Genomic DNA, 288358 nt, shown 5'->3' with positions numbered 1-288358 from the left:
GTGTTGATCATGACCCAAGTTCAAGTAGGCTGCTGATGTACCACCGAGAAGGAAGGAAATGCTCGCTGGTCATCTCTGGAGCCCCGTTTAAGCCCAAGGCTGTGCTCCAAAGCAGAGACCACCGCCAGCATCCTGGACGCAGACCTCACCCACATGACTCCACTGCCTCTTCCTCCCTGCACCCTCACGGCAACCAGGACACAAAGCAAGCTTCTCGTGAAATGCTGTTGGTGGAACCACAGACAACTGCTGTCACCAGCCTCGTCACGCAGAGGAGGAAACCAAGGCTCCTTTTTTGAGAGATTCAAAAACTGAAGCTTAAAAGGATTTAAAAAAAAAAAAAAAAACCACTCTAGTTCATGCGGCTGATGAGAGGTAAGGCCGGTAAAAACAATGGTCTCTCCATAACCAAAGCCCCCACTACCCAAGATAACCATGTGAGTGGTGGGGACTGGAAGGGGTGAGCCTGGAGGCAGAGGATCCCTGGGGGCTTCTAGGTGTTCACAGTAACAAGACCAAGAGTAAACAAGGTGGAGGCTGGGGGAGGAAAGGTGGGCAAAGAGCTGGAGGGTGAAAGGGGGTCTGGGAAGCTGAGAGCCCAGGGCATTGACAGGAGCAGAACTGAGGACCCAACAGACACGGAGAGGAGACAGGAGGGGGCATGGGGAGGGCTGGGCCACACTGCTCACCAGAGCTGGCCTCTGATGGATCGGCTGGGAGTCCTGGCCCCCTTATGCTGAGACTCCCACGGAGTCCCAGGGGGAAAAGGGAGGCGGAAACCCCAGCTGCGGTTAACAAGCTCTGCTCCTGATTGATTGCTGACCCTCATGAGGGCTAATTAGCTTTGCATAAACTATCGCTGTGGGTAATGACCATCTGGATAAACACCCAAGGGGCGCTGAGGGGGCCTAGAGGGTCACGGGAGGAACTCAGAACATCCTCAGACTCAAGGACAGGGACTTCTGAGTCAGGCAAACGGGCCCCTGTCCTGGCTGTAGCCAGTCACCAGCTCTGGGACTCTGCGCTTAACCTGGCTGAGCTCAGCATCCACATGTGTAAATCAGGGCTGATAACAGTGGCAACCTGAAAGAGTCCACAGGACGCAGTGAGTGTTTATAGACAGTGCTCACATCCTGACATCACCAGAAGGGTGTAGAATGAGTCTGCACCTCCCTCCCAGGCTCCCCACTGCCCCTCGCCCCTCCTCCCCACACAGCCCAGCTGTCACACTCACCCCGCACCCGCTGGGCATCATTTCTGGGACCTGCAGGCAGCTCTCAATGAGTTGCTCTCATACAACCCTGTGAAGTACGATTTTATTCTTAATATGAGTCTTATTTGATAAATGAGAAAACAGATTCAGAGCAGTGATATCAAACCACACAGCTGGTGAGGGACAGCGTGGGACTGAAACCTAGCCGGTGGGACTCCAACACCCTGTGATCTTTGCTTTCCCAGCTCGCACGCAGCCCAGGCCAAATCTCCCTGCAGGGCTGTCTGGGTCCAGGCAGACCCACCTGGCTGTCTGGAGCAGGAGGCTGACCGGGGCTGGACAACAAACTCCTCCCACCTCCATCTGTTCTGGACCAACCCCTACCCTTCCCCTAGTAAATACACAGCTTCAGGGTCTCCCCAGGTGCAGACAGCACTGCATGGAGACACAAGCCCTTTAAACAGGCGATTTACAGGCTTCCCTGGTGGCTCAGATGGTAAAACGTCTGCCTGCAATGCAGGAGACCCGGGTTCGATCCCTTGGTTAGGAAGATCCCCTGGAGAAGGAAATGGCTAACCCACTCCAGTACTCTTCCAAAAGTCCATGGACTGAAAAGCCTGGCAGGCTACAGTCCATGGGGTTGCAAAGAGTCGGACACGACTGAGCAGCTTCACTTTCACTTTACGGGCCTGACACACAGATTTCTACAAGCAGCCCCAAGATCAGTGCTAATGCTTCCCTGACTGAGATTATGCCCTTGAACAGCTCCTTCCCCTTGGAGAGACCTGGGCTCTGTCCTGTCAATTACCCAGATATGGAGTCAGCTCACATCAGGGCCTGGGGAAGGCAGGATGGGACAGCGGGCTGTGCCAGGCTGGTGTGGACTCCATGTGTCTCCTTTAAGATTCAACGCTCCAGTTCTTCCCCTTTCCCTCTCTGCACCTCAGCTTCCTCATCTGAAAGGTGGAAATAATAACAGCACTGGCTCGTATGGTTGTCCTGTGGGCCAAGTTAACATATGCAAAGAGCGTAAGACAAGGCCCCCCAACAGGTGCGTTAAACAATCAGCATGTGATAGTAGCTTAAACACACTCGTCCCTCCCCACCGCAACCCCAGCCATGCCACATCCCACCACCAGGACTCACACACCTTCTCCTGGAACCCTGCCCTCACTCTGCATGGGCACTGACTCAGAGGCCTCAGGGTGAGACCCCAGGGATGCTTGAATTTCTCAGGGGCCTCTGGAAACCAGAGCAGCTTTGGGGGCCCAAAGGGAAGTTCAGAGAAGCTAAGTTACTCAACAGCTACTGAAGGTGAGGACCCCAGGATGCATTTACTGTTAGGTGACTGAATCCTTCTCCCAGGGGCCCCCAGATCTCAGCCAGAGCCCACCACTGGGATTGCTGGCTATGGAAGGGGACGCACTCTTCTGCTCCAAGTAGACCCCCAGCCTATCAGCCCGACCACTGTACCCGTCAGTAGAGGACTGTGCGTTCATCCTTTCATTCAGCGATTCTTAAAGGAGGATAAGAGATGAAAGTGAACGAAGCACTCTTTGTCCTGAAGAACTTTATAACCTGTTTCTTACACTATTGCTCCTGGGGTCCTGACCTTCACTAGCTGCTCTGATGAAGGTCAGCGTGGAGGAATTAGGTTGGACCTCAGGAAGAACTTTGGGAGGAGGGACAGTTCATTGCAACGGTTATAGGTGCAGACTCTGAGAAGGACAGACCTGGGACTGTACCACAGCTCCAAGGCCAGCAGCTGTGTGTCCTCAGGCAAGTCACTAAACCTCCCCGAGCACCACATCCCTCACCTGAAGAGTGGAGAGAACAGTATCTGCCCTGTCTGGGGGAGAGCCTGGCTCAAGGTGAGTGCTCACTTCAGAGCAGCCTTTATTCTCAAGCAGACAGTCAGTCGGGCTTTGGGGAAAGAACCAGGCACACCCTGACTCCACTGCTTATGGCCTCATTTGACCTCTCTAGAGCCTCGGTTTCCTCATCAGTGAAATGAGGAAAACACAGCTTGACCCTCGGGAGGGGACTGGGGGAGGAGGTGGGGAGGAGGAGGCAAATTGGAACCTGGAGCACCAAACCCAGGTCCACCCTCCTCGACGGGAACTATCAGCTCCCCCTCCCCCTCCATCTCCACCTTGGTGTTGGAGTCCCTTGTAGGGAGGAATGGGGGGGAAGTGCAAAGATGAAGTCTCAGTCACACCCCAGTCCAGGGGTTGATGCCTCTGTTCCCTGCCAAATGTTGACTAGTCTTTGGGGCCCCTTCCAGTGACAGGGAGCTCACCCCCTTCCCCCACCCCCGAGAGGGCAGCAGAAACCCCAGGGCACCAGAGGGGACAAGGCAAGCAGCCCTGAGCTTCCGCCATCTCCAGGCACCAGCCCTGCAGGGCACAGCTGACACAGGGCTGAGAGGAGGAGTTTTCCTCGGTAACTCCAGCTGCGACAGGAGAGACGGAATCCCTGTGTTAGAGAGATGGTCATAAAAAAAAAAAAATGAAAAAAAAATAATGAAGTGAAAGGAAATCTAAAATCTCCTGGGAAATGACAGGACCCATTTGTCAACTTCTCTTTGAAACATCTGGGAAAATAGTACCTTAACCACAGTGTCTCTTCAACTATCGATTGAGGGGTTGATGGAGCCATTAGTCCAAGGCCTGCAAGGCAGAGGCTCAGCCCCTAGCTGTGATGTGGGGGGGCGGGGGCAGGGGCAGCGGCACCACGTGCAGGGAGCACTCTTCTCTAGGAGCTCCTCCAGCTCTGCCCAAGATCACTGAGTGGTCCTGGGGAATCCCACTCCCTCTCTGGGGTTCCTCTCCTCCTTGTTCCTAAAGGATGAGACCAAGGGATCGTGATACTTTGTCCAGATCTGAACTGCTGTTCCGGATCTGAAATGGACAAGGGGGAGGGAAGGGGCAAACAAGAGATGGGATGCGAAGCTGTGGATGGGAAAGACCAGAGGTGCTGCCTCGGTGCCCACCACCTTCCCCCAACCCTGGCTCCTGGGTCCTGACTGCCCTGGAGGCTCGCCCTCCACCAGGAACCATGAGGCTGTCCTCTGTCCCCCATCTCCCTCCCCGCAGCCCACATCAAGCCCAGCTCCAGTTTCACCTCCCCAAACCACTGCCTCTCCAGCTCCATGGCCTCTTTCCACTCCATCATCTCCCATCTGCACCTTTCCTCAGCCTCCTTCTCACCACGTACCCACGTTTCGCTCCTGCCCAGAGGCTGCAAAAAATGATTCACCACAGAGATCTGCTCAGGCCTCTCAAACTCTGGCAGTTCCCCGTTGCTCTCAGGAGGAGGACACAACTGCTCCCCACAGGGGGGCCCAGCCCAGCCCCCCACCTCTAGCCTCACCTGCATCCTCCTTTCCCATCACACCTTCATCCAGCCTCAGGCACCACCACTCAAGCCTTGAATTCACCACCCCTCCTCAGCCACCACAGGGCCTTTGCATATGCTAGTCCCATGGCCTGGAACACACCTCTTCCAAGTCTCCCCAGAGTTTCCCCTCCTGTCCTCAGGGAAGCGCTCCTCAAACTTCCTGCCAAAGCCAAATGCCAACACAGGCTCCTGAGCCCTGGGAGCCTCATCCTGGGCACACTGGTCACAGGGCAGTTTCCAGGTCAAATTTGGGAAGTGTCTGTGCCTCCACTGGTCCGTGAGCTCAGGCCCCGGTGGTATCATTGCTTTGTTCACTGCTGTAGCCCCCAGAAAAGGGCCCGGCATGTTGTAAGTACTCAGTAAATACTGGTGGGAGGAAGGGAGGCAGGGAGAAGAATTGGTGGCGTTTGCTGTGTTCAGAGAAGGTGCCTGGAAAGCAAAGCAGCAAACAGCACCACAGGATGAAAGAAGGGGTCACCTGGGACCCTGAGCCACAGCCAGGAGCTCGGGGGGGATGCCGTCTTCAATTAGGAGCCCTCACAGCTCCCTGGGGGACTGAGGATGAGTGTCGCTTTGAGAAACACTTTCCTCCTGAGCTGAGCCCACTGTTCATGGACACACCCAGGGCTTCCTGATGATCCCTCCACTCACTGGGGACTCACTTTTGGCCGAAAGTCATGGTCACAAACATCCAGCCTCAGCTCAAGAGCAACAAAGAAGGACCTGCATTTTGCTGGTGTGTGTGCAGGCAAGAGGGTGTCACTTAGGGATCCCTGTGTAAGTAACAGGTGCATCCACAGAGGACCCTTCAGTCCTGCCCATGGATACACTCCATGCTGAGCAGCAACCCCTGTGCCCCGCCACCCCCTGGGCTGGTGTCCCTCCCAGACTCATGTTGACCTGGCAGCTCCCTCTCCTCTTCTCTGAAAACATCACCTATAGCTCATGAAGAATGAGGCTGTAATGTCAGAGTCATCTGTGTATCTTCAACAAGCAGGGACGGCAGGGCTCCTTGGATCCCAGAGATTCTGGAAAGGAGAGGAAAATACTAAGATGAAAAATCAGAGGGAGCACAGAGGAAATAGGACGTGCAAGGGAGATTAATCCACTCCTCAGACATGAAAGAAATATGTTCAATTATATTTTATTGCATTTCATTGGAATGTACACGTCATACTTAGCTGCCTGCAAGCCTCAGATTACCCAGCGAGAAAGCGAAATGAAAGACAAGCGAATAAAAACACGAACAAAGAAGCTCCTGAAATTGGAATCATTAAGAGAGAAAAAGAAAAACCAGACTTGAGACAAAGCAGTCTCTTGGCACCAAGGCACTCTCAGTACTGACATCAGGTCCCCAAGGCCACAAAGCCCAGTGCCAGCTGCCCACCAATCCTGCAGTTCTGACCACTGGCATCCGGGAAAGGCCCAGGCCAGATCAGGAGGTTCCACTGTCCTAAAGCTACTCCTCACGTGCACTGTGACCTAGGGCAGATCACCGACCCTCTCTGAGCCTCCATCTCCAAGGGTGAAATGAGAGGCCTGAACTAGAGACCTTCAGAAGCAATGGGAGGAGAGACGAGAGATTAATGAAAGAAAGTCATACTGGTACTGTCCCAGGGCTCAGAGGACCCCACCGACCTTCCCTGGGGGCTCTGATCCCCTGTTACAGGCTACACTGTGTCCCCCCACCTTTCATATATTGAAACCCTACCTAATCCCCAGTTTGGCTATACATGGAGATGGGCCTTTAAAGAGGTAACTAAGGTTAAATGGGGTCATAAGTGTGGGGACCCAATCCCATATGACAGGCGTCCTTATAAAAAGAAGAGACGCCAGGGTTTGTGCACACAGAGAAAAGGCCACGTGAGGACCCAGAGAGAAGACAGTCATCCGCCACCCAGGGAGAGAGGCCTCAGGGGATATGATCCCGCCAGCTCCTTCATCTTGGACTTCCAACCTCCGGAACTGCGAGAAAATAGAGTTGGTTGCCTAGGCCACACAGGATGGTATTCTCTTATGGCAGCCCTAGCCAACTAATACTCCTCAATAGGACCCTCACAGTAGTTCTGAACCAAGGGTAGCAATAATCAGGATGACACTCTGAGGGCAGGTGGACAGCGGTGGGTGTTAGCACTTTCTCCTGACCCTCATGCTCTCTCTGTCTTTACCAACAACCCACCACGTGTGCTGTCTGTGCCTCGCCCATCAAAACTGCACACAGGAAAGGCCCTGAAATCTCCTCTCCCTGCAGAGTGATTGGTTGAGGAGGAGGAGGAAGGAGCAGGTGCCTGGTCCCCCAGGCTTGGCAGCATCTTCCAGGTTCTAACAAAAGGGCACTAAGAACCTCAGGCAGCAAAGAAGGAAAACTTTGGTGAAGGGGACCCTCCAGATACCTGGTCACAATCAAGAGCAGAAAATCATGGAAAATGCAAGGAACTCACGAGGGACCGTGAGTGGAAATTCCAGCAGCTGCTGCTGGACTGTGTGTGTGTGAGAGAGAGATAGAAAGAGAAAGAGAGAGATAAAGACAGAGGCAGAGGGAGGGAATGGTACATCAGAAATAACACAGAATGGGAGGTGACTCAGGCACCCTGAGGTATCCCTGGTACCAATGATCAAGCCTCTTCGGCTGCCCAGAGCAGGAGTGAGGCTCCCAGATGGCCTCTGGAGACACAGTAAAGAACCAGACGCAGCCCTGGACCAGACGGGCCGACAGCCTGGCTGAGGCCCCACCATGTCAGGACAAAGTACCACTGTTCTAAGCTAAGTCGCTTCAGTCGTGTCCGACTCTGTGCGACCCCACAGATGGCAGCCCACCAGGCTCCCCGGTCCCTGGGATTCTCCAGGCAAGAACACTGGAGTGGGTTGCCATTCACTTCTCCAATGCATGAAAGTGAAAAGTGAAAGTGAAGTCGCTCAGTCGTGTCTGACTCTTAGCGACCCCATAGACTGCAGCCTACCAGGCTCCTCCATCCATGGGATTTTCCAGGCAAGAATACTGGAGTGGGGTGCCATTCTAGGCCCTAGGAATACAAGGGTACAGCCACGAACAAAACGCAAAGATCTCTGCCTTCATGGCAAACTGGCCAACGTTTATCGAGCACTTAGTGCATTCCAAGCACTAGGCTAAGCCCTTTGCACGACTGATCTACAAATTAGGTATCATCACTCTCTTCACTTTACAGATGAGGAAACTGAGGTTCAGCGAGGTTAAGTCTGTTGTCCCACGTCCCACCCAGTGAGTAAGTACTGGCGTCAGGATTCAGATCCTGACTGGTCTGATCCAGCTTATTTTCTGAACACAACACTATTAGTACTCTTAGAAACCTCATTATTATTTCATTATCACTATTAAGAGAGACACCCCCATTAGCCTGGAATCAGGATGCTCATGATGATAATTGCTGCTCGTTACTGAGCTGGATCAACCACATGCCCCTTGCTCCACTCAACATTTTACATCAGCATTTGAGAGCCTAGGAGGTGGGAGTTTCCTCATTCCTGTCGCACAGATGAGGAAACTCAGACTCAGAGACACTAAGGTGTGTGAATATTCTAGTAACTAATGAGGGGTTGAGCAGGGATTTGCATCTAAGAGTAGCTCCAAAGCGCTTAATTGAGGTCAAGAGAGGTTAAGTAACTGAAGTAATTGAACTCTCCCTATTGACATTTGCACAGACAGATATCTCACAGTGGTCAATTAGATAATGTTCTGATGTCAGCATGTACAATCCCTGCTTCTTGCTGCCAAGTGTCATGCCCTTTGACACCCCTGTATCAGTAGCTCCCTGGGACGTGGTGGTTAGCACATGCTGATACAGTCTCAAAGATGAAGGGAGGGCATCTGTTGCAAACACCACTGAGTTTGAAATAGCTGGAAGTGTGGAAGCTTTAGTTTTTGTAAGCCATGTCAAAACATTCTTAGGGTTGGGGTGGGTGAGCAGAATGAGGAAAAGGGGCTTGATCACAAGTACACCAGTCCAGGAAGCCTCTGTGTGCCCGGGAGTCTGAGACTCGACTCCCCTATTAGAGACCCCAGGGCAGCCAGGAAGCACCAGTGGAAGGACTCAACCACAGTCCAGCCCCCCACAGCAGGACTGTGGAAGCCCCTGACATCCTATCAGGTGGCTAGCTGCAGAAGGAACAAGTGGGAACCTTGGCAGCATCAGATAAACCAAGCAAACCTCAATGACTCTGATAACCTAATTGCCACTGGGACCACAGCCCACAACTGTACATCAAGAACCCATGTGCCAAACCCAAACAGGGCGATTGTCTGCAAAATAAAAGATTTTAAAAGAGTCTAGACTACCTAGACTCCTCTAACAGAGTAAACAGAATGTTCAGGGTACAATAGAAAATTATCCATTATAACAAGAACCAAGAAAATTACAAACTTAAATGAGCAAAGACATCAACTGACGCCAAATACCAAGATGAATTAGATGCTGGAACTATTTGACAGGAATTTTAAAGCAGCCAACTTAAAATGTTTCAAAAGTCAATTACAAATTCTCTTGAAACAAATGAAAAATTAGAAGATCTCAGCAAAGAAATAGAAGTAAAATAAGCAAGAAAGAAATGTGATTATAGAAAAAAATCTACAGAAAATCTAAATGATATAATTACCCAGAAAGATCTAACTAACCTATACATTTATGCAGAACATAACACCCAACAACAGAATACACAGTCTTGAAATACCCAAGAAACATTCATCAAGACAAACCAATATGTCTTAAAAATCGAAATAATGCAGCTATCTGACTAATTTGAAATCAAATTAGAAATGCGTTCCAATTTGGAATTATATTAGAACTTAATAGCAGAAACACAACAGGAAAATCTCTGAACATGTGGAAATTAGATAGCATACCTCTAAATAATCCGTGGACCAAAGAGGAAGTCTCAAAGGTAATTTTTAAAAATAATGAGTATTACTCAGGCATTAAAAAGAATACATTTGAATCAGTTCTAATGAGATGGATGAAACTGGAGCTGATTATACAGAGTGAAGTAAGCCAGAAAGAAAAACACCAATACAGTATACTAACACATATATATGAAATTTAGAAAGATGGTAATGATAACCCTGTATGCGAGACAGCAAAAGAGACACAGATGTATAGAACGGATTTTGGATTCTGAGGGAGAGGGAGAGGGTGGGACGATTTGGGAGAATGGCACTGAAACATGTATACTATCATATAAGAAACGAATTGCCAGTCTATGTTCAATACAGGATACAGGATGCTTGGGGCTGGTGCACAGGGATGATCCAGAGAGATGATATGGGGTGGGAGGTGGGAGAGGGGTTCAGGATTGGGAACTCATGTACACCCATGGCCGATTCATGTCAATGTATGGCAAAACCAATACAGTATTGTAAAATTAAGTAAAAATAAAAATTAGAAAAAATTTAAAAAGTACAAAAGATAAAAATTGAAAAAATAAAAATAATGAAAACAAAAACACAACATATCAAAATACTTAGACACATACCTTAGCAAATCAAGTCCAAAAATGCATACAAAGAATTATATGCCATGACAAAGTGGAGTTTATCATAAGTTTTAGAGGCTAGTACAACATTCAGAAATCTATCAATGTAATATATAATGTTAACAGGCTAAAAAAGAAAAATCATACAGTCATATCAGTCAACACAGAAAAGGCATTCAGCATAATTCAGATACTCATTCATGACAAAAGGGGAAAAAAAGAGAACTCAAAAAAACAGAAATATATGTGAACTTCCTGAACTTGATCAAGAGCAGCTACAAGCATCCCACAGCTAACATCCTATTTAATGGTGAAAGACTGAATGCTTTGCTTGCATTAGGGGTAAGATTGGGAACAAAACTGGGTGTCCACTCTCATCATTCATATTACTATTACTGGATATATGGCCACTGCAATAAGACAAGAAAAATAAATATAGGACCCACAGATGTGAAATAAATAAAATACAGTTCAATTCATTCACTCAGTCATGTTTGACTCTTTGCGACCCCATGGACTGCAGCACGCCAGGCTTCCCTGTCCTTCACCATCTCCTGGAGGTTGCTCGAACCCATATTCATTGAGCTGGTGATGCCATCCACCAACTTGTTCTCTGTTGTCCCCTTCAACCTTTTCCAGAATCAGGGTCTTTCCAAATGAGTCAGTTCTTCGCATCAGGTGGCCAAAGTATTGGAGCTTTAGCTTCAGCATCAGTCCTTCCAATGAATGTTCAGGGTTGATTTTCTTTACGATTGACTGGTTTGATCTCCTTGCAGTCCAAAGGACTCCCAAGAGTCTTCTCCAGAACCACAGTTCAAAAGCATCAATTCTTTGGCTCTCAGCTTTCTTTATAGTCCAACCCTCATATCCACATGTGACTACTGGAAAAACCATGGCTTTGACTATACAGACCTTTACTGTCTTTATTTGGATATGGTATGTCTCTTCATAGAAAATCACAAGGAATCTAAAATAAACAAAAACAAAACTTTCCTAGAACTAAGTTCAGCAAGTTCACAGGATAAAAAATCAACAGACAAAAGTTAACTATGTTTCTACCTACTAACAATGAACGCGTGGAAACTGAAATTTAAAACCTGACATTTCCAATCTCCAAAGGAAATGAAATATTTACCTATACACTTAACAAAACATATATGAGGTCTGCATGCTGAAAAATTACTGCAAAGAGCTGGGAAGTTACCATTCCCGTCCTCACAATTAAAAAAAAAAAGATGAACAAACTGAAAATCAATGGTCATCTTCTTAGATTCAACAGAGAATTGAAGTCACAGACAAACTGGTATCCCAAAACCTGGAAAGACAAGCAGCTACCTGGAATTACAGATTATCAAGGACAGAAACCCTTACCTGGAGCTAGCAACTAACTGTAGGGGCATTTTATGCATGATGTGTTGCTGATGCCTCACTGTAGACTAGCTTGGAAATTAAAAACTACAAGAAGGCAAGTCTTAAGGAGTACCCCCACACTCTTGTGAGTTTGACTTCTGGGAGCCCCATAAGGTTCTCAATGTGAAGAGAGAAGAAAAATCCTCTCTTGCTTCCAGCAGCGGGGAGGGGAAATAACCATTTTTAAAATGCCCAGAGCATATTTTTAAAAGACTCTGTTCTCCTTCAGGAGGCTGCTTCAAGAGAACCTATGTTACCAAAGCTTAACTACCTGGGGGAAAGGAGATATATAGCTCACAGGGACTGAAAGACAGACCTAATCCTAGGATTAGAGAAGGCTTCCCCTCCCCTACACACCACCACTTCAATAGGGTTCCTGAATAATAATGTCGTTAAAAGGATAGCAAGCCTCAGACCCTCTTTAAGGAGCCTGTAGGAAAGCCCAAGACAAGAATGGAGGCAGAGCCGAAGACACTGAAGGGAGCTTTATCCTCCGATACTGGGACTGCAGCAAGCGGAAACACAGACTAACTCCCAGCCAGCTACACAGAAAACCTCCCACTAAACGCTGGTTTACCTGAGTCCCTCCGACCCGATACATCATGTGTGGCCATCAGCAGCAAACTTCACTAACAGGCAAATACACAGCCGGAAGAGCTAAAGCAAGCATCCCCAGGAGGAGGGTACACAGGCATTCCCAGCCAGGTATTGATGCTGTCTTTACAGCAAAGTAAGTCCAAATTCTCTCACCCTCATGTGACAACACGTGATACAGGATTCTCATTAGAAAAGCCAACAAGAAGTGTTTCAATATGGAAGGAAATCAATGGACGCTCCTGAAAAGAATTACCAGCAGAATAATGAAGGAGAGCAAGTCAGCAGAACTGAGAACATATAGAGGAGAAAAACCACAAATCGCTCCCTGGTTACAGGGTCAGAGACACCTAAGTGATACAACAGTGACCCTGAATTATGAGAACACACACAACCTCTTAACAGAGACAGAAACCAGCGAACGGGATAGCGAATGCTCCTCAAGGAGCATCTGCGAGCGTGTGAGCATCTTCCAACCACATAAGTGATGCTAAAGTCCCCTCCTTTGTCCTCTTGGCTGAGTGCTGGGGCTGGACCCTCGCCAGGCCCCACTCTCGCTGCGCTCTCTGAGCTCAGTCCCCCCAATGCCTTCTCTGGACCAGAGGCAGGTCAGCCCTGACCAACTCTCCACCCTCAATGTGTAGTCAGGCCACCTCTGACAGTAGCCTGAACAGCAGTGAGTTCTGAATCATGCGCTAATATTTAGTAAAAAAGTCAGTAGTGGCTCTTTCCCACAGGTAAGAACTTGGACTCTGGAGTCAGAAAGACCTGGGTTCACATCCCCCTTCACTGTATGCCCTTGACCAAGCTGTTACCCTCTCATCCTCAATTTCCTCACCTATGAGGTGAGAGTTATAATTTCGGCCTCTCAGCAGATTTAATGAACGGCATAATGTAAAGTATTGTCATGATATCTGACACCTAGATAGTGCCCAAGACATGTTGGTTATGGTTATAATCCCATTTAACAGTCTATGGAGCACAGCGCAATCTGATAGAGTCAAGTTCTCAATCCCATAGAAGGTGACCTCATCTGGCATTTCCACAGCTTTACAGTTGGCAGAACCCATTTACACCTTTGTCTATGAGGAACCTGTGATCCCCAGGGAGCAGGCAAGAGTGTGAGTCTGGGGCCAGAATCCCTGGGTTCAAATCCTGCCTCCACCACTTCCTAGTTGACCCTGAGCAAGTTATTTCCCATTTGAGCCTCAATTTCCTCACCTGTAAACTGGGGCTAACAAAATTATCTCCTTTATAGGACTGTTATAAGGTCTGTACATGTAAGGTGTGTAGCACAGGGTTCGGCCTGTAAAAGTCCCCCTGTCATGTCTGAGATCTGTACCATTCTCCCCACTTTATAGAGGCACACACCGAGGTTCAGAGAGACTAAGGCATATGTGCAGAATCACACAGAATGGCTGTTGGAGTCAGCTCTTTAACTCAAAGTTGTCATGCCCAGGCCTGCGTGCCACCCACCACAGGTCACTGTGCCACCCACTTTACACCTCAGCTCAGCTCACAGCCATCCTCAGAGATGTCTCTGTATCTCCCATTTCACAGGTGAGGGAACTGAGGCCGAGTATGCACATGGTACTGGTCCAGGGTCCCACAGCCAGAAAGGGAGGAATCATCCAGAATTCAAACCCAGGGCTCCCCATTTCCAAACCCACAGCAAAGGCAGTTTCCCCCTCCCTTCCTTGTTCTGAAGCTGCGAGGTAATTGTTGGGCTCCAGCTGGAGAAGGGCATGGCAACCCACTCCAGTATTCTTGCCTGGAGAATTCCATGGACAGAGGAGCCTGGTGGGCTACAGTCTATGGGGTCACAAAGAGTCGGATATGGTTGTGCCACAAACACAGCTGAGAGAAGGTGAGGGCAGGGACAGAGGGCCAGCTGGCGCCTACAGGGAGAACAGGCAGCCAGCCCCCAGGGCTCCAGAGATCCTCGAATTCCATTCTCTGCCTCCTGGACACTCCGCAGACTTCTCAGAGCCAGAGTCTCCTCCGAGAGCCGGAAGGCGAGGAGAGGACCCGCTTTCTCTCCATCCTCTCAGCTCAGCATCTGCAGAGCTGCGCATGCGCTTCAGAAGGAGGAGGGACATCCTCGAGGGCCCGCGATGAACCCCACAGAGATGGATTTTCCTGAACTCATTATATTTCCCTCCCAGGGTCCCAGGTCACGTCAATAACTTCCTGCCGACTGCCTGGCGCAGATCGGCCGCGAGGCCACAAGCCTGTTTTAGGAGCTATAAATCCATCCCCCCTCCCCGTGGATATCAATCGGAAACCACATCGCTAAATCCACCAAAATCCAGCAGTTCATGAATCAAAGGCCTTGTCCGGCTCGTGCTGGGCTGGCCGAGGCACCATCTCCCCAGATTAGGGTCCCGGGAGCCTCCAGACCCGCTGGGGCCAGACTCAGAGAAAACCCCCAAACCAGATGCTGCTGGAGTGGTGCTCTCACCAACTGGACCTAGGGAAACTCCCAGCGACTTGGCTGGGAGAGAAGCCGCCTGGTTCCAGAGCTCCAACCTCAGGCCGATCTCTCCCTCAACCAGCACCTGCTCCAGAGGACACTGGTTCTGAAGTGGCCCAGGAATGCGCCTCAAAGCCCCATGGCTTTACAAACCAGAGGGCCTAAGGTAGCATCTCCTCCAGGTGGGCAGACAGGAAGCGGAGCCCACTTCCAGTCCCTCTCGTTGAGACTCTAGAGAGCTGCGTGATGCTGCAGGCAGGGGCTGCTGCAGAGGGGGACCCCTCCTGTGCACGGAGCACCTGCACGCCCTGTCTGAGGTCACACAGAGAGTCAGGGGTAGAGCTGGACAGAACCCAAGTCCACTGGGCTCCCAGGCTAATGCAGTAACACTCAGGCAGGTGTCTACAGATTCCCAGAAGAAGCTGGAGTGTGCAGAGGACTGGAAGGGTGCCAGCCTGAGAGCCCCAAGGTCCCAAGACACTCTTCATCCACCCCCAAGCTGTGGGGACTGGAGGGGGAGCATGTCTCGAAGCTTCTGCTTCTCACGATGGAAGCTGGTGCCAGTAAATTACTCCCTGTAATGGAGATGTTTGCTTGGGGAATTAGGGAGGCAGTAAACAGAAGCCGGAGTAATTAAGCATGGACTGCGTATGTGCCCAGCCTTTCAATGCTGCCCACCCCCTGCCGTGGCTTCCCCTGCAGAGAGGTGATGCCACCGGGTGGCGCTTGTCTGCTGAGATGAGCAATGGCAGACAGGGAAATCTAGGCTCTGAGAGGGAGAGACAGTTGCCCAAGGACACACAGCAGGCTCATGACAAAGGTGGGCTGGATTCCACCTCTCCTGGGAGGGGGGTGGTCAGGTCAGGGCTGTTCCCAGTACACGTGACTAAGTACAGGGTCAAGGATCAAGGGGTTATCTGGGACTGGGATGGGGGGGAAATCTGGCAGGTGAGGAAGGAGGGAACTGGGCTCAGAGAGGGTAAGTAAGTGGCCCAAGGATTCACAGCAGGTGAAGAAGAGGAAGGAGGAGCTGGACCCAGTTCTGCTGTCTCTCTCATTGTGCTCTGTTGCTTTCTTCTCTTCAGCTCCTGGTTGAGGACTCTGAAGCCCAAGAAGCACCTGATAGGAGTGGGAAAGACTCTCATTGGAGGAGCAATCCAGAGACCAGATCTCAAACTGTGGAGCGGGGCCAATTGCCAACTTGTGTTCTCTTGTTATTAAGCACCGATTGTGTTTGGGGGATTGGACATGCTTATCTCAGTCCTCACAGCAACCTGCAAGAAGGTACGGACTTCTCCCTTTATGATGAGGAAACTGAGGCTCAGAGGAAGGGAAATGACTTGCCCAAGGTCACACAATGGTGTCGAGTATGTATCCACATATTGCTTCTCAGCAACAAATCTCTCATTTCCTGCATGTGATGCTGGAATACCTCTCCCTTGCCAGCTGGTACCATAGTAATCTTTGTCACAGAGATTGGCACAGTGCTTAATTGGCGCTGGGGGAACACAGGAGGAAAAGGGAGGCTTTTCTTCCCGGCTCTAATGTGCCCTCTTCTAATTTCTCCCGAGGGTGCAAAGGCCAGGACTGCACCCTAAGGAATACCCAGCAATAAGCAGCTGCCAGCAAGGTCCTGGGCATGACATTTCCCTCTGAACAGTTTCACCAGCACCCCAACAAGTTCCACTGACATGCCACCCCAGCAAACTCCTCCACCGTCCAGCGGGCTACTGCATGTTCTCTCTGGTTAGGTCTGGACTCTAGTGGGACAACAGAGTAGAGGGGAGGCTCTTTCAGATCTGTTCCTTCCTTGCTTGGAATCCTAGCTCTAGTGACTGCCCTTTACATCTGCTACTCCTGCATTTTTTAGAGCGCTTTTTACCCCCTGGCAGGCAATCCTTGGGCTTCCCGGGTGAAGCTAGTGGTAAAGAACCTGCCTGTCAATGCAGGAGATGCAGGTTCGATCCCCGAATCAGGAAGATCCCCTGGAGGAAACCATGGCAACCCACTCCAGTATTCTTGCCTGGGGAATAACATGGACAGAGGAGCTTGGTGGGCTGTAGTCCACAGGGTCGCAAAGAATCAGACACAACTGAAGGAACTTAGCACATACCCACAGGTTACATTAAACTTTCCCTGTCCTATTCCAGGGCGGTCCCTGTCTCCTGCTTAGGTTCTGACTGATGAAGAATTACTGCTAGGTGTGATCCCAGGTGATAGACCCACAAAGAGGAGAACCTTGGAATGAGTTTGGTGGTACCCTTGGGTTTGAACACAGTGCTGAGCTCCTTCCTAATAGGAAAGCGTTGCTGGGAATCCGTGGGTAATGGATTGATTGCCAGCATCATGACTAATCAAGCCATCACCTGTGGTTGATGTGATGGAGTACCATCAGAAGCAAGCGCCACAGGAGCCCAGGAGGCAGCAACACTTGACTGTCACAGGAATGATGAAGGCTATAGCAATGCCGGTGGGTCCTCCTGAGGAAGCTGGGATATTTGGGATCTCAGTCCTTTTAAATTTCAGTTATGACAGCTCTAAACAAGTCTCTTCTTTCTTGTAGCCACAGTGCCCCAAAATCCAATATGAAATGAGGCAGGATGCTGAATTCTAGTCTCCACTGAATTTATGGACTTGCCAAATTTCTCATGAAAAATGTCCTTGAGGAGTTACTTCTCTTGGGAAAGAATGAGATCTGGAAACTTGGAATTAAAGCATCTGGTTGGACCTAAATGAAACCAAAATCTTGACTCCCAAGTCCCTGTGAGCATCCCTTGGCAGTGAAAGTAGCTTCCCCTCCAGTGCCTGAAGACACTAGCTGTCATTTGCTTAAATATCCCCTTGATAGACTTAGCTGGGGCAGATGCTTTAAATGAGAAGCTCACGCACCTCAAGAGCTGTAACAATCATCCCGTGTTGCCATTAGACCCATCATCACGATCAAATCTCAGCATGTCCCAGAGAGACAGTACAGACTCTGACCCAGGAGTAAAGAGCTTCAAAAACAAAAGCAAGCCTTTGCTAACGTATGTTCAAGCAGACTGGAGAATATGTCAGAGGAGACGGTTCTGAAGGTGGTATTCTAAGGAGGAAACCTAACACAAAATTTGGTTCAATTCATTGATATGGGTGCATTTTCCAGAGATGCTGGACTTACTTTGTTAGCTCATGCAAGTGGAGGTGGTCCTAACAGCTTACCTGTTTGGTTGATTGGAAGTGGTGTTTGATGGTGGTCTACACTTGTGATGCCAGAGGTTCTCAGGCTCACAGAGGTTAAATGTGGAAGAATGACAGATTATGGTGTGGAAGAGGGAATCCAAAACCATCCCAAGATAAGACTATTGGGCATGGTTTATTGCGTACAACCTGCACACCCACTCCCAACTATGCTGAGTGAGAACACCCAGAAGAAACTAAGGCACTGAGAAACCAACTGCTGATGGGAGTGCGGATCCCTCCCTGCATCTTTGAAAAGCTCTGTGACTGCTCTCCCTTGTAAAATAGACATAACCTTGGGTGAAAGACGTGATTCAGATGGGCTCAGGAACTTCAGTGGCGATGATGGTATAGGAGAGGAACAGAGGCCCAAATCAAGGTGGGAGCCTCTACTGAGAAGGACCACAGGAGGTTGCCTTGCCTTGTCCTGCAGGCATGCTTGGCGGTGGCTAAGTGATCGTGCTTTCTTTAAAAAAGAAACAGATGAACAGTCTACTGGAGTAGTTCCTGCTCTGAGAAAAAAACAAAACCCCCAGAAAATCAAAATCCTAGGTCTGATAGCCATAGACCTAACTTTATTCAACACAGTGGAAGGTCATGCGCTCTTGCTCAGTTTCAAGACCTAAATCAGCTACAGATACAGGTGTACAGATGCTCAGCACCTTTACAGAAGAGCTCTGTACCCTCAGTGCAAACGCATACCATTAATCTTCCTCCAAGCCTTCTCCAAAGGGACCTGCAGCCATTTATAACAGTGGATGTGCACTGGGAAAGGAATTTATCTGGGGGACTAGACACTGAATCTGAATTGACATAAATTCATGGGGACTCAAAATGCCACTGCGGTCTACCAAAGCAGGAGCTTATCCCGGGTCAGGGAACAGATGGAGCTCATGCCCTGCTCAAGGTGAGTACAGCCGGTCCATCAACCCACCTTTGTGGTGCCCTCTGCCCTGATCTCACCTTTGTAAAGAATCCATTTATTAAACTCTCCTCAAAGCAGTTTGAGCCAAAACCAGTTGGAACACTTCACACATTGTTGGAAGTGGGACAAAGAGACACAGGAGCCACTGAAAAAGCTCCTAACGACCAAAGTTGGGACAATTTGAACAACAAAGTAGTCAGAATAGAACTCAAAGTATCCAATAAATATCCAGGAGTCCAGGCTGATATAAATAAATGATTGAATAATGAATGGGGGAGAAGAGTCAAATCTCTCATGAAGAATTGAATTTATGTAGACATTCTGCCCTCCTGGAGGGGTAGTATACTCCCTACTCAAGTGTGGGCTGCACATAAGAGTTCTTTGCAGAGTACAATGTGGAAATGTGGGTGGAGGAAAAGTAACTTCACAGTGAAGCCTGGCGAATATCACCTTAGCCAGGTAATCAAGGTCAACATCAGCAGTGATAAATCATGTTGATACCTATCTTGGTAAGGCGTAATGAAAATGAGATTTTTACCTCTGTGGTCGTACTTCCAAAACTTCGCAGCTTCGATCCAATCAAAAGGAAAGCATCAAGCAAATTCCAGTAAAGGGGCATCCAAAAATAAATTTGACCAGTACTCCTCAAAACTGTCAAGGTCATCAAAGCCAAGGAAATTCTAAGAAATTGCCACAGCCAAGCCTTAGGCAGTCCTGATGATTAAACATACCATGGCATCCTGGATGGGATTCTGGACCAGAAAAAGGACATTAGGTAAAAACTAAGGAAATCCAAATCAAGGAAACTTTAGTTGATAACACTCTCCAAATGTTGGTTTATTAATTACAACAAATATCTGAAAATGATATAAGGTGTTAATAGTTTGGGAAAATGGATGTAAGACATTTAATGACATTTACTAACGTCTCAGTTTTCTAGCAAATCTAAAACTAGTCTGAACAGTATGTTCTATTTTAAAAGAAAAAAATATCTAAAGCTAAAGAAACAATGAATATTCTCAATACGCCACAAAGAACTATTTTAGACATTTCTGTTTCACTGCTTCCAGTATTCTTTCTTTTTAGCTCATAATTAAGTATCCTGGTGTGTTCTTGGTTATGGTTTTGTTTTTAACTTAGCATTACAGTTTTAAGCAAGCCCCATGTGGTTAAAAGTATAACCTCATAACGGATCTCACACTATTTTTGCTCATGGTGTAACATTCTGCCAAATAGACCATCTTGAGTTTAATAACTGAACTCCTCATAGTGGGTTGATTGGGTTGTTCTCAATTGTATGTTATTATAAGCAACCCTAGAGACTGAAGCTTCTAGAAAGAGATAGATGGGAGTCTCCAGGTCTCATTTTTTCTCAAAGATACACAATGAATATGTTACCAGTTTACTGAATGGGCAGAATCTAATGGGGCACAAACAGAAATAGCATCATTTCTCCCAGGCCTGACTTCAAACGAGCTCCATCTGAGCCCCCAACTCACCCCAAATGGGCATCATAGTTACTTTAACCTTGAACTCACCTTCAGTTGTAACTGCATCTTGTGGAATTAAGGTCTGCCCCCTTGTCAGCATTTAAAGGTCCAGCTAAGTGCCCCCTTCCCCAGCTCAGGACTCACCAGGGCTCAGAGATCCCAGCTGGGAAGGGATGGGGGAGGTGAAGGTACAAAATCTGCTCATGCCCTCCCTTTCCCCTCCAGGATCCTGGCAGAGGAAGGGAAGTCTTTAAGGAAAGAGGGAGCCATTTTCCACTTGGCTGGTGCTATCTGTGGTCCTCCCTGAGCTGTGCGGTCCTAGGCATGGCAGGCTTGCATAAACCAGCTTTCTCCTGTGAAACAAATGAATGCATTCATTGGAACTATACTATTCCCTGAAAAAGGACGTGCTCTGTGGACGATCTTTTGTACACCACCCTAACCCGAAGGTCCTCCTTGTTCAGTACATCCCACTGCTGGCATCCCCTTTCCACCAAGAAGGGCTCCTAATGTGATTGTTAGAGGTTCAGTGACTTCCATGTGTGTCTTAGTCTACTTGGGGCTGCTATAACAAAAGTATCATAGACTGAGTGGCTCAAACAATGGAAGCTTACTGATTATTGTTCAAAAGGCTTGGAAGTCCCAGCTCACGGTGCCGGCAGATTTGGTGTCTGGTGAGAGTCCTCTTCCAGATTCACAGGCAGCCATCTTCTCACTGTGAGCTCACATGGCAGAAGGAACAAGGACTCTCTCTGGGTCTCCTTTAAAGGATCCTGATCCCACTCAAGAGGCTCCACCTTTAATACCATCACACTGGGGAGTAGATATCAACACACGCATTTTGAGAGGAAGGGGGACACAGCAATCAAGCCATAGCAACACGGTCCTCAGAAAATCCCCCTCCCCTCTGCTCACTACCTGGGAACACAGCTGCCCTTCTCTGCCCATCATCCATTCCTGCCCTGATAGACACCACGGCCAAGGCAACCTTAGACCTGAATTCTCCAGGCACACAGACAAAGGCAACAGTATCTCCCTTGGCTCATCACTTGAGGATACTGAGGCTCAGAGAGGTTAAATCCCACATATAACAGAGAGGATCAGTAGAGCCAAAAGGTTGCTCTCTGAAAAAAAATTAAAAACAGAGAAGACTCTGTCAGAATTGAACAAAAATAGAGAGTGAGAGCATGAATGAACCATATAAGCAACAGAAAAGGGAAGTCACCGAAGAATTACAGAGATAATGGAAATGTGTATGGATAACTTTATGATAAATTTGAAATTTTAGATTCATAGAATATATTCCTAGAAAAATGTAACTACCAAAACTGATCCAAAGAGAATTATTTTAATTCTTTATAACTTTGTAACCATTAAGTTAAATCGATTGAAATATTCGCACAAAGCACTTTATCCACATGGTTTCATGAGTCCTCCTACACATTTAAGACAGAAATCATTTCAGTCTTGTGCTAATACTTTCTTTTATGAGACTAACAAAACCTTGAATCCAAAGTCAGACCCAAAACAGGAAATTATTGAGAACATTTTGTACTCAAAATTTCGAGTGAGTACACTCACTCAAAAATGTATATACAAAAAGTCTTTTAAGAAATTAGCAAGAAAATTCCAGCAATGAATAAGTCAGTTAATATACTATGACCAAGTGTGTTTTCTTGTAGGAATGTGGTATTAGTTTAGTATTAGTTGATGACTTAATGTAATTCATCACATTAGGCAATTTTTTTAAAGCATGTGATCATTTAAACAGATGCAGAAAGAGCATTTGAAAAAGTTGGCATTCATTCATGATAAAACTCTTAACAAACTAGGAATGAAAGGAATAAAAGCTTCTGCCAGAAAAGCCTACAGCAAACATCGTATTTTGTGGTGAAATGTTGAAAGTTTTCCCTTTAAAATTAAGATCAAGAACAAGACCAAGGATGGCTGCCAACATCATTAATATTCAACATGGGAGGTCTTTGCTAGAGCACTTAAAAACGAAAAGAAATGAAAAGTATACAGACTGGAAAGGAAGAGCAAAAACTCCCACGTTTGCATACGCTGTGTTTGCCTCTTTGCAAAGTCCAAAAAAGAGCCCATGGTTGATATGAGAGTTTAACATGTTTGCTAGATTCAAAATCAGTATACAGAGATAAAGGTGCCGTTTCCAATTGAATTTTTTTTTTACAAAGTTTCTGAGGTCAATAAGAAACCTAGCAAAAGTTGTAAAGTTCTTTATGTAGAAAATTAATATTTGGAGCTGCCTGATATGAGCTTGGCATCTTGTAGCATTTCATTAAATGTGTGTTTCTGTTTCCCCCATGCCCTATACCTGAGATGCTTGCATCTGCATCTTGAAGAAACGCTATCAGATTTGGCAGAACAATTTGTGCGATGTTGAGTCTTACTGACCCAGTGTTCCATTAAAGATTAATATTTGCATAACGCATTTGTCAAACACACTCATTATCTTTTGCCGAAGAGAAGTGGGTAATAATGATTACATTTGCACCGGAGGAAAGTGACCAGCAGGATCTAAGCTGTTTGGCATCAGATGTAGGTCCCAGGTTTGTTTTTATTTCCTTGGTCATGGCGTTTCACCTGCCTTGCACCTGTGGACCTGTTTCATTCATTGAGTAACTGCAGGGGTTCTTACTGGGCCCTAGGCCAGGTGCAAGAAGCACAGTGATGTGTCCAGTGGACAGGAAGCTTGTCTTTCTGGAGCTCCAGCTACCAGAGGGTCCAGATCATCACACCACTGGATGGTACTGTGCTACAAATGATGCTGAGCGTGGAGGAGGGGAGTAAGGTGGCCTCCTGGAGGAAGGAGTGCTTAATTCCAAACCTGAAAGAGGAGTCATCCACAGATCAAGAATGGGAGCGAGGTATTAAAGAGCGAAAAAGACATCCTGGCTGAGTCAGAAGCCATCTCTTGCAGAGCCCCACACACAGGGCCAAAGAGTATGATGAACCCTCACTCTAAAAACAAGGGACAGCCACTGAGGGGTAAAAATGGTGCAACAAAGCTGGACCTGTGCTTAAGAAGATAGAGGGGGCAGACTGGAAGGGGGCACAGAGGAGGAGACCCTGAGGTCAGGAAGTCGGGTCAGGTCAGAGGAGACCTTTGTATGAACCGAGGGGACCCACCCTCTGCCCATCCGGAGATCTCATGACTTCATGAACCCACTCCCAGCATCCATCCAGTCTCTAATCTGCAACAACAGACCCCAGTCCAGCAGCTGAGGCTTTTATATGGGGCTGATTGGCCTCAGGGCCAGAGACAAGGCTCAGGAGCTTCAGGACTGAAGAAAGAATGGCCAAAGTCAAGGGCCCAGGCCACTGGCCTCTCCCCTATATTGTGCTTTATCTCTGTTTGTCTCCACCTCTTTCTGCAAAGTGGCCTCCATTTCTCCCACTGCACCCACGGCATTCTCCATAAGCCAGAAAGGTAGCCCCAAGCTGTTACTAACCCCACGATCCCAAAGGCATTGGAGACCTTCCCCCAAGCGCTCTAGGAGAAAAGCCCAGGGAGGAAGCCAACAGCACGTGGGGGACATTCTGTCTGATGGCTACACTACCTCGCACATAAAAGCAAACCCATATCACAGGTACCGGCAATGCCCCTAGGAGCTGTCCGAGAACAGCGGACTGTCAGGTCAAAGGTAGACCCCTCCCATCATTTCACACTGCCTGTAACAAACAGACCCAGCACACACAACCCAGATCTTCCTCAGCCTCCTGTGGTCTCAGAAAAGACCTGGTCGGACAAACCCTCAACCCAGTAATTCCACATCCAGGTTTCCGTGTTAGAGACAAAATCCCACGTGAGCACCATGAGGCTTACACCAGGATGTTAACTGCAGTGAAGGACGTTATGCAGAGGACAAAATGGAAACAAGCTAAATATCCTTTACATGGAAATAAGGAATAGTGAAAGAAAAGGAGAAAGCGAGGAAGAGGGAGGGAGAGAAGGGAAGAAAGCAAAGAGAAAGAACTAAGCTTAATTAAAATTAAAAATTTTTTAAAGATTTAAAATTAATAAAGAAATGGCTTAATTAAAACCAGGGAGGTCCCTCTCTATGTACAGAAAGATGTCTATGATACTGGCAAATGATTAAAAAGTTAGATGCAAAAATATATATGATACCTTTTATGTGTTTATAATTAAGTAGGCATTAGTATGTGGTGTGCGGAGAAGGCAATGGCAACCCACTCCAGCGTTCTTGCCTGGAGAATCCCAGGGACAGGGGAGCCTGGTGGGCTGCTGTCTACGGGGTCGTGCAGAGTCGGACACGACTGAAGTGACTTAGCAGCAGCAGCAGTATGCGGTGTGAAGTTCTATAAATGCAAAGATAAAAGGCTGTGAAGGTTCTATACCACACCCATGGCAGTGGATAATATGGAGTGTGGTGGACTTTGGCGAGGAGCAGAGCACAAAAGTGCTTTGTCTCTATATGGCCTGCTTGAATACATAACAATAAGAGGGACTGCATTAAAGCCCTTGGATGATTAGAAATAATTTTAAATGGATGAGAGAAAATAAAATGGCAGGTAGTGTTGCTTGCAAAGGAAAAAGGAAAAAAGTCACCTAAATATAAAAACACATCCAGAGAAAGCTATAAAAAATGACAGTGCCTGTTATAGCAGAACACCAGGCAGCCAGTGAAAGAGAGAACTGACATGCGGAGATACCTGCTAATAAAAAACAAATTATAGATTAGTGTGTACCAAGTATTATTACATTGTGAAAGAAATACAATTTAGAATATGCGCAGAAAAATGTACGTTGCAGCGGAACGAGCAGGGCTTTGAAACCCACAGACCTGGGTTTCAGTCTCACCGATAGTCATCAGTGGAGTATTCTGGGATTCACCCCACTGCTCTGAGCCTCAGTTTACCCAGCCTGAAAATGATAATAACAACAGTGTCTTCCTCATGGGGATGATGTGAGGATTAACTGAACTACTGTAGCCAGAAGTCTTATCGTGGAGAACACATGACGATGGTGAAGATGATGGTGATGGCTTTCCATCGTTTCATCCAGGAAGTAGTTTCAGACTAAAGAAAGGGAACAGGGAAGTTTCTCTCTTTGTATGCTCTCACAATTTTTAAATGTTTAACAGTGAGATGGTGTTACTCTCGTCTATGGGCTGAATTTTGTGTCCCCTCCAAATTCTTACACTGAAGCCCTGAGTTCCCCACCGTGGTTGTATTCGTAGATGGGGTCTTTGGGAGATAATTAGGGTTAGATACAGTTAGATGAGATCATGAAGGTGGGGCCCTCATGATGAAGTCAGTGCCCTTATAAGAAGACACACCAGGATGCTCTCTCTCTCTGTCTCTCTCTCTCTCTGTCTGTCTCTCTCATTCTCTCCCCATATGAGGACACGGTGAGTAGGAGGCCATTTACCAGCCAGGAGGAGATACCTCACCAGAATTCAACCACTGCTGGCACCCTGAGCTTGGACTTCCAGCCTTCTAAACTGAAAGGCAATGCCAAAGAATGCTCAAACTACTGCACAATTGCACTCATCTCACACACTAGTAAAGTCATGCTCAAAATTCTTCAAGCCAGGCTTCAGCAATACGTGAACCGTGAACTTCCAGATGTTCAATCTAGTTTTAGAAAAGGCAGAGGAACCAGAGATCAAATTGCCAACATCTGCTGGATCATCGAAAAAGCAAGAGAATTCCAGAAAAACATCTATTTTTGCTTTATTGACTATGCCAAAGCCTTTGATTGTGTGGATCACAATAAACTGTGGAAAATTCTTGGAAGAGTTGGGAATACCAGACCACCTGACCTGCCTCTTGAGAAATCTGTATGCAGGTCAGGAAGTAACAGTTAGAACTGGACATGGAACAACAGACTGGTTCCAAATAGGAAAAGGAGTGCATCAAGGCTGTATATTGTCACCCTCCTTATTTAACTTCTATGCAGAGTACATCATGAGAAACACTGGGCTGGAAGAAGAACAAGCTGAAATCAAGATTGCTGGGAGAAATAACAATAACCTCAGATATGCAGATGACACCACCCTTATGGCAGAAAGTGAAGAGGAACTAAAAAGCCTCTTGATGAAAGTGAAAGAGGAGAGGGAAAAAGTTGGCTTAAAGCTCAACATTCAGAAAACGAAGATCATGGCATCTGGTTCCATCACTTCATGGCAAATAGATGGGGAAAGAGTGGAAACAGTGTCAGACTTTATTTTCTGGGGCTCCAAAATCACTGCAGATGGTGATTGCAGCCATGAAATTAAAAGACGTGTACTCCTTGGAAGGAAAGTTATGACCAACCTAGATAGCATATTGAAAAGCAGAGACATTTCTTTGCCAACAATGTCCGTCTAGTCAAGGCTATGGGTTTTCCTGTGGTCATGTATGGATGTGAGAGTTAGACTGTGAAGAAAGCTGAGCGCCGAAGAATTGATGCGTTTAAACTATGGTGTTGGAGAAGACTCTTGAGAGTCCCTTGGACTGCAAGGAGATCCAACCAGTCCATCCTACAGGAGATCAGTCCTGGCTGTTCTTTGGAAAGAATGATGCTAAAGCTGAAACTCCAGTACTTTGGCCACCTCATGTGAAGATTTGATTCATTTGAAAAGAGTCTGATGCTGGGAGGGATTGGGGGCAGGAGGAGAAGGGGACCACCAAGGATGAGATGGCTGGATGGCATCACGGACTCGATGGACGTGACTCTGAGTGAACTCTGGGAGTTGGTGATGGACAGGGAGGCCTGGCGTGCTGCGATTCATGGGGCCTCAAAAAGTCAGACACGACTGAGCAACTGAACTGAACTGAACTGAAACTGAATAGATGAATTTCTGGTGTTTAAGTCATCCAGTCTATGCTATTTGTTATGGCAGCCCCAGCTGACCGAAACACTCTCAAAATTTTAACATACATATGCTAATAAAGACTAAAGGGGGAAAACAACCTTGGCCCAAGGGCCGACTGCAATGTGTGTGTTCTTCTGGGCTCTGTGCCCTGGCTCTACCCTCATAAGAGGCTGCTGGATTGCCTTGTGGGTGAGTACACCTAACCACGTCCCCTCTCATCTTGAGAAAATTACATCCACACCGTCATTATGGAGGAGGACCAGGAGATGAGCCAGGCCCTCAGAGCACAGCGAGACAGACAAAAATGATCCCTCCCCACGGGGACTTGGGAGCCAGAGGACTGGCAGAGGTGGATGACAAGTGTTCTCCTGTCATCTGCCTGTGCCCCGTGATTTAATACGGCTTGGACATTTCTCCAGGTGAGTGGCGGCCAGGGCTCAATCCTCGTGAAATCAGGCAGATAAAAGCCGTAGCAAAGGGCACCGAGACCTTGGCTCCCTGTCATTCTGCTGCCAACTCTGCCAGAGCCCGGCTGGCACATTAAGTCGCTGAATCAATCCTTTGCACACACCCAGGTGGGGGCTGGTGGAGCCTTAAAGTGGCGTCTTGACTGTAATGTCAAACCCAGAGCTGCAGCCCTTCCTCCACCCCACGCCTCATCCCTGCAGCCACCAACTCCTTTATGTTTTCAACCCTGCCCTCTTGTTTTTAACTGTTTATGCATCTGTGTTGCTGATTCACCATGGGCTCCTGGAGAAAGCACCCAGCGCAAGGCCTGCATGCAGGAGGGCAGGTGGCATGCAGCTCTGAAAGGGACCTGGAGTCTCACGGCAAAGAAGAAGTCAAATGAGAAAACAGGTGTAAAAGGCATAGCACAGAGCCCAGCACATACCAAGCGTGTAATGAAGCTTCGTTTCTATTACTAAGGATGATGATACTTATAACAACTACTTTAAAACATAAAACCAGGGGTTGCTACTTCCTCTCTCTTGAGATCTGTTCCTGGTTAGCATTCCTTCCTTCATTCCATTCACATGAATTGAGCACCTTCCACTGCCCAGCAGGGCTGCCCCAGGACTACAGGGGTGAAGGGGACTGGCGGGGTCCTGCCCTCCTGCGACTGACAGTCCCATGGGGGAAGAATAATGCCCATCAAGAAACCAGACAAATGAATTAAACCATCACAGACTGGGACAAGGAAAGGAAGGAAAAAATAGAATGTTGTGAAAGAGAATGATGCTGTTTCTGCCGGGATCACTCTCCTTAGTGTGAGAAAGAAACCACACGACCCACCCTACCAGAGTGGCAGGACACTGAGCTCCCTGGTGACCCTTGAGCTGTCCCCTGCATGTCCCCTATGGCCCAGGCCCTGCTTGGCACACCCTCCCCCCCATGCAGCCCACAGGCTCCTGGTTGCTGCACAGCACCGGCTTGCTGCCCCCCGCTCCTGCCCACCATGCCTTCTGTGGCTGACCGTCCCGGGGCCTCTGTCCAGCTTCCATCACCTCCCTGTCTCCCACAGTGCCCCCCCCCCGCCTCAGCTCTGGGAAGGGGAGAGCCCCTCAGGGATAGGACATCTTGCCTTCCAGCCTTAGTCAACTGGACCAGAGCTGGGCACATGGCACAGGCTAGACCAACTCGGCTTGGATTTGGACTCAAAGATCCTGGCCGGTCTCCATGGGAGGAGACAGGGCCCCTTGGCTGGAGCCTGGAGCTACCCTGTGGGCTGCAGAGGGAGGGGCTGGAGCAGGGATGAGGGAGGAGAAGGGGCCTGGTGTTTTCCTCCCCACAACCCAGCTGCCCCCTCCCCTGGGATCTGCCCCCTCCCTATCCCTATTCATCCATGTGCTGAGTTCCTGGTTCATCACTGAAGCCAGAGAGCCTTGATTCCCCTCTCCCTCCCCTGATGCCCGAGTCAATGGCTTCCCTCCCACAGCCCCTCGGAGCCCCTCTGGGCTCTGTGGCTTCTCTGTCACTTCCCAAGGGCCAGGCTCCTGGTGTTTGCCGAAGAAGTGAGTGAGGGAGTAAAAGGGTGCCCAAACCTCAAAGCACCCTCCCTGCGGAGGAGCGGGAGCCCAAGGGTGCACGGGCCTGGGTGTGCTTCTGACTCTGCTGCTTCCTGGCCCTGTGGTCTCAGCCTGACACTTGTCCTCACTGGCCATCCACCTCTTGCAGTAGGGAGGGTAGCAGGGTGAGGCAACCCGATGATGGAGGGAGCTTGCTAGCGCATGGCAGCACCCAGTCAATGTCATAAGGAATGACAGTGTAGCCTCAGCATCCCTCTCCCTATAGGAATACGATGCTTACCCCTAGAGTCCTCCCAGGAGGTGAAGGACCTCAGGATCTGCAGGGACGCTAGAGGCAAACAGCAGGTTCGGTAGCAGATGAGCATGGGGTGGCGGAGGGGAGGAAGAGGAAAAGAGATGAGCATGGGGTAGGGGAGAGGAGGAAATGGAGAGGGGATGAGCATGGGGTGGGGGAGGGGAGGAAGAGGAGAAGAGATGAGCCTGGGGTGGGGAAGGGGGAGAAAGTAGAGAAAGAAGATAATGATTTTAGATTCAGAGAGGACAACTTAGCCCTTTAATTCAGTGTGTGTTTCCAAAGGGATAGTTTTCTTTTTCAAATTATTATTATTATTAAGCCCTAAGTGTCTACGTCTTCTTTTCCGGGGTTTAGAGTTTAGCCCCACATCCTCTTCTTTCCCCCCACTCCCGACTGGGGGGCCTGACTCTCCTGGGCAGCTTTCTAGAGGTCCAGCTGGGGTGGGGCTGATCAAGGCAAGCCCGATAGCCAGACCAGGTCCGCTGGGTCTGACACCCTGGGACTGAGCACTCAGAGGGAGTGGGAACACGACCAGGCAGCTTGCAGTTTGGATACTTGGGGAAATCACACTGCGTCTTTGGGCCTTGGTGTCTTTGTGTGTGGAATGGGGAAGGTCAGTGCTAAGCGGTGTGGGGGGAAGGGGAAGTGTTGTGATAATGTGGGAGGAAGCACGGCCCCCTGCGAAACTCCTGATCTCCACAGTCACTAGGGAAACGGGCCTCTATGCCTCCTGCACATGGCTTTTCCCTGCGAAGACAGAGCAACTCGAAGGATCCAGCAAATGATATAAAACCGACCCAAACTAACTTAAAATGGGAATTTAATGGCTGTAATAGCTGAAGACTTCACAGGGAGTTCCAGTTCTGATCTGGTTTCATCAGGGGGTCCCTACAGTCTCCCAGTCTCTCATTCCCCGACTTCTGGCTGGCCGAGTCATCAGCAGTCAGGTTCCCAGGTGTGGAAGTCTGTCCCTTGGAGCTCAGCTCCAGCTCACACAGTTGGGTCACAGACCCCCTCAGAGCCAATCACTGCGGACAAAGCAAAGGGGATGTCCGGCTCAGGGTGGGCCCAGGTCATCCCATCCTGATCTTGAAGACTGACATTGAGAGAAAGGGGGTCCCTGGAAAAGGAAATCAAGAGCGCTTTTTAGCAAAAGAGACGGAATGGAAGCCTATTCGTTCACACAGCTGGATTTGAATGTTGGCAGGAGATAGGCAATCAACTGACCAGGGCTGGGTCCACGAACGCACTCCGAGGTGTGGCCACTCCCATCCCTGTCCCCCTAACACTCCGCTATCTCATCCCCCCCATGAGATGTGGCATTTCCAAAGGGCAGGCCTAGAACCTCAACTCCTTCTGTGTCGTTGCTAGCAGGGGCTGGCCCAGAAAGTGCATCACGCAGCCAGGAGGGGCCAGCCTTCTCTGCTTCTGGGTGGAGTCCATCCAGGCTCTGGTGACCAGACATCAGGCAGCCCAGGGAGCATGAGGACCCAGGCAGCTTGGCCCAGACACTGGTGACACTAACCCCGCAGAGGCACGGCCCACAGGGCAGGCTACAGGCACCCCCAGAAGCTTCCTGGGTAGAGATCAGTAATGGCAGGAGAGGTACAGGGCAGCCTCCACTGGTGACTTCAGCTCTTGGTGGGTTGGTTTTTGAGCTCACATAAGACACAGAGGATGGGATGGTTGGATGGCATCACCGACTCAATGGACACGAGTTTGGGTAAACTCCGGGAGTTGGTGATGGACAGGGAGGCCTGGAGTGCTGCAGTTCATGGGGTCGCAAAGAGTCGGACACAACTGAGTGACTGAACTGAACTTAACTGAAGACAACCCAGGAACCCTTTAACAGAGTGAGGGGCTGATGAAGGACCACAGTTCATTCAAGCACAGGAGAGACTCAGAGCTGGAGATATCCAAGTTTACCGGTTAGATGCCCTCTATTTCTACCCACAGCTGGTGAAAGCCAGGGAATTCAGAGACTGTGGCCACCCAACCTGGGGTGGCCAGTCTCCCCAGCATCCTCATACCTTCCCCATCAGGTGGCCTGACACAGAATTAGGGTCTCCAGTGGCCTATGTTGATTGAACGGCCCCAGATCCTCCAACCCATATCCACAACCTCACCTTCAGCCTTGGAGCTCTCTGCAGTGGGCATGACAGTGTCTGGATGACCCCTTCCCCTGCCCCCCCCCCCACACACACATATTCCACCTACTAGATTTGTACCCAGGGCAGGGGACAGATTCCCAGGACAGGACTAGATTCCTACCCAGTGGCAGTTTATCTTATTTTCTTTGAACAAATCAGCTTTCTGCCACAGCCCAGCAGCATGGAGTTTCAGTGTCCAGACACAGAGATAAAAAAAACTAACATCCAATTCTGCAGCTTTTATTGGTCTCACCCACGCTCACCTGCTGTGCCTCCTGGGGCTCCCCTGAGGCCTAGCCGTGCTCTCATAGCCCTGCCCTGCGAACACCCCATGGTGGCCCCGCCTCTTGTTGTCTTTCCTTCCCTGCAACCCCTTTCTCCATCCTCTCCCTCCTCCTCTCAGCACAGGGACGTGAGATCTCAGAAGTGTTGCCTTCCTCTAATCAGAACCTAATTCTTTATCACAGAGCTCAGAAATGGAGTTTTCCAAGAAGACAAGGAAGACGCTGGTGGTGATTAATGCTTCCCTGCTCTCTGGAAAATAGGACTTAGTCTAGGATATAGGTTTTTTTAAGGAGCTTTACCATAGGTGTTGCTGAGAGGTCAGCCCATGGTTTAGCAGATAGGCCACCAAGCAAGGAAGAATTTACAGAAAAGAAGGGTTCACAAGCGAAGAGACCAGGAAGACGGTGAGCCCTGGCAGAGTTAAGGAGATCCCAAGATAGGGACAGAAGCCAGCCTGGTCCTTACCACCAGGACACCTGGAGGTTGGGAGAGGGGATCTTCCTGGCTTTGCACCTCTCCTGGAGGCCTGTCCTGCTCCTGCCCACATTCCCTAAGCCTCCTTTGACTAGATATCTCTTCCATCCTAGAGGTGATGAGTGGATCCTAGCCGCTGGGGTAGGAGGGCACTTTGGGGGGTACATGCTCATGTGGATGGAGGAGCAGTTGAGGGTAACTCAGAGTTCGCCCTCATGACTTCACTGCAGCCCCAGTAGGGTGGTAGGAAATGCCAAGTACAGGAACTCAGGCTTTGACCCAAGGCAGAACTAATCACTCCTTCAACTGAGCCCCAGAGCAGCTGGTAGAGAAAATGTCCTGAACCCATAAGACGTGCCAGGCTCTGTCCTCACTCAGCACCTCTGTCATCTCATTAATTCTCTCACTCCCATGAGGCTGCTGCTGCTGCTGCTAAGTCGCTTCAGTCATGTCTGACTTTGTGCGACCCCATAGACGGCAGCCCACCAGGCTTTACCATCCCTGGGATTCTGCAGGCAAGAACACTGAAGTGGGTTGCCACTTCCTTCTCCAATGCATGAAAGTGAAAAGTGAAAGTGAAGTTGCTCAGTCATGTCTGACTCTTAGCGACCCCATGGACTGTAGCCCACCAGGCTCCTCCATCCATGGGATTTTCCAGGCAAGAGTACTGGAGTGGGTTGCCATTGCCTCTCCACTCCTGTGAGGCAGAATCATTATTATCTCTACTGTACCAATAAGGAAACTGAGCTCATATAGGTGTGCAGTTTGCCTGAGGCCACACAGCCAAGAAGCAACGGCATAGCCCTCTTCATGTTTCGTAGACATCTGTGTGGTTGGTAGCTAGTGACATGGACCCCAAAGACCTCCACCTCCTATATCCACACCCTGTGTAATCCTCTCCCTTGAGTTAGGCAGGACCTAGAGACTTGCTTCTAATGAGTAGGATGCGGCGAAAGCAATGGGGTTAAGTTACGGAGGACTCAAACCACTGTCTGGCTGGAACTCTCTCTACATCGTCTCCTTGGCTCCTGGGCTTTGATGCGGTAGATTGTCACATTGCAGAGGCCCACAAGGCAGGATTGGGAGGCAGTCTCTGGGCAACAGCCAGCTGGGAAATGAGGCCCTTGAAGCCTTCAATCAGTCCCCAAGAAATCGAATCCTGCCTACAATCACGTGGACTTGGAACCAGATTCCTACCCGGTCGAGCCTCCAGTTGAGACCACAGTCCTGGATAACACTTTTTTGAAGTATAATTGACCTGAAATACTGTTAGTTCCTGGGGCACAATATAGTGATTCCATATTTCTACACATTACAAAATGATCACCACCTGAACGACACTTTGATGGCAGCCTGCATGAGATCATGGTCCTGGGGACCCAGTTAAGCCAGGACTGGATTCTTGACCCACAGAGACTGTGAAGGTCATCAGGGTGGTGGCTTTAAGAATCTGCTTTGGGGTAACATGTTGCAAAGCAAGAGGAAGTGAATATGACCCGTTTCCTAGTCTGGCTCGTCAGCTAGACCTCTAGGTACTCAGGACAGGCATTATTGCTGAGTCATCTGTACTGCAAAGAGCTAAAACAGTGTCTGGAAATATCAATAAACCTGTCGGGTTAAAGGAATGTGCCAGTCGATCCACACGTGCGTACCTTCGATGGAGCCGTTTCCCCTGCCGGGGCGCCCTAACCCCTCCTCTGCTGAGTGCCTTCGTATCCCCACCCTGCCTCTTCCTGGAACCCTTTCTTAGCATGTGAGCGCCTCTGCTCACTGCTGGCCTCCATGGAGCCCCCACCACCCCTGCCCTTCATACATACATGAGATGTGCATCCCTAGAGGGCCTCCCCACTAATTGCCTGGCCCTGTGCATCACAAGAAAAATTCTCAACCAACTCAAAATTTGGCCTTCCTTACTTGGCCCCATTCGGGTCTGTGACAAGTCTCACTGCTGACATCTGGGTCCCAGGTCCCCTGATGCATACGTCCCTGTGTTCCTCCCACAAGGGGTTAAGGAAAGAACTAGGACCCCGGAGTTAACCAGGCCTGGACTTCCATCCCCTCCTGCCACTGCTGAGCCAAGTGACCTGGGACAAGTCAAGTCAGCCTTCAGAACCCAGACGGCCCTGCAGAAAAGTGGGGGCAGCAGTGCCCACAGGCGGCAGTGTGAGGGCTGATGGCATCAGCATGTGCCCGGCCCCTGCATGCAGCAGGCGCTCAGTAAACGTCAGCCCCCACCCCCTCCCCTGCAACCTGCAAGTTGCATCCAATTCAGAGATCAATCTTTTATCCAGCAGCATCCAAACCCCTCAGCCCCACCCCTCCCTCCAAGGCCCCAGCCCACAGCAGTCCTACCGCTCTGAACATAATTTGCGTGGTGTTTGTGGGGTGGTTGGTCCATCGTTACACAGAATAAATCTTTCAGGATGTTTAAATTCCAATCTGTAAAAAAAAAAAAAAAAAAAAATTCTTCCCACACCCAAAGAAGAATGGCTGTACTTGGTAAAGGTCACGCATAAAACACACGGTATAGGACAGGAAGAGGAAGGCCAGGACGCGATAAAGGAGCAAGCGTCATTCATTAAGGAAGTCGCAGCTCTCCTTCCAAGGAGCACACTCTCTTCCAGGCTGCAAACCCAGAGAGAAGGCACTTTTCTCCTGAAGCCTCAGAAATGGGTAATGTGGGGACTCCAAGCTGGGTCGCCACTGCAGCAACACCGTGAGCTCTGGTTGTGAAGCACCTGCTTCCTGGGGCTCCAAGTCCACAGAGCCCCATGGTGCAGTGGGGACCCCTCGGCCCAGAGAGGAAGAGACTCACCCAGGATGGATGGCGCAGGGCAGAGAGGTGGGGCTGGGATTGGAACCCAGGTCTGCTGGTCTCGGGTCCCTGCTCCTCTCCAGGGTCCCTGTCCCCTGAGAACATGGGAGGATTGCCCTGGGAAAGGTGAGCAGAGAAGTCAGCCCAGTCCAGGTGGACACCCGCCAGGCTTTGGGCTGAATCTTGATACCAGAACCTTAAGTAGAGGATTTAAAAAAAAAAAAAAAACTCAGGCAACAACAACAACAAAAAAAAACATTGATTAATTAGTGCAACCAACTCTGTCTAGCTACAGGACATGCTCAGAGTGCAGTGGCTGAGAATGGATTCTGAAAAGATTCACCTTTTTGCCTCCAGGGGCAGCAGAGCCCACCTGGTCTGTTCAGTTGAGTCAGTCACTCAGTTGTGTCCAACTCTTTGAGACCCCATCGACTGCAGCATGCCAGACCTCCTGGGTCCATCACCAACTCCCAGAGTTTACTCAAACTCATGCCCATTGAGTCGGTGATGCCATCCAACCATTTCATCCTCTGTCGTCCCCTTCTCCTCCTGCCTTCAATCTTCCCCAGCATCAAGGTCTTTTCAAATGAGTCAGTTCTTCGCATCAGGTGGCCAATGTATTGGAGCTTCAGCTTCAACATCAGTCCTTCCAATAAACACCCAGGACTGATCTCCTTTGGGATGGACTGGTTGGATCTCCTTGCTGTCCAAGGGACTCTCAAGAGTCTGAGACCTGGTCTAAGACCAGTCCAAAAACCCACCCCCTCCACTTCCCTCTCTCCTGCTCAGAAGGAGGAATGAAGGGGCTGCGAATCCGGGTCTACCTCTATCCTCGATATCTCCAAGCCTTTACCGCCTGTGTTCTTATGCTATAACACCTGCGCCACGAGGGAGGGCAGCCTCTGCTCGCTGCAGATGCCCTAGAGGCAGAACCTTGGTGCTCAGACCCCTCGCCAGAGGTGAAGGGCTTTCTGAGGCAGAGCCCGGGGGTGGTCTGGCCCAGGTCACCCAGGAACCTGGAGGAGCAGCGGGCACTTCTCCAGATGGGCTACTCTGCTCTGCCCTCCAGGATCCACCCATTAATGCCCTGTCCCTGTGGGGAGCTCCATTAGGACCCTCCACGTGACCTCATGAGGGCCAGACTCGAAGCACAGAGAAATTGGGTAACTTGCCTCATGTCACACAGCTCGGGGGATCAGAGCTGAATCCTGGCCTAGACAGCCCCCACAGCACACCTCCGGCTGCTTCCCCAGGGCCACCAGGCATGCTAGAAGACTTGGCCTCCTTTATTAACTTAATAAAATCCAGCTCTTTATCGCAGAATAAAACCTTTCCAGATCCTTCTAAATTGCTCCAGTGTTCCGGTGCGGGTTCGCCATCAAAAGCTCCATGTGTTGGGGGCTGGGTATTGGCTGGGAGCTCTTGTCTCTGAGGACGATTGTTCCTGACATGTTCCAGTTTACCCAGCTTTCCTGGCCCTCTTGAGCACTGGGTCTCAGGGGTTCGGGCGGCTGGACTCTGTCCCCACACTGAGGACGAAAGGAGGACGGGGCATCTTCCCAGGAGGGCACCTCCTCCTCCCACAGCTCCCAGCACCCTCACTCTCCACTCCAGGACAGGGGCATCCAGGGTCCTGCTGCCCCCAGACCATGCCTGCAGCTTCACCCCTATACCCCAAGCTCCAAGGACAGGTGCTGCTCCCCAAGTACTCTTGATGGGGCCGTGGCTCCCAGGCCTTGGCACAGGCAGTTCCTTCTCCTGGGAATGCCATTCCATGGCTTCTCCACATGGAGGAATCCTGCTCATTCCCTGAGACCCAGGCACGGATGGAGGGTGGGGAGAGAGCTAACATACTTACCCCCCTGCCTTGTGCCAAGGGCCCTGCGAGAGGTGAGCATCCTCAGCGAGTCCTCTGTCTCCCGGGTACCGTTCACAGAGGGGATTTCATTATCCCATTTTACTGATGGAGAAACTGAGCATCAGAGACACTGAGTGACTTATTCAAAGCCACCCAGTGGTCAGTGGCAGGGCTGGGATAACTCTGACCAGCTCAGATGACCCACAGAGGAGCCTTATCTACTATCCCTGGCTCTGAGCACCCTCCTGACCCCAGGAAGGGCATCACCCCTCTTTCACACCCTCACAGGGCGTGCTAAGCCTCTCCACTCCTCCTTTCACCTCGGTTCTCATCACCTGGCTCTCTGCTTTGGTGAATGGATGTGTGTTGAACATCCCAGTGTACTGGTGCCAGGCTCTGCACTGGAGGAAGACAGACATGTTCACCCTGAGGGGCAAGCTGGACCACATGTTTTCCCAGGAAAAATAGCTTATTCAATGGTTTCTGGTCCAAGAGTTTTCACACTTTGCTTTTCGTGGGGGCAGGATGGAGTGGTCGGGTGGGTGGGAGGCACATAGTGTGGACAGAAGGGTGGGTGGGTCATGTGACAACAGATTTAGACTCAAGATGCAGCCGTCTGATGTGCCCAACCGTGGAACAGGCGCCCCTGCCAGGTGGAGAGCTCCCCATGCCTGTAAGAGCTCAAATTGCTGCTCTTCAGTCACCCAGTCACGTCCAGCTCTCTGTGACTCCATGGACTGCAGCATGCCAGGCCTCCCTGTCCCTCACCATTTCCGTAAGTTTTCCCAAGTTCATGTCTATAGCATCGGTGATGCCATCCAGCCATCTCATCCTCTAATGCCCTCTTCTCCTCTTGCCCTCAATCTTTCCCAGTATCAGGGACTTTTTCAATGAGTCAGCTCTTCATATCAGATGACCAAAACACTGGAGCTTCAGCTTTAGCATCAGTCCTTCCAATGAGTATTCAGGGTTGAGTTCCTTTAAGATTGACTGGTTTGGTCTCCTCACTGTTTCAAGGGACTCTCAGGTGTCACAGTTCAAAGGCATCAACTCTCTGGCGCCCCGCCTTCTTTACAGTCACAGGACAGTAAAGAGAGGGCGCCCTCTGCTACCGGGCGAGCTGGACTAAGGCTGCTTTCTGTGCTAAGATTCTAACTCCAGGGTGTGTATTGCAATACTCGGTTTATCACGACTCATGCTGTGATTCCAAGGGTCCAATAAGCTGGGGATGAGGTTCCAGGGTTTCTCCAGAGACTCCTGAATTCTGTGGCTCTCGTCCCATGAGTCCTTGAATGCTCCTGTGATTCCAGAATTCTAGGATTCCGTGAAAGGGACCAGATGCTCAGGTCCTGGGATTCAAAGACTGTGAAGTGTCTGTGAGTCTGCGAAAGATGCTCTAATTCCAAGATCCCGTGCATTGCAGATGCCGTGAAAGAGGCTGACAGATCTGAAAATCCTGGGCTGGGAGAGAAGGAAGGTTCCATAACCTTCTGCTCCCTGGTTTCAGCATCTGCAGGGGGAGGACATGGGGAGCTCCTCTCGGCACTAACTAGCGGGGTCCCAGGAAACGCCCACGTGCATCTCACCCTCTGCCCCCAAGCCCAAGATGCTGAGGGGTGACACGGGTCCTGAGAGCCCAGGGACAGAGCCCACGTGGCCAGCACACCCGTGGACGTGCCCCGGAGGAGCCCTTTGCCGTTCTGTCCTTGTTTCTCTCTTGCATCAATTATGAGCAGCAGCCTTTGCTGAGGGGAATTTTCTGGTGCGTCTCCCTTGGTGTAAGCAGATCGGGAACAGGAAGCCAGGAGCGCATTTCCTTTCAGTTCTGGTTGTGTTCCCCGATCCTCTGGCCCTCTCCGTGGGGCCCTTCTCCTCTAGTCCCTCTCCGTGGGGCCCTTCTCCTCTGGCCCTCTCCGTGGGGCCCTTCTCCTCTAGTCCCTGTTTAATCTGGCTCTCAGCAAGCCCTGAGCACTGTCCATCCTGCCAGGTTCACTTTGGTTTCTCAGGAAGGATCTGGATCCCGGGAGAAGGCAGGGAGGGGCCGGAATTCTGGAGGCCGGGTCGGTGCACAGTTGGTCCTCCAGGATGTCCCAGGGAGGCCCCAGCTACCCACCCCGACCTCAGTGGGCAGGTAGGGGTCCTACAACAGAGAGGAAACGTGGAGCCCAGAGCTCCATAGCATTAACCCTGGGGGATTGGGACAAGCCACTCCCCTCCCTGCATCTCAGGAGACTTTCTGGAAATTTCCCCAAAGCTGGCCTGGCCTGAGCCTCCCACAGGAGCCTGCAGAGGAAGCCTGACCTCGCCTGGGGGAGGCAGGCCCAGGCTTCCACAGGCTGCAGAGCTAGGCTCTCAGCTCAGGCATCCCAGTCTATCCAGACCCAGGGGCTCCATCTCCAGGACCAGAGAGCTGCAGCCCCCTTCCCTGACCTGTTGTCTACCAGGGCCTCCAGGAACAGCACACACATCCCATCTCCTCCTCGGCCTCCACCAGCCTCCCCACTCAGTGCGGGTGTCTCCTCCTCCAGGAAGCCCTCCCCTCCACTCCCGCAGCCTATGCCCCATCAGTGCCCCCCCAACACACCCCCCCCCCACACCCGCCAGCCAGGCTGCTCTTTCCCCTCTCACCTGCATGCCAACAACCCTCCTTCATCACCCCACTTAGTCAGTGAGCTCCTCTCAGGGGGACCAGCTCCCTGGAGCCTCATTAGTCTCAGGGGAATTTTGTCAACCCTCCTCCTCTAGTGGTACCCAGTGGGATCATGTGATATGCTGGCAGGTACTCAAAACATGGCAGAGGATGAGATGGTTGGATGGCTTCACTGACTCGGACGGATGTGAGTCTAAGCAAGCTCCAGGAGTTGGTGATGGACAGGGAAGCCTGGTATGCTGCAGTCCATGGGGTCACAAAGAGTTGGACATGACTGAGCAACTGAACTGGCTGAATGGAACTCAAAAAGTACTAGTAAATAAATAAAGGCCAGCAGGTGGGTAGAGGAGACCCTAGTTCAATCCCTGGGTTGGGAAGATCCCTTGGAGAAAGGAATGGCAACCACTCCAGTATTCTTGCCTGGAGAATCCCATGGACAGAGGAGCCTGGCAGGTTACAGCCCATGGGGTCACAGAGTTGGACATCAGTTCAGTTCAGTTCAGTCACTCAGTCGTGTCCGACTCTTTTCAACCCCATGAATTGCAGCACCTCAGGCCTCCTTGTCCATCACCAACTCCCGGAGTTCATTCAAACTCATGTCCATCGAGTCGGTGATGCCATCCAGCCTCTGTCGTCCCCTTTTCCTCCTGCCCTCAATCCCTCCCAGCATCAGAGTCTTTTCCTATGAGCCAACTCTTCACATAAGGTGGCTAAACTACTGGAGTTTCAGCTTTAGCATCAGTCCTTCCAAAGAAATCCCAGGGTGATCTCCTTTAGGATGGACTGGTTGGATCTCCTTGCCATCCAAGGGACTCTCAAGGGTCTTCTCCGACACCACAGTTCAAAAGCATCAATTCTTCAGTGCTCAGCTTTCTTCACAGTCCAACTCTCACATCCATACATGACCACAGGAAAACCATAGCCTTGACTAGACAGACCTTTGTTGGCAAAGTAATGTCTCTGCTTTTCAACATGCTATCTAGGTTGGTCATAACTTTTCTTCCAAGGAGTAAGCATCTTTTAATTTCATGGCTGCAGTCACCATCTGCAGTGATTTTGGAGCCCCAGAAAATAAAGTCTGACACTGTTTCCACTGTTTCCCATCTATTTCCCATGAAGTGATGGGACCGGATGCCATGATTTTCGTTTACTGAATGTTGAGCTTTAAGCCAACTTTTTCCCTCTCCTCTTTCACTTTCATCAAGAGGCTTTTTAGTTCCTCTTCACTTTCTGCCATAAGGGTGATGTCATCTGCATATCTGAGGTTGTTGATATTTCTCCCAGCAATCTTGATTCCAGCTTGTCCTTCTTCCAGCCCAGCGTTTCTCATGATGTACTCTGCATAGAAGTTAAATAAACATGGTGACAATATACAGCCTCGACGTACTCCTTTTCCTATTTGGAACCAATCTGTTCCATGTCCAGTTCTAAGGGTTGCTTCCTGACCTGCATACAGGTTTCTCAAGAGGCAGATCAGGTGGTCTGGGATTCCCATCTCTTTCAGAATTTTCCACAGTTTATTGTGATCCACACAATCACAGGCTTTGGCATAGTCAATAAAACAGAAATAGATGTTTTTCTGGAACTCTCTTGCTTTTCCATGATCCAGCGGATGTTGGCAATTTGATCTCTGGTTCCTCTGCCTTTTCTAAAACCAGCTTGAACATCTGGAAGTTCATGATTCACATATTGCTGAAGCCTGGCTTGGAGAATTTTGAGCATTACTTTACTAGCATGTGAGATGAGTGCAATTGTGCAGTAGTTTGAGCATTTTTGGCATTGCCTTTCTTTGGAATTGGAATGAAAACTGACCTTTTCCAGTCCTGTAGCCACTGCTGAGTTTTCCAAATTATGATGGCATATTGAGTGCAGCACTTTCACAGCATCATCTTTCAGGATTTGAAATATCTCAACTGGAATTCCATCACCTCCACTAGCTTTGTTCGTAGTGATGCTTTCTAAGGCCCACTTGACTTCACATTCCAGGATGTCTGGCTCTAGGTGAGTGATCACACCATCGTGATTATCTGGGTCATGAAGATCTTTTTGTACAGTTCTTCTGTTTGTATTCTTGCCACCTCTTCTTAATATCTTCTGTTTCTGTTAGGTCCATACCATTTCTTTCCTTTTTCGAGCCCATCCTTGCATGAAATGTTCCCTTGGTATCTCTAATTTTCTTGAAGAGATCTCTAGTCTTTCCCATTCTGTTGTTTTCTTCTATTTCTTTGCATTGATCGCTGAGGAAGGCTTTCTTATCTCTCCTTGCTATTCTTTGGAACTCTGCATTCAGATGGTTATATCTTTCCTTTTCTCCTTTGCTTTTCGCCTCTCTTCTTTTCACAGCTATTTGTAAGGCCTCCCCAGACAGCCATTTTGCTTTTTTGCATTTCTTTTCCGTGGGGATGGTCTTGATCCCTGTCTCCTGTACAATGTCAGGAAACCTCAGTCCATAGTTCATCAGGCACTCTTTCTATCAGATCTAGTCCCTTAAATCTATTTCTCACTTCCACTGTATAATCATAAGGGATTTGATTTAGGTCACACCTGAATGGTCTAGTGGTTTTCCCTACTTTCTTCAATTTAAGTCTGAATTTGGCAATAAGGAATTCATTATCTGAGCCACAGTCAGCTCCTGGTCTTGTTTTTGTCAACTGTATAGAGCTTCTCCATCTTTGGCTGCAAAGAATATAATCAATCTGATTTCGGTGTTGACCATGGGTAATGTCCATGTGTAGAGTCTTCTCTTGTGTTTTTGGAAGAGGGTGTTTGCTATGACCAGTGCGTTCTCTTGGCAAAACTCTATTAGCCTTTGCCCTGCTTCATTCGATACTTCAAGGCCAAATTTGCCTGTTACTCCAGGTGTTTCTTGACTTCCTACTTTTGCATTCCAGTCCCCTAGAATGAAAAGGACATCTTTTTGGGTGTTAGTTCTAAAAGGCCTTGTAGGTCTTCACAGAACCATTCAACTTCAGCTTCTTCAGCGTTACTGGTTGGGGCATAGACTTGGATTACTGTGATATTGAATGGTTTGCCTTGGAGACGAACAGAGATCATTCTGTCATTTTTGAGATTGCATCTAAGTACTGCATTTCAGACTCTTTTGTTGACCATGATGGCTACTCCATTTCTTCTAAGAGATTCCTGCCCGCAGTAGTAAATATAATGGTCATCTGAGTTAAATTCACCCATTCCAGGCCATCTTAGTTCGCTGATTCCTAGAATGTCGACATTCACTCTTGCCATCTCCTGTTTGACCACTTCCAATTTGCCTTGATTCGTGGACCTAACATTCCAGGTTCCTATGCAATATCACTCTTTACAGCATCGAACCTTGCTTCTATCACCAGTCACATCCACAACTGGGTATTGTTTTTGCTTTGGCTCCATCCCTTCATTCTTTCTGGAGTTATTTCTCCACTGATCTCCAGTAGCGTGTTGGGCACCTACTGACCTGGGGAGTTCCTCTTTCAGTATCCTATCATTTTGCCTTTTCATACTGTTCATGGGGTTCTCAAGGCAAGAATACTGAAATGGTTTGCCATTCCCTTCTCCAGTGGACCACATTATGTCAGACCTCTCCACCATGACCCACCCATCTTGGGTGGCCCCACAGGGCATGGCTTAGTTTCATTGAGTTAGACAAGGCTGTGGACCTTAGATTGACTAGTTTTCTGTGAGTATGGTTTCAGTGTGTCTGCCCTCTGATGCCCTCTTGCAACACTTACCAACTTACTTGGGTATTTCTTACCTTGGACATGGGGTATCTCTTCACGGCTGCTCCAGCAAAGCGCAGCCGCTGCTCCTTGGGCAAGGGGTATCTCCTCACCGCTGCCCCTCCTGACCCTGAATGTGGAGTAGCTCCTCTAGACCCTCCTGTGCACATGCAGCTACCGCTCCTTGGACATGGGGTGGCTCCTCTCGGCTACTGCCCCTGACCTCAGATGTGGGGTAGCTCCTCTGGACTGATCGACTAACATACACAGGTGGGTCGAGGAAGGAAGACACCAGTAATCGCAGATACATAAACGTATGTGCTCCTGTGCGGGGACTAGGCAGCTGTGCCCATCTGCGCCCTGTGCCAGGCAGGCAAGAGGTGTGGCCCGTCTCTGCTGCTGGGTGGGCAGGTGTGCCCAGGTGTGCCCAGGGGAGGGAGAGGGAGCCAGAGAGAAAACAGTGGTGGTCACCGGTGCAGCTGCCCTGTCCCAGGGACCATGTGTAGTCACTCAACAAGCTTCCATTCGCTGCAGGCAGGACACTGCTCTAGTACCTGGGGTACACCGGAAAAGAAAACAAAGACCCTTGCTCTCATGCTAGAGGGGCTGACACGCCAACAATGCAGATAATAAGAGCAAATATAATGCGCAAATCATATAGATTGTTGAGGGAGCAGTGGGGGCAGAGTTTGGTGGCTAGAGAAGCCCCCTAGGTTTGAGCAAAGACTTGTCCTCTGGTTTCTCTGCCACAGATGATGAGGAAACGGAGGCTGAGAAAGGTCGGACACGTGCTCAGAGCCACACAGCATGTGGCAGAGGCAGGGCTGAGTCCCCTCTGCCACACTCTGAGCCCTCATCACCTGGCGAGTCTTTGCATCAACACTGATATAAGGACATTGTCGTCCCCATTTGACCATCGAAGGATCCGGGGCACCAGAGCCCCATGTGGACTCCCAGAGCCAAACCCAGGTTTGCCACACAAAAACCCTCTTGCCCTCCATGAGCTGCTGCTTGAAAGGGATCCACGCAGGCCCCAGCGTGGGGTCTCAGGCAGCCTTGCTGAGCTGTCTGGGGCATAAGCCCTCCTCCGGACCTCTGTTCACCGCTGATTCAGGCAGCAAGCGACACCCTCGGGACACAGGCAGGGGCTGGCGCCGGTGACGGCATGACTCACTAGGGGAGGATCAAGGGGAGATCTTCTGAGGCCTGAGCCAGGCCCAGTGTCTGAGCTCGGAGACGGCTGGCCTTTGATCCAAGCCCAGACACTGGGCTGCCTCTGATGTGGGAAGAAGCCTTGTGAAGCCGGATCCCATCAGGGGACCGATCAGAACCGTGCAGGCTCATTACTGCTCTGGCCTATTTTCCACTTCCCCTCTCGGGGGCCGAGGTGGCTGCCATAGTAACCGCACAGACACGGCAGCTGCAGTGACACTGTTTTTCAGTGAGGGAAGAGGCATGTGGGCCATGCCAGGCAAACAGGCCTGTGTTGGCAGCCTGGCACTTCGCCTTCCACGGCCAGGGCCTCTTGTTCTCTGAGCCTCACTGGTGTCTCCTGTCAAATGGACCAAAAACGGTGCCTGTGCCCTGAAGTACTAGGGATGTAACACTCAGCGTGGGAAGCTCTCAGTATGTCAGCTAACATGACTGTTTGCTCCTCAGCACATGCTGGCACTGGAGTTTCAGGGTCAGTCACGCTGACAAAGTGCCTCCTGCATGCCGAGCACGGGCTGTGGCCCTTTCCATGGCAGCATCTCACTGAGCCTTCAGTAGAAGCAACCGAGGAAGCAGGAAGCGCTGACCCCCTTCACAGAGGGACAAGGAACCTCAAGAGAAGGGGAGGGACTCACAGGTCTCCCACCCAGGCCTGCAGAGAGGCAGGGTCTCCTTGGAATGCAAGTCCCAGGACTCCCATTCATTTGAAGACTTAGGATCCGTGGGGCTTCCCTGGTGGCTCAGATGGTGAAGAATCTGTCTGCAATGCACGAGACCTGGGTTTGATCCCTGGGCCAGGAAGATCCGCTGGAGAAGAGAATGGCAACCCACTCCAGTATTCTTGCCGGGAAAATCCCATGGGCAGATTGTGGGCTACAGTCCATGAGGTCACAAAGACTCAGACACAACTAAGTGAGCCCCACTCTAGGATCCCTGGGCCGAGACCTGGGACTCCCAGGGAGGTTGGGGGCAACAGCATCACACTAGGGGACCCCTGGAGAGGAAGCAGCTGGATGACTCCAGCGTCTCCTTCCACCTCCAGCTTTCCGGAGTCTGCAAGGCCGGCACCGAGCGTCAGCGCATCCAGCCCAGCTCCGTGGACAACCCACTTGCTGGTCACACTAGCGACAATCGGGACCAATCTCTCCCGATGTCCCTCAGCCGTTCTCTGGCCCCAGCCTGGGGTGCTGAAGCATCCTCCCAGACACCTGCCCTCATGCATACTCTAGACTGTCACCTGCAGACTCCATGTGCCCTGTCACTAAGTAGGGCAGCCACTCATACTCTACAAGCAGGGTGGGGGCAGAAGGCAGCCAGAAAGGATCCACTTCAGGCCCTAGGACCTGTTAGCAGGTTTTCTATGAGGGATGAATGGACCATTCTGTTTTGTTTGTTTGCCACGTGAAATCTTAGTTCCCTGACCAGAGACTGAACCCACGTCCCCTGCACTGGGATGCAGATCTTGACCACTGGACCGCCAGGGAAGTCCCAGGAAAGGGCTGTTCTAGATGTGAGGAGATGCGCCTCCTCCTTGAGGCCCTCGGGGGACACCTGTGACTGAGTCGGGGCTCCTGGACCCAAACCCCAACGAAGATACAGCTTCTGTCTTGAGCCCCTCGGGCCCCTCACCCTGGGGCTCACACACTGGCTCCTTTCAGTCTTCACACCCCAGCCAGGGGGGAATCATTCTCCCCATTTCCTAGGTGAGCAAACTGAGACCCAAAGGGGCACTCACGTGCCCAGAGCAAGACAGCACATCGAGGACAGTGCTGGGACTCAATTGAAGGGTCCATGTTCTCTCTGGGGGCCCAAGCACCACCTGCCCTGCCCAGGCTTGTGACTGTCCCTGTGTTGGGAGGGACAAGCTCCCAGTGTCCCTGGGTACCCTGCTGAGTATGCCAACCACAAGGCCCAAGAAGCCCCGATGCCAAGCAGTTTCTCCAGGCAGCCACATACCCCGAGGCTGCCTCAGGTGACCACTGGCTGCCAGGTGGCTGCTTGCTACAAAAGAAGCTGAGCCCTTGGCTCTGAGATCCTGGGAGCAGTGTGACTCAGTGCTTGTGGAGTCCCCACCTGAACCCCACACTTCTCCAGGCGCACCCTGGGGCACAAGGGCTGGTCCTGCAGCCCCCTGCTGCTGGCTACACTGTGGGTCATCAGCTCTGTTGCTCTGATCATTTGAGTCTCACCTCCTTTCAGGTCCCGTGGAGACACAGCAAGTCAACGGCTGGCTCACTCTCCACCTCTCCTTTGCAGTCTGTACTGCTGCTGCTAAGTCACTTCAGTCGCGACTCTGTGCGATCCCATAGACGGCAGCCCACGAGGCTCCCCATCCCTGGGATTCTCCAGGCAAGAACACTGGAGTGGGTTGCCATTTCCTTCTCCAATGCATGAAAGTGAAAAGTGAAAGTGAAGTCGCTCAGTCGTGTCTGACTCTCAATGACCCCATGGACTGCAGCCTACCAGGCTCCCCCGTCCATGGGATTTTCCAGGCAAGAGAGCTGGAATGGGGTGCCATTGTCCCCAGAGCAGGTAGTAAATGTCTCTAAGTCAAACCATCCAGGAAAAACTCCAACCTCATAACAGGAAGGAATACAGACTACAATGGAGAAGGCAGTGGCAGCCCACTCCAGTACTCTTGCCTGGAGAATCCCATGGGCGGAGAAGCCTGGTGGGCTGCAGTCCATGGGGTTGCTGAGAATTGGACACGGCTGAGCAACTTCACTTTCACTTTTCACTTTCATGCATTGGAGGAGGAAATGGCAACCCACTCCAGTGTTCTTGCCTGGAGAATCCCAGGAACGGGGGAGCGTGGTGGGCTGCCGTCTATGGGGTCACACAGAGTCGGACACGACTGAAGCAACTTAGCAGCTGGGGACAAAAACTTGGATATTTGCAAATAGGATCTAGAGAGAGTAGGGAAGAGATGATCCTTCCTTGGGTTGCCTTTACTCAGCCCCCAGTCCACCCTTAACAGCCAGGTCAGGCTACCACCCACTGGTATGGCAACACTTCCAACAGCTCAAGGCCAGGAAGAGCAGAGATGGTACATGGGGACCCTTGAAAAGACATTTCAAAGTGAGGGGTTAGGAGGAGAGCAGTTCAGCTGTTGGAGGGAGTCACACCCTCTCCAGACCCTTTGAAAGGGGAAGTCTAAAGTATTCCCACAAAACCAGCCCTCTCTGATCAGGCTTCCACCCTCCTCCCAGTACCAGGAACCAGAGGACCCTCCTTCCTGGGAGGCCTTCCCCATGCCTGCTGTTCCAGGCTCCACTCCTTTCTTCAGAACACAGCACACAACAGTCCAAGACAGCCTTCAGATTCATCTTACCCAGGCTCCAGAGCCCATTTCACAGATGGGGAAACTGAGTCAAGTTCACTAGATGACAGCAAAGAGGGAGTCGAAACAGCAGAAACTTGGAGCCAACAGGCCGGACTTCCAATCCCAGCTCCAACTTGGGTGCTCTGGGCAAATCCCACCTGTGTCTGAAGCTCCTTTAGTGTGTGCAGTCAGCCAGTCATGTCTGACTCGTTGCAACCCCATGGACTGCCGCCGGCCAGGCTCCTCTGTCCTTGGAATTTTCCAAACAAGACTCCCAGACTGGGTTTCCATTCCCTTCTCCAGGGGATCTTCCCAACCCGGGGATTGAACCCTCATCTCTTATGTCTCCTGCGCTACAGGCAGACTCTTTACTGCCTGCGCCACCCGGAAATCTCCTTTAAAACCTACAAAACATCCACCACCCACCCTCTCTGCACCAGATCTGCCTGCCTTAGTTTCTCGATCTATACAGTGTGTCTGTAAAACAGTAACTGTGAAGTTAGAAAATCCATGTAAAGCCTCTGGCACATGGTGCCCAAGAAATAGTAGCTCAGTAAAGGACCATGGCTGCCCAGACCCAAACCCCCAGAGACTTCATTCCCATGAACAGAGTGACCCCTCCCTAGGCTAACACACCTGATGCCAGTCAGGCTCCTGTGACCGATCCTCCCAGCCAGGAGGCAGCCAGCTCCGAAGAAGGGGTGAAGCACTTCATTTGGTGGGACTCCCCTGAGCTGCTCCTATCTCCTCCTGTATTAACTGTATTTGTATCTGGAATAGATGGGGCAATTGGGTCTCTTTCTCTCCAATTTTTTTTCCCCCACAGAGGATCAGTCCAGGAGGCAATCAGGTAATTAAAAGAAGAGGAATGCTAAACAACCTTCTTACTGGGGCTATAGACCACCGGATATTCCCTCCCTTGTAAATCCATTAATGAACTGTAATTGCAAAGACAAATTCCTTATTGAAACCTGGTAACCAATTCACTGTGGGGCTAAGAGACGCCCCACTCATCCAAGAGCTGAGTATGGAAAGAAAATTTTTTAATTAATTTAGTCCTGTTTACCTATACATAAATAAAAACCAAAAAAATATTGGATGCAGAGCAATTTGCCATCTGTCGGTAGACAGTGGTTGCCCTGAGGAGATGCCGGTTTTCCTTTATTCTGGGACTTGTTTATAACCTTCTGTTAATCAAACCTGAATCTGAGAGAACGTGGGAATTACATGGAGAGGGTGGATGGAATTAGGCCCTGGAGCAAACGTGGGGAGAATCGGGATGAGTTCACAGCAGGAGTTTAAGTTTGAAAGACCTCAAGATGCCCAGCCCCACCTTCCTCTGCGCCTGACAAGATGGCCCTTTTACACCCGGCCCCTGTCAGGGAAGAACGTGGTACCCAGGAGGGCAGTCGTGTGGGTGAGGCTGTGCCACGCAGGGATCCAGGGTAGGCTGGTGTCCTAGAAGCTGGGTAAGATGGGGGCCTGTGGGGCAACTGGCTTATGGAGCAGGGAGCGGACTCCGCTGAAGTCTCACCCCCACAGGTCTGGCCCCTTGGACCTGGGTCACGGGATCATTCGTTGCAGGCTTGCTCCCAGTGGGAGTATTACATTCTAAGCATCTCCAGCCAGTCAGTGGTCAGCTCCCTTCAGCAGAGGGCGGGGCTCTGGAAGGAGTCCAGCTGTGAGCTATTAGCCGCCAACCCCCATAGCAACTGGAGGAGAGGTGTGCTGACCGAGTGACGGCCATCTGGGTGGGCCAAAATTCCACCCCTCTCCTCTTTGATTCCACCCATGGTGCGCATCGGATGGTTCTGCTTGTCCAGCATCTGGGCTTGACCTTGGTAACAGCCATCTGTCTTCCTTTTCCTCGGGGAAGCAATGCTTAGCCTTGGTGGTCTTGGTGAGGGCCTGCAGAAGTCACTCCACCCCCAGATAGAGGAGTGGGCTGAGTCACAGTTCTGGCCAATCAGAATCTCAGATGCTCCTTACAGAGTGAGGGACTTGTGGAAGACCCAATCAGACCCAAGGAGACTGGTTATAGGAATGTCCACAAACTTGGGGTTTGGTAGAGTGTCAGCGTGGAGCTCTGGGGCCATCTTGAGAAGACCTGTCTGGATCTGAGGCTGTAGTAGAGACCAGAGTTAAGAGTAGAGAGAGAGACCTGAACCCAGCCCCCTCCCCCGGCACCTTCAATCACCAGATCCCATCAACTCTCTTCTTGAGCTTAAGCTGGTTTGTGTGGAGTTTCTGTCACTTGCAGTTGAGACCCCTAACTCACCCGGTTCTGACCCACGGTGCCTGTGATCCAGCGTTCCGCACTGTTTCTTGGTTTCTCATGCCAGCTGCATCTTAGAGTCTCCTCGGTGCCATGGGGTTCCTGGCACAGAGCAGCCCCCTCCTGCCCCTCCACTCCCACAAATGGTTGCGTCCTGGGCATAGGCGCCCCCACCCCCATGTTTGTTCAGGTCAGTCGTTCAGTCGTGTCCGACTCTCTGTGACCCCATGGACTGACTGCAGCATGCCAGGCTTCCCTGTCCATCACCAATTCCCGGAGTTTACTCAAACTCATGTCCATTGAGTCAGTGATGCCATCCAACCATCTCATCCTCTGCTGTCCCCTTCTCCCACCTTCAGTCTTTCCCAGCATCGGGGTCTCTTGCAGTGAGTCAGCTCTTTGCATCAGGTGGCCAAATTACGGGAGTTTCAGCTTCAGCATCAGTTCTTCCAATGAATATTCAGCGTGTCTGTTGCTGTTAAGGAAAATCCTGAGGCTGGGCCCCACAGGCCCCTAGACCCCCGACCCTGCCCAGCTCAGGCCACTGTGGGGATGCAACATCAGTTCTAGCCTCTGAGCTAAGGCCTCCCCCAGGCTTTTCCCCAAGGGCTTCTCCCAGACCCTGAGCTCTGATCAGTTCCTCTGTCAAGACCCTCTCACCTTTCTCCACCACGCCTTCCTCACCTTCCCCTCACCCCAGGCCTTACTCCCTTCCTGGCCCCCACCGACCCTTCCGTAGAGTCCCATCTTGTCCCTCTGGCCTTAGGACTGGCCTAGTCCAGTTCCAAGCTGGATGTTGCCCCACGATGAGGATCTCCACCGAACCCTGGAAGAGGTTGGGGAAGAGAGGTGCTGCTAGGAGCCTAGGGCTTGGAATTCAGGCACGGGCCACTGGGCCTGGCACACGGGCAACTCAGGAATCAGACTCCTGCAATTTCAAGGCTAGTTTATTCTGCAAGTGAGTTGTTCCACACATGGAAAGGGGTCCCCACTTCCATGGCCACCTTCCTGCTGGGGGCTCCAGCTGGAAGGGCAGCAGGGGTCCGTCTCCTCCTCTTATTGAGGACTGCGTGCAGACTGTAGGGGATCCTGCCGGCCAGCTAGTCTGCCTGCCTCCTCCCCCCACCTTGTCCCCTCTCCCTCCAAGGCTGTTCCAGCGTATTAAATGATGAGGCAGCCTCATTACTGAAGCCTCTGGCTCATTATCAGGCAGCTGGAGGGGATGGGGACCAAGCGAGGAGAGACTAGACGGGGTGGGGAAGGGGAACAGCAGAGCCTGGGCAAAGATAACCATCTGCACGCACTTTCTGCTGAGTTCCGTGTATTCTGATCCTTACACAGACATCCTGGGCTTTTTTTTTTTGATCACTGACAATCTCATTTCATCTGCACCACCTGTGTCTCTGTGCTGTTATTACAATGGGCCCTGTTTCTGGCTGTGGTGGGAGGCGCAAAGAGGGGAGATGACTTCCTCAAGGTCACACAGCTGCAGGTGGCAAGCAGGGCCCCCATACCAGCAGCCCACATGGATGGAGCTCCTCCCATGTGCCCGGCTGTTACCCAGAGTACAGGTGGGATGCTGGCAACCCTACCAGGCAGGCAGCATTATCAGCTCATTTTACAGACAAAGAAACTGAGGCACAGAGAGGTCAAGGTATTTGCTCAAAGTCACACAGCTCCATCTTTCTTAGCCTCAGACCTCACTCCTTCTGCACTGAGATGGAACCAGTGAGCTCTGCGGAAAAACCCGAGCCGTGAGCTCACTCTCCCCTCACCCCAAGAGCTGTGGGGTCAGTATGCAACTGAGGGCGGAGTTAGTGGTATGGGAAAAATAGGCTTCTGGCCATGAGGAACAAGCCCATGAGACCAAGGCCCAGCTTAGGCTAAATTCTAGTCTTGGGTCTGTCCTTGTTTGCTGTGTGGCCTGGGGAAACCACGTCCCCTCTCTGGGCCCTCATTTTAAAGGTCTCTAGCACTTGGGGACTGGGTAGATGCTCTCTGAGTCTGCTATCCTGCCAGGGCTCTGACTGTGCTCACGGTGGGGGGAAGGGCAGGGGCTGGCCTCTCCCCGCTCTCCTGGCCCTGGTGGACACCCTGTCGTGCATGATCCTTCCTCCCATTTCCACAGCCCTACCCCGGCCTCACTCTAGCTGGAGAGGAGCTGAATTAGGGATTCACTGGCACCTGCTGTACACTGGGCACTGAGGACCCCTCGCCCCCATTTGATGCTCCCATCCCCTGGAGAGGGAGGGGTTAATAATCCTCATTTCACAGATGAGGAAGCCAAGGCTCAAAGAGGATGAGTGGTCCAAGGACCCAGCTAGGAAATGGCAAGGCTGGAATCTGAACCCAGGTATCTGCTTCCAAAGCCGGCTTTCCTTTGCTGTGCCGGTCTCCTTTCCCTTGCAGTGCCTGGCGGGATCAAGGACCAGTCCCTGCCCTTCATTTTGCTGGAGGCCATGAGCTTCCTCAAGTGGGAGGAAACCAATGGGCAAGTCACTCAGAACAGTTGTGTGCAGGGGAGGGGAGGGCGAGATGTCTGAGCACAAATGTGCCAGTCTGGGCACTCCCACACCATGATCCCAGGGGACACTAAAGGGTCTCATCGCCCCTCTGGGTCATGGCCAAGGCCATTTCTTGAGGGTTCCCGTGTCCCAGCATCCTGCCTGTAGCTCACACAGGCAGAAGTCATTTGATCTTCAAGGAGCCTCCTGGAGGGGGCGAATTGCCCATATCTTCCACCTCTGGAAACTCAGGTCAGATGAGACGACTGGTTCACGGCACACAGCTAGTACCTGGGGGGCTGAGATCCTCCATGGGACCCCCTGCTGCAGGCACAGGTCAGGGCTGACTGTCCTTGTGTGTAGGCAGAGCCATGGAGGTCGCAAGCAACCCCCCAGGAAGGAAGCAAGTTGCCCTGGTGTCCTTGATGGTCCCTGACTACCTCACACCTTTCCCTCCACCTCTCTGAGCCTCAGTTTCCTTATCTCCAACATGCGGTCATCCTGACTACCTCACTGGGTGGCTGTGGAGTCCAGATTGCCCAGATTAAGATGCTTTCTGTTCACAGCATCTGAATGCAACTGACAGATAAAGTCACCAGGAGCGGGAGGTTTCCCTTTGTTAGAGGAAGGGTGATACCCAAGGAGTATTGTTGGAAATGAACCAGGGGCTAGCGTGGAGGCCATTCAGATGCCCACCGACTCTGCCCACGTAGACAATCTCATCCTCCTGCTTGGAGGTCATGAGCACGGGGTTTGTGGTCAGAGTCTCCGGTTCAGAACCAGCTCCCTGAGCCACCACAGACAAGTCACTGGACCTCCCGGCACCTCCTGTCCTCTTGACCCCAAGGCAGCCCCTTGTGTCTCAAGCCACTTCTGCTGGTTGGGATCTCCTGACATCAGACCTCAGTCCACGTCCAGGAAGGTCCTCACCCGGGTCCCGCTCTGGGTCCACAGCCACGTACGCACGTGCATGTCGGGGTAGACACACAGCAGCTCTCCCCACGGTGCATGCGGCTCCCAGGGTACCTCCAGCCCTTCTCCAGCTGGGGCCAGTGCCTCAGACCCACCGTTCCCTGGGTACCTCTCCTGAGCTCAGTTCTTCACATAAAACCCACACAACAACTCAAGAAGGGGTCCTGTGATAGCCCCACTTTACTGATGAGGAAACTGAGGCTCAGGGAGGTTAAGGACTTGTCAGAAGCCACAGGACATGCAGAGACGGGGTTGCAGCCCAGGCCCCCCTCTAACTCCACAGCCTGCCGATGCCGCTCTGTTTTCTGCCTCTGGGATCTCTGACCCTGCAAGCCTTCCAGAACATTCCCCTGCACCTGTGCTTGTCCCCTCCTTGCAGAGCAGGCCCACGTGGCCCCGGGCCAGCCCAGAGAAAGGTGGTCTCTCACCTCCTCCCTGGACCCTCTTCCTGTATCGACATCACCCACCGTCACACCATCTTTTCCAACAACCACACCCCTGTCAACTCACGTGGAACCTCCAGCTCAGCTTTTCCAGGAGCTGCTGACGAGGCAGCTCATCCTCCCCCTCTACTTTGTAGCTAATTTTGAACCTAAATGCAGAACTTTTCCCAGTGTCCATATTACACAGCATCTGCTTGATCTCACCCTGAGGTCGGCTGGAGGCCGCGGTGAGCGGTGTCCCTCCTGGCTCTGTCTGCGGATCTGGTTGGTTGGTGTTTGAAGTTCTTCTCTCGAGTAGAGCAGGAGGCCTGCGCAGGAACAGAGCCCTGTGGTTCACTGCTGCAGGCTGCCTCCTAGGCCAGGATCCTCTCGGGATGGGTCCTCCTGGGCACCATGGTCCAGCCAGCCTGACGGGCTGTCCTCTGTCCGAGGCCCTCTGTCTGTCGTCCCTGTGGTCGCTGGTGTCTGACCTGTCCCCCCGCCCTCTGTCTCCTTCCCCGCCTCTCTCCTTGTCATTAGTCCTTTATCCCCCTCCCCCTCTGTCAATCCTCTTGCCCCCGTCGTCTCCCTCTTCCCCTCCCCTCCTCCTCCACATTCTCTCTAATGTTGATGGCCAAGGTCACGGCCACAAGGACCTCTCACCTCCACAAAGAGGGTTCTTTGGCTCTGTTCTGGTCCGCAGTGAGGGTGATGCCCAGACCTGCAGGTGGGCTGGGAGCAGGAAGGAACAGAGGAAATCAGGGAGACCTCAGCTGCATGACAAGCAAGGGATCAGGGGCTGAGAGGGACGGCTCTGCTGTCACACACCCTGAGTTGCCTCTCAGATCCCCTTAGCTGTGTGACCTAGGGCAAGTCACTTACCCTCTCTGGGCATCTGCTTCCTCCTCTGTAAAATGGATTAGAGATCATAGAGCTGCTGAGAAAACTCAATGAGATGGTGCAAGTAAATCCTTTGGTGCCCAGCCTGACTCTAGGAAGAGTGTGGGCAATTCTAGTTGGCATCATTTTTATGTATCGGGCCCCGTGCCAGGAGCTTCTCACATATTACTTCATCAAATCTCATATTTTTATGATGCAATTTTCGATACATACAACAGTATCTGTATTACACACCTTTCTGCCTGTCCATCTAGCTATACATGTTATGAACCATCAGTGTACGGTAAACACCAGTGAGCCACAGTTCAAGATTTAAAACGTTACCAAGAGCATGGAAATTTGCACATCCCCTCACTTCCACATCCCCTACACCCAGCAAGAGGTCACCACTATCCTGCATTTTTGTTTTTCATTTCTGTGCTTTTAGAAGAAATTACACAGGAGCTCTTTGATGACCTAGAGGAGTGGGATGGGAGAGGGATAAAAGGAGAGATTCAAAAAAGAGGGAATCCCTGATAGCTCAGCTGGTAAAAAAAAAAAAAAGAAAGAAAATCCGCATGCAACGCAGGAGACCCCGGTTTGATCCCTGGGTTGGGAAGATTCCCTGGAGAAGGGAAAGGCTACCCACTCCAGTATTCTTGCCTGGAGAATTCCATGAACTGTATGGTCTATGGGGTCGCAAATAGTCAGACATGACTGAGCGACTTCCACTTCACTTCTTATGTATCCACAGAGCCGATTTGCTTTGTTGTCCAGAAGAAACTAGCACAACATTTTATAGCGATTATACTCGAATTAAAAAAATAAAAATTGTGCAAACCAAAAAAAAAAAAATGGATAACACAGATGATTTTTATGACTTTGGGTAGAAAAGGAAGTAGTAACTAAAACGCAAAACATGCCAAGCATAAAGGAAATGATGGATACATTCAATTCAGTTTAAATAGGTTTCTGTTCATCTAATCTCACTAACAACAAACTGGAAAAATTAGCCATAGCATAGGACCAGCCATTATAACACATAAGCAGTCCATGATTCTAACCTAAACATAAAAGCCTAAAAAGACTAAGAAAATGATAAAATCTAATAGAAAATTGGGTTAAAAACATGAGTAGACACTTCAAGAAGAAACTTGAAGAGCTAATGATCTTTTGTAAATATGAGAAATCTCATTAGTAGTCAGAGAAATGTAAATTATGGAACACCGAGGATTCCCATCTTACACCTGCCAGTCCGCAGAAGCCAAGCTGCCATCTAGACAGAGAGTGATGAGAAGTCGCCAGACCACTGCTGGGAGCGGAAATGATACGGGTTCTTTGAAAATCAATTTGGCGCCGTCTTGTAAACTGGAACATGCACGAACCTTCTAATTCAGCAGCTCGACCTGGAGAACATGCCCCAGAGAATCTCCTGTACGTGTGCACTGGGGACTTGAACAAGAGTGCTCACAGCAGCTGCGTCTGTAATAACAAAAACCTAGAAACAGCCCAATCGATATTTCTGAGTAAGCAAAAGAATCTTTCCAGGCCTTTCCAACTCCAAGACAGACGTGTCTGAGACCCCACACCACGCCTCATGACAAGTGAGAGGAGGGCAATCTGCTCCCCCTCCCAGGCAATCAACAGGCTCCCAGCAGACATCACTCAGGTCAGCCCCCAGCCGGCCCCCCTCTGGGGCATTCAGTGTGGTCTGAGAATCAGGGCCTCCTGGCTCCTGTGCCAACAGGACCCACGTGGCTGGGGTCAGCTTTCAAGGACCCCAGGATGGGGGAAGGCTGCCCCAGCGGCTTCTCTCTCTGCTGACCCATTCCCAGCAAGGGTAAGGGGGCCTCGGCATGACCCTCCCAGGTTCAAAGGCTCAAAGCACCCTCCAGGAGCCTCCTTTCCAGCCCGCCCCACCAGTCTGCAGATGGACACTCTGAGGCCACAAGTAGACTGGGAAAGAGATCACAGACTTTCCAGGTTTCAGTCCCGGGGTCTTCCCAGCACCCCAGACCACCTCTCTAGGACCCCTATGACTCCTTCAGCAGACTCTGATGCCCCCAGGCAGGTATACACCTCCACTGCCACCCACCCCTCACACTCATAATTCTCTACTGCCTCCTCCCCCGGCCACACACACACCCCGCCATCACCACCACCTCTCTTACCGCCACCATGCCTCCTCTCCTCTCTCTTCAGTGCCTGGGGGCTGTTCCTCTCCCCCCTCCCACCCCCCACCTTCAGCTCATATCAGGAAGCCCCTGGCAAACAGCCTTTGGAGTTCTTCATCTTTGGGGGCCACCTTGGTCCTCCACCTGCACCTTCAAAGAGGCAGGCCAGCCACCTGCTCTGCTCCCAACAGAGTAAAGGAAGCAGAGCCTCCAGGGCTAAGGATGGCAAGAAGAAATTCTCAGTGGCTCCTGAGCCCTCAGATCATGGCCAGGATGGGGCCAGGTGCCGGGCAGACTCCAGCTCAATCACCCCAAGAAGAGCTCCCCTGACTCCAGACATCACATGTCAGGTCCCAAAGCCCTCTCTTCATTCTGGGCCTCACCAGTCAAAACCCTGAATCAGTCATCCAATCCCAAGCCCTTCTGGGCCTGATCCTGGAGACAGCCCTTCCTGAACTCCACCCCTCAGACCCTCTACTCAGGCTGAGGATAATCTCTGATGCTCCTGGGGGACAGACCACCTCACAGGCCAAGTCAGAGAGAACAGAGAAGACACCCAGCAGAGTCCCCAGACCTTCCCAGATGCAGGTACTAAGGGGGACCTTTATCTTGAGACCTCTGAGGACCACATACCTGCCTCCTACCCACTGGGGTCTGGATCCCAGCTGAGCTCTTTTGGGGGCAGTGTGGCAGGCTCAGACTTTGGTGTCAGGCAGACAGAATGCCACCAGCTTGGAGACTCTGGGCAGGTCAGCTGCCCTTTCACTTTGCCATCTTTAAAATGGGGACGATTCCTTTAGGATCAGATGAGGTAGTGATTAAGTGTCTGTATGGGGCCAGGTGTGTTGAAAGTGAAAATGAAGTTGCCCAGTCACTTCCAACTCCTTGCGACCCCATGAACTGTAGCCCACCAGGCTTCTCCATCCATGGAATTTTCCAGGCAAGAGTACTGGAGTGGGTTGCCATTTCCTTCTCCAGGGGATCTTCCTGACCCAGGGATGGAACCCAGGTCTCCCACATAAAAGGGCTCTGTTTACAAACATAAGGCAGAGACAGGACACCCTCCCACTGGGTTGATGTCCAGCAGCAGAGCCCACCTCCCCACCCCTTCTCACCCCAGGGGACAGAGCTAGAGGAGGAGGGGCTGGTTGGTAGGGACCTGCTGTCTCTGACTTGCCTGAGGCCCTGGGTAATACACTTCCTGCTTCTGAGCATCAGTTTCCACATCTGAAATGGGTTTGGTGAGGCTCTTCAGGTTCTATGACGTTCTGATTCTGTTCACACTGACTGACTCTCTGCCTCATGTCTCCTCCTTTGGCCAAAGGATACCACTTCTAAACCATCTCATGAGCCTACATCACTTCACCCGAGTTAAGAATTTATTCAACGGTCAGAACCCACTGGCCAGGCCACAGGCTACCCCGCCCCCATCTGGCTGACCTCCAAGCCTCCCTTGATGGTTCACGCCTGCGTCACAGACACAGGCCAGGCAAGAGTGTGGGGAGGGTCTGGTCAGATCTGTCCCCGCGTAGGAAACCTCAGAGTGTGTAGGTCCTCCTGGTGGTGCTGAGCGTGCCCTGGGCTGTACCCTAGGTGGGTTGGACAGGGTGATGGGGGCCGTGACCTCTGCAGAGAAGTCTCAGGAAACTGGAAAGAGGGGAGGGGGGCAGAGCACGTGTCCCACCCGGTCAAGGTAGCCTTCCTGCGCGGGAAGCAAATCCTTGTCCCAGCTCCGCAGAGTTCAGTGTCTGGGCCCAGGCCTGGGGGTGCCTATGTGCTAGTCAACACCAGCTGCACCCAGAGCCGCCACCTGTCAGCCAGGAAAGTGGGCACCCTGGGGCTCCATGCACACGGGTGCACCTGGGCACGTCCCTGCTGCCTCCTCCGCTTGCTGATGTCCCCTCCCAGGCTGCCCCATCAGGGACGTGTTCCCAGTGGGACCCTCACTGGGAAGAGGGTGGGGGTGGGTGATTGACAGTGATGGGGCCCTTGGCAGGGCCGGCAAGTTGGCACTATAAAGCGACACTCCCAACAGCCCTTGGACAGGGAGACGATGACACAGAGTAGGGGAGGGAGGCTCAGAGGGGGTGAGCGGTCTGCCTCTGTCACACAGCTAGAGGCGGCAGAGCCAGGATTCGAACCCAGGTCTACTCTTACCCACTGCTCCACACGGCCACGTGACCACTAGGCCACCCAGACCTCGCTGGTGACATCGCTTACTTTGCAGATGGTGAGTTTGCCTGCATATCTGCATGTACAGTCTCCTTCATCGCCCATGGCATCATCTGGAGTGGGGGAGTATCATCTCAGTCCCAGACAGAGGAGAGGACTCACCCTAAGTCATTCAGTTCAGTGCAGCCCCTCAGTCCCCCTGTTAACCCAACCACTTGGTGTCTGACTCTTTGCGACCTCATAGACTGCAGCACACCAGGCTTCCCTGTCCATCACCAACTCCCAGAGTATACTCAAACTCATGTTCATCAAGTCAGTGATGCTATCCAACCATCTCATCCTCTGTCGTTCCCTTCTGCTCCTGCCTTCAATCTTTCCCAGCATCAGGGTCTTTTCCAGTGAGTCAGAGTTTCACCCTCAGCGTCAGTCCTTCCAATGAATATTCAGAACTGATTTCCTTTAGGATAGACTGGTTGGATCTCCTTGCAGTCCAAGGGACTCTCAAGAGTCTTCTCCAACACCACAGTTCAAAAGCATCAATTCTTCAGTGCTAAGCTTTCTTTATAGTCCAACTCTCACATCCATACCTGACTACTGGAAAAGCCATAGCTTTGACTAGATGGACCTGGCCATAAATGGCAGAGTTGAGATTTGACCCAGGTCTGCGGGACCCCAATGCCACAGGCTGGGATGGTGGGGGATCATCCTCAGCCAGCCCTACCTCTTCCCGCTCTGTCAACCCCCCAGCTCCCGCTGTTAACCCCACCACTTCCCACCAGCCCAGGATCCCAGTGAGCCCTCTGCGCAGGGCTCTCTTCAGCTCTGGGAGAGCCTACTGAATGTCTGCTACAATTCCTGCCAGGAAAGGGTGGGGGTAGGTAGTCAGGGTTGGGGGTAGAGGAAGGGACCCTCAGCATCATTTAAGTGTTAGCTTTTCTTCAGATTTCAGATGACTGGGTCTGAGAGGAAGCGAAAGGACTTTGGATGTCAGAACCAGGGTAGAAGGAGGATCCCCACAGGCTAGAGCCGCGGAGGGACACTCAGAGGGAGGGGCTCTGTATGTAAATATGAGTTTAGCATGCAGTGCGAAGTTCTGAGCTGAGATGAGAAAAACAAATCACTGGCTTAGCTTCAGAGGAGGGAGACAGGCTTTGACGGGCGCTGACAGGGAGCTCAGGGTGAACCCACGGGGCGACATGGGTCTTACGTCACCTGTCTCTTCATTCCTCCCCCACCCCCGTCCAGTCTGGTCCCAACCAAGGCTCTTCCGATGAGATGGAAAGTCCCCAAGCCTGGCTACCCTAATAAGAACAATAATAATATTAGTAATTATGAAAGTAATTTTATCAACAGATAAAATTATCTTTGCTTCTGAACATTTACTGAATGCTTACTCTGCACTATGGACTCACATAATCTCTATCTTCATACGAAGCTTGCAAGGTTGGTATTATTGGCACCATTTTTTTTTTAATTTTTATTTTTATTTTATTTTACTTTACAATACTGTATTGGTTTTGCCATACATTGACATGAATCCACCACGGGTGTACATGCGTTCCCAAACATGAACCCCCCTCCCACCTCCCTCCCCATAACATCCCTCTGGGTCATCCCCGTGCACCAGCCCCAAGCATGCTGTATCCTGCATCGGACATAGACTGGTGATTCGATTTTTACATGATAGTATACATGTTTCAATGCCATTCTCCCAAATCATCCCACCCTCTCCCTCTCCCTCTGAGTCCAAAAGTCCTTTATACACATCTGTGTCTTTTTTGCTGTCTTGCATACAGGGTCGTCATTGCCATCTTTCTAAATTCCATATATATGTGTTAGTGTACTGTATTGGTGTTTTTCTTTCTGGCTTACTTCACTCTGTATTATCGGCTCCAGTTTTATCCATCTCATCAGAACTGATTCAAATGTATTCTTTTTAACGGCTGAGTAATACTCCATTGTGTATATGTACCACAGCTTTCTTATCCATTCATCTGCTGATGGACATCTAGGTTGTTTCCATGTCCTGGCTATTATAAACAGTGCTGCAGTGAACACTGGGGTATATGTGTCTCTTTCAATTCTGGTTTCCTCGGTGTGTATGCCCAGCAGTGGGATTGCTGGGTCATAAGGCAGTTCTATTTGCAATTTTTTAAGGAATCTCCACACTGTTCTCCATAGTGGCTGTACTAGTTTGCATTCCCACCAACAGTGTAGGAGGGTTCCCTTTTCTCCACACCCTCTCCAGCATTTATTGCTTGCAGATTTTTGGATTGCAGACATTCTGACTGGCGTGAAGTGGTACCTCATTGTGGTTTTGATTTGCATTTCTCTGATAATGAGTGATGTTGAGCATCTTTTCATGTGTTTGTTAGCCATCCGTATGTCTTCTTTGGAGAAATGTCTATTTAGTTCTTTGGCCCATTTTTTGATTGGGTCGTTTATTTTTCTGGAATTGAGCTGCATAAGTTGCTTGTATATTTTTGAGATTAGTTGTCAGTTGCTTCATTTGCTATTATTTTCTCCCATTCAGAAGGCTGTCTTTTCACCTTGCTTATATTTTCCTTTGTTGTGCAGAAGCTTTTAATTTTAATTAGATCCCATTTGTTTATTTTTGCTTTTATTTCCAGAATTCTGGGAGGTGGATCATAGAGGATCCTGCTGTGATTTATGTCGAAGAGTGTTTTGCCTATGTTCTCCTCTGGGAGTTTTATAGCTTCTGGTCTTACATTTAGATCTTTAATGCATTTTGAGTTTATTTTTGTGTGTGGTGTTAGAAAGTGATATAGTTTCATTCTTTTACAAGTGGTTGACCAGTTTTCCCAGCACCACTTGTTAAAGAGATTGTCTTTACTCCATTGTATATTCTTGCCTCCTTTGTCAAAGATAAGGTGTCCATATGTGTGTGGATTTGTCTCTGGGCTTTCTATTTTATTCCACTGATCTATATTTCTGTCTTTGTTGGCACCATTTTATACCAGAGGAAACTGAAGCTTAGAAAAGCTAAAATAATACAGAGCTAAATGACAGAGCTGAGATTTGAACTTCAATCTTTCTAATTCCAAGGTGAATATTTCTGTGCATATCTTCTCTCTTTTAGACCATGTTAATAGAGGTATGGAAGGAAAGCTATGACAAACCCAGACAGCATATTAAAAAGCAGAGACACCACTTTGCAGACAAAGGTCCATCTAGTCAAAGGTATGGTTTTTCCAGTAATCATGTACAAATGTGAGAGTTGGGCCATGCAGAAGGCTGAGTTCTGAAGAACTGATATTTTTAAATTGCGGTGCTGAAGAAGACTCTTGAGAGTCCCTTGGATTGCAAGGAATCAAATCAGTCAATCTTAAAGAAAATCAACCCTGAATATTCACTGGAAGGACTGATGCTGAAGCTGAAGCTCCACTGCTTTGGCCACCAGGTGCAGAGAGCTGACTCACTGGAAAGGACCTTGATGCTAAGAAAGATTGAGGGCAGGAGAAGAAGGGGACAGCAGAGGACGAGATGGTTAGATAGCATCACTGACTCAATGGACATGAATTTGAGCAAACTCCAGGAGATAGAGAAGGACAAGGAATCCTGGCATTCTGCAGTTCATGGGGGTCACAAACAGTCAGACAAAACTTAGTGACTGAACAGCAACAATAGAGGTACGCTGCTGCTGCTGCTGCTGCTGCTGCTGCTAAGTCGCTTCAGTCATGTCTGACTCTATGTGACCCCATAGACAGCAGCCCACCAGGCTCCCCCATCCCTGAGATTCTCCAGGCAAGAACACTGGAATGGGTTGCCATTGCCTTCTCCAATGCATGAAAGTGAAAAGTGAAAGTGAAGTCGCTCAGTCATGTCCGACTCTTCGCGACCCCATGGACTGCAGCCTACCAGGCTCCTCCTTCCATGGGATTTTCCAGGCAAGAGTACTGGAGTGGGGTGCCATCACCTTCTCCGATAATAGAGGAATAGAGTCTAGCAAAAGGGAAGTGAGAATCCTGTTTAGCTGGGAGACTCAAACTGCCATTTTGAAGAGAAAATGTAGAAAGTCACTGAACCTTGTCTCATAGAAGGGTCTCCAGCTTGAAAAGGGCATAAGAACCAGGCCACATGGATTTATTCATTCTTTCAAAAGTTTAATAAGGATCCTGTTATGTTCTGGGCCTTCTTCTAGACCCTGGAGATAGAGGGGTGAAGAAAATTGACAACATCGTTTCTCCTTTGTAGTTTGCATTCCAGTAGGGAAGATAGTTATTAAATAAGCATGAGTCAGGAAGTGATACATTCTATGAAGGAAAATGGTGAATGGAAAGGAACTAGGGATGAGAGAGCTGTATTAGAAAGGGTAGTCAGGGAAGGCTTCTCTGAGCAGGTGGCAGTTGAGCAAAAATCTGAATAAAGGGCGCTGGACTGGAAGAAACACAAGCTGGAATCAAGATTGCTGGGAGAAATATCAATAACCTCAGATATGCAGATGATACCACTCTTATGGCAGAAAGTGAAGAGGAACTAAAAGCCTCTTGATGAAAGTGAAAGAGGAGAATGGAAAGGTTGGCTTAAAGCTCAACATTCAGAAAATGAACATCATGGCATCTGGTCCCATCACTTCATGGCAAATAGATGGGGAAACAGTGGAAACAGTGTCAGACTTTTTTTTGGGGGGGGGCTCCAAAGTCACTGCAGATGGTGATTGCAGCCATGAAATTAAAAGGCGCTTACTCCTTGGAAGGAAAGTTATGACCAACCTAGATAGCATATTCAAAAGCAGAGACATTACTTTGCCGACTAATGTCTGTCTAGTCAAGGCTATGGTTTCTCCAGCGGTCATGTATGGATGTGAGAGTTGGACTGTGAAGAAAGCTGAGCACCGAAGAATTGATGCTTTTGAACTGTGGTGTTGGAGAAGACTCTTGAGAGTCCCTTGAACTGCAAGGAGATCCAACTAGTCCATGCTGAAGGAGATCTGTCCTGGGATTTCTTTGGAAGGAATGATGCTAAAGCTGAGACTCCAGTACTTTGGCCACCTCATGCAAAGAGTTGACTCATTGGAAAAGACTCTGATGCTGGGAGAGATTGGGGGCAGGAGGAGAAGGGGACGACCGAGGATGAGATGGCTGGATGGCATCACTGACTTGATGGGCGTGAGTCTGAGTGAACTCTGGGAGTTGGTGATGGATTCACCAACTGGCGTGCTGCGATTCATGAGGTCGCAAAGAGTCGGACACGACTGAGCAACTGAACAACTGAACTGAACTGAACTGAAAGCTTGCCAGTGAGAGTCAAAAGAATGCTCTGGTCCCAGGGAGCAGCTGATGCACAGGCCCTGAGGCAGAAATGAGCGTGATATGCTCAAGGCGCAACAGAGAGGCCAGTTTGGCTGGAGCAGAGCAGGGTGGGAGATGAAGTGTGAGGAATCAGCAGAGAAAAGTCATTTAGGGTCTACGGGCCACCGGAGACTTTGGATTTTACTTTAGTTTTTATTTTTGGCCCTGCCATGCAACATGTGGGATCTCAGGTCCCTGCCAGGGGGCTGAACCCATGCCTCTTGGGTTGGAAGCCCTATTGCATTGGAAGCAGGGAGTATTAATCACTGGGCCACCAAGGAATCTGGGTTGTCTTTTAAAGTTGAAAGAACTCATTACAAGGTTTTGAATACGAGAGTGACATAATCTGATTATCCTAAAAGGATCGCTTGGCTTTTAAGTGGAGAAGAGGAATAGGAAGCAAGAATGGAAACAGGGAGACCATGGAGGAGGGCTTATACAAGTTCAGGTAGACCAGCAGGCCAGAGAAGGGGCACTCACTGAGGAGTTATGAAGGAGGCAGGTGCTTATCTTAAGAAGAGGGGAAGATAAGTATGGCAGCTGTTCTCAAACATCAGAATGGTTGTCTCATGAACCAAAGGTCAGACCCTTTTTTGCTCAGTGGCAAAAGTCAGATCCTGGACCAACAGGTAAGGGCACAGGAAAGTTACATTCCCTTTGATGAGCGATGCTGACTCAAGATGGACCATCCTTCCCACTGGGGACTGGAACCTCACTACCACTGAAGGTGCACAGCAGAGATCAGGTCTCAGGGCTGCCAGGTGTAGGGGACCGAGACTGGCCTTTGTAATCAGATAGACCTGGATCCAAATCATCTCTTCTCTGTTATTATCTGCTCTGCCCAAAGCACTTCACCTTTCTAAACTTGGTTTCTTCATCTCTAAATTCCTAGCTAATTGGATTGTCATGAACATTTAGTGCAGTCAAGTACGTATCTTGACTGACATGAAGCGCTACTCAGTAAATGTCAGTGATGCTGATGTTGCTGATAACGGTGATAGTGATGATGAGAATGATGATGACGATGGCAGTGATGTTGATGAGAGTGATGATGTGATAATGCGATAGTGGTGACATCACCATGGTGATGATGTAATAAGGGGGATGAGGGTGACTGTGATGACAGGGATAGTGATAATGATTGTTTTGGTGATAAAGAAGATGAAGATATCAGTGACAATGGTGCTATTGGGTGAGTTGGTGACTGTTGTTGAAGAAGGAATTTAAGCATCAGTGAAGGGAATGGACTAGAAGACCAACAAGGTCTCCATCCCTAAAATGTCAGGAGAAAAATCTCTACAAGTTTTCTCGTGACTGTCAGGTAGGGCAACGTCTGTCTGTTGACATCATTGCTCCCTTTACTGACTCTCTGAGAATTCATTAGCCCAGAAAGAGCAGTAGAAATACCACCAGGCTCAGCTTCTGGACCAGGGAGTCCTGACCCAGTTTGTGCCTCCCACATTCTAGGCAGTTCTGGGAACAGCCAGAGAGAAGACTGAAGGTGTAAGTGGGCATGGGGTATGTATGAGGAAGAGCTAAGACTCTCTCCCCTTTTGACATTTCCTACTTATCCACATTGTAATCATCCAGCCCAGGTTATGTTCAAAGGTCCTTGGAGTCATGAAAAACCTCAGATGCTCTGGTCCAACCACTCCTTCCCATTAACTGATGAGAAACAACCCAAAAAGGAGGATGACTTTCTTAGGGTCACAAGCAAAGTCCAGATCTCCTGACTTCCAGTTTCACCCTACTTCACCAAACTTTATCTATTGACTCTACAGTCTCATAAGTAATCAGCACCAACCCTCCCGACCCCATTGTCCTGACAAAATCCCTTTTCGCTATGTAGGACTGATGCACACTTACAGGTACATAGTCCAGTGACCAAGGCCAGCTCCATCCCACGAAGTATTATTTTACAAGTATGATTTATATTTATAGATTTCAGCTTGTCTTAGACTGGGTCTGTTTTCCTTTCTCCCAAAGAAGTTGCTATTTTCTTAATGATTTCATGAAGATCTCTGGATTACCTAGAGTTTTGCCATGTCTCTGCCATCCTTGACTGTCCCCCAGTGTATCTTTTAGGAATTGCATTCACCTGCCAGTAACAAGGATCTGAACAGCAGTGTGGCTTTAAGAAAGGGAGGATTGTTACTTTTCTCTTGCTTGTTACAATGTGCGGCATAGACATTCCCACCGTGTTTTGTTAGCTCCACATACTTTCTCAGTGTTGCAATCCCCTTCGTCTTCTTTGTCTCTACTTTAGCAGTACATGACCTCATATATAAATGTTGCCTATTCATTATATGGTGGTGACTGAAGCTCCAGAAACTACTGTAGCATTCCAGATAGAAAGACAAAGGAAGAGAGAGGACAAAGGAGCAAATAGGGTTTCTCCTGCTGCTAAGCTCCCATCAAACACCTTTCCTAGAAATCACATTTTTCTATTCATGTTCCATTGGCCATCTCATCTGAAAGAGGAGGGGTGGTGGTGGTTGTTGTTTAGACACTAAGTCTTATCCAACTCTTTTGCAACCTCATGGACTATAGCCCACCAGACTCCTCTGTCCATGGGATTTTGCATGCAAAATACTGGAGTCGGGTGCCATGCCCTTCTCCAGGAGATCTTCCCAACCCAGGAACAAGCCAGTGTCTCCCTCATTGACACGTGGATTCTTTTACCTCTGAACCTTACCAGGGAAACCCAAAAGGGGAAGTATGAGAGCTAGTAACCATAGCTTTTAAGCCAGAGACCTATCCATTCCCAACAGAACTGATATTCTGCTCCTGAAGAAGAGGAAACAGGATCTGAGTGACAACCTGCAGCCTGGGTCCCATCCAGAAGCTAGAAGGTTCAAATAAGAACTCAGAGATGCCAAGATTAGAACCCTAGCCCCAGATTTAAATAGAAGATGTTTCATTTGGAAAAGGGAGTTGTAAATATCCTTGCTTACCTACTCCCATTTTAAAACAAATTAAAAGAAATATTTTAGCAATAGATACAGCTGAAAATTTTCAAGCATGAAAAAATTAAGAAATTAAAAATCTTCTATAATCCCCCATGCAGAGATAGCATCTGTTAGCACTTTTGCATACATCCTTCATGGTTTTATTTTTTCTTTGCTTATATTATCAAAATTAGGAGTTTACTTTATGTCCAGTTTTATTTTCTGCATTTATTTCCTGCCTTTATTTTTATAAGCATTTTTCCAGCATGAATTACTTTTTGAAGATCTCATTTTTAATGGCCACACAACAGTCCAGTACATAGGCTATGCCACAAATGATATAGCTAATTCCCCATCAGGAGACAATTAGATGGTTTCCATCTAAATTTGGCTGCTATGAATGATGTTGTGATGACTGGTCCCACACATAGATCTTTGTCTCCATCTCTGACTATTTTCTTATGACAGATTGCTGGTGTCTCTAAGTCAAAGGGTATGGACATTTTTAAGGCTCTGGATATGTATTGTGAAGTTGCCCTTGTGGAAAGCTAGCCTGAGTTACACTCCCTACAAGGGGTCTGGACGTATCCTCAGATGAGCTTCTGAGGCCTCCACGTGCCTGCTTCAGCATTGTCCCCCAAACTCTCCTGCCTCAGTTCCCTCTTTCTGTCTCCCTCAGAAAACAACAGGAAAAGTTTACTATCTGAAATATTTAACTGTGTATTTATCTTCAGTGGTAAATAATCCACCTGCCAATTCCGGAGATTCAGGAGAAGTAGGTTCGATCCCTGGTTTGGGAAGATCCCCTAGAGAAGGAAATGGCAACCCACTCAAGTATTCTTGCCTAGAAAATTCCGTGGCCAGAGGAACCTGGCAGGCGGCCTACAGTCCATGGGGTCCCAAAGAGTTGGACACAACTCTGAGCAACTGAGCACACAAGCATGGTAAAATATCAGTATATTTACTCTAATTCCATTAAGCTCAATTTGCAGCAAATTATGAATTTAGCGTGAAGTTGGAGCTGCTTTGCTGGTTGGAGCTGAGATAGAGTTTGGAGGTTAACAGTTAACCGAGAGGAGCCAGAGACAAGAGCACAACTGGGTAAACAGCTTCAGGTCCGTGCTTGCTGCTGCTGCTGCTGCTGCTGAGTCGCTTCAGTCGTGTCTGACTCTGTGCAGCCCCACAGACGGCAGCCCACCGGGCTTCCCCGTCCCTGGGATTCTCCAGGCAAGAACACTGGAGTGGGTTGCCATTTCCTTCTCCAATGCATGAAAGTGAAAAGTGAAAGGGAAGTCGCTCAGTCGTGTCCGACTCTTAGCGACCCCATGGACCGCAGCCCACCAGGCTCCTCCATCCATGGGCTTTTCCAGGCAAGAGTGCTGGAGTGGGGTGCCATCGCCTTCTCCACAGATCCGCCCTTAGGAAGGTGTTATTCCCAGGTGGGAGCATCACCTGCACCAGTGCTCCAGCCAGGAGTCCCAGGGCATGGGAGAGGGAGGGAGGAGGATAGAGGCTGTCTGGTTTACCAGATACACCAGGGTCATTTCCTGGGGTGTCTGCAGAGCTGAAAGTCTCCCTGTTGGCTGTTGGGCAGGTGCGCCTGAGGCATGAGTCACACCAGATCCAATCCCTGATGCAGGGGTAAGGATTTAGGTTCTTTTCCCAAAGCCAAGAGGAGCAGTTGCAGGGATTTAAGCAGGAGTTACCTGTCATTGTTCTTCAGTCACCAAGTCGTGTCTGGCTCTTTGCGACCTCATGGACTGCAGCATGCCAGGGTGCCTGGTCCTTCACTGTCTCCCAGAGTTTCCTCAGACTCATGTCCATTGAGTCAATGATGCCATCCAAGCATCTCATCCTCTGCCACCCCCTTCCCCTCCCATTCTAATCCTTTCTCAGCATCAGGTTCTTTTCCAAAGAATCAGCAAGTATTGGAGCTTCAGCTTCAGCCTCAGTCCTTCCAATGAATATTCAGTTGATTTCCTTTAGGATTGACTGGTTTGATCTCCTTGCTGTCTGAGGGACCCTTAATAGTCTTCTCCAGCCAAGTTACCCGTTGGGAGGCCCTCTAACAGCCGCAGGGGATGGATAAGAGGGACATGACTGATAGCTGGGGAATGGGGGAGGCTAAGGTGGTCCTCCAGGGGAGAGATGATGGCTGCGGCGGAAGCTCTGGATATCCTGCCCCATGACCCCTGGACCAGCTCTGGGCTCACACGTACTTGTGCTGGGTGGTCCCCAGTGCAATGACCGCTCCCCCCTCAGGCCCTGCTTCCCTCTGCCTCTCCAGATAGGGGTTCTCCAGTGTCTGGGGGGCTTGACCAACCATGGACAGGGCAGCCCGGATATGGGCAGCCAGAGGATGAACAACCCAGGAGCACCTCTCAACCAGGGAAGGATGGGAGTGAGTAGATAAATACCCAGCTTCCCGCCGAGGGACAGACGGAGGCACATCCTAATACCTCCTCAGAGGGTCCCCAGCAGGGCTGAGCCCCCATTGTGACCCGCTCTCTGATTCAGCCTTCAGGGCTTTCCTCCCTCCCACCCCATCCCCTCTTCACTATGCTTCCTGGAATCAGCTCCCACATAAACCACTTGCTCTTTTGGAGGAAACCAACTCAGCCCTGATCACTCAGGAGCAGCAGGAAGGATGGAGAGAATAGAGGATCTGAGAGGTACTCAGGGAAGGTGGAGCTGTGATGGGCAGGAGAGGTGAGAAGGAGGGAGAGGTGGGCATGAACTAGATGGGTCCACAAGTAAATAGTGCCCCTTTCCCTAATTTGCATGTACGTGTACAGGAACTTTGCATGTATCCAGTTGACATCCCATGAAGACACCCTATTTCCACTACCCCAGTAATGTCACTTGTGCTCAACTATAAACCAATCCCCACCCCACCCTAGCCCCTTTCTGCCATGGAGGTTATTCTGCATGCCCTAGGATTTCATATGAATAGAGTCCTGCAGAAGGCCTCTAGGGTCTTTTGCTCAACATAATGTTTTTGAGATTGATCTGTGTTTGTGTTGACCAGCAAGTTATTCTTGTTTATTGCTCAGTGTTAAGTCCATTATATGGATACACCACAATTTGTTTATCCATTAAACCTGTTAATGAACTACTGAGTTCATTCCAGATTAGACCTATTATGAATAAAGTTGTTATTAAGATACTTATATAGTCTATTTACAGATCAAAGTTTTCATTACTTAAAAAGGTCTTTAAAACTGGAATTTCTAGGACATAGAGCGGGCATATATTTTACATTGTAATAAATTGACAAGCTGTTTTCATTCTAGTGACAGGATTATTTTGCATTCCCACCAGAAATGTGTACCGATTTCATTTGCTCCATATTCTTCACCAACACTTGATGTTGTCAGTCCTTTTCATTTTATCCATATTGCAGATCCCTGATAACTAACAATGCTGAGTATTTTCCATGTATGTTTTGGCCCTTGGTGTGTCTTCTAATATGAAGTGTATGTTTACGTTTTTTGACCATTTTTGTGAAGTTTTTCTTTTCATGATTGATTTGTGAAACTTCTTTACAAACTCCAAATATAAGTCTCTTGTCAGACATAGGTATTGGGATTATTTTTCCCAATCTATGGCTTGCTTTTTTTATTCTTAATTATATGTTTTGAAGGCCAAAGGTTCTTATGCTGATGAACTTCAATTTCTCATTCCTCTGGCTATTATATAGATAGTGCCTCTTTGTGGCTTAAGAAATCTTGGCTTACATCCAAGATCACAAAGATATTTTCCCAAGATTTTCTCTTGTTTTTTTTTTTTACTTTGTTTACTTATACTTTTTATCTCAAATTCATTTCTGTATAAGGTGTAAGTTAAGGATCTAGGTTAATCGTTTTTCCATCTAGACACAGGTTTGTTACAGCACCGTTTGTTAAAAAATTGGCTCTTTCTCCCGTTGAAATATCTCTCGGGCCTAGATAACAAATATGTGTGGGTTTATTTTGTGTCTCTATGTTACTTCATTGATCCATTTCTATTCTTGCTTTTTCTTGATTATTATCTTCATGGTTTTGAAATCGGATGTTATACATCCTTCAAATTATTTTTAAAGATCATTTTGGCTAGACTAGTTTTATTGCATTTGTGCACAATTTTAGAAACACTTCATTGATTTCTATATAAAAAAAACCCACAACAAACCTTCATGTGTGTGTTTGTGCATTAAATCTAAGGTTCAATTTGAGGGTAATTAACATCTCAGCAGTATTATTTTCTAATTCATGAGCATGATATGTCTTTCTGTTTGTCTTTCTTAATTTTCCTGTGAAATAATTTATAACCCTCAGTGTAGAGGTCTTGTCCATTTTAAAAAAAATCCTTAAATGGTGTGTGTTTCATGCTGTTAAATCAAACAGTACTGTATTTTAACTTTTAATATGGAGCCAGATTCAGCAAACTCTTTCTGAAAGGGGCCAGAGCGTAAGTATTGTAGACGCTGCAGATCACGCACTTTCTGTCACAAGTACTGAGCTCGGGCGTGGTAGCACGTTGGTCGCCATAAACAATAGGTAAGCAAATGAGTTTTGGCTGCATTTCAAACAAATTTTTGTTTATAAACACTGAAATTTGACTTGTATAATTTTATGTGTCACAAAATATTTTTTTTGAATGCTTTTTACTATTTAAGGAAAAAAAACTTTTAAAGCCTTCTTAACTCACAGGCTCAAGAATTAAAAACAAGACAAGTGGCAGGACAGATTTGGCTCACAGGTCATAGCTTGCCAACCTCTGACATGGAGAAAACAATTGATTTTGGTACTTTTGCACCTACAACTTGTTAAATTCACTTACAGTTTTATGATTTTCCTTATAGTTGCATCTTGCTCTTTGTTTAATTCACTAGCGGTTTTTGTAGATTCCTTCAGATTTTCTATATAATATGTGTGTCACCTGTAAGTAATAAGAGTTTCAATTTGTCCATTCCAAACTTCAAGCCTTGTATTTATTTTTTTGACTTATTGAACTGATTAGAACCTCCAATACAATGTTGCATTGAACTGATGATAATATACATCATGACTTGTTCCTGATGGGAGAATACCCTCAGCCTTTCACCCCACTCTATGATGTCAGCTGTAGATCTTGCATAGAGACCCTTTATAAAACTACAGGGGGGCTTCCCTGGTGACTCAGTGGTAAAGAATGCGCTTGCCAATGCAGGAGGCATGGATTCAATCCCTGATCTGGGAAGATCCCACAGGCCCCAGAGCAACTAAGTCCATGTACCACAACTGCTAAGCCTGTGCTCTAGGGTCCACACACAGCTGCTGCAGCCCACGCACCCTAGAGCCTGTGCTTCACAACAAGAGAAGCCCCCACAATGAGAAGCCTGCACACCGCAGCTAGAGAGCAGCCCCCGCTCACCGCAACTAGAGAAAGCCTGCATTCAGCAAAGAAGACCCAGCGCAAGCAAAAATAAATAAATAAAACAAAAACCACAGGAATTTCCTGCTATCTCTAGTTTGCTGAGAGTTTTTGTTATGAATGAGTGTTGACTTTTTTCAGATATTTTATTGGCGTTTACTGAGATGATCATATGCCCTTTCTCCTTTGTTATACTAATGTAGTGAATTACTTCAATTAAAATTCTGATGTTGAACCAAATCTTGCATTCTTGTAATAATTTCTGCTTGGTCATGGTGTAATATCCTTTTGATGTATTTCTAGATTTTATGTGTTCATATTTTTGGTGATTTTGCACTCACGTGCTTGAGTTGATTTTCTTTCTTTTAATGATGATGAAGTTACACTGGTCTCAAAATGAACTGTGAAATATCCCCTCCTCTTGTATTACATGAGAGAGTGTGTGAAATTTTAATATTATCTGTGTCTTAAAATTTGAATAGAATTGAACATTGGGTCAGACGTTTTCTTTGTGAAAAAGATTTTTTAATTATGAATTCAATTTAAATATCAGATGTAGGGCTATTCAGAGCATCTATTTCTTCTTCTGCTAGTTTTCTGCAAGCTATATGTCTCAAGACATTTTTTTGAGTTTGTCTAAGTTCTTGAATTTTTTTGGCATAAAGTTGTTCATACTATTCCCTTATCATCATTTTAATATCTGTATAATCTGTATATCTGATATTTCCTCTAGCATTCCTGAATTGGTAATTTGCATTTCCTTTCATTTTTCTCATATTCTTAGTCAGTGCAAGTTGCTATAGCAAAATATAGAGTGGGTGGCTTAGACAACAGGAGGCTGGGGAGTCCTAGATCAAGGTGCCAGGCAATTCACTTCCTGGTGACGGTTCTCTTGCTTGCTTGCAGAAAGCCGCCTTCTTAACTGTGTCATCACTTGGTGGAGAGAGAAAATGAGCTCTTTGGTGTCTTTTCTCATCCTAATCCTATTGTGTCAAGGCCCCAGTCCTTCTGACCTCAGGCATGCAAGTTCAGTTGTATCTGACTCTTTGCAGCCCCATGGACTGCAGCCCTCCAATTCCTCTGTCCATGGGCATTCTCCAGGCAAGAATATTGGAGAGGGCTGCCATTTTCTTCTCCAGGGGATCTTCCTGACCCAGGGGTTGAACCTGCATCTCCTGCATCGGCAGGCGGATTCTTTGCCACTGAGCCACCTGAGAAGCCATTCACTTAATCATAAATACCTCCTTATAGAGAGCTTCCCTGAGAGCTCGGCTGGTAAAGAATTCACCTGCAAAGCAGGATTCCTGGGTTGGGAAGATCTGCTGGAGAAGGGATAGGCATCTACTCCAGTATTCCTGGGCTTCCCTGGTGGCTCAGCTGGTAAAGAATCCGCCTGCAATGCTGGAGACCTGGGTTCGATCCCTGTGTTGGGAATATTCCCTGGAGAAGGGAAAGGCTACCCTCTCCAGTATTCTGGCCTGGAGAATTCCATGGACTGAATAGTCCATGGGGTTGCAAAGAGTTGGACATGACTGAGCGACTTTCACTTTCCCTCCCTATAGGCCCTATCTCTAATGCAGTCAGAGTGGGTGGAGGTGGGGTAGTTAGGGCTTCAACAGATATATTTGGGGGAGGACGCTGTTCAGTCCATACCACATTTCTTCTTGATAAATTGAGATCTTTGGATATGATCCTTTTGTCTCTGACATGCTCTTTGTCTTGAAGTCTACTTTCTCCGAATTACCATTTATTCACATACACTTTTTTATGCTTAACATATCTTTACCCATCTTTTTTCTTTTTTGCTATAAGCCTATCTGTGCCTTTATATTTCAGTTCAGTTCAGTTCAGTCTCTCAGTCATGTATTTAATGCGTATATTTTGTACTCATCATATAGCTGAGTCTTGCTCTTTCAAGTGATCTGAGAGTCTCCAACTTTTATCTCAAGTATTGTGTCTGTGTTGACTGTATCACTGGTTTTTGTTTGTTTTCTATTGGACCTATTTGTTCTTGGATTCTCTGTTTCTTCTTTCCTATCTCCTTTTGGTTAACTGAGTATCTGTAGTCTTCTAATCTATTTCTTTTATTGGTTTTTTAATTATGCTTCTTTGTGTTATTCCTAGTATTTGCTGTAATGATTACCAATATATTGTTTTGGGGCTCACTTGCGCATGCCAGTTTAATGGTCAGTATGTATTCTTAATTCCTCTAGTCTTACTTAACACTATACCACTTTGTTTATATAAGAACTTTATAACAGTGAAGTTCCATTTACACTCACTCCCATTCACGGGCTATTATTGTCAGATATTTTATTTCCCCCTGTGTTTGTAAACCCCAGAATACATTGTTATTGATTCTCTAAACCATTTACTAACTTACAGAATTGAAGACAAAAGCGTATTTATATTTACCATATCCAGTTCTTTTCCCTGTTTGGAAATGTCACCTGAAATTATTTCCCTTTAGACTGAAGAACTTCATCTGGGATATTTTGTAGTGTGGGTCAGCTAACAACAAATATTATCATCTTTCACTTATCTGAAGATGTTTTTAATTCACCATATGTTTTTTGAGTTTTTCTGGATTAAAAAATCCTAGGTTAAACATCTTTTTTTTTTTCTTCCAGAACTTCAAAGATTTTAAATTGTCTTGAGGCCTCCATTTATCTGAAATAAAATCAGCTTTTGTTATTATTCTTGTTCCTCAGTATTAATATGTTTCCTTCCTCCTATCTTTGTGATCTTTTCTTAATCTTGGGACTGCAGCAGTTTAGCTGTGATGGGTCTAGTTATGGCTTTCTTTGTAATTATCCAGTTGGGATTCACTGAGATCCCTAACCTCAGTGGTAACTTTTGAAATTATTTCTCTAGAATTTTTCTCAAGTGTTTACTTTTCTCTTCCATTCTTTCATTCATCTCACAGTTTGCTGAGGGCCTATTTCTTATATACCACTCTTTTGGCAGATGGTGATTGCAGCCATGAAATTAAACGACGCTTACTCCTTGGAAGGAAAGTTTTGACCAACCTAGATAGCATGTTGAAAAGCAGAGACATTACTTTGCCAACAAAGGTCCATCTAGTCAAGGCTATGGTTTTTGCAGGGGTCATGTATGGATGTGAGAGTTGGACTGTGAAGAAAGCTGAGAGCTAAAGAATTGATGCTTTTGAGCTGTGGTGTTGGAGAAGACTCTTGAGAGTCCCTTGGACTGCAAGGAGATCCAACCAGTCCATCCTAAAGGAGATCAGTCCTGGGTGTTCATTGGAAGGACTGATGTTGAAGCTGAAATTCCAGTACTTTGGCCACCTCATGCGAAGAGTTGACTCATTGAAAAAGACCCTGATGCTGTGAGGGACTGGGGGCAGGAGGAGAAGGGGACGACGGAGGATGAGATAGCTGGATGGCATCATCGACTCGATGGATGTGAGTTTGAGTGAACTCCGGGAGTTGGTGATGGACAGGGAGGCCTGGCGTGCTGTGATTCATGGGGTTGCAAAGAGTCGGACACGACTGAGCGACTGAACTGAACTGAACTGAACTGAACTTCCCCTATTAACATCCCACATTTGTCTTATAAACATGTATACATAATCAATGAACTAATATTGATGTATGGTTAATAACTAAAGTCCATAGTTTATTCAGATTTCCTTAGTTTTTGCTTAGTGGTCTTTTCCATTTCAAGGTCCCATCCAGAGTGCCACATAACATCTAACCTATCTCCTTAGGCTCCTCTTGGCTATGACAGCTTCTCATATTTTCCTTCCTTATAATGACCTTGACAATTTTGAGGAGTACTGACCAAGGATATTGTTGGACAACCTTCCATCAGAATTTAACTGATGTTTTTCTAACAATTAAACTTGGGGTTTGGATTTTGTAGGAGAAAGCACAGAAGGGGCTATTCACATCATATCAAGGGTACAGTTATCAATGTGATTTATGGCTGTTGACACTGGCCTTCATCACCTGGTTGAGGGTCATATGGTAGTTCCATTATTAATTTTTTTGAGGTAACTCCATGCTGATTTCCACAGTGGCTGCACAGTTTACAGTGCCACCAATAGTGAATGAGGGTTCCATTTTCTCCTCATTGTCCCTAGCTCTTGTTTTTCTTATTTTTTTTATAAAGGCCATTCCAGTAGGTGTGAAGTGATAGCTCATTGTGGTTTCAATTTGCATTTGCCTTATAATAAGTGATGCTGAACAGTTTTTCACGAACCTGCTGGTCATCTGAATTTCTTCTTTGGAAAAGTACCTATTCGGATCCTCTTCCCACTTTTTAATCAAGTTGTTCGTCTGTTTTTTAACTGTATGGATTCCCTATATATTTCAGATAATAACCCCTTGTCAGACACATCATTTCCAAATATCTTTTCCCACTCAGCTTTCTTTCATGGACAGTTGAGTGCCCTCAAGGGGGAAAGAATCCGTCAGATTCTCCAGTACTCCACTGGAGAAGTCCATGGACTGTATAGAGGGGTCACAGAGTCGGACACGACTAAGCAACTTTCAGTTCACTCACTAAATGCAAGTGCTTTCCCTCTCCTTCAGCAAGGCTGCCTATGTGCTGTTGCCAACAGGCCAAGGCTTGTACCAGGATCGCAATGCCACTTCCGCCTCTTTCCTGCCAGCCTGTTCTGGCCATGTCTGGCTCTTACTGGCTTCTGGGCTGTATGCCTGGCCTATCCCATTCCCAGGCCATCTCTTTTTGGATAAAGCCTGCTGGTAGGCATGCATCCTCTTTAGCTACCTATATCTGTATGAAGATACAGGAAGGTAACTATTTGGGACTTTTATACACTCATTCAACCAATACTATTGAATACCTACTATGTTTTGAGCTCTGTCCTAAGTGCTGGGAGTCAGCAGCGAACAAAAAAGAGAATATCTCTTATTATACTCAATGGAGAGGGCAGGCACTAGACCAGCAGGTCAGATACACAGTACGTAAACCTCGTGACAAGCGTAACTAAGGATGAAAACTATGAATAAGCAGATGGAGTACAGCAGTGAGGAGACTGCAGAGTTATGTTTCTTTTCATCTTTATTTTCTTTCTACAAATATTTTTTAAAAACTATTAAATATAGTACAAAAAGAGCATAGAAATGGACTTCCTGGCAAAACGTTGAATAAAATATGCTGCAATAGGATAAGGTTCCCGTGAGAGAAAAGTTTCCCAATCATCACGTTGCTGACTACAGCAATTCTTGCTGTCGGCTGGAAAGCCCAGGAAGAACTCAAGAAAATTTTAAAAAATATTTTGTGTAGGGAAGAGGCTAGAGTTTTTAAATAGTAAGGTCAGGAAAGGTGACATCGCGAACAAGTTCTGGAAAGAGTAAACCACACAGACATGTGGGGAAAAGTGAGAAGCCAGGGCAAAGGCTTGAGGTGGGAGCGTTTCTGGCTGTGGGAGGAACAGTGAGAACGCAGTGTGCCCAGAGCGGAGGCCTCATGCGGAGAGCAGAAGAGGCTTATGAGCGTTCAGACTGCTTTGAGCTTTGAAGATCGTTTAAAAACCCACCCTCACCCCTTCTCCCAACACTCAGAGACAGGGAGAAGAGGAGGAGTCTGAAAGATAGACAGAAGTCGCAGGCAGCAAGCTGGGTGTGGTGTCCTGGTCAGAAAGGAGACAGGAGTGACTATGTTACTGAGTCCACCTTCGCACTGCTCGCCACACAACACTCCAATCAATTGAGAGACGAGTTGCTGGGGCAAGAAATGGTGACTTTATTCGGAAAGCCAGCAGACCAAGAAGATGATGGGCTTCCAAGAATCATCTTTTCTAAATTAGAATTCAGGCTCCTTTTATTCTAAAAGGGAAAGGGGTATTATTTGTTACTGCACATTTCTTGGCACTGAAATCCTTTGTTCTTGCATCTGTCCACATAAGCCCAATCACAATGTTCTCATAAACCTCCAACAGTTCAAATATTTTTTGTCCTGCAACTTATTTTTTTTTACCATTTTAATTGAAGTATAGTTAATTTACAATGTTGTGTTAGTGCATCTGTTAGTGGCTCACTTGTGTCTGACTCTGTGTGACCCCATGGACTGTAGGCTCCTCTGTCCGTGGGATTCTCCAGGCTAGAATACTGGAGTGGGTTGCCATTCCTTTCACCAGGGGATCTTCCTAACCCAGGAATCGAACCCAGGTTTCCTGCACTGTAAGCAGATTCTTTACCATCTGAGCTACCAGGGAAGCCATTGGGTTAGTATCAGGTATACCACAGAGTGATTCAGTTGTACATATATGCTCTGCAACTTTTTATCTCTGTATGGACAGAACAGGTCAGAGCCTTGAGAATGAGCTATCCTGAATATTTCGGGCTGTCAGCAACCTTCTTAACTTGTAGCAAAAACAATAGAATATAAAAGTTAAAGAAATAGATCCAATATGAAGTCAGAGTTGTTCTTGCTATTACAATCAGGTGAACAAGATGAGGACTGAGCCTTGTTCACTAGATCCAGCAAGGAGGTCACTGGGAACCAGGACAAGAGTTACTTCAATGAATGGCTGTGGGCACAGCTCAGTCAAGTTCAAGAGAGGAGGAGAGCAAAAGGGATGAGTGGGGAAGCATGAGGGGTCAGGCGAGGTTTATTTCTCTCTTAAGTAGGAGAAATGTTTGTACTCTATACGTTAATGGGAATGACTGGATGAAGAAAGGAATGTTTGAGGATAGGGAAGAAAGAAAGGAAATGGCACGGCTGTGGTCCCAAGTCTTCTGCCCTTTCCTCTTCTCTCGTAGGCATCAATCTTCTTTTGGGAGTCACACTCCCCTACCATCAGTACAAATGGCCTGAACAAGGCTGCTTCATTGCCTAACTACCAGGGTGTGTAGTTTGACTAAGCCTGGCCAATAGCAGTGCTGCAGTCTCAGGCCTACAATTCATTTTGGAGGGATCATGTGATCCATGATGGACCAATCAGAGCAAATGAGCATCAGCTTTGGGACTTTTGCTAGAATACCAGGGAAAGGCAGGCTTTCTGTCCACTGGGGTAGCTACGCAGATAGGGAGAAGGCCCAGCTGTGTCTGCACCCAGCACCTGTGCCTGTGCAACCTCACCCAGCTGCCTGACTGACAGGGGGCCTGCCACAAAGTCGGCTAATAATGCCTGTGCAATAGACTGCCTTTCTGGAGCCTGGCTGCCCCCAGCTCACACTGGCCCTTCTCCACTGTATTGCTCTGCTTTAGCTCCTTTATACTTATCATCACTAACTGAAACACATAATTTCATCTGTTACTTATTTTTTTTGTCTTCCCCCCAAGGTCTGTCTTTTCCACTGCTATGTCTCCAGGATCTAGAATTGTTCCTGGCACAGAGTAGGGTTCCAAATAAATATTAACTGACTGAATAAGCAAATACAGAAAAATGTACAGCTGCATATTCATACTTGGCCACACCTCGCTTAGCCAGGAATCAAGCATGGACAGCTTCAGTTATCTGAAATGCAAGAAAACTCAAAAAGCCCTAGAATTACCAAAATGCACAGTGCATGAGCCGTGTCTGAAAGCACGTTTTGTTTTGTTTTTGTATTTTTAAACTGAGGTGCCCTCTTCATGTCCTCATTCAGAGATCAGGGACTCTTGTAGATAGGGTTCTAACACAGCTGGTGATCTGGTTTTCAACCCCACCCAGCAGGTTAGAGACAGGACTTTGGGGGCATTAGGGGAATAGAAACACTGACACCAGCAAGAAGGAACACGTGGTACCCAGGAGTCAAGGAGAGAACTTCAAGTGAGAGCAAGCTGGCCTTGGATGCAGGATGGGGAATCTTGGGGGACACCCAGAGTTAGAGCATGTAGGGGTGGTAGTGATGACTCAAAGTATAGAGCAAAGCTTAAATTATCCTCTGCCATCCCCATTCTGGAACTAGAGAGATGTGCGGGATATTTTATTCATCTATTTTAAAAATAGATTGATTCCATGCAGAACAGTAAGGGGCAGAAATAGAGATCACCCCTCATCTTACTCAGAGAGACGCTTCCTTGGGCCTCACGTGGCTGGCGCAGAGGCTGAGTCTGATGTCACTCCCAGGTTTTGCCCTGTGCTTCACAATCCTGACTTTTGTTGACACCATAATATGTCATTGCAGGGACACACACTATTTCACATAATTGTTTCTCTACTGGACAGTCTGCTTCCAAATTTTGGCAGCTGTCAATCACTCTGTAGTGAACATCCTTGTTTGTGAGGCAAAGCTTGCGTGCTCAGCCCTGATTATGTTTCCTAATAGTTAGAATTGCTGCCTCAAAGATATGGGCATTTTAGATTTTTTTATACACACAGCAAAATTTATACATTTGCAAGTTGGGTTTACAGTCTTTCAGATGCTCAGTTAATCATAGCTCGCTGGACAAAGAAATAAAATCATTATAGAAAACCTTCTGTAATTTCTCATCCCTGAATTGCAACTGATGGATGTCCTCTGGTGGACAATAGTGTGTGTGTGTGTGTGTGTGTGTGCGCGCGTGCACGTGTGAGCACGCATGCACACATATGTGTCCAGTACCTCCCTGGTGTACATGGCACATTTCTCATTTTCCTCTTCACTGGTTCTCTCCAACTACCCTCTGAGCTGTACACAGTGTATACTGCACTCCCAATTTACAGATAAAGAAACTGAGGCTCAGAGAACATGTGTATTACAGTGAAAGGAATGTGGCAAACACATATGGATTTGAATTCCAGCTCTGCTGCTGGGTGAACTTGACCTGTCTCTTGAACCCCAGTCCTCTTGTATATAAAGTGAGGATAGGGAGTCCTGCCTTATAGGAAAGGATGAAATCAAAAGGCAGATGGAAAGTGTCTGGTACAAGTTGGGCACACAGTAAACACTCAAGCAATAGGTGTTTAGTGTTGGAAAAATCACATGTCAAGGTCATAGAGGCAGAATTGAACCTACATCTTCTAACCACAAGTCAAGTGCCCATTCTGGACACTGTCTGCCTTTGAACCACATGTCCAAACTGAGGAGAGATTTTGGATTTGTATCCATGTTGGGTTGGGACTTCCTGGTGGGTCAGTGATAAAGAATCCACCTGCCAACGCAGGAGATGTGGGTTCGATCCCTGGGTCAGGAAGATTCATCCCCTGGAGAAGGAAATGGCACCCCACTCCAGTGTTCTTGCCTGGGAAACCCCATGGAACAGAGGATCCCAGTGCGTTATAGTCCATGGGACTGCAAAGAGTAAGATATGACTAGGTGACTGAGCACGCACTCCATGTGGGGTTAACATTGCTGAGTCTCTGGAAGACTTCCCTGCTATGAATCCAAAGGAGACAGTGGTCCTGATTGAGCCAACTTTAAGAATAATATAGCCTGTAGAGGTGAACGGCTGTCAGCTTGTGGTCTATTGGGACTGGGAGATCTTTGTCATGTTGACTAAACCCGTCTGTGTCAGTGTCTTCCCAGCTTGGTATTTGGGCATCTAGCCTCCCTATCCCAACTCACCCACCCACCCACCCCACCAGAGTCCTGGGCAGGTTTGCTGACAGCAGGACTGAAAGAGTCCCTCTCTCACCCAGGCACGCCTCTGGGAAAGTTATTCCAGCTGCCAGCCCGGGCTGTGCAGGGCAATGGATGGCCTCCCTTTAATGTTATCTGGGAGATGGGCCACTCCTTAATCTGCTGCACTGTCATTAAGAGATACAATGTTTGCTCTCTGGAGCTCCTGATGGCCTTTAAACACCAACCAGGAAGGGCTGCTCAAGGCTTAACCCTCCCCTTCCCAGCTCAGACGATAAAGTATCTGCCTACAATGCGGGAGACCCGGGTTCGATCCCTGGGTCGGGAAAGATCTCCTGGAGAAGGCCATGGCACCCCACTCCAGTATTCTTGCCTGGAAAATCCCATGGACAGAGGAGCCTGGTGGGCTACAGTCCATGGGGTCGCAAAGAGTCAGACACGACTGAGCGACTTCACTTTCCCAGCACAGACCCAGGCCTTGGCCAGACGTGTCTACGGATCACTGGCTTCCACTCCCAAGGAGCCCTGGGGTCCTGCTGTCAGCTCTTCTCAGCCCAGGGAGCAAGTGGGTGTGAGAAAGAGAGAGGATGAGGGGAAGGAAGGAGCCCGTGACACCGGAGTCACTCAGTTCAGGTGTGTGTAGACAAGGCCCCTCCGCTGGACTGGTTGGAGAGCAGAGCGCCAAGGGGCCCTCACTGGGGGCAGAGGGACTGTGAGGCACCCCCTTAGCCTCTCTGTGCTGGGCCCCTACAGGGCAGAGGGGCTGGAGGGCCGCCAGCACCAAGGCTCCAAAGTCTGTTTCATGGCAAGTAGGGCCTGGTTCCCTTAGGGGAGTGACAGGTCCAGGCCCCCACCCAGGTCCCCACTCCCTGCTGGGACCACATGTCACACACGTGACCAGGTGGGGGGGCAACCGTGGGAATGACAGGGAGGGGACTTGGATGAGCTGACAGAGGGGAGAAAATTCTGCTACCAAGAGTCCCTTAGGAGCCCAACACAGTGTCAGAACCATCCTCCCTTATACATACACATAATAACCAGAGCCAGCCCTGGGGATGGCAGGAGACTTGGACTTGGACGAGAGGGGAGAAAACTCTGTTACCAAGCATCCCTTAGGAGCCCAACACGGTGCCAGAACCACCTTCCCCTTAAACACGCACACAGAATACCCAGAGCCAGCCTCAACACAGTTCTGTGAAGACGGGGTGTCATTACCTCCACTTCACAGCTGATAACGCTGCAGCCCCGAGTGCTGGAGAGACTTGTCCAAAGTCATATCAAAAGCAAGTTGTACCCAGGTCTATCTGATTCCAAAACCCAAACTCTTACCCATCACAGCTTTGGCAGGAGTGCACAGGAGAGAGGTCTCACCTTGACCCCTCTCTTTTCTACCTCCCACCTTCTGCACGTACAGTACCCTCTCCTAGCACAACTTTCCTCCTCTATCCAAGTCTTAGTCAGTCCATGGCCTGCTTCTTCCAGGAAGTCCTCCCTGACGTCTGACAACCAAACCCCGGATGCCTCCACCCACCTACCTCTCTAGTTGTTCAATTTCCCATCCTCATTTTAGATTTTGGTGCCATGAGGCCCAGACACAGACATTAGCTCATTTCATCATCTCACCAGATTAATCAATATTTACTGGGCACTGACTTAGAGCCAGGCACTGTGAAGACCACAGAAGGGACAGGAACAAACATCTACCGAGCTCCTGCAGATCCCCCTATACTGGAAACCCAAGAGGGGCTCCTGCAGGCCCCTCACCCTGTTGGAATATGAAAAACATGAGGCCCAGATGTAGCAGCTGGCGCTCCTGTCCTGCAGTGAGTCCGTGGCTGGAACTCAAAACCAGGCCAGCCCTCACTCGTTTACCTGCCCTGGAACTCCTTAAACCCCTCATCTGGGACAGGATTGGTCCCATAGCCTCTGGTCACACAAGCAGGGCTCAGGCAGCCACAGCTGTGCAGAGAGAGGGTGGGGCGGGGGCAGCGAGGCAGGACCCTATATCACCCTCAGGAACACCCAGGGCCCTGTCACCCTCAGGGACAAGCTCCCCTCCTCTGTTGACTCCAGGCTGTGCCTCCCCCTGGGGACTCTGCCCTTCCCTTCCCCCAGGTGTCCCCAGGGCCCAGCTCTAGCTGAGAAGCCTCAGGACATAAATTAATCCATCTCTAGGCTTCAGACTCCAGACACTCTTTCCTCTGGCATCCCCAGGCTGGTCCCTCTCCAGCTCGAATCTTGGAGAAATATTCAAGGAGGAGATGATGCTGCTGGTCCTGGGCTCTGGGGGCTGAGGCCCAGCCTGGGACTGGTGCTGGGTGGGAATCTCACCCTGGAGCTGGTAATGACGTGTCCCAGGGTGAGAGGGAGTGACCTCGGTGTCTGCACAGAGGGGGATGGTGAAGCCCTCGCGCCCTCCAGGCCCTGGACTTGGCCCTGGAGCCACAAGAGGTGGCTGGGATGCGTCCCTACTTTGCTGGTGAGGAGAGTCAGTTTACAAATCCCCCTTGGGGCCCCCCTCCCTAGACTTTACATTCTCAGTCTCCAAAGAAGGAGGAAGAGGCTGAGAGACAGAGAGAACGTCAAATCCCGAGCTGTCACAGCTACCAAGAAGCTTAGGAAATGAAATCTGCAGCGTTAGTCGCTCGGTCGTGTCCAAACTGTTTGCAGCCCCACGGACTGTAGCCCACCAGGCTCCTCTGTCCATGGAGGTCTCCAGGCAGGAATGAAATCTAAGTCGCTGGTTGAACATGAGTAACTGAGCCCAGTGTTCACACAGCCAGTTAGTGGCAGAGCTGGAGCTAACCAGGTGCATCCCGACCACCCGTGTACCTGTGTGAGACGGGCTGTGTGTGTGTGCATGTCTGCCTGGGTGTATGGGAAGGTCTTCAGTGTGTGTTGAACAGTCTCAGGGCACACATGCGGATGGACATTTGCCCCAGGGTGTAGGCATGTCTGAGTGTGACCTGGTGTGCAACAGGGGCCTGAGGGGGACAGTGGCTGTCCCCTGGGGTGAGGGCAGGCCCTGTGGGGTGCCTGTCTCAGCCATTGCCCTGAGTCCCCGGCCCATCCTGGCTGATGGAGGACCGTGTCTCTACACTGATGCTCCATCCCCTGACAATTTCCAGTTCTTGGCCAGAAGCAGCGAGGAACTCAGTTGTTTCTATTTAGTCTTTAGATTATGAAACAAAAATTAGATCTAAACTCTTTGCAGGGAGGTAATTTTTCCTAATCACTCACCCTGTTGCACAGATCTCCACAACTTGATTATGTCTAATTAGATTAATTGGACAGAAAGTGATTTCTTCTCTCTGAGATTATGAACTACAGAGAACGGGGGTGGGGGAGAGGTATTGGAGGCATGGGGACTCCCTGCCCTGCAACCAGTAGGGCCTGGTGGCGAGGGGCCGTGCATGGGAATGCTCTGACATCTCCTCTCTCTGCTTCTCTCTCCCTCCTTTTCACTGGCTCTGTCACCGTGTCCTTCCGTGTCTCTGCCTCTTTCCCCAGCTCTCTTCTGATTTGGGCTTCAGAGGCCTCGGGTCTGTCCTGACCGGGCTGGAGTTCACCCTTCTGCCAGGAGAGGATGCGGGGCTCCCCCTGCATTACCGAGAGGTGTGACAAGGAGGACAGAGGCACAGCAGGACTGGCTCAAGGTCACCTTCCGCAGCAGCTGAGCCACAGGGGCCGGCCTGCAGGGCCAGGGTGGGCCACACCAGCTGAGGGCCTCAGGGAGGTTCCAGCTAGGAGAGCGGGCTCCGGGAGGTTCTGAGGGCAGTGGAGCTCACTGTGCTGAGGCATAGGGTGGCTGAAGAGTCTGGTGGCCCCATCCTCCTACGGCTCAGGCTGGGCACTGCCACCTGCAGGGGCTTGTGGCAGAGAGCCCCTGGCCCCAGACACTGCTCCTTCCCTGGATCCTGGCCCCAGCTCAGCACCGGCCTCCCCACCGTCTGATGCAGCCAGAAAGCTGAGCTGTTCTCAGCTGCTGCCTCCCTGCAATCCCATCCAGGGAGTCTCCCTGCCCCGCCCCCTTGCTATCTCTCCCCACCTCTGTCCTCTGTCCACCGTCCACAGTCCTGACCTAGTCCAGGGTATCATCTTCTTCTCCCAGGTGCTGCACAGGCGCCCTGCTGTTCTGGACTGAGCCACCGCCTCCTATTCCCGGGCACAATCCACAGCAGAAATGAACACACCATGCTCCCTCTCAGAGACCATCCATGGCTCCTGCTGCTCTGAGGACTGAAGTCCCAACAATGCTTGCGGATTGCAGGGCTCTTGTAAACTGGCCATGCAGACCATCCTCCTGGTTCAGGCCCATCTCTTACCACCCCTGGCTCCCACTCCGACCCCACAGACTCAGCTATGTGCAGGCCTTTGCACATGCTGGGTGTCTTCCTGGACAGGAAGTAATTTCGTAGGCCCTGCCTGACACCAGCTTTCTTCACAGCGTTGCTCAGTGGGTGGCGCTAACAGCTGGTATGTATTAAACTGGTGTGTATGCTCTGAGCTATGGATGTTGCATGATTATCTCAATACTCACAGCAGCTACCCTGTGGGGATCATTATTAGCCCCATTTTACAGAAGAGAAAACTGAGGTTCAGAGACATAAAGCACCTGGCCAAGGTCACTAGGTTGGGAAGTGGTGGGATTTGAACCCAGGTCATTTGCGTGATATCCACTCTCCCCATCCCACCTTTCCCCTCCCAGATTAGGGTCACCTCCTCTGCACTCCTGGGTCTTCTGTATACCAGCGCCTGCCTGACTGTTCCCAAGCTGTCGGCTTCTCCATTTTCTCATGGGCTGTGAACTCCTCATGGCCCTTCTGGCTCTCAGTCGTTTCTGATGCCCAGAACCAAGGGTGGGACCAGGTGAACCCTTGGCCAGAGTCTGCTGCCCCAAGAGTGGGTGGTGGCAGCCCCTCCTGGGTGCCTCCCTCTCATGCCCTCCCCTCCTACCACTTGATACCTCAGCAAGCAAAGCCTTTAAACCAAAAACAATTTTACAGTTCATTTGAGTTAATCATAGCTGCTTTTTCTAGAAACTATTTTCCCCAAATTGTCTGCGGAGAGGCAGGCAACCTGCCCGGCAACTCCCCCACCTTCCATCACAGAGCCCTGGAATCACAGGAGAGGGTGGGAGGGGTTGGGACCCCAGGAATTCAAGTCTGCTATCACGGCATGCACTGTGGTGGGTCCTGGGGTACAGCAATGAACAAGACGGATTCACTGCCCACCCTCACGGGGTTCGCCAGCCAATAAAGAGACCAACCTTGAAGAAATAATCACACAAGGGATTGTATAGTTAGCGTTGAGTTGTTAATCATGCCGAAGTCTCATAATACTATTATACAACCCTGCCTGGCAACTTGTTACACCTCTTGGAGACTGTTTTCTCACTTGTCATTGGAGACACTAATGGCACCTTTCTCATGGAGTTTTGTGAAAATCCAGTGAAATGTGTAAAGCTCCTAGCCTAGCACCCATCACTCAGTTGATTGTAACATATATTACAGGCCATATTCCTTAGTTAGGACTGCCAGAGAAAAATATCAGACTGGGTGCCTTAGACAACAAAAAATGTATCTTTTTGTGGTTCTGGAGGCTAGAAGTCTGAGATTAAGATTCAACAGACTTGATCTCTTCTGAGGCCTGCATCCTGGGCTTGTGGGTGACCATCATCTGATGTTTTCACGGGGTCTTCCCTCCATGTATATCTGCTTTACTCTTCTCTCCTTATAAAGACACAAGTTACACTGGACTAGGGCCCACCCGTATGACTTCATTTAAACTTGATCATCTCTCCAAAGATCCTATCTCCAAATACAATCACATTCTGAGGTTCTGTGGGTTAGGGGTTCAAGAGAATTTAATGCAGATATCCACAAGTCACTTACTCCTTGGCAGAAAAGTTATGACCGACCTAGAGAGCATATTCAAAAGCAGAGACATTACTTTGCCAACAAAGGTCCATCTAGTCAAGGCTATGGTTTTTCCAGGGGTCATGTATGGATGTGAGAGTTGGACTGTGAAGAAAGCTGAGCGCTGAAGAATTGATGCTTTTGAACTGTGGTGTTGGAGAAGACTCTTGAGAGTCCCTTGGACTGCAAGGAGATCCAACCAGTCCATTCTGAAGGAAATCAGCCCTGGGATTTCTTTGGAAAGAATGATGCTGAAGCTGAAACTTCAGTACTTTGGACACCTCATGCGAAGAGCTGACTCATTGGAAAAGACTCTGATGCTGGGAAGAGGAGGAGGGGATGACAGAGGATGAGATGGCTGGATGGCATCACTGACTCGATGGACATGAGTCTGAGTGAACTCCGGGAGTTGGTGATGGACAGGGAGGCCTGGCATGCTGTGATTCATGGGGTCGCAAAGAATCGGACACGACTGAACAACTGAACTGAGCTGAACAAGTCACTTACATGTAAGTATTTATAAAAGCTTTACTTTAATAGTATAAAAATTAAATGTCCAACTATGAAAGAATGATAAATTATGATAGATTAATAAAAATGGAAGTACACAGCATTTTTTTAAAAATGAACAAGCTACTAATATATACAAAACAGGTATGAATATCACAGACATGATCAGCAAAATAAAAAAAAAAACAGACCAAAAACATGCTTTATGATTCTATTAATATGAACTAACCCACAGCATAGAAACTGGAATAAGAGTTATTTTCAGGGCTTAGAAATTAACCAGAAACGGGAACAGAAAAACATTCTGGGGTCCTAGAAATGTGCAGTGGAGATCGTGGAGGACAGAGGAGCCTGGTATGCAGCAGTCCATGGGGTTGCAAAGTCAGACATAACTTAGCAATTGAACAGCAACGAAGAATGTACAACAGCTTGACCCGAGTGGTAGTTACATAGGTGTTCACATTTGTAAAAATTCATAGAAATGTTGCTGTCAGCTTTTGATATGCATCAAACTACAGATTTAGTGGTAAATGGCAATCATTTGCTTAGCTCCCAATTCTATCGGTGCATTTAATCAGGTCAAGGCTAGCTCAGCATCTCTCTGATGCTAAATCTCATGGGTCTGTGGTTGGCTAGTACTGCAGACTGCAGCTGAATGATAGGATGGCTTCACTCACACATCTGGTAGGTGGTAGCTATTAGCTGAAGCACCTTCATTCTCCTCCATCTGGACTCTCACCCTCCAGCACACTAGCTCAGTTTCATTCTCATATCTCCAAATACAGCAAGAGAAGGAAAGCCCCCATCACCGAGCACCCTGAAGCATCTATGTGCTTACTGCTCTGGCCAAAGCAAGTTCATTGCACACTGAAGATTGAAGAGATGAAGAAACAGATTTTCATTATTAATGGGAGGGTCCAAAACACCACATCAAAAGAGAATGGATATAGGAAGGGAAAGAGTTTGTGGTTATTTTTGTTATTTTTACAGTTTACCAAATGTACAGTTAAGATCTGTGCATCTTACCATACAAGTTATATCAATATGATAAACATCAGTGATACAAGGATTCAGTTCAGTCCAGTCACTCAGTCCTTTCCAAATCTTTGTGACCCCATGGACTGCAGCACACCAGGCTTCCCTGTCCATCACCAACTCCTGGAGTTGCTCAAGCTCATGTCTATCGAGTTGGTGATGCCATCCAACAATTTCATCTTCCATCACCCCCTTTTCCTCCTGGCTTCAATCTTTCCCAGCGTCAGTGTCTTCTCCAGTAAGTTGGCTCTTCACACCTAAGTATTAGAGCTTCAGCTTCAGCATCAGTCCTTCCAATGAATATTCAGGACCAATTTCCCTTAGGATTGACTGGTTTGATGTCCTTGAAGCCCATGCCATAACCTTCATTTTTTGAATGCTGAGTTTTAAGTCAGCTTTTTCACTCTCCTCTTTTACTTTCATCAAGACACTCTTTGTTCCTCTTTGCTTTCTGCCATAAGAGTGGTGTCATCTGCATATCTGAGGCTATTGATATTTCTCCCGGCAATCTTGATTCCAGTTTGCACTTCATCCAGCCTGGCATTTCATATGATATATTCTGCATATAAGTTACATAAGCAGAGTGATAATATACAGCCTTGACATACTCCTTTTCCAATTTGGAACCAATCTGTTGTTCCATGCCCAGTTCTAACTGTTGCTTCTTGACCTGCATACAGACTTCTCAGGAGGCAGGTCAGGTGGTCTGGGATTCCCATCTCACGAAGAATTTTCCAGTTTGTTGTGATCCACACAGTCAAAGATTTTGGCATAGGCAAAAAGCAGAAGTAGATGTTTTTCTGGAACTCTCTTGCTTTTTCTATGATCCAACAGATGTTGGCAATTTGATCTCTGGTTCCTCTGCCTTTCCTAAATTCAGCTTGAACATCTGAAAGTTCTCAGTTCACATATTGCTGAAACCTCACCTGGAGAATTTTGAGCATTACTTTCCTAGTGAATGAGATGAGTACAATTGTGTGGTAGTTTGAACATTCTTTGGGATTAGAATAAAAACTGATCTTTTCCAATCCTGTGGCCACTGCTGAGTTTTCCAAATTTGCTGGCATATCAGCTGCAGCACTTTCACAGCATCAACTTTTGGATTTGAAATAGCTTAACTGGAATCCCATCACCTCCCCTAGCTTTGTTCCTAGTGATGCTTCCTAAGGCCCACCTGACTTAGGACTCCAGAATGTCTGGCTTTAGGTGATTGATTACACCATCATGGTTATCTGGGTCATTACAATTTTTTTTATATAGTTCTGTGTATTCTTGCCACCTCTTCTTAATGTCTTCTTCTTCTGTTAGGTCCATACCGTTTTTGTCCTTTATCGAGCCCATCTTTGCATGAACTGTTCCCTTGGTATCCCTGATTTTCTTGAAGAGATCTCTAGTCTTTCACATTCTATTGTTTTCCTCTATTTCTTGGCACTGATCACTTAGGAAGGCTTTCTTATGTCTCCTTGCTATTCTTTGAAACTCTGCATTCAAATGGGTATATCGTTCCTATCCTCTGCCTTTCTCCTCTTCTTTCCTCAGCTATTTGTAAGCCCTCCTCAGACAGCCATTTTGCCTTTTTGCATTTCTTTTCCTTGGGGATGGTCTTGATCCCTGCCTCCTATACAATGTCATAAACCTCTGTCCATAGTTCTTCAGACACTTTATCAAATCCCTTGAATCTATGTGTCACTTCCACTGTATAATTGTAAGGGATTTCATTTAGGTCATACTTGAATGGTTTAGTGGTTTTCCTACTTTCTTCAATTTGAGTCTGAATTTGGCAATAAGGAGTTCATGACATGAGCCACAGTCAGCTCCCAGTCTTGTTTCTGCTGACTGTATCGAATTTCTCCATCTTCAGCCGCAAAGAGTATAATCAATCTGATTTCGGTATTGGCCATCTGGTGATTCCATGTGTAGAGTTGTATCTTGTGTTGCTGGAAGAGGATGTTTGCTATGACTAGTGTGTTCTCTTGGCAAAATCCTGTTAGCCTTTGCCCTGCTTCATTTTTGTACTCCAAGGCCAAACTTTCCTGTTACTCCAGATATCTCTTGACTTCCTACCTTTGCATTCCAGTCTCCTATGATGAAAAGGACATCTTTCTGGGTGTTAGTTCTAGAAGGTCTTGTAGGTCATCATGGACTGGTTCAACTTCAGTTTCTTCACCTTAGCTTTTGGGGCATAGACTTGGATCATTGTGATACAAGGATTGGGTCTGCTAATTACGAAAGGTACTTTTGGTCTAAGTAAAGCTTTCTTGATTTCTATTCTAACTAACTCCTTCCTAAACAGAACCAAGACAGAGGTTGTGTGTGTGTGTGTGTGTGTGTGTGTGCACATGTGCACAGATGGGGAGTTGTAGTAGTTTCATAACTTGCAGCCTCACTCAGGTTTTGCTCAAATGGGATGGAGATGAGATTTTTCAATGGACTAAGTTGTGAGGAGCTGGGCTGGAGAACTCGGGCTGAGAAATGGACTAGGATGAGAAACATTCTGGGTCAGCCGGTGCTGCAAACGACAGATTTTCAGCACCACGGAGAGCTCTGATGCGGCTAGAGGGCCTTCTTCAGCGTCCTGGAACCATTCAGTCCTCTCTGTCATCATGGTAGAATGCTCTGGTTATTAAAGGAAATTCACTCTTGCAGACTGTATGTTATTACCAGAAATGAGGGCGTGGTCTCTCACTGAGTTCCAGCCTTGGCTGCACCACACAGCTGTGTGACTCTGGAGAAGTCAACAACTTACTCAACCTCTGTGCCGTGGCTGCCTTGTCTATCCTTGTTCAGTCGCTCAGTCATGTCTGACTCTTTGCGACCCCACGGACTGCAGCACGCCAGACCTCCCTGTCCGTCACCAACTCCCGGAGCTTGCTCAAACTCATGTCCATTGCGTTAGTGATGCCATCTCATCCTCTGTCTCCCCTTTATCCTCCTGCCCTCAGTCTTTCCCAGCATCAGGGTCTTTTCCAATTAATCACTTCTTTGCATCATCAGGTACCCAAAGTATTGGAGTTTCAACACCAGTCCTTCCAATGAATATTCAGGGTTGATTTCCTTTAGGATTGAAAGGTTTGATCTCCTTGCAGTCCAATCCATGAGACTCTCAGGAAATTAATGGAAGCTGCCTCCCAGTGTTCCAGTAAAGACCAAATCAAAACAAGGAAAGTAAGGAGTATAACACAGTGGCTGGCACACAGTAAGTGCTAAAAAGTTATCTTTTTCTTACATAAGATGGATAGGATTCAGAAGGTTTCCATGACCCCAGATGTTTGACAAACTTGTTATATGACTTTAGGTGACTTAAATAATATACCTGGCCCCATTTCCACTCTGTAAAATGAAGCTATTTGCTATTTCCAGCTTACTAGAGTGTATGGTTTTACCAAGAAATGTAGTCATATATCACTTGGTAAAATAAATACAGTGACAAAATAAAATTTAAAAGATATTGGACTAGGTGGCATTGATGGTTCCTATAAACCCTATCTGTTCTGGGTCTTGGGTTCAGGACTTGGGATGGTGCAAAGTCATGCTGAGGGTTGAATAAATGAGGATGACTTCGAGGGTGGGCTAGGAAAGGATGCCAACTCTAAAGCATGTCAAGCCTTCTAGCTCTTACACGATGCACCCACACTTTCCCAATATGCTGACTTTTCATCCCTCTGAGCCCTGATATAAGGGAGCTCGCCACCTTTTCTCATGGCTTCAGTCCTGCAGCCATGGTTGTAGCTTCTTAACTCAGCCACAGTCTCCTCAGAGCCTGCATACATTCTGAGCCCCTCTCCAGGAATGCACAACATCATTCGGTCTTACAAATGAAGTGACAAAGAAACAAACCAATTTAAAGGAAAGAAAGAAAAAAGAGGATTAGTTGGGTTCATTCACCTGAAAATTCAAGGAATCAAAGAGCTTCAGGCACAGCTGGACCCAGGAATTCAAATACTATTATTTTGGAACAGAGACTTCTCCCCTTCTCTGTATTGGCATCGGTCACAGTCACTGTCGCCCCTCTAAGTGGAGGAAGGGATGCTGGTATGCCAGGCTTGTCACACCAGCAACACACCGCGCCTCCCAATAGTTTTAGCAGTCTCTGCTATAATCCCCAGTGACCCACACTGAGGCATCTGCCCACGCCTGAAACAATCACTGTAACCAGGAGGGGGAGCGCACTGAGTGCCCAGGCCTGGGTGACAGGGGCCAGGAAGGGCCAGCCCACCTGGATGGGCTGAGAACGGCCAGGGAGCTGTTTTCAAGGGGAAACTGGAGTGGTCTCACCAGAACGAGAGTGATGCATGAAAGGTAGAAGGCCGCTACACATTGCTCTTGACTCATTCTTGGCCTCAGCCCAAGTGGCTCCTCTTCAGAAAAGACTTACCTGACCCCTGATATGTCAGGCCCCAGCAATCCTTTTCCTTTGCTTTTTGACCTTTGTTAGTCTCACAGCTAAAATGCAAAGCTAAACATATACTGGTCTAAATACATACTAAGTGCTTTAGATATATTAATGGATGTAATCCTTCTAATAGCCCTAGAAGGTGGATATTGTTTAAGTTCAGTTCTATAGATGAGGAAACTGAAGTCCAGTGAGGTTAAGTAACTTGCCCAGGGGCGCACAGCCAGCATGTGACAGAGCTGGTTTTCCAGTCCAGTAGTCACATCTCAGCCCACACTTCTCTCCAAAGCGCTGTACTACTCTGTTCCTAAACACAGTCACATAGGTAACCATGACTTTGCACACACATGCATGCGCACACATATAAACAAATGCACACACAAACGCATGCATTCACACGCTCACACACACAGTCACACATGCCTTCACATGCACACTCACACCGTTGCACAGCGCTGCAGGTACGCAAGCACTCACACACAAACTCAAATACACATTTGTATGCACTCTCAGAAACACACACAGTCATACAAAATATTTACTCCTCTGTACACACAGGTGCTCAAGTAAAAATTCTCAGACATTCGTTCACACTCATCCATGCATTCACACACATACACGTGCACATGTATGCACTCCCATAAGTATTCTTATGCAAGGATACACAAAGTCACACATATGAACACGCAGAAACACATGCACACAGTTGGGTGGAATCGGTGCTCAAGGCCTGCCTTCTGCACTCCCACCATGAACCCCAGAGGCAGGATGCCATCCCTCTGGTCCATCATGGTGTCCCTGGCACCCAGCACAATGCACAGAGCAGGACTGGGTGTCCTCACTTCTCCAATGGGAAGAACAAGGCTGCTCAACCTTTCCCTCCCTTCAAGGGGGTATGGGAAAGTTAGATACATTTTTTAAAATGGCACCTCTTCCCTCCTATTTCCTCCCTCCTTGCTCACTCCCTCTGTCCTTCCCTCACCCTCTCCCCTCCTTCCCTCCCTCCTACATCCTCTGCTCACTGCTGTATTCCTCATCCTCTCCTCTTTCTCTGCCTCTGCCCCATGTCACCCCCTCTTCCCAGCCCTCTGCACCTTCCAAAGCTAATTAAATGATACTGTGGAATGTATTTCATTTGCATTTGGTTCGAAAGTGCCACAGAGCACCAGCGCGTGCTCATTAAATGGCTCCTTAAAGAGGAATGTAATGAACCAGTTTTATTACAACAGTCATCTCGACCCATCCTGGGAGGAGATTCTGTATTCATTGGGAAGAAGGAGGACCACAACTCTGTGTGCCTGGGGTTGGAGGCGAGGGAAAGGAGGAGGACCCCATTTGGGGGAGGTCCCGGGTTGCCCTGGCTCCAGCTCAGGTTCTGGCTGGGGCAGGAGGGCGGAGGTGAGGCTGGGCTGTTACTGTGCTTCCACCATAACTGTGAAAGGCAGGAATTGCCGTTGGCTTTGACTAGAGCCATGGCCAAGTTTCCCACTCTGCGCCTCCAGAATTCCCAGGAATGCTTATCACGAAGGGCCCCTTAATTTACTCGTGTACCAAGCACCGTCTATAGAAGGAATAGTCAGCCTAGCACTCACACACACATAAACCCAGCTCCATGGTATTATGCATGTGCCCCTGTGATTACAGTGACAGGGAAAGTTGCTGAGAAGCATTTCTGCATTCCTGGTAGCCTCGGTCCATTGTGCACGTCCTCTGTCTTTGGGATCTAATAGCAGCATCTGAGGCAGTGATGTGATAACAGCAGCCACCATCTCTTGGGCACCTACTGTGTGCCGGGCACTGAGTTTAGTGATTTACCTAGATTATCTCATTTAACCCTATGAAGGGAAGTGAAAGTCACAGTCATGTCCGACTCTTTGCGACACCATGGGCTAGTCCGTGGAATTCTCTAGGCCAGAATACTGGAGTGGGTAGCCTTTCCCTTCTCCAGGGGATCTTTCCAACCCAGGGATTAAACCCAGGTCTCCTGCACTGCAGGTGGATTCTTTACCAGCTGAGCCACAAGGGAAGTACTAACGGGAAATACTAACGGGAAATACTATTATTACCCCATTTCACAGATTAAAAAAAACTGAGGCCTAGGAGGATTAGGTCACTTCCCCAATCCTGGCGCAGGTCAGGTAGGTATTGAATTCAGCAATCAGGCTCCCCAGTCCACACCTGACCCAACCCCGCCCCTTCCTGGAGCCTCTCTGTAGGGAAATAGCAATTAGCCAATGTAGGGAAATAGCAGTTAGCCAAGATGGCTGTGGTCAGGCTCTTCCACCCCACTCCCTCTCGCTCATGCCCCATGTCCTCTCTCACCCATGCTCCATAAACAATGACTTCGCACGGTTGTGTAACAGCTGAGATCATTCATGGCAATGCATCAGGCACTCTCTTGGCCACATGTCATCTTTGTCATGTGTACCTATACAAGCTCCGCCTGAAAAGCCCTTGTGAACGCGTTATGGGTGCGTCGGCTGGGCCAACCACAGGAGAATACAGCATGGCTGCTGCACGGCTGCTGTGCCAAGGAGAGAATAAACGTCTGCGGTTCCTATGTGGAGAGGCAATGGCAGCCCACGCCGGGACTCTTGCCTGGAAAATCCCATGGAAGGAGGAGCCTGGTGGGCTGCAGTCCATGGGGTCGCTAAGAGTCGGACACGACTGAGCAACTTCACTTTCATGCATTGGAGGAAATGGCAACCCACTCCAGTGTTCTTGCCTGGAGAACCCCAGGGACGGCGGAGCCTGGTGCGCTGCCGTCTATGGGGCCACACAGAGTCGGACACGACTGAAGTGACGCAGCAGCAGCAGCAGCAGCAGCGGCTCCTACAACTCCCTGAGTTCTCTTCCAGCCTCCCCACTCGCTCCTTGCCTGGCCTGGGTTCGGTGAACAGCGTGCACAGTGGGAACAGCGAGGCACCCTCCCACCTCACAGGTGAGAAGACTGAGGCTCGGCAGACAGAGGGGCTGCTGGGATTTCTAAAGTGCCAGCCACAGGACTTGGTGATCCTCTGGGGTCTGACAAACGTTACTCCAGAGCCCCCACCTCCCTGCATTGTACTTTGAAAATGCAGTATGTTTTGTTGGTTGGTTGGTTGTTTTTTGTTTCTGACCAAATTTGAGGATTCTGAATATGACTTTAGAAGAGACTAGAGCTGACTGGAATCCTGGTCCCAGACGTAATACCTTCCACTCACTCCCTATCGTGGTCAGGCCCCAGCACAGTCAGACCCGGGTCACCTGACCTAACTGGGCCAGTACTCTTGACAGTTCCTCCTTGTTGTACTAGAATCCAGGTGAATTAAAGAGTTCTGCTCACCCCTTGGATCATAGCACAACTTTGGCCCCAGAGGTCCCTTCCTCTGCCAGGGGCCCTTTGTAGACAAGATGTGTAATTCCACCAGCAGCAAAGCTAACCATCCCTGGGTATGGGAACTGTCTGTGCCCGGCATCCTGGCATGCAACTGGATCCATCCTGCCCACGGGACTTCACCCTTCTCCTTCCTGAACCACAGGGACCTGGAACATAGAGACTAACAAGGTCTGCTCTCCATGAGGACAGAAGAGCGCAGGAGGGCGCTTAGAGGAAAGCAAGGACAGAGAACTGGAGGAAGTGATCTGGTAGGGAAAGGGAGACCTCAGATGGGCTAGAAGGCAGAATTCAACTTTCCTGAGCACCTACTATCTGCCTGGCATTTATACACACTCTTCATCTAAGCTTCATCATCTTGGTGGGCAGATGTCATCAATAGCATTGTGTGATTATACCCATTTTGCAGATGAGGAAATCAAGGCCTGCTGAAGGTAACACAGTTTGGCCATGGTGGGGCAGGAATTCAAACCCAGGCCTCCGGTGACCTCCAAGTCCATCTATTTTCCAACCACATTGTCTAGGTTTACTCTTCATTGTATGAGGGACCCCATCGCTCCTCCGCCTCCATTGCCCACCTCCCCCAAAGCCACCAGGGAGGCCTCTGAGAAAGGGAAACTTCAGTAAATCTCAGCCTTAAACCAGGAGAGGCCAAGACCATCCGCCAGGAGGAGCCAGCATTTCCCAGCAGAATAAATCACTGGCCTCTTAGTCACCACAGTTGTAGACACTGCCTTCCTTCCCCAGGAAGTTTGTAAATCAAACCTTAGACCTGGATTTGCAGAGCCTGCTGGGGGGATGAGTGAGGCAAGAAGCAGGGGGAGGGCTACTGGGAGAAGAGCAGCACCCAAGCCAAGTCCTGGAGGCTTTCTTGGGGGGCAGGGCCACAGCGTGGTGCTGAGGGGCCACTGCTCCCACCTGGGCCCCCAGGGGTGGTCCTGATGTTCCTGGGGCCCTTGCCAGCCCTGACCTTCTGTGGGTCCCTGACCTGGTGTCTGCGTGTCTGGGGGCAGCTGGAGCAAAGGGTCTGGGGCTCAGGGATGGAGGCTGGAGAGGGGGTTTGGGAGGGGGCAGCAGCTCTGAGCTGAGCTCCGGGTGGAGATGTTTGATGGAAAGAGGGGCTGATGGTCACAGAGGACAGGGGAGGCGGTACCTAGCAGGACCCTTGGCCAGGGCAGCTGGGAGGAAGTCAGAGGAGCAGGACTCAGCACCCTGGGCTGGGAATCAGGGCCTGGCTCAGTTCTGGTGCTGCTGACTGGCTGTGTGACCTTGGGCAAGTCACTTGGCCTCTCTGGGCCTCAGCTGCCTCATCTGCAAAGTGAAGGTGATTACTCCTGCCTTGGATGTGGGAGGAGAACTCAAGGAGGTCAAGGAGCAAAAAGTCAGTGGGGAGGGGCCATCCTGAACACTCCAGGTGTAGTGCCTGGCTCTGCTCCACCTGCCTCTGCTCTAGCCTCCTGGTGATTGGCCAGGCTCTGGTGTCCCTGCCCCTGAGAGCCCAGCTGATTGGAGGCGGTTGGGCCTTTATGCAAATAAGTCTGCTCCCGCTTCCCTCTCTCCTCCCCTCACCAAGGGCACTGCTACTGGGCTTCACACATCTGACCCCAATGCAGGCTCACTCTGGCCCTCTCTCTCCAAGATCCATGCTGCGCGCCCAGTCCTGTACTGACACTCCCCTTCCTAATCCCTGCCCACCCCCCACCAGCTGTATGACTTTGGCCAAGCACGTCACCTCTCTGAGCCTCAGACCCCTCCCCTGTCCAATGAGATGAGAAGGCGTACCTCTTGGCATTCTCGTCCCCACACATTATTACTTACACATTCTTGTAGTCCTTAAACAAACATTTCTTTGTCTCCTGTGTGCCAGGTTCTGGTCTGGGCATTGAGAATACAGAGACGGACAGTGGTGAAGCCTCTGCTCTCTTGAGCTTCCGTCATGGTGGGGTTGTTGTGTGGCTGCAGCGAGGAGCTGGTGGGGAAGGTGTTTGCAAGCGGCCGGGAGCCGAGGCAGGGCAGGGCAAGTCAGTCCCACACGGTGAGGTCACTCCCTAGAGTAGGAGTCAGGGCTTGTGCTCAGGAGACACTGCGCTGTGCTGTGCTTAGTCGCTCAGTCGTGTCCGACCCTCTGCGACCCCGCGGACCGCAGCCCACCAGGCTCCTCTGTCCATGAGGATTCTCCAGGCGAGCATACTGGAGTGGGTTGCCATGCCCTTCTCCAGGGGATCTTTCTGACCCAGGAATGGATCCAGGGTCTCCTGCATTGCAGGTGGATTCTTTGCCAGCTGAACTACCAGGGAAGCCCAAGGAGACACTGGTTCCATACTATTCCGACTTTCAGGTCCCAGGACAAGCCTCAGCTCGTAGTGGAGGTTGAGCCCTCCCAGGCCCCCTTGACTCTTCGGGCCCACCCAAGGGCCCACAGGCTCTACAGGCGGGAGTCACCTGGTCATGTGCACCCCCCTTGGCTGAGTAGCTGGTGGTTTCCTCTTTCTGAGCTCACTGTCCTCCCCTTCCAGGTTCAGAATCTTCATCCAGCAGAATCACCTTGAGACAGAGTTGGAGCGGGGAAGTGGGGAGCTCGGTCTCGTCGGTCCACTCTGCCTGCTCGTGGCCCCGAAGCTGACTGCGTGGGCCGAAACTTCCCCCACCAGAGCTGATAACAGAATTTTTAATTATAACTATCACCTGAAAAACTGGGACCTGCCACAGATAATTAAAATGAGATTTGGCTCCTCCTTGCCCATCTCTTCTCTCAGCTTTAAAACTGATGGTGAATTTCACATCACACCTGGAAATAAGAGTTACAAACAGGGACGTTGTTGAAGAAAGGAGGCTGTAGGACAAATGTGGATGTGGACACGCACCTCAGGGGCTGGGGAAACATGTGCGTGCATGCGTGCACATGAGGCTGCGTGAGCTTGCGTGTGCACAATGGTGCGTGTGCCTGTGCAGTGGTTGGGGAGAGGGGGACGGGAGGGAGGCAGGGCCTCGTCAGGGGCAGGCCACAGGAGGTGGGGATGGTGACAGATGATGCTGTGGGGGTACTGGGGAGCGGGCTGCAGGCACAGATCTGCCCCTGGGGACGATGGCCAGGACCCTGGAGGCCCAGCAGGGCCCCTGCTTCCTCGTTGTTAATTTCCCTTCCCGAAGCCTTTTTTCTCACTGGCAAATTATACATAGACTCGGCCCACCCTGGGTCCCTGGGAGGGCTGGACAGCAATGTCCAAGGCGGCGGTGGAGTGGGGCGGGGCACGGTGCTACAAGGAGTCCCCAGCATCGTGGCAGCCTCAGAGCTTGTTCTAAGGAGATGCTAGCTAGCTGAAGAACAGTCCCACGTTTAGAAGCCCGCTGTCAGCTGAGGGAGCCTAGTCCTCCCTGGACAGGAGCCTCTGGGAGAGACCGGGAACTCCCAAGGAGACAGGGTCCCTGCAAACTCACAGAAACATGAGCTCAAGGTGTCCCGACAGAGACCCTTGGTGAGGTGGCCCCTCTCACAGGTGGGGCCCCCCTCCCAGAGGGGCAGCTGGGGGCAATGGGGGCTACCCTCCCAGATGAGTGGACCCTGGATCAGTGCTGCCAAGACCACCCTCTCCTGGGAGACCGGATCCCTCAGGACCCTCCCCTGACCTGGCGGTGGGAGGAGGGAGCCTCACTGAGCTCCTGTGTCATCACAGACGGGCCCTGCCCCTCTCTGGGCTGGACCCAGTGACACTAATGCTGCCTCCGCCTCCAGGCTGGACTCCTCTCCTCTCTCGCCTCCCCGCCCCCTTGCCTCCCTCTCCCTTCTTCTTGATCCTACAGTTGCAGAAACATAAACTTGGCTAATTTCTTGGTTCCGTAAATCGCCCAATGGGGAGGCCAGGTAGGCGGCCCCCGCTCCACTCCATCACCCACCCTAATGCATCGTCTGACACTTTCAATTTATTTTTCTATTCCTTTACCATCAGAAATGACGATTAAATTTCCAGCATAAATACCGCTTTACCAAACTGAATTAATCACAGGAGAGGAGCAGACAGGCCAGCAGCACCATCAGAGCACCTCACACATTAACCCTTCCCCCTAACTGAGGCCACACCGGGAGGGCGGGGTCTCGAGCCTCCCTGGGGTCACCTGACCCAGACCCCTCTGCCCTCTTGCAGCCGTTCTCCAGTGGGGGTCTGGGAGGAGAGTCTTGCCCGAGGTCACCCTCCCCATCAGGACAGGAAGTCAGGACACCAGTCCCTCATCCCCACATCTGACTCCTTTCTGACGCACCTCCAGCCCCTCGGGGACTCCTGCGGGGTCGGGGCGGAGGCTGGCACTCCATGGCCAAGAGAGGGACAGATGACTTATGCTGGGTTTTGGCATTTTTCAAGCCTGGGTTCTTGCTCCTGAGGGATGAGGGACGGGGATGACGCCCCCTCCTTGATCCCAGAGCCTGGGCTGACAGGAGTCCAGGGGGGACTGGGACAGGGGGACAGCTCCCATCCCCTCGCCCACGACCATTGCCGTCGCCTGCCCCAGCCGTGACCACTCTTATCAATCCAACCATGCATTTCACGTGTCTCCCCTCTTCTTCGTCTCCCGCCCCCAACCTCACTCAGCCCAGTCCTCCCTTCCTGCGACCTCCACGGCCTCCTCACTGGTCTCCCCACTTCCACGCTTGCCCCCACCCACTCCCCATCCATCTGCAGAGTCATCAGTCCAAAATACTGCCCCGTCATTTCCTGACTGGCTGCCCTTACCTGCTCTCAGGTCAGTTCCCCTCCCTTCCTGGCCACTAGGACTAGGGTGACCTGGCTTCTAAAAGCCCTCTGACCCCCTTTCTGGCTTGGTTACTTCTTCAGGCTTCAGGGGGTTTTTTGTTGTTTTTTTTTTTTAATCTAAACCTCCCTCCTCAGAGAAACTTCTCTGATCGCCGTCCCCCATTCCAAATTAGTTTCTTCCTCCTAAGATTCTCTCTCAAATCTATTTCCTCTCCTTCAGAGCTTAACACAAGTTATAATTACACACTAATTTGTGGGTTTGTTTAATAGAATTCTCAGGGGAGGAACTTTGTCTGACTGCTTGATGCTGCTCTAGCCTTTATAGCGGGGAGGTAGTGGAGGCTCAGTGCAGACTTTGTAGTGAATGAATGAGTGAATGGATGAGTGAATGAATGAGTGAGGAAATAACAAACCTCTCATGTGCCCACTGTGTGCCAGACTGCGGCTGGACCCTGCAGCTGGAGGAATGAAGCGGACATGCTAGCTGGGCTCTGAGGGTTGAGTAAGAGTTTGCTGGGGTTCTAAGAAGTCCACCTGTTTCTGGATGGACCCTTCCCAGTCACCCTGAGAGGAAGTCCTTTCCCCTTTGAAACTGATTGATTTAGTGGCTCAGTTCAGTGAGTATATCAGAGCCCAGACCTCAGGGTCAGATCCACCTGGGTTGCATCCTGATTCTGCTCTTGGCGCTGTGTGACCTTGGGCAGATCACTCAGACTCTCTGAACCTCCACCTCCCACTCTGTGGACAGACGACCCTTTCATTGATGTTCAAAATCCCATCCACCACAAGAGAGGCGGACATGGCCATGGTGCCTCCCGCCCACGTGGGGCACAGACCCAGGCACAGCCAGTCAACCAGCTGGAAGTTCCAGATTAGTCCAGGCAGCTGGGAAGCGGGTGCTGAATGTAGGCTCCGGGATCCCAGTCCAAGGCAAGGTGAAAGGGAGGCTTCCGGGAGGAGGCAGGCAGCTAGAGCTCCCTGCAGCTTACTCCTGTGACTGTGTGTGAGCTTTCCCCCTCTTGTTCTCCCTCTCCCAGCATCCCTGCTGTTCCCGCTGTCTCCCCTCAGTCTCCCTCCCCCTGACAGGAGACCTGAGGGACTCAATCCGGTTCCAAGGGCTGCATCTCTGCCCTGCAAGCAGACCCTGGGAGCCCCCAATAAACACCCACCTACACGCTTCCAGGAACCACTTCCCTGCAGTTTGGCAGTGCGCAGGCCAGATGCTTGCTGCTGCATCTCTCCTTATACATGTGTGCGTGTGCACACACACACACAGTCATGCACACCCAGGATAGGCCGCAGCAAGGAGGAAAAGCTGGAGCTGGGGATTAACAGAGCCTCCTGCAGGCGTCGGAGTCAGCTTTTGTGCAGCAGCCTAGAAAGGAGCTGGGCTCCTGCAGGCACTTCCCACCGCACCCCCAGTTCCAGGCCTGCAGCAGGCACGCCCTGTCTCAGTCATTCATCAATCCACCACCGCATCCTACAGATCTTTATTAGATGCCTACCGTGCACCATGCTTTGTGGAAGGGGTGAAGGCAGCACGGTGAGCAGGGCCAAGCCCTGGCCCTCAGTTTACTCCTCCATGAAATGGGGCATCACCTGGATAGTCCAAGGACCTCTCCAGTCAGCCCCAATCCTCTCATCTAGAATTACACTCTGAGGCCAGGTGAGGTGTGGCCAGCTGAGCCAGACCCTGGGCAGAGAGTTGAGAAGAGGCTGCAGAGTGGCCAGTGGCTGGAGGGACAAGGAGAGGGATGTGGTTCCTGAGTCAGTTTCATCCCACAGACAATGAGAGTTTCCAGAGAAGACAGACCCCACCTTTCCTCCTCAGCCCAGTGACCTCTGCTGTGACCTCGTCCTCCCCTGGGAGCCCCAGGCTGGGGAGGAGCCCTGGGCCCTGACATGGACTTGGAACCTGACCCCCATCTGAGTGGGGAGCCCCCTTTACACCTCTGTGCTCAGAGGGAGAAGCTGAGAACAGAGAGGGAAGCAGCTTGCCTGAGATCACACAGCAAATTAGGGATTAGTTCCCACTAGTGTGTGCCTCTGCTGAAGAAGTTCAGTTCAGTTGCTCAGTCGTGTCCGACTCTTTGCGACCCCATGAATCGCAGCACGCCAGGCCTCCCTGTCCATCACCATCTCATGGAGTTCACTCAGACTCACGTCCATCGAGTCCGTGATGCCATCCAGCCATCTCATCCTCGGTCGTCCCCTTCTCTTCCTGCCCCCAATCCCTCCCAGCATCAGAGTCTTTTCCAATGAGTCAACCCTTCGCATGAGGTGGCCAAAGTACTGGAGTTTCAGCTTCAGCATCATTCCTTCCTGGGCTCAGCTGGTAAAGACGCTGCTGAAGAAACGTAGAATAATAATCATAATAATAACCAGTGCTGGGCACCCACTGCGCATGCCAGCACCTGCTGAGCACTTTATAGGTGAGACTGCATTTCACCTTCACATCGCCCCCCACCGCGGGTGGAGGTATGACTGGCCCCATTTTACAGATGAGGAAACTGAGATGCAAAGAGAGAAGAGGCTGGTCCAAGGTCACTCCCACCGGTGCCCCTCTCACCACCCCCATCCCCAGTGGGCATTTCTGCACTCTGGGTGGTTATTTATCCCCGTCTGCCCTCCCTGCTTGTCTCTGATGTCCATGGCTGGGTCTGTTTCACTCCCCACTCCCCTCAGCAGGTGCCCATCACGTAACAGGGGCTCAAAAAAGATTTGTGACAGAGAAGTAAAGTGAGAACTTAAGGAAACCAAGTCTCCCAGAGGGACTGTGCCCCCTTGACCCCTGCACATTGGGAAGACTTCAACTCCTGGCTCTTGTAGGCACCACCTCCCACGCCCTGCCAAGACAGGCTGACTTGGAAGGGGTTAGCAGCCCAAGTCTTAGGATTGGGTGACTGGGTCCTGTAATTAAGCCCTGGCTGCCAGCAGAGGGCTGGCCTTGCACTCTGGGGAGAGTCAAAGTCAGCCCCTCCTCCCCCTCCCAGAGCACTGAGCCCTGGTTCAAAGCACCCCCACATCCCTTCCCCCGCCTCCTTTCATCTTCAAAGCAGCCCTGGAGTTGGAGTGTGCTGATGTTTATTCCTGAAAAGGAGGCCCCACGGGGGAGGTGACAGGTACCTATCAGTGGTGGACCTGGGACCTGCAGCCCCTCCTCCCCGCCTCTGTGGGTGGTTGAACACCAGGCTCTGGCTTTCAAAGTCCTTGAGCATTTCCTGCCCTCTGGCCACCCTGCAGGGCACTCTGCCTGCCTACCAGCCTGGGGGCATCAGTACAGGACCCTCCAGGAGACAGAAACCACACAGGAATGTGAACAGGGAAAGTGTTAGCCGCTCAGTCATGTCCAACTCTGCAACCGTGGACTGTAGCCTGCCAGGCTCCTCTGTCCATAGGATTCTCCAGGCAAGAATACTGGAGTGGGTTGCCATTCCCTTCTCAGGGGGATCTCCCCAACCCGGGTCTCCTGCATTGCAGACAAATTCTTCTCCATCTGAGCCACTAGGGAAGCCCAAACAGGGAAAGTTCAACACAAATAATTTTCATTGCAACCGTGGATCAGAGTAACAAGGGATTGGCTAGTAGGAAGTGAAAAGAATGCTATCAGTGCTGTCAAATCCAGAAATGCAAATATACAAGGCAGCCACTACCTCTAGGGCTGAGACAGGGTGCCAAGGAAGAGCCCAGACCCTGAAGGAGAGGGCAGAGTTGTAGCTCACTTAGTGGCAGGGAAGTCCCCGTGATGCCACACAGGTGGAACTTGCTGGAGTCTGCCCTCCAGAATTTCCAGAAATCCACTCTTTAAAGATGCCAAGGAATGCTGTTTCTAGCGAGGTGACTCGCTGGATGCATCTGCTATGAAATCACCTTTGGAAGCTATTGGGAGAAACCTCCAGCCACTGGGACCTCCACCAATAGCTACTTGACCCTGGGCTTTTTACCTCCCCCGCTGGGCCTCTTTTTCAGGAATAAACAGCAGTGATCCAACTCCAGGGCTGCTTTGAAGATGAAAGGAGGTGAGGGAAGGGATGTTTGGGGGGGGGGGGGGGTGCTTTGAACTAGTGCTCAGTTCTCACGGAGGGGAAGGGATTGACTTTGACTCTCCCCAGAGTGCAAGGCCACCCCTCTGCCAGCAGCCCACTCTGCTCTCCCCCTTGCAGGGCTTAATTACAAAACCCAATGCGTACTACAGGGTCAGGCCCCAGGGAAGTCAGTCGCAGGCCCCAGGGAAGTCAGTCGCGCTGCAGGAGCGGGATGCTGGAGAAGTCTCACGAATCACGGAGCTTCTTTCTGTTAAAATATCCCTGTTCCCTACGGGACCTGGGTGCTGGGGAAGCCAGTGTCCCTGCAACAGCCTACTGAGCCAGTGTGCACCAGACTGCGGATGGACGTCTCTCCACTGCCCTCTACTGACAAAGTTTAGCAGGGAAAGTTAAGCTGGAAAAAGGGAAAAGCTGCAAAGTGATGCCCATTTCCATCCCCACAAATCAGGCAGCAGAGAGTAAACTGGAGCCGAGATGCAGTAACTCTGAAACCGGCATGGTCGACATCTTCAGCTAGTCATGGGTACTCATAAGTACGCGTGTACACATCTTTGAATCCCCATTCAACAGCAGAGGAACTCTATCTCCAGCCTACAAAAGGCAGCTAGGTATCTTTTAAGTGAAACAGATTTTTCTCTAAAACAAGGAGACCCACAGTCTTAAGACACATTGCATCCACTGCTAACTATAACTTACTCCTCCGATTCAGACACACCTTGCTGACTGTTCTGTTACCAAAGACTAAATTTCTGAGTTAGCTTGCAACCCCTTGTATATAAAATTAAAATGAGAAAAAAATAGAAGAAGGGACGAGCATCCATAGGTAAAACAGGTATGTGGGAAGCAGATTGAAAATAGGCAAAGCTTCTACCATCATGATTTTTCAAGCTGGTCTTGAGGCCATAGTTGGTACTGTGGCTTCCTTCTTCCTCACTCACTCCATAGCCCCCTTACCACCCCCTCCTCGTCCAAGGTCACATGATCAGGGCTCTTCATCTGGTGGTGTGACAAAACCTTCACTGCTGAGTAGTCTGAGTCCTCAGTCACCCTGCCTTTGTTGGGTTGGGAGAGGGATGCTTTAGTTTTCCATTATCCTTCCCAATGGGACCTGAAGGCACTAAGGGATGACTTGCGGAAACCCCTGACCCAGATTCTCCTCCCCGTCTTTCCCCCATGTGTAGTAGCAGCCCAGTTTCCCTTTGGCAATCAAGATCAATCATTCCAGAAAGCAGATTAACCTCTCTCTTGACTGTTGGTTCAGCAGTATTAAGTCCAAAATGGTCAGGTGGCAATCTCATCCTCCAGATCCACTGATGTGTCCCCCAGGGGAAGCCTTATTCCCTTAGTACAGAGTTGCCAGGATGGGACCACACTCCGAGTTCTTTGGTATAATAGTGATGGGAGCCACTCCCACCTTGTCTCCTGAAGTCCAGGCCTGCTGGTTCCCCCATAGCCAGGAGGAGGATCCAGGGAGCCAGCACCAGATAACGGTCTTAGATTCAAAGCATAGTCTGCATCCCATCAGAAAGAATCCCATCTTTTCAGGGCATTGTCTCCTGATTGGCTCCACAACTGAGCCCCTAGTTAGGCCGGCCACTTCCAGGCACGTGGTAAGACCAGTTGATTCCACAGACACGAGCCAATGGCTGCGCTTTCCTTCTGTATCATGAGCTCCCTGATCAGAAGCAGCCCCGTGAGGAATGCTATGGTGGTGGCTAAGGCATTTTGGAGCTGATGGATGATGTTGCAGGAAACAGAAATCCAGGCCCAGAACGTGTGTTTATTCCCGCAAGGGTGAATCTCTTCCCCTCCATGCTGAAGAGGTCCAGTGCCGCCAACCGGCCACCAGGGGGCTGGCAGGTCCCCCTGGGAATAGGTGCCACGTTGGGGCCTCAGTGCTGGTCTCTGCTGTTAGCGGATTAGGCTCTTATCAGTTCTGCTTTGATGACAGTCCCGGCCGACTCCATAGCTGCTTGTTCACATGCCCACAGAGCAAGCATTGGGGTGGCCGCGGGAAAGGAGGCTGCATGCAAAGCTTCCTTTTTGCCACCTGATTATTTGGGATCTCATCTCCAGTGGATTCCCTCTGGTGAACATTCACTTGGGACACAAATATCTTCAGTGATAAGAACCATCTGAGATGTCCAGCCACAAACATCTTCCCCAGACTATCTCATCACTGGTCTTCAATCCTATTTCTCCCAAGTTCCTGACCATCTGCCAAACCACTGGCCAGGCACATGAATCTATGGCTTTTTCTTACTCTGGACACGGTGGACTTTCAGATGTACCACTCCAAATTCTGCCCCCTGGAAGGGTTTTGGGTCACCACTGTCTTTGAGGGTCACCCCCGCATGGGGCGGAAGTGAGGTAGCCGTCTACTTCCCGGTGGTACCAGCCCACTGTGCAGACACACCTGTAAAGCAGGCTCAATCCTCTCTCCATCAGTCAGCTGGTCACACGGAAGCCCCAGGAGGCCGTCTGCAGGGACCGAGGGAAGAAAGTGATGTGGCAGGAGCTGGTTTTGAAGGAATCTGAGCTGCCTGCCCATGCGACTTGCTGGCATGATCCAGACTCTCCTGAGCTCATCGCCTATCCCTCTTCCATATGAAAGATTGTGCACTCCCAACCTTATGGTCAAAAAATACCCAGGTTGCCAATCAGAAAATGCGCCAAAGAACTAAACAGACATTTCTCCAAAGAAGACATATGGGTGGCTAACAAACATGAAAAGATGCTCAACACATTCATTATCAGAGAAATGCAAATCAAAACCACAATAAGGTACAATCTCACGCTGGTCAGAATGGCTGCTATCAAAAAAGTCTACAATAAGTGCTGGAGAGGGTGCAGAGAAAAAGGAACCCTCTTACACTGTTGGGGGGAATGCAAACTAGTACAGCCACTATGGAGAACAGTGTGGAGATTCCTTAAAAAAACTGGAAATAGAACTGCCATATGACCCAGCAATCCCACTGTTGGGCAAACACACCAAGGAAACCAGAACTCAAAGAGACACGTGTATCCCAATGTTCATCGCAGCACTGTTTATAATAGCCAGGACATGGTAGCAACCTAGATGTCCATCAGCAGATGAATGGATAAGAAGGCTGTGGTACATATACACAATGGAGTATTACTCAGCCGTTAAAAAGAATACACTTGAATCAGTTCTAATGAGGTGGATGAAACTGGAGCCGATTATACAGAGTGAAGTAAGTCAGAAAGAAAAACACCAGTACAGTATATTAACACATATATGTGGAATTTAGAAAGATGGTAACAATGACCTTATATATGACACAGCAAAAGAGACACAGATGTAAAGAACAGTCTTTTGAACTCTGTGGCAAAAGGTGAGGGTGGGATGATTTGAGAGAATTGCGTTGAAATATATATATTATCTTTTGTGGAATAGATCGCCAGTCCGGGTTCGATGCATGAGACAGGGTGCTCAGGGCTGGTGCACTGGGATGACCCTGAGGGATGGGATGGGGAGGGAGGTGGGAGGGGGGTTCAGGATGGGGAACACATGTACACCCGTGGCGGATTCATGTGAATGTATGGCAAAACCCACTACATTGCTGTAAAGTAATTAGCCTCCAATTAAAATAAATTATTTTAAAAAAAAAAAGAAAGTACCCAGGTTGTGATGGAAAGCTCGGGATGTGATCACCTGATGTCCCCTAGTTAAATATTTAGTTTCTACCAAGACCTTCTAGCAAGCCAGGAGCCATTCTCAAAAGGAGTGCAGTCATCTGCAGTAGAGAGCTGAGATTAGCTCTGAAATCCTGCAGATGTGAACTGGCATTCCCTTGCCCATGCCCCCCAAAGGCTCCATACGGCCCCATCTTGTCCACAGACATTTCGAGTGCGCTTAGATCTGCTGGGTCACGGCCCCTCGCGGCAGAGCTGTTTGCACTGCAGGCTGAAGCTGCTGCAGAACCATCTCGGTTTCTGCCACAAACCGGCAGACGCTGGGGTGGCGGGCCTCCAAACCTAGTTTGTCTGGCACCTCCTACTAGGGCATCTAAAGTACCTGCTACTTCCTGCTCCCCAGAGCCAATCAGCACAATGTCCTCAACGTAGGGGCCGGGGTGTCATTTGGTGGAGACAGTCGGTTCTCTGCAGACTGACTCTGACCCACCAGGGGACTGACTCCTCAGCCTGAGCAGCTGGTCCCAGACCCCAGCGGCACCCTCTCTTACAGGCCTGCGAGACCGCAGAAGAGAGCTGCCACCCGGCAAAGACTTCAGAGAGGAGGCACAAACTCAGAGCCCAGTCCCTTCATGGCACAATTTTTCATTAATTCGCTCACTTGCCCATCCACATGTCCTCCCATCCCCACACCTCCAGCATTTGGTGAGCAGCTACTATGAACTTGGCATGGGGTGCAGCAGTGAGCACAAGAGACCCAGGCCCTGCCTCACTGCCCCACGTGGTCATAGGGAGAGGTGACAGACACCCCAGTGACTCACCCAGTTCATGATGGGCTGGTGGTCATGATGACTCCAACAGGAGAGGAGACCAGTGGACAGCACGGGGACCCAGAACAATGTGGAGGTGCAGGGTGGACAGGAGGAGCTCAGGGGAGGTGACATCCCAGCTGAGACTTGAAGTGGAGGAGCTACCCTGTCCAGGGACCCCCTTCACTCTGGAAAGTGTCCCAGTAGGATGATAAATCATGTGATCACCTTAGTCAATAGGGTTAAACAGTCTCCTGGGCCTGGCACACAGTAGGCACTCAGCACACAAGAGCCATGAGATCATGATCACGGTTATGCTTCAGTTGTTATTATTATCTGAAGACACCTCCTGCTCTGAGGTCTCAGAAACCATCAACAAAGGGTGTGGGGTGAGCACTGCTTTCCCTGGATGAAGCTGCTCCTCTGGGGCCACGGAGACCCCTCCCCCTGAGCTCCTACAGCTGGGGATTGCACCCAGGCACAGGGTCAATCCCTCTCCATCCCCTTTCCTTGCCGAGGAGGCAGGTGGCTCCTGCTGACAGGCTGTGGTGCCAGGAATCTGGGGAAGGTTTAATTAATTATGACAATTGACACCTTTGCCAGATGTCCACCATGAGACTCCAGCTCTGATGATAAAAGGTTTGGGTAATTCTGTTTGAGCAGCACTTTGCAAGCAGTATGCTTTTCATTTGGGTCACCAGGAAACATGGCTTATTTTGCAAGACACTGCCCAGGGAGGGCCAGCTGGCACTTGGCCCTACTTACTCCTATCCTGGCAGATCTCAGAGTGTGCCAGAACTGGGCAATGGCTATGTTGTCCCTGGGGCTGACCTCAGGGAGGGGGACCTGTGCCCAGGGGACAGGGAGGGTATTAACAGAGAGCAGGGAGAGCAGAGGTTTATTGAGAACAGATTATTGAGGGCGGTCTCAGGGTGACTGGTCTGCCTTCCTTTAAACGTCACACCATCCCCTCCAGAGAGGGTCAGCATTACTTCTGATTTCTTAGATCAGGAAACTGGGGTTCAGAGGGACAGTGATTTGCCCTGGATCACCCATGCTCCCCTCACCTTCACCCATCAGCTGCCTAAACCCTGGCCCATGCAGTATCTTCCAATTTCAGCCCAAGACCCAAGAAGACACCTCAAGGCCCCCAAAGTGTCCTGGGCAGCCTCCTGAGTAGGGGAGGGGCTTATTAACATGGAGATCCCAGGACTCTCCCCAGATTCAGGCACCAGAACCTCTGGGAAGGGGTGGGGCTGGGGAATTTGTATTCAACCATCTCCCTGGCTCAGATGGCATCTGCCTATAATGCAGGAGACACGGGTTCGATCCCTGGGTGGGAAAGATCCTCTGGAGAAGGAAATGGCAACCCACTCCAGTAATCTTGCCTGGAAAATCCCATGGACGGAGGAGCTTGTAGGTGATAGTCCATGGGGTCACAAAGAGTCGGACGTGACTTCACTTTCGCTTTCACTGGATAAGCGTGCTGCCCTCCAGCCTGCTGGGAACCACTGTCCCAGTTAGTTCACTCCTTCCCCATCTCCTCTGCTGCTGCACCAGTCCTCCCATCAGTGCCAGCTGCGCTGACCTCTGCCCGTGGCCACCACGCCCTCCTCCCAGCAGCCCTGCGGCGGGAACCACCACTGCCCTTCTCCAGGGTGTCAAGCGAGGCTCAGAGGGGGGGAATGATTGTCCAGTCTCTGCTCTCAGCTCCAGCCCCACCCCTAGTCCTCTCCCTACTTCCCAGTCCCTGGGGAATCCTGGGTGGGGAGGGCCCTGCTGACTCACTCACACCAGCTCCCCACGAGGGACTCAGCTTCAGAGTCCGGTGGCCCAGGAAGAAATCCGGAAGTCCTGGGTGTCTGTGACTCCGCCACCCCAGCGGCGCTCCACCACCCCGTCTACAGCCCCTCCTCTGTCCACACCCGGCCTCAATCCAGCCACAGAAACTGCATCCCTACAGACTCACATCCCTGCAGATCCAAGGGAGCCCCGCTGGGTCAGGGCAGGAGCCTCAGCTCTATTCTCTCCCATTACAGTCCCCAGACCTCACCTCAGGGTTCTGGTTCATGGTTCAGTGAGAGACAACACTACTGTCTGTATTTGCTTCCTAACTTTGCATCACCAGGAGATTGGAGGTTGATGGAAAGTTCTGGAACCCTGGAGTTCAAGGTCCCTGGAAGCTGACCTGTGCCAGGCACACAGACGCCATCTGCATTACCCCCATTGAAACTCTGACACAGCCACGTGAAGGTGTGTGACTCCCCCATGTCCTGGATGAGGACGCTGAGACCTGGAGGGGTCTGCATCTCACCTACAACTCACAAGTGCACGCTGGGGACAGAGCAGGCAGTGGACCCTGACCCCTATCCCCCAACTCCCAACCGCTGCCCACAGCACTGCCCTCCCTCTGGCACCTCCCAATCTGCCTGGCCCGGGGCCTCCAGAAGCCCCTTGGCGGTGATGGTACCCCAGGCTCCACACTCACTGGGAAGAGAGAAATCACAGCTCTACTCGATGCATTGTGTCTGCCACCTGGGTCAGGTCAGGGCTGCAGGAAAAGCAGGTAGAATCAGTCCAGATGGAGCTGCTGAATCAGCCCCACGTGCTCCGTCCTGAGCCCCGTCACTTACTCCAAAGACCTTGTTGTGCCTACTCTTCACTCTGTAAAGTTCAAAGTGGCCTTTGGCCAAAAGCGATAAAATTCTGACCTAGAAAAGTTAAAAGGCCTTTGAAACTATGAGCCGGGAGCGCTGGCCTGAGGACAAGGTGGCCAAGGCTGCAGAAGGAAAAAGAAGAAAAGGGGAGCTGCAGTTCCGACTCCTTCAGGTCTTCAGTGAAGTCCGTGGGCCCAGACCCCCGATCTGACCTGTGAGTGGAGAGGAAATGAGAACGAGGCGTCAGGGGGCGCCCAGCATGGGGAGGGGCACACGCAGGCTCACTCTGCAGCTCCAGCCAGGACGGCTGTGCAGCCAGCAGCTTGGGAGCCCTGCCACGGTCACGGCCCCGAGAAATGCTTCTCCAAGTGTTGGGGCTTGCACCACTGTGGAGTTGACAGCAACACGCTTGAAGGTGTCCAGAGCCTCAAAGACACCAAGTCCCCGACACCTGGGCCATCCTGATGACATCACTGGCAGAGCCACCATGTTTTGCCAAGTCCCACCAAAAAGACCAGTTCCTCACGTGTTGCTCTCTGCTCTGTGTCTTGACTCAAGGGCACCCCTCCTGCCCCAGCAGTGGTCCTGCTCTGCTCATAATGCATCACAGGTAGGGCACCACTGCAGGGCAGGCTGATGGGTGCAGCTGTGAGCACTGGGCAGTCTCCACGTGAGGACTGGCTGGGAATGCTAGGGCGTTCATAAACTGGGAGCAGCCTTCAGCCATGACGCGTGAGGGGTTGGAGGAGGCGTTCCAGCTTGCTTGCCCCCTTCCAAGATGGGATTATTGTAGAAAAGAGAGTGGGGCACAGGAGCATAGTCACATCCAAGTGCCTGGGACGGCCACCAAGTGTGGCTTCTTGACTTCTCACAGGAAAGAATCAAGAGTGAGCCATAGTAGGTGAAAGGTTTATTCAGGGAGGAAACACACTCCTTAGACAGAGTGTGGCCATCTCAGAAGGCAAGAGAGGCACCAAGGTATGGGGGTTGTCAGTTTTTATGGGCCTGGGTGATTTCATGGGTTAGTGAGAGGCAAGACTATTCCAGCTATTTGGGGGAAGGGATGGGGACTCCAGGAAGTGGACCAGCGCCTGCCTTTTGCCCTTTACATTCATGGTGCTGGTCGGTGTCATTGAGCATGCTGAGGGGTGGACATAATACTGAGGCTCAAGGTCCAGTGGAAGACAACTTGTCCGCCATCTTGGACCTAGTTGGTTCCAGTCGGTTTATACCATGTCCCTGGGCTCCATCATTCTCTTAAAGGTTACGCCCTGCCCTGTTCCTGTCTCCCCTCGGGGGTGGTTGCCATTTCTCTGGGAATCTTTCTAGGTCTCAGAACTTTAAGAGAAGGGTTCTTAGATAAACCATCATGTCTGGGACATTGAATTTTAAGGAAACTGGCTTAAGGAAGTTAGTGTATGTTGATTCCTCATTTGTTCGGGTCTAGATGTCACAGTACCTAGAAGAAATGCTTCAGTTTATGGATAGAGTGGTGGCCAGTTTCTAGCCTAAATAATAATGAAAGCAAACCCTCCACTCTGTGTTTCATTATGTGCTGTATTCCATTTGTTTAGAGAGAGGGGAGTTGTCTTTAATTGACTCTCCTCCATCATTTTCACCTAGATATGAAGTGCTTTCTCACCTCTGAACTCTTTCAGCCCCGGTGCCAACCTAGGGGTATGGCAAGCTGGTGACCCCTTGGAGCAGAGCAGACAACTAGGGAACCTAAAGCCTGAGAGTAGAAAGAGATGGCACAGCCATCATCCTCAAGAGCAGGCAGCACTCACAGGTTCCCTGCCCCACCTCAGGAGCCTGACATGTGACCCGGTGGGTTTTAGCACGTGCAAGATTTCAGCGCGAATGGCAAATGCAAGCACTCATGTTCTGCTTCTGCGTTCCCGTGGCAGACATCACTAATCCATCCCAGCACTCTTTCTCTCTCACCTTGAACTCCATCCCGAACTCCTTTCCAAGGCAACACATCAAGCAGATACAACCATCCAACTGGTACTGTTTTGAGAGATGATCCTGTTTGCCCAATAAGAATAAGGAAACCTCCAGCTACATAAAATGTTGGTGGTAGAGTCAGAGAGTCCTGGGTTTGAATTCTAGCTTATAAATGACTAACCAGGGTAGCATTGGACAAGCATATTTATCACTCTGAGCCTCAACTTTCCCATCTGTAAAATGGGGGTAATTGGCATCCCATAGGGCTGTTGAGAGGATTACATGAGAAAATCCCTGACCCAGCACATGGCACAGGGCAGATGTTTAACAATAGGATTCAAACTGAAGAGAGGGTCTTCTTTGGCTAACATGGGTGTTTAGTTTCTTGATCACCTGATGACCATCTGGTGGCCACTCCTATCACCAAAGCTGGGAGCCAGGATTCACTGGTGTGTTGGGAAGGTCACTGGGTAGGTGTCAGAGGCCTGCGTCCTGGCCCTAGGTCTCCTGTGAACCAGTTGCATCTTCTAGGTTCTAGGGCAGGTCCCCTCCTCCTGGGGGTGGGGGGATGTGGAAGTGGGGGAGGGGTGTCCCACCTGGAAAACAGGATGAGCCTAGATCGCCACTGCTCCCTTCAGACATTTAATAAATCTTTTTTTGGTTGCGCTGCATGTTCATCGCTGTGCGTGGGCTTCCTCTAGTTGCAGTGAGCGGGGTTACTCTTTGTAGTGGCGCACAGGCGTTCACTGCGGCGCCTTCTCCCGTTGCAGAGCAGAGCCTAGGCGCATGCGCTCCAGCAGCTGTGGCGCACGGGCTCAGCAGTCGCAATTCTCAGGCTCTAGCGCACAGTCTCCGTAGTCGTGGAGCATGGGCTTTAGTTTATTCACAGCACATGGAATCTTCCTGGACCAAGGGTCAAACCCATGTCCCCTGCACTGGCAGGCAGACTCCCATCCACTGTACCACCAAGGAAGTCCTTTTTAAGATGAGCTGCCACTAAATCACCACCCCCTGCCCCCCTCTACCTTCCCATTTCCTAAACAAATTCTCAAAGGCCGGTCCCATGGAGTTAATGGGAAGAAACCTGCCTCCTAATGTAATGCAAATCCCAGCCCACCTTATTGTGCAGCAGTTTCAGTCCATTTGTACTTTCTTGGTGACACAATCTGTCTCCGTCTCCAGTAGAGTCTCTAATCCCTGCGATTTCCATGGTGTTAGTAATTACGAAAAAAAAAAGTCTGAAGCACAGAAATTCTGCACCTTGTCTATGAGATTACATACTTTAATGGAGTTTATTAAATTTATTCTGCAGCTAGTGAGGAGATTAAACTCACTGTGCAGCTCTAGAGGGCAAAACAAGGACCAATTGTCAGAATCTTCCAGGAAGCAGGTAGGAATTCAAAAGGAAGAAGCACTTTCTGCTATTCGAGCTGGTCAACATCAAATGCGCCCCATGAGGGCGGAGGACAAGACCAGCAGGGTCCAGAACCTGGTGTGGTCCCTGTAGGGGTGGTGAAGAGGGGTGGCTGAGGATCATACCTGGGTCCGTTTTCTGATTCTCACTTTCCAGGGATTTTGAAGAATGAGTCAATTTTTCTAAACCTCTGTTTCTCCATTTCCTCCTCTGTAAGATGACGACCGCCCTGCCTAGCCTCGGGCGATGTATGGTGAGCGGGTACACTATTCTTTATTAAGAGCTGGGGGGAGGCTCCCTCCTACTCCTAGGGTCCTGGGGAGGGTGGTCCTACAGATGCCCCGGCCTTTCCTTCCCACAGAGCTGGGGGAGTTTGAGGAGAGCAGGACCAGCTCATGGGGCCCACCCTTATCACTCTCTCTTTGGGAGCCTGACTGCCTTCAGAAGCTTGCCATCTGCCCTGCTTTCCCACTGCCAGAGGTTTTATAGCAATGACTCCCAATACCCTGACCCTGAGGAAGCCTATGGGGTCAGTGTTGCCTCCAATAATGGGGTGACTGCTCTCTAATCCTGGGGCCCACAGTAGGGGTCCATAGGCCTGCAGTATGTGTCCCATACTCCAGCAACAGCTTAATCAGTGATAAAGGGGGGACCCCTTCTCTATCTGCTATGCCCTGGATCCTCTGCTGGGTTTAGAATCACGGAACCAGATGCTTCCATCAGGCCCCCTAAAGCATTATTATTATCACAAGGGCTGAGAGCTTAAGACACCATTGGCAAAGCAGCTGACATGAGAATTCTGTTTCCAGAACATCCACTCCCCACAAAGGCTGAACCATAACACATGTCTTCATCACTAAGGCCAGCTCCAGGACAGTGCCCGGCACATAGCAGATGTTCAGTACATAATATCGGGGGCTTTCCTGGTGGCTCAGACAGTAAAGAATCTGCCTGCAATGTGGGAGACCTGGGTTCAGTCCCTAGGTTGGAAAGATCCCCTGGAGAAGGGGATGGCTACCCACTCCAGTTTTCCTGCCTGGAGAATTCCATGGACAGAGGAAACTGGTAGGCTACAGTCCATAGGGTCACAAAGAGTCAGACACAACTGAGTGACTAACACTTTCAAATAATGAGTTAATTTTACCACTATGACAAAGATATACAATCTCTTCCAGAAAATAAAGAACATCCATGCAAAACCCACATTTAACTTAGTGGTGAAACACTGAGTGATTTCTGACCAAGATTAGAAACAAGGCAAGTATATCTGCTCTTTTTACTCCTATGTCCCTAAGGAACATAGTACTAAAATTCACAGCCACTGCAATAGGGTAAGAAAAAGAAATAAAAGACATACAGTTTGAAGAAGAAGAAATAAAACTGTCTCTCCTTGCAGATGACAGGTTGTCTGTGTAGAAAATTCCAAGGAATCTTCAAAATACTTCCCAGAATTAAGTGTGTTCAGCAAGGCCTCTGGATATACAAAATCAATGCACTAAAACCGATTATATTCCTATAAACTAACTGAGCACCCAGAAACCAAAATTAAAAACACACTACTACTTAAAATTGTATCAAAGAAAATGAAGCATTTAGCTATGCACTTAACAAAATACATCCAGAATCTGTATGCCAAAAATTATAAATTAATGATAAAAGAAATTTTAGAAGACCTAAATAAATAAATGGAGAAATAGACTGTGCTCATGGATCTGAATATTTAACATATTAAATATGTCAACTCTCACCAAATTGATACAGAGTTTTAATACAATTGTTAACAAAATGCCAGGAAGGCTTTTTATAAACATAGGCAAGCTTATTCTAAAATGTATATAGAAAAACACAGAACCTAGGACAGCTAAAACAATCTGGACAAGGAAGAAAATGGGAGGAATCACACTTTGTAATGTTAAGATGTACTATGCAGCTACATTAATCAAGATACTGAGATTTCGGTAGAAGGATAGACACATCAGTTCAGTTCAGTTCAGTTGCTCTGCCATCTCCAACTCTTTATGACCACATGGACTGCAGCATGCTAGGCTGCCCTGTCCATCACCACTCTCGGAGCTTGCTCAAGCTCGTGTCCATCGAGTCGGTAATGCCATCCAACCATCTCATCCTCTGTTGTCCCCTTCTTCTCCTGCCTTCAATCTTTCTCAGCATCAGGGTCTTTTCCAGCGAGTCAGTTCTTCCCATCAGGTGGCCAAATTATCAGAGCTTCAACTTCAGCATCAGTCCTCCAATGAATAGTCAGGACCAGTTTCCTTAGAATTGACTGGTTTGATCTCCTTGCAGTCCAAGAGACTCTCAAGAGTCTTCTCCAACACCTCTGTTCAAAAGCATCAATTCTTCAGTGCTCAGCTTGCTTTAAGGTCCAACTCTCACATCCATACATGACTACTGGAAAAAACAAAGCTCTGACTAGGTGGACCTTTGTTGGCAAAATAATGTCTCTGCTTTTTAATAAACTGTCTAGGTTGGTCGTAGCTTTTCTTCCAAGAAGCAAGCATCTTTTAATTTCATGGCTGCAGTCACCATCTGCAGTGATTTTGGAGCTCAGAAAAATAAAGTCTGCCATGGTTTCCATTGTTTCCCCAGAGTCATAGATCAATGGAACAGAAAACAGAACTCAGAAGTAAAGTGAAGTGAAGTGAAGTGAAGTCGCTCAGTCGTGTCCGACTCTTTGCGACCCCATGAACTGTAGCCTACCAGGCTCTTCCCTCCATGGGATTCTCCAGGCAAGAGTACTGGAGTGGGTTTGCCATTTCCTTCTCCAGGGGATCTTCCCGACCCAGGAATCGAACCCAGGTCTCCCGTGTTCCAGGCAGACGCTTTAATCTCTGAGCCACCAGGGAAGCAACCTAGCCAAATGCACTCAAATGATTTTTGACAAAAGTGCGAAAGCAATTCCATGGAGGAAGAATAGCCTACTCAACAAGAAGACCTCAGAAATTACACATCTATAAACAGCAAGATTAACCTCAACTCATACAAAGCTCATAATAGATCATATGTTGTTGCTCAGTTGCTCAGTCATATCCAGTTCTTTGCAATCCCATGGACTGCAGCACACCAAGCTTCCCTGTCCTTCACTATCTCCTAGAGTTTACTCAATCTCATGCCCATTGAGTCAGTGATGCCATCCAACTATCTCATTCTCTGTTGTCCCCTTCTCCTCCTGCCCTCAGTCTTTCCTAGCATCAGAGTCTTTTCCAGTGAGTCAGCTCTTCACATCAAGTGGCCCAAGTATTGAAGCTTCAGCTTCAACATCAGTCTTTCCAGTGAATAGTCAGGGTTGATTTCCTTAGGATTGTCTAGTTTAATCTCTTTGCTCTCCAAGGGACTCTCAAGAGTCTTCTCTGGAACCATGATTCGAAACCATCAATCGTTCAGCACCCAGCCTTCTTTGTGGTCCAACTCTCACATCCATACATGACTGCTGGAAAAACCATAGTTTTGACTTTGTTAGTAAAGTGATGTCTCTGCTTTTTAATATACTGCCGAGGTTTGTCACAGCTTTTCTTCCAAGGAGACAGTGTCTTTTAATTTCATGGCTGCAGTCACCATCTGTGATTTTGGAGCCCAAGAAAATAAAATGTCACTGTTTTCACCTTTCCCCATCTATTTGCCATGAAGTGATGGAACTGGATGCCATGATCTTAGATTTTTAAATATTGAGTTTTAAGCCAGCATTTTCACTCTTCTCTTTCAATGAATCATACACATAAGTGTAAAACATAAAACTTTTAGAATAAACTATAGAAGAAAGTCTGCCTAATCTAAGGCCAGGTAAAGAGTTCTTAGATTTGATGACAAAAGTGTGTGAACCATCAAGATAAAATATTGATTAAATTGAACCTCACTGAAATAAAAACTTTGCTTTTGTGAAAACCCTTGTGAGGAAGATTCTGACAATGTGAGATGCAAGACTGGGAGCAGGGGCATCAGCACGCCCCAGGAAAGGGACCTTGGAACTTGAACCAGACAAGACAGAGAAAGGCAGAAAATGTTTCCAAGCCAAACCTGGAGAAAGAGTTTTCTTTCAGTTGCTTAAAGAAGAAATATTGGAAATTTATGTAGAAAAGTCTTTATTTCATTCATTCATTTGCTCAAGCATCCTATGTTTATGGAATATCTCCAAGTGCCTCTTTTCTATGTACGAGGACGAGAAGTGGACAAGATAGAGAAGGTCTCCCATCTGGGATCCTGTGGTCTCCACTGCTAAGGAAAGGAGGAATGGAGGCATCACTCCCACTATTAATTACCTGAAACCAAAAATATGTATGTTACGTTTGCTCTCAGCCCATTGGCCAGAACTGGTCACAGGGTGACAACCTAACTGCAAAGGATGCTGGGAAATATGGGGATATTTGGTGTCTCTTATTTGGAGTACAAACTCCATTATTATTCAAAGCTGATTATTTTAAATGACCCAATGATAAATTGCCTATAGTCTCCATCTCATAGGTTGACTTGACCATGTTTCTCAAGGAATTCAGTGCATTTCTTAAATCAGTGAGTCAAGATGCTGCTACAGGTCATGCCATACACAGTCACATGGATGCAGAAGATACCACACTGTGACCACAGCTAAGATTCCCTCAGAAACAGCCACTCCAGAAAGACAGACCCAGAGAATGTCGCCTCAGCCTTCACTTCAGCAAGGCATCTCTTTTCCTCTGGCAGACAGACAACTTGAACACCACTTTTCTCCTGGATGTGACAAGAAGGGCAAAGAGAAAAGAGATTGGGGTGAGGGCTGAGCCTTATTAGTGGGGAGGATGTGGGTGCTAGCTCTGGAATGTTCCATGACAGTGACTGAGTGGCTAGGCTTGGAACCTTCATTAAATGGACAGCAGGAGAATCAGGAGACATAGCCCATTCATCACATCTCCTCACCCGCGGTGCTAATGTTTCTGAGTGACCAGGGCCTGCTTCTTGGGAGGCTGTAGAAATCAGGAAATCAAAGGGCACAGAGTCACAAGCCTGGCAGGGACCCCAGAACAGTAGCCAGTCCAGGTTCTTCATCTTTCTTCATCTTTTCAAGGGTCCACGATTGCACGATGCTCTTCACATTCATTTCTTAATTATCTCAAAAACCCGGTTAAGTGATGTTACAGGTTTGTGCCCCCCACAAACACAGGGTGAAGACCTAATCCCAGTACTGATGAATGAGACTTGTTTGAAAACAAGGTCTTTGCAGATGTAATCAGATTAACATGAGGTCATCAGGGAGGGTCTCGTCCAATAGGACTGGTGTCCTTGTAAGAAAAGGGGAATTTAGACAAAGAAACACGCAAGGTGACTGCTCTGTGAAGATGGAAGTGGCGAGAGAGGCTGCAAGAGGCAAGGATGACTCCTCCCCAGAGGCTCTGGGGGCAGCATGACCCTGCTGACGCCTTTATCTTGGACTTCTTGCCTCCAGAACCATGAGACCATCAGTTTCTATTGTTTTTAGTCACCAGTTTGTGACTTTTTTATGGAAGCCCTAGAAAACTGAAGCAGTTGTCATCCCCACTGGTCGGAAGGATAAAGTGAGCTACAGAGAGGGCAACGCCTGACCCAGGATCACACAGCAGGCTGAGAAAGCAGGGCTCTGATCACCCTCCTTCCAGAGCTGCTCAGCAAAAGCGTGGGCTCCTCCAAGTCCCTGGAGAGATTTTGTTCTAGGCAGAGCTCTCTTCACTGTGAGGAGTGGATCTGTGTCCCCCTTCCAGATGCTAAAGGAGATTGTAATCCAGTTCTGAGGCTAACATCTCATGGACTTCTCAAGTGTGGATAGCAGGTGGGTGACAGAGTTCAAGGCTGAGTGAAGTGGGGTCACCTCAATGGTTCTCTGACTCCTGGATCAGAATCTGAGCTCACAGAGGGAGGGAGTGGCAGGGATAACCTCACAGTTCCCACTGGATGTGCCTTGTGTCAGTCCCCTCCCCCAGCCACTGCCCAGTTCAAGCCCTAATCCTCTGCCTTCTGAACATGCGCCAGAACCTCCCTCACTCCCCACTAACCATTTCCTGCTTCAGCAAATATTTATTGAGCACCTACTGTATGCCCGGAGATACCTCTGGGTGATAGTGGAGGACAGGGAAGCCTGGTGTGCTGCAGTCCATGGGGTCATAAAGAGTTGGACATGACACAGCAAGAACTGTGTACCTGAGCCTGTGCTGAGGGGCCAGTGGTAGGCAACCCTGAGTTCCTACCTTCAATTTCATTATATTTACAGTGAAATGAGAATCAGCATATAAATCCATATGGATCATGTGATGCTTGCCAAGATAGAATGCAACGGGGACTCGGAGCAGGGGAGCCTGAAACAGACTAGGGATGAAGTTGGGCAAGCATTCACGAAAAGAGGGGCTGACCTTGATTTTGATGATTAGGCGATGCAGCTGGGGAGATGGAGGAGAAGGCCGCTCCAGGTGACAGGAACAGGACCTGCAAATGTACAGTCGTGGGATCCAGGCCACGGTAATTGGCTCAGGGGAGGACATGTGACTCAGCCTGGACCAATGAGACTCCATCCTGGGACTCTGTTGGAATAGTGGGTAAGCAAAGTACTTTTTTTCTACTGAAGCTGCTGGGAGCCTCCAGGAGGAGAGGGTCTACCTGGGAGTGAAGCCCATTCAGAGGAAAGCAGAGGCAAGAGACTGGGTATAATGGATGCCTGACAACCTCATCTGAATACCTGGATCCAGCTGTACCTGAATTCCCTTAAACTTCTCAGTTACATGAGCCTATAAATTCCTTTTTTTCAAGCTTTAATAAGCCAACTTGGATATGTGTTTCTTGTAACAGAAATGGACCCAATTAAAACAATTATTATCCCATTTTCCCACACCATCATGATCCTGCTGGCAGTGGTATACCGGTCAGCGACTAGCTGGGGATTCAAACCCAAACCTACTAGTGGGTCTGCGGGAACTGGAGTCTGAGAGAAGCACAGTGACAGGCCTGCTGAGGGTCAGGGCAAGAAGAGCTCCAGATGCAAGTTAAGAGTCTGAAATAGCTCCCTGAGCCAATCTAATCTGAGAAGGTCTGCATGACAGACAATCTCCAGGAGTTCCTGGAATCCTCACTGCTCACCTCCCACGGCTGGTCTGACTGTGACAGCTCCGTTATCAGGTCTGGCAGGACTGAAATGTCCCAGCACCCACCTGCTACATCCAACAAGGAGGTAGGGGAGAAATAATTTCACTCCTAACATCCAGGGGAGCAGTTCCTCGGCTGCCAGCAGGACGGCCTGGTGGGGGATGGGAGAGTCTCTGGGAGGCCAAGGGCTCAAATGAATCCTGACAGGTAAGCATCCCCCAGAGCGGCAGGTGAGTTGTGATTAGTGCTCCTGGGGAAAGAGTTGACCCTTCCTCGCCAGCTCCCTAGGACTCCAGCCTGGAGGCTGAATGGATACAGTGGAGGGGAGGGGAGGCCCCCAGTACTGTGGGATCATCTTCCTGGTATGGCCCAGGATCCACCACCAAAAGGCCCTTCTAGGTTGGTCTCTGCTCATTGGTTGAAGATTAAATGTCAAGGTGAAACAGACCTCCTGCCTTCTATACCAAGAGCTTTTAAGGGCAAGAATCAAATTTCATTCATATGACTTTAGACTGTGCTGGCACACAGTAGGGACTTATTATATGTTATTTGCATGACTGGTAAATCATGTAGATAAAGAATGAAGGGGTAAGGTGACACATAGGTCGTGGGGGCCCATTCAAGCTTTGGGAGCACAACATGGGGAGAGGTCAGCCTCCCCAGGATGGGCCAGGGACTGGATGCTCTAGCTACTCTTGGGGAGACATCCTGGAGAAGGAGGATCTGAGATGAGCTCGCGATGGGGAGGATTTGGAAACCAAAGGGCAGAGCACAATCTAGATGCATCCTGGGAGAGGGGGGGACCTGTGTGTGCATGCCTGGGGTCTATGCATGCACGCACACAATACGTGGTTGCTTAAAGACTAGTGGCATTTGACCTCAAGGGAGCAGAAATGAGACTCTGATTTCGAGGTGTTAGCTAGTTAGAGTAGGAAAAAGGAGTCCAAAATGGCAGTGGCTAACAGATAAAGAAAGGGGAAAGCCCGAAAAAATGGAGCGAAAGAAAATCCGAGGACAGGAGTGAGAACCTCAGGTGAAACAAACCGCCCTCCTGCCTAGCCCAGTTTACATAGGGCAGGCTCAGGGGGAGGAGAAAAAAAACATATAAAAAGAGGAGCCAAGATTGAGCCCCCTTTATTTTGGGGTTGGCCCACCCTCATGCCTTGAGGATGTACTATCCTTTGCTTGCCAAATAAAACTGAGCTGTAACACTGGTCCACCGTTTCAAATCTTTGCTGCGGTGAGACAGAACTGAGGGAATTATACACACTCCCCCAACAAAAGGACCCACTAGGTTCTCCTAAAAGTCCTGAGAGAAAGATGTAATTAGACTCACTCTGCAGATGAGGAAACAGAGGGTGCGGTGACCTGCTCTAAGTCACACAGTGGCAGAGCCACCATCTGACCCAGGTCTGACTGAGGGTTGTCCATTCTCAGCCCAGCTCATCCAGGGAAGTCAGGTCCCCTCTCTGCTGGGCCAGGAGCAGTCAACTGCTGTACACTGTGGGTGGGACAAGGGGGTTTACAGGTGGATCCCTTGGGGGCAAGGACCTCTCCCAGAGGCTTTTCCAATTCTGTCACAAAGACCCAAAAACAGTAGCTTCCAGGATCAGCTCGTGGCAGAAGAGTGGAAGGCTGGAGTCCAGCAGGAATGTGCCTGTGATCCTTCTCTGAGTACACCCTTATCCAGAGAGGTTGAGGGCAAGGCTGAATCATCTGTCAGAATCTGAGTCGCAGCTGGTTTCCACAGGCCCTGCCCACCTCAGGGCCTCATACCAGGGCCAGGAGGCAGCCCTGTGCTCTGCGGGTGGGCATGGGGCCTCCCTACCCAGGCCACCCCCTTGCCACCCTATCCCCATGGAGGCGGAAGGGAGCAGAGACACCAGAGTCTGTGATAAGGCCCAGGGTTGGGCAGTGTGAAAGTGTTAGTCACTCAGTTGGGCCTGACTCTTTATGACCCATGGATTGTAGCCCTGCAGGCTCCTCTGTCCATGAAATTCTCCAGGCAAGAATACTGGACTGGGTTGCCATTCCCCTCTCCAAGGAATCTTGACAACCCTGGGATAGAACCCTGGTCTCCTGCATTGCAGACAGATTCGTTACCATCTGAGCCACCACGGTTGGGCAGGACAGCCACAAATCCCACTTGACTTGGGATAGCCCCAGCGTATGCCTGTTGTCTGGATGTGATTCATAGCAGTGTCCCCTTGCTCTCTGAAACATGCTGGCTTGACGGCATTACAGGGTCACCTAAGGTGGGGTGTTCTTTAAAGAAAAGGGGAACAAACACTGACTGGGCTCCTATCAGTGCCCAGGGGCCCCCGACAAGATTTCCTTCATTTAATCCTCACAAGCTCCCTAAAGCCTAGAGAGCTCTTCCCACCCCATCCACTGTCCGGGGACCCATAATAGATGTTCCAAGAAAGACCATTTCCTGGGCCAAGTACACCTTTCATGTGCTAATACGCGCAGCGGGATGGAAGAAAACACGGCGCAGTGCCTGGGGGCTGCTGCAGCGGGCCTGCAGAGACGGTCTTCCTGCAGCTCTGGCTGGCTCACTCAGGCAGGTGGGGAGAGGCATTTCATCATGTTTGAGGCAAAACAACAACAATAAGCATAGCAGTAATAAATCTTCAATCACCTTTTGTAATACTGAGACTAGAAACTCAAAATAGATAGCCCTTTGTTTCGCCAGGCTAGAGGGAGGGCTGGAGAATTCCAGCATGGGTTCCAAGCTCAGTGTAGGGAGGAATGGAGAGCAGCAGATGGAGGAGAAGGGTAACATTGAGCAGAATCCAGAAACCAGAGGGAGCAGGATCCTAAGCCCTGGGAGATTGGATGTCCCACAGTGCCCCAAAGGGCGCAAGTCAGCTTACCTAATACTAAGGCTAAGGAGTACAGGGAGCTTGGGGACCCCACAGAGACATGTGGAGCCTGGGGCTGAGTCTGCAGTGTTAAGGAGGTGTGTGGGTGTGTGTGTGGGTGTGGGTGTGTGTGTGGGTGTGTGTGTGTGTCATTTCAGTTGTGTCCAACTCTTTCCAACCCCGTGGACTATAGCCCACTAGATTCTTCTGTCCATGGGATTCTCCAGGCAAGAATATTGGAGTGGGTTGCCACGCCCTGCTCCAGGGGATCTTCTCGCCCAAGCGACTGAACCCACGTCTTTTATGTCTCCTGCACTGGCAGGTGTGTTCTTTACCACTAGCCCCACCTGGGAAGCCTGTTAAGGATGCAGGTGGGATTTATTCCCGGGCCCCTCCTCCTTCCTTCTGCCACGTGACCCACTGCACGTTTCCCACTCTCTCTGATGTTGAGTGAGGCCGTGGAATTTACGGTGGTCCATGGAACGCTGGTGAAGTGGCTGTTGCCAGTTCTGAGCTGAGGCCTTAAGAGGCATGACTCACTCATGCGCTCACCTTTCTCACATTTTGCCCAAGGGCCCCGAGGAGAACAGGGAGCCCCTGGTTCCAGGAGAGGCCTAGGAGTGGCCCAGGAACTCATCCAAAGCCTGAAGCAGAGCTCCACCCCCTGCGCCTGCAGATTCATAAGTGAGAAAGACAAATGTTTCCTGCCATCAGCCTCTGAGAATTTGAAGTTGTTACAGAAAAGAAACAAAGACAAAAACAAAACCTAATGCAGCTACCCACGCAGATTTCACGATGGAGTCCTTTTCCTGGAAGCACCTGATGGTGTCTCCAGCACACCGCCTCCCTCCAAGGTCATTCTCCTGGCAACCAGGATGCCTCCGTCTTGTCCACCTGCAAGGGGGCCACGTTAACTAAGACCACTGAACCTCACTTCCCTCCTGGGTCTCCCCTGTTAGCTCTGAGTATCTGTGGTGGGCGGGGCTCACGCTCAGCCTCGGTCCACTCTGCCCTCCTCCTGGACTGCTGGCCCCTGCAGGCCATCAGTGAGGCCTCCCACCTCTGCCGCCAGTGCTGGTGTCTCTGGGAGTCTGAGCCTCTGCTGAGCACTGGGGTCTCTCCCTGCTCCAGGCACAGGAGGTGCTGCACAGGTGGGTTGCTCTGAGGAGAATGTCCTGTCTCTTGTCTGGATGCTACGTGGGCCTCTGAGCCGCACTGCTCAGGAGCTGAGGCTCACAAAACTTGTCATGAGTATAACCAAGCTCTGGCCTTCTCCCATGTCCCTATGGAACTGGAAACCCGTCCCTGCAGCCATGAAGGGAAAGAGCACTCCAAGAAGTTGCCCTTGATTCCTCATAGCCTTCAGAGTCCTCTTGGCCCTGCCCCATGCTAGCTGGGTTAGACCCTCCCTCTGCCCCCACCCCCACTTCCATAGCCCTCCAAGACTTTCTTCTCTTGAATCTCAATCAGAGTGAAAGCACATGATCAGTTTCCACACAGGCTGTTCCCCAGGCTTGGAGGCACCCTTCTGGAGGGTCAGTTCCTTCCCACCCATCAGCCTCTGTGTGAACATCGTCCTCTGTGCTCCTCTATGACAGGGTGGAGAGAAAGAGACAGAGAGAGACAGAGATACCTGGAAAGAGGAAGCAAGTACAGAAGAGACGAGGGAGAGAGAGACGCAACCAGCAGGGGAGAAAGAAAAATGTAAGAGATGCACACAGCGAAGAGAGAAGCAAAAAAATAGAAACAAAGAAAAAGAGACACCTAGAGGGAGATAAAGGCAGAAAACCACATAAAGACACAGAAACACGTACACACAAACGCACACAGAAAGAGAGAGCCTTTGGGAGCGCGTATAAAAATAAGGGTGTGACAGAGGCATAAAGAGAATGAGAAATACACTCACACCCACCACCGCTGCCCCAGCGCCCGCATCCAGACAGAGATGGAGAGATACAATCCAGACAGGCGGAGGGAACAAATGGAGTGTGGGGGCAGAGAAGAGAAAAGGGCACAGATAGCAAGACAGAAAACAGATAGGGAGAGATGAATACACAGAGAAAGGAAGAAAGGGAGTGAGGGGGAGAGGCTGTGAGAGAAGCTGGCGGGGAGGGAGCCGGAGGGAGGCAGGAGCCAGCAGCGCCCGGGAGCATCAGGCGCTGGGAGCATCAGGCGCTGGGAGCTCACCCCCTCCTCCGATGCCCCCAGCTGCCTTTTCTCCACCACCTCCTGACTGGCTCACAGGAGACTGAACTGTCAGCGGAGTGGAGATGGTCACCCTCCCAGGTCAAGCTGCCCAGATGCGCTCTGCCCTCCACCTGGAGCCCTAAGGACCAAGAGGTGTTGTGGGCACATCTGCATTGAACCGGGCTTTCTCCTCTGTCCTCCCCTTGAACCAGCCTCCATGATGGAAGGACAGAGACCTGCCCAGCATCCGCCCCACCCCCAGACCTCAGAGCCGCTCGGTTCTCCCTGTTGGTTTTTGAGCCACAAGGACTGGGATGGGCACAACTGAGACCCCCAGCAAGCCTCTGCAGACCTCCCTCACGGGTAAGACACAGCCCCTGCCCCAGGACGCCCACATGGGAGGCAAGCAACCCCCCTCAGATGCCCCTCTCTGGATGCGTGACTGTGGAGTCACCTGCCCTCTCGAAGCTTCAGTGCCCACCTCTGTGAAATGGGGATAATGAGCCCTCCCCCTCACACATGCTCCTGTGTGAGGAAGCAGAACTGGAGGAGACGGGCTGACCCCCGACCCCCCAACCCCACCCACCTTCTTCTGGGATTAAACAGAGAAGAGGCGAAAGTCTATCCTAATTGCCCCAAACCACATCCCCGGGAGATCAGCCTGGCCTTCAGGGCAATGCGCCTTTCGGATGCAGAAAGCCTAGGTCAAAGCTCTATCAAACACTCCATCACAGCCAGTTCTGTCTTCGCTGCCGTTCATTTCTCCCAGAGAACAAGATTGGAAAGACAGCTCTAATTTACTTCTCCAGAATGAATAAAGATATGACAGTAACCGGGGTGATGAAGCGCTGGGAGCCCATAATTCACATCCCTGATACTCCACATTGGAGCCGATTAAGCCGGAGCAACAATCTCAGTCTATTTTCTTCCTCTGTTGCTGAGGAGAGCTGGCTCCTCTGGTTGGGTGGTGGGCATGAGGGACTTAGTAGAAGGGGAAATGAGATCGAGGGGAGGAAGGAGAAGGGTCTTCAGGTGCCTGTGGTCTCATGGTGGGGGTGCGAGGGACCATTTTCTTTGGGGATTGGGTCACCATCGGGCCCCTGGAGGGTGCACAGGTGGAGAGTGTTACTGGGGGTACTTGCATGTGGGTCTATCACTGAGCCCAAAGGCTGTTCTGCTGCAGCAGAAGATAGATAAGCCCCCATCACAAACAGATGGAGTTCATTCCTTGTGGACCAATACTCCGAGACAAAAATAGTAGGACAGTAGAGAGAGGAGGCTGAGCCCTGCCAAGAGAGAAGTGAAGAGCACACATATTTCTCTTTCTCAAAGTCAGGAGACCCCTCCAACTACACATGCGCAGAAGGGCTCTTTGGAGTTCAAAAAGGGGCGTGATGCTAAGGGATGCTAACTATCCATAGGCCTCTGAGGTCGAATCCTTCTTGCCTGAGAGCTGTGTGTGTACACATGGGAGGATCCTGAGATATACCAAGTATGGACTCTGAACCAGGCAAATCAAAACAATTGGCCACAGGAAATCCAGAAGAAGCGCCCCATAAAAGTGATTCAAACCACCTTGAGGCATGCACTCAGCGACTCTCTGAGTCCACGTGTGTCTATCCACACTCACTGTGCTCTTTTCCTCCTAATGCGTGTTTCACTACTTTCCATCTTTGTGAGAATTCTTTTCTGCCAAGCCAAAGAGCCGGGGCCTTGTCACGGACCACTGATCTAGTGGCTAGGATTTGGTGCTCTTACCACCACGGCCTGACCTCAGCCTCTGGCCAGGAACCGAAGCCCCACTGCAAGATGCTGTAGGCTGAGGCCACTCAAGATCACTGCCAGGCTGGATCCAGAGTACCTGGGGGCCAGGACCAGCTGTGTCCACGGGGAGAGTGCTGCTAGACACATGGGAGCAAGCATCCCGTGCACAGGAAGGCTTTTCCTTAACACTCACGAGGATTTGTGTCATCAGTGAGACAAGGAGCATGTCTTTGGAGGCAGGGCAAGGCTTGCTCTTGCGAGGACCCCTGATATATTTGGGGCTGATGCACCAATATGCACAAATGTTTGATGCTCCATGTTGCCTACTGGCTGTGTGAGCTGAGGTGAGTTTCTTACTTCTCTAAGCCTCACTGTCTTCATCTGAGGAATGGGAACAGTCATGAAGAAGAAGTAAAGTCGCTCAGTCATGTCCGACTCTTTGCGACCCCGTGGACTGTAGCCTACCGGGCTCCTCCATCCATGGGATTCTCCAGGCAAGAATACTGCAGTGGGTTGCCATTTCCTTCTCCACGCTATCTTCCCAACCCAGGGATCGAACCCAGGTCTCCCGCCTTCTAGGCAGACGCTTTACCGTCTGAGCCACCAGGGGAGGCCCGGAAATGGTCATAGTGCCCACTTTAGAGAGTTCCAGGGAGGATTGAGAGAGAGTGCTTGGAAAGAACCCAGCCCACAGGAGGGCTCCGTGATCACGAGTTACCATCAGTGCCACCACCGTGAGGATCACATGGCTCCTTCCCGGCGAGCGTGGGACACATGTTCATCTGTGAACCTGGGGGAGGGGGCCACTGCACTGGCTTATGGATCTCATGGGCAAGGGCATTTCTGGCCACAGGGAGGGACCTCTGTGTCACCTCCCAGGTGCCATGCCACCTTCCGCTATGGCTCAGAGAGTGAGGACCAGTGTCCAGCTAGGAGGGAGGGAAAGCGGTCCCTCTAGGGCCTGGGAACTGGGACTTTATGCAAAGTCAGAGACCTTCTTTGCTGGAACTGAAAATAATTTTCAGGAACACAAAAGGAGGCATTTGAGAGAGAGAGCGAGCCAGGTGGCCCGCAAAGAAAGAAAGAAAGAAAGAAAGAAACTGACAACAGGAGAGCTGCCAGTTTAATGCAATTCAAATGCAGCTAAAACCTGAATTCGTCTGCCAAGGACCAGGGCTTCCCTTTACAGGGAACAAAGGACCCGCATGCAGGTGCCCTGGGGCTGATGGGGGACAGCAAGTCCTCACAGTAGCCACGCCATCCAGGGTGGACCCTGGTGCTCCTTTCCTGTGTCGTGCAGTCTGCAGTGAGAACGGCCGGGTCCTCCTGGGGTGCCTGTGCTTGGGCTGGGGTGGCAGTTGCTTTGGGGGCTTTGGGGGTTCAGGACAGAGTGGAGAGGGAGAGCAGAGTCACAGCCAGCGTAGTTAGGAGGGGTGTTCCAGCCGGGGAGCCAAACCCTGCTCATGTTCAAGGGAAGAACTGAGGCTGTGAGCCAATCTGGAGCTTTGGGGAGAAGCAGTGGCAGGGTCGATGGTTGATGGGTCTAGAAGAAGACTCAGGAGAAAGGCTAAATTGTGATGGGATCTGATAGAGGGAGAGGGAGGGGCAAGAAAGGCTCAAAGGCAGAGGAGCTGGATCCCAGTCCTCTCAGGCATTGTCATAGGCCCCCTGACCTCCCTGGGGTCATGGCCATCCTGGGTTGCAGAAATGTCAACCTCTTGTCAAAGGTCAGGGGCCCATAGGGAATTGGGACTGTGGTGTCACCTGCCAATAACCCAGCCCCATAACCTTATAATCAGAGACACCCAGGTCTAGAGAGGGACATGGCCTGCCCCTCTGACTCAGCACATGAGGGGCCTACAGCCCAGATGAGGGGCCTTTCTCCACCATCTCTGTCCCCACAGACCATCACGCCTCTGACAACGCGCTAGCCGAGGCCTCCCTCTGAAGAGGCTGTGTTTGCCTTCTCCGGGAAACTCCCCATTAAAGGCTCAGGCTGCCTGGAAGTGCAGCACTTTCACAGCATCATCTTTCAGGACTTGAAATAGCTAGACACTTACTCCTTGGAAGGAAAGTTATGACCAACATAGACAGCATATTAAAAAGCAGAGACATTACTTTGCCAACAAAGGTCCGTCTAGTCAAGGCTGTGGTTTTTCCAGTAGTCATGTATGGATGTGAGAGTTGGACTACAAAGAAAGTTGAGCGCCGAAGAATTGATGCTTTTGAACTGTGGTTGGAGAAGACTCTTGAGAGTCCCTTGGACTGCAAGGAGATCCAACCAGTCCATCCTAAAGGAGATCAGTCCTGGGTGTTCTTTGGAAGGACTCATGTTGAAGCTGAAACTCCAATACTTTGGTCACCTGATGTGAAGAGCTGACTCATCTGAAAAGACCCTGATGCCAGGAAAGATTGAGGGCAGGAGGAGAAGGGGACGACAGAGGATGAGATGGTTGGATGACATCACTGACTCGATGGACATGGGTTTGGGTGGACTCCGGGAATTGGTGATGGACAGGGAGGCCTGGCGTGCTGCAGTTCATGGGGTTGCAAAGAGTCGGACATGACTGAGCAACTGAACTGAACTGAACTGAACTGCCTGAAAGGGATGTGTGGGCCCCTCTCCCTCTCCCATCAGCCAAGTGCATCCAGCTTAGACCAGACAGCGACACTGCGGGGGCCTGGCAGGGTCAGCAGGCGGCCATGAGGCAGAGTAAGCCAGGGAGGGGCTGAGTAACAGCATTAGAGGCGGTCCCAGGGCTGGGGGGCGTCACAGGAGGGAGGAGGTGCAGAGTGCCAGGTGGGAGCTGCACCCAGGGGACCACTTTCCTGCTGGAATGACCTCTGTAGGCAGGGATTGTGCCCTTCTCCACATACCCTTCTCTGTGACCCTGGGCGTGTAACATCAATGATCAGGGCAGGGAAATGGGGATAATAACACCCCTCTAGGATTGCAGGGCAGAACAATAAACCCCAAAATATGCAACAGGCCCAACCCAGAGCCTGGCAGGTGGATGGCGTCTGACAGCGGGGCTCCCTCCAGCCCACTGCCGGCCAGGACACCCCAGCCGGGGTCGTGGCTCCACCATCACGCTTCTGGAATTTGTGTCCTGCTCCCCTGGCTCCTGGCTGTGAGACCCTGGGCAAGCCCCTCTCCCTCCCTGAGACTCAGTTTCCTCATCTGCAAGATGGAGATAATAATCCCACCTCCCTGCAGATCGAGGTGAGGACTCAGTGAGGTGATCGTTGTTACGTGCCAGCTCACAGCCTGCATGGAAGACACCGCCATCAGAGGCAGCTGCTGTCCCCCAGAGCAGGGGCTCTGAGGGGCCTCTTAGAGAGTGAAACCCTGGACCACAGGAGGGCTGTTGTTCCCGCAGTTATCATTCACTCCCGGCATCCCTTCCAGAATCCCCTTGGGATCCATGGCTGTCCCTCCCCTGCCTCCTTGCTTTACCATCTCTTGTCTCTCAGTCCAGCTCTGACAGGGCGGGTCTGGCCTCTACTCAGTCTATGGAAATGGATTCTCCGTGCTTGTGAAAACTACGCATCCATTACCGCTTGGTTAATGACAGCACGCCCCCATCTCAGCATGCCTTCCTCCGCTTTTTTGAACAAACAGTGGTAAGAAGCTCATGAAGAGCTATTTGGCAAAAGGCAGCACTTCCTTTTAAGCCACATTATGTTAAAATCAGAATTTCCTCTCAACTCGCTAATAACCCCTCCTCTTCCTTTTCTTTTAAAGAAGAGGGTCTCTTGTTCACTCTTATGAAAGCTGCATTAAGGGAGATGAATCTAGAAGGCATAAACTCCTGAGAAGACGTAGCTCTTTAAGATGTATTTATCTGCAGCACGAGTATGAACATATAAGCTGTGGGGTCACTGTAGGGTGGGCTGAATTGTTCTGCTTTGAATGAACTGTAGATCTGGCTGTAAGTACCTGCTTCTCACTGGTGCTCCAGCTTCTGTTTCAAGCGGTGATACTCAAGGAAGGGGAGTGAGTCCTGCTGGGTCTGTCAGCCCTGCCTTGGCCTCTTGTCAGGTACACAGGTTCCCCGGGACCCTCTCACCTGTACAGATAGACGGGAGGCTACTGGAGATTCCCGACATCCTCCCTGATTCCCACCCGCTTGAGCCTAGATCTCTTGTCTGGCCAACACTGTCCTTAATCCAGTGACCTACGGTCTCAAATTGCCCAGGAGAGAGGGCACTCCAGGGAAGTCAGGGGCAACGAGGATGAGGTGGTCACCCTGTTCCTGAGACTCCAGTCTCTAAGTCTGGTCCTGTCTCTGAAACTTTGTCTGTGGCCTTGGCCTGGGGTCTCAGAGTCTCACCTCCCTAATGTCTTGGTCCAGCCCCTTGGGTCCTTCCCACTAAGGAACTGGGCTGACGGCCTGTCAGATGCAGCGGGGCTGGCCTTCATACCATTGTGCACCTGGGCCCTGCACTTTACAGCCTCCACCCTGGCCCCCCTTCTTCTGCATCCCCTCCCCCAGGATGAGAAATCTGCATGGCTAAAAAGTTGTGCCTATCCAAGGTTTGAGCTTCCCTGGTGGCTCAGACAGTAAAGAGTCTGCCTGCAATGCTGGAGACCTGGGTTCAATCCCTGGGTTGGGAAAATCCCCTGGAGAAGGGAATGGCAACCCACTCCAGTATTCTTGCCTGGAGAATCCCATGGACAGAAGAACCTGCCAAGCCCCAGTCCTTGGGGTTGCAAAGAGTCGAACACGACTGAGCAGTTAACACTTATCCAAGGTTTGAGATTTATTATTCTAGACCGTGGTTCAGGTAGCTGTTGCTGTTGTTCAGCTGCTAATTCGTGTCCAACTCTTTGCCACCCTCTGGACTGCTAGGACCACCCACCCCACCCCCCAGCCAATTCCCAGACAAGTGGCCCAGAGACCACTTCCTGAGCCCAGGTGGAACTTCTTCCCTGGTTCATGCTCCAGGTCATGGACTGGGGGCCCATGAGAATACCTGGGCCTGAGGCACAGCTTTGGGCACAGGCAGCGGGCAGAGAAGGATGGACAGTCCAGCATGGGGGTGCAGGGGGCCTCCGTGGAGGAAGCAGTGTCTCAGGTGGGGTTGGGAGGATAACTAAGGGTACACAAGTCACAGGAGGAGAATAGAGTCCCTGCAGACCCACCAACGGAGCAAAGGCTGGGAGGACCGAGGAGTGAAAGAGTCCAGCAGAGTCAGTGTCAGAAATTCTAGAAACAGAATTGCCCACTGGCTGTACACAGCCAAAGCCATCTCACCCAGAAGGGAGCATGCCTGGAGAGGTTAACGGGCCCGCCCGGGTCACCTAGGGTCGGCGATAGAGTCTCTGAGCTGGGAGTCCACTACCCCAGACCCTAGGCCGGCCTCCTTGACCTCAGGTCTCTCACACTCCCCAGCCCAGCCCAGCTTCTGTCACCCTGACCTTTATCCCTCTTCTCCAGCAACTCCTTTTCACCTTTCACCTTCGTGGCTGAGACAGTTTCTCAATGTCCAGCCAAAGGGGTAATTCTTATCAGATTTGATTTAAGTAATAAAACATTTGTGGCCCAGCCATTCGGGCAGGAGAGCTGAGAACAATGAGGCCCAACTGCAGACACAGGAATCAATCTTGCTGTTTTCCCAACATGAGGCCTCAGAGGTGCTGACTGGGGGCTTTGGGGCCGGGGGCTTTGGGGCCAGCGGCTCTTGGGGGTGGATCCTCTGTTGCCAGGCTGTGTGAGTCTGGGTATGTCTCCTCATCTCTGGGAGCCTCGGCTTGCTCCTGTGGAAAGTGGGGCACCACCATGTACCCTGCGGGGGTTGTCTTGAGGACTGGAGATGTTAGAAAGTTAAGCACCATATGTGAAGTCAAGTGCCCCGCGTCTTCCCAGGGCCTGAGTGCTACACCGTGGCAGCAGCTGCTCCGGCGCTGGAATGTGATTGGCGGTGAAGTCATGAGACTGATTCAGCTTTAAAAGCTACGGTTCCCCCCATCAGCCACAGTTTGGGGGTGGAATGATCTGATTTATCATTTTTTAAGTCCCCCCCTGCAAGCTCAGCCTCACCTTGCCTTACAGCCAATCCTGACCTGAGGATCAGAGTGGGAGAAGCTCAGTGCTACTGTCCGAGGTAGGAGTGGGACCTGAAAAAATGCTGTGTGCCCTTGGGTGAGCTCCTGACCCTCCCTGAGCTCCCATTTCAGGGAGACTCCCTTCTTCACTGGGCTTGCGTCAGGCAGCCCAGACTCTCTGGGTCTCAGGCTCCTCACCTTTACAATTGTTGTAGCCACGCATTCCGGGAAACAAACTCACTCAGAAGGACAATGCAGAGAGTGGAGTGCAGTTTATTACACCGGCGGGCCCAAGGCAGAGTCTCCTCTTAGTCAAGGACCCCGACCAGTTTTTGCGAAAACCTTATATACCCTAAGTGTACGTGCTTAAACCCACCTCCCCAAATTCCCTGAAACTAGTCTGGACAAAGCAAAAGAGAGATACATTCAAAGTTAACCCATGATCCCTGTGCCATAAGCCTAGGTAGTTACAGTGGACACTTGTCGATAGGCCTGTGGCCATACCCCCGATAAGCATAGTAGAATTTACGACTGTTCTCTTACAGAGATAATTAGTGTATTCTTTCAGGTGACGGAGAGTCTAGGTACGAGTCCTGAGGCTCTTCCATCCAGAGGGTCTGGTTTTCCGTTGGTGTGTCGTTTCCATAGACACCGGGGGCAGAGTTCAGAGTCCATTGGGAGGGGGACCATGTATGTAGCCTAGTGTTCACAGTCCAGTCTAAGATAGAGTCCTACTTTCAAGACAGGGCCTGTTCTGTCTGTTCCCTCCTTCAGTATGACCTTACTCATGGGGGTGTTGTGAGAACCATAGGAGAATACGTGGGTGAGGACTCACCTTACCTTCCTGGTAAGGTCCTTTACCTTACATGCTCAGTAAATGCTGATTGTGGTCCTGGGACTTTGCCAACCAGGCAGAGGCTCAGAGCAAGCAAGGCTACCCTATATGTGAACCCAAGACTGAGAAGAAACAGTTTAATAAACTAGCAAAAAGAAAGAGTATCAGAGTGAGGGGTCAAGACCAAGCTCCTCCCAGAGGCCAGAAGGAACATTTGAATCGATAAAAAGGCTGTCATCCCCTCTGCTCCCAGCCCTCCAAGGCTTCTGGGCTGGCGCAGATGCGCATGACCCCCAAGCCTCCTCCCCATCCGCCCCAAGGCCACTGCTCTGACCTTGCTCCTCTCTGACTCCTCCACTCGCAGAACTCCAGCCACGCTGGCCTCCTGCTGTTTCTCAAACGGAGCCCATTCTGGCCTCTGGGACTCTGCATTTGCTCTTGTCCCCTGGGCCTCCCTGGTGGCTCAGACGGTAAAGAATCTGCCTGCAATGCGGGAGACCCAGGTTCGATCCCTGGGTTGGGAAGATCCCCTGGAGAAGGAGTTGGCAACCCACTCTAGTATTCTTACCTGGAGAATCCCCATGGACAGAGGGGCTGCTGCTGGAGACTGGAGGGCTACAGTCCATGGGGGTGCAGAGTCAGACACGACTGAGAAACTCACACACACACCCTGCCAGAAAACCGCTTCCCTCTGCTGTGACCAGGGCTTGTCCCTCCACTCCATTCAGGTCCCCAAAAACATCACCGTCCCCACCCTATCACTCTGCCCTCAGCCCTGCATAGCAATTATCAGCCCTGGCATTATTTAGACATGTATTTTGTTAGTGTTTGTCTCCTCCCCACCCCATACAGTGGGAGCTCTGATTGTGAGGCAAGGACTTGACCTGTTCTTGTCCCAGCTCTGTCCCCAGACCACAGGACAGGGCCTGGTGCATAGTAAATCCTCGGTAAATGAAGAGGCTGGAGGCAAGATCTCTGGGTTCAAGTTCAAATCCCTTCTTTCCCTCAAAGTGTGACCTTGAACTGAATCTTCGATGTCTCTGAGCCAATGTATCGCCTCTGTAAAATGGGCCTAATCATCATGCTAAATTCAGAATGGAGTGTGACACTATGGTGGATAAGTTGGGAAACTGCCTAGTACAGTTCTAGGCAATATACCATAGCATATGCTCCAGAAACTGTTGCTGTTGTCTTAACGGTAGTAAGCCCATTCATTCCCCCCAGAAACACACTGACACCTCATCTGCTGACAGACACAGAAAATCAAGCTTGGCTTCTGACCTAGAGATGCTCAAGGTTTAGTGGGAGAGACAGACCAGGGAATATGTAACTAAGGACCATGAGTGCAGATAGAAACAGACTCATGGCATCTCCTTTTGACCTTTCCCAAATTCTTCCAGTCGGTGGTGGCTTGTCCCTTAACAGGACCTCCTATCGTAAAATAACTCACACAGATGGTTATTATGGTGCTTGGCCAGGGTGGACAGTTTCAGTCAGTGTTTTACGGAGGTTTTTACAGAGAAGGGGATGTTGGGGCTAAGTCTTGAATTGTTGCAGGAAGAGAGACCCCTTCCAGGGCCTGAGAGTGGGCTCTTGTCTAACACTCAGAAATGAATTGTCCGAGGAGAAACATGTGCTGAAAAGGCAAGAGCCTTTATTAGGAAGGGGCACCCAGGCAGAGTATAAGAGGGTGCGGGAACTCAGGAGGACCACTCTATCATGTAGCTTGCAGTCTCAGGCTTTACGGTGGTGAGTTCCCAGGCTATTTCTGGCCAGTCATTCAGACTCTGGGTCTTCCCTGGCAGTGCACGCATTGCTCAGCCAAGAGGGATTATAGCAAGGAGGATCCCGGGAGGTGGTGGAACACGTGGCATCTCTTTTTGACCTTTCCTGAATTCTCACAATTAGGGGTGGTGTGTTAGTTCTGTGTTCCTTACTGAGACTTCCTATTGTAAAATTGTTCTGGGAAGGGGGGCCCCTTCCGTGGCCCAAGAGTGGACTCTTGTCTAACACACAGAAATGAATTACCCGAGGAGACACACACGCTGACAAAGCAAGAGACTTTATTGGGAAGGAGCACCCGGGTGGATGGAGAGCAGCGGGGTAAGGGAACCCAGGAGAACCGCTCTGCCACGTGGCTCACAGTCTCGGGTTTGGTGGTGATGGGATTAGCTTCCGGGTTGTCATTGGCCAATCATCCTTACTCAGGGTCCTTCCTAGAGACACACAGATTGCTCAGCCAAGATAGAAGCCAGAGAGAAGGATTCTGGGAGATGGTGGGACATGTGGTATCTCCTTCCCAAATTCTTCCAGTTGGTGGTAGCTTGTTAGTTTCATATCCCTTACCAAGACCTCCTGTCGTAAAATAACTCATGCAAGTGGTTACTCTTGTGCCTCGCCGGGGTGGGTGCTTTCAGTCAGTGTTTCCCCTAACAGAGTGAATAAGAATCCAGCAGGCCAACAGGGAGGGAAGAACATGAAGGCAGAGAAAAGAGCAGGTGCAAAAACGGGCCGGGTGCGGGGGGTTCCTGCCTGGTGGGTACCTGGCTAATGTCTGTACTTCTGCACAGCTGGTGCAGAGCCAAGGAGGTTGGACCGTGACCTGAGGACACTCTGGAGCTTGAGAAGGGTTTCCAGCAGGAGGGATCCAGTTGGACCACTCTAGGGCAGAGTGGAGGGTGGGATGAACTGGAAGTCAAAGAGGTTGTCAGTGTGTCGAACTGTGTCATGAGAGGGGCTTGGACAGAGGGCCAGGATGGGGCCCAGTGATCAGGACAGACATCAAGTTAGCTTAGAAGAAGCAGCCCAGCCAATGGGATTGGCATGGAAAACTCCGAGCTGCAGAATAAGACTTCTCCAAACTCCCAACCAACTTCAGGGCCTTCCTGCTGGCAGAGCTGTGCTGGTACGTGGGCTCAGTGGCTGTGGAGTGCAAGAGCTGGGATTAAGGAAAGGTCAGCAGGGTATTGCCACAAGGCAGGAAAGAAAGGATATGAGGAAGGAACATTCTGTCAACCAGAACCAGCTCAAGGAAACCTAGCAGGGTGAGAGAGAAGTTTCCTCCCCACCCCCCCAAAAGTCAAAGGGGAAATACGTTTGTTTCCATGACACACTTGTGTTTTTCAGGAGACCGTGTGATTGTTTCTGCACTGGAAAGCCACGAACGGAAAATTCCACCTGCTGAGACAGCCGCTTCCTCCTCCAGGCATCAGACAACAGAGGAAGCATCTGTCCCAAGCTTACTGGTGCCTGAAATTCTACCATTGGAGCTTCATTCCTATGGCTTGAGGCTCTGTCTTTTGTTAAAACGCAAGCAACTTCACAGAAGTTTTCAACCCAGACTTATTTTCATGAATTCAACAAATAGTTTTTGACTTCCTGCTCTAAACGAGGCAGTACCTAGAGGCTCGGAATGGAGAGATTAAGGCTTGTCCACGTCCAAGTCTTCAAGGAACTGGCCGGTGATACAAAGCAGGACCCTGTGGGCCCTCCAAGGCACAAAAGCCTTTCTGTGCCTCCCATTTCTTGATTATAGGAAATAGGCTTTCATTCGGCCTCCTTGACCTTCCTTGAGTTCCAACCCAGCAGGTTCAACAGTTGCTAAATAAGGAAGGGAGGGGATGCAGAGAAAAGGGAGAAACAATCAAGAGAAACAATAAAAATAAACAGTAGTACAGCCTTGGGGCAGGGTCCTCATTTCCCCCCTCAAGGGATACACATAACAACATCTTTGAGCTGTTTTGCACAAACTGAAACCCCACCAGGTGGAAGAAGTTAGTGGTATGCTGCCCACAAGCACTTAAACTCCAGACCAGTTGGAACCAAAAGGCTGATGATGCTGACTCCCCCTACTTCAGTCAGTTCAGTTGCTCGTTGTGTCTGACTCTTTGCAACCCCATGGACGGCAGCACGTCAGGCTTCCCTGTCGATCACCAATTCCTGGAGCTTGCTCAAACTCATGTCCGTCAAGTCAGTAACGCCATCCAACCATCTCATCCTCTGTCACCCCCTTCTCCTCCCGCCTTCAATCTTTCCCAGCATCAGGGTCTTTTCCAATGAGTCAGCTCTTCGCATCAGGTGGCCAAAGTATTGGAGCTTCAGTTTCAGCTTAAGTCCGAATATTCAGGACTGATTTCCTTTAAGATGGACTGGTTGGATCTCCTTGCAGACCAAGGGACTTTCAAGAGTCTTCTCCAACACCACAGTTCAAAAGAATCAATTCTTTGGTGCTCAGCTTTCTTTATAGTCCAACTCTCACATCCATATGTGACCACTGGAAAAACCATAGCTTTGACTAGTTGGACCTTTGTCAGAAAAGTATCTGCTAGGTTTGTCATAGCTTTTCTTCCAAGGAGCAAGTGTCTTTTAATTTCATGGCTGCAGTCACCATCTGCAGTGATTTTGGAGCTCAAGAAAATAAAGTCTGTCGCTGTTTACTTTGTTTCCTCATCCATTTACCATGAAGTTACCTCACACTTAACCAATCAGAAGGATGCCCACAAACTGATCACATCCCCTCTGAACCACTACTGTTAAACTTCTCACTACCCGCTCCTTCCCAGGTAGTGCGTGGGGTAAAAATAAACGTGCCTGCCAATGCAGGAGCCTTAAGAGATGCAATGTCAGTCCCTAGGTCAGGAAGACCCCCGTGGAGAAGGAAATGACAACCCACTTCCCTACTCTTGCCTAGAGAATCCCATGGCCAGAGGAACCTGGTGGGCTATGGTCCATAGGGTCGCAAAGAGTCAGACGCAACTGAAGTGACTTCTCGTGCACCCACCAGCTTCAGGTAGGGACACGCAGTTTTGAGGGCATTATTAGCCTGCTGTGGTCCCCTTTGCCTGGCAGTTCACGAAAGCTATTTCTGCTTCACCCGAAACTCTGTCTCTGAGATTTAATTCGGTGCCGGGGTACAGAGGCCAGATTTTGGCATCATAGATGGGTGGACAGGAGACAATAGGAAACCCAGTCATAATGGTGCAGCAAATAGGAGTGGGAGCAAGATGCTGCTGGAGTCGCCAGGAGAGGTGATTCATTCATAGTTGGAAAAGGTGAAGCTTGAGCTGCGATCTAAAGGGTGAAGAGAGGGTCGACTGAAAAATAATGCACAACCTAAAAGTTTTATTCAGTGGGCAAATCTGAGGAGTTAAATCCAAAAAATAGCAGCTCAAATGACCCACAAGCTTGCTCCAAAAAGGCAAGACAGGAGTGGGAGTGGAGCTAGGATATATGGGAGGTTTTTTTTTTTTTTTTTGCAACAATAGACCAGGTAGTTGGAACATCAAAAGATTAACGTTAATAAAAGAAAGCCAGATATCTCAAGCTAAGGAATATAGCACTTTACCATATATAGGAAGATGCAAGGGTCTGAACTCACTGAAATCATTCCTTTGATAGACATGTCAGTTATCTGGGGCCAGTATCCTGTGTTTATTCACGCTGAGTTTCCTCGGGGTTCACTGTCTAGAGTGGCCTCAGCAGCTGACTGCTAGACGGACTTGAGAGAGGGCAGCCTATTTGTCTCCATCCCAAACTCCCTTAGGGGTCAGGGCACAGATGGCTGTAATGTGATGGTTTGATAGCTGTAACATCCTTTCTGTATCGATATGGCTGGCAATATTTTAGTTCACAGGGTTTGGGTGGAGAGAGAGAATCCCAGCTGTGTGGGACAGCCAGGAAGAATGGATGGAGTCATGAGCCAGAGTGGTGGGGGACAGAGGATCCAGCCTTGGACACAAGTCGGGACATGGAAGATGAGGCTGAAGCATCAGGGAGGGCTTCTCATTGACTGGAGGTAATAACTCATCTCAGGTGGTAGCCTCTGTCACAGTGTCTGCTGCCTGCCCTTCCATCTCACCTCCTCCTACCAGGCAGGTTTGTATCCTGCCTCTCTCTCTCTCTCTGCCTCTACCTGTGTGATCTCAGGCAAAGGACTCAACCTCTCTGAGTCTCTTTTTCCCCATATGTGAACTATACTTACTCTTGACAACATATGGAGCCTACACCACTGAGCACTGCATCACGGATTTCCTTCCCCCTTTACTCTCAACTAGACCTTATGAAACACGATTTTACCATATCTACCCCCTCCACTAAGGCATTCTAGAAACCCTTACTGTGGCTAATAAAAGCCATGAGCTGAATCCAGGCTGAACTAAAACTGGCTGGAGACTGGTGAGGGTTTCCACAGCAATGACCACGTAAGCTGGTTGTCCTGGGAACCTGCATGGATGCTCTTGGAGACACGAGAGGCCCACTCCTAGTGTGGCCTGAGGGACACAAATGACCTCCTCAGTTTGGGCTAAAGCAGGGGTAGGGTCAGAGGGGGCAGATGAGTCAAGAAAGGACAGATGGGGTGATCAGTTGCATGCCGTGTTCAGAGTCACAGCTAGAGAGGCTGTCCATCCCAGCTCAAGCCCATGGTAAGATGGGGAAAATGAGGCTCAGTAGAGGGAAGGGACTCACCCCAACCATCTTCCCCATCGGGGCAGAATGGCAGCAGAAGTTGGCTGTCCTCCTTGCCCACTGCACCGTCCCAAGATTGAAACCACATCCCAACTGATAATAATAAGCCCCCATCTTTTGAGCACTTTCTAGGCACCCAACCCTGCACCAGACGTTTTGTGGGCACGTGCTTGTGTGGTCCTCTACTGACTCCAGGAAGATGGTGATTCTGTCACCAGGTGAAGGGTGAGGAGGACTGTATGTCTGGGGCTGGATGGGAGTGACAGGTGGATGGGAGTGACAGGTGGATGTGGAATGGTAGAGCCAGAGGGGGTGGTGTAGACCAAATTCATAATCCACCTTGTGGCTTAATAGGCAGCACCCAGGCATTCAGGTGCTTCTGAGACCTCATCTTGTTCATCCTCACACCAGTCTCCAAAGGTGGGGATGGTTCTCCCCATTATACTGATGAGGAAACTAAGGTTCATGATACCTAGGGGACTCACCTGAGGTTCACTATGCTTAGGTGACATACCTGAGATACACAGCTGATCACGAGTACATCTGAGACTCACAGGTGCTTACCTCAGGCCTGGCTCTCTTCCAAGTATGATTTGCATGTGTTAACTCAGTCCTTACAACAAGTTAAGAGACTTGCCCAAGGTCACAGAGTTTGTCAATGGCAAAACCGGGAATCAACCAACCACAGGCCATGTGACATCAGAGCACAAGCTGTAATCCCAGGCCATCAGCTGCCAAAGCTGGTAAATGATGGAGCAGGATCTAGACCTGGTCAGCCTGACTCCAGAGCTCGTGCGCTCTCCGTCACCAAAGGCTCAGGCTGAGCAGAGAGGCCCACGCCTGGGCACCAACCAGAGCAAGATGGACTGTGGTTGGCACTCCATACAGACTCAGCCCAGACCTCAGAGGAAGGCCGGGGGTGGGGAAAACCTCCCCAGAGCTGGCCCTCAGGCAGCCCCAGAGCAGGGACCAAGTTGTTACCAACCAGGTTCTTGGCCTCCTTGGTCAATAGAAATTGATGAAGGGCCAAACAAGAAATTCAAGGCTTTGTTGGGGTCCCTTGCTGCAGCAGGGGAGAGTGAGAATAAGTAACAAGTTCTTTTGCTTGCTCTGAAGAGAGGGTGAGTTGGTTCCTAATATGGGGAGAAGGTAGGGGTAGGCCCAAGGGTCAGGCCAGAAAAGTGGCTTAGGTGATCTGCCCACTCCAGTGGTGGTGCTGCATGGGTTTTTGGTCTTTTTGTATCTGGTTCATAATTTGTCCCAACGGTGCATGCAGGCAGTTCTTTTTGGTTCCTTCTAGTTTCTCTGTTGGGGAAGGCAATGGCACCCCACTCCAGTACTCTTGCCTGGAAAATCCCATGGATGGAGGAGCCTAGTGGGCTGCAGTCCATGGGGTCGCCAAGAGTCAGACATGACTGAGCAACTTCACTTTCACTTTTCATTTTCATACATTGGAGAAGGAAATGGCAGCCCATTCCAGTGTTCTTGCTTGGAGAATCCCAGGAATGGGGGAGCCTGGTGGCCTGCCGTCTATGGGGTTTCAAAGAGTCGGACACAACTAAAGTGACTTAGCAGCAGCAGCAGTTTCTCTGTATTCTGTTGCTGGAGGAAAATGTCCAGGTGCAAACACTGAAGCAGAGTCCCAGGCCCCAGCCAATCTCAAAGCTAAACTTCCTGAGTGTGAGACATTACAGACCCCTGGGCCTTAGTCAAGGGGGACAACCTTGTCTGGGTCTCAGCATCTTCCCCAGGCCCACTCCAGTGCAAGGAATCAGCTTCTCCTGGGATGGGATTCCGGACTATGCTTTTCAGAAATCCTCACAGATGATTCTAAAGCAGCCCTCAGACTCTGTCATCTATGGCCCAGTGTCAAAGTCTAGCTTGGAAAATCTAGGGTTGTTGTTCAATCACTTAGTCATGTCTGACTCTGTGCAACCCCATGGGCTGCAGTACGCCAGGTTTTCCTGTCCTTCACTATCTCCTGGACTTTGCTCAAGCTCACGTCCATTGAGTTGATGATGCCATCCAATCATCCTATCCTCTGTCGCTCTCTTCTCTTCCTGTTCTCAGTCTTTCCCAGAAACAGGGTCTTTTCCAATGAGACAGCTCTTCACATCAGATGGCCAAAGTATTGGAGCTTCAGCTTTAGCATCGGGTCCTTCCAATGACTTCAGTGTTGATTTCCTTTCGGATTGACTGATCTAATCTCCTTGCAGTCCAAGGGACTCTCAAGAGTCTTCTCCAGCACCACAGTTGGAAAACATCAGTTCTTCAGCACTCAGCCTTCTTTATGGTCCAACTCTCAAATCTGTACATGACTACTCAAAAAACTATAGCTTTGATTAGATGGACCTTTGTTGGCAAAGTGATGATCAGACACTAAAGAGAATAGTAAAAACAGTGGCAATACATTGGACGTGCCAGGAGCTTAGGCTGTCCTCCTGTATGCCTTAGCTCCCAGTCTAATGACAGTGAAAATTAATAACAAGATTATTACCATCTTATTTCACAGATGAGGGGACTGAGGCTCAGAAAGGGAAGAAACCTGCCTGAAGTCATACAGCTGATAAGAGGGGAGCTGGGGTTCATGCTAAGACTGATCTGCTTGGTCAGGCTTCCTCCCTCCCTCCCTCTCTGTGGAGGGCCTGGGTTGGGGGTGGGTGCAGGCAACGGCTCGTGTGGGGGCTTCCACCAGAAAGCTACCTCTCCTGAATGCAGGAAACAGCCTTTGCCTGTCTCTTCTGTCCATTCCCAAATGGGAATTTAAGTTTTGAAAAGATCTGATTGCCCAGAAGAGGAGGTTTTTACACACAAAAAAGCAGTTTCTCTTTTAGTGTGAGCACAGCAGCATCAGATTGTGAAGGAGTTGGGGGAGATGTATCGGAAGCTCTGCTAGGTCCCAATGAGCATAAACAGCTTGGAGTGCAAACAACACACTCACAGGAGATGCTCAGATGTTCCCTGGGCCCCCGAGGCCTTACCAGGGCCTCCCCTCCCAGCCCAGCTGAGCTCTAGATCCCCTCTAGAGGTGAGATAATCACTGACCGCTACCACACAGGCTGCTCATTCTATTCGTCTAAACCAACAGCTGAAAGGTTCTGCCCCTTTGATGATTTCTCTTCAGCAGAAAAGTAGGGATGAGGCAAGGGAGAGGATCCAGAGGTGCCATTCCAGGCCGGCAACCCACCCATTGTGTGATGGGGGTCATCTCTCTGGGTCTGTTCACTATCTGTAAAACAAATTTCGGGGCTGGTGAAAGCTTAAGGAAGAAAGCACATGTGAAGGGCTCAGTATGTTGTGTGGCACATAGTAGGTGCTCAAAAAATATTAGTTCCCTTCTTCCAATGCATGGGCGTTTGTGCTCTGTCCGGGGAACGGTGATAAATGGGGGCTGCTGCAGGCTGTTTGAGCAGTGGTGTGGGGTGCACACACAGGTGTGTGTTCCGTGTACCTTGAGAGTGTGCATGCAACATGTATGTGATGGCCACAAATGTCTCGTTTGAGATCTATGGGTGAAGCTGGGAGAAATGAGGTGAAGTGGTGGTTGGTGATGTGGGGAAATTAGGGGCCTGGGGCTTGTGCAACCCTGGGGAATTGTCAGCACAACCTATTCATGATTATTTTAATGTGAATAAGAACTTTCCTGACCTTAGAGTAAAACTGACATCTAGGAAGATGCCCCAATCCTACCAGTCTAACTCCTGGTCTCATTGGAGAATGAATAGGAGTGAGCCAGGGAGTAGGCACCAGGCATCTTCCCAGGGTGTCATTTTTAGTCCAAGACCAGAGAAAATGCCCATTATTTGATATTAAAACACCACAATAAATTATAGAGGATAAAATGTGCATAGATTTGAAATATTAAATTGAAAAGTTCAAATAATGAGTATGCCGGTGGCTGGTTGCTGCAGCCTCTGCCTCTGGATGCCCTGGAGACACAGAAGTTCCCCCTCTGTAAGAGGACTGCCCCAGTGGAATCATTTTGCTATCCCTGCATTTCAGGAAATGAAACCTCAGTGAAACAGACTGGGCAGAGCTGTGGGTTGCTCTAACAGGGGTTTTAGAAAACTGTCTCTGCAGAGGGACTGGAGATGAGGGAAACTAGAGGCCTGAGCAGAAGCTATTGCAGGACTACAGATGGAGGATGAGCAGGCCTGGGAGCAGGACGGGCAGAGGGAACTGGGAAACATACCATAAAAGTGTCTCCTGGACGTAAGGAAGGGTGCAGGTGGAGACAGGAGAGGCAGGAGTTCGATCTGATTGGGACGGTGAGCCCTCTGTGCCCCGCCACATGTGAGGTAGCCAAGTTCAGAATCACAGCAGGAGCAGGAATGAATATTCTTCAGAAAGTGAAGACTGAGAGGGAAGACAAAGCCCCGGTTGCTTTAAAACTCCAATCTATTATTCAACTAGGACAAATCATAGTGATGAAGTAGAAGAGGGGGAAATACTCCCCAATTCATTTTACGAAGCCAGCATTACCCTGATACCAAAACCAGTCAGAGGTATCATAAATAAGGAAACCTACAGAATCTTTACAGAAATAGGTGTAAAAATCATCAGTAAAATACTAACAAACTGGATGTAAAGAAGGTTATTCACTAGGACTAAGTGGGACTTATCCCAAGAATCGAAGTTAGGTTTTACATGTGAAAATCATGAGTTAGCTTATTAACAGAATAAAAGATAACAATCACATAATCATCTCAACAGATACATGAAAAGCATTTGGCAAAACCCAACATCTTCTTATGATAAAAACACTCAACAACAACCAAAAAAGAAAGAAAGAAGGAAATTTCTTTATTCAAACAATGTTCATCTATGAAAACTCCACAAGTAACATTAGACAGAATAGTGAAAGACTGAACACTTTCCTGTGAAATTAGGAGCAAGACTAGGATGTCAGCTCTCATTACTTCTATTCAACATTATGCTAGAAGTCCTAACCTTGGCAATAAAACAAGAAAAGAAAGAAAAGGCATCTAGATGGTTAAAAAAAAAGTTAAATTAAACATATTTGCAGATGGCAAGGTATTGCAGATGAAAACTTCTAAGGAATGCAAACACACAGAAATGATTAATCTAATAAACAAGTTCAGCAAAGTTGAAGGATACAAGATAATACACAAAAATCTAGTGTATTTTTACACGCTAGCAGTGAACAATCTGAAATGAAGTTAAAAAAAATAATTCCATTAATAATAGTATCAAACAGAATAAGATACTTAGGGATAAATTTAACAAATAAGAGCAAAATACTCCAAAGCCTACAAAACATTGTTGAAATAAATTAAATATCTAAGTAAATAGCAAGATCTAAATAAATGGAAAGTTTATAGACCAGAATCCTAACTATTGGTTAGATAGAAATGCTTCCCTGTCTTTTTATTTGTCAGAACTTCACAAGTTTATCCCAAAATTCATAAGGAAATGCAAGGGACACAGACTGGCCAAAATAATCTTGAACAAGAAAATAAACTTGGAAGGCCTTTACTTACAGATTTCAAAGTTTACTGCAAAGCTATAGTAACTAAAATAGTGGGGGTTTGGCATAAAGACAAAGACTTAGATCAGTGAAGTAGAATTTAGAGTCCAGATATAGAACTACCTATATGGTGAATGGATTTGCAAAAAGGATAACATAATTGAGTGGGGAAAGAGGAGTCTTTTAAACAAATGAGGCTGAGACTATTGGCTAGCCATATGTAAAACAACAAAATTAGATCCTTGTCACACACTATATACAAAAGTTAACTCAAAGTAGATGAACCTAGTAAGGGCTAGAGTGAAAGTGAAGTCGCTCAGATGTGTCCGATGGTTTGCGACCCCATGGACTGCAGCCCGCCAGGCTCCTCTGCCCATGAAATTCTCCAGGCAAGAATACTGGAGTGGGTTGCCATTTTCCTTCTCCAGGGGATCTTCCCAACCCAGGGATCAAACCCTGGTCTCCTGCATTGCAGGCAGTTTCTTTACTGACTGAGGCACCAGGGAAGTACTAAGGGCTAAAATCAGAAGTGAATATAGGCAGAAAGATCTTCCCAGGTGACTCAGTGGTAAAGAATCCACTTACAATGCAGGAGACCTGGGTTTGATCCCTGGGTTGGGAAGATCCCCTGGAGAAGGAAATGGCAACCCACTCCAGTGCTCTTGCCTGGAGAATCCCATGGATGGAGAAGCCTGGTGGGCTACAGTCCATGGGGTCACAAAAGAGTCAGACACAACTGAGTGACTAAGCAACATACACAGACAGAAATCACTATGAGCTTAAATTAGGCAACAGTTTCTTAGATGTGACCCCAAAAGCATAGTTCTAAAAGCAAAAAGGAAATCTCAGACATCATCAAAATTAAAGGCTTTTGTGTTTCAAAGGGCTTCATCAAAAAAGTGAAAATACAAACTATAGAATCAGGAAAAAATTGTGCCAATCATGCATCTGATAAGCAACTTATATCTAGAATATATAAAGAAGTCCTACAAGGCCACAACAAAAAGCCAAACAACTCAATTTGCAAATAGGCTAAAGATTTGAATAGACATTTCTCTAAAAAAGATATACAAATGACCAATAAGATCATGAAAAGATGCTCAACATCATAGTCATTAAAGAATATTAAAACCACAGTGAGATACCATTTTCTATACATTAGGATGACTATAAGCAAAAAGTAGACAAGAGCAATTGTGAGTGAGGATATGGAAAAATTCGAACCCTCATATACTATTGGTTGGGAAAATGCAGGCAGATTCTTTACTGTCTGAGCCACCAGGGAAGCCGTATAAAGTGGTGTACCCACTGTGAAAAGCAGTTTGGCAGTTCCTCAAAAACTTAAGCATAGAGCTACTGTAGAACTCAGAGATTCTGCTGCTAGGAATATACCCAAGAGAAGTGAAAACTTGCCTTCCATTCAGAAGACAGTGTCCACAGGGCAAGCTCAGCTTCAGGGAAAGAAAAGGAGCTGGAGAGACAAGATTAGGATGATTATTCCCGGGTGGGCTTAGGATGCCAGGAAAAGGACTTTTGATCAATTTGGGACTTTTAAGCCCCTGAAGAGCCTTTTAGGGTTTTGTCCTGTGTGTGTGTGTCTTCTTCCTTATGCATGTGAATAGCTAAATTAATATGTACGTAATAACTTGTCCTGCGTAACATCTCTCATAGTAAAACGACTGGTATTTCATGGTTCAGTAACTCGAGAGGGAAAATCGAAGACTAATATTCAGCTGGCATTTTACTCCAATTCACAAATATGTGCGTCCTTGGGTTCCAGGTCTCGCTGCAACCCTGTAGCCTCAGTACTTGGGGAAGATGCTTGTGCACCTGGGTGTGAGGGGCTCTTCCTTGGTGGGTGCCGAGGGGGAAGCCTGCGAGGATTTCGGAATCCCAGGGAGCTGGAAAAGCCATGGCTCAGTGCATCCGTCTTTCTGTGTGGAAGACAAGCTCTCTGCTGATAACTTCCTGTCCATCACATTAGGACCACAGGGAAGGCCCCCCTCCCCCAGCCTCTAAGTGCTTTAGCTGCTCTGTCCTTTGCTGAGTAAAGGACAAAGTAAAGTGAAAGTCGCTTAGTCCTGTCTGACTCTTTGAGACCCCGCAGATTATACAGTCCGTGGAAGTCTCCAGGCCAGAACCCTGGTGTGGGTAGCCTTTCCCTTCTCCAGGGGATCTTCCCAACCCACAGATCAAACCCAGGTCTTCCGCATTACAGGTGGATTCTTTATCAGCTGAGCCACAGGGGAAGCCCAAAGGAAGCCACAAGCAAGGCCTGGGGAGCTCCAGCCTAAAAATGTGGTGCTGGTCGACTCTGACGGCTGGTCAGAGCCTTAGCTTCAGGCATCTTGGTTGGAGTCTGGGCTCCACTCACCCACTGGGGACTTTGGGGGATGTTGTTTCACCCGCTGTGCCTCACTTGATGTCAGTGTTGACCCTGTGAGTGCCCAGGGTGTCTCTGTATGGTCAGTCCCCCATCATCTGCTCTCCCAGCTCTCTAACACCGCACGCATCGTTTATACACGTAACAGTCATTTGATCATGGCTGACATTGACATTTCTTCCTGACTGCTGTGTTGACATGAACTTTAGCCTTCAACTTACCGTTGCAATAATGATTATAATTACCACTTGTCAATGAATTCGTATCTGTAATCTCCTCTATTAAGGTTGCTGTTAGCAGATACAAATCATCTCTGCTCTCACGAACACGATGCACTCTGCTCCCTCCGTGGTCTGGGAATCTGTCCTCCAGGTCTTGGTCGGCTTGGACAAGCTCTTCCGCAACTCTTCATTTGTCCTGCAGGGTGGATTCTGCAGCCACTCCCTGAAGAACACCTCACTCTGGAGATGTGTGGTGACTAGTCCTGCTTTGCTGCGGGCCATGTGTATGGAGAACTCACCCTGAGCCAGACATGGTACGAAGTGTCTTGCCAGCATTCGATATGAGAGACTTTTCATTGCCATTTAACAGATGTGAAAGCTGGGGTTAGAACTGTAGAACTGTGGAAAGATTTGATCAAAATCTTGCAAATACTGACGGATGAGCCAGCCATTGAGCTTAGGTCTGTTTGATTCTAGAGCCCAGATTCTTCACTGGTATATAAAGCCTCCCTTTCCCTCCTCCTCTTCCCGGCTCTGTGCCCAAGCCCAGCATTGTCAAGACCCCCTGGCAGGCATCTTGAGGATTCATGTCACTCACTAGAACGGTGAGAGGGTCTGGCTTCAGATCCACCTTATACAGAGGGGGTCTGGGACCCCAGGATCTACAGCCCAGTCTGAGAACTATCTGCCTGAAGAAGAGATACTGGTTTCCCTTCACTCCTTCCAGCAGCTCGAAGGTTGCAGTGGCTCTCCGGCCAGCATCACCTGGCAGCAGACGCGGGAGTGATGGTGGTACTGTTCCTACGGTTACCATCCAAGGAGCTTCTTCTGGACATCACGTGATGCTCACAGCATCCTTGGAAGGGAAGCTTTCTACCCCTGGAATGGGGAAGCTGAGACCCAAAACATGACAGATTTTCAGAACCGAGACACCCCTTAGAGACCATCAACCTCTTCATCTTGTACATAAGGGAGGCCCCGAGAAGGGAATAGACTTGCCCGCTGTCCACAGGAAATGGGGGGTCAGGGCCAGCACCGGACCCAGTGGCCCTAATTCCCAGACCAGCACAACCTCTGAGTTGGTCCAGGATGCTGGCTTTTTTTTTTCTGTTGCTATTTGGTCTGGCTTTTAGTTTCAGCATGATTCCCAACCTATCTGCTCTCCTAAGAAATTGAGAGTGGTGCCAGACTTGAGTCCCAGGTCGGCCACTGACTCACCGTGTGTGACGTTGGGCAGCTTCTCCTTGGCCTCTACGCTCCTCAGTTTTCTTATGTGTATGACAGAGCCAAGTTACCAAGTTTGAGTTCCCCAGGTCTTCTGGATGTACTCAGAGCACCCCATTCCCCCAGGGGTTTCAAAACTGGACGTGGTCTCCATGAGCTCTTGGCTTGGCAACAGCTGCTTCACTTCCCCAGCCATGATTTTATTTCCTCCTGCTGGAAACTCAGCTCCATGCACTTGGGCTGAATGACTTGATTTGTAGAAATTAACATTTCCTGGGGCTGTTCACATTAGAAGCAGCAGGCAGTTTTTCTGAGTACTTCTGAATGAGCTTGGGAGTCTAGCCGGGATAAATTCATCCCTCCAATGTGACATAAGCTGGACAGTGACATTGAATTATGTCACATTATAATAGCATCTCACCAGGTTCCCAGAACCTTTATTTAACTGGAGTTGCTGGAATCTCCAGCAAGAGACCCACTCCCCTGTCTGGGAACTTTTCCTGGCAGGCAGCATCCTGGGAACTGATTACAATGGTGTTATAGAGGACAGAACGGGTGTTGATGGCAGAGGGAGGGGCCTCAGGACCTCTGGGGGGTAGGGGTGGACAGGGGACAGAGAAAGGCCCCCTGACGGGAGAGGAGAAAGAGGGGATGGAGAGGGCCACACTGATGGGATAATTCACTTCACAAGGTCTGTCACCCAGGGCAGGGGCTTTTGGGATTCATCTCATCAATTACCCATTTATTTATACTCTCACTCAGCAAGCTTCTTGACCAGTGATGGGCTGGGTAATGTGCCAGGTGAAGGGGAAACAGAGGTGATGAAGAGCTTGTCTTTACCCTCAAGGGGCCCAGGGTCTGGTACAGGAGACAGAGGCTCTGCCTCAAGAAGTGCAATAAGGAGGAGAGAGAGAGAGCATTGAATTCCCTAGGGGAGGCAGGTGGGGCAAGTGTGGGTCTTAGAATGCTGCTGCTACTGCTGCTAAGTCGCTTCAGTCGTGCCCGACTCTGTGCAACCCCAGAGACGGCAGCCCACCAGGCTCCGCTGTCCCTGGGATTCTCCAGGCAAGAACACTGGAGTGGGTTGCCATTTCCTTCTCCAATGCATGAAAGTGAAGTCGCTCAGTCGTGTCTGACTCTTCACGACCCCATGGACTGCAGCGCAACAGGGTTCTCCATCCATGGGATTTTCCAGGCAAGAGTATCAGAGTGGGTTGCCATTGCCTTCTCCTGGTCTTAGGATGGGAATCCCCCAAACAGACCCTGAATGAGGACTCTGATGCTGGTCGCTCATCTGGGAGGTGAGCCCAGGGTCACAGGTGAAGACATGGAGAGACTGAGCAGGGCAAGGAGGAGAGCCAGCAAAGCCTTGGTTCATCAGTGGGTTACAGCAGTGGGTACCAGGGCGCAGTCCTGCTGGGGACCCACTAAGGACCTCATAGAGGATGCCTCAGCACCATCCTCCTGGAGGACGGGGGGGATGGACATTTACCCACTGACTCTTGGGGCATAACTAACTGCCCCCTACACTCCCAGAAAAGACAGTGTGGATGGGCAGGAGGACTGGATTCAGGGAGCTGGAGGATTTGAAGGGAAGGATTCATTTCAAGGTCATGTGTGGGGAGATTTGTGCATCTCTCCAAATCTCCGCAAGGAAGGCTTGGGTAGTAGAGCTGGATGAGGTGAGGCAATAGGAGAGAAGGGGGGGATGCTGCTGTGGACAGGCCCCCACAGAGGAAGAAGCAGACAGACCCAAGGAGATGGCTGGTATTGGCCTTTCACAAGGAAGAAGTAGTTCTGCTCCTGGAATGACTGAGGACACATAAAATCCTTTATCAACAGAGAGAAGGTGTATGTGTCTCAGAGCTCCATTTTCCCACGTTGGGGGGAAGATGGGTCAGTTACTGGGAGCAATGGTGCTTATGCTTGGGCAGGGGATTTCAAGAGGATAATGGTTTAAAACAGCATTTGAAGACTAGGACTGTGGACACAGACTACAAGAAGGTCAGAGGAGGGACAGGTGATGTTGGTGCCAGCTGAGGTTGGCAGTATCACAGTCATTACCAAAACAGCCGCTCCACATCTCAGGACTGGAATGGCAAAGGCAAATGGTCACGTTGGTCCTTTGCTGGGCTTGGCAAGACAGGGCTGGCTCAAAGAGAATACCAGCCAAGATCCGATCACCTCCTGAGCCTCTGCTTTCTCATCTGTCAAATGAACTTGGTAATACCCAGTTCTCAGGGTACTGTGAAGAGGAGGGACAGCGTCTGCATGGGGGACGATGAAGGGCAGCCACTATTGCGGTCACCAGGACACGCCAGCGTGGGGGCCCAGGCTTCTCAAACTGAAATTGATGCAGACCGTGCCCAAGGTTTCACCAGACTCAGAAAGTGGCTTGGGCCAGTGGCCTGGCCAAGACCGAGGAACATCAACCCCATCATCACTGACATTGAGCCAATAGTACTCTGCTTGGAAGGGGCTCCTGGAAATAAACATGGACCCAACATCGTGTACCTAAATGTACTCGGCAAAAACCTGCAGTTCTAAAGGGAAAAATAGGCAGCAATACAATGATAGCAGGAGACTTCAATATCCCATTTTCAACAATAGATAAATCATCCAGGCAGAAAATCAATCAGGAAACTCAATACGGATCTGAACTATACTTGAGATCAAATGCACCTAACAGATATATATAAAACATTCTATTCAAGAGCAGCAAAACACACATTCTTCTCAAGTGCCCATGAAACATACACTAGGTTAGAGAGCAAATGTTTAAAGACTGAAGTGATCCCAAGTATCTTTTCCAATCGCAATGGTATGAAACTAGAAATCAGTAACAGAAGGGAAGCTAGGACATTCACAAATATGTGGATATTAAACATCACACCCCTGAGCAACCAATGGATCAAAGTGGAAATTAAAGAGGAAACTTTTCAATGTCAAAATAGACCAAAAAATAGGAACACAACACACCAAAACTAAGGTGAAGTTTGTAGAGATAGATGCCTACCTTAAGGAAAAAAAAGAGATCTCTAAGAAACAACTTTATGCGTAAGGCACTAGAAAAAGAAGAGCAAGCTAAATTTGGCAGATGGAGGGAAATAAAGAGTAGAGCAGGGGAAAATGAAATAGAGAACTGATCAATGCATCCATTGACAGATAAAAGGAAAATGGATAAAGAGAACGCGACATATATCGCCTGTCGTGGGAAACAGGGGGACTGGATCCACACGGCCCCTTCCCTCTCACAGTCTGGAGGGCGAGACAGTGAACAAATAACCAAGGAATAAACAAGCTCATCTCTCACTGCGGGAGAGTGAGGAGGGGCATACAAAGGGTAAGGCCCCGAGGTGACAGGACAGTGGGGCAGGGGCCCCCTTAGGGTCGTCAGGGAAGAGTTCCTGGCGGGCTGCGGGGGCGGGGGAACGGCATCTGAACTTGGACCTGGACACGAAGGACCAGCCATGCAGAGGCTGGTGGGGGACACCCAGGCCTCGGGGCCGTGAGAGGTGAGCAGAGAAGCAGGAGGGACATGGGGAGAGAGGCAGAGCCCGTCAGGCAGGGCCTCCAAGGTCACAGCAAGAGCTCAGCTTCGCCCACCACGCGCTGGGAGGTCACTGGGGGTCTGAGCAGGCCAGTGACGGGACCTGGTGTAGCTGCTCGAGCGACCATTCTGCCTGCTGCTCTTTGTCAGTCACTCTACAGCACACAGTCATCCTGGACACGAGGTCACTTAAGCTCTAGGAGCCCCAGTCTCCTCACCTATAAAGTAGAGATGAAGACCTATAAAGTCGGCCTCCTCGGAGGCCAACAGGATCGTCCATACGGAGCACTTGTCAATGCGCCCCGAGCCTTGCAAGCACCAAACGGAGCTTTGCTCTTTCACGTCACCACGTCTAAAGCTCTCGTCCTCCACCACAAGACGTCACTTGGCCTGGACCTGTCGAAACCATAGGTCCCTCTAACCCTATGCCCCATCCAGTCCCCCCTGCCCTGGGAGCACTAGAGCCCCCGGTTCCTTCTTCTCCCGTTTCTCGGATGAGGCCCCCAAAGCTGAGTGAAGGTCAGGACCAGCCGCGGTTCCCCCGCGGGGAGGAGGCCTGTGGAGCAAGGGCCTTGGACGCCAGTCTCTGCTCCCACTGGCCCATCACAAGGCAGTTCTGCCCACATAACGACCCCTTTACTTCTGCACTGGCCTCCACCCTGAGGGTGTCTATTAAGCCCCAGTCCAGTAGAGGTTGCCAGGGGAGGTCAGTAGGAGCCTGGTAACAGGGAGCAGCCAGGCCCCGCTCTCAATCAGGGCCTTGCAAATGGCCTTAGCATCCATCAAAGTCACGGCTCCATCTCCCGGGTGCCCGGGATGTATAACATGTCCCAATCAGGGCCCGGCAGAGAGGTGGCGAGAGGTAATAATTACCTTGGCAGGTTCCTACAGCCAGATTTATGATGACATAAAGAAAAAAATTTAGCTCCAGGCAGTAAATAGGCAGCTGGCCCCTCTGCACTTGTAGAGATTCTAATTATTGGAGTGGGGCGGGGGCGGGGCCTCTACCCCACGTCTGCCCCGCCTGCGGCCCTGGGCAGAGCCAGGCTGGCCCATTCAATTCCTTTGCTCCAGGCCACCTTGTCCAAGAGACCACATTTCGTAGCCTTTGAAAGTCAGCTCCCAGCCCACGGATCACATTTGGCATTTCATCAAGGGATTCCCCTGGTTTCCAACACCCCCCAGGCAGGCCACAGTGTAGCTACCAGCGCCGCCTTTGGAGTCAGCCTGATGTAGGTTCAAGGCTGAGCTCTGCCGGGCAAAGGCTATGACTTGGGTGAGGAACCTGCCTTCCTGAGCCTCTGTTTCCTCATCTCTAAAATGAAGGGGTGGCCTCTACTTTGAAGGGCGTTGTGTGGATTAAGTAAGAGACAAAGGCTGCAGGTGTTAACAACAGGCATTGGCGAGCACGCTTACTATCCAGGGCTTCAGGATTATGATAAGAGATGGTGACTCTGAGGCCAGTGATGTCACGGGGACCCTGCTAGTTCTTTTCAAACACTGTGTTTCTAGACTTTGCAACCAACCCTGCAAGGAGGTAATGCTATGTCCCTTCTCTAGATGAAGAAACTGAGCCTGGGGTAGTTCAGGGACTCGAGCAAGGTCACCAGCTGGGGGGATGTAGGAGCTTGGCTTGTTGATTCTGCAGCCTGCACTCCTCCTAATACACAGCCCACCCTCCCAGCTCCTCTGAAAGCTCGAGTAAGGCCAGACAGACAGGAAGAAACTCCCTTCTTCCCTCTCTCAGGCCAACATTTCCTAACTATCTGCTTCAAGTCCAGTCCTTTGCCAAGCAATGGATACAATCAGGTGAACACGGAAACACTTCCTGCCCTTAAGGAACTCAGCACCTGATGGAGGGAGAGGCGGACCGCCGCTCCATAGCGCAAAACACAGGCTGCCCTCATCCTAAGAGCCCACAGGCTTCCTTCATTCTCTGTAATGCCTCCAATGGGCTGTCTTTCCTCAATGGCCCCAACCCCTCTCCTCCCAACCTCTTTTAAACCCACTCCCCTGAGGGTCTCACTCCCATCAGTCCATGAACACCTTCCTGGTCAGCAGTGGCCCCCAGGTCTGTCAGAAGCGACCTCCCTGTCACCTGTGATGACCTTTCTGTCATCCTTTCTGGCTTCCCTGTCAGCAGTGGCCCCAGGTCACCTGTGACCTCCATGTCAGTGCTGACCCCGTGTCACCTGTGACCTCCATGGTGCTGAATCCAATATCAATCCTCAATCCTCACCAGACTCGGCAGAGCAGTTCATCTGGACACAGTTGGCCATCGGTCCCCCTGAAGCCTTTCCTTCACTTGGCTTCTAGGAAAGAACTCTGGTCTTCCCTTCTCCAAGTTCCTAATACTGAGGGTCGGTCTTCATTCGTCCACTAGAAACCATGGTGATCTCATCCATCCTACGGTTTTAAATATCAGCTCTGCACTGACAACTTAAAATGTATAATGACTTCAGCCCAGCCCCCGTTCGTTCCTCCAGGGCCACGGCCAGGCTGCCTAATCCTGCTCTCAGTGGTCTGACCGACCTCACAGGGTTCACGTGGCCCAAAGGAGTCTCGGCAACTTCTCCCCAGACCTGCTCTCCCCAAGGCTCCCCCGTCTCAGTTCACACACTCATCTCAGTTGCTCAGGCCAAAATCTCGGTGTTACCTTCATTGCCCCCCTGCCGTCACCCCTCATGGGGGACACCCCACACCCAGTCTCTAGCAGACCAGGCTGATTTCACCTCCAAAATCCATCCAGAGTTTGACTGCTTCTCCCCATCATCCTTAGGTAGAGCTCCGCCCAATCCTCCATCGTGGCTCACCTGGGGGATCGCTGTAATCCATAGCGCATACATCCCATGCTCAGGTCACATGGGCCAGACAGTCACATGATCCCCATGCTCCCCAGCTATGAAGTGGGAAAAGCTAAGAGACATTCTCTATTGGGCAAGGCCCCATGCTCACTTCCCTCATAGCTCAGTAGGTAAAGAATCTACCTGCAATGCAGGAGACTCAGGTTCAGTTCCTGGGCTGGGAAGATCCCCTGGGGAAAGAAATGGCAACCCACTCCAGTATTCTTGCCTGGGAAATCCCATGGACAGAGGAGCCTGGCGGGCTACAGTCTCTGGGGTGCGAGGGTCAGACACGACTTAGCAACCATGCTCACTGCACACCACAGCTTCTAGTTCTGGGGAAGAAGGAGAAGATGAATAACGGGAGTGACCAGGGTGTCGCCAAAGGACCCACTTAGGCAGGAGAATGAGAAATGTCAGGGCATGGCATTTAAACTAAAATCTAAAGGATAATAAATAACCAGCCATGGAAACAGCCTTCGGTGCCAAGACCTTGAGGCAGAAAAGAGCTGAGCATGTGTGAGGCACAGGCCAAGGGCAACTGCAGAGCGTAGATGGCTCTAAAATAATTCCCATCCACAGATTCTGCTTGTAATGTGACAAGATGTTTCTGCTGTGGGTGATGGGACCTAAGTGCCCTCCCCTTGAACCTGGGCGGGCCGGTGACTTCTGCAGAAGTGATGCTACGTGACTCCCGAGGCTACATTGTAAAGGTAATAATGGCTTGGCCAAAATGTTCATTTGGGGTTTTCCTTAACATCAGATGGAAAAACCCAAATGAATTTCTTGACCAACCTAGTATATCCTCCATCTCTCTCTCACAGGATGCCCGTTCCTGTGAGTGTACCTCCATGGTGTGAAGAATCTGGAGCCGCCCTTAGAAAGGCCGCAGGGAGAGCTTGGAGACCCCACGTACAGCCTAAGAACTCACAGCTAACTGACACTGGCACCAGTGTGCCAGCCACATGAGTGAGCACCAGAAATTGCAGTCCCAGGTGAGCCCCCCACCTCTGCAGCAGGAGGCACAGACCCAGCCCATCAGTTCTGACTTCTTTCAGAGTGTTTTTTTAAAGCTAAGCCTTTTGGGGCATTTGTTATGCAACAAGAGATAAGGAAGGAAGCCCCTTCCTGGCTGCGGCAGCTTGGACCAGACACAACCGGCCGGAACCCCATTTTCCCAGGATGGGGAAACGGCAGTCCTCCGGGGGTGGAGGTAGGCCAGGGTGAGAGCATCGCGGGGAGCACACAAGCCCGGGCCTGCACACAGTAGGTGCTCAGGAAAAGCTGGGGAGGCTCATGTCACACTGTTCTGTGCTTGGGTTCCTCCAACTGCTCCCTGAGCCCCTCCAGGGCTGGAACCCCACAGCCCAGCACAGACAACACAAACGTTTCCTGGGTGGATGCAAGGCCTCCCAGTCCCTGCTAGCTAACGGGATCTGTCCTCTCATATTTGGAAGACAATCCGTCTTCTCTGCCCACTCCTACCTCTGCACACGGCTAATAGTTCTGGTCACTGGTCAGTGTAGACCTGCCCCCTGGGGGTCCCCTGCCTGCATGATCCATAGGAGCCCCTGTGCTCTGAGGGTGCCCTCGCCTGCAAGTATCCTCCTGTTTCTGCTGGGAGGAGGGTTCTGAGCCATCGTGTTTTTTCAAAATCCCTTAGACATTCTAGTGATATTAAAAAGCAGCTCATTTCGGTGTTCACTATGTCAGCTCAGATGGTAAAGAATCTGCCTGCAATGCAGACAACCCAGGTTCGATCCCTGGGTTGGGAAGATCCCCTGGAGAAGGGAATGGCAACCCACTCCAGTATTCTTGCCTGGAGAATTCCACAGATAGGGGAGCCTGGTGGGCTGTAGTCCATGGGGTTGCAAAGAGTCGGTCACGACTGAGGGACTAACACTTTTCACTTTCACTTCGTGTCCTGCTGTGGAAGTGTGAACATACCCTTTTTCTGTGTCTGCCGCTGTCTCTCTCTGACTTCATCTCTGTCTCGCTGTCTGTATATCTCTGTGCCCCTCCCCCTTGCCTCCCCACCAACAATATGTCAGGGCAATCTGTCCCCTCCCAGAGGGACCATCAAGCCACACAGAGCAATATCTCAACACATGTAACCAGATTGCCTGGCCTGGGTTCATAAACAAATGTCCTCAAAAAGGCCATGTGTGGCCAAGCCCTGCCTGGTTCAGCGCATGTCCAAAAGTTCTGCACTTGCTCTGCTGAAAACAAGGTCCCTTAACAACGGGCATTTTGTCTTTGCAGAAGGACCTGGCAGCCAAAAGGGGGACATGCAGGCAGGACCGCGGGAGGCTGGGCTGGGCCACTCGTGGTTGTGGACTTGAAGGCCTGACCTGGTAGAACCTCTGCGTCCTTGTCAGCAGAGGAAACAGTGACAGCATCTTTCTGGCTTGGAGGATTCAGAGAAAGGTATAAATTATCAACACAGGAAATGGTGCTTCTGTGATGGAAGAGACAGCACCTTCTTGTGTGGTCCTCGGGGCAGCCTGGGAGGCAGGTGTCCTGAACTCGTTTGGCAAACAGAACCTGGAGGTCACTGAGATGAGCTGAGAGGCCGGGGCACACTTCTTAGTGACAGAGGTGCTGGGACTCCAATGCTGAGTTCACCCCCAAAGCCAGACCGAACAGTCTAAGTATGTCCACGGAGGGGACACCAGACCCCTGGGGCCGGTCTGCTGCCAGGGACTCCTGGGTCTCCGTGAAGCGAGCTCAGCTGCTGCTCTCTGTCCGAACCCAGGTGGAGGCTGCAGACCCCAGCAGAGGGCAGCTCCCCATCCCTCATCCGAGGGGCAGAGTCAGGGGCTCACAGCCATGGGGGGCTGGGCTACGGGTCCTGGAGCTGCTCCCATGTCCGGGGAGCCAGGGTACAAACTGCTGGAGTCCGGAGCCACCGTGCACCCCTGGGTGACTGGCCTCCTGCATTCCACGTGGCGTGTCTGCCTCCAAAGGTGAGCCTTCCAGGCCTGCGAGCCCCTGAGCATATCCATCCTGGGTCTGTTTCAAGTTTCAGGGGTGGCCATGCCTCTGCTCTGCCATCTACTTCTGACCAGATCCTGGCCCCTGGGTCTGAGCCCTGGAGTCTCACCTCCACCCCCATGGCTTCCTGACCTCCCTGCCACTTGCTGGACATTTCCCTTTGAAAGTTCACTCCACAGCATGTCTGGAAACAGGATTAATTAGCCATGTGTGTGAGTGGTCACCTCTGCAAAGGAACATCCTTGGGAAAAATCTGGGTTTGGCCTCTTCTTGCGCTCTCTCATGACACAGGGCCCTTTATGTCCTTAAGACTTTGTGGGATAAATGGAATGTTTGAGGGGTTAGAGAGCACATCTAGGGCTTAGGAAGCAATGTAGAGGTGGAGGAAAAAGAGATAGAAGAGGAGAACCATTTTCTGGGCCCAGTTCTGCCTCTAGCTCAAAACATGACCTTGGACAAATCCCTTCCTCTCTCTGGCCTCTTTCCCCTGCTGGACCATGAGAGGACAGTAGAAAATGGTCCCTGGTGTTGATAGGGGCTTTCCTTGTGGCACAGCTGGTAAAGAATCCACCCGTAGTACAGGAGACCTGAGTTCGATCCCTGGGTTGGAGAGATCCCCTGGAGAAGGGAAAGGCTACCCACTCCAGGATTCTGGCCTAGAAAATTCCGTGGACGTCCATGGGGTTGCAGAGAGTCGGACACGACTGAGTGACCTCAGAGTCCGCTGAGATCTGGCTTCACACAGCAGACAGGGGCTGACGCCTGCATGGTTACTGCCACATGTTCTGGAGTCATTCAGTCCTAATTTCAGTCCCTGCCAACTGGCTCCTTAGTGGTTCCATGATCTTGGGTTGTTTGGTTTCTCTGAGCCTGTTTCCTCAGCTATAAATTGGGTAGGATAATAGTGAATAGTCAGTGAGAAGAAGCAAGCAAGTCTCTTCACACTGCCTAGTATGTAGGAAGTATTCACGAGGTAACTCTTCCTGGTGGTGACAGTGATGAAGAAGGTGATAATGAAGACGATGATGGTGATGATGAAGGTCAAGGTAATAATAACGGTGATGGTAGTGATGACGGCAATGATGCTGAAAACAGTGATGGTGGTGGTGATGGTGGTGAAGACGGTGGTGATGAAGATAGTGATGATGGAGACCTCTGCCCGCAGTTTGACCTGTTGCCAGTTTCTCCACTCAGTGTGGACAGAGCAGGTCAGGAACACAGGGATTCTCTGTTCGACGCCTTCGTTTTATAGCTGGAGAAACTGAGAGGCAGAGACGCTGGTCCAAGGTCACACCTCCCAGTAAGGACGGTGGGGGTGCCGCCCCAGCCCTGGCCCTGGCCTCTGCACCACCTGCAGCTGCCAGGCTCCTCCTTGCTGCCCCAGGTGCCCCCCTTGCCTTCCCAGACCGGCTGCAGCAGCACCTGACCCTCAGTTTTCTTGCTCATCCCGGAAAACTCTGCGTATGAGTCTTCATCACTGGGTTTTAATCATCCTAGAAGGACCCCAAGCACTTCCCGGGCCAGGTGTCTGCTCTTCTCACAATAAACAGGTTCCGAGTCACCAGTCTGTGCTCACAGGAAAACCCGGGGCTCCTGGCAGGATCCACACTCTCCTACCTCCCGGAGGACTCCTGTGCGCAGGAAAGGAAAAGGTCCTTAGAGGCCAGAGGAGAACCGCCTGCATAGCATGGGGCAGGGGGCGAGACCCGCTCAAGGTCACACCGCAGGTCAGAGGCTCCCAGCCCACTTTTCACCCCAGCACCAGTGCACTGCTGAGCCTCAACGAACCTCTGAGACCCGGTTTCCCAGTGGGGGTCACAGGGTCAAGTTCACCTGTTCCTCACCCACATTCTGCTCCTGAGTGTGGAGGCACTCTGGGGTTTCTGTATGGCTCCCCAGCTTCTGTTCACTTAAAAGAAGTGACTTTATTGTTTTAAAATGGTCTGTTTTTGTTACAAAAATAATGCCAAAATATAGAGTCTAAAATCTTTAAAATGCACCCCAAGGTAACACTGTTAACACTGTCAGGAATACTCCGCGGCTGCCGCTCCTCCTTCCCCTCTCTTGCCCACTGACCCATTTCCTCCTGCTCTGTCCTGTTCTGTGCTGGGAGGTGTGGACTATACCAAGGTTTCTTCACAGATGGATTTTCATGGGTTTGGACCACTGAGAGGCTCCAGAGGAGTCCTGAAGGCAGAAGGAGAGGGAGTCGGGGTCTCTGCTCCCTGTTCCATCTCTGCCTCCATCCAGAACCTCTCAGTGGCTTTGCCCTCCCTGAGACCACAGCTCACTCACTTCTCCAGACTGCATGACTCACGGTGGGCTGGGAGATACCAAGGTACTGTCGCCATGAGAGGAATGGATACTGAAAGCTCAAATAACAGATGTCATTAGAGGAGGGGATGGGGATAATTTGGTTGGGTTTTGAAGGATGAATAGAAGTTCATTAGATGAACAGTGGAGAAGGTATTACAGGCAAAGGGAGTCTGTAGAGTCTCAGCATGAATGAATTCAGAGTAAACCATTCAACATCATCCTCAGAACAAGCCTGGGAGAGAAGCTGAGTTATTCCCCACATATTACAGATGGGAAATGGAGGCTCACGGAGGTGAAATTTCTTGTCTCAAAGTCACAGAGTAAGTGGCTAAGCCAAGGTGTGCCCCCGGGCCTGTGCCTGCTCTTTTTCCTGCCCCGTTTGCCTCTGTCACTCTCACCAGGGGGGCTCACGACTCTGCCAGTTTAGACTGGCACTTGGACTCAGGCTTGTCTGCACCCTGGACCTTTTCTTGAGGTGAACTGGGACGGTAGGGTGGCCAGGCCAACAAGCCCCACAGCGTGACTCATTAACTAATGTCCTGCGGCCGAATATCATGCCCATGGGCAGGGACCTGGGCCTGCAGGCTGCTCCCTGGGCCTGGAGACCGAGCCCAGGTCCCCGAAAGCCTCAAGTTCTGTACCAGGGCTGCAGGCGGGAGGGACTCCGAGGTGCCAGAAGGACAGGATCTGTTGGGAACTGGGACCTGAGTTTTTTCCTGCTGGCAGGGCCAGGGACAGTCCCCATCTACCCCCCAGGTCAAGCCTTCTCTCGTCCGGATGCCTCAGACCCAGGGAAGAATGTCATGGCTGCCTCCTCCCAGAAAGACCAGAACAGGCAATGAACAGATGAAAAAGAATGATGTGTACGCTCTCCAAGGTCCTGCCCTCTGGGTTCTTTGTAGACTATGGACACCCGGGATGGACCCTGAGGGGCAGGGGCAGGGATGAGGCTAGTTCCTAAGAAAGGTGAGCTAACCTGGCTGCCAGCCTTGTCACTGCCGGGGTCCTGCCTGGGACATGGCTTCCTCGTTCTTGCACCCAGGCCCTGCCCACCCTCGCCCAGGTTCCAGCAGTGGGGCTGCTGCTGTCTTCCCAGCTCCTCTGCCATCACTTCCGCTTCCCTCAGCCTCTGCTTCCCACCACCGGGGTCTCTCAACATAGCTTGTGCAAGGGGCAGGGGGTTATAGTGGGGGTGATATGACAGAGTCCCCTTCACTCTCCAGCTCCTCCCCGAGCTGCCAGGTGCCCCCCTTCCCTTTCATATTCCTCACTCCCCAGTATGAAGGGACAGTCTCTCCCCTTGTCATCCATCTGCCCCTCTAGGCTGGAAATGCCACCAGGAAGGGCAGGGATTGGATCACCTTTTATTCACAACTTGTAAGCAGTGCCTTGAACAGAGCTTGGCACGTAGTACGTCCACAATAAACATTTTTTGCAACAGGTGAATGAATAAATGTGAAGATCTCCCAGTTAAGTGAGGGCACCCAGGAGAGGAAGAGTAGCAAGCCCCCCTTGAGGCGGCATCCTGGAAACGGGTACCCAGGCAGCACCATGGTGGAGGCTTGGATAAACACTCACTGGCAAACTCACCCACCCTCTCTGTTCATCAGACCTTTTCCGGAGCACCTCCTGTGCTCCAGGCCTTGAGAGAGGAGTCAATGCTGGACCCAGCAGACCCTGCTGCTCCAAGGAAGCTCTCTCCAGAGGGAGGGAGACAGGCCAGACCCCAGGCATCTAGATGAGGGAGCTACAAGCCAAGGATCCCAGGCAGTAACTCCTGCTGGGGCCCTGGGGTTATAAATGACTTTCTGCTTCATGATTCCCCAGGGTGGGGGTTATTGTTTCCACCTGACAGGTGGGGGAACTGAGGTTCAGGCCTCCTGACACCAAACCCCATGGCCCTCCTCCAAAATCTGTTCCTATCTGGGTTTCTGATTCACTGTCGCTTACTGACAGCTGAGCTGGGCGCCGGAGTCACAGACGTGGATGGCAAGGGTGTGGCCATAAACCTGCCTTTCCCAACACGGGGCTTCCCTGGCAGCTCAGCCGGTAAAGAATCTGCCTGCAATGCAGGAGACCCCAGTTCGATTCCTGGGTTGGGAAGATCCCCTAGAGAAGGGATAGGCTATCGACTCCAGTATTCTTGGACTTCTCTAGTGGCTCAGCTGGTAAAGAATCTGCCTGCAATGCGGGAGACCTGGGTTCAATCCCTGGGTTGGGAAGATCCCCTGGAGAAGGGAATGACAACCCACTCCAGTATTCTTGCCTGGAGAATCCCATGGACAGAGGAGCCCGGGGGCTATGGTCCATGGGGTGGCAAAGAGAAGGACATGACTGAGCGACTTTCACTTTCACTTTTCCCAGCACAGCTCAGAGACAGGGAGATGTGACCTAACTGACACAGAAAACAGTGGGGCTCTGAGGACCAGCCTTGGACGCCAGGGCCTCCTCTGCCGTCACCGTCTCAGTGGGAGCTTGGTTATAACTGAGCGAATGAATGGATGAGTGGGAAGATTGATAAATTCTGGCTTGGGCCAGGGGAAGAGACTCCATGAAACCAAGAACCTTAATGACTGTGCCCCTGCCTTACTGTGTGACCTTGGCCAAGTCTCTTGCCCTCTCTGGGCCTTCTGAAGAACAAATGAGTTAGTCCTGAAGGACCAGAACTCACTCTCTGAGCTTCCTCCATTTGAGGCAAGAGGAGGAGCCGAAAGACCCCGGTTGGTGGGTTCTGACCACAGCTGTCAGCCCGGGCACCATCCAGATTTGAGGGGGGGCTGCACACCCTAGAATGGAACTGCTGGGACCCCTCTGATGAGTATGCATGATGGCAGCAGCAGGACACCAGGGAGGCCAGGCTGACACATGGTCAGCGCAGTTATAATCTTGTGCTCCAGAGAGAGACACAGGAATGACTGACGAGGGCCGTTATAAAAGCTGGGGTCCCAGAGCACTCTTCTGGGTGCCTTTCCTTCAGCTATCTTATTTAATCCCGACAATATCACAGGTAAGTAAGTCTGCTCATTAAGACTCTTTTGTCAGAGATGAAATCCAAAGGGCTCAAACTAAAGCGGGAGTTGTGTCCCATGGAACTGGGATGAACAGAGATAGACTTGCTTCAGGCATGGCTGGATCCAGGGGCTCTTATAAGAACACTGGATCTCCCTTTTCTTACCAACGTGTCTTGATTGTCCTTCTCTCTGTCTGTGATGGGAGTTGGATGGACCTTTCTCTCCCTTCACTGCTGGAATTCTTCACGGAGAGAGGAGGGAAGGAAGGAGACATAACCACCAGCAGCTCCAAGCCTGCATCACCCCCTCCGGAACTCCATAGAGAGGTAGGAGCTAGTCTCTCCCAGGGGCCAGATATCAAATCCTAGCAAGGATTCTGATTGGCCTGATTTGGGTCACAGGCCCATGCTTCAGACCATCACTGTTTCCAGAAGTTGGGATACTAGAATTGGTCTGGCTGGGGCATTAGCTATCTCTAAGGATAGGAGGTAGGTTAGGGGCTGTCATTAGTAATCCTGTCTGAATCTCATGGCCCGTGGCCTGAGGAGTGCAAGAGGCTTAGTTTCCTGAAGAAAGGGGGACTAAACACAGAGAGGGCAGTCAATGACGAGGTGACTAAATATCATGTCAGCTACAGCAGACATTATTAATCCCACTTTACGAAGAAGGAAGCTCAGTCTTAACCTAAGTAATGCTAGTAGGCTAGTAGGCGGCAGAACAAAAACTCAGAAGGCTCTTCAGTGCTAATCACTAAGCTAGTGCTTCCCATGGACCCCACTTCTGCCACACCTCCTCCTCCCCACACACCTGAGTTCCAAAAGGTTTAAACTGATAATTGTAGGCAGAACAGGACGATTCTCAAAGCTCGGGTGCTCAGGAAGGCCCTGGAGCTTCAAATCTAATCTTCATCATGGGTTTAACTTGAAGTTCCCTTTTCCCCTTCAACTGTGGTGCACAGGGCGCGCTGCCCTTGGCAAATTTTCTGTCAACTAAGCAGGGCTGAGACGGGAAGCATCACAGAGAATAGAGACCAGGCCAGCATTGCCGGGGGCGAGATTAGCGGGGAAATACTGGGAGCATTAAGGTGGCTGAAGTGTGAGCTGTCTGGCACTCGAGCACATTCTCCAGTGGAGCGCGCAGCTCACAGTACTCAGACACAACCAGAGCCTCCTCAGCCCCTCCTGCCCATCCCAACCTGTCGGTTTCATTTAAGGGATGTTCCACAGCACATCACAGTCGAACCTCAGTTCAAACCGTTTCTTTTTACGGATGAGAAAACATAGCCCTGAAACACCCAGACGCCCATTCAAGGTCAGAGAGTGAGTTAAGGGTAAAGTAAGAATTGCCCAGCAAGTGCCCACTGAATGCTGGACATTTCGAAGGGCACTTTGATACTTGACTTAAGCCAAGCCTCAATCGTGATGATTCCCTTTTATTCATGGGGAAACTGAGTGTCCCAAGTTTACCTGTCTTTCTCAGCGTCACACAGCTAGGAAGTGACAGAGCTACTTGTGAATGGATCTGCTTGGCATAACAGTGAAGTCCTGGGCCACTGTGCCGGTCATTTGTCCAGTCACCTCTTTGCTCTCCCCTTAATGACCACCATCTGTTTGGAGCTGGATGCCTGCAAGTGGCGTTTCCCAGCTTCTCTGGAACGCTGGTCCTAGTGAGCTTCAGACGAAATGGGAAGTGCTGGCAGAAGCCTGGGAAGTCGGAGGTGAGAGACCCTGTCCATCTCTCCTTCTGTCGTGTCGGTGGCCAGCAGCTCTTAAGGACTTCGGTGACTCCGGCAGCAGTCGCAGCGGTCCCGCCTCCACCAGGAGCAGCCGCAGGGGCAGTTCTTCTCCCAGGGTTCCCCCAGCCCTGGCTGGCAGCTGATCCTGACTTCCTAAGCCCGGGTTTTGCTTCCCTTCTCTTTCTGCGCCTTCACCCTGTCAACCCTTTCGTGACAGAGAGGACCCTCCTCTCTGTGCAATTGCTCTCAGAGGTTCCGTTTTCCTAAATGAACCATAGGTTTGCCTGAGATGCAATGTCAACTGAAGGCAAGACTTGCGTAGACCAAGTGGCCACTGCACTTGAACATAAGTGTTGGTTTCAGTGACAAGAGTATGGGTATGGTGGCTCCCTCTAACTGTTCTGGAAAGAAAATGACAAGCTCAGCACTTTAAACTCCCACATCAAAATATCCTCAGAGAACCAGAGATTTAGGAAGGCCCGAAGGAAACGTCCTACCTCTTCTAATCACAGGCAAGACACAGCTGAAAATCAGGTCCCAAATTTAATCCAAAGCACATTGATATCCGTCCTGCTGATGAGAAACTACAATAGAAGTTGAACTTGACTCATAGCCTGGGCAAAGCCCATGTGTGAAATCAATAAGGCATTGACTGAAAAAGGCAGGAATCCTGAGAACTGGAAGGAGAACTCAGATGAATCTGAGAACCTTGAACCGCCAACTCTCCCCAAGCTTCCTTTTCCATTTATGGCAGATGCTGCTCTTGTTTAGGAAAAGTAATCTCCCCTTTCGTGGAGACCCCATAACGCTAAAAGATATTGAGTTGGGAACTCTTATCCTGCTCTTTACATTTTCCATTTGACTTGCCTGTGTGTCCTGTGCAGAAGGCATATAGATCTTGGAGAAGAGTTATGAACTACTATGAACTTATTCCAAATGCACCTGCTATTCCAGATGTGGTGTCTCTCCTAAAGGAGAAAATCACTTAGCTCCTGGCACCCCATATAGCTGGTGTTCTGGCCACTACCAGAAGGAGTTTGCTTTAATTCAGCAGGGTCAGCAGGAGTGTCTTGCCTCAGGGCTGTACCAGCTCCCTGCTAGGATGGAGCTAGACTAGAAGGATGGATCTAGACTAGACTTGATGACTCAGCCTGTCATGCAATCTTGTGCTGACCTGCCCGACTGATGACATCATGCAGATCAAACCTGCTGGGCAGAAAGTGGACAGCACCCTAGAAGCTTTAATAAAAGGTACACATAGCAGATGGAGAAGGAAACGGCAACCCACTCCAGTACTCTTGCCTGGAGAATCCCATGGACAGAGCAGCCTGGTGGGCTACAGTCCATGGGGATGCAAAGAGTCAGACATAACTGAGAGGCTAACACACACACAGCAGATGGTGGGACTTCACATCATCAGTTCAGAGGCCTGACCCCTACATGAAGTTCCTGGGGTCCAATACTGTGGAGCACGTTTGAATATTGCCTCTCTAGGGACAGGCAACTTGCTTCTCCTCATACTGCCTTTCACCAAGAAAGACATACATTTGGTGGAATTTTCTGGATTTTGGAAGCAACATCCGACACCTGTAGCATATGCTGCTCCAAACATTTTTACTGTCTTTGAGTAGGGTCCAAGGCAAAAGGACCCTGTAGAAAGTCGAGACTGCTGTGTGACTAAGGCCTTGTGATCAAGCCTCTAATCTCCCCAAATTGTCTGTGACAGATGCATTGCCTGGCCCAGCAGCCCAGACCCTCAGGGTACTGGAGTAAATCTTCACACCCTTCCAAAGATAGCCTCCACAGAGCATCAGGTGACCATAAGATACTTGCATCCCATCGTGAGACAGGTGTTATCTGATCCACCGAGCCATAAAGTTGGACATGCATGACAGTAAGTCATTACCAAGTGGAAATGGTGTCAAATTCATACTCCAGCAGACCTTGAAAGCATAAGCAGGTTGCCAGTGCAAGAGGTTCATACTCTCCCAAGACCTGCTCCTTTGGTGCCCCAGTTCCCTTCACCCACGCTGATGACCCCACATGAGGCTCCCAGTGACCAGTCAAATGGTGGAGAACAGCTAGGTTCTGATTGCTAGACGGTTGTACCAGATATCCTGCACATTTGTGGAAGGGGACTTTGGCCACTTTTTCAGGCCCACACAGGAGTATCCCTGAAAAACAGCAAGGAAAGAAAATCTTCCCAGGCGTCAGAATGTGGAGCAGCCTGGGAAGACAGATGGACCAAGATGAAGATTTATAGTGGTTCACAGGTCATCTCTAGTAGGTTAGAGGGATAATCAGAATCACAGAAAGAGCAAGATTGGAAATTGGAGGAAGTACAGAGATACTCTGAATATTCATTGGAAGTTGAAGCTGAAACTCCAATACTTTGGCCACCTGATGCAGAGAACTAACTCATATGAAAAGACCCTGGTGCTGGGAAAGATTGAAGGTAGGAGGAGAAGGGGACGACAGAGGATGAGATGGCTGGATGGCATCACCAACTCAATGGACATGAGTTTGAGTAAACCCCAAGAGTTGGTGATGGACAGGGAGGCCTGGCGTGCTGCAGTCCATGGGAATTCAAAGAGTTGGACATGACTGAGCGACTGAACTGAACTGAGCAGAGATACTCAAACACAGCTCTGTCCTTGCCCTGAGGGGGCCCCCAGGCTCAGCTGAGAACACTGGGCATGTGATTTGGCCAGGAAATGCTCTAGGAGGGATGATGCACGAGCGAACAGAGCCCCGCTCTCCAGGAGCTACACATGGTAAGTGTCAAGAAGCAGCCTTACCTACTTTCTGTGCGTGATCTTATGTAATTCTCCACGTGATGCCCCCGAGGAGGAACTATGATGCTGCACATTACGGATGAGAAACTGAGGCCCGGGGACTAAGCGGGTGGTCCCAGCAGCAGGGACTTGCACTCATTTCCAGCTGAGTCCTGATCCCCTGTCCTTAGCTCCCGCAGCATGTGTGGGGAATGGCATTTCCCCGGCGTGTGGGCATCACCTGTGCATGAATGCCTGAGGACCCTGACCCTTTTGACCCTTCCACTACCTCTCAAGTCCTGGGCCATCAGTGCCCACGGGGGCTGCCTGGGATCAGGGACACTGTGCCGCACCCCCACTAACTCTCATGACAGCTCTGCCAGGGGTGTATTATCTCCATTTTCAGCAGAGGATCCCTAGTCTCAAAGGATGCCTGAGAAGCCGAGGGGCACAGACAGAGACACAGCTGTAGGGACTGGACTCTCCTCCAGGCAGGCCACCTCTGGACGAGGATGCCCCCGAGTCCCTTACATTCCACAGGCCGGGACTAGACTCTCAGGTCCCTGGCACTGCCTACGAGCCCAGCAGTACTGGCTCCCGCCTGTCACCATCTCCCCTGCCCACCTGTCCCAGCTGCCGGGCCCCCGGCTCCTCCTCAGACACACCACGGCCGTCCCTCACTCTCCCTTCAGCCCGGAGCACCCCCACACTCCCCGGCACCCCCACCGTCTCAGCTTCTCACTTGGCTCTGGTCTCAACTCCAAGACGACACTCAGGAGAGCCCACCCGGAAGGCTGTCTGAAACCCAGCCCGCCCCCCCGGCTGCGCCCTGAGCCCTCGCCCTGCCTGCCCTCGGAGCCTTCATCTTCACGTGCTTATGGTCCTTGTCTGGTTGCCGCTGTCCTGGATCGGGTCCCCCGGAAGCAGCACTTGAGAGGAGGATATGGGGCAAGTATTTAAAGGGGAGGTGAGGCAGCTCTGCTAGGGACACAAGGAATTCAGACGGGCAGACAGGAGTTAAACCAGCTGTCACGGCAGGTTCCTGGTGTTTGTCCCCAGGGGGTCCCTGGCAGATGGTCAGACACAGCTTAAGGACTGTCCCACCTGAAGAGCGAGGGAGCTGAGGCATCTACACCCCGACCCTGGAGAGTCACTGGTTGAGGGCTGCTGCCAGGGGCTGTCAGTTCCCTGGCACATCTGACCTGCCAGCTACTCAGGCCCAGTCCGTTCTATGAGCCTTCCTTCTCAGACTCCAGGACCTGGCTGTCCTGCACTCGCCTTCCCCAGGACTCCTGGGCACAGTCAGGTATCAACACAACAGGAGGAAGCCACGGGGAACACCGGGAATGGGGTGGAGGTGGAGGGAGCCAAGGATTGGGAGAGGGAGACGCTGGCAGGAGCCAGGCCGACACCCTCAGGCCATCCTAAGGGTCACTCCTCTCCCGGGTGGCAACAGCTCCTGCTCTCTCACGTGTCACCTGCAGGCTGCGTGACCTTATGCAGAGCCCCCACTGGAAATCAAGAAGTCTGAGTGGGCGACCCCAAGACCTCTTCCCCCAGGTCCTGGCATCCATCGTGGCTCTGGCATCTCTTGTCCAAGACCCCTGGCTCCTCCGGCGCAGGCCTGAGTCTTGCTGCTTGCGTTTCTCTTCTGTCCAAACTTCACTGCAGCTTGGGCTGAACCCCACTTGGAGGGAGGCGAGGCCTTAAAGGGTCACCAGGAACTGTGGCCCTTTCAGAATCGTGAAAGCAAAGACTCCAGGACCGCCAGGTGTGTGTGTGCGTGTGCCTGTGTGTGACAGCAAGATGAATCGGAAAGTCACAGCCGTCACGTCCATCAGCTGATGGGAACTGAGTGGTCATCATCCCCAAGCACTCAGGGGGACCAGATCCGCCAAACGTCAGAGCCGGCAGGGAGTCCAGGCCACCAGCCCTCAGCCTCCTGGTTCTGAGCTCTGGAGTCTAAAGTGCACAGAGATGGGGCAAGCACCCCGAAGTCACCAGCCAGGCAGCACCAAGCCTCAGACCAGAACCTGGGTTCCAGACTCCTGTCCTGGGTGCTTCTACCAGGCCCGTTGCCCCAGGGGTCTGCTCTCCAGCTGCTCCAGACCTGCCCACCGCCCAGTGGCACCTTCAGCACCAGAGTCTGGATCTGATTAAATAATCACCCGGGGGCAACTCCACTGTCCCCAAGGGTATGCTCCATTTGCAGGAGATGAGTGACGCCCCCCCCCCCCCACACACTCCCTTCAGGGCTTAACATGACGGAAATTCAAGTTCACAGCGGTCTCTTTTTATGCTTCAAGAACATTGCCTACGAGAACCAACTGGAATTTTCTATACTTAATGCATCATAACTGGTTGTACGAATCTAAACTGCCCCTGTAAATCTGTACTGAATGCCCAGAGAGAAAGTGAAAGTGTTAGTTGCTCAGTCGTGTCCGACTTTTTGCCACCCCATGGACTGTAGCTGGCCGGGCTCCTCTGTCCATGGAATTCTCCAGGCAAGAATACTAGAGTGGGTAGCCATTCCCTTCTCCCGGGGATCTTCCCCACCTAGGGATCGAACCCAGGTCTCCTGCATTGCAGGCAGACTCTTCAAAGTATTTAGGACCCTCAAGTAATGAAGTATTAGCACAAACCCATACCACTCTGTTTACTTCCTTTTCTCCCCTGCAGCGCCCCCTCCTCACCACCCTTCCCCTTCACAACCCACCCTCCAGACAGCAGCCTCAGGATCTTTCTAAAACGCACACCCCACTAGATTTCTCCAGGGCTTCCTGTCCCCCAGGGTTCGCACTGCACTCAGAGTCAAGGTCAAATCCCTCCACGTGGCTCCTGAGGTCCCTTGGGATCCAGCCCCCACTGCCTCTCCCATCTTCTCAACCCTTGGTCACTCCCAACCCCCATGATCTGCCTGGGCCACAGGGACCCACTTGACATCCTGCTAACACGTGTCTCTCACTTACTTCTCCTGGAACTTTGCACAAGCTTGTCCCTCTGCCCTGAGAGCCCCCTCTTCACTGGCACTTTCCCCAGGGCCTCCAGGTCTCTGCAGAGATGGCCCTTCCCAGGGAGGCCTTCCCTGAGCTCCCCTAGCCCCACATGCCTGTCTTCGTGCAACTGACCCCCCCAGAATGGAACAACCCAATTGTCCATCTTGGATGAGAGTTGGACTATAAAGAAAGCTAAGCATCGAAGAATTGATGCTTTTGCACTGTGGTGTTGGAGAAGACTCTTGAGAGTCCCTTGGACTGTAAGGAGATCAAACCAGTCAATTCTAAAGGAGATCAATCCTGAATATTCACTGGAGGGACTAATGCTGAGGCCCAAGCTTCAATACTTTGGCTACCTGATACGAAGAGCCCGGCTCCCTGGAAAATACCCTGATCCTGGGAAAGATTGAAGGCAGGAGGAGAAGGGGATGACGGAGGATGAGATGATTGGATGGCATATCCGACTCAATGGACATGACTCTGAGCAAGCTCCGGAAGATGGTGAAAGACAGGAGCCTGCTGTGCTGCAGTCCAGGGGGTCGCAAAATGTCAGACATGTCTGAGCGACTGAACAACAACCCCACAACTGACCGGGGGCAAACTGAGGGCAGGGGTACATCTCACCACCTCTGCAGCCTGAGTACCGGCTTTAGGCCTGGCCAGTCTGGGGCTTTGGTGACACTGATTGAGGGGCAAAAGCTTCAGGCTGGCAGACCACAGAGGTGCCATGTGTCCCAGTGGTTAGACGGTGTGTCTGACCCCATTCCTCACTCGCCAGTACCCTCGTCTGTTCAGGCTGTGGCGGTCAGTGGTGGGGATCCCTCGTTACCAGAAAAGGCATTCCCAACTCACCTTTTGGGAGTGGTTTTTATTTGCCTAAACCAGGTGAGGTAGTTTCATCTCCTTGGCCCGTGATTATTCTAGGAGTCGCTACATTCCACCCAATGAAATACAAGCGAATCTATCTTGCATGAGGCTTCTAGCAAAGATTTCTTTTTCTAATAAAAGAGACAGACTCAGTTGATACAATTCTTTTGCTGTGCCCAAATTATTTCTGCTGCCTGCTACCCAGACGCAATGTCTGGCTGGAGTTGCAGCAGCCATTCCATGACTATGAGGCTACCAACCCAAGGACAAGAAGCCTCATATACTAAAGAAGGCAGAGCTGAGAAATCTGAGTCTTGCGTGGCATCATGAACACGTGGACCAGGGCCAGTGGTCACCCACATCTAGACCTCTTTTCAGGTGACAAAAACAAGCCACTGTTTTCTTGAGCCACTATTAGACAAAGTCTCCATTACTTGAAGTGAAGTCGCTCAGTCGTGTCCGACTCTTAGCGACCCGTGGACTGTAGCCCACCAGGCTCCTCTGTCCATGGGATTCTCCAGGCAAGAATACTGGAGTGGGTTGCCATTGAAATCAAACACAATTGTAACTGATACAGACAGACTTGGACTCAAGTCCCTTCTCTGACACTGATGAGCTGTGACCCTGAGTAAGACAGTTAACAAATCTAACCTTCCCAAGTTTCTCAAAATACTATTTATTCACCTGTTAGAGTGGAGTTGACGGTCCCTACCTCACAGGTGTTCTCCATGAAGGGGAGGACTGATGCTGCCCGGGTCAATGCAGGGCCTAGTACAACAGCAAAAATTGCTAAATGTATAAAGACCTCACCATGTGCGGACATGGATCTAAGCTGTTTGCATGAATCATCTCCCTCAGTTCTTACCACATTCCTATAAGATAAGTACTAATATTAACATCCCTCTTTTTGTTTACGAATGAGAAAACTGAGGCACAGAGGGGCTGAGTCGCTTGCCCTGGGACACACAGCCGGCAAGTGGCAGAGAGGAGATGTGAGCCCAGGCAGTCAGATCCCAGAGCTCACACCCCTAACCATCGTGCTGTGCTGGCCTGGTGTGGGGTAGGTGCCCAATGGATGCCTGCTGCCCAGATGAATGAACGCATTGAGACAGGTGCTGGGGGATGCATGGGCTGCTAGTCAAGTTCCTTTCATCACTGCCTTGGTTTGTGAGGGGCTCCTGAGGAGACCCTGAACCCAGAGAGCAGTAGGCAGACCCCCTGAGCCCACTTTCCACCCCTCTATACATACCCTCACTCTCACCCTCACCCTCATCCCCACCCACACCTATCTCCACCCCAACCCTTAACCACACACACACTCCACCCACCCCGCCACACACACACCCCTAAGGCTGTGTCTCCCCCAGGTTCACTGGCCCTTAAGTGTGTCACTGGCCCATCTCAGTCCTCAGACACTTTCTCATTCCATCTGTGACTGAGACAACACATTGGTTCATATTAACTTTTATTGCTTATTGATTTTCTCTGCCCTGTCTCAGCCATGTCCATTTTTATCTGTTTAAAGCAACAGAAGCCATTCAACGGGAGAAGCAAGAGCGTACAAACAAGGACCTCTATTAAAGGGGCCATTGCCCTTGATGGGAGCAGAAGCGGCCCCCCCCTTCACACTGGCCACATGTACTGGGCTGGAGAGCCCCACGAGGGAGCTGCCACCCACTTCACCCAGTGAAGTCCTGGGTCTGGGATGGGGGTGTCATCTGGGGTGACAGAGGAGAAGGCCCTGAAGGAGGCTGCAGGGGTGTGTCTGAGTGGAAGTCAGGGGAAGGTTGGGGTGGGCGCCTCAGCAGGAGTCAAACCTGGCTGGGTGGGTGCCTGCGGGTAGCGGGGGCGGGGTTGGCGTCTGACAAGGAAGCAGGAGGTCAAGCCAGAGGCAGGGCCTGATGGAGGCAGAGACTCTGAGCTGCTCTCAAAGAGCCCGGGGCCTTGTTCACCCTCCCTCCCCCACTGAAGAATGCGTTCTGGGCTGGGCCAGGCAGGGAGCACATGGCTGCCTACCCATCATCTGAGTCCCAGTTCCCAACACTCCTGAAGTGGGGCTTGTTTGGGTGGTTGACCTCTGGGTACCCCCAGAGGGAGGTTCTGGGAGAGAAGGCACGGTGCTGGAGTGTGGAGGCCTGGGCTCACCTCTGGTTTCCCCACCTCACCTCCTTGAATTGCATTTTCTCCTCTGTGAGGGGGAGAATAATAACACCTGCCTCTTGGGGTGCTGGGCGGGGCAGGTCATGAGGTCTTAACAAGAAGCAGTTCACACAGGGGCTGGTGCAGAGGGGACTCAATAAGGGCAGCTGTGACAAGGATGGAGATGGGGATGGTGATGATGGTGGAGACGACGATAGTGGTGATGATGGCAGTGATGGTCTTGGTGGTTGTATTAAGTCAGGGTTCTCCAGAGACACAGAACCAATCAGGTGTGTGTGTGTGTGTGTGTGTGTGCGTGTGCGCGCGCGCACATGTGCCTGAGGGAATGAGTGTAGGGAAAGCTTTTAAGGATTTGGCTCACATAGTTGTGGCGGACAGACAGGCAGACTGGAGACCTGGGGAAGAGCCTATGTCGCCGGTCGAGTCTGAAGGCCCATCTGCTGGCAGGATTCCTTCTTTTTTTGCAGAAGCTCACTCTTGTTTCTCTTAAGACCTCCAACTAATTGGCTGAGACCCATCACGTTGGGGAGGTGGCGGGGGCGGGGGGGTGACCTGCTTTACTCAAAATCTCCTGATTAAATGTAAATCTCATCTAAAACCTTCTAGACTAGCCTTTGACCAAATATCTGGGCACTATGGCCCAGCCAAGTTGACACCCGAAATGGACCGTCGCCATGGTGATGATGGTGATGGCAGAGACAAAAGTGCTGATGATGACAACCAGTGGCTCGAGGAGGAGGCAGAGAAGCAGGAAGCGCCCCGCACGGTCCCCATCCTCGCAGATCTGCAGATTCCTTCCTCCCGCGGCTCCTCACTCCGCATTCTCATTTTTGGGTCTCAGAGGACACCAGGAGGGGCTTCCCAGAGGGTGCTAATGGTAAAGAACCCACCTGCCAATGCAGAAGACAAAAGAGATGAGATGCAGGTTCGATTCCTGGGTCAGGAAGATCCTCTGGAGGAGGGCACAGCAACCTGCCCCAGTATTCTTGCCTGGAGAAGCCCAGGCAAGAGGAACCTGGCAGGCTACAGCCCATGGGGTTGCAAAGAGTCAGACATGACCGAAGGGACCAAGCATGCACAGACACCAGGACATCCTGGAAACTCAGAATTGAGGAGCCTCCTTCTCAGGATTTGGCCTTCCAGCCCCCTGCTTGCCCTGCTTGGTAGCAGCTCATGCTCCTAAGCCATCCGTGGCCCCTTGCTTCACAGAGCTTCATTGCTAGAGGGGGGTCACAGGGTAGCAGGGCTGGGAGCCAGTTCCACTTTCTATTTATGGACATAACTCATTTCCACCAGGAAAGTGGATGGGGCTGACAATGTGTAGAGACTGTCCCCACAACTTGTATTGCACTCCACATTACCTTCTATGTAGGAGAAGATACAGGAAGTCTCTGGCTCCTCTGAATTCCCTCAAGAAGGACTTGGGGGCAAAATTGGCTACTCTAGGTATCAGCCACTGCTCTACTTTCCAGGGAATGTTTTAGAGTAGAGACGGGAGATGTGGGTAGAGTGCTTCAGGTGGAACGCAGCATGGCAAGTAAGGCTCAGCATCCTTGGCTTGTAGTGGGAGACCACTGCGGCTCTGCCCTGAGATCAGGTCTGGCTTCCCTGATCTAATTAGTACTGTGGATAATTAAACTTAACACCCAAACCCAGGCCTGCTTCACGGAGAGCACTTCAGCTCTCCTACTGCTTAAATATGAGATGGTTCCTCTCCTCAAAGGCCAGAACCAGTGATGCAAAAACCAGAGACAGAACTGTAATCACCAGTCTGATTACTCAGCATGAGTTAATAAAAATTAAATTAAAAACCAATCTCCCCAGCAACCAAAATAATTGAAAACACCCTGAGTCATTTCTTTATTCCTGCTCTATTTAAAGGAACAAGGGCATTTTCATCCTTTACTCCTTTCTTGTTCTCACGGTTCCGCTCATTTATTAAGGTCCCTGGCTGAGCACCTACTTGTAACAGGCACATGCTGGGTGCAGGAAGGAGAAATAAACAAATCAGACAAGGTGCCCACCCTCCTGGGGCTCACAGTTCTTGAAGGCAGAGGCAACAGTCACACAGACAAGTGTATCTAGATGAAGCCAAGCGTGCTGTGTATAGGAGGCAACATGGGAGGGTACTGAGGGGGCTAACTCAGGGGCTGACATTCAAGTTGAGACCTGAAGAAGCTCATTACTTGAAGGGCGGAGGGCAGAGTGATCTATGGAGCAGAACTGCATATGCAAAGGCCCTGGGGTGGGAAAGAGGGTGCCAGAGGGACAAAGGAAGGGCACTGGGGCAGACTGCCTGAGTAAGAAGAGAGACTGGGGAGGGGGAGGAGGCAGCAGCCAGACACTGCAGGGCTCATGGCTTTGGTCAGCAGAACTGAGTTTATTCAAGTTTCTTCAGGTGATATTAAAGGGTTGTAAGCAAGGGTGTGGCCTGATCAATCTGGGGCTACTGCTAACACTGATTGACATGATGGAGGGGCATGAGTGTCTCCTCCCAACTCCATCATCAGGAAGGTCTGCCACCATTGCGTGGAGCAGCCTGGGGCCGCGTAGAAGGGCCATCGCAATAGAATGTGGGGCAGAGACAGAGATGGACCTACAGCTACAGAAGCGCTGGGGATCCTTGGAAATCGGGCAGAGATCTGGACTCCCCTGGGGTTCAACCCAAGAGCATTGGGGTCCTAAGGGCCTCCTAGAAGTCTGGGACAAGACCCCCTCACTCCGTAGAGCCTTCCAGTGCAGATCAAGTGTGTGGACAACCTGACCGTTTATGTTTGACCTGAAGGATGTACCTTCTCCCCAAGCAAACCCATCTGTCCTGGGAAGACAGGGGAGGGCAAATTGCTCCCCTAGACTAACCTGGCATAGTGTGGGCAGAACACCAGGAAGAGAACAGCATCAGAGAGACCTGGGCAAGGCCCCAGCATCAGTCTAATTGTGCAGATGTGGACAAAGCTCTCCCCTCCCTTGAGCCTCAGTTTCTGCATCTGTGAAACAAGTACAAAGTCTACTCGCCTCCTGGTTGCATTTTCCTATTCAAAGTGCGCACACACACACAAACACACACGCGCACACACACACACACAACCACATAGTAAAAAACGAAATAGAACCTAGAGTTACCTTATGATCCTCTAGACTGTCTAGCCCTGCTCTCTGAGTGCCCAGAACCAGAGCTAGGGATAAGGGATGGAGAGAAAAAAGGTAGCAATTTTCAGCCTGGAGAAAAGTTTGTCCACAAAAGAGATTGTTCAGCCTTGAAAATATTTTAGTTGCATGTTGGATGTTGGATATTTTGATTGATCTCATATCTGGAATTAAGACTTCATGGGGATGCCCCTCAGCTTTCTTCCCCAGATCCAGCCTGGAATTCAAAGGAAGGCTTGCACAAGACCTCCTGCTCCATCCTGCCCCGACCTCACCCTGACTGGGTCTGCAGAGCTGACTGCCTCCTGGCTGCAGGCAGGGGGAGAGGAGGGGTGGAAGGAGAGAGCTGGTCCAGCGTCATCACCTCCCAGGCACTGACCCCGCCCACTTGTGAGAGTGGCCCAGACAGTGTTCCACCTCTGACCAATCAGATCTACACATCCTCCTTCCTTGGGGAGTAGGAGGGGTCTCAGAAGGACCTTGGGGCCAAGGGCTGTTTCTGCCCAAGAATAATGAGTCGGACTGTGATAGTAGCTGTGAAAGTGAAGGTGAAGTAGCTCAGTTGTGTCTGACTCTTTGTGACCCCATGGACTGTAGCCCACCAGGCTCCTCCATCCATGGGATTCTCCAGGCAAGAGTACTGGAGTGGGTTGCCATTTCCTTCTCCAGGGGATCTTCCCAACCCAGGGATCGAACCCAGATATCCCGCATTCCAGGCAGACGCTTTACCATCTGAGCCACCAGGGATAGTAGCTGCAGTAGTGACCTAAAATGCTCTGGAAACAGAGGTGAGGAATATTCATTTCATTTGGAAGTTGAAGGAAGTTACACAGAAGGTCTTCCTCTGACCTTGGCCTTAACCATGGGGTAGGATTTCAATAGGCAGAGATGGGGTTCAGTATGGAGGCATGAGGCGGGCAGTGCAGGGCACAGTTCAGGAACCCTGAGGGTCTAATATGTCTGGGGAAGGTACAATAAGTCAGGCTGAATTTAGGAAAAGGGACCCCAGCGGAATAGCATGGGCTGGTGGGAGTAAAGACAGAAAACGTGAACAGGGGAGGGACAGAAACAAATGCTCCCAATTATCAGACAGCCCAGGACAAGCAGTGATGTGGGGGCTGGAGGCTGGGGAGAAAGACTAGAGTGGGGTTCAAAGTATCCTATTTGGAGCAGCTGAAGATTACTATAAGCTTTATACATGAGGTATAACTGATAGAATCAATTGTGCGTAAACTGTATGATTTGATAAATTTTGACATATGTCTGCAACCTTGAAACTATCCCCACAATTAAGATAATATCCATCACCTGCGAAGTTTCCTTGCACACCTTCCTGCCATCCCCAAAACTCTCTCTGTCCCTAGGCAATCACTGACCTGCTTTCTGCAATTAGATAGATGGATAAATAGATTAGCTTTTATTTTCTAGCGTATTATACAAATGACATGATACAGTACGTGCTGTTTTTTAACCTGGCCTTTTCATTCAACATAGGTATTTGAGATGGATCCGTGTTGTTGTACGGCATAGTTCATTTCCTTTTTATTGCTGAATGGTGTTCCATTGTATAGATTTGCTTATCCATCTACCTGTTGGATCTCTCGAGTGTCCCGCATTGTTTGAGCTATTAAAAATAAAATTGTTATGATTATCTGTGTTCAGTATAGTCACAAAGAGTCAGACACAACTGAAGCAACTTAGCATGCATACCCGCAACGGCTAATGATATTGAACATCCTTCCATGTGCTTATTTGCCATCCATATAAGTCTCATTTAGTGACTGTGTACCATTTGCTAAGTTGCTTCATCTCGTTGGACTGTAGCCCTCCCAGTTTCTCTGTCCACAGGATTCTGCAGGCAAGAATACTAGAGTGGGTTGCCATGCTTATTCTAAATCTTTTTCATTTCCACATGAATTTTAGAATCAACTGATCATTTCTATTAGAAATGCTCCTGGTATTTTGGTTGAGATTGCGTTGAATCTATAAATCAATTTGGGGAGAATTGACATCTTAGCAATATTGAGTCTTCCAACTCATGATCACATTTACTATTGAGGTCTTTAACTTCTCTCAGCAACATTTTGCAGTTTTCCAGGTATAAGATTTGCACACATTTTGTCAGATTTATCTCAAATAATTTTTAATTTCCAGTGCAATTGTAAATGGTATTTTAATCCAAGTGTTCATTTTTAATGTATAGAAATAAAATTGATTTTCATATATTGATCTCATAACCTACATGATCTCATAAATCTGTAACCTTGCCAAACTCATGAATTTCAGAATGTAAATTGTATCAGATTCTCTACTTAATCATGTCATCTGAGGATAAAGAAAGCTTTACTTGTTTTTTCCAATCTGGATGCTCTCCAGCAATTTATTAATTTTCCATGTCTTGCTGCACTGACTAGAAGCTCCAATATAATGTTGAATAGAAGTGATGTGACCTGACATCTTTTTTTTTCTCCGATCTTAAACAGCAATGATTCAATTTTTTATCATTAAGTTCCATGCAAGATGTAGGTTTTTTTCATAGATGCCCTTTATTAGGATGAGAACATGTCCTTGTTTCATCTTTGGTAGAACTTTTAATCAGAGATGAATGCTGCATTTTGTCAAAACTTTCTGATTGTATAATTTTTCCTTTTGCTTTATTAATATGGTGAATTACTTTCACTTTCAAATGTGAGAGCAGCCTTGCATTCCTGGGATAAACTTCTGTTGGTCACGATACAGTTTTTTTATATTGTTGGATTTGACTGTTAAAATTTTGTCCAGAATTTTTGTACCAGCGTTCATGAGGGATACTGACTTATAGCTGTTCTGGTTTAATTTTTTCTTGTGACATCTTGGTCTGATTTTGGTATTAGAGAAATGCTAACTTCATAGGATGAGTTGAAAAGCATTTCCTCTTCTATTCTCTGAGAGATTTGTATACTTATTTTATTATTTCATTTCAAAATGCTATGAATAACTCCTCTGGTAAAGGCATTTGGGTCTGGAGATTTCTCTGTTGGAAGATACTTAACCACAAATTCAATTTCTTTTATTGATAGAAGGCTATTAAGGTTATCTATTTATTGTGAGTCCATTTAGTGAGTGTGTCTTTTAAGTGATTTGTCTATTTCATCTAAGGTGTTGAGTTTATTGACGTGAAATTAGTCATGATACTCATTTCATATCATTTTAATGTAAAATCTGTACTGATATTACCTCTCTCAATCCCAATAGTGGAAGTTTGTTTCTTCTTTCTTTTTCTCCTGGTGAGTTAGGCTAGATGTTTATCAATTTTACTGATTTTTAAAAATGAGTTTCTGGTTCTAGTGAATTTCTACCTCTCTCGTTTTTATTTTATTGGTTTCCAACCTGATTTTAGTTTTTCTTTTCTTTTTCTTGCTTTAGGTTTAAGCTTTCTCCATTCTCTGGTTTTACAGTGAAAGCTAAACTCACTGAGTTGTGTCCTCTCTTGTTAAATTCCAATATAGATAGACTATGTATCATGTATGACTTGAATGCATTTAAAAATTCTATGGCCCAGAATAGGTTCTATCTTTATAAATGTTCCACATAACACTTGAAAAGACTGTGTATTCTGCTTTTACTAGATGAATGGTTTCATAACTGCCATTTAGGTCAAGCTGGTTGACTGTGTTGTTCAAATCTTAGATATCCTGACTATTGGTCTACCTGTTACACTACTTATTAAGAGAGAGTATTGAAACCTCTGACTGTAGTTGTGGGTCTTTCTATTTCTCTTTAAAGTTCCATCAGTTTTTGCTTTATCTATTTTTAACATTTTTTATCAGGCACTTAAATACATGGGGTCCAGAAAGGGGCAGAGCAGGCCTCCCCAGATGGGACCTCAGCACAGAGAATGGAGTTGCAGGACAGAGTCCCAGGGACAGTTGCTGGCAGTGTCCTGGCCCCACTGTGTGCCCTGCTCTGGTTGAGCACTTTGGACTCGTTGACCCAACACGTCCTCACTCAGCCTGTGTGCAGGTCCTGGGACCATCCTCATCCCACACAGAAGGGGCTCAGAGAGGTGCAGGCCTTCACCCAAATCATGTCCTCTGAAAGAACTTACCCCTTTTTCATCATGAAATGCCTGTCTTTGCTCAGAAATTTACATTGTCTCATATTAACTACTCTAACTTCCTTTTAATTAATATTTGCATGATGTATCTCCCATCTTTTTCATTTAACCTGTTTATGTATTTGTGTTAGTCTCTCAGTCGTGTCTGATTCTTTGCGACTATATGTACTATAGTCCACCAGGCTCCTCTGCCCATGGACTTCTCCAGGCAAGAATACTGGAGTGGGTAGCCACTTCCTTCTCCAGGGCATCCTCCCAACTCAGGGACTGAACCCATGTCTCCTGCGTTACAGGCAGATTTTTTTTACCATCTGAGCTACCAGGACATTTAAAGTATGTTTCTTGTAGGCAGCATATGATTCTTTTGAAATGTTTCAAAAATTCAGTTTGACAATCTCTGCTTCTTTTTTGGTAGAGTTCAAACCACTCTACCAAATCATCACATGTTTAATGGGATTATTGATAGGTTAATCCTCCAATACTTTGGCCACCTGATGGGAAGAACTGACTCATTTGAAAATGATGCTGGGAAAAATTTCCCTGATGCTAGGAAAAATTGAAGGCAGGAGGAGAAGGGGATGACACAGGATGAGATGGTTGAATGGTGTCACCGACTCAATGGACATGAGTTTGAGTAAGCTCCAGGAGTTAGTGATGGACAGGGAGGCCTGGCACGCCACAGCCCATGGAATCACAAAGAGTCGGACACAACTGAGTGACTGAACTGAACTAAGCCCATCAATTTTTTATTCATTATCTATTTGTCTCATCTTTGTTCTCTGTTTCTCTTTTCTGCCTTCCTTTCAATCATTTTTATTATTATTACGTTTATCTCCTCTGTTGGTTTATTTCCTATATCTTCCATTTTGCTATTTTTTGGTTGCCTTAAGGGTCTATATGACATATCTTTAACATACAACAGCTTGATTTCAAGTAAAATTATACTATTTCACATATAAGAACTTCACAACAGTATACTTCCATTTCTTCCAGTATTAATCCAATTGTCATATATTTTACCTATACAGATGTTATAACCCTATGTGCGCTGGAACAATATAAACATGTTGTTACAATTATTTAATAGTCAATTATCTCTTTAAAGGGTTTAAATAATAAGAAATACATATTTGCCAATGTAGTTCTCATTTTTGCTCTTTCTTCCTTTTTCAGTCATTTTTGGTTTGTGATGTGATTAATTCTTTCAGCTTTTGTATTTGTGAAAAGTATTTTGCCTTCACTTTTTTTTGGAAGGTATTTTTGCACGGTAAAGAAATCTAGGTTGACAATTTTTTCTTTCGATACATTAAGGCACATAACTCTGCATCTTCAAATTTGCATAGTTTATGGGAAGAAATTGGCTGTTATTGTAATCTGTATTCCCCTATATCTTACAGCTTTACTGTCTCGCTGCCTTTATGGTAATTCTCATTATCACTGGATTTGAGTAACTGGATTATGTCTTGATGTAGCATCCATGTTTCTTGCACCTGGATCTGTCAGATGGTTACTTTCATCAAATATGGAAAAGTGTTTAGCTATTAGTTCAAATAGATATTTTTACCCCTCCCTCTCCTTTGAGAACTTCAGTTGTATGTATATTAGGTTTCTTGAAATTGCCCCAAATCATTAATAGTCTTCATTTTTTTTTCATCCCTTTTTTCTCCATGTATTTCCTTTTGGAGAGCTTTTAATCCTATGTCTTCATAGTCTAACTTTTTCCTTCTGTAATATCTAGACTAATTTAATCTTATCTAGTGGATTTTACATTTCAAGCATTGTAGTTTTCATCTCTAGAATTCAATTTGGGGTTTTATTATGCATTCTATATCTCTACTTTCTAAACATCTGAAATCCTTTTTATGATTATTTTAACATTTTGGCTTCAACTTCAGTTCTGGATTGGTTTCAATTAATTGATTATTCTCATCATTATGGGTTTTGTCTTCTTGCCTCATTTTATGCTTGATCATCTTTATTTGGGTTCCAGACATTATGACTTATGCCCAGTGTATAGTGGGTATTTTTGAATTCCTATAGAACTCTTAGACTTTTGTTTGGGGACATAGTTGAATTATTTGGAAACAGGTTGGTCCTTCTGAGTCTTGTTTTTAACTTATCGTAATGAGTTGAATAGTGTTCCACCCCCCAAAAAAACTCACGTCCACTTAAAAGCTCAGAATGCGACTTTACTTGAAAATACAGTGTTTGCAGATATAGTTAGTTAACATGAAGTTATACTGGATTAGGGTGGCCCCTAAATGCTATGACTGGTATCTTTATAAGGTTCTGGAAATGCATAGAGAAGGATGTCATGTGACGATGGAGACAGAGATTGGAGTAATGCATCTATGAATGAAGGAACACCAGGAGTGGTCAGCAACCACCAGCGTCCAGGAGAGAAACATGGGACAGATTTTCCTCACAGCCTCCACAGAAAGCTAACCCTGGCAACAATTTGATTTCAACTTTCTAGCCTCCTGAACTTCAAGGGAACAAATTGTTGTTTCAAGCCACCTAGTTTGTGGTTATCTGTTATGGTAGCCCTAGGAAGCTAGCTGCGATGTGTTAGGCAGATCCAGCGTACCATCTAATCTAGGTATAATTCTTCCCACTGAAGCAAGACCCTTTCGAGTATTCTGTCCAGTGCCCCACAGATTCTGAGGTTTTCCAGCCCAGCTGGTGAGCACAGGCATTATTTCTAGTCATGTTCAACCTAATCCTCTCAAATGGCTGTTTTCCTGGCACTTTTCTCCTGCATAGACTCTGAACAGCCCTCATCAAACACTTGAAGGCAACCCTCTGCACAACTCTGGAGTTCTGTCCATTTGGGCAGCTCTTTCCTTTCCAATACTTTGACCACCTGATGTGAACAGCCAATTCTTTGGAAGAGACCCTGATGCTGGGAAAGATTGAAGGCAAAAGGAGAAGAGGGTGACAGAGGATGAGATGGTTGGATTGCATCACCGATTCAATGAACATGAACTTGGGCACACTCCAGGAGACAGTGAGAGACAGGGAGACCTGGCGTGCTAAAGTCCACAGGGTCACAAAGAGTCAGACACGACTTAGCGACTGAACAATTCCTCTCTAGAATTGTGTCCCTGTAACTGCAGCTATCTTGCCTCCCTTAACTCCTCCCCTCTCCTCAATTCAGACTCAGTTAGGCTCTACCTGGGCTCCTCCCTCCTCCCTCCTCCCTGCTGCTGCTGCTGAGTCACTAAGTCATGTCTGACTCTCTGTGACCCCACAGACTGTAGCCCACGAGGCTACCCTGTCCATGGGATTCTTAAGAATACTGGAGTGAATTGCCATTTCCTTCCCTGGGGGATCTTCCCAACCCAGGGATCAAATCTACATTTTCTGCTTGGCAGGTGAATTATTAACCACTGAGCCATCTGGGAAGGACTGTACTGACTGAGAATTCTCCTAAGGCAGTGAGTTGGGGCAATCACAGGTCTCGCCTTGTTGGTTTCCCTTCTTCTCAGGAACCACTATCCTTCATTGCCTGATGTCCAGTGTCTCAGTGTCCTATAGTTTCTTTTTTCAGTTGTTCAGGTGGGAGGATAAATTTATTCCCTGTTTATCCATCTTGTGTATAAGCGCAAATGCCAAAATCATAAGATCTCAAAGTCCCAAAATCTAAAAGTCTTATAGGGATTATTGAACCAGAATCTCAGAGTGTTCGGCTTTTAAAACATGACAAGTCGGAGTCTTAGCTCAATCAAAGGACTGGATACTTTCTGATAATGATCCCTGACAATAGTTATCAAGTATAAGTTGTGCCAGGGACTGTGCTCAGTAATTTGCACACATTATGCCCTTTTGTCCCCATGACAACCTTAGGGAGTGGGAACTACTATTTCACCTGACTTTCCAGGTGCTTAGTGAGTCATTGCTGAAGGTCAGTGATCACATGACCTTATAATCAACAGGGTCTGAACACAGCCTCGATCGCTTTGCCCCGAAGTCCATGAACTCAGCCTCTCTGCTAGTGTGCCTCCCTCGAGGCCTCTCTGCTGAGTGCCCACCATTCCTCTGTGTACTCCTCCAGTGACAGGGAACTCTACACCTCCACAGGGCTGTCCATCCATCCTAACTATGGACATATCTCTCCTGTTGTTCCTAAGTCTGCCTTGGGAGACCCCACAGGAGAAGATAACCTTCACCTGGGACTCCTGTAGGGATGGGGAGCAGCTGCCCGAGGTGGGACAGTGCTCACACAGGAGTGGGGGGCCTCGGGTTAGAGGACCCCCAGCTGCAGCCCCTCCCTGTGATAGAGAGGAGGGGCGTTCATCCTGAGGGAGGGAATCAGCCTAGACGTTGGCAGCAGAAGCTCTCAAAGACAAGTGAAGATGAGCCCAGAGCACTGGGCGCTGCGGTGGGGGATGGACTGTGATACCGAACACAGCTCCCCAGCAGTCAGAGCACGGGGCCTAATAAGACTGGAATCCTAAGTGCTGTGCCTTTAATTTCTTGGCTCTTCTCCCTGAAAACTCATTCTACAAAATGTGCCTTTGTACCATCCATCCTCCCAGATGGCTTTTTCAGTGAAGCTTTTTTGTTAACTGGGAGAAGAAAAAGGAGTGGAAGGAGAGGGAAGTGGGGTGAAGCTGCAACCCCCAGGGCTGGAGACAAAGTCAGAAGAACAGTGAATGGGAGGATGGGGCAGGGGAGCCCAGGGGTCCAGGAAGGGGCAGAACAGGCCTCCCTGGATGGGACCTCGGCACAGAGAGTGGAGTCACGTGACAGAGTCCCAGGGACAGTCGCTAGCAGTGTCCTGGCGCCACTGTGAGCCCAGCTCTGGTGAGCACTTTGACCTCACTGACCCAACACGTCCTCACACAGCCTGTGTGCAGGTCCTGGGACTGTCCTCATCCCACACAGGAGGGGCTCAGAGAGGTGCAGGCCTTCACCCAAAGTCACACAGCTGGAGAGAGGCAGACTCAGGATTCCAGACCAGGACTGTGGGACTCCAGAGCCCCGGCTCTTACCCAGGAATCACACAGCCCCTCCCAGACTGCCAGCCAGGAGAATAGTAGAGATCAGCCCCACGGCAGCGCCACTGCCCTCACGGCCTCAGTTTCTCCATCTGTACAATGAGGCGGTTGATGGAACTCCCTGGTTCCCAAGCCTGAATACACAACAGAATCTCCTGGGGGCTTCTCAGCAATACTGAGGTCTGGGTCCCACCTCAGTATCTGGATTTGTTAAAGCCCTGCCTTATCCCAGGACATTCTAACTTGCACAGGGTCACACTGCACCCCCTCAGGTGAATTCTCAAGGTGAGTTTCTCTGGAACCAACCATGGAAGAAGGTTGAGAGAGAACCTTAGCTGTTACAGCAGAGCCCAGCCAGCCCAGTGGGAGGGTCTGTGATGGATTCCGCTTCCACATCCACATCTGGAGGCCTCTTTCATCCCCTCCTCCTTCCTCAGTGCAGCTTCTAAGCCAGACGTCCAGGAGTCGTGATGGATCACCTCTGTGATGGTCGCAGATGGCTCCTCCACCACCCAGTGCCAGCTGCCCCAACCCAGTGTCTACAGCAGCGACTCAGTGAACAGTTATGAATGTGAAGAAGAGAGTGTGCCTGGGGAGGGGAGCTCTGAGATGGGGATGTCACAGCAGAAATGCCAAGCTGGCTTCCTCGTGTGGCCCTCTAATAGGCCTGGCCTGCATTTTCCCAGTTATCAGATGAATACACACACACATACACACACTTTTGTTGCCTTTCCAACCCCAAGGACAAGCTGGATTTTTCAGGCTCCTTAGCAGTTCTCAAATAAATTGCAGGAATGACTGAGAAAGGGCAGAGGTGGAGATGCAGGCATGCCACTTGCAGACAGGGGCTTTGTCTCTCCTAAGGAAGGGGTATCTGCCCATTTCTCAGAGGGGCAGAGCAAGGCAAGGTGTGAGGCTATCGTCAGAGGATTTAACAGTGAAAGCAGAAGGCTCCTCCCACCTGGTCCAGGAGCCTCAGAGCTCACATTCCAACCCCGACTCCCAACCTGCTCCTCCCTAGGGTTCCCAAACCCAGGAAAGTGCTCAGGAGTCCCTCCCCTCATCACTCCCCAAAAGTTCAATTCAGCCATTCCTGCCCCCGTTCATTCACCGAACTTACCGAGGCCCACTGTGTGCCTGCCCTGTGCCTGGGGCACAGCTGTGACCGAGGCAGCTCCCCTCCCGGCCCTGAGGTTCGGGGTCAAGATCTAACACCAGGAAGGGAGCATAGAAGTGCACAGATGATGAATTAAAGCTGTGCAAAGGGCCGTGCCTGGTGCCCAAAGCTACCGAGCAGGAAGGGGAGAGGAGATGCTGGCAGAGGGGACAAGGGTGCAGAGACCCCCCCTACCAGGTAAGGAGAGCTGGGGGTGCTTTTCTGCAGAGGGAAGCCCGCAGTTCCCAGCTCTGAGCAGCCACATCAGCTTCATAGTGAGCCTGGGTCTTCCCAGCCCGCAGTCATCTCACTGAACACTGTGACCCCATTTCCGGTATCTAAAATACTACAGTTAATTTGCAGCCCCCAGCTGGCCCTGCCCATGAGCAAGGTGTGCCCCCTGAGGCCCCTGTACTTCCTCCCACTAACCACCGCCTCTCTGCACCCCTACTGACCTCCAACTCCTCCCCTTTCCCAGCCTCCCCTGCGGTCTGAGATACCCCGCTGGTCCCCTGACTCCTCTGGATGTGGAGCGTCTCCTGGGGGTCTGTGGGGATGGGCTTGTATTTGACACCCTGTTGAGAGGCCCCTGGTGTCTTCTGGGCCCCTTTGGGGACAGTGCCCTGGTCTGTAACCAGCAGCATCACCCTCCAGCAGGGGACCCAGCAAGAGAAAGGACTGTCACCCAGTGAACCCACAAGGACCAGGCCGGGACCCTGAGGGGAGGACTTCCTGTCCCGTGAACCTCCATCCTCAGGCAGATGAATTTCTGCCCACCCGTCCTCTGGTCCCTGTACACGGGGCCTCCCTGGACCAGGACAATGTAAGGACTGTAGTCAGAGTTCGGGGGCATGTTCTGGAAGCCCTGGTGGCAGCAAAAACCTGGGGGTGGGATGTAGGCAGAGTAGATGCAGTTGAGGAGATGTGGCTCCAGGCAAATCCATTTCCTCTCTGATGCTACCTCTGGTCCTGAGCGTGGACAGGAGGTGACTCTGGGAAAATTCCAGAGGACAGGGACTGCCGGGAATCCAACAGCCCTTGGGACATCTGATCACGGCGCTGCCTCTGTGACAAGGATGCTGCTGATAACAGCGTGCCGGGCACTGTGCCAGGGCTGGGTCCTCCTCACAGCATCCTCACAGCAGCCTCTGGTGGGAGGGCCCATTTGAGATGAGGACACCAATACTCAAGACCAGAGCTGTCACTGGCCTGGCCCCACTTTAGGTACCTCTCGGCTCTGGTGTTGCCTGGCACCTCCGAGTGTTCAAGCCGACACCACTCCATTTGGAAAATGTAAAACCTGCCCATGTCCTGCGGATGGCATGGTAGTGGTAACTGTCCCTTTTAGAGGAAGTCTGTGGAGGCGAGTGATGAAGTACCGGGTCCCCCAAGGCCAGCCTTGTGTGAGGTGCCCATTAGGGAACAAATGTGGCCCAGCTGTACACCAGCTCGGGATGCGCCGAGGAAATCGCTCCAAGGACAATGAAATGAAGGGAGAATCCATCAGCCTGGCAGGGGGCAGGGAGGCACCCGTCGTCTTGCGGCGGGCTCATGCGGGTGAGCGGTGGCGGGTGGGGAGGGCAAGGTCTCTCAGGGGTCCTTCCAGAGACAGGAACTGCTGGGTTCAGATGATTCTCCCGACTCAAATTCGTTCCGTGAGATTTAATTTCAGGAATTTTTTTTTTTTTTAACTGCTGGCAATAGAGAAGGTCTCTCTTTCTTGTGAACTTGAAATGGTAAGAAGGTCAGTCTGAGACTGTGAGGGCCTTCATGAGAAGAGATGCCTTCAGCTCAAGTTTAAGTGGGTTTGTGGCACCTAGGATCCACTTTGGAAGAAGAAGAATAGAATAATAGCAAGAACATAGAGGGTCTGTGTACGTGCCTAAGCTGTTCTAAACACTCAACATGTACATTTACTTATTTACCTCTCAGCACAACCGTGTGAAACAGGCATTACTATTCCGATTTAACAGAGAGAGAAACTGAGACACAGAGAGGTTAAGTCAGACCCCTAAGTTCATACAGCAACTAATCCCCAGAAGCAAAATTCACACCAAGTTGTCTGGCTTAAGAGGGAGGTCCTTAACCACCTTGACACGGTGGACCTGCGTGAAACACAGGGAAGAAAGACAAAGCAATAAACAGAAATGATGGAGAGTCTGAACAAAAGATGTAAGCGAGAGAATTACACGGCCAGCTTGTCTTTTTAAAAAGCACTTGTCTGTTCAGGCTTCAGCAAATAAGTCGCTGAACACCTACTGGACGTCAGGCCCTGTTCTGGGCACTGGATGGGCTGGAGGAAGGGAGACTATTCAGGAAGTGACTGCAATACGTCAGTAATAAATAATGAAGACCCAGGGGAGAAGGGTCATGCCCTGAGCACAGCAGGTGGGATGGGACCAGCTCCTCTGACTCCCTGCCTAGAGATACATGCCCCAGGCTGCTGCTTGTTCTTATCCTGGAAGCCCCAGAATTTGATTTGATTGTCAAATTGCTAGAAAACAAAAACCATAGGCCATGGCTCTGTGTGCAGATGACACAATGAAGTATAAGTTGAGGCCAATCAAATGGTTAAAAACAAACAAACAAACAAAAACCAGTAATACTCAGTGCTGTTGAGTGTGCAGTGAGACAAGCATTTTCACACAAAAAAGCTATGGGGAGTGTCAGTCAGGGCAATCATTCAGGAAAGTGCTTAGACATTTAGGGTGATTTCACTTCTAGGAATCCATCCTGAGAAAGAGACCAGAGATTCAGGCAAAGGTAAGGCCAAAGGATGTTCATCACAGCCTAGTGATGTAGAAGGCCGAAACACTGTAACCCTCTAAACGGGCTTCCCTTGTGGCTCAGCTGATAAAGAATCTGCTTGCATGCAAGAGACCTGGCTTTGATCCCTGGGTTGGGAACATCCCCTGGAGATGGGGAAGGCTCCAGTATTCTGGCCTGGAGAATTCCATGGACTGTATAGTCCATGGGGTCACAAAGAGCTGGACACGACTGAGCGACTTTCACTTTCACTAATCCTCTAAATATCCAACCTTAAGGGACAGTGATAAAGTTTGATGCGTCTGAAGGCTGGTCTACTATGTGGTCATAACATGCTTTTGAGAAATTTTTAATGACATCATAGTGAATAGAAAAAAACTGAGTAAATGTATAATCTACTTTATTGCAAGTATAATTCAACACAATTTCAATTATAATACAATGATAAAATTCAATACATGCCTGGTAAAAGATTAGAAGGTGATAATTAAAATAACAAAATAATAAAAAGCTATGGTTTATTGAGTACTTGCTATGTGCAGGGCACTGCAGTAAATGCTTCACACATATTGCTGTGCTGTGCTTCGTCGCTCAGTCATGTCCGACTCTTTGCAACCCCATGAACTGTAGCCCACCGGGCTCCTCTGCCCATGGGGATTCTCCAGGCAGGAATACTGAAGCAGGTTGCCATGCCCTCCTCTGGGGATCTTCCCAATCCAGGGATCAAACCCAGGTCTCCCTCACTGCAGACAGATTGTTTATCATCTGAGCAACCAGGGAAGTCCTTACACATATTAGTTCATCTAACTTTCAGGATGACCCTGTATCATTTTATTTCTACTTCACAGGTAGGAAAGTGAGGCACTGAAAGGTTGAGTGACATGTCCAGTATCACAAAGCTAAGAAACTAAACCAGGAGTTCACTCCAGGTCTGGCAAACTCCAAAATCCTTGCATTATCCCTGTTAATGACTCTGCCAAGCTGGGGAAACCAAGGCAGGTGGCTAACAGCAGAACCTGAGCAGCAGCAATCTTGAGAACTATCCTGAATCTCCGGACTCGTTATGAGTCCTATACAGGGACTTGAGCAGGGGAATAACATGGACCCTGGCCCTTAGGATGTCTTAGACCAGGACTGAGATAACTCCGCAGGGTTACTTATGAGCTGTGTCCTTTCTCGTACTTTATGCCCCAGCAATACCAACTTGCTTGCAGTTCCCTGCACACTTGGTACTGTTTCTTCCCTCCATCCCTTTGCTCATGCTGTGTCCACTGCCTGACATGCCCTCTCCTCTACACGCCTCGACTACCCGGTGAACTCCTCTGCTTCCCTCAGCACCCCAGCTGAAATGCCACCCTCTCCAGGAAGCCTGCGCTCTTGTGCAGAGTGGAAGGAGTGCCTCAGGCACCCTCAGGAATGGTCCTCAGCTCTAGGTGTTGCTCTTGTCTGTTTAGGTATCTCTCCTAATGAGACCCAGGGGCTGGGGACCGTGTTTCTTATCCCGCTGATGCGTGGTGGAATAATCTGGTGGTCAGAGCCCGGGCACTGGGGGCAGACAGCTCCAGTTCTAGCTCAGCGTCACCATTTACAGCTGGACGTGGAGCAAATGAGCTTATCGTGCAGCATCTAGGCTCCCTAGTGTTTCAAATGGGGTGATGCTGACACCTACCTGTCAGGGCCTGTGAGGAGGAAGGGAGTGAGTGCTGGCAGAGGGCTAGGAGGCAGGAAACAAGCATCTCCTGTTATCTCTCTGACTCCCCAGGGTCCTCTCAGAGCCTGATCCAGAGTCAATAAACGTTTGAATGATTAAGTGACTATTCTGGCCTGACTTTGACAACCATTCAAAGCTCCCATCTCCAGGAGCCTAAGCCCTTTGCTCAGTATCTCTGCCAGTGTCTCTGCCATCTTCAACCAGCAAATTGGTCATGTCCCCGCATCACCACCACCCCATCTGTGGCCCCAAACACTGACCACACAGAGGCACCTATAGGCACCGGGGCCCTCTGGCTTCCGATTGAGCTTGGCCCCTGGGAGGACCAGCAGGAGATCAGAGGCAGAGGAGGGTCCAGTGTTTTATCTCCTTGTCTCCCTCCCTAGCGTGTCTGAGGAGCAGGTGCACCCTCTCCCAAAGGCCTCAACCCCCGTGGGGCACCCTCCCTGCCTTGCAGCTCTCCCTGCCCCTCCTTCAGGATCAGGCACAGTGAAGACTCTTGCTGTTGTCAGCCTGGGCCCCACACCCTCCTTGTGTGTTTCTCTAACTCCGCCCGTACCCTCATCAGAGGTGTCCCCTAAAGTGCCCTGGGTGGGGAGCCCTCTGTCTCCTTGCAGGGACCCTGACCTGGCCCGGTGCCCCCCACCTCTCCCCTACACCACCCTGCGCTCTGACCTAACTGCACACTGACCTTGACATTGGCTCTGCAGGGAGGGTCTGTGCCTTCTCTCCAGCCACACCCTCCCTGGGGCAATTCGCAGACACCTTCCCAGACTCACTTCCTCCGACCTCAGGGCCCTCGTGAGTACCTCACTGGGGCAGCTCCCACCTCATCTTCCTGACCTCTCATGTTTGAGTGACTATACAAGAGAGGCATCGCTTGGTGTACTTCGGTAGAATACCCTGGGTCAAATCCCACTTCTGCTCTGTTACCATCTCTGTGAACTTGGGCAAGTCATTCACCTCTCTGAGCTTTAAGTTTCTCACCTGTGAAATCGGCATGGTCACATGGACGCTTTGTGAACTCTGGAGGCTGAAATGCAGTGACAGACGCAAAGCCCTGTGTGCGCAGGGGAAAGCGAAGTCACTCAGCCGCATCCGACTCTTCGCGACCCCGTGGACTGCAGCCCACCAGGCTCCCCCATCCCTGAGATTCTCCAGGCAAGAATGCTGGAGTGGGTTGCCATTTCCTTCTCCAATGCATGAAAGTGAAAAGTGAAAGTGAAGTCACTCAGCCGCGTCCGACTCTTCGCGACCCCGTGGACTGCAGCCCACCAGGCTCCCCCATCCCTGAGATTCTCCAGGCAAGAATGCTGGAGTGGGTTGCCATTTCCTTCTCCAATGCATGAAAGTGAAAAGTGAAAGTGAAGTCGCTCAGTCGCGTCCGACTCTTCGCGACCCCATGGACTGCAGCCCACCAGGCTCCTCTGCCCATGGAGTTTCCCAGGCAAGAGTACTGGAGTGGGGTGCCATTTAGGCTCAGTAAACGGTGGTGATGGCATTGCCGCTGAAATCATGGTGATTATGATGATTATAATGCATCTGTCCTCCTCCCCTGCAGCGAGCCCCTCAGGGCATGGACTGTGCCTGATTCAGTGTTGTGTCCCCAAGGCCTAGCTCAAGGCCAGAACCCAGTGGGTGCTCAAGAAAAGATGCTCACCACACAGCCAATTCATTCCACAAAATACGTATTGACAGGCGCTGTTCCAGATGCTGAAAATGTAGCGATAAACAGACAGATACAAATCCTTGCCCTTGAGGATCTGGACAGCTCTGGGGCAGAAGCTGGAATTGAGTGGCCTGGAAAGAAGCACAGATTCCAGAATGTTCAACAGGGGGGTTGGGAGATGTAGCAGCGCCCCAGCGACCCCTACCCGGAGCCCCTTGGGCACACCTGAGCTCATCAATAGCTGCTGTGGGCAGTTCCTGAGAATCCTGTCAGCTTCCCTCGGCTACCCCGGCTTTCTCTGCCCCATGGGAGCCCATTCAGCCGAGGAGTGTGGTCAACTATAGGGGAGGCGGATTTCGTGCTCACAGAGGTGACCCTCACCCGGTAAAGGATGTGTGCCACCTGGCTCCCCTGTGGGTCCCCGGCAGGATGGCCCCACTGCCCACAGCAGCGTCTGTGCTCAACAGCTGCATCTTTGTCTCACTCTTCTCCCTCCTTCTCTCTCACCTGTGCCTAACGAGGTCACGTCCCAAATAAACCACCAGGGACTGTTTGGAAAGCAACCCTGAATATTCACTGGAAGGACTGGTGCTGAAGCTGAAGCTCCACCTGACGCAAAGAACCTACTGATGGCAAAAGACCCTGATGCTGGGAAAGACCGAGGGTAGGAGGATAGAGGGGCGACAGAGGATGACATGGTTGGCTGGCATCACCGGCTGGATGGACATGAGTTTGAGCAAACTCTGGAAGGTAGTGAAGGACAGGGAAGCCTGGCGTGCTGCAGTCCATGGGGTCATGAAGAGTTGGACACTACTGAGCAACCGAACAACAAAAACCCACACAGAGGCTATCTAGGTCCAAGCGCATCATTGTGCCTCTGAGGAAACATATCCGGACAGAACCGGCAACTCAACCAGTTCCAGGACAGTTTGGGGCAGAGCACACTCCCCACTGTGACCCCCCACCCTGGCTGCTACAAAGGGCAGAGTCCACAAGAAGACTGGGGCAGGGGGGCAGCTGGGGGGGTTGGGGGGGACCCTCTGCCTTCCCTTCCCTGAGCCGCATGAGAGCATTTTTAAATTCTTTGGTTTTGCAGCTAAAAGATGTGGAGAACAGGTAATGCAATTACTTTTACATAAGCGTGAGCAGGAATTAAATGTTCCGGCACCGCTCCCCTGCACCCTTAAACGGAGCTGTGTTTCCTTCCAAATGGGGTGCCTTCTGGGCACGCTGATCTGGGCTGCTGGGCTGCTCCACGCAGCTTGAGAAAGACCATCACTTCCCCTCAGTCTGCCTTCCTTTTCAGGGGTCGGAGGCATTTCACACTCACCTGGTCTTGGGAGGACCTCCAGGCCTCACCAGGCTCCACTCACGGGTCTGGGAGCAGTGGTGTTCTTCTTCTGTCCTGATGGATCCATGGAGGTTCAGGGAGGTGCAGGTACACAGCCCGGCCAGGGCAGAGCAGAGTCTAGTCATGGGCTCCTCCAGTTTCTAGCCTCACTGCTTTTCCTGTCTCATCGCACATTTAGAAGCCAAGTCTCACTCCTACCCCAGGACCTTTGCACTATCTGTTGCCTCGATCCAGACAGAAACAACCTTCCTCCACCCTGTTTTTAGTGGCTTGTTCCTTTTCTCACTCAGGTCCTGCTCAAAGTTCTTCTCATCAGGATGACCAGGGATCAAGGAGGGCTGCCCTGAAGAGGCAGCCGTGCGGCTGATCGGAAGCCTGGAGGCTACTTGTTGGTGTAGCTGGAGCAGACTCCGGCGCTGGTTGAGGGTGTGGCCGGGATAATGATTAAATCCTAAAGCCTTGTGATTCTGACTTGGATTTTTTTGGTCTTATGATTCTATTAAGTGATGATTCAAGGGCTGAGGGGTCTAAGACTCCAGGGTTTCAGGCTGCTGGGTGCTGAGACGCTGAGATCTCACCTGTGAGAACTTGCTCCCGGAGGAAAGACCGTCAGACCCTTCCTTTGGCCGAGAATAGGTTTCCCCTCTTCCTGCCTCCTCCCCCAGTGCTGTGTGAATGGGGCTCTTCGTGGCGTGGAGAATGCAAATTTATTCTGCAGTTCCAATGTCAGGCGCTTGCCTTATCTGTGTGTTCCAGTTTCCAGAACAAATATTGGAAGACAAGTCTGCAGAGATTTTCTGTATGTACATGAGTTAATTCCTCCAGCCAGGGGCTCCTCCAGACACGGATTGTAACACAGGGCACCATTCCCGCACTCACTGCTGGTGACTGGGCTGCAGCGAGCCCAGCAGGGGGACGCGGGCTCTGAATCCAGGGAACTGGGGGAGACCTTTGTGTGCTGAGGCTTTGGGCCGGAGTGGGCTCCCAAGTGAGACAAGGCAGAGCTCACTAGTTCAGTCCTGTGACCTCTTCCCAATCCTCTTGGATTCAGTTTCTTCGCGGACCGAGGGTCTGACACTCCCAGTTTGCCCGGTGGTTCAGAGAGAGGGTCAGAGGAAATTCCCAGGACTGAGGCAAGTTATGAGCATCAATCCCGCAATCCTGCTCTCATCACATCTGTGGGGGTGGGTGCTGCTCCAGAGCTTCACACAGGCTCCCTGCTCTGCCAACCTGGGGGTAGGGGGGCACCATCATCACCCCACTTCACAGATGAGGAAAGCGAGGGCAGGGAGGTAAGTGACGTGGCCACATCAGACCGCTGCTCTAAGAACCTGTGAACAGATGTAGAAATATTTAAGTTTTTCTAGCAACCCTCCTAGCCGGGTGCCCAGGGAGGAGCCACACTTCAGCCTGTCCTGAGGGCCTGTCCCTTGTCCTGCTGTGAGGACGCTTGGGTTGTAGCTAGAAGAGGATGAGATGCAGGTGATGCCCCCAGGCCTTTGCTCCTGCTGCGCCCTCTCCCTGAAACACCCTCCCCCCATTTATCTGAGAAACTCCCACCCACAAGGTTTTGTCATTCCCTGAGGTCACAAGCCCGGCAGCAGGAAGCAGGCCGGAGCCTCTGAGCCGGCTCCAGGCTGCCAGGACCTCCCCTGGGGTGAATGGAGGAGTGATTCCCTTTTGAGTCCTTCCTTCCTTCCTGCAGCCCCGAGACGCCTCCTCTGTCACAAACCCCAGCACGGCCGCTTAGTCGAGTCAGTTGACTCTGAACGGATCACAGGAGCCTTTCCTGAGATTTACGGGGACACGCTTAGACACCAGGTGATTAACTCAAACCAACAGGAGGTGCACGTGGGACGTGTTGACCCACGAGCCTGCCCGGCGGCCCTTCAATCCCTGCATGTCCCCTCGGAGACTCAGTGCTGGCCGGCGGCCCAGCTCCTATTGACTAGCAAACCTTAAAAAATTTATGACAAGTTGGAATTAATTGGCCGCGGTGAGGGATGAGTTTGACTCAGGCCGAGGTTCCGTGGCCCCGACGAGGTGAGCCTGGAGGGGAAAGTCTGTGAAGGAAGCACCAGCCCCTCAGACACCGAGCCGCCGTCCCTCCAGGCTCTCCCGGGGTCTGTCCTGGCCGGGTTCACTCAGCCACACCATTGCCCCAGCTTCTCATCTCACAGGCTCTGACCCTCCCTCTGTCCTAGTGGCACACTGGCCAGAAACCCGCCACGGCTCCCTGTCTCCCCAGAGGGACGGCCTTGGCCCGGCACCCACCCTTGCATCAGGGCACGGTGCCCCTGCCTGGCCTGGGTTGGACACACCCAGAGCCGACACCCATCCAATCTGCAGGGCTGCCGAGTCCCCGGGACTGTCCACCTACCAGGGCAGGGGGGCCAGGGATCACATGTGTTTGAAGGTGCTTTCTCTGAGTTGGGGTCATCTCCTGGATCTCTCAGCAGAGCCCACCTCATAACTGCATTGCAGTGTCTGTGGGTGGCAAGACTGTCTGGACCCGTGCAGGACTGGGTGAGCACTGGAAGGCCAAACCGTGGCTCCCTGGAGACATCCCCCAACCCCTCTCGCCAGCCAACTCACAGGTGCTGAGGGCAGGAGAGGCCTGGGTGGACCCTGACTCCAGGCCTCAGCCAGACATTTCTTTGCTCCCATCCTTTGCCCCTACATCTGACCCACCAGCCAATTCTTAGGTTCTTCCTCCAAATCACACTCCTCTCTGGCCTCATCTCTTTCTTCTGCCCTGGTCCAGACCTCTCATCTGCTAGGTTCCCCACTAGCCTCCTGCCTTCACCCCTCCCTGGTTCCAAGCCACACCCCCCTCAGAGGAGTCAGATCATGTCACTTTTTGCTGAGAACTCACCCCTGCCTGAGCTTCCCAAGTGGAATTAGTGGTAAAGAACCTGCCTAACCGATACAGGTAGACGTAACAGGCTTGGGTTCAGTCTGGGTTGGGAAGATTCCCCTGGATGAGGGCATGGCAACCCACTCCAGGTTTGTTGCCTGGAGAATCCCATGGACAGAGGAGCCTGGGGGTCTATGGTCCACAGGGTCGCAAAGAGTCGAACACGACCGAATCGACAGCACGCACACCCCTGCAGAGGCACACCCCTGCCTCCCAGTAAGCTCAGAATCAAATGCCAGCTCCTTACCGCCTGGCCTGTGGGATCTGGACCCTGCCCACACCCATTCCTTTGCTCCTGCCGTTCCCTCCACCAGGAACTCGCTTCCATTAGCTCTTCTCCCAGTCCAACCCTCCCTGTCCTCAGGACTCAGCTCCAAAGCCATGCCTTCCCCGAGCACTGCCCTGAAGGGGCAGCTCCCCTGTGCTGGGGTCCCCCATATCCTCCTCCAGATTCTTCATCTACCTGTCCCCTGGCTCTGTTCTCCTGGGGGCTGACCTTAGCATCCTTATCCAGGGGACCCTGCACCCCTCTGGCTTCCAGGTCTGGTAACAGGGCGCCCCAGCAGATCAGGGAAGGAGGGAAGATCAGGGTGTTTATATTCCCAGGGCCCCTCCGTGTAGAGCACAGGGCTGGCTCCATCCCCAGGTTGCAGGTTTCAGCTTCTGTCAGGTGACCCCCTCCCGACATCCTCCACTGAGCCCTCCCCATCTCGAGTAGCAGTAGTTCCTGCGTGCTTAGTCACGTCCAGCTCTTTGCAACCCCATGGACTGTAGCCACCAGGCTCCTCTGTCTTTCTAGGCAAGAATACTGGAGTGGGTTGCCATATCCTCCTCCAGGGGATCTTCCCGACCCAGGGATCGAACCTGCATCTCCTACACTGGCAGGCAGATTCTTTACCATCTGAGCCACAAGGGAAGCCATGTTACATCACAGGTCAGTGGATAGAGCAGACACGCGCTTGCATCTCCTAACACGGCACTCAGACTCGCAGGAAAGCCCAGCCAAGTCTGTGGAAGTTTCGTGTTAAATCTCACTGACTTTTAAATGCCTTCGCGTGGCATTTCCCAAGCTAGAATCAGGTGACACCCACTTAGGAGGTGTTAACAATTGGCAACCTTACACCGGCAGTCCATGTTGGCCTGTTTCTCTCATTTCGCTGAGAGTCTATGACAGTCTCATCCCAGGTTCCAGTCTGTGCGCTGGCTCAGTCAGAACTGGGGAACACAGAGCCACGGTTCCTCCTAGACTTCAAGGGGCCCAGCGTGACACAAGCGCTTAATTTCATCCCTTCCACCCAAGTCCATTCCTCCAGCCCAAACTTGCCCTTCCCTTGTCTGTGCCAGGCTTGGAATTCTGGCCCCACTCGCCCCAGACCCTAGGGTCCATGTCGCTATGACAGATAGGGTTTCAGTCCTGGGTCGGAGTTCCAGCCCTGATCTGTCATGTCGCCGACTCCCTGTGTGATCTGGGGCAGGTTGCCTCTCCACTCCAGGCCTCAGTTTCCCCAGCTTCTCCTTCCACCTAGGATTCCCTTCCCCATGAACAGGTTGGATCAGATGCTCTCCCAGCATGATCCCTACTCCAGTGGTGAGGTCTTGCCCAGGGCATAGATCCTGTTGACAGTCATCTCTCTTTGGGAGGTGAGAAAGGAGGGGGAATACGTCATTCTGACTATGAGACATAATCATAGTGATCAGAAAGCAAGAGGCGACAGCCTCATGCTGGTCACTGCCAGCCTGACTACAGGGATGTTTTAGTTCCCAGTGGTACTAAACGGCCTTGCTGAGCAAGACGAAGCCGTAAACACTTGGCCCTCCTCCAAGATGTGGGTTTTAGGATAAACAAAGCCAGTGAGAAGGAATGAAGCCCCTCCTTGACGACAGAGCCTTGGGGACGCGACCTGCGATGACAGGAAAGGGGACATGGGAATGGGATTGATCATCACCACCACCAGCAGCATCGTTGTCATGGCAACTGATGTAAATAGCAGCTTACCTCTGTCCCAAGGGCTTTCTATGGACTGACTCACTTGACCCTCACCACAGGCCCCGAGGAAACAGTGCCACCATCATCTCCGCTTCGGAAGCGGAGATGAGGAGAACAAAGCTTGGAGAGGTTATGTCATTTGCCCAAAGCCACCAAGCTTGTGAGTGATTATAAAAAGACTATAACAGGGCTGAGCCCGTCACGAGCTTGCGCTGCTTGTTCCAATGATGTGCTGACACCAGCGTGGCCTTCAATGTCCCCTTTTCATCAAACAGTCAAGACAAGGGCTCAGCAGCCGTGAGAGTCAGGAGCTGGGGTAGGGGGAGTCAACAGCATCACGCCTGCCACCCGGCGCACCTGCGTCACTGGCGCGTCCTGGCACCTGGCCCAGGCCCTGAGGGCCCTTGCATCATGACTAGAGGTGAGCTGGAGGAGGGACTGTTGGTACATTTCTCTCCTCATTGGAGGCAAGTTGCCTGAGCCCCCTTCTCAGACCGCACTCCCCTTTCCTACAAGCCTGAAGTCCAGGAGCTGGACTTGCTTAGCCCCAAAGATAGGCCAGGGCTCCCAGGGACGAGCTGCTCTTCCTTGCCCTGGCCCTTGTTGCAGGACTCAGCATAATGAAAGAATAATAATTGGACTCCAGATAATACAAGAAACAGAGACCAAAAAGGAAGGTGTGGACGCCTGGGGGTGGCCCTAGCATGGAAGGAAAGAGGAGCAGTTCAGACTCAGGGTGGAGAGCTGCCAGCTCAGCTCCTGGATCTAGAAGAGGAGCCCATGCCCAGTGTTGGTGGGATCTGGGCTGAGCTGGTCCCGACCCCTTGCCTGCCCTCCCTGCCCTCCCTCCCTCCAGGGCAGAGGAGAGCATCTGAGCAAGGCCAAGTGTCATGAGCTCCTGCCACGCAGGTCAGTTGTTTCTCCCAGCGGAAAACCAAGACACCATCAAGAAAAGCACATGGGATTGATGCCAGGTGGGCAAGAGCACCAGAGTCCCTCCCCCAGCTTCCCTGGCTGGCTCAGGGGCCAACTGGGTACATCTGCTGCTCTGCCCAAGACCTCCCAGCTTCAACCTGGGCTGAGCCAGTGGTCTGACTGGCCAGGAACGCAGGCACCAACAACCTGGAGGGACCTTAACGCTATCCAGAAAGTTGCCCTGGGGAAAATAATAATAATCAGTTAACCCATCCTCTTACCACTGAGTCCCAAGTTCTGATGATGAAGAATGAGGAGGAGGAGGTAGAGGAATGGGGTGAGGAGGAGGAGTAGGGGAGAGAAGGGAAGGTGCAGGTCTATGTCAGGCGCTGTTGTAAGCACTCTGTGCATCAGACACAAAGCACAGGCGTGTCACGCGTGCCCCCGCCCCATCACCGCCTGTGCGTTTCTTCAAGGGCGCAGTTTCTGGTACCGAAGGCTGATAGAGATTTCTCAACCAGGAGCCTAAATTGAGGGAATGAAAGGAATGAGTCTGCAGTAACAGACTCTCTGCACCCGAAGGCTGGTCAGGCAGCCGAGACGGGAGGGTGGGGGGTTGAATATAACCGGCGAGTTGGAGGCTGGGGAGTTCCGTCCAGCATGTGGGGGGACCCAGCCATGTGGGCGACTTCTGTCAGCCACTTGCGATGACATTTCTCAATAAGGAGCAGTCCCATGAGCGTTGGAGTATTTATTTTACAGGTGAGGAAGGTGGGGCTCAGCAAGATGAAGGATAGGAGCCCACTCTCTCTGAATTCATCAAGGGTAGTCAGAACTCGAGCCCAGAACTCTGACGTTTCATGGTGCACTTATCAGATCCTCGATGCTGGATAGATTGATTTGACCCAGTGGCCACCAATGAGGTCTGGTTTTGATGCTTCTGAAAAAGGCACTTCCTCTCGTATCTGCCATGTGAGCCCAGAGAACTTCTAAGAAATGATGAGCATTAGTGGAGGAAGTGGACAAGGCTCCCCGCCGGTGTCCCCAGTCACGGCAGCATTCACAAACACCTGTCCACCGTGAACGTGAGGATACCCCATCACACAGCCAAGGTCAGACAGTATCTTCACATCCTGAACATCTATGAAAAGCTTAGAATAGATCTTGCCCATGCATTCCTGCCCTCCTCAGGCCCCAGGGGTAACACTGATGTGTTTCCATCAAGGTCCAGCTGTTATAAAGGGAGCTTTAAATAAACCCTCCACTGCCAAGAAATGTATTCCACGTCCCGCAGAGATGTGTGCGGCTGTGAACCGACGAAGAGAGAGGTTCAAGGCCCTGGTGGCTGTGGGACAAAGACATGAAGTGCCCTCCGCTTCCTTCCCTCCTTCGGGATGTCAGCTTCCAGTGACTCAGCAGATGTCAGCAGAGTACAGACCGTGTGCAGGGCTCCAGGCACAGAGAGGAAGCTTGGTGATGCACTGTGCTTGAGAAGGTCACGGTCAGACGGGGGAGGCTGACCCGCCAGCAACACGCACCATCTTCCCCGCAGCAATGAGTGCCATTCTTGAGCGCCTTCTGTATACAACCCCACAGCAATGAGTGCCATTCCATGAGCGCCTTCTGTATACAACCGGCCCATTTAGTGCCTTCTGTGTACTGGGGCCACCGTCAGGTGCTTCATAGGTACTGTCATCAACACTCACAACATTATCTTGTTGGCAAGTAATTTTTTATAGCTTTATTGATATTTAATTTGTATGACGCTAAACTATACAGGAGGAGAAGGGAGAGACAGAGGATGAGATGGTTGCATGGCATCAGCGACTTAATGGACATGAGTTTGAGCAAACTCTGGGGAGATAGTGAAGGACGGGGAAGCCTAGCATGCTGCAGTCCATGGGGTCACAGGGTTGGATATGATTTAGTGACTAGACAACAACAAAACTATATATATTTAAAATGTAAAATATCATGCATTTAACATATGTATACACCCATAAGACTATCGCCCCAATCAAGATAATAACATAGCATCATCCCTAACTTTCCTCATGCCAATCAGGCATCACTCTCTCTGCTCCCTGTCCCCATCCGCAATCATCAATCTCCTGTCACTATAAATTAGCTTGTGTTTTCTAGAGTTTTCTATAAATGGAATCGCAGTACATCTGCCTTCTTTCACTCAGCACATGCGACGCAGCCTGGATAGTGTGTATGTGTTAGTCACTCAGTCGTGTCCAGCTCTTTGCGACTCCATGGACTGTAGTACCAGGCTCCTCTGTCCATGGGATTTTTCAGGCAAGAATTCTAGAGTGGGTTGCCTTTCCTGTCTCCAGGGGATCTTCCCAACCCAGGGATCAAACCCAGGTCTCCTGCACGGCAGGCAGGTTCTTTACCATCTGAGCAACCACAGAAGCCCTATCTGTGCGCCGTGATAGAGCACAGATCAACAGTCAGCACCTTCTCACAGGGGAGTCATATTCCATCATATGGACATATTGTACCACCGCGTTCTTATTCTTTCAACTGTTGATGAATGTTTGGATGGTTTCTGGCTTGGGGCATTGTAATAGAGCTATACATATTCATGTACAAGTATTGGTATGAACACGTGCTTTCCTTTGTCTTGGGAAATTTCCTAGGAGCAGAATTGCTTCACGGTATGATGGGTGTGTTTTTAACTTTTAAAAGAAACCGTTCTACAGGACCAAGATAGAAAGCTCAGAGATAAACCCATGCCCTTATGGGCGCCTTATCTTTGACAGACGAGACAAGAATATGCAATGGAGAAAAGACAGTCTCTGTAATAAATGGTGCTGGGAAAACCGGACAGCTATGTATAAAAAGAATGAAAGTAGAACACTTCTTAACACCATACACAAAGATAAACTCAAAATGGATTAAAGACCTAAAGGTAAGACCAGAAACTATTGATATAAAACTCTTAGAGGAAAACGTAGGCAGAACACTCTTCGACATAAATCATAGCAAGATCCTCTATGGCCCACCCTCTAGAGCAATGGAAATAAAAGCAAAGATAAACAAATGGGACCTAATTAAACTCAAAAGCTTTTGCACAGCAAAGGGAGCTATAAACAAGGCCAAAAGACAGCCCTCAGAATGGGAGAAAATAATAGCAAATGAAACCACCGACAAAAGATTACTCTACAAAATATACTAGCAGCTCAGCTAATACCAGAAAAATAAACAACCCAGTCGAAAAGTGGGCAGAAGACCTAAACAGACATTTCTCCAAAGAAGACATCCAGATGGCTAATACACATCACTTACTATCAGAAAAATACAAATCAAAACTACAATGAGGGATCACCTCACATGGGTCAGAAGGGCTATTATAAAAAAAAAAAATCTCTTTGTAATAATGAGAAAGACTCCATATTTATTTTGACAGCTTTCAAGACTCCATTCCTCCTCTCTCCCTGTTGATCCACATCTGGGCGTCCTGATAGGAAACTCCACATGTCCCTCTGTCCCTTGGCACCTGGAGAAATTTAAATCACTCAAGCCACAGTCCAGGTGTGGCACTGCCCCCTCCAGCTTCACCCTCTCAGCTCAACAAAAATTCAAAGCCGCCACCACCACTCTCAATCTTAATCACTCCAAACCAAGTCCTACTCTTTGGGGAATTCTTTTGCCATTTACTCTGTGAATAATAAATTTTATTTCACACCTATTAGTGCCTGTGGGTCATTTGTACCAATATTAATAAAATTACACTTGTCTGACTTAAACAAGAATGTTAGAACAGAATGCTAGATTTCTAATTTAAAAAATAGATATGCAGCAAGCAACAAAGGTTTATTGAATAGCATAGGGAACTATAGTCAATCTCTTGTAATATAAGAGAAATGGAAAATTTATAGGAAAATCTATAATGGAAAATAATCTGAAAAATAATATATTGTATATGTATAACTGAATCACCTTGCTGGGCACCTGAAACTCTGTGAAGTCAACTATACTTCAATAAAATGCATATATTAAGAAAAAATAAATAAACTCCTACGTAGGATGTTTCCCAGCATCCAGCAAGAAATGCTAAGTGACTAAAGAAAACAGAGTTTTATGGACTCTATAGATTAATTTAGGAAGAACTGACATCTTCACGATATGGAGTTCTGACCCATGAACACAGTATTTCTCATTTACTTGGTTCTTCTTCAGTTTCCCTCAGCAATATTTTCTAATTTTAACTGTACAAATCTTTCACATCTTCTGTCTGATTGATCCCTTAGTATTTCATATTTTATGCTATTGAAATAATATTTTATTAGGATATAATTGATGTCTTATTACATTAGTTTCATACTGTATAGCACAGGGAATTATATTTGATATCCCGTGATAAACCATAATGGAAAAGAATATGAAAAAATGTACATATATATGTATAACTGAATCACTTTTCTGTACAGTAGGGATTAACACAACATTTGTATATCAACTGTACATCAATAAAATAAATTCAGAAAATATTACATTCATTTTAACATACATAAGTGGTATAACACATTGATTCGATATTTGTACATAGGAAATGATCATCAAGATTCATCTTGTTAATATTCGTCACCATATGTAGTCATAGAATTTCTCTTCCTTGTGGTGAGAACTCTAAAATCTGCTCTCTTGGCATCTTTTAAATATGCAGTACAGTATTATTAACTATGGTCCCCAGGCTGTATATTACATCCGCGTGAGTCATTTATTTTATAACTGAAAGTTTATTCCTCTGCCCTTCCTCACCCATCTCACCCACGGCCCTCACTCCCTACCTCTGGCACCACCGACCTGTTTTTGGGTCTATGAGCCCATCCGAGGTCTTTTTGGTTCACCATATAAATGAGATGATATAGTATTTGTCTTTCTCTATCTGACTTATTCCACCTAGCATAATGCCCTCAAGGTCCATCCATGTTCTTGCAAATGGCAAGATTTCATTATTTCTTGTGGCTGCATAATAAAGTCCATGGGACTTTACGGGAGAGAACCCTGGAGTGGGTTGCCATTTCCTTCTCCAGGGGATCTTCCCAACCCACGAAGTGAACCCGCATCTTTCGCAGCATCCCCTGCACTGGCAGGCAGATTCTTTACCACTAGCGCCACCTGGGAAGTCCTTTTAATCACAGACTTTCTAACAGGTGTGAGACAATGCTTATTGTGGTTTTTATTTGCATTTCCTTCGTGATTAGTGATGTTGAGCATCTCTTCATGTACCTATTTGCCATCTATATATCTCTGGGAAAATATCTATTCTGATCCTCTTCCCATATTTTAGTTGGATTGTTTGGGGGGTTTTGCTATTAAGTTGTAAGAGTTCTTTATATATTTGCGATATTAACCACTCATCAGATATGTGACTTGCAAATATTTTCTCTCATTCAGTAGGTTGCCTTTTCATGTTGTCGATAGTTTGAGGCCCAGCCTATCAGTGACTTTCATTCCCCTTGCCACAACATTGGGCTCAGACCCAGCATGGTCCTCAGAGTTAGCCCCTGTATGACTGATGAAAGGGGTTAAGAGGCCGCCACTTTCCTTTAGGGTTGTTAAATTGCTGAAGATGAGACTGAGTTGCTTGTAGCCTTCTTCAGGAGAGCCTGTCTGAGAATAAAGCCAGACAAACACAGCAAGAAAAGGTGTAAAAGCAGAGTCAGAGGAAACACGTGTGTGCCCTAATCACATAGAACATGAGCCCCATGAAGGCAACTGTCCGGATCTCTACAATATCCCCAGCACTAGAAGGACGCCTGCTTCTGGGAACTACTGCTTGTGCCCCTGGATCAAGGCAAACCTGAAGCCAGCAACTCCCCCAGACCTCCAAGTTTCACCATCTAGTGCATTTCCCTTTCGGTCTCAGCCAGCTTTTTTCCTTTTTAATTTTGGCCACACTACGTGGCATGTACTTCTCCTTTTATAACTGTATCTATTTATTTTTGGCTGTGCTGGGTCTTCATTGCTCTGCACAAGCCTTCTCTAGTTGTGGTGAGTGGGCGCTGCTCTCCAGCTCTGGTGCACAGGCTTCTCATCGTGGTGGCTTCTCTTGTTTCTGAGCGTGGGCTCTAGGGCATGCGGGCTTAAGTACTTGCAGTACTTGGGCTCAGTAGCTGCAGCTTCTGGGCTCTAGCACACAGGCTCAAAAGTTGCGTCGCATGAGCTTAGTCGTTCCGTGGCATGTGAGAGCTTCTCAGAATAGGGATCAAACCCACATCTCCTGCCCTGGCAGGCAGATTCTTTGCCACTGAGCCACCAGGGAAGCCCCTCAGCCAGTCTGAACCACGCTTCTATCACCCACACCCACTGAGTCCTAACCTAGTTAGAGAGCCCTGATCTCTAACGACCGTGGGAGGAAACACAGTGCTTGGTTCCTCCAGGAGTTAGGCAAACGTTTGTGAAGAATGAAATAAATGAACCCCAAAATCTCTCCTGCCCTCTAAAGCCCTCAGCTCTCTCCCTTTTCTCAGGAACCACTGAGCTACAAATAACCTAGCCAGGGCCATGAGTCAGAGAGATCGGCTTTTCCCCACTGCCGCCCCACGTCTGTTCACTTGACATTTGGAAGAGGGTGGCTGGGCTCAAGGAAGTGGCCTGCACTTCTGTGTGGAAGCAGAACCCCAAGGAGAGAAGGAAATGGGTTCCAGGCTAATCGGTCTAAAACTAGACTCTCATGGGCCAGAAGATGCTGGAGTAAAAGGCTAATAGCACTAACTAAGTGCATGTTCTCACATCACAAAGTACAGACAAGGAGCCCAATGGAGACACCTGGGCTTTGGAGCTCCCCAGACCTGTTCTAAAATCCTAGGCTGAAATCTGCCACTGACCAGTCACGTGACATTCAGTTCAGTCACTCAGTCGTGTCCGACTCTTCATGACACCATGGACTGCAGTACGCCGGCCTTCCCTGTCCATCACCAACTTCCAGAGCTTGCTCAAACTCATGTCCATTGAGTCAGTGATGCCATCCTACCATCTCATCCACTGTTATCTCCTTCTCCTAACTTTAATCTTTCCCAGCATCAAGGTCTTTTCTAATGAGTCAGTTCTTCACATCAGCATCAGGTGGCCGAAGTATTGGAGCTTCAGCTTCAGCATCAGTCCTTCCAATGAATATTCAGGACTGATCTCCTTTAGGATTGACTGGTTTGATCTCCTTGCTGTAAAAGGACTCTCAGAGTCTTTTCTAATACCACATAGTCAATAAGCATCAATTCTTCAGCGCTCAGCTGTCTTTATGGTCCAACTCTCACATCCATACATGACTACTAGAAAAACCATAGCTTTGACTAGATGGACCTTTGTTGGAAAGTAATGTCTCTGCTTCTTAACATGTTGTCTAGGTTGCTCATAGCTTTTCTTCCAAGGAGTGAGCACCTTTTAATTTCATGGCTGCAGTCACCATCTGCAGTGATTTTGGAGCCCAAGAAAATAAAGTCTCTCACTGTTTCCATTGTTTCCTATTTGCTATGAAGTGATGGGACAGGATGCCATGATCTAAGATCTAGTGTTTTGAATGTTGAGTTTTAAGCCGGCTTTTTCACTCTCCTCTTTCACTTTCAACAAGAGGCTCTTCAATTCCTCTTTGCTTTCTGCCATAAGGGTGGTGTCATCTGCATATCTGAGGTTATTGATATTTCTCCCGGCAATCTTGATTCCAGGTTATGCTTCATCCAGCCCAGCATTTCACATGATCTACTCTGCACAGAAGTTAAGTAAGCAGGGTGACAATATACAGCCTTGATGTACTCCTTTCCCAATTTGGAACCAGTCCATTGTTACATGCCCAGTTCTAACTGTTGCTTCTTGGCCTGCATACAGATTTCTCAGGAAGCAGATAAGATGGTCTGGCATTCCCATCTCTTGAAGAATTTTCTGCAGTTTGTTGTGATCCACACAGTCAAAGTGAAGTGAAGTCGCTCAGTCGTGTCCAACTCTTTGCGACCCCATGGACTGTAGCCTACCAGGCTCCTCCCTCCATGGGATTCTCCTGGCAAGAGTACTGGAGTAGGTTGCCATTTCCTTCTCCACGGGATCTTCCCGACCCAGGGATGGAACCAGGGTCTCCCGCATTCCAGGCAGACACTTTAACCTCTGAGCCACCGGGGAAGCCAAAACTTTAGCATACTCAATGAGGCAGAAGTAGAAGTTTTTCTGAATTCTGTTGCTTTTTCTATGATCCAGAAGATGTTGGCAATTTGATCACTGGTTCCTCTGCCTTTTCTAAATCTAGTTTGAACATCTGAAAGATCTTGGTTCATGTACTGTTGAAGCCTGGCTTGGAGAATTTTGAGCATTACTTTACTAGTGTGTGAAATGAGTGCAGTTGTGCGGTAGTTTGAGCATTCTTTGGCATTGCCTTTCTTTGGAATTGGAATGAAAACTGACCTTTTCCAGTCCTGTGGCCACTGCTGAGTTTTCCAAATTTGCTGGCATATTGAGTGCAGCACTTTCACAGCATCATCTTTCAGGATCTGAAATAGCTCAACTGGAATTCCATCACCTCCACTAGCTTTGATTGTAGTGATGCTTCCTAAGGCCCACTTGACTTCACATTCCAGGATGCCTGGCTCTAGATGAGTGATCACACCATCGTGATTATCTGGATCATGAAGATATTTTTTGTATAATTCTTCTGTGTATTCTTGCCACCTCTTCTTAATATCTTCTGCTTCTGTTAGGCCCATACCATTTCTATCCATTACTGAGCCCATCTTTGCATGAAATGTTCCCTTAGTATCTCTAATTTTTGTGAAGAGATCTCTAGCCTTTCTCATTCTATTGTTTCCCTCTTGAGCAGCTGCTATTTTTATGGCCTGAGGAAACAGATGATGCCCAAAGGGAATGAGACCTGGCCAGAGAGTTGTCACAAGCTAGGAAGAATGGAGTCTGGAGCCAAGGATCTCTGATTCCCAGAGAGCACTCCACATGTTGGCTCGGGGCTCTCTGGTAGAGGGTGACAGAGTTCTGTGTGGCATGTCCCAGAGAAGCAAGGGTCCAAGGGACCCCACAGGCTTCCAGGGAGCAGCCCCCTGAACAAGCGTCATTCAGGTAGGCCCCAGGAAGCCCAGAAGAGGTGGGTGCTCTGCAGAGAATACTGAGGTCCGATCCCAGGAAGGGAACTGGGTGCCAGAATGTCACCCCTCACATTCCCACTGGACACTGTGCATTGCCAATTAGATTTGTTTCTGTGTATTCTTCTGCTGACCCAAGAAATATAGAAAAGAGTCATACTTGGTCCTTGCCATAGAGAATCTCACCACCCCACATGGGAGGCTAAATACCAAGAGAAAACAGCACACAATCATCCTTGCTATCACCACCTCTGTTTTACCTAGATTGATGGGGTCCCAGAGAAATTAAGTGATTTGCCTGTGATCACAGAGGTCAGGATGGCAGAGCAAGTCCAGACCCCAGCCTTCTGCTGCTAAGGCCCAAGCTCCTTCCTCCACCCAACCCTGCCCCTCAGGTCATGAGAGAGGAGTTAGGAAAGAAAGAGGCCAGCATGGGCTGGAAGCATCTAGGAGGGCTTGCTGGAGGATGGGGAGACCAAGCTGGCCTCTAAATGTTAAATTGGAGGAGAAGAGCATGCAGAGAGGGAGAAGCCACTCACAGCTTGCTGCTCCCAGTTCTCTAGGCCTCTGGGGCTGGGATTCTCCACGAGAAGGTTCAGGGTCTTCCTCGAGCAGATGCCCCAGAACCTCTCCCCAAACAGGCGGTGCTGCGTCCTGGGCCATGTTGGAGGCCGCCCCCACGTACGCGTGGTGGGCAGGGCGGAGCAGGAGCTCCTGGGAACATTCACTCCACTTCTGTCCCAGGTGATTCTGAATGGAGCGAGGGTGACAGTGACCTTGCCCATCTTCTCTGAGAGGACAGTGGTCTCACTAGTATCTGATGAGGTCATTAGACCACATTCCATCAGCCAAGCAGGCCCACCAGACCCGATTCCTGCAAACGTCTCATCAACCCTAGAGCTGCACTGCCAGCAGGGCCTGCGATTTCCCTTGCAATTCCCCATGGGATCAGCACCCTGAGGAGGTTAGAATCCCCCCATTATGTCCACAATTGGAGAAATTAGCCTGTTTCCCGTGTGTTCTGCCTCCAAAGGCCATGTTCACAGCACATTTCCCTATAATGAGCCCGCAGAAGCCGAACACCACCACCCGGCATGAAGAGGCACATCAGCTGCTCTGCGGCGCGGTGGGGGAGGCTCGTCCGTGTGCAGGCAGGGCTGGAGGAGCAGGGACCATTAAGGGAGCCAGATGCCTGAATAGCGGGCAGACACAGCCATTCTCGACACAGCTTTCCAGACCGGACCCCAGACCGTGAGTCAGCGACTCTTTCAAATCTCAAATCCCCTCTCCCGCCCTCCCTTCCTTTGACAGGTATTCATGATGTCAGTTAGGAGCAGACCCCAAGATGGCACCAGGCCATGGAGATGACTGAGGCCATCATCCCCGTCTCGGGGAAAGAAGTAGAGTAGCCGAGGGAGGTCCAGCAGTGACCATATTCCTTCCTTTATGCATCATGTGTGTTGAGCACGGGCTGTGCAGGGAGCAGACCCACCACAGTCCCCGCCCCCCCGGAGCTCACAGTCCAGAGCGGGAGACAGAGGTTAGTCAGTCTCACAAAGAGGCACAAGGCCACACATGCAGTAGAGGTCCCACAGGGCTCGGCAGCATGTCACCGAGCGGTCTCTGCAGACTAGAAGAGCTGAGCCGGGATCTGAAGGATGCACAGGAGTTTCACATGAGCTCAGGGATGGGGGAAGAATTCAGACAAAGGAACAGCATGTGCGAAAGCCCTGTGGGTGGACAGCTGCTGACCTGTGTGATTAGAGCGTAGAGATGGGGGAGGCAAGAGGCAGGCCGTGTGGGACCTCAAAGGCCCCTAAGGAATCTCGGGTTTTGTCCCAAGAATAGCAGAATCCCATTGTGTGTTAAGCGGAGTCCAAAAGCCGCAGAGGGAATTGATATGGCCATAGTCGTGTTTCCAGAACAATCCTGAGGCCACAGTAAGGTGCATTGTGATGGAGGGAAGTAGAGGGACAGTGAAACCTGGAGGACGGAGTAACACCTCGGTTTAAAGGGGGAGGAATGGCTTCCCCAAAGTGGTGTGAATGTGACAAGCACATCCACACTGACATGAAAAAACCCAGTCATTTAACTCATGTTGGGCTGGTCTGCTAAAATGTGGCCCCTGTGTTAGCGAAGTCACTCAGTCATGTCCGACTCTTTGTGACCCCACGGACTGTAGCCTACCAGGCTCCTCTGTCCATGGGAGTTTTCCAGGCAAGAATACTGGAGTGGGTTGCCATTTCCTTCTCCAGAGGATCTTCCCGACCCAGGGATCGAACCCAGGTCTCCTGCCTTATAGGCAGACACTTTACCATCTGAGCCACCAAGGAAGCCCCTGGGCCACCCCCAAATGGACCACTATTATCCAGGTCCCCCCTCCACGTCATCCAGGAACCTGAACAGTTCAGCCTGGTGGTTGCAGCTGCAGGAGAAGGCTCCCAACAACTCTGTATCAGAGAGGTCAGGTGGCCCGAAGCCTCTGGGGGCAGGAGGGCTAGGGACTTTCTCCCCCAGGAAAGCAGAAGGGCTGTCTGTTGGGACTGAGGAGAGGGCACACCCAGCTGTGCCAGAGCCTGGTGGGCACCAGACCAGCTCTGTGCCAAGCGGAGGGTCTGGACTGATCCATTTATTCCCTCACTCATTCTTTCTCCCTTTCAATGAATATGACCTTGGAGGTGAATCCCCTTGACATACTCGGACCTGGCATTTGTCTTTTAAGACTCAACGCAGATGCCTTCTCCTCCTGGAAGCCCTCCCTGAACTTCAGGGCCGGCCAGTCACCTTTTTGATTCTGCTTCCATCATCCCTGGGAGTGTTCATGCATTGTCAATGCTGACGCCTATGTGGCCCCACCCCCACCCCAGGGTCCCTTGGAGCCAGACTCTGGAGGGCAGGTGGGGTCACGTCTTCATCTTCTGCTGTTATCTTCTCTCCGCACAGGAAACTCCAGGATGCTTCCCTGAGCCTGGAACAGAGCGGAACTCATAGACAAATCTCACAAATGCCACAGAGGAGGGGGTTACTGAGGGCTCAAAGTAGAATTGGAAGCAGAGAAGAAAACTGGACATTAGTAGGCTGTGAGAGTGCGGAAACCAAAAAAGATTCAACATTAAAAATGGTCCAACAGCGACCCAAGACATTTGGTTTATCAGGAACAAATTACCCTGCCCCCTGGTAGATCTGAGAGTTTCTGGTACAAAACATTTCTCACATCTCTCACGTTTCATGCTGAGCTGGTCATGTCCTAGATTCCAGGAGCCAGAGAGCGATCCTAGCACCGGGAAGAGCACAGGCTCTGACGTGGGTCTGAGCGCTCCCCTCTCCTCGCAGAGTCAATGCAGATGAGTTCCAAGTTGGCGCTGCTCCTCCACAGACCCCATGAAAGCAAGGCTCAGAGAGGTCGTGTACATTGCCTAAGGACACACAGCTAACCTGGACTCTCCCAAGTTAGCTGGACTGGCTGATCTGTCCCCTTGATTCCAGGTTGCATTTCTGGCCACAGAGGGGCTTCCTTTAGCCCTTGAGGTCATACCCCTGGGGGTCAGAGGGGCCTCCCAGGCCGTTCATCAGGACCCTGGCACTCAGTCCCACAAGGTCTTCCTCCTCCCCAGCCCTGATTCCTCCCTGCCCCAACGAGGGTGGGTTGATCCTGGATGGGACCCTCCTGGCTGTGTGACTTGGCCCCATTTTATTTCACTCCTTTCTGGGGCTGCAGTCCTTACCCTATAAAATAACAGCCCCACTCTCCTCCACCTCCACTGGAGTGAAATAATTTTCATGAGGCTGGGGGGCACTTGGCCAGGAATCTTCTCTCTCTGCTGGAAGCTCCTGCCCTCTCCTCCCTCCTCAGGTTCCCTCCTCCCTCCCTCCTTTCCAATTCCCCTTACCAAGGTCCCCCTACGGCCCCCACCCCCCCAAACATGGCACTTGTTTCTTGTTGGCTTATTCCTTCTCAGCCCATTTCACGTGACTGCCTTTATTGTTGTTGCTCATTTCTTTGATTTGACGGTTCTGCCAACTGTGTCATATCGTTCCTACCTAGAAGCCCTCAGGAAGCAGACTAGCAGAGCAGGGACCTGAGTGACCAGGGGGGTGATGGCACCTCTGTGAGTTCCTACCTCCCTGCACCAGACTGGGTCTGCTCAGAGCTGAGTCTTCTGGTCCCCGATGCCCAGGCCATGTGTTCCACAGCAGGTGTCAACCAATGATTGGTGAATGAGCAACTGAGTGAATGAATGAACAGTGATAAAGGGTGGGGATAAGATAAAGTGATAATAGTGATAAAGGGGGGAGAGGTTGAATGGGATGGTGGGAGCAGAGAGGACTGAGTGATGGAGAGTTCTGTGCCAGGTGCTGTCCTCAGAGCTTTAAATGGATTATCCCATCAGCTGTCCCAACAACCAGGTGGGAAAGCAAGTTTATTATCCCCTTTTACAGATGGGGATACTGAGGTGCAGGATATGACCTAGGTTGCCTAGTGCTATGTGTCTGGTTTATTGCAGAGCTGGGATTGAAACCCATATCTCCCAAAGGCTGCCTTCTGGGATTGACCCTAAAAACCTCGAAGCAGTTCCCTTTGGTATAAACCACCCACCGGGTCCCTGGAGAATTCTCCTTCATGGCCATGGTCATCCCAGTGCTGTTAGTCCCACGCCACTGTGAACTCTGACCCCTCTGCCTGTGAAGTCTCAGACACTCAGGAGGAGTCCTCAAATCAGGCAGATGGGAGGCGGGCCTTGCAAGACCAGTGTGGCTATGGGAAGGCGGCGCCTCGGGGCTCCCAGGCCCCGGAGCTCCTGGGCCCTGCCTGCCCTGCGCATGGGGTGATACGTGTGGAGACCTCAGAATGCCTATGAAGACAGTCACAAACAAGGACTTGCAGAAGCAACATTAGGTTCTGGGGTAGCTTAAAACGAAGGGCCAGAAATGGGGCCTCTTGACTGCCTCCAGGACCCTGGGCTTCAAGAGTCACCGCTTTTCTCAGCTCCTGCAAAGGCTGACCCATCCACCCAGGCAGGCGATGGCAAGCCCCATGCTTGCAGCAGTTTAGCCTGGGTTAGGATCCTGGCTTTGCCCTTTCCCAGCTGTGTGAACTTGGGAAAGGTCCCCTCCATCCTGCCTACTGTACTCTGGGCTCTTTTGACCCTCTCCTTCCAAGCCTTCGCATTGCTGTTCCCTCTGCCTGGAACACTCTTCCGACTCTTCCTCACCTGGCTGACAGCTCTGCATCTGTGACTTCAGTTCAGTACACCCTCCGGATTCTGCCTGGAAGCCCCCATCCTGTGTTCCCTCTCATCATCATGAGCTCCTCCTTTTGGCTTCTAAGCGCAAGGACTGACTGCTTCCAGGTCACTGTCACATTCCCCACAGCCAGGATGTGTCCCAAGCTTGGAGATGCCCAATAAACAGTGGACAATCCCAGGCATGAGTAAGCAGCCCCCTGTGTTCCACCTCCTTCGTTGCCAGGTGACTGTAATTACGCTGAGAGATGCTCCAGGTGAAGAGCTGGACCACAGGAGCCTCTCAGCATGTGTCACTCCCACCCTATTTGTCCTCTTACAGCAGGAAAGATGGAAAAATCGATTGACTCTGGCTGAACTGAATTGCACCCAGCTGCAGACTCTGCATGGCGGTACAGGTTGGTTTGTGTGGAATCCCTGTGATCTCAGGGTAGACAACGGTCAGAGATTATCTTGCAGCCCAATCGTCAGGTGGCCAGAGGAAGTGGGGGATGACACCCCTCCCTCTTCACGGAGACACTTCCAGGATAACGGAGACTCTTCATCAGGCAGCATTTATAGGAGCGCCATTCACAGCAGCAGCAGCAGTTGCATCTTTAACCTTTGGACCTCTCAGAGTCTCAGCACTGATCTCAATTAATGTATGTCTGGGCATTTTTCTCCTATCTTTCCACTCCTATTAAATGCTCAGGAACTGGTATAGTGAGAGGTGAGGGGCTGACACCCAGAGAAAACTCACTTTAAGAGGATTTGATCAAGCTCCATCTGAGCAGAGCCATGTGGATGGGCGCACTGGGCTGGGCAGACCCAGGTTGGGCAGTGGAGGTGGGCTCACTAGGGGGAGGGGAAGGGGCTGAGCTTAAGGAGGTGAGGATGGAGGCTAGGCAGCTCTGGCAGGGGATGCCCACCAGGGTGGGTTTCTTTAGATCTGCAAGCTTAGGACAGGACTTGGGGAAGGGAGATGACAAACACCCTTAAACCAGGCTTTCCCGGTGACTCAGTGGTAAAGAATCTGCCGGCAACCCAGGAGACACAGGAGACGTGGGTTTGATCCCTGGGTCTGGAAGATAACCCTGAGAAGGGCATGCAACTCACTCCAGTATTCTTGCCTGAAAAGCCCAATGAACCGAGGAGCCTGGCAGGCTGCAGTCCACGGGGTCACAGAGTCAGACACAACTGAAGTGACTGAGCACACACACACCCTAATGCAGGTCAGGAGAGGCATCTGTGCTTTAGAGGACACACCTCCGCCCCCACCCCCACCCCCACCCCACCCCCACCCCCACCCCACCCCCACCCCCACCCCCTCTTTAACCTCACTCTTTGTGTGTTTAGTCACTCAGTCATGTCTGACTCTTTGTGGCTCCATGGACTGTAGCTCAGGAGGCTCCTCCCATCCGTGGAATGTTCCAGGCAAGAATACTGGAGCTGGTCACCATTCCCTACTGTAGGAGATCCTCCTGACCCAGGGATCAAACCTGTGTCTCCAGTATCTCCTGCACTGGCAGGCGGAGTCTTTGACACTGTGCCACCTGGGAACCCCAGGATTCTCTGCTCAAATGGCCCTGAGCCCGCCTCCAGGAGCCTGCCTGCCCCTCTTGCCTGGGTCTGGGATGCCGACGTGACCAGCAGAGTGAAACTGCCCCAGAAAGTGGAGACACCCAGGCCAGAAGGGCCCCTGAGAGTCCACTCCCAGCCACGCCTCTCCATGGTTTTCCCTCTGCCCCTCCACCGGCACCGCCAGCCTGTGCTACACAGGTTGGTTGTGTGTGGACCAATCTGGGGAGTTGCTGGGTGGGGCTGGGGAGCCAGAGCCCCTGACCAGAAGTCTTCTTGCAGGCAGCAGTGCAAATTCCATCATTTTCCAGATGGGCCCTGTGAACGAGAAAGATGAGAGAAGCATGACTCCGCTCCACGCCAAGTCCTGTCCTGTGAGCGTTGAGTGAGACGGCCATGACTGTGGTCACTTTGGTGCTGGTGGGGTCATCACCAGGAGACTTGACTCGTCAGGACATTGCATGCTAGAGGAGCCCCAGGGAGCAGCCCCCAGGTAAGAGTGTTCAAACCCATTTCCCCTCAAGCCCCCGATGAGCCCTCTCCCACCACCTGGGTCAGGTCCCAGCTGAGCCTCTCAGGCCTTCAGTTCAGAATAGAGGGGGCTTCTACAGGCGCTCTGGAACCCCTTGCCCAAGGCTCTCCTGCACCATCAAGGGCAGAGACTTTCTTTTTGTTGTCACAACAGGTCTGGCCACAGGCCCCAGTAACTCAATACCAATGAAAAGGCATCAGTTACAGGGCCACTGGGGTCAGAGAGCCTTAGGATAAAATTCCAGGTCCTTCCCAAGGCTGTTTCGTCTTCTGTGAAGCATCAGCGGCAACAGCAATGCGCTAGGATTGGGGAAGGTGAAATGAGACCATAGGCAGAGTGCCTGCTCCGAGGTGACCCGGGTCCGAGCTGCTGCAGTGAACTTCTCCTGGCCCCATGACCCCTAGACAAGTTGTCTCACTTCTCTAAGCCTCAGTTTCCGCATCCCTAAAGTGACAAAAGTAATACAATTTTCTTCTTAGTTTCTTTATGAGGATGAAAGAGGAGGTCACACTGCTCTGATTCCTATGTCACCTGGAACTCCCCAGGGACACTGACTCCCCACTTTCTTAGGTCCCCCGGGGAGTCCACCCTCAGGCCCACAGTCCCTGGGGGGATTGCTCTGAGCTGGGGGTGGAGGGAGGAGGCAAAACCAAAGGGTCTCCTTGCCCCTGGTTCAGAGCAGACCAGGAGGCCCCACACTGGAGGTGGCGCGATGCTTTGCTAACTTCTCATAAAAACAGACAATATGTCGTAGAAATATTGGTGTCATCTCTAATTTCTCCGACATCATTTTAAATGCAGTCAGTACCCAAAGGTTCCAGGTGTTTAGAGAAACAACCAACAAAATGGCTCTGGCGCATATGGAATCATAGTCTCCCTGGAGCCCTGTGAGGGCTGTGAATGCTTGTGTTAAAACCTAGACCATCTCAGCTGTATATAAGAAAGGAGCAGTGCCACAGTGGGGCAGCTTGATGAGCCTCAGCAGGCCACGGCCACGGTTTTGGTTAGACCCAGGGCCTGGCCTGGCAGGGGCATATATCACAGGGTTAAAATCACAACTCCTCAGCTGGTCCTGGGGATGTGAGTCAGCTGGTGTGGGCCAGAGCCCCAAGGTCAGCAAAGACAGCAAGTGGGATCCCCCAACATGAGGCTGACTAAAGGGGCCAGCACTCCCTGACATTTGAGAAGGGCTGAGCACTATTCCATGATTTTTAAACGTATTTATTCATTTAATCTAGCCCTTGAAGCAGAGATTCTATTGTTCTCCACAGTTAGCAGAAGAAGAAACTGGGGTGAGAAACATTAAGTCACTTTCTCTATGTCCTATAATTGCTGAGTGACAGAGCTGAGATTTAACCTGGGCATCTGGCTTCAGACTTGCGCTAAAGCACTGTCATAAAGCCCAGAATTCCTAACCAAGTACAGAAGCTATCCCATAACATGGCTCCTTCCAACATATATAGGTGAGTTTTCGCTGCATAACAAACTACTCCATAATGAACTGCCTTAACACAGCAACGGAGGTTATACATGGGCTCAGCATCACAGATCTTCCCTTATCAAGACTGATCTTGCCAGTGCTGTTACTAAGAAACTAATCCACCAACAACAGAAACATACACTGACTCCCCAGAGAGGGACCATTCCCTGCAGGGACCTGCCAGCCACCTGGTGACAGGTCCTCTCCACCAGGGGCTGGGGCTACGCATACGCAGAAGCAGCAGCGTTGGCAGAAGCAGCAGTAAGAACACAGCAAGCAGAACCAGGAAGAGAAGGCCCTTTCCTCCTGTAGTGTACTCCCAGTGCCCTCTAATGATAAAGCTTAGCAGTGTGCTCACTGCAAAGAGGAAATGCTTCAAGAGTCCAGTTCATCCCCGCAGACCAGGCACTGAAGGGTGAGCTTTGAAGTAAGAGGCAACAGACTGGTAGCTGGTGGTTCAGTTATAAGCTGGTGGTTCAGTTATAAGCTGGTGGTACAGCCCAGCAGCTTCTCTATTCTTCTGCACACATCTGGACTCCATATACAACAGACCACTCTCTGTTCTTACTTGGCAAAATACAGCTACGTTTTGGGAAGTGAAAAAATGCTCATCCTTTCTCACATTGGGAAGATACATAGTCCTGTGTAACATCACTGAATATAGTAACTGCTGCTGAAATTTAGTTACGGTTTCACTGAACATAACTTAAGACTAAGTTGTAAAATTAACCTGGAGCAACTCATATATAAAATAAAAATGGGAAGGACAGCAAGGAAGAAAATGCTTTGGTATATACAAATAAACACAGAAATAAAACAAACAAGGAGGATTCCCTTGTGACTCAGACGATAAAGAATCCACCTGCAATGCAGGAGACCTGGGTTCGATCCCTGGGTTGGGAAGATCCCCTGGAGAAGGGAAAGGCTACCCACTCCAGTATTCTGGCCTGGAAAATTCCATGGACTATATACAGTCTGTGGGGTCACAAAGAGTCAGACATGACTGAGCGACTTCACTTCACTTCACTTCACTTCATGCTTCCATTGCCTTCAGTCAAAATCTCTGGTGATCAGAACTCTTTACCTGGCTGTGTGTCCCAAACATTAATCTCTGAAGGATCTGAGTCTTCATTTATCTGAGCTTTTTTGATTTTCCATTAAGCTTCACTATGGAGCATGGAAGTACTGAGAGGTAATCCAGAGAATCCCTTGGGTTCCAGACACAGTCCTCTTTGCCTCCATTATGTAGTAGCCACCCAAGTCCCCCTTGGTAACTAGAATAAATAAAGCATCTGGATAGTTAGATTAAGTTTCTCTTTGCCTATTGGTTCAGTGCACAGGAGTCCAAAATGGCCAGGTGTAATCTCCTCTTTTTTTTTTTTAAGATATTTTTTGACGTGGACCATTTTAAAGTCTTTAATTGAACTTGTTTCAACACTAATTATGTTTTAGGTTTCGGTTTTTTGGCTGAGATGCATATGAGATCTTAGCTCCCTGACCAGGGATTGAACTCACACCTCCTGCATTGGAAAACAAACTCTTAACCACTGGACTACTGCAGAAGTCTCTGAAGTCTCATCTTCCAATTCAGCAGGACCATCTTGTTCTTTGTTCCCCTTTGTCTGACTTGAAGACTGAGCTCCTCAAACCAGAAGAGCTCAGAGTTTCCAGGACAGGGAGCAAAATCTCTGTGAATGACTTACTAGGTGAAGCGGTGATAGAAGCCATCCCCACCTCTCTTATCCCCTGAACCCAGGTGTCCTGGCTGCAAGGAAGCCAGCATCTTGATAATGGTCCTGGATTCAAAGCATACTCTGCATCCTTTAAGAGAACCCACCTTTCAGGGCATTTTCTCCTGATTGGCTCCACAATGGAGTCTTCAGTAGCCATTCCACCATTCAATTAGGCCAGCTACTTCCAAGTACATCACGAGAAATGCCAGGCTGGACAAAGCACAAGCTGGAATCAAGATTGCCAGGAGAAATATCAATCACCTCAGATATGCAGATGACACCACCCTTATGGCAGAAAGTGAAGAAGAACTAAAGAGCCTCTTGATGACAGTGAAAGAGGAGAGTGAAAAAGTTGGCTTAAAACTCAACATTCAGAAAACTAAGATCATTGAATCCGGTCCCATCACTTCATGGCAGATAGATGGGGAAACAGTGGAGAAACAGTGACAGATTTTATTTTCTTGGGCTCAAAAATCACTGCAGATAGTGACTGCAACCATGATATTAAAAGACACTTGCTCCTTGGAAGAAAAGCTATGACAAACCTAGACAGCATGCTAAAAAGCAGAGACATTACTTTGCCAACAAAGGTCTGTCTAGTCAAAGCTACGATTTTTCCTGTAGTCATATGGATGTGAAAGTTGGACTATAAAGAAGGCTGAATGCTGAAGAATTGATGCTGTGGTGTTGGAGAAGACTCTTGAGAGTTCCTTGGACTGTAAGGAGATCAAACCAGTCAGTCCTAAAGGAAATTAGTCCTAAATATTCATTGGAAGGACTGATGCTGAAGCTGAAACTCCAATACTTTGGCCACCTGATGCAAAGAACTGAGTCATTGGAAAGACCCTGATGCTGGGAAAGATTGAGGGCCAGAGGAGAAGAGGATGACAGCAGATGAGATGGTTGGATGGCATCACCAACTCAATGCACATGAGTTTGAGCAAGTGCCAGGAGTTGGTGATGGACAGGGAAGCCTGGCTTGCTGCCATCCATGGGGTTGCAGAGTCAGACATGACTGAGTGACTAAACTGAATTGAGCCGCTTCCGAGTGTGTGGTAAGACCAGTTAACTCCCTGGACATGAGCTGATGGTTGTGTTTTCCTTGCTGTGTCATGAGTTCCCCGATCAGAAGTGGTGCCATGAGGAATTCATGGTGGTGGATAAGGCATTCTGAAGTTCATAGATGATGATGATAGAAGACGAATTATGGGCAGAAAGCACAAATCCAGATCCAGAATGTGTATCTATTATCAAGAGGATGAGTTTCTACCTCCTCAACACAGACACCACACATTCCAGTCCCCAGGATCTCAGACACATAGGATACCCTCTAGTGCCTGCCCAGCAACCTCTGCTGACCTCAGAGGATTTTTCCTTCTTGTTTGTAAACTGTGGTGAACAACCCAGTGGACTTCTCTGCCAACCAGGGGCTGCAGGCAGATATTCTCCACTGATGTCTGGAAGCCCAGCTTTGCAAAGGGGGCCCCCTTTCAAGAGTCCCCTTCCTTGGATACTCTCTCTCAGCCCTGGTGAACTCTCTGGAGTTCTCTTAAGTCTATAATCAGTTTACTTTGACTGAGGCACATGGTAAGAAAGGCAATTAGTTTCCCGAAATGAGACCTACGTTTGGGGGAAAGAAGAGGAAACAGGCTTGCCACTGAAGCAAGTCAAGTGGCTAAAAATGCTGAGAACAGTTAGCATGCTGGGAAGAGTTTAGGAAGAAACATGTGGTCCCCCTGTTGGTCACTGTGTTCTAAAAAGTGCCATTAGATGGGGCTGATGGATTGTCTCACTGGGAGCCCACATAGGTCAAGAAGAAGAAGCTCCAGTGTAAGCAGAGAAGCATTGAAGTCAGGATGACCTGCCTCCAAGAAGCCCCTTGGCCCAGGCTGAGACTGGCACTATGGAAGGGGGTGTGGGCAGCAGCAAGAGGTCATGGATGTGATCATAGGGCAGAGGCAGGACCTTTGGGACTGTTCAGGGTTTATAGGCCTTCAACTCTGGGATCAGAACCAACGACCAGGTTGGTCCCTTAAAGAATAACCAGCTTCCAGCTGTGACCATCTTATAGATGAGAACAGAGGCCCAGAGGGAGGAAACAATTGGCCAGAGGCCACAATAAACTTTAACTCAACGGAAGATCATTTTAACTCTGCACAGATACAGATAAAAATGAAGGAAAAAGTTTCTAAAACATAAAGGAAGACGAGAAGGACCACAATTTCCAAGACAGAGACGAGGAAACTGCGAACCAATTGCCTGAGGTGTTAGCAGTGATGAAAAGTCTCCATAACTTTGTTGATGGTTTGTCTTCAGCTTAGAAAACTCTGCAATTACAGAGCCTGAGGGAATAAAACAGGGAAAGTGCTTCAATTAATTGATTCTGTAGCATAGGCAGTGAGGCAAAAATCAGACACAAACCAAAGAAAGCACAACCATGGTTGCCCAACAGTCACCCAGCCCAAGGCAAGAAGGCCGTAGAAAGATGCCGCCTCTGCAGCTCACCTGCTCTGACACTGACTGCCCTTAGCAAACTCCCTGGAATTCCTCCCCAGATTTCTCCCTTCAGCTCCCAGAAGCCGGGACACTATGCTCCAGGCAGAGAAAAGAGACTTCAGGGCTCCTCATTCCTCCTCTGGCCTCATCATCTCACTTGAGGACAGTCCAGCCACCTCCTGGTAATCCTATTTTGGGCTGATTCTTTCTTGTTTACCCTCCACTCTGCCTTTGACATTTGATCCTGTCTTTCTCGGCATCAACACCCTCCAACACATACTGAGAAGCAGTACAGTGAGTCATAAAGGGCAGAGCTCTTAAGTCGCATAGACCTAGGTAAGAATCCCAGCTTTACCATTTCCTGAGTCATGATGGACTGGTTACTTAAACTCTCTAAACATTAGTTTCCCTAATGTTTGGTCTATGAAATAAGCACATTACACAGTTATCCATTTTAGCCAGGAATCTTCAGCTACAAAGGACAGAAACCCAGCTCATCCTCACCCACTGCAGATGGGCCTCTTCTAAATTCCATATAGTGGATGTGGGTGGGGGGAGCAGCAAGTATGGCAAAGATAGCTCCAGGCTTATATAAACCCAGCCAGTGATCCCAGGACGAAGGGAGTCCTTTCCCTGCCCATCATCCATTTGCCAAACCCTAGTGACGAATTCTTATTGGCCAAATATGATCCGTGTGCCTGCTTCTATACTAGTCACTATGGTCACTGGGATGACAGCCACTTCTGGGTTATACACTTAGTGCTGTGGTCAGTTACAAGCCCCTCCAAGAACACAGAGACTGGAAAGGGAGCAAACAGGAAGAATAAGGGTAGTGCTGAACAGTGGAAGAAAATCAGGAGTGTCCTCAGGCAGAAATATGCAACCACCGAATGCCTCCTGGAATTATGGTGGAGAAATAAAAAATGTGAGACATTTCTGTCCATGGTTGTTAATTCAGTTCAGTTCAGTTCAGCCGCTCAGTCATGTCTAACTCTTTGCAACCCCATGGACTGCAGCACGCCAGGCCTCCCTGTCCATCAGCAACTCCCAGAGTTTACCCAAACGCATGTCCATTGAGTCCTTGATGCCATCCAACCATCTCACCCTCTGTCGTTTCCTTCTCCTCCCACCTTCAATCTTTCCCAGCATCAGGGCCTTTTCCAACGACTCAGTTCTTCGCAACAGGTGGCCAAAGTATTGGAGCTTTAGCTTCAACATCAGTCCTTTCAATGAATATTCAGGACTGATTTCCTTTAGGATCAACTGGTGTGATCTCCTTGCAGTCCAAGGGACTCTCAAGAATCTTCTCCAACACCACAGTTCAAAAGCATCAATTCTTTGGTGCTCAACTTTCTTCATAGTCCAAATTTTACATCCATACATGACCACTGGAAAAACCATAGCCTTGACTAGACAGACCTTTGTTGGCAAAGTAATGTCTCTGCTTTTTAATATGCTGTCTAGGTTGGTCATAACTTTCCTTCCAAGGAGTAAGCGTCTTTTAAAATCATGGTTGCAGTCACCATCTGCAGTGATGTCGAGTTTTAAGCCAGCTTTTTCACTCTCCTCTTTCACTTTCATCAAGAGGCTCTTTAGTTCTTCTTCGCTTTCTGCCATAACGGTGGTGTCATCTGCATATCTGAGATTACTGCTATTTCTCCTGGCAATCTTGATTCTAGCTTGTGCTTCATCCAGCCTAGCGTTTCTCATGATGTATTTTGCATATAAGTTAAATAAGCAGGGTGACAATATACAGCCTTGATGTACTCCTTTCCCTATTTGAAAACAGTCTGTTGTTCCATGTCCAGTTCTAATTGTTGCTTCCTGACCTGCATACAGATTTCTCAAGAGGCAGGTCAGGTGGTCTAATATTCCCATCTCTTTCAGAATTTTCCACAGTTTGTGGTGATACACACAGTCAAAGTCTTGTCCATGGTTAAATACTCAATAAATGTTAACTCTCAAAATGATTGCTGCTACTTTCAAGGCAAATCCAGAAGACTTCGACTTCCCATTACAGTGGAGTAACAGGGGCTAAACGTACCTGCCTATCTTAAATAACTTGTAATTCAGGTAAAGTATATGATACGACAGGTTACAGATATGGAGAATAGACAGCACTGGAGAATAGGCAGCACAGGAAAATGATCCTTGGAATAAGGAAAACAAAGAGGTGAGCTCTACAGTTTCCCTGGCTGACTGTCTGGACAGTGTTTCCAGGCCCAGCATAGGAAAGGGGGCTCAAGCAGAGCCCAGAAGTCTCCCTGGGCAGAGGAGACAGTTGAGATAGGTTGAGAGGGCTAGTATTTGCAGGAAAGAGAGGAGAGAAGCTACAGAGAGCTTCAGAGGGTCCCCTTGAGGTTTTAGCTGATCAGCACATAAAAAGGAAAGGAAAGGAAAGTCGCTCAGTCATGTCCCACTCTTTGTGACTCCATGGAGTGTAGGGATTTTCCAGGCAAGAGTACTGGAGTGGGTTGCCACTTCCTTCTCCAGGGGATCTTCCCAACCCAGGGATCGAACCCGGGTCTCCTGCATTGTAGGCAGACACTTTACCCACTGAACCACTAGGGATGCATGTGAGTAAACTATCCAAGACTAGGGTTGAAGAAAAACAACAGAAAGCAACTGGTAGAACAATTCACCTGGAGTAGTTCTAGCCAACCAAAGCCATGAAACTTCATGAAACACAGAGGAATAAGGCTGAGTATTCAGAGGATATTACCTAGTAGTTGAGGTAAATTAGCCCTGGGTTGAAGGTTGATCTGGTCCTGGGCAAAAAAAAAAAAAAAAAAAACAAATAAATAAATAAAGCAAGTCTCACAAAATCAAAGTATTTTCAAGCAATTTGACTGCAACCAAGAACAAAGAGCAAAAATATTTAAAGGAATAGAAAAAAATGTCTAGCACTCAACAAAGCAAAATTTGCAACAGCCAATGGCCAAATAAAAATTACCAAGTACACAAAAAAGTAGAATCACACAAACCATAAAGAGAAGAAAAATCAATCATTAGAAACAGGTCCAGAAATGGCATCATTGATAGAATTAGTATATATTAAAGCTGAGTTTCTAATTTTGTTCTATAATTCAAGAAGTCAGAGGGAAACTCATTCCATACAAGATATTTTTCAATGCCCAAATAAAACTGGTGGTGGTGGTTTAGCTGCTAAATCAGTCCAACTCTTTTATAACCCCAAGGATTGTATCCCACCCGGCTCCTCTGTATATGGGATTTCCCAGGCAAGAACACTGGAGTGAGTTCCCATTTCCTTCTCCAGAGAATCTTCTTAATCCAGGGATTGAAACCAAGTCTCCTGCATTGGCAGGTAGATTCTTTACCACTGAGCCACCAGGGAAGCCCCATCAGCCTCAGTAGAGTCCCCCAAAAGGGATGATTGTGAAAAAAATATCTGAATTAATATTGAGCAATTTTTTCCCAATTGGATTTTAAAAAATCCACAAATGCACAAAGTCAAGAATCTCAACAAAGTGAAGCACAAAAAGCATGAAGAAAACTATTCCAAGTCACATTATAATCAAATTATTTAAAATCAGTGATAAAGAAAACCTCTAAACAGTAGCCAAAGAAAAAAGACACCATACACAGGAATAGGGATGACAAGAATAGCAGACTTTTCCACAGAAACACTATAGGCTGGAAATAAATGGAACAATACAGTTAGTCAACGCTTGGGCTGAGATTCTACCCCAGAAGGCTGTGCTCAATAATACATTCTTTTAATTACTCTCCAATGCCATCTCCCATTTCAGAGCTAGCCAATTTATTATCCTGCATAAAGATGTTTTAAAAACCCACCTCCAGGCCTATGCATTTACTGATATCTGCCTGGTGTTCTCTGCTGCAAATTCCACACGGCTAGGTCCTTCCCACCATCTAGGCCCCTACTCAAGCGTCACTTCATCTTACTGAGCTTCTGTATACCCCCACTCACCCACAGTCCCAGGCCCTCTTCTTGCACGTATTTCCTCATGCACATCATCACTGTCTGAAATCAATCTGCTATTGTTGGCTCATTTATTAGCTACCCCCACTTCTGGAGTGTCCCAGCAAGATGAGACCCTTGCCTGTACTTTTCCATGGCTGTATTCCTAGTCAGTAGAGCTCTGCTTGACACAGAGCAAGTACAAGATATCTATCAGTTGGATGAACAAATGAGTAAAATAATAAATGAATAAATTTGTATGTCCCCAAACCTATCATACTACCTAGCACATGATGCTCTCCAATCAATGATAATTAAATGGACAAATGGACAGATGCTGCAGGTACAAATACCTCAAAAGTTATCACAAATCAGGTATGAAGTTAATCTTTGATTCGTGTATGAAACAAGTTTTGCTGAGCTATTTGAGAGTCATTCAGATGGTTAAGGAGATGTTTCTCCTGTTTAAAGGAGTGCATTATTTTCTAGATATCACCATTCATAAATTCACTGGCCTGAGCGGAACTTCAGAGGTCACCTAAGACCACAGTCTCTTCTAACAGGTGAGAAAACAGACTAAGAGTGAAGGAAAAAACTCATTCAAGATCATACATTGAGTCACAAATAGATCCAGACAAGAAGTCAGCTCTCCTGATTTCTTTATAATTATTTCTGAAGCAGTCAGTGGGCACATAAACAAGCACAAGTTTTTTTCAAGGCATTCTAATGACAACAATAAAAACAATTTAAGAAACAATAATGAGAAAGCTTTAATTCTCATAACAATCCTAGGAGGTGGATACCATTATTATCCCCACCTTACAGATGAGGAAACTGAAGCCCAGGGAAGGGAAGTACTTTTTCCCATGTTTGAATAGGCTACAAATGGCAGGGTCAGGGTTTAAACCCAGGCATTCTGGCAAGGTGTATCCAAAGTTTTTGATTTGGTAGATCCACTTCTAGGGCATTCTGCTAAGAAAAGAATTGTGATGCAGAGGACAACACATTTAAAACTGTGTTTCTGACACTGTGTTTCTAAGAACACAGACTATTCTTCTGACACAGACCAGAAATGATATGTCTCCACCAACCAAGAGCTACCTGCTCCTGGTCAGCTGATATGGGTGCTGTTAGTGTGGTTTGCCAGAGAAGGCAATGGCACCCCACTCCAGTACTCTTGCCTAGAAAATCCCATGGGTGGAGGAGCCTGGTGGGCTGCAGTCCATGGGGTCGCTAAGAGTCAGACACAACTGAGCGACTTCACTTTCTCTTTTCACCTTCATGCATTGGAGAAGGAAATGGCAACCCACTCCAGTGTTCTTGCCTGGAGAATCCCAGGGACGGGGGAGCCTGGTGGGCTGCCGTCTGTGGGGTCGCACAGAGTCGGACACAGCTGAAGCGACTTGGCAGCAGCAGCAGCAGTGTGGTTTGCCACCTGCTCTGAGATAAAGCATTTCAAGATGCAGCATCTCATCTTTCTTGGGGTCAGGACCGAAGACCTTTCTCCTTGGCCTCAGCGCTGTCATCCCCATCAGCATGCGACCTCAGGATGACATGACTCTCTGAGCACTTTGCTCAACCCCAGCCTGGCACCTCTGTGCATCGCTCATTCATTATAAGACTCTCACTATTCGTGGAAAATTGACACACAGATGGAAAAGAAAGGAAGTGGGAGGGGGCACATTTCTTCAGCCTAAAAGGATCTGTTCTGTAGGCAGGAGATGGATGACAAAGGAAGAGCTGGGCGGAAGTGGCAAAAAGGCTTATAAGGAAATGTGGCAGTCTTGGTGCTTAACGAGGGGATGCCAGACATGAAGACATGGGGCAAACTGCCTGTCTCCTCCTTCTCACTGCAACAGGGATGTGTATCAGGGATCCTGTAAACACTTCCCAGCAGGAGAGGCTTCTCTCCAAAGCTGGTTCCTTATTTCAAGACATTAAGGAGGCTCCTAATATGAGTTCCCTAAAATTTCTCCATTCTGTGCTGAATAATACATTTCTCTTATACATGTACTTTTTTTCCTTTTCCTTCCACTTTAAATGTCAAGTGTCTCTTCTCTAGAAGCACTGAGCTGAGATAAAGATGATTAGGGGATATTTTTGTCTTATTTAAAGATAACCTGCAGCAAATGAGAGTAAATGGACCTACTTGGAGGTTTCACTTCAGTGCACTTCTCCCTCCTGGTTCCTGCCCTCCTGCCTTCCTACTGCCGCAAAGGCTGTCGTGGGAGCCCCCAGCATGGGGAGGGTTCATGCACCCTCCAGGGCCTGCCTTCCAGATATTGAATTCCCACATTAACTCTGATCAGAAGCAAATTACCGTGAAAGGCGCTGTGATTTCCTGGAAAACTGAAGTGAGGAGCCTGGTGGGCAAAGTGTGGAAGCCCTTCCTGCCCTGGAATGAGATTCCAGCCACAGCTCCTCTGTCACTGCGGCGATCAGGGTGCGCTCTGGCAGCACCTTGGAAGTCACCCACGGGCCCCTTTACCCAATTGAGAAGACACTACACTTTGAGTGGGTCAGCAAGGGGATGTAAAAATCAGCTGACAGGAACTCAATAGGAACTTATTAACTTTTAATGCAGAGAAGCCAAGGCTGCTTAAATATTTAAAAGCACAATTCATCACTTGAAAGACCAATGAGGGCCGCAGAGAGATGCTGGTCTTCCGGGATCTTCATTACCAGGATTTTAGCTATCATAGCCTCTTGCACCAAGTACTGATTCATAATAACACTTCTCATTTACTGAACACATGTTATACGCCAGGCACTACGTGATGACTTTTATATGCATGATGCCATTTCATCTCCACTGTAACTCTGAGAGGCAGACTATGCTCATCGTTTTAATAGATGAGAAAATACAGGTTCAGGGAGGCTGAGGAATATGCCCAAGGAGACACAGCAAGAGAATGGCAGGGTCAGAGTCTCAACTCATGTACGTTAGATGCTAAAACCCACACTTTTGACTTTTGTGTTAATCAGGGTGGAGCATCAGGTACCGTACCTGACCCACCACCACTGCTGTAAACAAATGAAAACAAGGACAAGACACATGAAACAGCTCTTTCAGACACTGGAGAGAAGACAGTGAGGAGCTGTGATCACCGAGAGCAGAGAGAAAAATGAGTTGAGCCCTAAAGCCCTGGAAGCCTTTTCCACTATTTCCCAGGCCACAGGGTAATAAAAGTAGAAGGGGTAATATAAGTGGAAAGGGGCCGTTTCAATGAGTCGAAGAGGTAGATCTGAGTTCGGGGAAACAGAGGCAACTAGAGACTACAGTGAGAATAGCAGAGAAGGAGTTACGCAGAGAAAAGACTCCAGAAATCTGCACAGAAGGCCATGGGTCTGTTGCTGAACCGTAAGCTCTGAAGACATAGGGTGAAAATCCATGGAGCGAGGCAAAGAATGTTCAAAGAGCACAGATCTCAGAGTCCACAGGACTGGGCAACTTGAACCTGACCATGTGGAGTAGAAGTCTCCTCACTGAACATTTGGGGTAATAAGTGAAGCCATTTAAGGACAATGCCTTAGAAATGAAGTTAAATTAGCCCTCCAGTCAGTCTACTCTAGCCCTATCATAGCGGCACTACAGAACAAACCCAAATGGATCAAGCTGACTTTCGAGGTGACCTTTTTTAGCCACTTGCCAAAACAACTTCAATACTCCTTAAAGGAAGATAATGAAACCTAGAAACTCAAAAACAAAACATCCAAAATGTTCAGCATACAATCAAATACATTACATTATATATAACAACTGTATGGAAGAGTGCATTCTCCCACTTGAGGGGGGAGGAAAAAACTGAAAAAACTGAACGGGGAGAAAAATCTATTCATATCTATAGATAAATAGATAGTTTATGTATATACACTGTATAGCAAATTTATATATATGAAGTTGCTTTGTATAAAATACATTGTGAATTTCGTTGTTCAGTCACTAATTTGTGTCCACCTCTTTGTGACCCCTTGGACTGTAGCACTCCAGGCTTTCCTGTCCTTTACTATCTGTCAGAGTTTGCTCAAACTCACATCCATTGAGTCAGTGATGGCATCCAACCATCTCATCCTCTGTCACCCCCTTCTCCTCCTGTGTTCAATCTTTTCTAGCAGGATCTTTTCCAGTGAGTTGGCTCTTCACATTAGATGGCCAAAGTATTGGAGCTTCAGCTTCAGCATCAGTCCTTCCAATGAATATTCAGATTTGATTTCCTTTAGGATGGACTGGTTTGATCTGCTTGCTGTCCAAGGGACTCTCAAGAGTCTTGTCCAGCACCACAGTTTAAAAGCATCAAGTCTTTGGTGCTGTCTGACTCTGCAACCCCATGAACTGAACCCCACCAGGCTCCTCTGTCCATAGAATTCTCCAGGCAAGAATACTGGAGTGGGTAGCCATATCCTTCTCCAGAGTATCTTCCCAATCCTGGGATCCAACCTGAGTCTCCTGCACTGCAAGCAGATTCTTTACTGTCTGAGCCACCAGGGAAGCCCAATATTGTGAATGTATATGTGTATGTGTGTATGTGTGTGTGTGTGAACTTTATAAAGAATAAAGAATTTTTCACTGCCAGACCTGCTGTACAAGAAATGCTAACAAAAATTCTTCAGGTGGGACTTTCAGTTCTGCACATGAGGAGCAGGGAAGTCTCCACTCCATCCTGATAACAAGTTGAAAACTGAACAGACTGGAAAAATCAGCAAGTCTTGCCTCTAAAAGCCAAGAACACAGGGCAAACCACTGCTCACAAGATTGCAGAGAAAGACAAATACCAGTCATCACAGCGTACCTGAGCAGAGATTCAAGAGTGGAAACTGATGCAGGAACCAGTGCTGCGGTGGGAAGATCTGAGCTGTAGTTGAGAATTGCTGGAGGCTCAGTATGAACAACACTGAGCATTAAGAACCACACGGAAACCCAGACATGGGGAGGCTCCCTCCAGGTTTTTACAGTGAATATTGGAGAAAAATTCCCTCATGCTTCCAGCAGAATAGGGGGAAAGAACCATTTTGAAATAGGTCAAAGCATTCTGTTCTTGATAAAGCCTGCCCTCTGGAGAAACTAGTTAACCAGAACCTAACCTGCAGGGGTATTATCACAATCTAACTGACTTAGGGGTATGGAAATATCCAACTCCAGCCGCATTCGAGCCATCCCGACCCAACTAAGGGGGAGGAAAAAAACTGAAGGACACTCATAACATTGATAGTCCAGAGGCACAGGCTCACTAAAACATTAAGACCTGATGACAGTACTATAGAATGCCTCCTCCACACCTCACAATCTCATTACTAAAGGTCTACCTACCACAGTTTCTTTGACCCAATAGCCCTGGTCAGACTAACAAGAAAAAATTACCAAACAGACTAAAAGGCAAAAGCTCAGTTTGAAGAGAGAGAACAAGGATCAGAACCAGCCGTGGCAGGGAGCTGGAGTTATCACACCGGGAACTTGAAATAACTATGATCAACATGCTAAGGGCGCTAATGGATACAGTAGGCAGCAAGCAAGAACAGATGAGCGATGCAAGCAGAGATATGGAAACCATAAGAATGACGAAAATACTAGAGATCAAAAACACGAAAGCAAAATGCAGGATGTCTTTGATAGGCTTATAGTAGACCGGACGTGGCTGAGGAAGGAAAATTATAACAAATGAAAACAAAGATTTACTAAATGAATGACAAGCACTGGAAACAAGATAGATGTGAATAAATATGAGGCATTTTTAGAATTTTTGTTAAAAGGTAACCCTTTAAAGCTAAAATAATATCAATGTAGCACAGGACCTATAACCCAGTCAAGGAAAAGCTTCCTGCCTTTTGACAGCACAAAGGACGGGGTGGGAGAAGTACAAGCATTCTGTCATGAGGCTCTTACATTACATGTGACATGGTATAACATTATTTGAAGAATCTCTGTACTATGTTAAAGTTGAACATTATAAACCATAAAGAAACTTCTAAAAAATACCAGAAAGGAAATATAACTAATAATACAACTGAGAATATAAAACAGAACATTTAAAGAAATGCGTATGCTATTCAAAATGTAGCAGATAAAGAGGGATGTAGAACAAAAACTCATGACAGAAATAGAAAAGAAATACCACGAAAACAGAAAAACCTGCTAGACTTAAATTTAACCATGTTTTAGATTTTATCAAGTGCAAATAGTATGAGAATTCAAATTAAAAAGCAGATATTGTCGGATTGGCTAAAAATAGAGTCTTAAGACTCTGTTTATAAGAAACATTGACTTTATACACTAAAGACACAGATTCAAATGGATAAGAATAGAAAAGAATAAGACAAGATGAAAGAAAAGAAAAGAATAAGACAAGATGTGCCGTGTAAACATCAATCATAAGAAAGCTAGAGTGGTTATATCAAGATCAGTAGAGTAGACTTCAGAACAAAGGTATTACAAGAGATCAAGAAGGACACTTCTTGCTAAGAGCCAATTCATAATCTAAATGTGTGTGCATCAAATTACCAAATAATAGAGCTTCAAAATGCAATGAAGCCTGAATAGAGAAAACCAAAGGAGAAATAGAGAAGTCCACAATTACATCAGTAAGAATATTGAAGACTTGGACAATATCATCTTAACCTCACTGATATTTGCAGAATACCTTGCCCATCAGCAGGAGAATATAGATTCTTTTCAAGTGCACATGGAATGCACATGTTTTAATGTGCATCACATGCCGTACCACAAAACAAATCTCAGAACGTTTTTAATGAGGATTGACATCCTACAGAGTATCAGCTTTGACCACAGCATAATTAAACAAAAAATCAATAACAGATATCTATATGTATGTGTGTGTGCTAAGTCACTTCAGTCGTGTTCAACTCTTCGCGACCCTATGGACCATAGCCCACCAGGCTCCTCTATCCGTGGGATTTTCCAGGCAGGAATACTGCAAAGGGTTGCCATGCCCTTCTCCTGGGGATCTTCACAGTCCAGGGATTGAACCGCATCTCTTCTTACATCTCTGGCACAGGCAGGCAAGTTCTTTACCACTAACACCACCTGGGAAGCCCAACAGATATCTATACAACTTCTAAATATTCAGAAACAAAGCAACTTATATCTAAATAATCTATCAGTCGAAGAAATCACAAGCAAAAATTTTGTAACCTTTTTGAGGTGCATGAAAATACTACATATCCAAATTCATAAATTTTTAAATCATAAAACACTACTTAGAGGGAAATTTACACTCTTCAGTACTTAGAAAAGAAGAAAGAAATATAAATTGCAATAAAAGCTAAAATTAAAAAGAATAAGTTAACCTCAAAGTAAAGGGGACAGAAATATAAGAGTTAGAAATCATGTTCTGATAATAGATAATAAGAGAGAAAATTAATAAAAGCAAAACCTGGTTCTTTGAGAGAAATAATACAGTTGATAAACCTTTAGATAGACTCATCAAGAAAACAGGAGAGAATCTCAAATCACAAGTATCAAGAATGAAATAAAGGACATCATGACAGATCTTCTTAAAACTTAAGCAATCGTAACTCAAAATTATAAATTTGGCAGCTTGGACAAAATGGTCTAATTCTTTTAAAGACACAAATCATCAAAACTAACCCAAAGAGAAATAGAAAATTTTAACCATCCTGTATCTATCGAACAAATTTGAATTTCTAACTAAAAATTTCCCATGAAGGAAATACCAGGCCTAGACTGATTCACTGGTGAACCCTAACTACTTTTTCTCTTTTAGATAATAAATGATAGCAATGATAGCACAAATTCTTTTGGAAGAGAGAAGGAGCACTTCCCAACTCACTCCATGAAGGCAGTGCTACCCTGATAACAAAACCAAAGACATTTCAAGAAAAGTCAGCTATAAAGTAATATTCCTCTCAAATGTAGGCAAAAAAATCCTTTTAAAAACACCAAATTCAGAAATATGCAAAAGACATCATGTCCAGGTAGAGTTTGTCTCAGAAATCCCAGGTTGCTTTAACCTTGGACCAGTTCCCTCAACTGCCAGCACACATGTTCACATCCATCATGTGGCTCCTGATGAACAACGAACTTCAGAAATCCCTCTCTCTTCCTCTCATTCACTCTACCGGTATTTGTTGGGTGAATAGGATTGCTCATACCTGTTCATACAGGTATGAACAATGGGCCAAGTCCATACATGGCAGCAGATCTAAGAACTGAATACAATACCATGGCTATCCTTGAGTACCTGGTCATGCAGTGTAGACGCCTCATATGGATGGAAGGAAGTATATGAAAGAGGAGAGAAGTCAGAACAAAGGGTGGAGGAGGGAGTCACTCATGGGGGGCACAGAGGAAGAAGTCATGTATTGCCCCAGAGGGTGGTCATGGAAAAGAAGACATTTGCTTTTGGCCTTGAGAGACAAGCAGGTTCAAGGTGTCTCATCACATGTCATTTAATGCATATATGTTTAGCAATAAATAAATACATATTTTTAATAGCAGCATAAGCAATGCTCACAAATTTGCCCAACACACTTCCGCATGAGCACATGATCTGAAAAGATCCCGAGTGAATCTGTGTTTCCTCAACACAGCTGCATACAACTTCAGAGTCAGATCTTCCGTGGATGCTACTCTCTGCACTTGTCAGGTGGAAAAGCTGAGTAGAGGGGAGCAGCGGGTGTGGGCTGTGCAGAGCAGTCTAGGCCAGCATCAGCTAAGGCACAAAGCCATGAAAGGCACGTAGAGATCGAAGTCGGGAGGAGCTCCCTGGGGCCAGAGCACAAAGTATGGGCAAGAAATGGAGAGGGAGGGGCAAAGAGTGGACTGTAAATTCCAGGGTAGAGTTTGGACTGCATTCCAGAGGCCAGAGGTGCTTATGGACCTGCTGGTTTTGGCCTTGAGATGCTTCAGGAGCCAGAGCAGGGGGAACAGGGAAGGGCAGGGCCAAGTTGGCCCCTCCCCACTTCAATCTAAGATGCTCTGCTGCTATGAGTTTGAGAGCTGGGGGATCCATGTCAGATCTCGTTTGAGAAAATGAGAGACGATCCTTAACAACAATATAAATGTATATAAAACTATTTAATAAATTATATCTAAGTTCTCTTCCAGCAAAGTCTAGAGTCTTGGCACACAAGATGCAGGCTGGGGAGACCAATGTCCTTTATCCAATCTCCCACACAGAGGCTCATCCCCCATCTGGAGAGCCCTGGGGTGGAGGCAGGAGCCAGGGCTTAGAGGGTGCTAAGTAGTATCTCAGCGGCCCACCTGTCCCGGGGTGACTAAAGATATCCAACTGGATTATACTGTTCTGATGGAGCGGTGCCCCTTTCAGAACCCAGCACCCTCTGAAACAGAGCAGATCCGATAGAGACACTGCTCATATCACCTGGACGAGGCTTTGGATGGAGTTCAGCCCACCACTCACTGGAAGCTCAGCTCCCATGGGTGGGCCCAGTATCAAGACTGATATTTAAGGACAGTTATTTCATTTCTGGAGGCCCCAGCCTTCCCCTACTACCTTCTTAACCACGTACACCAGGCAGAGTGCCCTAAGGTCAAGAGCACTGTTATCACCCTTCCAGTAACTCTCCCTCCTGAAAATAAATAGGCACCAACTCACTGCAAGAGGCTAAGAGCCCTCATCACAGGGAGCTTGCACGCAACTGGAAATATCTTTAACACCCAGTGGATGGCTGTTCCCCACCCTCACCCTGTGACAAAGTTGTGACAGTCAGAGGCATCAGTTTTCTGGAACTGAGCTGTGAACCCAAGATCAAGATGGGGCGGGCAATAGAGATTGGCACGGTATAAGAGGCTGGCTTTACAGTGAAATTATTATTGTTCTGGTAGCATTTCTTCTGTGCCTCCATGGCAGACAGCTCTCTGAGTGACAGGAGATTTGTATTTCATTAGAACACTTTAGGCAAAAGATCAATGATACTCTGAGAATCGCTCTGCTGGTCCACGGGGGCACATAAGCCTAGTGAGCAGTCTGCAAAGACCCAGCTATAATTAGCGAGCTGCTGCAGATGCTGGATTCGCAGTCATAGCGCATCGATTTCCTGAATGACGCTGGATCCAGGTGACTTTAACTGGTCTCCTTGTTTTGTCCTTGTAAGCAAGGCCCTTTTGCAATGAAGTGGTTCTTTTTATGTAACGAAGTGGTTCCCTCTCTGGGTAAAGGGAGCTATTTGAAGGCAGGCTCAGGACTGGACAGCAAGCAGGGTTGAATGAGGATGGGAGAGAGCTCTGTGGCCTGAATACCCTTTGGTGACCCGAAAATAGTCTTCAAATATCCAGTCCCTAAGGAAAAGCAAAGAGGACTTGCCCTGCCAGTGGACAGCTGACTGATAACTGGGGTCAATCTCTCCGGCTCCATTTTCCCTATCTCTAAAATGGGCATAAAAGATGAAACCTCATCAATGGATTGTTCAGAGACTTGGTTATTTAATTCATGCAAAGTAAGAGGCACAGGGGCTTCCCTGGTGGCTCAGATGGTAAAGAATCTGCCTCCCATGCAGGAGACTCCAGTTCAATACCTAGGTCCGGAAGATGCCCTGGAGAAGGAAATGGCAACCCTTCCTCCAGTATTCTTGCCTGGAGAATCCCATGGACAGAGGAGCCTGGTGGGCTACAGTCCGTGGTGTCACAAAGAGTCGGACACAACTGAAGCAACTTAGCACACACAAGCACACAGCGGGCACAGGGCCTGGCACATAGGAAATGCTCACTGCCTGGAGCTGGTTATCATCATCAGGAGACACCATTTTCTACTGGCCACTCACTGCACACCCTACAGATTCCACCTGCCTCCCACACCTCATCTCATTGTCCTCAAAGTCACCTTGCAGGGTGCAATTTCCATTTCAGGGAGGAGGGGACTGAGGTGCAGTGAGGTTCAGCAAATTACCAAATGGGGACAAGGTGGCAGATCTGGGTTTCAAGCTCAAGTCTGTCAGACGCCTCTATGCCTCCTTCTTTCTACTCAAAGTATGGTTCCCGGACCAGCAGCAGGGGCATCACACAGGAACTTGTGTGTGTGTGTGTGTGTGTTTTCAATTAATATGGGAAAGCCAAACCATGACAGTCACAACTGTTCAGCAGCTTCTGCTACGTAATTTTTCATCCAGCAGAATTTTTATAGTGTGCCGGTGTAGCTGGGATGCATCTCATCCCAACTACACTAGCTGGGAAAACTGAGGCTGAGAGAGGCTGAATGACTTGTTCCAGGTCACTGAGGGACAGAATACAAGCCTCCAGTTCCCGGCCTGTGCCTGCCACCTGGAGCCTCCAGGAAATGAAGGGGAATCACTGCGACCAAGATGGAAGACATCACATGACGGGAGCTGAAATGTTCCTGTGTCCATATGCTCTGACCGTGGCAAGGAGTTTGAGGAGAATGAAGCCCCTTACTCTTCAAAATGGCTCTCACTCCCCCTGTAGCGGTGCTTGAAATTCCACCCGAAAGTCAGCACTGAGATCTTTTAAAATGCAAGCATCCCTGAGAGAGGGTGTTGGCAGTGACCTCAGAAGGCTCTGCCTCATAGAGTCCAGTGGTGATCAGAACCCCAGCTAAGGACTCCTGCCTCCTGGTGTCCAGCTGTTTCTTCCAGCCTTCCTGCTAATGATACTAACAACTGTGGATAAAGAATATCACCAGCAATTTCAGTAAATAAAGATGTTGTGGCCGTCAAGCCACTAGCCACCACAGTCACCCTAGACAGTGCAGCCCTAGGGGCTTCAGGATGGGAAAAAAGAAAAGCAAGATACTGGCCCTAGAGAGCTAACATGCATATCAAAGGAATAATTTCAAAGAGCCCAGACTCTTGCATCTTCCCAAACATAGAAAAGCACTAAAATCATTAACATGAGTCTGGTTTTTTTAGGATTAGCAGTAATCTTTGATATTTGACTACATGTTTTTTCGGTTTTGTTGTTTTTTTAAGCAAAAATTCCTATATATCCTGGCTTCTCACTTACCCTTTGGAAGAGTTCCTCAGAGCTCTCTGAAAGGCTGGTTCCCAGACTATGCTCCTCAGTAATGGCCAAAAAAAAAAAAAAAAAGCACATCATTCTCAACTTTTAAGTTACGCTTTTTCCCAGTCAACACAGCAATATGAAATACCCAAGGGGCACAGACCACAGTTAGGCACAGTTGAAACTGTGCATAACCCATTTAATTCTCACAACCACCCCGTGAGGCAGGAACTCTTTATAACCCCATTTTATAGGAGAGGAAATCAAGGCACAGAGGGTAGGAATGTGACCCATGAGGCTACACAGCTCCTGGGTGATGGAACCAAGATCTGAACCCAAGCAGTGATTCCCACCATGACCCCCTCTGTTTTACCCCCCAACACTGAACTCATCAGGCGGGATGCTCAGACACCTCACCCAGGATGTCTACTCCCTGTTCTGACTGCAACTTCCACCTCACCTACATCTTTACTGGAAATGGAGGGATGGGGACCAGCAAGCTGATCACCATCTTGGTGGTGGCCAGCTTCTCCCCATCCTGGCTGGAGGCCAACCACATCCCTTGCAGCTTTCCGGGCACCTTTAACCTCTATGATCAATGCGTCAGGACAGCAGGTTCAGAACCCATTATACACGCAACACAGGTTACCCTGAAGGTCCCCTCCAGGACAGTCAGTCAATATACCTGCAATGGTAGTTGCACCTGGAACCAGCGTTGTATGTGAGGATGGGGGACGATGGGAAGGGCTCATGTCTGATCTGGAATAGCCAAGCACTGCTCTTGCAAATAAACACCTCACCTCTAGCTGGCTCCCTAGGTCCCGGCAGGCTGGAGGGCTCTCCTCTCAGGTCATAGCTTTGCTGTCTTCTTGCCAGTTTTACACCTGGACTGAGCCTTGGGAGGGGGCACTTCACAGGCAGGACTTCATCAGCACCCCGTGACAGCAGCCCTGTGAAGTGGGGACGCTTACCCTCCATTTCGTTATCTGCACTGAAGTTTAGAGAGATTAAGTGAAGCATCCAAAAATGCACAATGGCAGCAGAAGTTAAATGACCCTCAGTCTACTTGCTACCTGTGAGACGGGACAGTTTAACCCCTGTATGACTCTGTTTCATCAGATGTAGACTGGGGATAACCGGTACAGATCTCCTTTATATGGTTCTGAGGGAAATGTGCAGCTCCATAAATGTCTGCCTACACACTGCAAGGGCCAGGATTTGAACCTGAGCCCACCTGGGCAGAACTAGGCTCATCCCTCTAACCGGTGGTAGCACCACAGCTGAGCCTACACTGTTACTACCTTTCTGAAACTTTCCTGAGAGAGAAGTGTGGTCATTGTTCATACGGGAAGCTGACCGATAGACTTACCCCTTAAAAATACAATGTGGGCTCCCCTGGGGGCTCAGTGGTAAAGAGTCTGCCCATGAAGAGGCGCGGGTTTGATTCTTGGTCTGGGAAGATTCCACATGCCTCAGAACAACTAAGGCCACGCACCACAGCTACTGAGCCTGCGCTCAAAAGCCAGGGAGCCACAACTGCTAAAGCCCCCGCACCCTGGAGCCTCAGCTCCTCAGCAAGAGAAGCCCGCTCACCGCAACTAGAGCAAAGCCCGAGCAGCAGCGGAGACCCAGCACCGCCAAAAATAACTAAGTAAATAATTTTTAAAAAAGAAAATGTGGGAGCAAGAGTTTGGGCTTCTATGTGAATGAGTTGTGTCCCCACAGGGTGGCCGGCCCTTTCTCAGGACCAAGACCGCAAGGAAAAGCCATGTTCGGCCCACCAAGTTGACGTCCTGTGATGTATCAGTAGCTTCCATTCAGCACTTACCCTGTGCAGGCACAGTGCCCATGGCTCTGGTTTAATATTCCTGACAGCCCAAAGATGGAGAAATCATTGCCCTCTCCACCTTACAGGGCAGGGAACAGGCACAGAGGAGAGTGGAACCTGTTTGAGTCTTCACGGTGGCAAAGCTGAGACACAGGTTATGGGCCTCGTGGTGGGCACAAATTACACACACGAGCAGAAAGCCCAAGATGCTTAGCCCAGTCTGCCTGTCTGGCTTCTGATGGTTTCCTCTCCTCCACCTGCTTCCTACCTACCTTGACATTGGTGTCCAACCCTGGCACTTAGACCCTGTCCTGAATGATCCTTCCAGTGGTTTCCAAGCTTCCATAGAAGTGTATGAAAAGCATATGCCCTTTGGTGTCAGAGCTACCTGGACTCAAGTCCTGGTGCTGGCTCTTATCAGCTATGAGAGCTTGATGGTACGTCATTCAACCTACCTGAGCCCTGACCTCCTCATCTGCAAAGTGGGATAAGGAGCACTCCGTGGTATCGTGATGACCTTAGACTGTGCGAACTTGGCTTGGAGATGCTTCTCATTGGATCAGGCAGGAGGTCAGCTCTTCACAAGTGTTCCTGCTAGCCTTCCCTGGACCAGACTCCACCATACAGGCAGCCCTTTCCCCAGATGGCGGTGGTATGGTCCCCAGGGTGGATAAGGCAGACAGGGGGCCTCTAGGTGCTTTTACTAAGGCTGATGAATTCAGAGAGCATGCATGAGAGAAGTTACTGACTGATTCAAGCCCACCACCTTATTTGAGCACAACTTTGTGCCAGGATGGTGACAAGCACTGCACATATAATGTCTCGTCTAATCTTCACAGCAGTCCAGCAAGGCAGCTTCTCTTATTGTGACTTTCCATAAGGTTGGTCTAGAACTAACAGACACAAAGTGACCTCCTTGATGTCACCTCCTAATACTTAGCAGAGCCAGAATTTGAACCCGAGTCTACATAACTCATAAACCGACAGTCTTAACTACTCCACGGGGCTATCTCCATCAGCCTGAGCCTAGTGGCTGAAATTCCACCATTCATTCCTTAGAGAAGAAATAAGATAAGAGGTGTGAAAATGTCACCCAATACCTGGGACTTAGCAAATCCCCCACCAAAGTTTTGTTGAAAGAGCGGTAGATCTGATGATGTGGACCCAGGAGACTTGTGAGCCATATTTGAGATTACACCTTCATGAACTGGGGGGGAAACCATATAATTGTTTTGGGGTTTTGAGGAACTCTGGGCTGCTTGGCTCCCTCTGAGGCTGAGACCCAGGGAGCCCACCTGGACAAAATAATTACTGCCCAGTGTCTGCTTTGTGCCCCTCCGGACTCCCACCCAAGCCTCTGCTCAGAAGATTAAGTGCTACAGGGCAAACCATGTGACTGAAGATGGTGTTTGGAATAAGGCTCATTTCTGATGATGAATTAAAGACCAGCTCCTACCTCCTTGGGGAACAATTCCCATTGCGTAAAGGAAGCAGGGTTTCACATGTGTGCACGTGTGCTAAGGCTCTTCAGTCATGTCCCTATGTCCCTAACTCTGTGTGACCCTACAGGCTGTAGCCTGCCGGGCTCTTCTGTCCATGGGATTCTCCAGGCAAGAATACTGAAGTGGGTTGCCCTGCCCTCCTCCAGGGAATCTTCCCAACCCAGGAATCGAACCCGAGTTTCATGTCTCCTGCATTGGCAGGTAGGTCCTTTACCACTGGTGCCACCTGGGAAGCCCAGGGTCTCTCATCTATCTGTCCATAAAAAGCAGCATTTTAAAGTTAGTTGGAGTCAATGCATTTCTGTTTTTGGAACCAAGCACGGTAGCTAAATGAATCTGGCACTCTCATTGGATTGGAATATATGATGGGAAAGTGCCTTTAGCCTTTAGAAGGGTATGAGCAAGAGGTATTCATTAAGTTTGTATTTAGAGTAGATTCCAACACATCATAGCTCTGACATGTATCAATTACCACATCCAAAGTCAAATGCAATGTTAAATCCAAAACCACAGAAGAAAGTGTTGAGTTCCCAAGAAATGAAAACTTAACAAATTTAACACTTTAGGGTATATGAGCATTAAATCAGCACTGCTTCACAGTAACCACAGAGGCCCCTTCCCATGTACATAAAGAGAATCACAGAAGCTTTTGAGATTATCCAATATTTTAATGGCTTTAAAGATTTTCTGAATCAAAATGAAATCCTTCTATCCCTCATTCCACCCTTTTTTCTTTAGATCAAGGTTAAATCAATTCTTATTTTCAAGGTAGAACTGTAAGAGTGTGCATACTCTTTAAACCCTGATTAACGACATTAGATCATTCACTAATTTTGGCTATAGGCTCTTCTTTCAGTCTTGTACCCAAAATTCCACAGATTTCACACTAAGTGACAGACCTTCTTCAGATGCTCTTCAAACCAGTCAAATTTGATGTTCTCAAGAACATAAAATCTAACATTGTATTGTCTGTCAATGAAATACGGAGCGGAAGCTGTAGACTCGATGAAGACCTGCTGTTTTCCTTCCCACGCTGAACATCCAGAAGCCATGTGATTTGTGTTTGAAAAGCTGAATGGGAAAAATGATGCTGCCTCTCAGCCTGAGACTCTCAGCAGTAGAGATGGAACAGGAGGGAAAGGGAAAGCAGGATGACTTCCACCGCGGACTGCACGGCGCTGCCGCCTCCCTTGGTGGTGGACATCGTCGTTGGCCTGCCGGGGGGGGCGGAGGCGGCAGTGACGGCAGGCCCGCTGGGTGTGGAGACAGGCTGTGAATGCATCTGCTGCAGCAGCAGCGACAGAAGCAGCAGCCCCAGCGGGAGCCTGCTCAACATCCCTCCTCCCATGTCGGCTCGTGCTCAGCGCTCCGCAGGCTGAAGGACCCTGAGCTCCAGGCGGCGGCGGCAGGCGAAGTAGCCAAGTGCGTTCTCTGATCCCAGAGCTACCCGAGGGCCTTTTATACGCCAGAGGGAATCACGCGAGGCGACGAGCAGTCCGAAGACGCGCGCTCCCTCCTGCCCGCCCTCCCGCCCGCACCTGCCCCCTCTTCCTCCTGATGCTTTGCTTTTGAAACCAAACATTTGTAAGCTATTTAGAGCGCCTTGGCGCCATTACTTGGAGAGCTAACGTTCCTATTGTCTCTCCTCCAAGTAGCATTATTTTTTTCATGATCCTTAAAAGTGATGTTTAAAAGTGTTGTTCAAAGTTGGTAGTGTAGGATATGACAAGAGGTTTATACCCCAAGATAATCATGTTGATGTTGGTATGTTTCTATATAGCACATATACATGTCTTGCACTTAATGGAGATTTTGGACCTAGAACTTTTGCTTAACACTTTTTTTTCTTTTTTTTTCTTATTTTGGAGGGGAGCGTCTTGTGGGATCCTACTTCCTTGACCATTAATAGAAGCAGGATCTACCCACAGTAAAAGCAGCTAAGTCCTAACCACTGGATCTCCAGCAACTTCCCACTTAACATTTATCATGAGCATTTTCCTGCCATTAAAATCTTTTTTGGAACCATGATTTAATTTGTTTTCTAAAACGATTGCACATCAAGCTGTGTGTTCAGAGTCTTCTTCTCATCTTATTTCATTTTTATTCTTCTGGATTCGTAGAGAAGAAAGAAAATATGCCATGATGTTAGGCTTGGTTGTTCTAGGTGATAAGACTTTTGTATTTTCCACCTTTCCTACACTGATGAGATCTTTAGAAGTTGAGCTAGTTGTTTTTGCTTTTGTTTTTGGCCAGTGCAGTTGGTAGAATTCAAGCTGGAATAAACCAAGTGGAAATTGCTTTTTAAAAACAATTATAGATAGACAGTTGACAATGAAAATGAAAGAATAGCCATAGGAAGTTCATGGTTAATCATGGAGCACTTACAGTCTAAATGGGAACTGCTTCTCTTTGAAGGACTCAAATGGGGTAAAAATAATACATACACTGATGTTTGAAATTGGGGATATAACTTATAACATGACATTTAATAGAAGTTTTTTAAACCTTTGACTTAAATTCCTTTTCAACTTGAAGAGAAACTTTAAGCCTTTCAATATCCTTGGTCCTTTTTTCCAAGAGTAAAAATATTTTCTTTACATTCCAGATTAAAACATATTTGCCGGGGGGGGGGGGGGGGGGGGGGGGGGGGGGGGGGTTGGTTCCTAAACCAGTGCTTCCTGCCTCTTCCGGAATCCAATTCATTTTTCTGAATCTTCGGTGGAAAGAATTCTCATTGTTTTTGCCCTTTTAGAGTCCAGCCATAAACACTGGATTCCTACTAGCTTACTTATCTTTGCAGAAAGCGATACAGAGGTAGTGTCAAAGACGCAGAAAGCTAGAGAGACCACCCCACGTCCACAGGCGTCTCTGTCCACTCTAGTCCATGGTCAAACCAGAGCTGAGCGCGATGAAGTGACTTAGGGCGTTTCAAGGACAAGGACTCTCACGCATAGACCTTTCCTCAGAACTCCTTTTGACTATTTTTAACAAACACATAAAATCCAGTTGTGCAGGCTTTTCTAACAACACAATAGGGGGCCATGATGTAATGCTTTGGTTAAGACAGAACATTGTGTTTTTGCTCTTCTGCTTCAACCAAACAGAGGGTCTCCTTTAATGTTGCCTGGAGCTTCCCCCAAACACTCATGCGTCTGCCACTTCTCCGCTCAGATTCCACCATCACAGTGTGGAGTGTCTACCAGTGTGGGCTGTTGCCCAATAATAGAAACTTATTGCTCTGCTTCTGGAACTCCATTTTCAGAAACAGAAGCTAAACTCGCCAGAGGCTCTCCTTTCTAATCTCCTTCCCACCTTGGATATCACCCTGTGATGATCCTGTGTGATCAAATGCACTCCAGCACACACTTTGGAAAGAAAGCTTTCTCGAAACTGACCAGAGCGAGCTTGTGAAATAACAACCCTGACTTGTAGCTTAGTTTTGCCTCTTCAAATTTCCATACCTCTTAAGACTGAGTTAAAACATTGCCACCTCAGGGAAGCCTTCTCTGGTTCCTACAGACAGAAATTCTCTCTCACTTCCTCCAGTTTTGCCCATGAATTTTATTTTATAGCCTTGAAGCTCCCTGAGAATAGTAACTACATAGTTATCTCCTAGAATAACAGTTAAGAGTATGGACTTAGGAGCTGTTTATTGCCCAACTACAAGTTCCAACTTTGCCACTAACTTGCTGTGTGACCTTGGACAAGTTACTAAACCTCTCTGGATCTCATCTGTAAAACAGGGTGATATCAGCTCATACCTCACAGGACTGCTGTGAGAATTATCACACGCGTCCATGAAAAGCACTGAGGACAAAGCCTGGCCTGTCATACACTGTGCACTTGTTCCTATCAGCTCTGCTCACATGCCCACCACGGTCACCTGTGCTCTCCAGACCTGTGAAGAGCTCCCCACTTCATTGTGAGTGCAGAGTGGCCCTTTGAGGACATGTCTGTCCTTCCTGCTGGTGGTGCACAGAGCAATTCACCAGGGTTTATGGTCAGCCTTCCCATAGGTCCCATGCCCTCTGACCAGTGTGGGTGCCGTGCCCTTCACTGGCACCAAATCCTCTTAGTCTCCCTCAAGCCATTCATGTCCACCCACTTCCTGCCATCTCCACCACAGCTGCCCTGCTCTCATCTGCACCTGAACCACCGCAGACGCCTCTTGACTGATCCTTGTGTGCCTGACTCCAGATGCTTCGAAAGACCCTATTAAGGGAAAAGACACACCAGTTGTACTGTCTTCGGCTCCTTCAAAACCAGAGCTATGAGCTCTTTAATAAGGGTCCACATGGGCCTCGGGCTGGATTCACACCACGTGGTTATGAATCACTCATCCCCTTCAAAGGCTGCCATGTCCTTGGCAAACATGACTGATACGATCAGAGCCTCCGGCACCTCCCACAGGCTCCTGTCTACATGGGTAGATGTGGGGAAGTTGGGGGGAGGAAATCAGGGTGAACCTGAGCCTGTGGGAAAGACCCAGGGCAGGAGGCAAGTGGAGCATGGGTCCCTGCGGCCTTGGGTCAGGCAGCTTGTGACCATAACAAAGATTTATTAAGATGTGTCTTTTCCAGCTGTGACAATGCCCACTGAGAGGCATGTACACCCTGGAGGCAATGTTTTTGGGTGGTCTGAGGGACCACCTGAGCTCAGGGACTAATCCAGACAGGCCTGGGTTTGAATCCAGCTCTGCCATCTCCAGGCAGGTGGGGTGGTCTGGCGAGTCTCCTCTGAGCCTCAGTTTCCTCACCCAGGTCAGTGCAAAAGTGGGACCTTGAAAGCCAAGCTCAAGGTTGGGGTCTTTGCTTTCAGCGCAGCAGGGCCTCTGTGGTGCCTTAACCAGCTGGGGGACAGAAGGTCTGTCTTTCAAACAGATCACCAGGACCTTTACCTCACCCTCTCCGTGGATTGTGAGGACAATGGTAAAATGCTGCTGAAAAACTCAGATGGCTCAGCAGCATCCCAGGGTGGAGGTGAGTGGGTGGAAGCCCTTCCTGCCCCGTCTATCAGGGCAGCAGTCCCTCCCGGGTACCAGCATCGCACCCAGCACTTCACCCACATCTCCTCACCGCGTCCCCGCAGCCCTGGCAAGATGGATACTGATACCACCCCATTTCAGAGGAGGAGAAATTGAGGCTCAGAGGAATCCTAGAATGGGAAGGACCTTAGAGAAGTGCCCTCCGGGCCCATGCTCATTTCACAGAGGAGAAAACTAAGGCTTGGGTGGGTTATTGATCTACCCGTTTACCTCAGAATCCTAGAGTGGGAGGGACCAGAGACCGGGCTCTAAATCAACACCCATTTCACAGAGGGGGAAACTGAGGCCCAGAGATGGGCGATGGCTTGCTGGGAAGGAAGTGAAGTGAAGTCGCTTAGTCGTGTCCGACTCTCTGCGACCCCATGGACTGTAGCCTACCAGGCTCCTCTGTCCATGGGATTTTCCAGGCAATAATACTGGAGTGGATTGCCATTTTCTTCTCCAGGGGATCTTCCCGACCCAGGGATCAAACCTGGGTCTCCCTCATTGTAGACAGACACTTTACCATCTGAGCCACCAGGGAAGTCCTATCCTAATAGAATGATGATATGGCTTATCTCAGCAAAGCCCTGATACAGTACCTAGCGCATACCTGAGGGTCCATGAATGGGTTTTCCCTTTGCTTCCCTAGCCCCTCCAAGGTCACGGCCACTGTTTCCAACAGGTGAGCACCCTTTGGGCATCATCAGGACATCACTGAAATGTGCATGGATAATTCAGGCAGTCAGCCCTCCCAGGGCTGAGCCCACTGTCCGCCCAGGCTGTGATCCTCGAGCCTCTGGCTGAGGTACAGCTGGGCCATCCTCCCACTGACTCCCAGTGCTCAGGTGTCTCCTGAGGTCTCTGGGAGCAGAATTTGGGGACCCAGATTCTGGGGAGGGGCAACTGTCAACTGCAGGGGAGGGATGGGGCCAGGCCTGGGGCAAGGAGAGCTTCCACTCTCAGGCTGCACAGGGGACTGGGGTTTCCCACAGTCACCAGGGATCCAGAAAAGGGAACAAGGTGGCGAAGGGTCTGGGAACCAGGTCATGAGGGTCAGGTTGGAGGAACAGTGAGAAGCTGGGGTGCTGAGGAAGGACTTCTAGGGGCTTTCCGGGTGCGCCCTGGGGACTGGCTGGGAGCCAGGGAGGACTCCCAGAGGTTCACTGGCTCCGAGGGTCTTTGGAGCTTTGAAGGCATTCTCCCAGCCCATGCTTTGTTTGTTCACAGGCCTGCGTCCCCAGGTAGGGCCTGTCCTCTGCTCCCTGAGAATGCTCAGAGAACATCTTAGATGCTGCCTCATCTCTCAGTGCCTTGAAGAAGGAGCTTGTGGAGATGGAGACACCGGCCTGCCTCAGGAGGGCGTGGCTTTCTGGGATGGGGCGGGGTTTGGAGTGTACTGGTTAAGACCACCCAAGACACCTCTCCTGCCCCCATTTTTCAGAGGAGAAACCAAGGCCCCAAATGGAGAAGTGTTTTCTCAAGGTCCCACCACAATCTGGAGACAAGCCATCTCTTCCTCTCTACTCTTTTCCTTCCCTGCCCATGTTTTCATTTGTTTGTTTGTTTGTTTTTTGCTATCTCACATCTGTGTCTTGCCCCAGGTCACAGGAGACTCTGTTGTGTGTGATCACAGGCCTTGCGGGTCAACCAACCTGAGTTCAGTCCCCAGTGCTATCACCTCCAGGCTGTGTCATCCAACAGGGATCTCTGAGTGTTTTGGAGCCTTCAAGTCTCCCTGGGAAACAGCACTAATGCAACAGCCTGCCTGAAAGGATGCTGGGGAGAATCAAACGAGGCAACAGGTAGAAAGGGCTTAGCACTGTGGCTGATCTACAAAGTGGAGAGAGATGGGGGATGGGGAGAGACAGACAGACAGACGGATCATCAGACAGAGCCAGAACCAGCCAGCTGACCCCTCTTCCAGGGCTGTCATGATGATAAAACGGTAACCTGTCTGCTGTGTGCTAGACCTGTCCTAGGCCGTATTTAAAGGACAAGTGGAGGTGACCAGGGAGTCGTTTGACCAAAGGAGAGCACAGCCTGTGCCAGTGATTGCATGTCGGTGTCTGAGCTTTTGCAAGGCAGTTGTGCAGAGAGAGGAAGTGGCATCTTGCCTTCCAGGCAGCCTGGCCCGTCTCTGACCGGGAACAGCTCCCTCTCTGATGCAGCGTGGGGACAGTCTTCCACCAGCCACCGTGGAGCCTGGCCCAGGGACAGCGGCCCATCCACTGTTAGCGTTTCCTGATGCAGCGAAGGTATGAAAAGTGAGGGCGGTGGGTGGGTACTGTTTGTCTCAGGTGGTCAAGCAAGACCTCTCTGAAACCATCATAGCATCTCAGGACTGACCCTGCAGCCTAAGGTCGCCCCCTGGAATCTTCCCAGCATTGAGGGTGATGTGTTTAGGGGACAGGAATGCAGTTGGAGGAACATGATGCTGGTGTTCAGTTCCCGAGCCGAGGGGCCTTCAGGGGTCGGGGAGACGGGGCCCTGACAGAGAGGCTAAGTGATGCCCATCGAGGAGCAGAAGCCGCCCAGTTCCAGCGACTGTTCAGGCCACACCTGGGGAGAGGGGGGCGGTGGGTGAGTCCTCCTGATTTTTCAGGAGAAAAGAAAATCGGATTTTTATGTGTGCTACCCCAACTCTTAAACATTGAACGTCCACTTCCACCCCCTCCTTTCTCTTCCACTTTCCTTTCTTCCCTTCTGTGCAAAGTGTTCATTTTCAGAAATCTTCTGACATTGACATCTGGAACGAGAGTATTTTCTACTTCTCTTTCCCAGAGTGAGGCTGCTGTGTGAGACTTCTCCGGAGGTCATGCCTGCCCTTCGGAAAGTGAAATGCTTTCTGGAGCTGCTTACAGCCACCAATATTTATTGAGCACCTACTGTGTACCAGGCCTCCTCTCATGAGGATCAACTTAATCGATGAAGAATTCTGTTAGGTTGGTTCATCTGTGCATTCCTGATGAAAATTAGAGGTTTTGAGCAGTTTGGAAACAAGTTTGTGGTCATACGGCAAGTAAAGGGTGGAGTAGAGACAAAAACTCATATCCCTGACCCAATGTCTGTTTTTGCCCCTTCACCAGTGGTTATCAACTAGGGACTCATGACTTGGTAACCAGAGGATGAGGGCCAGGGATGCTACAAAATATCCTATATTAGGTTGGTCAAAAATTTCATTTGGGTTTTTCTATAGAATGTTATGGAGAAATCTAAATGAACTTTTTGGCCAACATGATACATAGAGACACCCCAAGCCCCTCAAGGAAGAAATTACCTAGAAAAGGCAACCTGTCAAATGGGAGCTGCAGCTGCTTGGCCACACCTCCCCACTATGGATGCTGATGACGGGCGGCTTGGACCAGCGCTCAGAAAGTTCCTCTCATGCATTTGCACTGCACCCTCCAGCAAAGGTGTACAGAGCTCCTCTGCCTGGGCTGGAACTCCAGGAAGAACACTTCCTGGAGCCTCAGCAGGTGGGCTCAGGGGCTTAGTCCTCCTCACTGTGACTCTGGACAAAGTGTTCCATCTCTTCAAGCCTGGATTCTTTGTTTGCAAAACGGTAGCTCTCAGGCGGCCTGGGAGAGGTAATTCACACAAAGCATATGGCACCAGGCCCTGGAGGAGGGAGCACCATCCTTGTTAGTCATCATCAGTGTTAAGAAGGATTCAGAGTCCAGTGAGGAGTCTCACTGGGCAGACTTGAAATTTGGAAATGCCTCCTGTTGGGCAACACCCCAGAGAACTCCCCACCTCAGTGTGTTCACTGCTGCCTCAGGTTGGGCACAGCCATCCACCGAGCAGGGCAAAGGGAAAGGGCTTGTGTTCCCTGGAATGATGATGACAGTGATGAATGGTGATGCCCAGCCACCCACCCATTACATCTGCTGATCGAAGCCTCAGCTCAGGGGCCAAGTCCTCCGCAATGCAGAACTCACTCTGGTCCCAACCACCAGGCCTAGTGGAGTCATCAAGTAAATCCCACATTTAGAAAAGGGAGGACAGACACTTTCCTGAAATTCAAATGGTAATAAAGGAGAAAAATGGACCAGCTCACTCCAGATAACCACTGCAAGAGAAGTAATTTCTCTGTCCTAAGCAAGGATGCCAGTGGCAGAGACTCCTGCCCAGATAATTCATCAGCCTCAGATTAACGGACTCCGCGGGAACCATCTGCACATGTCTCTGTAGGGTTTCTCAGGACACCTCTATTTAGATTTCATCAAGTCTGTTTTTCTCTGTCATCCCTGAGCAGGGAGGCAGGTACCACACTGGGTAGCACAATTGAATACTGATTTGCCAACGAAGACCCAGAAGAATACATTGCATTCAAGTGAGCCAATTATTTCCAACTGCCCAAGCCCTCCCCAAGCCCTCATGGTTTCCCCCATGAGTCACTGAGCTGTTGGTGTCACATCAAGCAAATGAAAGCCCAGTTTTGTGCTGATACGGAATAAATGCCTCCGTTTTCTCATCTGTGAAATGGGAATAAAGACATGTGTTGAAAGACTCTCACTTTATTCCTCAAAATCTTTTAAAATGAGCATATGTTGTTGCACTTTTTTTTTTTGCTAATAAGATAAAGAACTGCTGCCCAGAGTGGGCTGTGCCTCAGCGGCTCCCTGTTCTATAACCACCCCTCCCTGCCCAGACTGTAATTCTGCTTGTGATTCCATCCCTAAACCTGGGTCCTGCACCCAGGACCTGCTGCACCCTGAACCCACTGTGATGTGACCGGACACCCATGCGTCACTTCCCGCGGACCCCACTTGTCTGTGCTCAGTCTGATGAGGCAGCCCTGCTGTTTTGTCTGGAGCCTTTGAGGCCGACTGTGCTCTGAGATACAAATGGCTGGTGTCTGGGCCTTTCCCAGGGTCAGGGCATCTTCCGCCTCAGAGTCCAGGCTTGTCCCATCCTGCTGGAAAACAAAGAGGGATGATGTACAGAAGAGGTGGGTATAGGGGACAAAGTATGGCAGTATAAAGTCCCTTCTGTCTGAAAAAAATTGTTTCCAGGAGGAAAAAAGAAACGGGGCAAAGGAGGTAAGAGCCGTGAGTGAAGGATCCAACCTTTGAAAATACGAAATAGAGTAGTCCCCCCTTACCCATGGGAGATACTTTCCAAGACCCCCAGTAGATGTCTTAAACTGTGGATAGAACCAATCCCTATATATACTATGCTTTTCCTAGGCACACATACCTATGATAAAGTTTAACTTATGAATTAGGCACAGTAAGAGATTGATAACAATAAGTAATTTTAAAGTAGAACAATTATAACAATATGCTGTAATAAAGGTTATGTGAAAGTGGTCCCTCTCTTTCTGAAAATATCTTATTGTACAAGTTCAATGGCTTTTCCATCTTGACTAAGCAGTTATCCCATGCTATGGCCATAACTTTTGCAGTTTGAAGTACAACAGCAAAGCTAGCAAGCATTTCTTTTTTCTTCTTTACAATTTCATGGATAGAAAATTCATTCTTGCCATAGATTTAGCAACCTCAGCATACAATTTTTTTTTCTTATTAAGTCAAGCACTTTCATGTTTTCACTTAAAAAAAAAAAAAAAAAGCACTTTACAGCTTCTCTTTGGCATATCCAAGTTGCCAGCATCACTACTCTTGCTTTGGGGCCATTATTAAGTAAAATCAGGGCTACTGGAACGCTGGCGCTGCAATCCTGCCACAGTCTATCTGATCATTGAGGTGACTACTAAGCGACTAACAGGCAGGACATGCTGGACCAAGGGACGAGTCACTTCCTGGGTGGGACAGAGCAGGGTGGCTCAAGATTTCATCATGCTACTCAGAACAGCGCACAATTAAAAACTTACAAATTGTTTATTTCTAGAATTTTCCATATAATATTTTTGGAGTGTGATTTACCTCAAGGAACTGAAATTATGGAGAGTTGAAATCACAGATACGGGGTGGCTATTATATGACTAACCATATCAGGGTGCTCTGCCATGGTTGGCTAAGTGGAGAAGAGGACAAGGACGGACGCATGAGCAGCATTCCTTGCCTCCTTTTTATCGCTCCAGCAGCTTTTGTTTCATTCTAATAAAGAGAAGAGAAGGCAGGGAGCTTCAGTAGCTTCTCCCCTTTCGTTGAGTGGAGGGTAACTTCCAGCCCAGCCTGACCTCACTTCCCTCTGGCCTTTACTCCCACCACTCGGAGTTTTTCCCACCTCGGACACATTTACCGTCTTTGGACATGTCATACTGACCAGGCTTCCTCCTACTTCAGGGTTTTACATGTGCTGCCCCTGCCATACACCTGTCCTGAGAGAAGGGTAGGAATACAAACGACCCCTAGTTTGTAGTTTGCTCCTTTCCTAGATACAGAAGGAGCAGAAGAAATGAGATCACATTCCACGACCAGGGATGCGGCATGTTCCTAAGATTGAAGCACTTTCCCCTGAACCTCCTCCCCACCCCCAGGCTATTAAGTTTTCAGTAACAGATAATGGCATAATACTGTTGAGAGAGGGGGGATAGCAGAGAAAGAAGAGCTTGCAAGAAGACCATCTCTGAATCACAGAGCAAAGGAAAAACCTGAAGCTGAGGACTGAATAGACTTTGTGCTGGCAAAACAACCCCACAGAAAGTATTGCTGCAGGATTTTAAAGCTATGCACTGAGGGTAAACACAGCAACAATTCAGCCCTGCTCAACCCACTCCAGAATCCTTGCCTGAAGAATCCCATGGACAGAGGAGCTTGGTGGGCTACAGTCCACGGGTCGCAAAGAGTCAGACACGACTGAACGACTACTCTACTACTCTACCTAACTAGATTAACCCAAGTCTTCTCAATAAAGGCCTAACAGAAGGTAAGATGTGCCCATTTCCAGGCATGAAGGGTATCTACCCCAGACTCTAAAGTCTTATGAAGATAAAAACACACAGTCTGAAAAAAATGAAGTAATAAATACAGATGTTAGAAGTATATGACATGGGATTTTAAATAAATATGATTATTTATTAATATATATATGTGTGTGTGTGCATGCTCAGTTATATCCAATTTTGGGAACACTAGGGACCATAACCCACCAGGCTCCTCTGTCCATGATATTTTCCAGGCAAGAATACTGGAGTGGGTTGCCATTTCCCACTCCAGGGGATCTTCCCAACCCAGCAATCAAACCCAAGTCTCCTACATTCGTAGGTGAATTCTTTACTACTGAGCCACCAGGGAAACCCATTAATATCTGTATTAATATATAAAAGATTCTAATGGAAAAAGTTGACAATGTGCAAGTTGACAGTTCACCAGAGGTATAGAAATCATAAGAAAAAGAATGAAAATGCTAAAATAAAAACCACAAGAACAGAGATAAAGAATGACTTTAAAGAAATCATCAGTAGATTCACTATAGCCAAAGACAGAATCAGTTACTTTAAAGATGAGTCAGCAGAAATTGCCCAACTGAAACCAAGAAAGACAAAATAGTGAGGGGGAGAAAAAGCAGAACGGAACACCCCAGATCTGTAGAACAATATCAAACAACCTGGCATATACATAACTGGAATTCCAGAAGAGGGGGAGAATATGATATAAGAAATATCTAAAGAAATAATGACTGAGAATTTTTTAAAATTGGTGAGAGTAACCAAAGAAATAACAGATCCAATAAGGTCAGAGAGCATAAAGCAAGACAAAAATAAAACAAAACACCAACTGCACCATATGCCAACTGCTGAAAACAAAAGAAAGAGAAAATCTTAAAGGCAGACAAAGGGAAAATACCCAACACATACAGAGGAACAAAAATAAGAAGTGTGGCAGATTTCTTCTTAGAAAGTTTGCAAGTTCAGTTCAGTTCAGTCGCTCAGTCGCATCCGACTCCTTGCAGCCTCATGCACTGCAGCCCACCAGGCTTCCCTGGCAAAAGTACACAAGCTAGGTGAAAAATCAGTGACGTCGTTAAATTGCTGAAAGAAAATAAATATCAAACCAGAATTCTACACCCAGTGAGACTATCTTTCAAAAATAAAAGAAAGTAACATCAGTAAGATCGTTGTACAGAATCCTAAGTAAACGCCAGTAACAGCACACAGATCCAATTGCCTTTGTGACTGATTCATGTTGATGTTTGACAGAAAACAACAAAATTCTGTAAAGCAATTATTCTCCAATTCAAAAATAAATAAATTTTAGAAAATTGCCTTTGTGAGAATCCAGAACCCAGTTCAGAGGTTGCAAGACCGAGGTGAGCACAAAGCCAATAAAAGCCTCATCAAATCCTAGGCCCTCCTCATGCCCAGTGTAGTATAGTATAATCACAAGAAAAAGTCTCAGCTCCCAGTTGCTCCCTCAAGAAGGAAAGAGAAGAGTGGAACATGCATCCAACAGTCTGGTCTTCCAGGCATTGCCAGAGGACTGCTTATGTCTCATCTGCCTTGAATCACTGGCTGTAATGGTGGCACAGTCTAGGTGCCAGGTTGGGGGCCACTGAGAACAAAAGAGTGCCATAGCACATACAGCATGGGGAGACTCCAGTCCTATGTAGACACCAGGGGGGAACAAGTATGGGATTTCTCTGGAAGGAATGATGCTAAAGCTGAAGCTCCAGTACTTTGGTCACCTCATGCAAAGAGTTGACTCATTGGAAAAGACTCTGATGCTGGGAGGGATTGGGGGCAGGAGAAGGGGATGACAGAGGATAAGATGGCTGGATGGCATCACTGACTCGATGGACATGAGTCTGAGTGAACTCTGGGAGTTGGTGATGGACAGGGAGGCCTGGCGTGCTGTGATTCATGGGGTCGCAAAGAGTCGGACACGACTGAGCGACTGAACTGAACTGAACTGTACTGAATAAGAAACAGGGGCAAGCCTATTTAACTGGAAAATTACTGACACAAGCTGAAAGATACATCACCAGAAAAATCTGAAAAATATCCACAATCTCTAATCAAGTCAATGAGTGAAGGTCTTCCTCTGTGTGAAGCCAGTCCATAAAGACTTAAGGGTGGCCTTTTCTTCAAATGTCCAAATCCCAGGAAAAGACCACAAAGCATACAAAAAAAAAAAAAAAAACAGATGAATGTGACCCCTATACTACTGACCAAATACTTTGGAGCCATAAAAAAAGAATTTTGCCATTTACAACAACATGAATGGACCTACAGATTACCATACTGCTGCTAAGTCGCTTCAGTCATGTCCGACTCTGTGCGACCCCATAGACGGCAGCGCACCAGGCTCCCCCGTCCCTGGGATTCTCCAGGCAAGAACACTAGAGTGGGTTGCCATTTCCTTCTCCAATGCGTGAAAGTGAAAGTGAAGTCGTGTCCAACTTTGCGACCCCATGGACTGCAGCCCACCAGGCTCCTCCATCCATGGGATTTTCCAGGCAAGAGTACTGAAGTGGGTTGCCATTGCCTTCTCCGATGACCAAACTAAGTGAAGCAAATCAGACAGAGAAAGACAAATACCATATTATATGATTTAAACGTGGGTTCTAAAATATAGAGTTTGGAGGAAGTAGAAATGGGGTTCAATGGGTATTGAGTTTCAGTTTTGCAAGATGAAAAAAATCTGAAGATCTGCTGAACAATAATCTGAATATACCTAACACTGCTGAACTGTATACTTTTAAATTGTTGAAAAGGTAAATTTGTTATGTTTTTGACCATAATTTTAAAATTAAACAAATAAAATGAAGGCAAAATAGTCTTTCTCAGACAAACAAAAACTGAGACTTAATGCCACTGACATTTTATTTTCGATATATTTTACCAATTTTTTTAAATTCAGACAAAAGCCACCATCAATCAGTGTACTACACTGTATTGATAAACTAGAAAAAAATCATATAATCATTTCAATAGGCAGACAGCAACAGAGGTGATGGGGAAAGCATTTGACAAACTCTCTGCAGATTAGAGAATAGCAGGGAACATCCTGACACTGATAAGTGGCATCTACAAAAAGCTTATGATATATTATACTCAGGGATGAAGGACAGTTTTTCCCTAAGTTTAGGAACCAGGAAGGTTCCATTCCATTTCGTCCTGTTCCCAACATCCTCATCTCCACTGGTCTCAGGTGCACTCAAGGCTCATTGGCCCAAATTCACTCTCCAAAGGGGTGGGGGTGGGGGGTGGCAAATAGATTAAAGAAATAACTGCAACCTGCCACAAGGATTCATGAGCTCCCAGCATCAGAAGTGCAAGCAGGTTCGCAAATGGGATGGATGACCCTAGACTTGCTATCACAGGCTTTCTCTTTTGTAGTAGTTCTCATCATGTCCACAGATTGCCCTGTTTTGTTTTTATCAAAAAGCCAGGGTAACAGGGCAGTGTTAGGGGAAGAAAGCAGAGGAACTGCTGTTTCTCCCCTCCTCCCATCGCAGATCTTCCTGGCCTCCCCATCAGCCTGGAAAACCAGAGGCACCTCTCCAGGCTCAACTGCTGGTGGGATATTCAGACAATGCTAATGATTTCGCAGAGTTGTCCCTGATGACAACTGGCCAGGCACATTCTCTAAGAGCTACCTCTGTGAGGGCATTTGCAGAGCCCACCTCCCTTTGAACATTGATCTTATTCATCTTTGTTCCTACACAGCGCCAAGCACAGTGCCCAGCACTTAATCGGAGCTTGAGAAAGTACTGGTTGAATCGAACAGAACTTGAAACAGAAATCGAACACACTTTTAAGGTTGCGTCAGAGCTCGAAAAGAAAATGTTTGAAAATGAAAACCCTTTTCTGTTGATCCCTGGAGAGCGTAGCACTTCAAGGAAGCCTTTAGCAAATCCTTTTGTAAAGTGCAGAAGTGTGGGATTACTTTATATGATAAACACTCCTCACGCGGGATACTGTGAATTTATATATATACATGCATATGCATGACTTCACAGGTGGAGCTAGTGGTAAAGAACCCACCTGCCAGCGCCGTAGATGCAAGAGATGCGAGTTTGATCCCTGGGTCGGGAAGATCCCCTGGAGGAGGAAATGGCTATCTACTCCAGTATTCTTGCCTGGAGAATTCCATGGACAGAGGAGTCTGGCAGGCTACAGTTCACGGGGCCTCAGAGAGTCTGGCACAACATGCATATGTATATGTGTGTGTTTAATATTAATGTTGAACATAGAATATTGGTATATATGTATATATTAATATTAACTAGTTAAATATTGAAGTCTACAGAGATAAACGAAGCCTTTCTGGCCATTTTTCTAGCCCCACCCCTCCAGAGATTTTTATTTAGGAATTATTCAGATTAGAAATAATTCATCCTCCCAGGATCAGATAAAATTTGTTAATTTTTTAATCATGAGACAGGAAATTCAGGAAACCAAGAGACAGAATCTGGTCCAAAGGGTTTCTCTGTCCCTCTATTCCCTAGGTAAAACAAAGCCCAGAATACCTGGCTATGCTGCATTGTCCCCGCCCTCAGTCTGCAGTGAGAAGTGGCCACCAATCTGATTGGCCTAAAGCTCAGAATTGCTCACATTACTGGGTTTGGGGGTTGGGGGAGATGGAATGAGTAACTGGAGGGGTGCATGGGCAGCTATCTTCAACTGATCCTCTACCAGCATGTTTTCACCACTCGCCAGAGGGTTCATGGATCTCTTATCTCATTCAGGACACTGAATTTTGGGCTTTCCTGGTGGCTCAGCAGTAAAGAATGTGCCTGCAATGCAGGAGACCTGGGTTTGATCCCTGGGTGGGGAAGATCCCCTGGAGAAGGAAATGGCAACTCACTCCAGTGTTCTTGCCTGGGAAATCCCAGGGACAGAAGCACCTGGTGGGCCACAGTCCATGCAGTCACAAAAGAGCTGGACACAGCTTAGTGACTAAATAGCAGCATGAAAACGTTAAGAAGCAGGAGGACTCTCAGAACGCTACAGAACTTTGCATGAGAATAAACTGTGTTCTCTGGCAATTTCCAAACATGTCTCACTGGCCCATCGCCTTGCATCCTTCTGGCCTCCTGGCCCCACCACTTCCTCCCCAGCCTTGGGGGATGTGGCCTATCCCTTCACCCACAGGGAGAAGTTCCCTTAAGAGCTGGAGCTTTGCAGCTCTCAACAGCATGTGCTGAAGCTGTTGCAGGGTCTAGAGAGGTGCTCTGAGCAGAGGATTCCTTGTCACACATGTTTGAGAAAAGCTTCAGACTACCTGATTCCCTGCCACAGGGCCTTTCAGAGTCTTTAAAGCAGCTGGTAACCAAGGAAATGAAGGCCTGAGTCTGCCAGGCTACTGCCCCTCCACCCTTTGGCAGGCCACGAAAACTCCGGGTGCCTCAGTCTCCTCCTCTGTAAAGGGGGGCAATAAGAGAACCCACAACACAAGGTTGTTGTGAGGACTGAATGAGTCCATCTGCATGTGAGCGATGCCTGATGGAGGAGGCGCTGTGACACCTTCCGCTATTCCCATCTTTATGTCCACCATCATCACCATCCTTTGGGAAAGATGATGGGCTCCTGCCTCACTCCAGAAACCAAATCCACTCCTTGGACCCTTGCCTGGTACCGAGGTCCCCATGACTTGGGTCACAGCCTTGCTCCTGTGAGGCTAGTCCCTCCCCCCTCACCTCTTCCACCGTCTTAGCTTCCCCAGAAGCAGACCCTGCAACAAGGCTTTGAGGATGAGTGTTTTATTGAGGAGGCGGTCCAGGTAAGCGTCAGGAGGAAGTGAGGCAGAGAAGGGAAGGAAGGCCATAAGAGGTACATATCAAACAAGTGAATGCGGTGGGTGGCAGGGTCTCAGTCCTGGGGGCAGGGCAGTCGGGGAGATGATTCAGAACACAGCTTAGAGCTGCCCTACCAGAGGGGAGTGGCCAAGAAATGGGAGCGTTTACTTCCAGCCTCAACCACTGCTGACTGAGAGCTGGTCCTAGGCATCAATCCTCTGGTGTTCCCAGGCTCCTGCGATGGATGGAGAGGATCCTGTCTGCAAGGTGCAGCTGCCTACTGCCCATTGCTGGGACACCTGACCTGGCCCATCCAACGATCTGTCACCAGGTTCTGAAAATGTCAAGTTCAGTTTTTTCATTCCCTATGCCTCGGGCTTCCCCCCAAACCCTGTCCTGCCTAACTTGTGAGACAGCGTGTCATCCAGCCCCTTGCTCTTCCACATCTGGTCCACCTTATGCCCACCCTCCTAACCAGAGCACCCTCCTGCCCAGAGCATCCTCAGATGACCAGCGGTGGGACAGGTGAGGGCTGGAAGTCAGGGCTCCCCATCACCACCCCCACCCAGTTCATCAAGTCATCTGGGCGCCCAACCAAGTTAAAGCCCACTTAGTTATTTGAGCACCTACTGTATACCAGAACTCATGCTGAGAGCATCCCCTGTGACTCTCACAACCACCTGTGAAGGAGAGCTCATCAGGTCTGGCTTCTGGCTGGGGAAACTGAGGACCTGAAAGGTTAGGTCATTGCCCTAAGGTCACCTTCTGTCCTAAAAACACCCTGAAAAGGCTCTTGTGGGAGTAACAAGGGGACCCACACACATCTCTACCCTCCCACTGTCCCCGTCTCCGGGAATGTGGTTTTCAGTAACCCCCAGGTACAACCCACAGGGGCTTCCCTGATAGCTCAGTTGGTAAAGAATCTGCCTGCAATGCAGGAGAGAACCCAGTCCAGTTCCTGGGCCGGGAAGATCCGCTGGAGAAGGGACAGGCTACCCACTCCAGTATTCTTGGGCTTCCCTTGTGGTTCAGCTGGAAAAGAATCTGCCTACAATGTGGGAGACCTGGGTTCAATCCCTGGGTTGGGAAGGTCCCCTGGAGAAGGGAAAGGCTAGCTGCTCCAGTATTCTTGCCTGGATAAGACTGTATAGTCCATGGGGTCACAAAGAGTCAGACATGACTGAGCAGCTTCCAGTTTCACTTTTTTCACAGCCCGTACTGCAGATCCTCTTCCTAAATCCTTCCAGGCCATTGTTTGCCTGGAATCATCCTATTGATCATCTCAGAGAACCAGAGGTTAATACCTACATGGCCAGCAGATGCTGTGTGAGAGCCCATCCTTGCTCCTGAGAAGTCCTTGTTTAACCACAGTCACCAGGGCTCTGGGTTTACGGGAAGCCCACCCCACTTTGGACTTTGCAGCAATCATAAGAGGGCTTGTTATCAAAACTGATTTGTGGAGGTGGAAAAGCTTTGGATGAGGATCTCTGCAGTGGGACTGCAGGACTCAGGCAAAAATGCAAGGCCATCAGCTATTTGGGTGAAACACAGCTGTCATGAAATTTTAATTAAATTCTTATTTGTGTTCAATAATTGAACACTGACTTCCCAGGCCTGACTCTGGCAGGGAAGCCAGGGCCTGCCTGCCCTGGTGGAACACTGCAAATACTGAAAGTGCTACAGGGATAAATATGAGCCTGCCTTCTCATCTAGGCCCACTGAGTTACCTCTTCTCCCAAAGTCAGCTTTCCTGTCCCCTTCTCTAGCCATCCTGGCAGAAGTGAGCAGACTAGAGGAACAGATGGGGGCTAGCAGCTGTAGGAGAGCTGGGTGTCCAGGGAGCGGGGTCAGGGGGAACAATTGCGGAAAGACCATGGAGCTCAGCAGTCCAACAGAACAAGGTACGAATCCTGAGTTTACTATTCACAAGCCAGGAGATTTCAGCAGGTCATTCTGCTCCTGAGTCTCAGTTTCCCCACATGTAAAACAGCCACTGTAACTCCCACCTGGGTAGAAAAGCCAATTATTGCACATCTCTCCTTGTTAGCCTTGGTGGCTTCCCTGCTGGCTCAGATGGTAAAGCATCTGCCTGCAATTCGGGAAACCTGGGTTCGATCCCTGGGTTGGGAAGATCCCCTGGAGAAGGAAATGGCAATCCACTCCAGGACTCTTGCCTGGAAAACCCCATGGATGGAGGAGCCTGGTAGGCTACAGTTCATGGGGTCCCAAAGAGTTGGACACAACTGAGCGACTTCACTTTCTTTTCTTCTCTTTTCCTTGTTAGCCCACAAATCTGGTAAGGGTCTTCTCCAACCCCTACAGTTTAACAGGCCTGGAGGAGACAGTTGTCCAGGCTGGGAAAATCAGATCACTTCTAGAATGCTGCTTGAAATATGGGGATAAAGTCAAACAGCTTTGGAGAGCCAATCACATCAGCCCAAGGGTCTGCCTGTGGTTTAGGTATGGTCATGCTGGATCACAAGTGAACAGAGAGGCCAGTCTGAAAAGGAAATGAAGAAGATGGGCAAGGGAAATAGAGATGAGTCGTTCTGTAGACTCAGCCAGGGAGAAAGGCAGAGCAAGGCATGGAGAGCAAGAGAGGGTCTCTGCCAGGTGACTTTCAGGTCCCAGAATGCCTTGTGGGCTTTGACAGTTAGGATCTGAGGCATCCCCTATAGTCTCACCCTGAACCCTATTCCCACTTGAGTGAGAATTAATTCAATGTCTGGTGTAATGCAACACTTGCAGGGTTAGACTTGAGTCAGGAATAACTTGACGGGGCTTCCAATGATGTCCTAAGATCAGAACTCTTTCTATTTCTCCTCTGAATGTTGTTTTCATTCTTAGGCTACACTTGAGATGATAATAATAGTTCCAGACTATGGACTTCCAGGCTCAATTTCAGTGGGAATAATCTAGTTTAAGTTCAGAGGAAAGAGTAAGAGTCTCATTCTCAGAAGTCCCAGTAAAAGGCTCATTGGAAAACAATGGCTCTTGTTTGGTCATAGATCCATCCCTGGGCCAATTACTGTAGCCAGAGAATTGTCTGAATGGATTGGTTTAACCCAGGTCACGTGGCCCATCTCTGAGCTGTGTGTGTTGCCCCCCACCCCGCCATGAACTGAAAGTGGAACAGAGATGACCCAAATAAAAATCCTGCTGATAAACGGGTAAGGAATACAAGCAAAACACCCTGATGAAGACATAACCTCAGGGGCAGATGGAGAGGCAGAGATTAAGTCCTTATGAAATGTGTCTATAACAAGGCTGATGCTTAATAAATGTTGATTTCTCTTCCTTGCCCTTGAATTGGCAGCTTTTCTGTACAGCTCACCTAGGCTAGAAATTCATGTCCCTCTTCTCCCCATCCAATTGCTCTGCCTTTTGTACAGACTTCACATGTGGCATTCCCTAGTCTGGGACACCCTTCTTGCTCCATTGTCTGTTCAATTCTTAACCTTGGTGCTGAATTTGAGTTTTATCTGCTCCCTGAAACTTTTCTAGAGTCTTCTGGTGGACGCTAATTTATTACATGAGACTACAATCTCTCAACAGAGAGAGGTATTTTCATAATGCACTTTGCTTACAATTCTATTAACTGCCATCAAGAGGCTGTATATATCAGAAGTCTCAGTTCTAGTCAAACCAGTTTGCTTGTTTGTTTGTGTTCTTTTCCTTTCTTTTCTTTTTAAGCTCCATTGTCGGGTGGAACTGTATCAGAAGGTGGTGATATTATATGCAGGTACAGTGTATCAGAAAGACCTGGGTTCTGATTCTGGCTCCAGCATTTAATAGCCTTGAAATTTTGGCAAACCACTCAGCCTCTCCGAGCATCACTTCTCTAAATCACTACCTCTTCTCTAAACACTACCAATATCATTGGGTTGCTGAAAAATTAAATACATTAACATATGCAATGTATTTAACACAGTACCTAGCATCAATAGGTATACCTAATGGATATTAGATGTTCTCCAACCATTTAGACAAGTTGTGTTTCAAAAGTATTTTGGAACTCAGAACACACTGTTTCATTAACTCTTCTATTGACTATGGTTAGTCAAAGCAAAAGCTCTAATAGCTTCTACTACTTATAACTATGAATAACAATGTTCCTTTGGAAAAATATAGTTCAAATCCCAAACACAAGCAACACAGCCTCCTCCCCCTAATTGCTCCCAAGGAAGGAAATGTATATGGGCAGTATTCAGAAAATGTATACTCACAGCAGAGAGGGCAAAGCAGATTGGGAACCAGGCAGCAGAGACATAGGGTGTCAGGGCTGATGGAAAGCATGAATGTTTCAGATTATTTTATTTATGGTCCTTATAATAGCAATTTTTAACTTATTAAAATAGATGGGAGAAAATGGAAATGGTGACAGACTTTATTTTCTTAGGCTCCAAAATCACTGTGGACAGTGACTACAGCCATGAAATTAAAAGATGCTTGCTCCTTGGAAGAAAAGCTACGACAAACCTAGACAGCATATTAAAAAGCAGAGACATCACTGCTGACAAAGGTCCAAATAGTCAAAGCTATGGTTTTTCCAGTAGTTGTGTACGGATGTGAGAGTTGGACCATAAAAAAGACTTGAGTGTTGAAGAACTGATGCTTTTGAACAGTCGTGCTGGAGAAGACTCTTGGGTGTCCCTTGGACTGCAAGGAAATCAAATCAGTCAATCCTAAAGGAAATCAGTCCTGATTATTCATTGAAAGGACTGATGCTGAAGCTGAAGCTCCAGTGCTTTGACCACATGATGCAAAGAGTCAACTCATTGGAAAAGACCCTGATGCTGGGAAAGGTTGAGGGCAGGAGGAAAAATGGGCAACAGAGGATGAGATGGTTGAATGGCATCATTAACTCAATGAACATGAGTTTGAGCAAACTCTGGGAGATAGTGAAGGAGAAGCAGGCATGCTACATTCCACGGGGTCACAAAAAGTCAGACATGACTGAGTGTCTGAACAACAACAAATAATAACAATAACAATAATTATACCAATAATACCATTGGTTGGGACTTACAGTGTGCCAGGCTCTGAGCACATCACGTCATTAATTCTCACAACTACTTTTTATGGCAAGGACTAGCACCATCCCCGTTTTATAGCTGAAGGAACTGAGAGCCCACAAAGGTAATTCATTTGCTTGGTCTTACGGGTGCAAGTGACTGACTCCAGTTCACAGCTCCTGACCACTACCCTCACTGCCCCTCCACTTCTGAGGGTCCATTTGTGAGTTTTTAGGGCTCATTCTGCAATCACTTTGTGAAGGAAGAGCTGATCGCATCTACAGATGAGGAAACTGGGGCCCGGAGAGGGGAGACAACTTGCCCTAAGTTGCACAGCAGAGAAGTAAGGGTATCTCTGTGAGCCTGATTCTGACTCTTCCTCTAAGGATCCCTCTCCAGCTCCCCCCACTCCCAGATCTCTCACAGGAAAATGCAGAGATGAGATGAGAGCGGGGTGCTTTTCACTGCAAGCAGCAGCCTGAGCAGCTGAGGAGCCTATTCGTTTATTCCTCAGCACACCCTGCCCTGAAGCCAGGCCCTTTCAAACATCACACCTCACTTCTCCCAGCTGGAACATGCAGCTGGTCCTTCCCTAATGTGCCTCCCCTACTTGGTGCCTTCAAGGAGAGACTCAATGCAGGAGGTAAACACGAAAGACTTGCTTCTGATAAGTGATGATCTCATATCTCCCATGGATTCGAATGGACCCCCTAATAGCATGCCATTATCCTCTGTCAGGGATGAAAAGCCCCCAAATATCACATCTATGCACGGGTGGCAGAAGCTGGCATCCACACAGGGGTGCCAGCATCATCCAGAGGAAACAGGCAAGTGCAGGTCTAGCTGAGGGCAAACAGTTAGAGATACAGGAGTCAGTGGGTGGCTGCTGGAAGCTCCTGGATGCAGGATATGTGCGTGTCTATAGCCCTTGAGATCCAGTCAGGCTGAGACCAGCCTCAGCATTACCTGGTCCACAGGGTGAACAGCAAAGGCATAGCCAGGTGCTGGCTCCTGACCTCCCTCTGTTCTCCACATGGTCCAGATTTAGCCCCTCTGCCCTGGTCATGGGATGAGGTCTCCCAGGCCTGGGCCTTACTTGCTTCTGATAAGTGATGATCTCATTTCTCCCATGGATTCGAATGGACCCCCTAATAGCATGCCATTATCCTCTGTCAGGGATGAAAAGCCCCCAAACATCACATCTATACATAGGTGGCAGGTGCTGGCACCCACACAGGGGTGTGCAAGTCCCTGGACTTGCCAACCTCAGCTCCATCCCCTGTCCCAGTGGAAGCTACCCTCTGGCCCTGGTGCTGTGTGATCCACCTCTCTGGCCAGTCTCAGAGCAGGACCCAGTGCAGACTCCACACCCCCTACACACACCCTGACCCTGTGAGAGCAAGAGAGCAAAGACAGGAGAGCCCAGGCTCCCAGCAAACTCCCTGCAGGCAGCGCCCGGGTGGACACCGGGCTTGAGCGTGCAGGTTCAGGGATCACAATGTCGGATGTGCTTCTGCTCCAGCACTTGCTGTCTGCGTGTTTCTGGCACATTACCAACCTCTCCGAATCCCAGCTCCCTCATCCCCAAATGGGGAAAATAGCTCTTTTCCATCTGTAGACCTCAGCTTCCCCTCCATCAACTGCAAACCAAAACACATGTCACTGGCTCATCCCCACCTACACTCTCAGCCAGCATGTGAGCTCCACGGGGCAGGGCTGAGCCCATCTTGCTCACCACCATGTCCTGACGCCCAGCACACACTTATCAGTAAACACTTGTCAAGTCAGTAAACACTTGTCCCATGAACGCCCAAACAAGGAAGTGTATGTACAGCTCAAGCCCAGCCACTGGCATACTCTAGAATTCACCATGTGGCCCAGGCTGGGAAGATACCTGTCAGCGGGAGCCCTGGGTCCTGGCCACCGGCTGCAAGGGTCTGCTCTCCTCCGGCAGTGATGGGGACCCAGCTCTCACCACACTGCTGCCCCCTGCCTTTCCTATCCAGCACTCTAGCCCTTTCACCGGGTGCCCCATTCTGGCCACCATCTTCCATGAGGAAGCTTTCCTCTCTCCTCACTGACCCCTGCACACTTGCTACCCAGCCCTCTCCTGCCTCCCAACACCTCTCCCTGGTCGGACGTCCAGCAGGGCTAAGGCCACTCCTCTGTAGGCTCTGCCTGTACAGCTGCCCTCCAAGCTGTGTGACTGAGGCCGGTCAGTCTCTGTGCCCCAGGAGCAGGGATGAGGGGTTCAGCCAGAGCAGCCTGGCAGGGCCCCTTCCACATCTGCATGGCCAGTCTGATTCTGACGACCCCCAAAGGGGGCCAGAGGAGCCGAGGAAAGTCACCTAACTGGGGTGGGGTCTGGAGAGAGCTGTGGGAGGAAATGGGTGGTCCTCAGTTCAGTTCAGTTCAGTCGTTCAGTCGTGTCCGACTCTTTGCGACCCCATGAATCGCAGCACGCCAGGCCTCCCTGTCCATCACCATCTCCCGGAGTTCACTCAAACTCATGTCCATTGAGTCGGTGACGCCATCCAGCCATCTCATCCTCTGTCGTCCCCCTTCTCCTCCTGCCCCCAATCCCTCCCAGCATCAGGGTCTTTTCCAGTGAGTCAACTCTTCACATGAGGTGGCCAAAGGACTGGAGCTTCAGCTTTAGCATCATTCCTTCCAAAGAAATCCCAGGGCTGATCTCCTTCAGAATGGACTGGTTGGATCTCCTTGCAGTCCAAGGGACTCTCAAGAGTCTTCTCCAACACTACAGTTCAAAAGCATCAATTCTTTGGTGCTCAGCTTTCTTCACCGGCCAACTCTCACATCCATACATGACCACTGGAAAAACCATAGCCTTGACTAAACGGACCTTTGTTGGCAATGTCTCTGCTTTGCAATATGCTATCTACATTGGTCATAACTTTTCTTCCAAGGAGTAAGCGTCTTTTAATGGGTGGTCTTTAATGTGTGGTCCTGACAAACCTCAAAGTGGGATCCAGTTGGTGAGTACTTGGGTGTGGGGCACATCCATGAGGGACCATCCCTTTTTCCTCACTTTTCCGGAGTTTAAGAAGCTCCTCCTCTCCCAGCAGCAGGTGCCTCTGCAGGCAAAGTGCTGAGCCGAGGGCAGTTACATGGAGGAGGGAAGGGTCTGAAGGGCCAGTGGGAACCAAGCGGGACTCAGTGCCTGGGTCACCCCAGGCCTGGGGACATCGGAGGATGGGGAGAACAAATGTGCATGTTTCCTCACCTCTCCTATGAGACCAGGGTGGGCCTGGACCTCCAAGTCGCTGCCTCCCCCAAGATGCCAGGATTCTCCTCTCTCCTCCCATGGGGCCCTTTCGCCTCCCAGAGCCCTTCTGGCAGTGAGGGAAGGGGCACGCCATCCCAAGGCCCCAGGACCACACTGGTGGGGCACCTCCTGAAGTGAGGCCCCCTCCTTCTGCAGTGCCCCCTGCCCTGTCCCCTGGGTGATCTCAACCCCCTCAGGCCGGGTGTCATGAACACATTGAATCCAATCCCATGGCAACCCTCCAGCGGGAGGACTGTCACCTCCATTTAGCTGAGGCAGAAGCTGAGACTCAGGGAAGTTTTCATAGAGCTGGGAACCGATGCACTAAAGCCCGTGATTTTCCCAGCCACATTCAGACACTCTGGAGCTGCCCCCTTGTTTCCTGATTCTCGATCTCCATCTCCTCTACAGTTCAGTTCAGTTCAGTCACTCAGTCATGTCTGACTCTGCGACCCCATGGACAGCAGCACGCCAGGCCTCCCTGTCCATCACCAATTCCCAGAGTTTACTCAAACTCATGTCCATTGAGTTGGTGATGCCATCCAACCATCTCATCCTCTGTCGTCCCCTTCTCCTCCTGCCTGTCTCCTCTACAGTAGGTACCTAAGATTTCCTCCCACTCCTGCTCCCATCTGTCCCCTCCTGCCATTTATAGACCCCTAATTTGAGGGATTATTTTTATTTTTTGGTGGGGGGAGGTACTGACCCTCTCTATTCTCCTTCCATGGGGCTGGGGTGGGCTCTACCTTTGGGGCCTGAGCTGAATCATGTGGCCCGGGCCTGGCCAAACAAAATTCTGCATTCCCCTGGCCCTGTAGAGCACCTATTCTAATGAGAATAAGCAATAAATAAGCACATGAATAGCTTAGTGTCAGATTAACTCTATTTGTTGTTGTTCAACCACTAAGTTATGTCCAACTCTTTGTGAGCCCATGGGCTGCAGCACACTCCATAGTGAGGCATCCCTGCCCCTCACTATCTCCTGGAGCTTGCTCACACTCATGTCCCTTGAGTCAATGATGCCATCCAACCATCTCATCCTCTGTCTTCCCCTTCTCCTCCTGCCCTCAATCTTTCCCAGGATCAGGGTCTTTTCCAATGAGTTGACTCTTTGCATCATGTGGCCAAAGTATTGGAGCTTCTGCCTCAGCATCAATCCTTCCAATGAATATTCAGGATTGATTTCCTTTAGGATTGACTGGTTAGATCTTGCTGCCCAAGGGTCTCTCAAGAGTCTTCTCCAGCACAACAGTTCAAAAGCATCAATTCTTCAGCACTCAGCCTTCTTTATGGTCCAACTCTCACATCCATACATGACTACTGTAAAAACCATAGCTTTGACTATTTGGACCTTTGTCAGTAAAGTGACGTCTTCTGTCTGTGAAGAGAAACAAACAGGATGGGGGTAGAGAGTGATGGGAAAGGGCATGAGCCAGAGATGAGAAAGCACTTGATATAAACCCAAAGAAAGGTAAGGAATGAGCTATGGTAGGAGAGAATTCCAGGCTGGGAAGAGTGAGTGTATGAGGCAGGGACCTACCACTGACTGGAGAGGAGAGGGGCGTAGGAATTCTTCCAGGGCCACTTAAAGACTATGGGTTTTACACTAAGCAAGATGGGAACCCAGTGAGGGCTCTGAGCAGAGGATGGACATAAACAGGTATGAGCCAAAATTACAATAATAACAGTAATCCCCTGCAAACATTTACTGTAGGCCAGACTCCCCTTCTAAGCTGGTCAAGTATATAACTCACTGAATCGGCACAGCAACCCTACAGGCAGGCACTGCTACCTCCACGACTTACAGGTGGGAAGTCCAGGCTCAGACAAGTTACATAGACTGCATCAAGGTCACATGGCTGGTGAGTGGCAGAACTAGGATTCCATCCCAGGAGATCTAGTCTAGCCCTTTGTTGCTGCCTCCTTTTATTTTTTTTAATCAACTTTCAGTTTTAATATAAATTTATTTATTTTAATTGGAGGTTAATTACTTTACAATATTGTATTGGTTTTGCCATACATCAACATGAATCTGCCACGGGTGTACACGTGTTCCCCATTCTGAACCCCCCTCCCACCTCCCTTCCCGTACCATCCCTCTGGGTCATCCCAGTGCACCAGCCCCAAGTATCCAGTATCATGCATCAAACCTGGACTGGTGATTCATTTCATATATGATATTATACATGTTTCAATGCCATTCGCCCAAATCATCCCACCCTCGCCCTCTCCCACAGAGTCCAAAAGACTATTCTATACATCTGTGTCTCTTTGCTGTCTCACATACAGGGTTATCGTTACCATCTTTCTAAATTCCATATATATGCATTAGTATACTGTATTGGTGTTTTTCTTTCTGGTTTACTTCACTCTGTATAATCAGCTCCAGTTTCATCCACCTCATTAGAACTGATTCAAATGGATTCTTTTTAATGGCTGAGTAATATTCCATTGTGTATATGTACCACAGCTTTCTTATCCATTCATCTGCTGATGGACATCTAGGTTGCTTCCTTGTCCTGGCTATTATAAACAGTGCTGCGATGAACATTGGGGTACACACGTCTCTTTCAATTCTCACACCAATTTCCTCAGTGTATGCCCAGCAGTGGGATTGCTGGGTCATAAGGCAGTTCTATTTCCAGTTTTTAAGGACTCTCCACACTGTTCTCCATAGTGGCTGTACTAGTTTGCATCCCCACCAACAGTGTAAGAGGGTTCCCTTTTCTCCACACCTTCTCCAGCACTTATTGCTTGTAGACTTTTGGATAGCAGCCATTCTGACTGGCATGAAATGGTACCTAATTTTGGTTTTGATTTGCATTTCTCTGATAATGAGTGATGTTGAGCATCTTTTCATGCTGCCTCCTTTTAAAAGGATGATTATCTCTCTTTAGGAGATGAAGAAAACGAGACTCAGAAGTGATTCGAGGGTCAAAAGCAGCAGCACTGGGATTTGAACCCCGATCTGTAGGGCCCAGTGCCCGACCCTGGACCCTGGCTAGGACCCAGATGCCTTCTCCCACTCTGGCCAGGTCCAAGCTGCACTCCCACCCCGTGCTGAGCCCAGGCAGGGGAGCCTCTCCCTCAGGGTCTCTCGAATCCTCCGCCACTGTGGCCTTGAGCCCCATCCCAACCCACCGGACTCGGCTCCTGCACCAGGCTTTCTCTTCCGTTCCTGACAAAACTGAAGACCTGGGTCCTGGGCCCTGGTGCCTCTGAGCTCCACGAGGTACCTGCTGGATCCAGCCCTGTACTCAGGCTGCCCTTGTTAAGTCTTGTTAGCAGGTGTCTCGCTTGTTCCCAGCCATTGTCATCCATGAGGTTTAAAGCACACGGCTCATGAGAGCTCCCCTGTGGGGAAGAGCAGCCTTTCCACAGAACACTGCTGGGTTTCAGAGAGGAGCGGCCTCTGCAAGAAGCTTGAGGATGGCCAGAACAAGACTCCTATCCCCTCTACTACTGAGTCATCAAAGGACGCAAAACGCCCAATGCCACCAGTGGGGCAGCCACTGGGAAGGCTGAGCCCGGGCTGGGCAGAGCAGGAAAAGTCAGTGACCAACAGCACATATGCCCCCGCTGGGCCCTTCCTCCACCCAAGGGATGGAGGAGGGTCCCAAGGGATTCAGGAGGGTCCCACCTGAACCTCTGAGGTGGGAGGTGTGCACAGCCAAGTGGCCTGGTGGCAGTAGCCGGAACTGGGTTGGCCACGGTCAAGGGAGGATGGAGTTTGCTGGTTTGGAGCCCGGGTGCTTCACACACAGGAATGTTCTCTTGTGATTGTAGCAGATGCTGAGGGGGTCCCACCTCTGTCCCTGGGCATGTGCCCTCACACACCAAGGAAGGCGACCTCCGCAACTCTGTGCCTCCTGTTTCCTCCACTAGAGCACATCCAACGACCCTCACTCACAAGGCAGGGTGTCCACGACACGCAGGAGCTGCGTCAGGCTTGGGGACACAGCTCTGAGCGGGACAGGGAAAGGCCCGTCCTCGCGGAGCTGACGTTCGCTGGGGAAGCGTGAGCAGACGCAGCTGTGTCCAGAGGCAGGTGGCGGCACGAGATAGGGGCGGGGCGAGGGGCGGGGCGAGGGGCGGGGCGAAGGGGCGGGGCGAGGGGCGGGGCGACAGCGTGCGGGTCAGAGGCTGACATGGCCTCGCTGTGCGCAGAGTGAGGAGGAGGCCAGGGCTTGTCCCGCCTGAACCTCTGGCCCCACGCAGAGCTGGGCACGGGCTGCCCTCGGACAACACCTGCTGACTGAGCGTCAGAGGGAGGGAGCCCCCTCCCCCTCACTTCTGTGAGGGAGGGGTGGACAAGATGGGCAGAGGGCTAATCTCTGTTCTCCAGCCGCTGATGCGGTGTCTCCACACCTCCACGTTCCCGGAGAACTGGGGCCCCGGCACCCCCTTTTACCAGGGTCTCATTTCAGCAAATGAGAAGAGGGAAGAGGCAGAGAAAGGGAAGGGGTGAGAAGAGCGTGACCCCTCCTCCACCTTCCCAGGCAAAGTCATCACCCCCCAGAGGGGAGGAGAGTGGCTCAGGCGCCTCCCTCCCAGTGGGGGCAGAGCTGGAGTAGGGACCCAGGAAACACCACGTCACATGGCCTAGAAAATGAGCCAGGACTTGATGTTCCCCTGGAAATAGCCGCGCCTGGCCCTCTCCTCGCCCTCCCTGTCGGGAAGCCCTGAAGCACCCCCCATTTCCTTTGGAGCATGTGTTTCAAGCACATTGTTTTTGCCTCCTGATAAACTGTGATTTATTTAAAGCTCTCTGATGGTTGTTTCATGTCTCCAAAGCCTACTTTTTACAGGAAGATCAATTCCAAGGAAACATCCCGGGCCTGTGGAATTTAGACCCATTAACAAGCGCTAAGTGGCCAATCGCTCACGGAGGGGCCTTTGTCTAAGACCAGGAAGTGATAAAACCTCAGACCGAGCTCTCTGTTGGCAGCCCTGGAGGGCCATTCACAGCAGGGTTTTACAAGACTCAATTATTTCTCTTCCAGCTAAAATTAAACTTCATCTGAGCTCAGAAAGGATGATTAAAGAGACCCATCAGAGAACAAATCAGTTCCGTATGATGGACGGAGGGGCCCTCTCAGAGCAGCCTCTAGTTCCCAGGGCCACACACACACACACACACACACACACACACACACACACGCACACATGCACACACATGTACACAATTTGAGCATCAAGCATACTCAAAAGTGCGGGGCCAAAAGTGAGGAATGAGGGCCAGAAATGCCACCTCAACACCACAGTCAATCAGGAATGGGGGTCCAGGCATAGACCTGAACCAGCAAAGATCATTTCTAGAGGCCGAGAGAGGGCTGAGGTAGGGAAGGGGGCAGTCTCCTAATTCCAAGACCTGAATACCACTGCTGAGTCACTGGGTCATGTTCAGCTCTCTGCAGCCTCGTGGACTATAGCCCGTCAGGCTCCTCTGTCCTTGGGATTTCCCAGACAAGAATACTGGAGTGGGTTGCAATTTCCTACTCCAAGAGATCTTCCCAACCCAGGGATCGAACCCAAGTCTTTTACGTCTCCTGCACTGGCAGGGAGATTCTTTACCATTAGTTCCTAATAGGGCTATGGTTTCTAAAAACTCTGATTTCTGGGAGTGGACAAGAGCCCAGGGCCTTATCTGATGCCAAAATATCCTCAAAGAAATATAGCTGGAACTGTAGTATTGCCATCAGCTCTCAGAGACTGGGGACTTCTAAGTGCCAGGCCCTGTATTATCTTACTCAAACCTCACAATAACCCAATGTGGTAAGCAGTAGCGTTATCCCATCGGTGAGAAAACTCACAGAGTTAAAGTCATTTGCCCTAAAACTCCCAAGCTGCAAATCAAAACTAGGTCTGTCTGATGCCAAAGTGGAAGCAATTCACTATTATACCTCCCTCTGTTTATACACCCCAAGGATGGGGCACTCACCACCTCTCAAGATAGCCCATTCCCTCTCCACAGCTTTGAATGATGGAAAGTCCTTCCTTCAGGCCACACCAAGGACATCTACTTCCTCCATCTTTGAAGATAATGTTCTCATTCTCTAGAGGTGTTCTACCCTTGGGTTCTACAGCCCTACTCCTCAACACTCCTGCTGATTCTTCTTGAATGAGGAGATATGCAGGTTGGTCATAGATAGCTGGATGAAATCTCCTTGATTCCCCACCCTGATTTTTATTATAAATGTCCCCTCACAAGAGAAGCTAGAGGTCTGAATGATGAGATTTGAAACTCATGGTAGAGAAATTGCAAATTTGGCCACAGTTCCCCCAATTTTTTCCTGTATCCATGTCCTATACAACATAACTTTGCAAATTTTCTCATCAAGAGGCAAACTCTATATGCCCACTTCTTGGTCTGAGTTAGTCTTATAACTTGTTTAGGCCACTACAATGCTGCAGAAGTAACATAATGCCATGCTTGAGCTTAAACTTTGAGATACTGCATGCTTCCACCTTCTTTTTCACGACCTGCCTTCAGTATGAGAACAGTCTGGACTAGCCAGTGAAGGGTAAGAGGACATGAAAGTGAAATGAAGCCGCTCAGTCGTGTCTGATTCTTTGCATCCCCATGGACTGTAGCCCACCAGGCTCCTCTGTCCATGGGCTTTTCCAGGCAAGAATACTGGAGTGCATTACCATTTCCTTTTTCAGATCTTCCTGACCCAGGGATTGAACCTGCTGCTACTGCTTCTAAATCGATTCAGTCGTGTCCAACTCTGTGCGACCCCATAGATGGCAGCCCACCAGGCTCCACAGCCCCTGGGATTCTCCAGGCAAGAGCACTGGAGTGGGTTGCCATTTCCTTCTCCAATGCATGAAAGTGAAAAGTGAAAGTGAAGTCACTCAGTCCTGTCCGACTCTTAGTGACCCCATGGACTGCAGCGCAACAGGCTCCTCCATCCATGGGATTTTCCAGGCAAGAGTACTGGAGTGGGTTGCCATTACCTTCTCCAGGAATTGAACCTGGTCTCCTGCATTGTAGGCAGACACTTTACTATCTGAGCCACCAGGGAAGTCACGAGGATATGAGCAGAGATAGGCCATCCCAGCAGAGGCCATACAAGGCCACCCAGACTCCAGGCAACATACCAGCTGTCCTGACAACCCCATCCAAGACCAGCCAAGCCCTACCCACAGTGGTAGAACCACTCAGGAGAACTACAGGCTCCTAGGCTAAATAAATGCCTGTTATTTTAAGCCACTAAGCTTTGAGATCACTTGTTATGCAGCAGTAGCTAAGTGATACAAAATACCTCTGTAATCCCAAAGCAGTTGTGCCCAGCCATCTTTCAACACTGCATCTAGAACCTTGCTTCTTCCAAATTCTCCCTCCACCATCATCTTTACTCCTGAAAAACCAGAGGAATTTCTCCCATGTCTAAAGAGACAGTAACTAGATAGCTGGTAGAGCCCAAGTCTCCCTTCAGGCATGCCTTCATTTGGTCAGTCAACAAATATTTATTGTGCACAGGGTTCATGATCCCTGCCATCATAGCACACACAGGGAATACCAGCACTAAAGAAACTGCAAAAGTAATAACATTGGAAAGAAATAGTGTTTCGCTGAATTTGCCTGGATTCCCCCAGTCTGACCTTAAGTTGCAAGCTCAACATTCAGAGCACAATTTATAAAAGAACAGGTGCTGGCAGAGGGCACCTCATACAGGTGAGAGAACAGCTGGCTTGCCCTGTGTGTGTGTCATTGGGGGTGGGAGGGGGGACATCATCTTCAAATAACAGGAGAAAATGCCATAAGGCCTTGCCTAGGTTCTCAGAACCAGGCTTACACATGGTGGGGCCTCCGCCAGCAAAACTGGCAAGAACTCCATGAGTCTTCATGCCTCCCCACAGGACATAACCTAACTGGAGAGGAAGAGGAGGCAGAGGCCAAAGGTCAACAGGAAGAGCTAACACCGTCCAGCAGGACATGCCGGTGTGACGGGTACCACGGTGAGTGGGGAAACCAGGGCCAAGAGAGCTGGACATGCAGGGAGTGTGTGGCAGGGGACCCTCACCCTGTCACTCCGCTGCCAGGAGCCTGTGTTCCTCTCTGACACAGGCAGATAGTAATAACCTGCTTTCAGGGGCTTAATTTTTGTATAAGAATCAAATGAGATCATAAATGTAGTGAAGCAGACTCAGGGGTCCTGATACATGTTTAACAAATGTCCACTTCCTCATTAATAAATTTGTAAAAGACTAGAGTATGGAAGCCCCAAGAGGTGTGGGAAGGTTGGAGACTGTAAATCTGAATGCCCGTTTTTTTCCCCTGACCTCAGCCTTGGACCAGCCCTCTTGCCACCCAGCCCCCTTTACACTGAGCACTCTCCTGTCCACAGGGGCAGGCTCCCTTGCCCAGCATACACATAGCAGACACCCCCACACAGTGTCCCAAATCGTCTCCTGCACCACTTGTGGTGGTTTTCCCTTTGTACCCAGATGCTTCCCTCTCTTCCCTGCCCCTCCTTTGGCCCTTGATTGTCCCCGGTGCCATTTTCCCATCTTCCCCACTAGGCTGTGAACATCCAGGGATCGGAAAGAATGTCATCCCTGTGTTCCACGTAGTATTTGGATCATGGCAGGCTCTCAGTGGTTGGTGTGGACCAGGAAAGACTCGTCTTTCAGAAGAAGTTCTGTTTCTCTACCAGTTGTCAACGAGGGCACCTCACCAAGTACCAGATCCAGACTGGATGGACCAGGGGCTCCTTGCAGAGCAGGGGCCCCTGTATGTCAGGAGCCTTTCTTTATCAGCTCATCTAGGTCCCACAAAAGCCAGAGGGCGAGAATTACTCTGTTTTGTTGATAAGGAAACTGATTTAGAGAGTAATGTGGCCAAGAGCTGGTGGCTGGTAAGTCTCTGGGCCAGGTCTGTATCTAGGTCAGAATTTTCTCTCCACCTTGCTGCTTCTTATGTAGACACATAGAGGCTACCCAGTTATAAGTGTGGTTCTGCAGATTCTCAGAGAGGGGGAGTGAGGAGGGGCTTTAAAGACAGGCCCACCCAGGAGAATGGGTCACTGTAGGGCCATGAGAAGGTCCCTCCACCCTAAATGATGCCAACCTGGGCCCAAATCTCAGTTGTGAGTAGGGAGGATCTTCAAAATATTAAAAATAGAATTACCACATGATCTCTCTGGAAGTATATCCAAAGTACACAGAAATACTAACTTGAAAAGATGTCTGTACTTCCATGTTTATAGCAGCATTGTTTTCAATAGCCAAGACTTGGAAATAATGTAAGTGTCCATCCACGAATGAATGGATAAAGAAAATGTGATGTGTACCTATCCATCTCTCTCTATATATATATAATGGAATGTATATAATATGCTATATGTTATATATTATAGCAATATATGATACATTATAATTATTATACTTAATATACTATGTTAATATACAGTATATCGTATATATAATGGGATATTATCCAGCCATAAAAATGAGGAAATCCTACCCTTTGCAACAACATGGATGGCCCTTGAGAAGGCAATATGCTAAGCGAAATTAGACAGAGAAGGCCGAGTACTATATGATCCCACCTATATGTGAAAGCAAAGAAAAAATCAAACTCATAGAAAATGAGATCAGATTTGTGGTTCCCTGAGTATGAAGGTGGGGGGATGAGAATTGGAGAAAAGTGGTAAAAAGGCATAAACTTCCAGTTACAAGATGTCAGTACTTAGGGATGTAACATACAGCGTGACTATAGCTCACAGTGCTATATGATATTCAAGAAAGTTAAGAGAATAGATTCTAAGGGTTCTCATCACAAGGAAAAAATAATCTTCTTTTGCTTTCTCTTTTTATTGTATCTATATGAGTTGATGGATACCAGCTAAACTCACTGTGGTAATCATTTCACATGTACTAATCATTTTCCACGTACTAATAAGTGCAACCATTCTACTGTACACCTTAAACTTACCCAGTGATGTGTGTCAATTGCATCAAAATAAAACTGCAGGAAAAATCTAGTTGTCGCATTTATAACTGGGTGACCTTGGTATATTGCTTAATGCCTCTCAGTTTCCTCATATTCAATACTGGACAAAAGTAGCTGACTGGATGTCCATGGAGCTTCCATATGTATGTTGCTCCATTTGTAAATTCCTGACATATGTCTGTTCCATGATATGTAAAAGCATGTTTGTCTCAATAGAATCTGGCTGAAACTGGGATTAGAGGCCCAGACCACAACCCCTGCAGCCCTCCCTTTTATCTAGAGGCTAAACCCAGCTTCTGTCCTCTTGGAAACAACAGAGAGCAGCATCATATGAGGATCCTCCATAACCCATATGCCCTTTATCAAGTGACCAACATGCCTGAATTAGCCAACAACATTCAGAGGGATAGCCGAGATTCCAGGAGCATCCCCTCCTCCTGTCTCGCTTGTCCTCCCTCTCCCCCCATCTCCCTCTCTCCAGTGATGATTCCACATCTTTGGTACAATAGCTGAGCACATTTGCAGAGGTTTCTAACGGCTGGTCAGGTCTCTCTGAGGACTAATGTGAATTCCCTATAATGACATTCATTAGTCTATCCAACATCAATACTGTTCTCAGGTTAATATGTTTGGCTTAATGAGGCATTTATTTTCAGGCTGAAAACTATTGAAGAAGCATGTTTTTCTCCCCATGAGCTAAGCTGATGAATAGATTAATCCTAGACTAAGAAAATGAATCTAACTGGCCTGTTTTTATTCCTTGGTAATGGCTACCTTGGATTCATTTGAGTTAACCTGGTTATTTCTTATGGAAATAAACAAAAAGACATTCCATGATTGGTTCTGTGATTTGTCCCCCATTCATTTTGTCCCCTTTCTACCAGCTCTTAGGAAATAAAAAGAAATAGTACCAGTGTATGAGGAGGTGGGGAAAGCATGCTTGAAACTGAGCAGGAGGAGGGGCTAGAATGTGAAAAGGAAGCTCGCTTCTTAGATAGGGACAGAAAACAGCAACAATCACAGATGGCTGGCCCATCTCTGTCATTGCAGGTTTTGTGGGATTCACAGTTGTAGCCCGTGTCCAGCACCCTATTGGCACTTAATAGACATTTGTTGAATGAGTGAAATAGATACTCAACAAATGACTTTTGTTTTTCAAGGAATCACATGAGCTCAAGAAGGAGAAGATGCCCATTGTCTCAGACACATATGGTGGGTAAGCCAGTGTTCATGACTCCTGGCCCAAAGTCAAGGATGACCTAAAGGACAGTTTCCTTTGCTGACCAGTGGCTACACCACATCTTTCTCCATACAGCTTCTGAAGGCTACTGCCAGCCATGAGATGCCAGCTGGCACGTATTACCCTTCCTCCCAGGAATTTGCTGCCAGGTTGTGCCAACTTGCCTGGCCCTGGCTGAAGTTCAACAGCACAGAGGGATCTGTGCCCCACCCCCTTTCTCAATGACCAGAATTCATTCTGTTGACAAGGCGGCCAGCCCTTTTGTTTTGTTTTTCAAAATTGTGCTGGTAAATGGGTGAGGGGTGTGGTTAATGAGTGTGGACTTTACAGGCAGAGATAGCTGATTTCTGATCTCAGTCCTTCACCCCCCAGCTGAGAGGCCTTTGCATCCCTTCATCTCTGAGGTTCCATATCCTAAATTTTAAACAGTGATGACATTTTCTTTCTTTGGTTGCTAAAATGCTTGAAAGAAACCACACGTATAAACTGGCTGGCACAGTAAGTGCTCAGTGACTGTGGAGAATGGGATTGAAAAGAAGAGGATTTGATATCATCAAACACAACTGGCATTTAGCCTTCATCCTCTTCACATCTATCTTCCCTGATGCTGGTCTGTTCTCTGCTTTGTTCTGATTCCGAACTGTGAGTTGGATCTGTTCAGCTCTCCCTGCCTTTCCTGACCCAGATCCCCCATTTTCCAGGCTCCCCGTCACAGTCCTGAGGATGCATCTAGATCTTAGATAATAACCTGATCGTGATCCCTGAATGTTACTTCCTCTTAGTTTATCCAGCACGTACTCATATCTAGTTCCCTCCATTCTTTTGGGAAGCCAACTCTCCTCCCCAGGCAGAGTTCACATGGAGATGTTAAGACAGATAGGAGAGAGCTAACTTTGGTGTCCCTAATGCTAGACTATCCCCAACCTAGGACAGACACAGTCAGGTAAACATGGTCCAGGAGCCTCCCCATCCACCCTGTGAGTGTCCGACTCTTGCGACCCCATGGACTGTAGCCTGCCAGGCTCCTCTGTCCCTGGATTCTCCAGGCAAGAATACTGGAGTGGGTTGCCATTTCCTTCTCCAGAGGATCTTCCTGACCCAGGAATCAAACTCAGGTCTCCTTCATTGCAGGCAGATTCTTTACTTACTGAGCTATGAGGGAAGCCCCTACCCTTTGGGAACTCCAGCATATTGTGATGCTTCTGTCCTATTTCTAAATGCGCCTGACACTTGGAGTTTTTAAGGCTATAAGAAGGTGGGATATGGTGATCTAGTAGGGTGGACCAGGAGAGGGAGTGACTTTAGGGTAAAGGAAGTGCCTCCTCTTCCCCTTGGCCTTAGAGATCCTGTTGCAGGTCCTGGCCCTTTGTCTCCTTCAGAACCATGGACAGCAGCCATAAAGCCCTAGACTCTTGCCCAATGCCAGACAGACATTACTAACTGATGGAAATGAACCTCAGAGATCATCTCAGGTCAACAGTACATTTCATGAGCAGGGAGTTGTTTAGAACTAGGAGAGTTGTTTAGAAGTGATATGGTTTAATAAAGAGGTCACTGGACTGGAAAGCTGAAGCCTTGGGTTTGCTATGTGACCTTGAGCAAACTATCTCCCCTCCATGAACTCCTTAATCCTAAATCCATCATTCCAAGATGTCTGCTTGGAGACACAAGAAGTGGGTAATATTTCAAGATCTAATCCTGTCCCTATATAAGAAAAAGTATCCCCAGCAACCTGGTGGAGCTACTGATGACTTACTGTGCTTTTGCCTTGCAAATATTGCCTTCCATTTTATACAGTAGAAGTTTGTTGGGTGGCTAATCAACATAGCCATGTTTATCAATGTCAAACTAATTAGATATTTCCTATAAAATCTCTTCATAGGGAACCTCATGAAACATCAATAAGCCTTCCAAGCTCCCAGATTCAGAGAATATTCTAACTAGAAGTGCTTTGACAATGGTTCCATCCACCCCCTTCATTGTCCAGTTGAGGGAGCAGAGGCCGAGAGAGAGAGAATGACTTGAGTTAGTGGAAGAGCTGGATCACAGATGGAATTGACTCTTTGCTTCCAGACAGTGCTATGACCACTTCCCTCTATAGGTGGTAGGGAAATTGACCAAAAACATTTTGGTCATGTCACTGGGTTGAGAACCCTGAAGAGGTACAAAGCAATGATCCTGCCATTTACTGACCATTCACCATGCAAGTCTCACGATAATCACAGAAAAAAGACCATTTTGTCTTCACTATAAAGATGAAGAACCTAACACTCAGAGCTTTGTAGATAATTGAGAAGAAAGATGAACAAGATACTTGGGTCCTGCTTACAGCAAACCTCACATTTTTAACAACTATGTTCTACCCACTCTTGAAAGGCCTGTTTTGCTAACTCTAGTTTCATTCTAACTCTAACTGCCATCACTAACTCAGCCTGCTTTGGTGATAAACTGAAACTTCTTCAGTTTTAGCACAGCAGGTCCTGCATCCCAGGAAATCCCTCAGTCTGGGGCAAACCAGAATGGTTGATGACTTCTACTATAACTCCAGCCTGCATTCAAATTGTCACCCTTTCCCCACATCTCTGCTCTTCCAGCTGGTGGAATGTCAGGCATGGAACAACACCCCAGGGTGTAAGTATTACTCAAAGATTTAGACAGCAACATTTTTACTAACATAAATACAACTAAGTCATGGACTGGATTGCAAAATTCACAGGGCTTTTAAAGATAAACCATCAGTCTTCAGGATGTTTTATTCATGGGGAAAGCATTTCTATTCATACCTCTATTTAGTCACTTTGCCCTTTAGAAGTATCCATCCTAACACAAGAGGTCACCTTGATTTTAGCCTTAAACTTGGTCTTTGCATTGACTGAGCTCTTCCAACCATCCTACGCTAACCACAGCTTAAAATACAGAATTTGAGTGCAGCCCTATCCAATTCATGAAACTGATCCTGACTTTACCCTTGAGATGATCCTAATCTGTCTCAACCAAATCCATCCCTGGACTCCTGAGCCTAAGTAATAGATACAGTGTTATGCCTCATGTTAGACATATAGTTGGATTTGAGGTCCAGCTTTTCTACTGACTAATGATGTCACCTCACTAAGTCTCCATTTTTTCATCCTTCAGGTGGGGTTAATGACCTATGTTAGATGGAATTATTCACACAGAGTGCTCAGGTTAGGGGCTGCCACAGCCATTTTTGACCTGGTCAAAATTCTTGACGGGTCAAAAAATTCTTGATGGGAACCTAACCTTTACTTTAAATGCATCTAAGCCTACTCCAGCCCTTCACACACTGTTCCCAGTGCTTACTATGAGGGTGACTGAAACCCAGGCCTAAGCACTTGTCCTCTGCCGCCTCTGCATTTATCTCACAGGGGGACCAGTGCCCCATGCTAAGTTAGGACACTTCCACTGTCTCCTCACATTATGTCTTGTTAAGAATGTTTTCAGAAAGTAAAAAAAAAATATCCCCCAAAGAACAAGCAGAAGGGTGCATGGCTGTTTTGGCCCTTGAAAGCCTCTCGCCTTGACAGTCTAGGCCAGGCTGCAAGCCCAGTGTGTGCCACACCTCTGCCCCCGACTATCTGTGTAGTCAGGGTCAATCACTTACCCTTTCTGACCTCAGCTCCCTGCTCTACAATAAATTGCCAGGGCCAGAGTCTAGGGCTCCTCCAGCTCTGACATCCAGGAGACCCCAGCTGGCTCTGACTCCAGGGCATGGGTCTTTTCTATTTGTAGGTCTCCTGAGACTTCATCTGCAAAGCCTCATTTTTATTTCATTTGCAGCCAGTGCATCCTCACATGCTCCCAAGAGAAGCAGGAGCCCTAACTCTCTGAGTCACCTTGATTCCTGTCTCTGAGATCAGGCTTCCTGAGTCCACATTACTTATTTCAAGGGTGTGGGACCAGGAGCAGGAGACCAGAGGTCAAGTCTGGATGCTGAGGCCCACTCAGAATGAGCTCAGGCACACCCCCTACCCCTGGGTCTCAAGTCCTCTGTTTAGATAAAATAAACTCAATTTTCACCAGGACTCTCACAGCTTGATAGCCTGGGAAGTTTATACTCTGCAACACACCCTCGCCTGCCTTGCCTCAGATTCACTCAGAACCCCACTTGCAGAGGCTCACCTGTGAGCCAGGCCCTGGGGATACAGGATGCATGAGACGCTGTTGATTCCACTGAGTGACACTCTCAGTCCCATGGGGAAGGGAACCAGATGGAGTAATGACCCAACTCTGGGCAAAAGGACAAGGCCAGGTCAGCACAGAGCACCCTAGGACCCTGAACTCTGCCCATTTTGGGTGTTCCAGAGAGCTCCCCAGGGCCTGGGCATACCTCCTCTGTGGCTTCCAAACCTGCTCCACAAGGAGCCACCTGTGA

At 49.3% G+C, this 288358-nt stretch overlaps 1 long non-coding RNA gene across 1 annotated transcript; it reads left to right on the top strand.

Annotated features, from left to right (window-relative positions):
- Window positions 1-96740: 96740 nt before the first annotated feature.
- Window positions 96741-100360, top strand: LOC121818556 (uncharacterized). The gene is made up of 2 exons (XR_006058521.2): window positions 96741-97190; window positions 100142-100360. It is a non-coding gene; the product is annotated as an uncharacterized LOC121818556 (long non-coding RNA).
- The last annotated feature ends 187998 nt before the right edge of the window (window positions 100361-288358 follow it).

This window comes from Ovis aries, chromosome 2, assembly GCF_016772045.2.
Source record: "Ovis aries strain OAR_USU_Benz2616 breed Rambouillet chromosome 2, ARS-UI_Ramb_v3.0, whole genome shotgun sequence".
In the NCBI taxonomy this organism is placed as follows: Eukaryota; Metazoa; Chordata; class Mammalia; order Artiodactyla; family Bovidae; genus Ovis; species Ovis aries.
This window is presented reverse-complemented; position numbering and strand designations above follow the sequence as displayed.